We start from the raw sequence: 204269 nt of genomic DNA, 5'->3' as shown, positions 1-204269 counted from the left end.
TTCTTAGAAAAATGCCATGTCATTCACATTCATGAGTGGTGTCCGCTACCATTGGTTAATCGTTCCACAATCATTTCTGCGGAGCTGGTTGGGCTGCACATACACATGTAAGTTGTTCAACGATACTTTGCTTAGCAGAAATGACCAGGAAACCCGTCACAAATCGTACATGTGGCATAGCAGTTTGGCTGGTAACCTTATGCTGGTAAGAATATGGGCCCTGAATAAAGTTGGCTATCCCACCCACAAATGTATCATATAAGCGTAGACAGTAGCACCACAATATTTATCGCCATTTTGTGAACCTGATGGGCTGAGGGTTTTACTTTTGGACAATCAGTTTATCAGCAAACTAAACCTTTGATTAAGTATATTTAACTGTATAAATAATTGTAATAAGTATTTGGAGAAATTCCAGCGTTTGTAAACCTGTAAATATTTCCTATGGACTGAAATTGTGATTATGTTTTTAGTAATTATAAAATGTAATGTTTTTGTTTTTTTCTCTTCTTTTTTATATGTAAAATGTACAGATATAATATCAAATTGTAAATAATTATTTGGGGAAATTTGAAAACCCCAACTGAGTGTATGGGAACTCTTTTATGTAGATATGTAATCTGTGAAATGACGCTTAAAAAATATAATGAAATTTAATGGTGTGACCCCAAGTATCAAGATCATAATTTTCCGAAATTTAAGAAATATTTTGCTAAACTTACTGAATCCAGTCGAATAGACCTATACACCATAAGTCATTTTGAGAATGGTGGACACAGTACTACGGCACATTAGGTTTGGGTAAATTTGTTTGTATACACCCTAATCAAACACTAGTGCACCCATGTAGTGTTCACCATCCCTCAAATAGGCTAATGGGATTATTTTCACAACTGAAAAATCTGGGCCCAATGTCATAAAGCTGTTTAGCAGAAAAGTCTGCTTAGCAAGAAATTAGTGAGGTACCAGTCACAGCAATGGTAAATGTACAGTATTTTGACTGGTAACCTATTTTGCGAAGGAAGAATGCTTTTACATGCTTTATGAAATTGGGCCTTGGTTCTGTTATCTCTGCCAGATCTTTAGGCTGGAACCCAAGGTGTCCATCGTGCTGTGTGCGTTATGCGTATCCTTATTATATGCATTGCTAATTGACCGTTAGTTTCATTTTTACGCATTACACACAACGCATTTTGGACGCATGGATTTCTGGCCTAAGGTTTGTCAAATTGATTTGGTTCCTAGAACTGGCAAACAGAAGATAACCATGAAAGACATGGCACTTTACAGTCAAGTATTGCAGTCTTCTACACCCTCGCAACATCTTGATCTCATTTCAAATATGACGCCCTAAAACAATGATCCAGAATATTTGAGTGTCCATCCCCCCTACTTTTACTTGATCCCGGTGAAGTTAGATTGATCAACTTTTAAATGTTTTATGCTGATTTTAGGTGTCAGTTTACAAGTGTGGTTTTACACAAAAAAGATGAGCTGACAAAAAATAAGTCATTTTTTTTGCAAAGCATGGGACTTTACAAAAAAATACTTTTCAACTAAACTGACCAAAATTTGTATCTTAAATTGTTGGGGAAAATATAAGCCTTTGCTACTCATCTGTTTTTTCTGAAAATCTCTACGCTTCTTGCGTGTCACATAGGGCAACCTTTGCAGGCACGTTGGAGGCAACCAACTGCACTGCATGCAAAGTATTTCACTTTCTCCAAGAAAATAATGAGAAAACTGTGAATGAATTTTCTTATCAGAGATTGCCTGGAACTGGTTGCCTGTAAATTGCCCCATGTGACATGCCCTTTATTTTGATAAAATTACACATATTCTTATAACTGTGCTTTTTCTAAAAGGTTCCCCCTACCCAATTCAGGAGTAATTTTGATTTGGTTTGGGTTACTGAAAAAATGTAACCTACACACTGGAAAATAGTTTAAATTGTCCATTTTGTATGGGCTTCAAAACAGCATATATGCATCAATTAATAATATTGAAAAATTATGTACAGTGATAATAATTGTAGACTCTTAAAGCAGCAAACAATTGTAAAAGTAGCCACATAGTCCGATCCAATTTCCGTTTGACCGTTCCATCATAATTGTCACAAGCACTGTAAGTCAAGAAATTAAAAACAAAATAATGTCAGTAAAAGTGAAGGAGCCATTTTGTGCAAACTTTTGCAAAGAGTGGACACCCAGTGAATTACAACAGTGTTGTGTGTTGTTGTTGTGCAAGTGTGTTGTTTTATGCAACGGGAGACTTTCTGGGACGATAGAGGGAAGCAGACTTACTGGAAAAATCCATTGTTCCCAGAATTATGCGCATCTTCAGAACTACGTAAACAATGGAAATTTACCCGGTAGGTCTGCTGCCACCTATCGTTGGAAAGTCTCCTATTAGCCTACAGCATGTTTTAGATTGGTGCGCTACAAGTTTTTTTTCTAAACAGTAGAGCATGGTAAAGGATGCCAACAACAGAGCAAATTTGAGAGCCCACATTTTTAGTCGACACGGGACCTGTGGTTGACCACTGATTAGCAAGGTACCTGTGCAGAGATAAAACACCCCTCCCCCAACCCCGCCCCAACAACATTTCGTTTGGATGCCTCTAGAGTCGATCATCGTTTAACACTTCCATTGCCCACTGCCATTTTCACTATGGTTTCAATGGTGTCGCATGCAAAAACACCTCTAAAACCAAAGTTGAAACGTTTTGTCATGTATGGACAGTTAACTGTTGCCAAAGTGAGTTGAACATCCTCTCATAATTATTAAACATGACCATTCTATCTGGGGGGGGGGGGGGGTGGCGGGGGCTCATAGTCCACACATAGCAAAACCCTTAGCAGTAGCCGCCAATTCGGATACGGTGTCGCATGCAATTATGTCCTCTATGCAATACTATCCGGAGGACATTATTGCATATGCAATAATGTCAACCGGACGGTTTTGCATTCGCAATCGTGTCCGCCCGGACGCTGCTGCATAATGCAATTGTGTCCGCCCGGACACATTTGCATATATGCAGTTGTGTCCGCCCACGTGCAAAACCGTCCTTGCAGTAAATTAAACGCCCTTGGTCGACGGAACATGTTCGCCATTTGTTACAAGCTGAGTGCATGTGTCATGAATGACATGGGAAATGTTCGGTTGTTGGGTATTCGCTGCAATCATAATACTTGAATATTCATGCTGCATATCTGTTCAGTGCATGCACGCTCGCTTACGTGCGCACATACATGTACAGTCATGTACATGTGCACCGGACGGTTTTTGCATAGCCCCGGACACGATTGCATATATGAAATCGTGTCCGGGGCGGACAGTATTGCATGGCAGACCTAATTGCATCTGACAACGGCCTTTTGCGTTAGGGTCTACCCAGCCACATACAATACATCCAATCATCATGCATGTGGAACCATTCCAGCCGTGTTATTGTTTTGCGAGCTAGCTAGCTGGGTGAGTTGCGGAACTACTGTAAAATTGCATTTGGATATTTTTTAATAAGGCCTTTTTCAACAGTTTGTAGCATAGAGTTTCTGTTGCCCCTTTTGTATGGTTGAAGGAGCCCATAAACTGTAACTAGTTGCCTCATTATATAAGAGTCAATGATTAAATAAAACAAATTACCTACAGTTTAACGACCACCCCTAGGGTTAGTGAAATTGTCAAGCAATGCTTAAGCCAATGGGCCCTCAACAATCACGAGCAAGTTCGATCAGCGACCATTTTGTCAACCACAAGTCAACGTTCCATGAATATGCATGATGTACATCCTGGGTACCAGGCAAAATCGCCCAATGGTCGACAATAGTCAACTTTAGTCCCTCGATCGAACTTGCTCTATACTGCAGAAAGACTGACTGATACTACTGCAGGTAAGTGGACATTAAAAAGATGAGGGTTAGCTAAACAAAAAGTAACAAGAAAGGATTGGGGGGGGGGGGTAAATGCAATATTTTGAGTGCTAATTAGTGGTTTTGCTGACGGCAGGCGTCCACGTGTTTGAATTTGAATGAACAAATCGGTCTCCTAAGTTAAGATGACGGCAGAGGGCGCCCTTCATCTTGCCGGTCTGTTTTTTTTTTTTATAGAGAGGTCAGGGAGAAACTCACACGGAAAACCACAACAAGAAAAACTGCGAAAAGAACTTATTAATGTAATTGTTTTGCGAATTCATTCCTTCCATCCTGCCATATTATCACAGGGCCTAGTCGACAAATGGTTGCTGAACGAACTTTGCCCTGCTGCAAGATAAAGACTTACAGTTACAAAGAGGCGTTGCGTTAAAAAAAATCATTCACTCGGCCTTCAACAAGCATGACAAGTTCGTGATCACCAGCAACAAAAAACAGTTTTCCTTTAAAAGTGTGTGCACTTTTGTTTTGATTTTGTTCAAACGACTTCTTTGTTAGCATGCTCAGTTAGCAATAGCAATTAGTTTTTCTTTGAGTTTGATTTGTGAGAGTCAAACGCATCTTTAACGTAAGTCTACTCAGTCTCAAAGTGATTATATTTACACCGTACTCCGTAGTGTACATAGCATTTTTACTATTTAAGAACCACTCATCAGTGATGAACTCAGAACTAGAGCCCTGTATTTTTCTATCTAAGTTTTAAAAGGAAAAGTTTCCGTATGGCGCCACCACTTTTTCATTCGAAATAAAATAATATAGTATCTAATTTACCTGATTGATATGTCCCTTTTTGTAAAAATTAGTGAAAAAGTGGTGGCGCCATACGGAAAGTTATCCTTTTAAAATTCTACTTCGATGATCGTATTATAATTTACATCCGGCCAGGAAAAGTTCTGCATGGCGCCACCACTTTTTCATTCAACTTTTTCGTTAAATATGTAGTATCTAATTTATCTTAATGAGTAGGCCCTAGCTATCCCTTTTTGTAAAAATTAGTGAAAAAATGGTGGCCCCATACGGAAAGTTATCCATCATTGTTTCCACTTCACGTTTTATAAGTGTTACCATAGAGAAAGGACTCCTGCTGACTCATTTCTCCGTGGTGTAACACTAACAGAGTTTAGCCAAGTTCACACTTCCTGCGAATGCGAAGGCAAATTTTTGCATCACATGGCTGTTTTTCGCAGTGAATGATTCGCAGGAGTTCAACACAGTTTGAAAATTTGTTGTGGTTTATTTGTTGCCAATTTGTGACTTCGTGTCACATTATTCTCATTCGCAGTCAGTAAACTGGGCTTTTGCATCAAAGTCATCATTTCAAGAAGTAGAGTACAGAGTGTCCCAGTTAGTTACAGGGTCTAAAATGCATCCTGTGTTTCGCTGCTGGAATTTGGTTCACTCATTTCATTGGTTGAGATAACGTGACCCTCCTTGACTGTCGGTAGGAGGATTATTATCGCAACTGTCATTTCACGTACCGACAACACGCAACCAAGTCATGTCAGACCCCAGTTCAATATTTTACCCTGGATAACGATGATTGAACGATGATTGATGGTTGCGATGATTGATCCCTCCATCCTCGATCGTCGGGAGGATGGAGGGTTTATGATCGGTCAGATAACTTTTCATATTCTGCCACCATTTTTTAGCTAATTTCTTTTACAAAAAGGGATGTCTCATAGATACTTTATTATGTCATATCTAATGAAAAAGTGGTGGCGTGATACAGAAACTTTTCCTTATGATCATAGCAACTAGACTAACTCGCAGTCTTACCAAAGATGGTTCAATTCCTACTTGGACCGACAATGGACCGACCAAGGTTAATTTGTACCCAAGTCAACTCCTTCCTACAAGCCCACCTTGTTAGGCTGTTATGGCTTTCTCTTATCATTGGTCTTATCATCATGGTGACTGTAATAAACACAGATGATCAAATTAAAAGAAAGCTATAACAGAAGAAGATAGGCTGACTTGTACCAAAGTCAAATCATTCCTGTGTTTGTAGGCTGTGATCATCATCATTACATTTTTTTATATATCGACTAATAAAAAGATGAGTGAGAAGAGTAGATACTCAAAACAGGATTTTTGTTAAACTCTCTGGTTTAAACTTGGTCTTGACTCTTGTGTCATTTTAGTTTGCTAAAAAAATAAAGATCCATGATTTAATATTCAATTGAGACCAAAGCAAACTAAAAAGAAATGAAAGAAAAGGAATTTTTTTCATACAATCGGTTATCAAGCCAAGTTAAGTAATTATTTGCATTGTTATTATATCCCTCTAGTGTCCACACAAGGGTTAATGTGTAGATTACGACCATTGTTAAGTGACCTCAACGCCAGAAGAGCTGCAAGTTCAACTGTTCTCGCCTGTCAAAATTGTCATCGTCGGCAGCAGCTTCGTTGCTTTTCAAAGGAGGTGAGAGACATACCTCTTCTTCAAAACTTCTTCAAAGCTGGAAAATTCTAAGCATACTTTTATGATAATAAATGTTGGTGCTGTCTCATCCAGTGACATTGTATCTGTTGACTTATTGCAGTTTGAAAAGTGTATTGTGTTAATACGATTCCAAATATGGTAACTGTGCTGTGCTATTTCCACAGAGAAGCAATAATGGTTTAGTGGCTTGCTCGAGCACACAAGTGACGTGACCGGATTCAAACCCACAATCTAATGATTCAACCATCAGAACTAAACTTGATTCCCGTGCATTTGACCACTGGGCCTTTTAAAACTATTATTGGCTGTAGTGTTAAGATAAACAATATTCATGTTTATTTTGTTGCAGTCCAATATGACGTCTCATGGACCAGCCAAGAGACTTCAAGGCCAAAAAAAGGAGAGTGTATGGTAAGTTTTTATCCACTATTAAAACTTTGTCGTTTGTTGGGTCGGTTCTTTGCTTATGGTAAAGCAGTACCATGAAATTGGGCCCTGGTATAAAACTCTGATGTTGCAAATAATTGAAGTGTCAAATTCAATTTTGTGATGTACCCAATTTGCAACAGAGATTTCTTTGTCGTTTGTTGGGTCAGATCATTTGAATAAAAGTACAGGTATCTTATCCTCGCATTAAATTATGTAAATTGCCAATGTATTTGATAATATCTGTCAACATCCCAAACATCCTATGACATCGTTCTGAGTAAAATGGGTCTGTCCTAGTTTTCTTTGGAATATATTGGTTCATTTTTGACTTTCAATCAAAAACAACCTTGAATTTGACATTAAATTTTGACTATTGGAATATAAGAAGACCCATTAGTTGTTAAAATCCAACAACGTCATGTTTCAAATTTTCAATCTGCAAAAGTTATTTTAAGTTTTACTTTTATGAACAGGACGGAATTTAGCAAGTTGTGCTCGGAGACGAAAGCAACCAATCTCGGACAGGTGAGATTTCTTCCCTTTTATCTTCCCTTTCAAGCTAATCCAAGCTTATCCCATCCAAGTTCCCGCCATTGAGTTTAGCCTGACTGCCGGTTGATCTCTTTGGCAGTACTTAAACAGCATACCGAAACAGAGTCCAGCATTCTTCTGAAGATGATCAGAGCATACAAATCAAAAACGTTGAGTTGTCAAGCCAGTAGTTCTTCTCAGAACCACCACTTCTCAAAAGAGACTCTACACAGAGTGTCACCGCAAACCTCGCCTGCTTGTACTACCACATCGCACAATTTCAAATTCTACTTATACAACCTTTTATAAATTATGCTTTTTGTGATTTGGCCCCCCTGTTTTTAGGGTTTCCCAGATTCTGCAGCGCCGGAGCATATACGCAAAGCTTTAGTCGATGTGGCCAACAGCTCTAACCCTCTTCACTTCCAGTACACCAGAGGCTTTGTGAGTACCTCAGGGTGTTGTGTTTAGACACTTCAACATTTAGTGCCTATATGGCCACCAGGGCCCAAATTTCAAAGACCTGCAAAACACAAAAATTTGCTTAGCATGATATTTCTTCCTTGATAAAATCAGGATTACCAACCAAGTTTCTACGTTATTTTCAGAATGTATTCAACAATAATATCAAAGTCTTATATAGAGCACGTATCTACCAAACAAGGTATTCAAGGTGCTGAGTATATACAAACTTTCAGAAAGAAATGTTATTGCAGTGATGAATTCTGAGACACAATTATGTAGCACCTTATGAGGGTTTACAAGGTGCTATACGGCGCATACAGCAGCCACAGCCAGGAACACCGGGGTGAACCCCTTCTCTTTGCGATAAGTGCACTGTGTTCTTTTACATGTGTTACACAACACATGGGACCAACGGTTTTACGTCCCATCCGAAGGACGCAGCAATGGTTAAGTGTCTTGCTTAATGACACGAGTGTCACAACTGAGGGATTCAACCCCATGTTCTGCTGATCAGAAACACCAGAGTTTGAATTCTGTGCTCTTAACCGCTCAACCATGACACTTCCGTAGTATCTTCTGCCTGAAATGGCCAGCATTTTTTAAGGTCCTGTTTTATTCAAACAAAACTCATGTGGTCTGTAAAGAGATTGTTGTTGTTTGTTTGACCTTCTAGGGCCACATTCGTCTTGTGAATGCCATAGCGGCCCTCTACGGGAAACACATGAGCAGAAATATCGACCCCATGGGTGATGTCCTGGTGACCGTGGGGGCTTACCAGTCACTTTTTAATACCTTCATGAGTCTTATCAACCCAGGTGATGAGGTAAGTGAAACAGAGTTTGACCAATTAAGCCCCATTAAAGACACTGGACACTATTGGTAATTGTCAAAGACCAGTCTTCTCACTTGCTGTATTTCCCCATCAAACCTGTGTAAATTTGAGCTTTATTGGTTGTCGAAGTTGCAAGATAATAATGAAAGGAAAAACACCCTTGTCATATGAAGTTGTGTGCTTTCAGATGCTTGATTTCGGTCTCGAAATTAAAAGGGAGCTGTTTCTCACAATGTTTTATACTATCAGTTCAGCTCCCCATTACTCGTTACCAAGTAAGTGTTTATGCTAATAATTATGATTTTATTCATCCTTTTCTCGTTTGCTTTTTTTAGGTGATAATTATTGAGCCGTTCTTTGACTGCTATGAACCAATGGTCATGATGGCACAGGGAACCCCAAGATATATAGCTTTAAAACCGGTAAGATTTAAGTTTGATAAAATCAGACACATTTCTTCAAATTTAATCTTGAAAATGATTGTGAATATCTGGTAATGAAATCGAGAATGCCTAAAAAATGAACTTGATCATTGAAGCTAAGAAGGCTGAGGAAACCTGTAGAAATAGTTTTGCAAACTGCCTACCATTAAAACAAATGGTGTGAATGCAAAAGAAATTGTCATTGACATCATGTTTTGACCGTAGCAGAGTCTTCTAAAAGGCTAAAAGAAAGAAATGTGTAGAAATGAGGGTGTTTGCTATGAACCACCAGAGAAACACCTTTAATATACGCCTTCTCTTTAATTGAAATTGTAATCTCTGTTTTTCTGCAGAAAAATGAGAATCCTCAGTCTGCCGGTGATTTTGTGTTGGATCCTGACGAGCTGGCTGGAATGTTCAATGAGAACACAAAAGCAATTGTTGTCAACACGCCCAATAACCCGCTGGGAAAGGTAAATAATATAGGAAACTTATAATGCGCCTTGTGACACTCCTGGCGCAGGAACCCTTACCAAGCTTACATCTAGGAACAAAATAAATAAAATAAGCAGAAGGAGAAGCAGCTAGAAGAGATGGCTTTTGGGTTTGTTCTTGAATGTGTTGAAGGAAGTCTCCTTTCTCAGTTTGATGGGGAGTGAGTTCCATAGGGAAGGACCGGACCGAGAGAAAGAACGGTTTCCCCAGGAGTGATGAGAGAGGGGCACTCGCTCCCTAATACATCAATAGTCTTATCTCACAAAAGTTGCCTACTTATACATGAGCCTTTGATCGATAACTCATCTTCAAGTTTCCAATGGCCCACACATGAACACCCGCTATAGTGATGGAGCAAACTTATACTCATCTTCAAGTTTCCTATGGCCCACACATGAACACCCGCTATAGTGATGGAGCAAACTTATACTCATCTTCAAGTTTCCAATGGCCCACACATGAACACCCGCTATAGTGATGGAGCAAACTTATACTCATCTTCAAATTTCCAATGGCCCACACATGAACACCCGCTATAGTGATGAAGCAAATTCAGTAGCTGCACCAACTTGCTGGAACATGCTCCCTCTACACATCCGTGACTCATCTTCGATCAGTTCATTCAAGTCTCATTTAACATCTTTTCAGACAATGTTAAAGCGCTTTGGAACACCTGTGGGAAAATACTGTACAAACTTGTGATTATTTTTATTAATATTTTGAAGGTGTTCAAGAGATCTGAACTTGAGATGATTGCCAATCTATGCAAGAAACATGACGTACTGTGTGTCAGTGATGAGGTGTACGAGTACATGATTTACCCTGGAAATGAACACATCAGAATAGGTGAGATTATACAAATGACCTCTGACCTTCTCTTGCCTCTATACTGTATTTAAAGGTAGGACTTTACTCTGGAATGAAAACATCAAAATAGGTGAGAATAAGCAAATGATACTTGACCTTCTCTTGGCTCTAGTGTATGGGTTAATTGAGCAAAAAAGGAGTTGTGACGTCAAATTCACGTCAAATTCGCTTCGCATTGGCAGGAAGTATGAACCAGGCTTTAATCGTTTTTCAGATTCAAATGTCTTGATTAATTCATTCGGATTTCTTTGTTTGTTTGTCTAGCCACCCTACCTGACATGTGGGACAGGACGTTAACCATTTGCAGTGCTGGCAAGATCTTCAGTGTAACTGGCTTCAAGGTAAAAAAAAAAGGAACAATTGACAGCTCAGTGATATAAGGCCATCAATTCCAATTTCAAATAATACTCTTTATCACCGATGTAAACCTAACATCACTTTAAATCGTTGCAATACCAACTGCTAAAAAAATATAGGATTCGAACTTCCTCTAGCTACTGGGCAGTCTCGCTGGTCTAGTTGGAAAGACATCAGCTCTAGGGTGGGTTTGAGTCCAACCTGAGTAATGTGCCTGTGATTTCTTTAACAGAACTTGGAATAGTACTGAGTACACATCGCTTACACGCATCGGTGTGAGGGTAAAACCAAATTATGTTCTTTATCCCTTATGTACTTATTACCCCTATGCAAATTTAATATTTATACAAAATTTAACATCCGTAATGAACGAAAGTGCTTTAAGTGAGAAATTTTAATTTGAAGCAATAAAACAAAACCCACATAAAACTAAGTGTCTATTGTCTACCTAAAAGCTTGTTTATTTTTTTTTGCAGCTTGGTTGGACGATTGCTCCTCCCCACTTGATGGACATCCTGAGAACAGTGCATCAGAACTGCACTTTTAACGCAGCCACACCCCTCCAGGTAAGTCATTCAAATTTTACTTGCATTTGCCTCCAAGATTCTTGCAGTGTAAGCCCTGAACTTTGTTTTTTTTTTGTTCAATGGCGTAATACATTAAGAGAAGCTTTCTACAATCATTATCTTCAAACTGTGTAAGTTTAATGTAAATCTGTGGACATTGTGTTTTGTGTTACAAAAAGTACCCAAATCCTTAAGACTCCAATCTTATTATTATTTTGAGATGCTGGCATAAAGTTTTACAGCAGTTATGGCTCACTGTTTCGAGTAGCCTGCTCTTTCAATTTCACTTTCACTCTAGCATTGGCTGGACTCGATGAGAGTATGATGCCAGGCTTGTGCGGGGGGTATGGGACTTTATTGGAGCCGTCAAGTTGGGCTTACTGTATCAGTTGATTACCTTCCCAGGAAGCCCTTGCCATCAGCTTAGAGCTGGAGCTCTCGCGTCTCAACAAACCGGAATGCTACCTGGTCAGCCTCGCCAAGGAGCTGGAGGAGAAGAGAGATAAACTGGCCGCTATGCTGAGAGAGATTGGGATGACACCCATCATCCCACAGGGAGCCTACTTCATGCTGGCTAACGTCTCGCACCTTGGTGAGTTTTTACTTTGTGAAAATAGTCTTTTGGAGGCGTTGTTTCTCTCGAAGAAAGAGAGTAGTCATGAAAACTTGGAGGGAAAGTCTGAAGGTTCAGAACTTTTTTTTTTTACAGATATGGATTTGTCGGATGCTGGTGATGGGCGCAGAGATTACAAGATTGTGCGCTATTTGACCAAGAAAGTGGTAAGAACTTCAGGCTCAAGATTTTTGTTTTACTCCAAATTTGTCTGTATAAGCACACGATTTTCATTTGTGTAGGGATCCGCCAAGTGCGCCCTCATTGTTTGACTTGTATAAAGTTTACTTTTGGGGATGTCACATGACATTCACTCTCTTTTTCTATAGCTTCGACTTGGAAGAGCAACTAATTTATTTGGGTCTGTAATCTTATTTTTTATAGGGAGCATGGCTCTGGCCATGCTCCAAAAACCCATTTATCTGGGAGGGATAAGTTCTTAGCGATATTTGTGAGTATTGATTTATGTTAATCCCTCATTTATACCTGAATTACTGTGATTTTTAGGGTCATGTTTGGATCGGATTATTTATAGATCGTGTGTAGTCCGCCCGTCCGTGTATTTAGCATGGAAGCCAAATGATTGACCTTTTTGTGAACTTTCACTGTGCACTGTGTAATGTTATGTAATGTATACATGTATACTGTAGTCGTAAAACTTTTTGTGTTTGCTATGGGTTACCATTAAACCTGTACAGGAGAAGTTTATTTGATATATTCTACTTAGCTGTCATTGTTCATTTATTATTAATATTGATTGTATTTTGGCGAATGCTCGTCCTTTATTAATTAGAGGACCGGCTCTCCTTACCGTGTCTCTACATTTGCAAAATGTTTGCCTTTTTGAAACATTTCTAGGGAGTTGCGACTATTCCATGCAGTGCATTTTATTCTGAGGCTCACAAGTCAATCGGAGAGAAGTTTATTCGTTTCTGCTTCATTAAGGTAACATATAGTTACTTATTGGGTTTCTATTCTTCCATTTGTATGCCCTGGCTCAATTCCTGGCTGGAACCAGGTGTGAGGAGAGTTGTCTCCTGTGCCATGTTTTTTTTCTTTGGACTTTTTAGTTTTCCTCCCTTTGGAAAAAATTAACACTGGTGACCCGTGGTCATATTAGGGGTTGCCCTTAGCTTCATATTAAAGGAAACGGACACTATTGGTAATTATTCAAAATAATTGTTAGCATAGAAACCTACTTGGTAACGAGCAAAGGAGAGATGTTGATAGTATAAAACATTGTCAACAATGACTCCCTCTGAAGTAACGTACATTTAGTTTTTGAGAAAGAAGTAGTCCTGAGCTTGCCAGCTGGACCAGTTACAGAGAATTTTGTGTGATCCTCGGGTGTTAAAATTGATATTGGGAGAACAGAAAAACCTGATCTTGATTGGAATTAAAAGTTCTTGTGTAATCTTTTTATTATTTTAGGAAGACCATACTTTGGATAAAGCAGCAGAAAAACTCAAGAAGTGGAGAGATTTGTAGTGGAACCACGGCCTTCGATGGCAGTATTAATTAGGCAAAAATGAAAATATTCACTCGGGCACAGTAAAAATGGTTTTACTTGTTAGACTTTGTATAAACTGTTTGCCATAATAATTATATAAGTGAAAATATTATATGCAATTCTTACATAGTACTGAAGCACTTATACTTTGTATACAAAGCTATGTGTGGCATTTATAAGACCAGGGCTCGATTTCATAAAGCACTAAGATTCAATCGTTAGATGAGTTGTCAGTATATCGCATTGTGATTTGCATTGTGACATCACACTTTCATAGCAACTACGATTGACTTGCAGTGAAGATCAATCGTAGATCTTTGTGAAATCGACCCCCGGGGCTCGATTTCACTAAGTACTATTAAAGATTCATCGTTGGATGAGTCATCGTCAGTATCGCCATAGTGATTCGTATTGTGACATCACATTTAGCAAATACAATCGATTTGCAGTTAAGATCAATCGTAGCTCTTTGTGAAATCGGCCCCTGCTGTGTACAGTTACTGCAGCCAGTATGGTCAGAAAACACAGGGATAAACCTCTTCTCTGATTGATAAGTGGTGATTTGTGGTATGTTGTGGATGGCTGAGAGGTCTGGTTCACTGGACCCGAGATCTGGTGTTGTGGTCCAGTGTGAGAGTCGAGCCCTGCTCAAAGTTAAGGAATACACCACCTCTTTTATTATTTTAAATAAATTTTAGGTCTTTTAAAGACAAATTAAAGACAGTTGTTATAAATAAAATAAAGTTTTCTCTATTTCTATGTTGATTATGGGCCTAGAAATGACCAATGAGCAATCTTCTTATGACCTCTTGCCGAGGGCTCCCTTCTCAGGTGACGACATGCGCACAAGGTCTATTAGTGTGTACAAAGCCAGGTTTAATTCTATATATTATTGTGTACAGAGGTTATCCTTGATTTTTAGAAATGGTGTAGGCGCAACTTTGAGGGCTAGTTCAAAGTTTAAAGTTTCTGTAATCCTACTGCAGTTGATTTCACGAAATGCTAGGATTTCGAGTTAGGACAAGTAACGTGTCCTAACTTAGGATTAATCTAAAGGTTTATGTACATGTTACAGTGCAAGGCTGGGATTTGTCCGAAGTCCTAAGATTAATCCTAAGTAAGGAAGAGTTTGGTGGAATCAACAGCTGATGGATTATACATTATATTAATTATGGTTGTGGACTGGGGCCCGCTTATAAGGGCCTTAGAAATTATTTGATAAATAGATGCCCTCTAGCTGGTGCAATGTATGTGACATTACGCTAGAATGTGTTGAAATGAAATATTATAATTTTATCATGTAAATTTTGTTACAATTTAAGCAGATCTGGAGTGAATTTATATTTATAGCAGAAGTAGTTTACATCGTAAAACATTTCATAGACTTTAAAGCTTACATCGGGTTCCAACCTCATCTCTGGCTGCAGCATTTGTCAACGGACGTACACCAGCGCAAACAAAAAATCATGATTCATGCATGTTTCAAATATTTTTGATGAAAAATTATCAAAACCATATTACTTCAAAAGGAATTTTCTCAGAATAGTTTGTACTAGCAACAGCTCAGTGCAGTGATTCTCACCAAGTAAGTTTTTTATGTCATAAATTTTTAGAGTAATTGCCAATCTATGACCCTATATTCAAGTATTCCATCTATGCTGGTGACATGATATGTTCAAATTTATTTTTTTACACAATTTTCTCAAGCAATGTTTTGCTTTTAAGTTTTATTTAGCCATATGAAGTAGTGTTTTTAAATATCCATCTCAACAAAGCCAACCATCCAATATTTAAAACAAAATGGAAATTTTGATCTGTATTAACTAGGATGTGACAAACTTTTGTTTGAAGGTATGTTTACCTTTGGTCCTTTGGACCATTTGATTGTTTTAATCATATATAAATGACAAATGTTTTTAATACAATAAAGGTATTCTTGCATGATGTAATAATTCTTGCCCAAAATGTGGCCTGCGCCTCGTTTTGGTTGGCATTGTGGCGTATACTCATGCATAAATATTAAGAGAGGCGTATAACCTGTGGAAATTACTGTGTTATGTTACCAACAAAAATTAGTTAAAACATAGGAAAGCAATAGCGCCTGTTTTCACTACTTTCTTGATCTTTTTGTTGTACACCAATAAGTAATAGGCGCTTTATAATCTAATAGTAATAAGTAACCAACTTTACTTCACATAATAACACACAGATGTAAAGTTGGTTACTTATTACTTATTGGATTCGCGCGTAATTGCATACAAATGGCAGATAATGTACACGTGCTCACACGTGATTGCGAAATCACTGTTGTGGAGATTCGTGTAGAAAATGGCGTCTGAATTAGAAGCGGACTGCGAGAAAGTGGAGATTTTCTTTCAAGAAAATAGAGGAAGAGGGGTTCGGGCGACAACCATTATCGAACCAGGAACTATCCTGTGTCAGGAGGATCCGTACGTTTTTGTTTTGGACGGCAAGGAAAGGAAGAACCGGTGTAGTTTCTGCTTTCAGAAAAGGTAAAAATCGAAAAATTGCATGACAAGAAAATGTCGATCATTTGTTGATTTAACAAAACGGGACGGGCTGCCTGGCATATGTTTGATGATTGATGACTTTTAATCTATGTTTTCAAATAAAATGCTGTCCTCGTTTGATATGACTGCAGTTACCACACACTTTTTCTTATTTTGGTTGGTGTGAATGACGTAATTTTTTTTGTAACATCTTTAAAACAAAAATTAGTGAACTGTAATTGTAAAGTGTAACCATGGTCATGGAACTAAGTAACTTAAACAAAAGTGGTGGGAGGGAGGGGGGGGGGTCAGACTGGTCAGAAAAAATCAAAACGATAAACCAAACTCGCATCAATTCAAAGATCTCCAAAATGTTCAGAAAAACTGTGCCGCGTCACTGCTGCGGGTACTCCTCGAGTCCTACGTAGTAAGGCCCTTTATAACAATGTCGGCCAAGGATATAGGAAGTAGGAAGACCTAATTTTAAGAAAACCTGTAGGCTGTACATAATACCTATCGAGGTTTTGTCTCCGTGGCGTGGAAACGATAGCGGACCATGGCGGAACTAGCCTCATATTTCTAGGACTATAGCTGAGGTGGGCACAGAAAAGTTTTCAGAATACGGCCAGATCCAGGTGAATTTGTTGAAGGCAGTGGAACTTTTAAAATCTTTCAAAGTTTTTTTTTAACAATCATGTGTTTAACACTCAGTTTCTAACTCATAGTAGGCCTAATAGTATAATCATGGAGGTAGCTTCGGAAAAAAATGATGAGATCGAGTCAATAAACTTTACTTTCTATTTTTGCAGAGAAAAACTGAAGAAGTGTGGTGGCTGTAACTATGTGTCTTACTGTGATCGACAATGTCAGGTGAGATATTAAGTTGACTTGTTCAAATGCTGTCGGACCATAGAGTAAGGACAGTACTCTATGGTCGGACGTTACTGTTACTATCTCTCAGTCACTGGTGTCGGACAGTGTGCTTGACCGAGTAAATGGTTTTAAAGAAATTGTCCGAGTGTTGTTGCAGCACACCACTGAAGGCTGAATTTACAACAATTCTTTATTTAAAAATAACAATTATAACCACTATGAAAAGCAAGGAAAATATATGATTAAATATTAAATAAATCAATTCAGGAGTAACTGTTAAAATGTTTTCACTTGATTTTCTTTGACAGTCTTCCAACTATGCTAACCATCAGTATGAGTGTAAATTCTTGAAAGGTGCAGAATGTGATGTCCAGTTGCGAACAAGGCTACTGTTGATGTGTCTGCAGAAACAACTGGTAAGTAAGGTTGTCTGGGCTCAAATTTCTGAGAAAAGCTCACAAGACTGCAGGACTTGTATTTCGTTTTTTACTGGACCAGAAGGTTTTTTTTTCACAAGATCAGAGATAATTACCAGGACTTAAAATAACCCACATCACCAACAGCGATTGCCGGGGTGCCCTGTGCTCCTGCTGTGGTGCCCTTTGCAACATCTGAATAAAAAACTAAAATTTCCTCTTAGAAGTGCCCCTTATACCAGAGGAAACTTAAATCAATGCCTGATGTACGGAAACTGTTTTATTTGAACAAGCAGCAAGATTTAAAGACAATTAATCTTATTTGACAGAATGGGCAAGTATGATCCTCCTACATGTGTTTCGCTGCCTCAATGCCTCGGCCCCTTTATGTCTCATTGACTTATTGTCAAGCAAAGAACCTGTCAGAAATCTGCGTTCCTTTTCCCACACTTCAATTTTTCACATTCAAAGAACTAAACACAGTTTGGGGATCGTCAGTTTCTATCGCAGCACCTAGGATGTGGAATCATCTTCCTCAGAACATCAGGAGAGCCTACTGTACGACGCTATGAGCAACGACTGTTGAATTAGTCTTTACATTTAATGATTGATTGATTGAAGTATACTATGACAGTAATACTCAACAGAATACGTTTTTATAACTGATGACTATAATTTGTTATAAATTAAGGCTTTTCATTTAGAAAATTTGAATTTATAAATTACCATTTTTCGTCCCCTCTCTCTTGTGCAGAAGCGATCCAAAAAGAATTCAGTTTTCAACTCCCAGGGGTTTCCACTGAGACCAGAGGGTCTGTATGAAAGTAAGTTGTAACTTCAGTGTTTGTTTGTCGTTCATAACAAAGGTGTTACATTTTCATTTCATATGAATATGAAACCTTCATACTTCATTAACCCTCAAAAGGTGCTAGCCAGGTTTAAATAAAAAGTTGTCATAATTTGCTGTCCAGAAGTTTAAAAACTGAGTGTCCAAATTGTTCACTTACAATATGTTCACATGTAAATACCATTTAAAACAGGGTGTCCAAAAGACATCAGTCATATTACTCGGTTGGGATTCGAACCAACGACCTTTGCAATTCTAGAGCAGTGTCAAACGGACTCCACAACATTTTGATTATCTTGGTTTCTTTAGAAAAAGAAGAAGATCATGAGAAAGAAACGTCGGATCAGGGTCCTGACATGGAAATCCTACTGGTCTTCCTGTCCGGTCTTAAAGGCGTTGACATCAGCACCGAGAGCGTCTACCGCTGCCTCAGACTCCTGAATGCAAATACATTCTCCATTTATGACGAGACGATATGGAAGGGAATTGGTGAGGGTCTTTTCACAAGGTTAGTGATGTGTAACTAGTGTTTTAAAAGTAGGGTCATAGATAGGTGTGTGTCAATGTAATAATGCTGATTTATTGGCGAAATTAAAGAGAAAGATCCAATTAAAGTCACATGTGAAAGTTTCAGCTAAAACAACAGCCAAAAACTGGATCTGGATGTAACTGTACAATTGCCTGGATGGACGTTCACGTACAGTTGATATGGTATTTTCCATGAATGATAAATCCGTCCTCGAATCTAGCTGATTACATGGTTAGCGAAGTGACAGCAGGTACCAACCGCATCTCTAGCCGTAAACGCGACTGGACACCAACCCTTAGAAATCTGACACATGATTCATATATGAGTAATTTCTCATTTTCAAATGTTTTGTTTCCTTGAAGGGAATCCTTTCTTAAGCAAATTTGGGCACCATTCTTTCTTAATCCATCGTCAACCATGGACTTGACTTGTTTATTTTTTTCCATTGCAGGTTGGCAATGTTTAACCACGACTGTCGACCAAACTGCACATTTGTTTTCGACGGCGTACGATTGTCGGTCAGAAGTTTGAAATCCATCAGCCCAGGAGAAGAGGTTGGTATTATTTGTGTTACTATTGCAATGTTTTTATACTTTTATATATTATTATTATTTACTCGGCATAAAACACATACAAAATACAAACATAAATCAAAACAAAACAAAAGCCAGGTACATATGCCTGGAATTAAAAAAGTTTACAAATAAACTGTAGCCTGAAGGCCTTCAATTCCAATATCCCTGGCCATTAAACATAAAAAAGGTCGCAATTACAAAGACGGCCTATCACATCCCTGTTATACTAACACTATGCAAAACTTGAAATCCAACTTAATTGCTGCTTATGTTTTTACTTCTTTGGTAACCTGATAGTGTGTGATTAGCTACCTGAATCTGATGAAACCCGCCGCTGCTCGTCAAAATACTCTCAGGAATTGGTACGACTTTGAATGCGACTGCGAACGATGCACGCAGGGATCAAAAGAGGTATAATCATCAACTCCAATTTTTATTTATTTTAAAAATGTTATGCTGTAGGTTCTCCCGGCCAATTTCAACAGAAAATTAATTCAAAACATCCGGCTCATTAAAATTTCGTTGGAAAAATAAATGCTTTGTCGCATCAACATTTAGCGGTAGTAATTCAGTTTTAACAGTTTAGCATTCACTGGTTAAATTAGATCATTCAAATTCATTAGACTACAATTATCTTTTAACTATACAAAAATTAGCAGCAACAGGCTGGTCAACCATTCAAAGTAGTCAAACATGCGTACATTGGAAAGCGTGTGGTAATGGAACTTAATTAATTTTTGCTCAAACTGGCCGGGGAAAACTACAAAAATATGATATGCTTGGATGTTTAAGGTTGCTTTTGTTATTATTAACCATTTTGAGCACTAACAAAAAAATATGGGTGTCCAAACTGAGCCTCATGAACAAACAAGTTGTGAAATAGAGAGATAAAATGGTGTTAAGCCCGGTTCATACTTTCTGCGAATGTGAAGCAAATCTGGTGTGAAAGTCACAACTCTGTTTTCGCAGTGAATGTTTCGCAAAAGTTTGAGCACAGTTCAACTGCTGCGAATAATTTGTTGCGAATATTGTGACATCAACATTTGTATGGCATTCACATTCTCAGGAAGTATGAACCGGGCTCAAGACTAAAAATAGTCCTGCATGGGTAGCAGGAAAATAATTTGTAATCCTGAAGCGAGCTGGCATCTACCAACTATGTGAAGCCGTCGTAACATTGGACTAGTCTAACTCACATACTGTACGTGGTGTATTAAATGCATGACCTGTTGAATATGCATGGCTCTTTGACAGTCTGCTCTTTGAATATGCATGACCTTTTGAATATGTATATTAATATATGTTTTGATTTGTTTTTCCCTCCACATTTGTTTTGTCTGTTGTCTTTTTTTACTCTGTGCAACAGGATAGGTTAATGTACGCTATAAAATGTCCGCAGATGAACTGTCTGGGGACTGTGGTACCATGTCAACCAGGAATAGTTATGAGTATGATACCCCTGTTCCCAAAAAGAGAAATTTATAAAACAATTACACATCTTGGAGAGTTTCCTCAGAAAACTCTTTATCTACTAAAAGTCGGACCTGGCATCTGAATGGTGCAGGGGCCGTATCCACAGAGATTTTTGGCACTTCATTTTGCTAAGCCTCTCCCCTTCACCTCCCCCAACCTCCTCCCCCAACCTCCTCCCCCCCCAAAAAAAAAAAAAACCCAAAAAACCCAAAACCTTAACAACAACAACAACATCAACCTGCCCCAAAAAACACAAACAAACAAACAAACAAACAAGCAAGCAAACAGTACAAAACAACCGCTCAGAAACAGGATACCATCCAAAATCTATGTAATGTACATTGATTGCGAATGGTTACCTGCGAAGAACATCGCAGCAGTGTCTTCTGCTTTTAGCTCCATGAAATAAAACTCCAGTCCTTTAACCAATTGTACCACTGGCAAAGTGTTGGTGTTTCATTATTATTTATTTTTACAATATAATAAGGACATTTTTGTTAATACATTATCTTTTTCTTTTGTTCTCCCCCTCCATTTTCATCTTCTTTTCTTACCTCTTTTCCTCATAATCCTTTATCTTCCTCTTCCATGCTTTGGCTCTTTCCTCCCTCTCGCGCCTTTTCAAATTTTTAGACGAGGACTTTGAAGGATGTGATGCATGTGGTTTTGATATAAGCACAAGTAATCTTCCAGACAAGATCAAGGAAGCAGAGGAGAAAGTGAAGAGCTTCTGGGATGCAAACCATGGAAATATCCTTTTCTTGTTACTGGTGGCTTGAATTAAGGGGGAGAAAGACTACAGGGCTTGTAGCTTAAAGGTAGTGGACACTATTGGTAATTACTCAAAACAATTATCAGCATAAACATGGCCGTCGTCTAGCAAAACTAAGACATGTCATGTGACGCGCTCTAAACCAATGAGCAGGCAGACCACTTGTAAGGGGTGTTATAAGATAAAATATTGTGAGAAACGGCTCCCTCTGGCTCAGTGCCATAGTTTTTGAGAAAGAAGTAGTTTTCCTTGAATTTGATTTTGAGCCGTCAGATTTAAAATTTGAGGTTTTGAAATCAACCATCTAAAAGCACACAACTTCGTGTGACGGGTGTTTTTTGCTTTCATTGTTATCTCGCAACTTCGGCGACCAATTGAGCTCAAATTTTCACAGGTTTGTTTTTGTATGCATATGTTGAGATACACCAAGTGAGAAGACTGGTTTTTGACAATTACCAACAGTGTCCAGTCCACTGTCTTTAAATCTTTCACTGGGTTACTGGAGCATAATTTATTTCACAAGACCAGAGCAAGAGAAAAGATTTTTTACACAGTTTAACATATTGTATTATGTAAACTGTTTGTACTTGGCTTATGGTTTTCAGTATGCTTTGCTACACAATTGAAAGATGTTAACAAACTAATTGCAGAGTGAGGATGTATTTAGTCAGTTAAAAAACATAAGACCAAATCTGGCCCAGAGTTTACTGGCCCTAGGCTAAAATCACTGGCCACGGGCGTATGGTTCAGTGTAAATTTCGAACCCGGTATAGACCCGAAGGAAAAAGATGCAGGGTCAGTGACAAAAAGTATCGATACGGTGTGCTGCCTATGATAGAGAGGCTGCTCTTAATGTTTCGCCCTGTCTTCTCTTGTCTTTATTAAGAGACTGATGGTACAACAGATCTTTTCTATGCAAACCAGTTCCCCCTTTTTACATTCCTTAACTGGTATCTTGCACATGATGCGCTCTTCTTGGATGGATGCGGTCCACTTGTGTCACTTCTTGATTCCGTGTACCAGCCACACCACATGTCTGTCTACAACTTGAATAAGGGTGCCTTCAATGCGGCTTTGCGGACTTTCCATGATGCTGAGCATGAGATGACGTTGAAGTACGGACTGCGAAGTGTTTGTGCTCTAAGGTTTGTATAACAACATTATACAGTATGGTGCAAAGATACTCGTATAAGAATTTGAACCTACTTCCTTGAATTATTTGAATGTGTCATTTTATATAACTTGTTTATGTCCCTTGTACTGTATATTTGATGTAATTTTAATAAATAAATTAAATTCTTCTCAATATTTGGAGGTTGTGAGAAATTAAATAAAAAAATGTAGTGAAAACTCTGATAAAGACTTTGTGGATGTGTGTAAGTTTGCATAGTGTCTTAAGTTCTTACACTATGTGGACCTCTTTGGTTCTCGGGTCCACCTTCGTACGTAGTGTTAAGACATGTAGGTCAGCCTTTGCACTCAATCAAATGTCCCTATTTTTTTCCAAGGACCAAACATGCCTGATACCTGAACCACTTGTTATTAAGTTCCAACAGGATCTCAAATCCAAATCGCAATTAGTTTGACAGGTTGCAACTTCCCATTCCCTCTAAATAAATATGTGGAAATAACTTGAGGTTTGACTGATATTTTTTGTGATTTTCCCCATGACAGAACACAGCTAGATGACTGTGATGCCTATATGTGTTACACTCTATGGCGTGTTGGGCAGCTACAGGCCCAGCTTGGTCTCAGCTCGAAGGCAATTCACACCCTTGAAAAGGTTGGTGTTTAACTTTTTGAGTTTAGATGAAGATGAACTTCATTATCAGGTTTTGTTGATGTAAAGCTCGGTTTGTTTGTGCCGCAATAGGAAAAACAATGTGTATCGATTATTGCGTCACCAAACTTTGAATTTGCATTCGCAGGAAGAATGAACCTGGCTAACTTGTAAAATTTTGTGTGTGGAGAGTTTTAAAGATTTTATTACTGTACGGTTGTTATTCAACAATAAGCAGTTCAACAATTAAAGGACCGTTTTAAAGATTGAGTTTTTAAATTGCTGTTCACTGCTCATGTCATGAGAGGGCACTTTAACCAGTCAAAATATATCCTGCAATTACGCAAGTTCAATGTCTTATTTCACGACGGTGCAAATCTCATGCACAAAACTATATTAATGAACCCCACATGACCGTGTTTCAGCCAACCAGAATACAGAACCAGCAAAAGGTGTGTTATAAAAAAAATTCCATCGTTCGCAGGATTTGACTAGCATGAGGATTGCGTACGGCAGTAACCACAAAGTCACGTTGATGGCGGAGGAACTACTGGTCACACTAAAAGCAGGAAAAGATGACTCAGGGATTGACAACACTTTAACTCAGGAAGAATCAAATCTAAGCAATTGAATTCTTTTAAATTTTAACTGATTTTAGGAATGTTTTTTATCGGTGAGGAAGACTTGTTTATATCTGTTAAATTTTTAAAGGCATGGACGTTATTGGTAATTACTCAAAATAATTGTTGGCATAAAAAGTTACTTGGTAACGAGCAATGGGGAGCGTTAAAAAAACGTAGTTTTATGAGAAGAGGTAATTTGTCACTCAAATATTATAAGAACTCAGGTCTGCAGTCTTTTATTAGGTATCTGTGCAACAAGGGTGTTTTTCTTTCATTTTTCTCTTGCAACTTGGATGACAAATTAAGTCCAAATTTTCACAGATTTGTTGCATATGTTGGGATACACCAAGTGAGAATACTGGTCTTTGAAAATTACCAAAAGTGTCCAGTGCCTTTTAAGAAAAGTTGTATGAGATGTATAAGGTTTTCTAGTTGATGGATATGTGTCTGTAATGAATATAGATTCAAATGCTCTATTGATGATATATAATATATATTTTATGCTATATTTTATTGTTTAGGATAGGAAATTGTTGGTAATTGATAAAAAAGAAGAGGTGAACAACAGGTTTAGTCTGAAAGCTCACTGATTTATCTTTCAGAGAGTTTTGTCAACCAAATTTGTCTGGGAATTTGACTAGTGTGAAAGAGCTGTGAGGGTCTCCAAAGTCAATTCTTGTGATGCACTCAATTTCCAACAAGGAATCCTCACGAAAAAGGGGGGAAATAACAAGCCTCTAACCCCACAGAAATTCAGCAATGAACCAAGAATTCTCTGTACATAAAAACACACGACCTTATAATTTGAAATGCAACATTATCGAATTTTTTAATTGAAAGTGCAATTACATGTATATGGTAGAATTTTAACACAAGGTTAGCGACTTGCAATTTGTCCCCAGTTTCATAACAACTCTATTGGAAAATGAGTTAATCACAAAACTGATTTTGACCTTTGGAGTCTCTTTTTTCGACTTGATGAAAATTATCCACTCGTTAGTATTACTTGAAGAAATAATAAATTTAGCTGTAGACGAAGTTTTATGTTTACCGTTGAATACATCTCTGGAAACTGCATTTTTATTTTTCAACTCTTAATTTAAGTGCCAAAATGCAAGTTGGGAGCTTTATAAGTCTGACTTATTACTACAGTGTGATGTATTGGGCAGGCAGACGCTGTTTAGCATAAGGCTTAGAGCTTAATGGAAAGTCAACACGTGGCTTCATACAAAATAAACAACACAAAAGAACACAAATGCTCCACTGTTTCCACAGGTAACTGTTTTGTTTTTATTTACTTCCACTACCTCTTGGTTTTATTTTACACTCGTTCTCGTGAACACTTGTCAAAGGTTGAGAGTTGGCGGCCAATGTAAAAAAACAGCCTTGACATTCCAAGGATGAAGGCATGAAGAATTCCAAAATATTGTTGGCGAATTGGTGTATGGTTTTAATAGCGCTCAATGTGTGTTTCTTAAAGTTTATGTCCGGCTTGCCAGCTCCTTTGCCTTGATCTTCTCCAGCTTGCGAATTCTGTCGTTGCTCTTGCTGCCGAGCTGTCCACCACCCCAATGACGACGGATCTGCGAAGGGAAGGTAAAGACAGAAATGTTATGCATTGATAATTGTTAGGAAAGTGAGAACTCCCTGTGGGCCATGTCGACATGCAACCCTCAATCTCCCACTACCCTATGATCACTCGACACCAAACTTTTTTTACTTTGGAAAGATTGGTATGCACAGTAATGAACAAATGTTTTGGGGGGGGCACAATCGTACAACTCCCAGCACAACTTCATAATGTCCACTGTTGGTCAACAGTTCCAATGGATTCAAAAGTAGATACCAAAAATGTTTACTGACTGACAAACTTTGTTTTTGTACGTTCCTACTCAGATTTAAAAAGCTCGATGATTTGATCCACATAGCTATTGCTTCAGGTGAAGAAATTCAATACATCATCGCAAGAACGCGTTTGTACGGTCAGTCTTGCCCAGACTCCACCTATGCTTAAGAAAATTTCCCAGGATGTCTTTGTACGCACCTCCTCGTATCTGTCATTGTAGTTGGTCTTGACTGCTTCAATGATCTTGGCCAGAGAACCCTTGTCCTCGCTGGGGGAAAAGAGAGGAAGATAATTACCTACAAGTATTAGTCTACAATTCTACTTCATAAGTACAGGAGTGAGCATCAGTACTGACAAAAAGTCTGAATTGGGGATCTACTTTTTAGGAGTTATGTTAAAATGATGAGTTTTCAACTCTCTAGTAACCTCCGGAGCTATAGATTTCAAGGAGGCCCTGGGAATTTTTTTTAAAACCAATCAAAACTTGTTGCTTTCTTTCTCACTAGGTAGACAACAAAATATTCAAAATTCAGATAAAAGTCTGAGATTTCTGATCATGTAAACACATTTCTTTAACTTGAAACAGAACTTTTATTTCAACTTCCACCATAAATCAGACTGTCAAGTATTGGCAGATTGCACATGAGGCATACTCGAGCTTTTCAAGTGCACATTTTCAGAGTAAAGGAAGACTGTTTTTACCTGTTGACATTGCTGAATGCCAAGCACGTTGCGGTCTTGCGATGAACGACGGCTCCAAGTCGTGCCTTTCCCTTAATGATGCAGTAGGGCACTTCCATTTTGCGGCACAGAGCTGGAAGGAACATCACCACCTAACAAAAAGAAAGATGAAAATATAATTTACTTTAACATACCGCAAAGATAGAACCAAATAAACTGAAGAGTGACTTTTTAACAATGTAAAAAACTTTCATTTGATTTGATCTTATTCCTGCTCAGATTTAAAAAGCTCGGTGTTTGATCCACACATTAAGCCATGGGCTCTTCAGGTGAAGAAATTCAAAACATCACTGCAGGAGTACAAAATTATCAATACAAAGTTCTTTATACACGACCTACAGTCCAGAACGAAGAAGTCACAAAGAATCAACAAAGTTGGAGGGGTGCGAGGATTGCTTGCACTTAGACTCTGTAAATCCTTTCCATCCAACACGCCAAACATCACCTATTTAAAACTGTAATCGTGTGAGAACTCCAGAATTGGCCACAAGATCCATAAACTCTTAACATTGGAGACGTGTCTAGCTTGTTTTCCATGCAGCAAACACACAGGACGAATTCTATAATGCGATATAATTTTTTCCAAAACTATACCACTGCTTCTTCACTCCTTTACGCATACATACCTCAATAGGATCAACATCATGGGCGATCATGACCAGCTGAGCCTTCTTGGACTCAACTAGTGAAGTCACTGTGTTCACCCCGGACCTGACGATGTTGGGGCGGCGAGTTGGGACATCTTCTTTGCCCTCAGCACGCAGGGCAGCACGAGCTCGCAGGCGTTGCTTCTTATCCTGCTTGGTCTCGGGGCGGTACTTGTTCATCAGACGGAACAGCTGGGTGGCTATTGGGCGGAGGCGAGAGGAGATAAAACAGTTAACGATACAGATAATTTAAGTTTTTTTTAAAAGTAATTTTGACATTTTAGCCTAAAATAATAACTCTTTGTTGATTATCCTGCTCAGATTTAAAAAGCTCGGTGTTTGATCCACACATTAAGCCATGGGCTCTTCAGGTGAAGAAATTCAACACATCACTGCAGGAATAGCTCAAGAATTTATAGAAGAGGACTTCCTTTTTTGCTAAAAATAAACATTATGTTCGTTCGTTTGTTGTTTAGGGAATGATTTTGAACAAGCATAGCAAAATATTTGGACAGAACATTTTGTGCACACTAAATGCTAATGTTGTGTAGAATTTTGTTCTTGGACATTGGGAATCGTTCACTAAATAAGGCAGAGGATGGATGAAGCTTCTATTTATACCTGTCTGACGGTCCAAGGTCTGGTTGAACTGGTTGATGGATGGTGGAACCTTCAGACGCTTGAAGAGGATGGCACGCTGACGTTGCAGACGGACATACTTGGGCCACTTGACAAAGCGGGACAAGTCACGCTTAGGCTGGATGCCTTGACCTGAAAACAATGATAAGAGTTTAGAATGTGTCGTTTTTAAAAATGTCTTTCGGCTTGGAATTACACTGGCTGTAGCCCACTGTTCTTGGCGCCCCTTTAAACATTTCCCATACACTTTTCCTAGTGAAGTTCCCTTTGGAAATTGAAAATGAACTTCCATTGTTATTAATTAATAATTCAAGAACATAAAAGCTTTGACTGGTAACAAGGAAAGCACGCTGAAGCAAACTTTTCCACTTGTCAATGATGGCGGAATACAAACTTGTAATCTTTCCCAAATGGTTAGGAAAATACAACCAACAAAAACAAAGGTGGGTCGGATTTACTTTTGATCTTTACTTACCGATGCCAAAGTTCTTGGGACGCTTCTCAAAAAGGGGGTTGACAACCTTCTTGGGGGCAGCTTGGCGAGCTGCGTAAGGGGCCGGAGCCACCTTCTTACCCCTCGGAGCTTTCTTGGCTTTGGGCTGAAAAGTCAAAGCAATTCATTGTGAGTTTACTAACTAGTTTGGTGTGTAATTGCTTGATCTTCAGAGAAAAGTCTGAACTTTTTGTCATTCCTTTCGAAAATTACATTCCCAAACAGAAGTTCATAATTTTGTCAATTATTAAATTAATTTCCTTTCCAGCTTCAAAGTCAAATGCAATCCACCATCCAATGGCCAAGCACCCTCACATTCTGTCTCGGTAAACATTTTCAATTTCACATTAATTTTGAAAAATGTATGACTAAATGCCCTGGCTTTTTTTAATTAAGCATGTGTATTCTGTTTGGGAAAAAGAAATTGAAAATGGTCAAATATTTTTTATTTATTTTATATTTCATATAATTTATATTACATTTTCGTCGTCATATGAACGTTATTACACTTTCTGAACAAATTTCTAAACTTATTAACAAGTTATTCCCACAAGAATGAAGCCCAAACAGACAAATAATATCAGCATTTTAAGGTTATGGCCCTCGTAAACAGGTTTAGAAACAGATTGTCATGGCCCAACGCATTGCAATACTCATACGTTACATATTTGTAGCATTTTACGATTGTTTCAAATATAGTTGAATACAAATAATGATATGTATTTGCAGATATACCATTCTTGGGTATAATACTTCAATTTAATGTGATAATTTTAAACGATGTTAGAGATTTAAAGGCGATTTAATTTCCAACACAACGACAACCATCCATCCTACCATTTTGGCTGCCACGGAAAGAGGACGATCTCGTGTGAAATCACGAGAGTTCGAAAATTGATTAATAAGCAACCGAGAGTCATGTGTCTGACTTCGTTTACCGAAAGAGGGAAGCAAATGTACTTCGGGGCCAGACTAAAAAACCGCTCAGCGTGTTTGCTATGGACTTGTCATCGTGAATGTTTCAGTCTGCCATTATCGGGTTTTTTTGTGCATTTATTTCAATTTTCCATCAACGGGACATGAACAGCCAGCTGAAATTTGAGTGCAGGTATGAATGACAATATTTAATTGCATCCAAGCTGTCAAAGTTGCTGCCTTGAGCAAAATAAACACAGTGATACGTTTTTGTATACATGGCTAGATTTGGATGAGTGAGGGCGCTGTTTACTGCATGTTGTTTTGTTTATACATTTTTCTTTTGTTGTTTTATAGGTTCATCTTTTAATAGCAGAATCAGCATGTCTCAAGCAGGTTCTCAGAGGGCGCTACCTCAAAGTAAAGACAATCTCCTTAAGACGTACGCACGACGGCTTCGCGGAGATGTTCAATCCATTCAGGATAACTTTACAGAAATCTTAAAACTTGCAAAGGTATGTTATGATGGTATGTGATTGATCCTTATAATAAGATGCTGATGCGGTGTTCTTCAAATAATCAAGTGGAAAATTTTCCGCATCCTGCCACCACTTTTCCCAACAATTTTTATAAAAAGGAATAGCTCATTTGAGTAAATTAGATACTAAGTATTTTATTTCATAACGAATTAAAAAATGTTGGCAGCAGGATATGGAAACTTTTCCAATTAAAAAATATTTAATTAAAAGTTGATAACAATAACTGCCAGTACAATGGATCCGGCTGAGTAAACCAACATAAACATAAATGTAAAAGCAATGTTACCTCAATTAATATCTTACTTTTGGTAGGTTTATATCACAAATACATCAACCAAAAGGAAAAGTTTTTCCCCCATATAATGCTTTGATGGTAAGATGGCTTAGTAGTTTAGTTTTTTCATTGACCACAAAATGGTGTTTGATATTAAGGCAATACATTTCTTGTTTCATTCGCTTACAGGTTGATGAGGAGACACAAGTAGCAAGACAGACCCAGGGGGAGCAAGAACAAAATGAAATGCATGTCAGAGCAGCAAATATAGTAAGTTTATCAATGGATTGGCTTGAATGATGCAAGTTTCTAAACTGCTGGACAAAGACATTGTGCCAAACTACAAGAAAATTTCTACATGTGAGAATTTTCGTGTTGGCACTAACAGCACTATATGCTTTGTTTTTTAAAAAAACGGCAAGGGCACCAAGGCGTTTTCTCCTTGGCACCCTATGAGGAAATTGTAAATTTCGAGCGAAGCATTTCAAGAGCACAAAGGCAATCCCAATCGTTGCCTCTGTGAAGTATCAAGCCTGCACTATGTCCAATGATTGTTAAAATGGAACACTTTAACAGTTCAACTGACCTGAATCTGTTTTTAAAACTCTGTTTAAAATTTGAAGATGTATTTGGAGTTGTCTTTTACAAATGCTTTTTCATGTTTCACTCTTTTTCAGGTTCGTGCCGGTGAGTCTCTCATGAAACTCGTCTCGGACATCAAAGAATTTCTCATCTTGAATGATTTCCCTTCAGCCAACGCAGCCATAGCTCAGCGTACACGATTTCTTCGCAATGTTCAAGCGGAAGTCGATGAAAAGATCATGCAGCTACGAGATGAAATGTCATTGAATTTATTTGAACTTGAAGAGGAGTATTACGCATCAAGATACAAGTTAAAAATTCCTGATGCCACAAAATAAACTTTTTGAAGTACGTCGCCCCAGACGCCTTTAGATGTTTAAGTCCATCACAACTTGGAATGATGAACTACTTGCATCAGGGATACTGAACAATATTTTGGATGTCATCATCTAATACTGACTGGTGTATGAAAAACCGAGGCATACTCAAGCCTGAAATTGCACAGAGGGTAGGGTGTCTGTTGCCCTGGTCTTGGCCTTGTTGCCCTTACAGAGTTTACCATAGATCGTAAGATATTTTATCGGGATGCTCATTGCTAAATCAAAATGACCTTGCCCTCTCAAAGATGAAATGCCAGGCCTTTGGTATGTATTCGGCGCTCTGTTAACCCTCACGAAAAACTCAACAGAGTCTGTGAATGGGATTCAACACTGTGATGCTCTGCGCTGCGCCGCAGTCTAGAGCAGGTTTCTCACTCGCTAGAGCTTGCCCGGTGATGAGGGGGCCTGCCGATGGTTCCACACTCAAATATATTCAATATAGCCCCTTTTCAAGAACTTTCCAGGAATTATTGCCCTGACTAACCCTGTAAATATTTGGGTACATGCAAAGTAGCAGAAAAGTAGGATAGTAGTAAAATTTGTATAAAAACCCCATAGAATCTGCTATTCTGATACCAGAAATGTAAATTGCAATTTGTCGTCCTCCATACTGTCGCATAAAGTGATCCTTTCTCGACCATTAAAATTCACTATCCAAAATGGCATTAACAATTGTTTACTTTTTTTATATTGTTGAAGTGATATGATAATGAAATAAATTAACTTATATGAAATTTTGTTCATCTTGTTCCTTACTTTGTAAGTTTTTCAATTATATGAAGACGAAGCTTTAATTAGGGTCTCAATTGAGGGAAGGAATGCTGATTATGGAGAGAATATTAATTTTTCAAGAATTTAGTCGTGGTGTTTTAGTCGCAAGAGGGCGGGCGAGCGCACAATGACAACTTCTCGCTGGTACCCCGCACTCTGTAGTGACGAACCAGTCCATTTGCAAACCAGGGAAGATGTGTCCCATCTACGTACGAATTTGCATATTTCTCTGAGGACACATGTTCTATCGTCTGCGTTTTGTATTATTTTGATTGCGAAATCATACTGTTTTTGTCTTAAATAGCAGAAAACAGTTACTTTTGTTATCAAGAAAGTTGTGCAGCAAGGTGTCAGAGTCCGTTCTACCAACATTTAATCCTCCTTTTATTAGAAAAAAATGCCGAAAAAGAAGGACAAGAAAAAGGCTGTTGAAGAGGAATGGTACGGCGACGAAGCGGAAAAGAAGGCATTGGCGAACGGGGCTGACGAAGCAGCAGACGGCAGTGGTGGAGAAGGGGATGGGAAGTCTGCCGCAGCTGGCAAAACAAAGAAAGGTACGACGATCTAGGGTATATCCCCTACATTGTATTTTGTAGGGATAACTTTCCGTATGGCGCCACCACTTTTTCACTCATTTTTACAAAAAGTAAAATACTAAAAGGGATATCTCCTCATCATTGAGGTAAACTGGATACTATATTAATTCATATCGAATGAAAAAGTGGTGGCGCCATACGGAAACTTTTCCGTAGTATCTCCTATATGATATATCCTAAATCCTGAGTCCTGGTGCATGCTGAAAACATTTCAAACGCACCAACATTTTGTTAAAAATAACTTGGCCCAAGTTGAGATGAGTGACACTTCTTTTTGAATTAATCTAGCCAAGAAGAAAGACAAGAAGAAGAAAGACAAGTCTTGGATGACAGGAGAAGGTAACAACGACGACGAGGAAGACTTGATGCTGGAAAAGAAGATGGAGAGTTTAGCTGTTGAGGATGATGAGGAGGAGGATATTACACCAGTAAAATCGAAAAAGAATAAAAAAGGTAATGTGACACTTTGAAAATTCTGCCACTGACAGGATTGTGTAAATGTCTCTGTAATTTTTGTACTGCATTCAATGTAACAAAAACTGCCTAGATTCCCATAAAGATAATATTTCATGAACTGACGTTTGTAGAGATGGAGAAAAGTTTATGTATTTTGTATTAATTCTGGATGTGAGAAGACAAGGAAAGAAGTTTGAGGTTTAGATGTTGGAAGAAACCGTAGAGAATTATTTCAAGGAAACCCATGCAATCAGTTCGGGACTGAAAATCCAATCCACATAGTGCCCCTTGGCAGGATTAGAACCGGAGTCCTAGAGATGGAAGGCAGGGGAAAGATAACACTGCGCCAATTGACTGCCCTAAGTGCAAAGTTGTAAGGCTCTCTATATTGTGTTGGGGGGGGGAGGCAACTAGCCCAATGAGCCTTTTTGAGGTATGGCGGGCGTGATAGGAGTGTACTTTTTGGTTTGGGTGTATACACACAAATTTACCCAAATCTTATAGTGTTGTAGCATGGTGTCCGCCATATTTCAAAATGGCTTGTGGGTCTTCATCGATGGGTCATAAAATATACTGATGTGGTTTTTTTTGCAGGAGGTTTTGCTGCTCTGAGTGTTCTTGAAGATGAGATGCCTGACAGTGAAGAGGAGGAGACAGAAGAAGTCGAGGAGAAACCAAAGAAGACAAAGGGAAGAGACAAGAAGGAAAAGACAAAAGGTACAACTTGAAGACTTGTCACCCCCCCTCTATGGTTTGACCATTCAATATCATCCACTGTGGTTTTGATTGATAGATACACACTGCCAGCCTGTGTATAGCTGCACTAAAAAACTGACCTCTGCTCTACTAATGAAGTTTTGCGTTTTTATTCAAAGCATAACTTTGCAAAAGAAACCTTGTCTTATACAAAAACACCAGTTAACATTTTGCACTATGTGAGTAGAACAGTGGATGTTTGGATAATTTTGTTGGTTTTGATTCTGATTATGAAAAATGGTAAATTGTTTCCTTGTATCTGCAGGTCGCACAAAGGAAGATGATGATGAAGACTACATGGATGATCAGAATGAAGATGAAGCACAAGAACAGAGTAAGGAAGTATAGGTTGAATGACAAGGCATAGCATTGGGCAACTGGCCTTGCGCTTAAACTTTTTGTTAAGTAGTCTACCAGGGCCCAGTTCCATAGAGCTGCTTATGCACAAAATATTGCTTATGATTTGTTTGCTCATTAGAAATCAGCAGGATACCCATCACAATTTGTACACAAAGTAGTAGTTTGGATGGTAACCAAATTCTGGTAAGCAAAACTTTGTTTCGCTTAGCTACCTTTTGTGCTTAAGCAGCTCTGTGAAATTGGGCCCAGACTAGTAAGCTGTTATAGTAAGCAAAGTTTGGTAGCCCAGATTTTGAACATGTTTTGTCATAAATGTGTCTTTCTCTTTCTGATGTATTTATGGTAGCAATCACAGCCAGTCTAATCGTCAAATTAATTAACGTTCACACACTTAAAAGTAACATTTGTATAATTTGTTTGTCATTCTCTTTGTGAAACAGGTCAAGATCCTTCTCCAGAGCCAAAGCCAAATTCAGAGCCAGCAGAGAAGACAAAGAAGATCAGCAAGAAAGAATTGAAGAAACAAAAGAAGCATGTATGTATGTTATGTTTATTGTAGAAAGTTGTAAAAACGTTTTCTATGCAAACAGCAGACCAATAGCCACATTGGAAGTCAGTTCAGGGGGCGTATAATTCTGGCGTGTCATAGCTAGCTCTGGTGTTTCTGATCAGCAGAGTGTGGGTTCAAGTCCTGGTTTTGATCGCAGGCTGTACGGCACTCACAGGTTGAATGGCTTCTGAATGGCAACCCCACGCAAAGATATTGGCAAAATAGGGAGACAGCCAACATAGGGCTAGATAGGTCAGTTAGAAGAGCGCTGGTCCTACTCTAGTAAATTTTTCTTTTTTCAACCCCAAATTATTTAGAAAAAAATGTAATGGTTAACCAATAGAAAGGATGGATATTACCTTGATTTTTCTTGTTGACTTTAACAGCAAGAGTTCCTACAGTCGATGCAGTTGGCCAGCGTCGGAGATGACTTGTCACAATTCTCGCTATCACAACAAGAGAAAACGACCAAGGGAGCATTACTAGAGAATGCCACAGACATCAAGGTAAGCTATTATTTGTTGAGCCATTTGAAATCAGATTAGACTGTTTTAGGGGAAAACATTTCCAAACCATATTGCTTTGGAGGGAGCCTTTTCTAAAAATAATTTATGCTGTCAACAGCTGCATTGCTTCTTAATTTTTTCAAGTCAATAATTTTTGGAGGACTCACCAATCTAACACCCTAGCTAGAAATTAGTTGTATTCTTTTCAATTTATCAATGGTTTTAATTTCACAGATTGAGAAGTTTTCAATATCTGCAGCTGGTAAGACACTGTTTAACAATGCAACATTAGCCATCGCACAAGGAAGACGATATGGCCTAGTCGGACCTAATGGGTAAGCAAATCATTCCAGTAGACAGAGAGATTATAAGACAAACACTAAAAACAGTCGCAACACTCCATATTGATGTTCAATTGTGAGCAGGGGTCGATTTCTCAAAGAGTTAGGAGATATTTGAAACGTATTGCTTGTCGTCCTAAGTTTGAACGAGTAACTCGTGCTAACTCAAGATAAGACAAGTCTTAACTCTTTGGTTTGAAATGGTAAAGTTTCCTATACCGATTGAAGCTATTTCTGATTGATTTGTTATTACAGTATGGGAAAGACAACTCTGCTGAATCATATTGCAACAAGAGCCTTAGCCATTCCACCAAATATAGATTGCCTACTATGTGAACAGGGTAAGCAGATTTGGATACAATACAACCTAGTCAGGTTTTGCCCTTGAAGGCAGTGGACACTTTTGGTAATTACTCAAAATAATTGTTAGCATAAAACCTTACTTGGTAACGAGTAATGGGCAGAGGTTTATGGTATAAAACATTGTTAGAAATGGCTCCCTCTGAAGTAACCCTAGTTTACGGGAAGGAAGTCATTTTCCACGAATTTGATTTCAAGACCTCAGAATTAGATTTTGGGGTCTCGAAATAAAGCATCTGAAATCACACAACTTTGTGTGATAAGGGTGTTATTTTCTTTCATTATTATCTCGCAACTTCGACGACCAATTGAGATTTTCAGATCCTGTGGCTTATACTTCCATAAATTATAGTACAGTGATATAAACACATAACAACAATACCATTAAACTAGAAGTTAGTGTTGAGTCACTGCTTGTAATGCAATGATTTCCGTTTTACATTTTGTAGAGGTAAAAGCTGATGAGACACCAGCATTTGAAGCCGTTCTGAACTCAGACACCATACGATTGAAGCTCATGAAAGAGGTATGTAGGAAGGGTTCATTTCAAACTAAATTTGCTTAATTCAATCTGTTCGACAGGGCTTGAAAGTGACACTACTGGACGATAGGCCACCAGGCCAGTCATTTTAGTGGCAGGGGAGTAAATTGATGACTGAACAAGCCCGGTGGTCTTGTGTTCTTTAAAATCAATCTGTTTGACAGGGTTTGAAATTGATATTGGACCACCGTCCCTAGGCCGGTGAATTCAGCGTCGAGGCTAGTAAATGCATAGCCAGACAAGCTATGATTCACTAAACGCTATATCTCGAGTTAGGACGAGTAACTCGTCCATGCAATGCCTCAAAACCCACAGTTGAAAAACTTCTTGTTCTCATCTATATGAGTGCAATTCCATCTGGTGGTGCTCGGTGATTTGTTAATACTTTTGCATTAACAGAGTATTCTATTGGAATTTGTTCACCTCACAGGAGAAAGAATTAATAGCAGAGAGTGAACGAGGAGACGATACTCACAGTGAACGGTTAAAACAGGTTGGTCAAAGTTTAAGTTCTTTTCATCATCAAAGAATCCATTCAAAATCCATACAAAATCTATGTATAAAAATAAAAATCTGACTTTTTTTAGGTCTATGAGGAAATGGAGGCAATAGGAGCCCATTCTGCCGAAGCAAGAGCTAGAAGAATACTGGCGGTGAGTCACTTTAGTTTCTTCACTCAGAACCAATGTGGGATTCGAACCCATGACCTCTACACTCTATGGCTACTGGACATAGCTTAACTCGAGGAGTTACTGGTAAAACGAATGTGATCTTTCTTTTGCACGCTGTGATAAAATGAAATGATATTAGTGATAATCGGTTAAAATTAAAACCTGACTGCACTGATTATGTTTTATGGTTTTATGGTTTTTTTTGTTCCAGGGTTTGCAATTTACACCAGATATGCAGAAGAAAGCGACACAAGACTTTTCCGGCGGGTGGAGAATGCGTGTATCATTAGCAAGGTGAGCCAAACCCACTGACAAATATCATAAAAATTAAATGTTATCCCGAAGACTGTCAACAATGTTCCACTGGTGTTTTCTACATATATGGGATGTCCCTCCTTTATAAATTGCCTTAACGCATTTCAAGTTAGGGCCTGTATGCCTTCAAACCACCGTTGTCTACTATATGCTAAGAGGCATCAAGCCGGTCGATCAATGATGAGAATGAGTGAACTCGCTTTTATGTCTTTATGTGGCTTGTCGTTTCTAGTTTACAGTTTTTTTTTCTTTACAGAGCATTGTTCATGGAACCAACATTACTCATGCTGGACGAACCCACAAACCATCTCGACCTTAATGCTGTTATCTGGCTCAACAAGTAAGTTTCTTTTCCATGGGGTTAATTTCTCAAAGAGTTAAAGACAGTGTACACTATTAGTAATTGTCAAAGACCAGTCTTCTCACTTGGTGTATCTTAACATATGCATAAAATAACAAACCTGTGAAAATTTGAGTTGCGAGATAACTATGAATGAAAAAACACCCTTGTCACTCAAAGTTGTGTGCTTTCAGATGCTTGATTTCGAGACCTCAAGTTCTAAACGTGAGGTCTCGAAATCAAATTCGTGGAAAATTACTTCTTTCTCCAAAACTACGTCACTTCAGAGAGAGCTGTTTCTCACAATGTTTTGTACTATCAACCTCTCCCCATTACTCGTTACCAAGTAAGGTTTTATGCCAAAAATTATTTTGAGTAATTACCAATAGTGTCCACTGCCTTTAAGACTAATCTTATCCTGAGTTAGGATGAGTTGCTTGTCCTTACTTAGGTCTGGCCTTGAGTTTTTAATTACTCCGAGCACTAGTCTTAAGTTAGGACTATCTTTGTGAAATGGACCCCAGGGTCCAATTTCATAGAGAAATACACAACAAGGGATCAAGTGTTTTGAACAGGATTAAAACCCACACTCTGCTGGTCAGAAATTCAAGAACTTGACTCCAGTCACTTATGATACACATAAATTGATCCCAAGGTCTCTGTTCTAGTTTAAGCATATTTGAACTAGAGCATATTACCTACACCCAATTAATATTTTCTGCTGTGTTCACAAACTTTGATGTCACACAAATAGTTCCACTTGCTAGTTTTGTTTTATGTTGATGTTTGTCCACCTTATCTATCATGTCCTCTATTTTTCCAATCAAGCTATTTACAAGGATGGAAGAAAACGCTTCTTGTCGTTTCTCACGACCAGCAGTTTCTTGACGATGTCTGTACGGATGTGATCCATCTAGGTTAGTTCTAGAACCAGCTTGTACTGAAAGAAAGATTCTCTCATTGAATTAGAATTGACTCCTTGCACGCGCGTCACACGCAGCGACTGATGCCTCGCTCACCATGTTGGTGGTCAATAGGCTTACGTGTAAACGCCGCGTCACCTAAAAATGCGCACTTCACTGAATAACACACGTTGACATTGACCACCAAAATGGCGCATCCAAGATTATTTTGATGATGACGTCAGGTGAAATGGGTCAATACAGGGGAGGGTTGATTTGAATCCTACTTGACTACCCTTAGGGTTTTTTTCATCCTGAGTGGGGTTAAATCCCACCCTAGTGGCATGGGTTTTTTTCACCCATGATAAGTTCAAATTGAATAGGTAGATTCGTTTAGAATATTAAGGCTGATGGCTGATGGCTTGGTGTTGCCATTCTTTTGTATTGTTTCACTATTTCCTAGATGTGCCCTGTTTTCGCGTAGGGTGCCACCGTTTGTAACTCAGAACTTGTCGTTTTGCTTTTCAGACATGCAGAAACTACAATACTACAAGGGAAATTACAGTAAGTTCAAAGTATCTGGTTTGTGAATTATATTAAATGATCAAACAGTAGGGGGGTTAAGTTGTTAATGACTTTGTGTAAGTTATAATGTATTTGTATTAAGTTAAATCAAGATGATCAAACAGTAGGAGGGTTAAGTTGTAAATGACTTTGTGTAAGTTAGTAAGTTGTAATGTATTTGTATTATGTTAAATCAATATGATTCCGCCTGCTCAATTGTGTTTTCAAATTAAATTTGACCAAAAGAAATGTTTTACTGCCTGGTTCTGACACGTTTTTATTTCACATTTAAATTGGTCAGATGCCTTCAAGAAAATGTTCAAGCAGAAGAGGAAAGAACAGCTCAAGGAATATGAGAAACAGGTAAGAGGCTGGGTACCTGACTTTAAAAAATAAGAGCAGTCGTTATTGGAAGCTCTGGAGAAAATCCTATTGTTTAGTTAAATTTGAGAAGGCTTTGAGTTTTTATAGGTGTATTTGTTGGTGCAGCAATCAGAGTGAGTATTTTTAATTCGAAAATTAAAGGCAGTGGAGTCGTGGACACTTTTGGTAATTACCCAAAATATATTTTAGCATAAAAACTAACTTGGTATTGAGTAATGGGGAGAGGTTGATAGTTTAAAACATTGTGAGAAATGGCTCCCTCTGAAGTAATGTAGAGTTCGAGAAAGAAGTAATTTTCCACGAATTTGATTTCGAAACCTCAGATTTAGAACTTGAGGTCTTGAAATCAAGTACAGAAAGCACACAACTTCGTGTGAAAAGGGTGTTTTTTTATTTCATTATTATCTCGCAACTTCGATGACCGATTGAGCTGAAATTTTCACAGGTTTGTTATTTTATGCATTTGTTGAGTGAGAAGACTGGTCCTGACAATTACCAATAGTGCCCAGGTTCTTTAACTGTTATTACTTCATTTCATGTCAACAGGAAAAGAAAATTAAGGATCTCAAGTCAAGAGGGAAGTCAACAAAAGTCGCAGTAAGTGCATTTTGTAAAAACCCTACATAACACATTCAAAGACAAATGGCCCTTTATGACCTAGACCATGCGGTCTGTGACATTATTTTCATGTTTTTGGATCATTATCAATCCTGGGGTCGATTTCACAAATAGCTAGGACTTGTCTTATCTCGAGTTAGAACGAGTAACTAATCTTGAGGTCTGCATGCTACAGTGCAGGGTTGGGACTCGTCCTAAGTCCTAAGATTAGTCTTAAGTTAAGAAGAGTTTTGTGAAATCGACTGCTGTATCTTTAATGTAAGAATAAATACTCACTCATATTCTTGATCGAGTACAAACCATTTTTTTACCAATGTCTCATCTCCCCCTTTGACCTTGTGTTGTTGTTGTTGTTGTTGACAAACAGGAAAAGGAGACGAAGACTCAACAGGGTAAGAAACAACAAAAGAACCGTAAGAAGGGAGACCCTACAGAGGATGAGCTTGAGGCGGTGGAACTCCTACAAAAACCACGGGAGTATGTCGTCAAGTTCACCTTCCCCCAGCCTCCAAAACTCAACCCGCCGATCCTTGGTCTCTACTGTAAGTATGAATGCTTGATGTGGCTTTATAAACACCCCTTACAAATATTCTGCCTTTTCATTGGCTTAGAGCGGGTCACATGATATGTCTGAGTTTTACTAGACGGCAACCGCGTGATAGTGCATCGTTTGCTATGTGATAGTGCATCGTTTGCCATGTGATAGTCCGACGACTATCACACGGCTTGCAGTACCCAGACGTCTTTTTACCAACCTCAAACCCGATCAGTTGTGCATCTGTGTATCTGAAACAAGATGATAAATAGTCTGTTAGGGTTTTATAAAACAAATATCGACTGCTGTAACTCGTGCTATGGTTAAATCTACGACTCCCTTGGTGATCCCCTGACCGTTCCATTTTGCGCCTCAGCAATCTAACCAATGACCGCCAACCGCACACATGATTCATTTGAAATGGAATTGTGCTAAAACAATTGCATTGTCACTAAAAGTGTTTATTTTCAGAGCAGCTGACAGACCTTAAGCCTTAGCTGTATCCAAAGCCTTGATTTTGAAAATGGCATTGACTAGGAACTTTTCAGATGTGTAATTGTTTGTGTTTGTATTTTTTGTTAACAGCTGTTGATTTTGGATATCATGGTCAAGACTTGCTCTTTGAGAAACTGGACTTTGGTATAGACATGGAATCCAGAAGTAAGTCCTCTTTACTTAATAAAGTGTCTGAAATGTTTCAATTTATTCTGGCATTTGTTTTTTTTTTTCAAAAAAAATTGATTTGTGGTTAGAAAATGTGTTTTAACTAGAGTGGGATGTGAACCAACGACCTTCGTATTAACAAGCTGTCTAGCCCTATGTTGATGGTCTGTTTTGTCATCATCTTTTGTTCTGGGGTGAATTTTAAAGATATTATAAAGGATTGGTAAAGGTACAAGCCTTTGTTTAGGTTTAGTCTGAAAGTTTACTGATAATGATATTGTCTCCTTCATTCATTTTCAGTTGCCATCGTTGGGCCGAACGGAGTCGGAAAAAGTACGCTACTGAATTTACTAAAGGGAAACATAGTTCCGGTGAGTTACATCTTGATTTAAATTAAATTGCTTCTTCCTTCACATGAAATGATAAAATAATGAGCACGTTTAGATGACTGAAGGTAAAGTGCTATATAAACTGCTATAAACATTTATAAGATGTGGATGGATTTTTGAACAAATATTTCAGATTTATGAATTTGTTTCAAAATAATGTTCACAGGAAATTGGTGAGATGAGAAAGAATCATCGACTGAGGATAGGTTTTTACAGTCAGCACTCTGCAGATCAACTGGATTTAGATGAGTCGGCCGTGGAGTATCTACAGGTGAGAGTAGCATCACAGAGATGTTTTTATCATTTGCTTCACTGCGATAAAGATTTTATTATCATAGCCAGACACTGTTTATTGCATATCCCGAAACTGCGAAAATGCATGTAGATATTTCATCTGCTGCCACAAACCTAGTGTCCCTTCTTAGTAGTATGTCTACATAAGTCACGTGACCTCGACCCTGATGCTGCCCTCGACTTTGACCTCGTGTTCTTCTCTGACTTGCAAACAATTTAATTGATTGAGTGTTATTTCTTTACCCCCCCCCCCTTCCCCCCCTCTTCAGAGATGCTACAATCTCGGCTACCAGGAGGCTCGTAAGACCCTCGGTCAGTTTGGATTGATCAGTCACGCTCACACCATTAAAATCAAGGACTTGTCCGGCGGTCAGAAGTCTCGAGTAGCGTTTGCTGACATGTGCAAAAAGGAGCCAGACGTCATCATACTTGTAAGTTATGTTTAATCACCTTGTGCTTTTTTGTAATTCTCTCTCGTATCTTTCTGCTCATTTTCCAGTGAGTTGATCAACCATTTGAAACATTTTTATTTCCAGCAAGCTGAAGAACCATTTGAAATTATTTAGCTTTGTGAGCTGTGTATGATGGAACAAAATTAACTGTGTACTTTGTAGGTGCCTTCACACCATAGGTTGGCATATCTTATCTACCAACAATTACCACAGTGGGTGATACTAAATGATCAGACAGTTGATCGATTGACTGTGAACTGTGTAGATACAGTCGCCATACTATGTCATATAGCAGGTGGACATTTGCTTACTTGAAAATAGCTTTGAAAAATTGGGTCCTCATAAAAAAAGCTTCCATTATAAATGGTCTTGTCTGCCACAGTTTTTCCTAGCAAATGCTTTGTTACGAAATAAGTATAATTATAAATATTTAATTATATTTTTTCCCATACTTTCAGGACGAGCCGACGAACAACCTAGACATTGAATCTATTGATGCCCTTGCTGATGCTATCAATGCCTTTCAGGGAGGTAAGTAACAAGACACCACAAAACACCACAAAACACTTCAATGAATGTCAGAATGAATACTACTACTGTGGCCCGAATGTGGATTTTTTTTTGTTTTTAATTCAAGTCGCCTGACACACAAGGCTGAAGGCCACTTCAAGGTGTGGGCTACAATCGTTTTTTTCCAGAGGCCATTGCCACCTACTCCTAGGGCTGAAACAGGGTTACCCCTTTTACAGTCCATACAAATGTAGGCTTGGGTATCTTCAATTCGAAGCCTAGCCGGTAGAGCAGAAAGCACTACCTCCCCAATTTTATGTAGCAAGTGTCACGACCGGGATCCGAATGCGTTGATATTGATTTTTCTCTGTATTTTTTCTCCAGGGGTGATCCTTGTTAGTCACGACGCCCGCCTCATCACAGAAACCAACTGCCAGCTTTGGGTGGTAGAGGACAAGGGTGTGAACGAGATCGACGGAGACTTTGAAGACTACAAGAGAGAACTCCTTGAGGAACTGGGAGAACTTGTAAAAGAATAGGAAGAGGAAGGTACTCCTGTTATTACCTTCTAACTGCACGGAACTGCAATGAGAGTGCAGCTAGGTCATTATGAAACACTAATGGCCTTGGTACAGAGGGTAATATGAAATACTAATGGCCTTGGTACAGAGGGAAATATGAAATACTAATGGACTTGATACAGAGGGAAATATGAAATACTAATGACCTTGGTACAGAGGTTAATATGAAACACTAATGGCCTTGGTAGAGAAGGCAATATGAAACACTGATGGCCTTGGTACAGAGGGTAACTTCAACAACTTTACTTGAGGTTTGTCTGTATGAACAGTTAGTGACTGATTGTCCCTACATGTTCTTTAGGGTTGGCAATAAAAAAAACGCTAATAGTAAATATAAAAGAATATTCCAGAGCTTTTGGTTTCAGCGGCCAGACTTTCAAGTGACTAACATGAGGTTCGTTTTTACAAATCCAAAAATATTGTAGATGCTACAAACAAGTTGGTACATAATTATTTATGTAGCATTCAATTTGTGAAAAATTCAACTTGTGTATCATACAGTAGTACAGGCTGAACCCAACGATTTATAGAGAAGGCACAAGTTTGGGACCTGAAGCTTTATCTATCAAAAGAACATAAAGTGTGCATGGACGCCATTTCGGTAAGCAAATCTTTTGTTATACTATTGATAGCAACGGTCGTTGTCTGCACTGATCTATTGTTGCATCAAAAGACTTGCTTACTGAAATGGCGTCCAATGCATACCTCACCTCAACCTTTAGTTCCCTATCTCGCGCTGTCTTTTGCTCTATAATTATTGGCTACACAATAGAATTAAAACCCTGGATAATGTTATTTTCTTATGTTTATCTCTGCATATATGCAGTTACCTTTAGAAGCAATATGTCCACAGTTGACATAAAGGGCGCTAAACAAGCATATGCAAATAAAATAGCTGAGAATTTTTATCCTTTTTTTGTGGACAACACTCAAAATTACCAGAACTAAAACTTAAATACTTAATGATGTAGAGAAGTATTTCATGATTGTACATGTCTCTACTGTATTAAGTTTGTTTCTGGAATAAAACGTATTTATTTCAGAACTGTATTATGTGGGTGTTACATGAAACAGAATTAAATAACAAGTCTAAGAATTAAAAACACTAAAAATATGAAATATATTTAAGAAAGTGTATATTTATTGTGTCTGTGTACCTTCAAAATCAAACAAAATGGCAACAAAATATTATCACTTGATTAAGTCAATCACCTTCTGTGAGTTTACAGAGTTCCATTGACATAAAAGATCATCTACACAAACAAAAACTACTTTGTTTACAAACTTTTGACAAAACTAGCCATTCCTTCTGAGTTGTCTGAAAAGCAATTTCAGATTATACAAATGACTACACAGATATATAAAATGGTTTCCCTGTGGGAAAAGGCAGTCAATAAAAAAATTAAAGGAACATTACAGAATTGGTTTCGCAAACAGAACAGTTGCTGAAAGTGTAAGCACTTGATGTAATCCACCTTATACATAAACTGACAAACCTGTAGAAGTTTGAGATCGATTGACCATCTGGGTCACAAGAAAATAGTTAAAAACCGATTACACATTTTGCATGACATTGATGCAAAAACAAAAATAAAAAAAAGCTCTCTGAGCGATAAACTCCAAATGCGAAGTTTGAAAATTTGTTTCGCATCATTATATGACATTTCAGAAAGAAATATTTCAAGATATTTTTTTACTATCATCAGCATTAGACCATGTAAGTTTTATAAGAATCTGTGATCTTCATGATTTGTCTTGTTAACAATTCTGTAACGTTCCTTAAACTCTCAATTGCAGATAGATTTTGTTCTTGTGAACTTGTCGATAAGTCAAAAGTTATTTCTGTCAAATAATGGACTTTTTGCCTTTCAAAATGTATTGCATATTAAGGTCAGATATATTTTGAACCACCATCTGTGTCATAACATTATGAAAACCAACTTCTACTTTGCGATAACACGATCCTCAATTTCTCTGCATAAGCTCTACGAATATTTGTAAGCCTCCCAAGTAAGTTTGCACAATGGATATTTTATTCTGATTCTACACCCTAACTCCCTTTCCCTGCCCTTATACGAAGGCCAACCATTCTTTTGAAAGAAAGATTAGCAGCTTTATAGTTCACTTGGAAAGTTTTGCAAACATGAAAGTTTCATGCTTTTGGACACCACAGGGTGTACAAGTGTTTGGGATTATCCCAGATTATTCATGAAGAGGGATTTTTCTGAAGGATTAACATACAAAAGTGGGCTTTGGGAGGCATGCTCAATATTCAGAGTGGTTGCATCTGGTACAGCTTTGGTTACTTTTCAAAGAGCCACTGAAAATACTGTCAATGTGTGGTTACAAATTAACATTTAATTATCAACTTTGAAAAATCTAATCTTGTTTTTGGGGAAGGGTAAACATAACTTTGATTAAGGTAAATTTTGGTAAATTTTTAAAAGTAAGCACAGTGATTGGAATGGATGTAGTGTTCCAAAACCCAAGGAGTTTTGTAGCCCTTTGAAACGCTAGGGCTCTTAGACTTTCTCCTTGCGAAATATTTGTAGAAAACATGTACTTCAGTGTCATGTCTTGCTGTTAAATTTTTGGCAATTCCCAAAGATTATAGACGATAAACTTGGTTTTGTTATGGTTGAAAGTAACCTTAAAATGTAGACAATTCATGAAACAAAATAATAAAGTGATCCCAAATGCTATCTAAATGACACATAAATTATCTCACTGGATAGCAATATTGGATTCCAGTCTGACAAATGGCAAGAATGCTGTGTTGCTTGGAGACGGAATAACCTCAGTACCAGGTCTGTCAAGAAAAACAAACAGTAAAAACAAATTGAAGTTAAAATAGCAACCATAATTTTAAACCAAACGTAATACAAAGACAGACAAAATACTTAGACTTATCTGGTGTTTTGGCAATACCATTATGTTAGTTAGAGTTACCAATGAGGTATTAAATAGAATTATTTGGGAATTGACAAGAATAAAACAAAGCTGAATTTCAATAGATATGAGGTATAAGATAAACTTAAACAATTAAAAGCAATTCATTTTGAAAAATGTTTATAATTATTTGTATGCAGTTAGTATTTCCAATTCACCACTGCAAAGTGCAAGGAGGGCAGACCACAACTTGACTGTTCATCAGGACTTGATAATAATCATGTTTGTCAGCTATTCCCAACTTTACTCCAACCAAATCTTTCCAAAAATGTGGCATACACAAATGTTTGCACATTTCATTCTGTAACTTACCACTTCGCAGACCGCAATTGGCCTGTTGGAGTTGGCAACCATGTCCACAGGAGAGCTGTCTTCCACCATGGAGGAAGGCACTTCAACTGGCTTCTCCTTGAGTGTGACCCGATAGGATGTTTTGTTCACTTCCGGTGAGGTCCTCTTAGCATGTGCTGGAGCTGACCTTACATCAAATGGCGAACAAGTTGGGGCTTCAATGGTAATGAAATGAGTCTCTTTGGTGGCAGAAGTGGGATCCGATATGGTGTAGACGGGTGTGGTCTTACTTGATGCTGTGTGGCGTTTTGTGGCGTGTAGCTGCGAGGCTGATTTGGTGGTGTGTGTTTGAGGGGTGCTAACCCCACGCCCCTTGATGTGCACTTGTACGTTTGGCTGTTGGGGTGGAGGCGTGGACTGTGGTGATTTCTTGGCGGGTGTTTTATGCTGTGATGCAGTGGTGGTCATGTCGTGGTGCATGGTGAAAGTTGGCCAGCGTGGAAGTTCAAACTCGAAGTCTGAGGATGAATACTGCATAAAAGAGCATAAAGAAACATTTGTCTTCAAATACAAAACTCTCATTGCATGATTCCACATGCAAATACTCTATTCAATTTTTGTAATTTTCAACTCAATGTCGAAAAGCTAAATTAATTTGAATATGAAATTCTAAATACTTACATTGTTGGCTAGTCTCAGACAGTTGGCAGCGTGCATGAGTTGTGAGTAGAAGTCCCGATGAGGGCCCGGTTTAAGTGAAATTCCAGTCGAAGAGCTTGTCACGGGAGTTCTGAAAACATGATTACTAAAATTAATGTGGTGAAGAGAAGAGTCCCACTCAATAATAATGAAACTTCAAATACAAAATCCCCTTTGCTTCCGTCCACATTTCGGCATCCATGAGTTTGTCTTTCCAAATCATGCTTTGTAGTTTCCTTCTTATTAGTGATAATACACATATCTAAGATTGTACCTTCTGTTTTATTGTTGAAACGAAAGGCCATTAGGCCTAACTATTTTTGCAGTTCTACAATTTGATTTGATTTGAAATTATTGATTAAATTAAAGATCATCAGTACAGCCAAGAGGCTGAATACATGATTTGTACAAGTTTAAAAACATTTTTAAAACATCATAAAAGTTAACACCATAGGTCCTTTTGTTTGGTAAGCTGGGCACCTCTGAAAACGGGTGTTTCACTGAGAGGTTTCCCCAGGGTAAAGAATAAATAAATAAATAAATAAAGCATTGTCTAGAGTAGACTGATTGGTCTAGTATTAGAAATACTTGTTATATAGACGATTTGACCTGTGACATCACATGTTTACAAAGCCACAGAGCCTGGACTTCCTGCAGGCATGATTTGTACACAGCTCAATGGAAGAAAACATAAAATCTGATATTTTATGGAGATTGCACTGTCTAATTCTTATCAATTTTTGATATGATGAAAGGGGGCACATCTCAAAACTTGTCCAGCTTTTACTTTCATAACTCTTGGTTTATGTGGAAATTATGACACAAAATGTCAACTTTCCCCATATGATCTGTGCAGTATTGTGCCTGCCAGAATACTCAAAGAATGTACAAGGTCAAACTTATTGTAAACAAGGTTTACAAGTTGTATAGATTAGTACTGAGACATCACGCACACACGCAAAAAAAAGAACAAATCTTCACGGCAACATCACATTCAAACAATAGTTGTTATTGTTTGTTGACATGCTCAGTTCAGAATTCAAAACACACGAGTGAACCATAGCGAGAAAAGTCATGACAACCAACGCATTGTAAGCGAAAAGGTTAGCTGGGTTATATTATCAGGAAAAGGTATTTATGTTTTTATGATTTGCAAGAGAGTTATGGAAGTTAATCATGTTTACAGTTGGTACAGCAAACTGTATTGTATTACTTGTTTTTATTCAAAGAATGGAAATTGTCTAACGACTACATCTATTTTCCAATCTCATATTAAATATTTCGTTACTCTATTTGTATAGTAAGATATTTCATTGCATTGAATAGCAAATAGCTTTTAGTATTCTTATATTGGTATCCAACTCGTCGCTAAAGCTGTAAATGTTTGTTAGCATTTTTGTTATTCGAAAATCACACAACTTGTTTTGGCTATTCTATGGGTTTATGTTGCTAAAAAATATCTGAAAGTTCTTTATTACCATGCGTCATCCTGACGTCATCTACTTGGCCTTACAAGGATTCTGAGTCGATCATCTTCTTTTGTTTTGAAATTTGTGCTTCCGTGCCCGTATGTGTGTGAAATTTACATAGCAATGTGACATGACATAAAGGTGCGTTGAAAGTGAAACAATAGCACCAGTGTGCACAAATTGGTAAACCCCGCCTTTGAGAGAAGGGGCGGGGCTTATGTGCCTCGTGATGTAGATACAAGGCTCCCATTAGCCCACCACCAGAGTGTTTTAAGCCAATCAGTGTGGCCAGTGTTCGTCACAAGTGGCCATCAAACAACAGGCGCATGAATATTACCCGTCGATCCAAGCGTAATGGTTGAGACCTCGTATGCATGAAACTGAACAAGCATGACACAAAAAACAATAATTTTACTAACAGTAGTGTCTATTTTCTATCATAAAATAATCACAAACACTGCAAAAAATATTCAATTGTTTAACTAATCACTATTTGAACCTCATCAGCGGGAAACGACATCATGGGAGGCTTTGGGGACAATAACGAGCGTCCCATTCACCAGCTTTTTCGTTGTGATGATAACAGTAGAAAGGAAACGGTTTCATTTTCGGCAGAACATTTTGCCAAACCCTTTGAGAAAAGTCTGTTAGAGTTTTTGAGAGTTTTTTTCGGGAAGGCTACATGATATAGCCCCTTCTTTAAGAAAGAAACAAACAATTTAAAACAGTTCAATTGAAGAACGCTATCATCTCAAAAGTCTCACGTCCTAATAAATTTAATCAGTCAGACTTCTTAAACTAAACTGTTGAATTTGTTGGTTCCTTTCTGAAAGAAAGTATCATGCAACCTTCCCTGAAAAAAAAAAAAAAAAAAAAACTACAAAAGCCCGACAGATATTTCTCAAAGGAATTTGCAATTTTGTCTCCCTAAAATTGGAAATGAAGTTTTGGCAGCTAGTTTTAAGATCGAGGTAGTGTAGAGATTAGATCTGGCCTAGACGAGGTGGATAGTTCAAAACGTATGTTTATTCAACAAGATTATTGATCTGCGATTAATTCGTATATCCCCAACAATGGATTGTGAATCCTTTAAGATGCAAAGTATATAAGCATTAAGATGATTATTATGTGAAGGGTAGTCAATACCACACTCGCAGTGAACCATAGGATGGGTCAAGCCATTGGAGGGCATTGTGATAAGGCATTCCGTGGCAGTGGATGGCAATAGCGCCAAGTGATCGGGGAGCAAATAGAGCTGTTTGTGTCACAACATTGGCGAAGCACAAAATACTTTTGCTTTCTAGGAGCCGTCAAAAATTGTGTAAATTTTCACTATCTTTCAAAGAGTATGTAACGGTGAGGGTGGGGGGGGGGGAACCATTTACGTCTTCAAGTGGGGTGTTAAAGAAAAATGTTGATAAGTTTTATACTTTGGCGGAGGGAGTGCATGGGGAGGGGGTCCTTAATAAAAGAAGTGGTCTTTGTGCGACAACACGTTGAAAACTTTGGACGGTCTCTCGAACATTACCAGAAAAATAACTTGTTATTTTATTTTACTGAAACAGGATCCAATACCCATGTGCACGTGTGTTTTGTTTTAATATTTGTTTGGTTGTTTGGATTTAGCATGTGTTATAATATCGATGTGGTATCATTTGTTATAATTATTATGATGATCGGATAATAATTGGCGGGTGATTTGTGCGGTGAGTTTGCAGGAAATACACGCAAGAGGAATTCAATTCCTTACCCAAGTGTTTTATCCAAAGAAAATCCGCTGTGCAGCAAGTCAGTAGTGGGATTCGAACCAGGAGGTGTCATCCTCGTGGTTGAAGTTTGGAGTTGTTTCAATGGTTGTTGGCTTGGAAAGAAAGGCAAGTGTGGCTTTGGCGGGCTTGAGGAGGAGGCGGCAGGGGTATGATGGGGCGATGGGAGCGCTGGGGCCCGGGAGGTATAGACGGTCAGTGTCTGGTCGTTCATGCCGATATTCCAGGGCTGGCCTCCGGGGTGGCCTGCTCCGTTTTTCTGGAGATGTGTCCAATTTATCGAAGGATGGCGTTTCCTTTGTTGACCAGTGTCTGCTAGTAAATTATACCGCGGGGAGTTTACTGATATATCACTGTAAGTGACTGGCGGTTGGTTGTTGGAATTCGGTACTTCGGTTGAGCCACGGGCAACATTAGCACCATGCCCCAGGCCAGGTCGGTTCGGAGGCTGCTGATGATGCTGCAAGGCGCCGGTCCTGGTGACCATACCTCCAACTTCCACGCCCGCATCTGCCGTTGCATCCCCGGCGTAGTAGATAGTCCTGGACCGGCCGAAAGCGGAATGTGTCAGCTTCTGTAAGGGGCCACCACAGGTGTGATACCGACGGTATTGCTCGCTGTACTTCTTAATATTGCTGTAATGTTTAAACTCAAAGTCTTGGGTAGCAGCTGTCTGATGGTTTTGCCCGTGTGTGCTGCGCTGGAACCTCCGGGAAGCACTCAGCCCTCCAGCACCATCCGGCTTCGTCCTCCCTGCTTTTGGCGGGTGTTTCTCCACCGGCTGCCGTCTGTGTTGCACGCTCGGATCGGGCACCCATCCACACATGTCTCCCATGAACTTAATGAGGTTGAGGGAGAGACTCTGAGCCTCAACCGCTGCCTCGTTCAGTTCCTCCTCATCTTCAAGTTGAAGAAGTGACCTCTGGAGGCGGTTGTCGTGGATGAGAGATGGACACACCTTGACCTTTTCCTTAGGTACCTCATCATCTGAACCTACCGCCTCATCACTTGATTTATCCTTGTCTTCAGTTGATGGTGGCTCGGCATCTTCAGTAGGCATTTCGGTAGCCATCTGCCAAAAATGTCTAATGAGCTTGAATGTTATTAAAGCTTGCAAGTTGCAATCAGACGATAATTTCCCTCTCTTTGTGAGGAACTAATTACCTGGCGACACCACAAACCTAAGAACCCATGTCGTCACTGTGTTTGCACTACTCTTGATTGTATCTTGGACAACCCAATCTTGCTAGAAGTTCGGCTAATTAGACACGACTAAGTATCATGTTTGTCATCTACCTACTGACAGTAAACCACCTAATTATCACAATCATGCAATCCAACTCATGTAGTCATTCATGGAGCAATAAGTCATTTCACCCAAGTCAACGTACATGTATATCTGAAGTCGAGGTGCTTGCCCTGTCCCCAACAAGAAGCGAATTTATCACGGTGCAGTAACTCCAATGTGTTGAGTGTCAACATGGATCCCTCCAGCAATTTGTAGTTCACACTGCGATATAAAGTACACCCGATCCAGCAATTTGTAGTTCACACTGCGATATAAAGTACACCCGATCCGCTTTTGGTATTACCAACCACTCAACCGTGCTTTGTATTGTGTATACAACCAACAACAGCTCATGATTGATATCATACTCCGAAATGAGTGGATTGTTTGTATGGCTTGAACCCAAGTAAAACCATGCAGACTCGGCTGGTTGGCAAGATGGCAAGAATGTCAGCAGTTCCACACACTAACCCCTCCTTGTAGGAAAAAACAACTTGACAACCTAATGTTGAAGGTCATGCACTCACGTGTGGTAGGCCTACAACAAGTTAGCTCATGGAGCTACTGCAATAACTGTGCGTCCCATAAAAAGTAAGCCTTGGGCAAAATCCTTGCATTCCCCTGCAAGGGGTTCAAAAGTTACCCTCGTCCCATGGCAACGGATACGCTGTATAATCGATCCGGTCAGTCGCCCACATTGTGTTCCCCTGCACCTCGATCAATGCTTGTCAGAAAGTCTCCGCAACAGGACAGTTTTCGTTATAGCGCCCTCTCTTGAATCAAAATCTCCAATGTTTCCATTATCATACCAATCGCCATTTTACAAGTCCAAATCCAAACTAATCACGTAAATTCCTCAAATAATTCCTAAATATCCAGGTTAATCCAATCATCGAATCACTTTTATTAATCACCAAAGTCCCGTGCGTACATCCTAATCGTGAGTACTGTTTTAATTATTACAAAGGGTGATTTTAAGGGAAGTTGGTTTTCCATGTAATTCACGTTTCAATTTGTTTACATCCACATTGTTACAATGCATATAAATGTACATGTAGGCCCATATCATAGCGTATAATGTATAACGATGATTACTGTTACCAGCCCAATATGTATAATTGATTGGGGTTAATTTCTGCTTTCTCTATAGAACCACGGGTATATGATCACCAATAAATCAAAGTTCAAGTACACCTTCTTTTCATGGTCCTTCGAGCCCGTATTTGAACCAGCGACCTACGGCTATGGCTACGAATGAAATGGAGACCGAGAACATTAACCAGACAACCCCTCTCGATGATACCCATGCAGTTACCATTGGCGGTGTTACTATTCCAGTTGCAAGTCCAGCTACCAGTACACATCCAGTCCCAGTTACTGTCACCATCGTCGAGACCTCACCTTCCTCTACCGGGGTTTGCAGCACAGCTACAGCTGCAGCAGTTGGACTACAGACAAGTGCTGTTACCGTCCAATCCCGTTCTCGGTCCTCTCGTGACAGACGTATGCCGGCCCACTTTCAGGACTTTGTTATTGACCACCATCCTTCAACTTCCGGCAGAACAGATGAACATAGCGTTGTAACCACACAAACATCTCGTTCACGGAGGAGTTCTCACTCATCGAACTCACTCTACAGCGGACAGTCCCGTCACAGTAAATCTTCCTTCAAGTCAATACTGAGTGACTCCCAATCAGCGAAACTCAAACAGCAACGCAAACAGGCTGAACTGGAAGAGATGAAACGCCAGATTGAGGAAGATCAATCAGCAGATGAAGAGTTACAAAGGCTAGACGATGAGGCATATGCCGCACGGATACACGCAGACGAAGAAGCCCTTGCGGCTCGTAGACGTGCCGAAGAAATTGAGCGAAATGCTTTTCGTCAGCGCGAGTCTCTGAACACACGACTATCAAGACAAAGAAGATTGCGAGAAGTGGAACAACAGCTAAATGAAGCACGACTGATCACAGCCATGGTCAACAGTGATCCAGAACCAGAGATAGAGAAACAGCATCAAACTGTGACCCCATCTTCTATCAACCAAACAACATTGTCTGACTCACCAACCCAGGGTCAAACAATCACAGTCAGTGCTGAGAATACTCACATAGACAACTTGAGTGATGTCCCTACATACAGCAATACTGCAGCTCATAAGCACAAAGCTGAAGTACACGTAGTTGATGTCACCACTCCGGCTGTTTATTCTCCATCTAAAGTAACACCACCATCCATGCAGCCGGCAGTTACCAATCCGTACCCTATGACTGCACCAACACAGTCGGTTGGTTGGGCACCACCTTTTCCAAACCCCTTCGCACAACCGTACCCGGCTCCATCACATCCAATGGGGCCAGCTCCAGCACAAATGATGATGCCGAACTCCACGGAGATGCTGATTGCCTCTTCATATGGCATACCAAGGCCAGTACTACCTACCTTCAGCAGTGGAAAGGAGAAAGACTTTGCCCTCCTAAAAATGGCACTCGATAACCTGATCGACGTTCATCCCCACTTAACCGAGCCGTACAAGTACCAGGTTTTGCTGGGTAAACTCAGCGGGAACATCAAGAGGTTAGCCGAAGCTTTCATCCATGAAGCCAAGCCATACACTGCAGCTCTGCAAGCCTTGAAAGAAAGGTACGGTCAACCACGGCAGTTGATACAGAGTGAAATCAACTCCATCCTGAGTATGCCCCCTGTGAAGTACAACGACAATGACGCCTTTGAGAACTTTTCCCTCTCCGTGCATTCATTGGTAGGGATGCTTAAATCTCTGGAGGGAGAGAATGGCTATGAATTAAAGTGCGGTTCTCATGTCGACCGACTCCTAAGCAAACTTCCATCAAGCTACAGAGATAGATTTGTGGAGCACTGCATTAGTAGAGACATAATTAAGGTAGACTCCAACAACACCTATACCCTACTCCACTTTGCAAACTGGTTGCAAACGAAGTCCCGAGCGAGGCGAATTGTCAGTCAGGCTACTGCTATCCAGAAGAGTGACAACCCTTCTACTGATAAGAAGGATAAACACTTTCAGAAGAGGAATGCTCCTGCAACAGCAGTATTCGTCACAAACGAAACACCAACGATGCCCCCATCGACGAACACCACTTACTCTGGACAGAAGGGCCCAAACAGACCCAAAGCCTACTGTCCCAAGTGTAACGAGACAACACACTACCTCAACAGCTGTACAGAGTTTAAACAGTTGACAACCGAACAGATCATTAACTGGATCAAGGAAAAGAATAGGTGCTGGAGGTGTGGGCGTTCCCACAAGCCAGAAAACTGCACCCTGAAGAAACCTTGTAACACCTGCAAAGAACAGCACCTGACTGCCCTCCATGCTGCCATCCAGAGCGGAGCTAGTAAGGTTTACGTCACAGAAGCAGTAACGCAAGCCCTCTTCATCGACCAACCCTCCCGACCACATCATATTATGCTAAAGGTGGTAAAAGTTCTGCTTCACGGACCAGGAGGGATGATAGAGACCTATGCCATCCTTGACGACGGTTCAATGCGAACCATGATCCTGATGCCAGCTGTTCAAGCGTTGAAGCTTTCTGGGGTAGAAGACAACATACTCCTGGCTACAGTGCGCAGTGAGCCATTCCTATGTGCAGGAAAATCAGTTAACCTGCAAGTGTCACCCAGGGACAACTCTGACGTCAGATATCCTATCAATGGTGCCTTTGCTGCCAACAACTTGTGCCTCTCTGAGTACTCGTATCCTGTTGAAGCCCTCAAGAAACGATGGTCACACCTTCGTCAGATACCCTTGCCTCCGATCAATAAGGCTTGCCCACTAATCCTGATTGGTTCAGACTATGCTGACCTCATTCACCCGATACAACCAGTTCGATTTGGCCCCAGAGGAGCACCATTAGCTGTATGCACAAAACTTGGTTGGTCTCTACAGGGTCCAGCCAATCTCCTTCAAAGCCAATCAGAAGAGCAACAGTGCTTATTCACGACAACCCTTCAGCCAACCACAGATCTGCTTAAAAATGTTGAACGACTCTGGCAAGCAGACATCCTACCCTACTCTGAAAAGCAAGTCACTCGCTCGAAACAAGATAAGCAAGCCATAGCGACACTTGAAGAGAAAACCATCAGAATAGAGATTGACGGAGTTCAGCGCTACGCCACTCCTCTACTTCGCACCAAAGACGACAACAAATTCAGAGCTACTAAGGAAGCCGTCATGCAAAACCTGAAGCGGAACGAAAGACGCCTCCAAAAACACCCAGATAAAGCTGAAATTCACAACAAGCTTATCCAAACCCTTGTCGACACAGGCTTTGTGAAAATCATCAGCAACGAAGAAGCTCTGAAAACTGAAGAGTCCTGGTATATTCCGCACCACGTAGTTGAGCACAATGGAAAACACCGCTTGGTATTCAACTGCTCTTACGAGTATGAAGGCAAGATCCTCAACAATCACCTACTACCAGGGCCAACACAAGGTGCTTCACTGCTCGGCGTATTCCTGCGATTCCGCCAACACCCTGTTGCCATATCTGGGGATATTCAGGCAATGTTCCATCAAGTGAGACTACTCCCTGAAGACAAACCTCTCCTTCGATTTGTATGGCGTAAGATGAACCGAGACGTTGAGCCAGATATCTACGAATGGCAAGTTTTACCATTTGGCACCACGTGCAGCCCATGCTGTGCCACATTTGCACTACGCAAACACGTCAGCGATGACAAGGATGTCTGCAGTGCAGTTGACCAGGCATTCTACGTCGACAATTGCCTTGACAGTAAACCTACCATATCCGAAGCAAAGGAGCTCGTTATGAAGATGCGAAAGCTACTCTCAACTGGTGGTTTCAACATCAGACAATGGGCCAGCAACATCCCTTCAGTAGTTGATGAACTTCCATCTAATGCCAGATCTGAAGGCTACGAGCTCTGGTTAGCCTTTGGTCAGAACGACTTGTCCGAAGGCACCCTTGGACTTCGATGGCAATGTTCAACAGACGAACTCAGTTATAAACACAGATCAACTGAGTACTCGACGCTCAACCTACGAACTATCTACAAGATTCTTGCTAGCCAGTATGATCCAATTGGCTACATTTCTCCCTTCACAGCACGTGCTAAGGTGCTAGTGCAAGACCTTTGGAAGACAAAACGAGACTGGGACGACCCTCTGGAACCAGGAAAGATCCGTGATCAGTGGCTCACTTGGGAGGAGGAGCTCTCCGACCTTCCTCTGGTTAAACTGCCGAGATGTTACACCCCGCCTGATGTCAACACAGTGACTTCCAATAGAGAACTACATGTTTTCTGTGACGCATCTGAACGAGTATACGGATCAGTTGCCTACCTCCGCACTGAAGATGACAAGGGGAACGTCAGCGTCAGTTTTCTCATGTCTCGATCCAGAGTGGCACCGAAAAGACAACTATCGATGCCACGACTCGAGTTATCAGCAGCTCTCACCGGTGCACAACTAGCCGATCTCCTTCGTAAGGAACTTACCCTAGAGATCAACAAGGTCACCCTATGGAGCGATTCGACCACGGTCCTGCAGTGGTTGAAGTCAGAATCATGCCGATATAAGGTCTTCGTTGGTACTCGTGTCACCGAAATACAGACCCTTACAGATGTGCAGGACTGGCGCTATGTGGACACCCAGAACAACCCTGCCGATGACATTACCAGGGGTAAGTCACTCAAAGAACTGAGTGAAGAATCCCGATGGAAGACAGGCCCACTCTATCTTCGTCAACCTCCGTCTCAGTGGCCGAAAAGTCCAATCACTGACCCTACAGAGGATGCAACAGAGCTGAAGAAAGCAACCTTCTGTGGTAAGACTGCCATTGTAGAAAACCCATTGCAGCCCGATCTCCATCAGTACAACAGCTGGGACGCTCTGGTAGAGGCTTTCAAACTATCCCTTCACGGGGTGGCCAAACCTGGAGATGACACAGCACAGTTGCGGGAGGACATCGAAAATCTTCTGTACCAAAAATGCCAACTCGAAAGCTTCCCTGAAGAGCTGTCTGCCTTAAAGGCCAAACGAGGAATACCGTCCGGGAGCAAGCTCTCACAGTTGGACCCAGCCTATGACGAAACCGCAAAGCTCATCAGAGTTGGAGGACGACTACGTAGGGCAGAAATCCTCTCCGATGCTGTTAAATACCCAATCGTCCTTGATCCTCATCACCACATCACCAAGCTGATAATACGTGACTATGACGAGAAGCTTCTTCACTATGGTCCAGAACGTATTCTAGCTGAATTAAGACGCAAGTTTTGGATACTCCGGGGAAGGGAGGCAATTCGTCGTCATCAGCATCAATGCTTTGAATGCCGCAAATGGCGCGCAAAACCCGAAGTACCAAAGATGGGTGATCTTCCTCCGTCCCGTCTCCGTCTATTTAAGCCAGCCTTCTACTCTACCGGTGTTGACTGTTTCGGTCCGATGCATGTCAAGATTGGTCGCCGCTCCGAGAAAAGGTGGGGGGTGATCTTCAAGTGTATGACGACCAGAGCTATTCATATAGATCTCTTAGAAGGCCTGGACACCGATGCCTTCTTGATGTCCTTTCGGCGCTTCATTTCCAGACGAGGGAAGCCCTATGAGTTGCTATCTGATTGCGGAACCAATTTCAAGGGAGCTGAAACTGAATTACAGGAAGCATTCCATGCCATGAAACCTGACCTTGCAGCACAACTAGGCGACCAGAAAGTGAGATTCAAGTTTAATCCACCCAGTGCACCTCACTTCGGCGGAGTGTGGGAGCGAGAGATCAAGAGCATTAAAGACGGTCTCAAGGTTGTAATCAAGGACCAATCAGTCACCGAAGCCGTACTCCGCACCGTCCTGATAGAAATTGAAGGCATCCTCAATTCCAAGCCATTGGGCTACATCTCATCTGATGTTGCAGACATCAATCCCATAACTCCGAATATCCTACTGATGGGACGCCATGACCAGTCACTTCCGCAAGTAGTATACCCTGTCGACGAGCTGATAGGACGACGCCGATGGCGCCACAGCCAAGTACTAGCGGACCAGTTCTGGTCACATTTCCTGAAATACTACCTGCCAAGCCTCCAACTTCGCCCAAAATGGCAAAAGGACTGCCGTAACCTCACCTGTGGCGATGTTGTCATGATTGCCGACCCTCAGCAGCCTAGAGCTCATTGGCTAGTTGGTAGAGTCATCGAGACACTTCCTGGAGTTGATGATCGCATCCGAGCAGCCAGAGTTAAAGTCGCTGATCGCGAATACACCAGACCCGTTGCGCGTCTGATACGCCTACCTGAGATCACCGATAGTGAAGACCCCTAGAGTTGGACACCTATCGTGGACTTTTGAAGACTTTCTCTGTTTGATAAAATTTAGAGCCTAAATTTGGGGTGGCTGTCAGAAAGTCTCCGCAACAGGACAGTTTTCGTTATAGCGCCCTCTCTTGAATCAAAATCTCCAATGTTTCCATTATCATACCAATCGCCATTTTACAAGTCCAAATCCAAACTAATCACGTAAATTCCTCAAATAATTCCTAAATATCCAGGTTAATCCAATCATCGAATCACTTTTATTAATCACCAAAGTCCCGTGCGTACATCCTAATCGTGAGTACTGTTTTAATTATTACAAAGGGTGATTTTAAGGGAAGTTGGTTTTCCATGTAATTCACGTTTCAATTTGTTTACATCCACATTGTTACAATGCATATAAATGTACATGTAGGCCCATATCATAGCGTATAATGTATAACGATGATTACTGTTACCAGCCCAATATGTATAATTGATTGGGGTTAATTTCTGCTTTCTCTATAGAACCACGGGTATATGATCACCAATAAATCAAAGTTCAAGTACACCTTCTTTTCAATGCTCATACTACTTTTATAAGGGGAAGGCACAACTTCGATATTTTAGCTGTATGTATTGTGTGTTTTCGTCCTACGTGGTTCTTTATAATTATACAAGGCAAACTGAATCATTGATTTGAGTGCAGAAAATGGATTGTTTGCTTTTCGAAATTGATTGTTCATGCATCGAGGTAGAACTTCATGCAAAAACTCAATAATGATACACACATGTTCAAAAGAGGAAGGCAGTGGTCAGGCCTACAAACTTCGATATTTTAACTGTGTTTCTTTCCTGGTTCTTCAAACACAAGGCAAACTGAATCAATGATTTGATTGCAGAAAATGGATTGTTTGCTTTTCGAAGTTTAATGAGGAAGGTAGCGGGCCTAGAATACTATACATGCGTGCGTTTTCGTAGCAACAAGTACCTCAGTTGCAATGACGGTGACAATGCTGTAAATACATTGTACTTTGCAATATTATACTAGTATGTGGCCATAAAAATGCACCCTATACTGTAACTTTGGTTTACATTAAACACAAAGTACACGAGTCAAGACTGTTATGCTCATACCAGCTATTTACGTAATCTGATAAAACACAATGCAAACAAAAATTGTTTTATATGAAGGCACGGTTACAACCTTAATCACCCTTGACACTGATAATCACCCGCTTCTGTTTACCGAGTCTGTTATTAAAGAGGTATTGTCATCAATGGTAATATTTAGATACAATTAAACGTATCATTTTGCTATCAAGCTATAATTATGGACAAAAACAGGAACACAGTTAGTGTGCATTTTGTTTTCGTATAATGTTGACAATTGTTATAGTCCCATAACTAGGCATTCGACCATAATCAATCACAAGGCGTTGTTAAAATTCACTAAACATTACATCAGTGCTAAGCTAAGTGTTGTGTTAATTTATATCTAACTTGAAAAATTGGGGGAAATTTGCAACATAAAGTCGGTGATGTTAAATTCAAAAGACGCAGGATGGAAGCTTGTGACAAAACGTTATTAAGTTGCTTTATGTATAGTAGGCGTGTAATACATGCCTTTATCCAACGTTCTCCTTCATCACCGGTTGTCTGCTCGCCAAACGTCAGATAAAATAATACCCGAGAATTGCAATATAATTTTCTCTAATTAGAAAAACTTCAAACCAAGAAAACAAAAACGCCGATCCCCCACAGCAACGAAAACGTTACTTTTTCTTCCCCTTCTGTTTTTATTATTATGGTTTACCCCTGTGGTTTACTTAAAAAACATGCATTTTAGGCAAAATAAAAGACAATTGTAAAGCGGGCAAAAAACTATTTTTGTCAGCATTTTCACGGATTAAACAAAATAATATACAATTTCTTTGTTTTTTGCATCTTGACGAAGTTTTGATTAATTCAGGTTAAAAATACCAAGCGCAACAGGATATAAACAATGAAAATAACAAAACAATATCTCCCAATACGAATTACCTCTTATCACTCTCTTAGACAGAAATCCATTCCCCCTACTTAATAAAAATCGCTTTAATTTGTCTTTAGTGTATCCCTCTTACACAAATTGGTACGCATATATAGCAGGTGCATCAATTAATTAATAAAACTTAAACTTTGCGCGGGAGCCTCCACCATCCGCCGACAGAGGGCGACACTCCGATTCCAATACCTAGTCAGGTACCCTACTACCAATTCAACGCTGAACTTTCGGATGAAGTCTAGCTTGATAAATCACGTGCGTCCAATGCAGAAGGAACGCATGCTGGATCAGAATTTCTCAAAAACATGGACGGAGAGGGGTCATTTGCTTCTTCGCGAGAATTTTGCCCGCAGTGTGGCTCCATTTTACCGTTTCCTGAAAATGGAACGGTAGTTATGAAATGCAAGACATGTCCTTACAAAGTCAATGCAAAAAGTAAGTTTGAAATATATATATTTCTTGTGGAAACCGTGGCTTGTAAATTGTGTGTGGTCGAATGATAATTTAGCCCCCTTGACTTGTTTGTGCGTAATAAAAGGGGTAGGCGTGGTTGGGACGTGGTCCCGAAGGCGTTGAGGGGAGGCAGAACAGTATACCAAAAGTTGATTGTCATTAATTGCAAACTCAGCTCAGCTCAATAGTAAATAACTTTGAGTTTTTGACTCTGATGATGGCCTGCCTGTGACTGAATCCTGATAATTTGTAATTAATTGTTTTAATTGTATTTTAAACTTCTTTTGTGGTTTAGTTAAATTTTTAGTTAGTAGAAATTAGTTTTCAATTTGTATTGTATTTGTAAATGTATGGTATCACAATTATTTGCATATCGGCCTACTTCTTTAGGATTGCCTTTATCATCATTCATGGGATGAATAATGATTGCACTGATTCATTGGTTGGTGGTGTCTCATTACTCCTCAAGAGCTATCATTTGCGTTCTGTGTCGTCGCCCGTAACCTCATGACATAAGACGTACATCTCATGACAAAACGAGTCTGCTTTTCTCGTTTTGATTTTGGCAACGCAAATCTCTTCTTTTTTTTGTTTTTTATCTCGCCAAAATTAGACTCTATGTATGTGTCCTTTGAACTTTCATTGGCCCTGTGGGCGACAGAAAATCAACTACGCAATCTCAAAAAATTTCTTACCGTAATTCAGTCCCCAACTACTCCGTTTTACCACTACACTACAAATGCCGATTGTCCCCGACCGTGCGCGTATTTTTTTCCCAGGACAAATTTGGCGAATTATCTGCACACTTAGCTCAGATTCAGAATTTGAGGTCTCGAAATCAAACATCTGAAAGCAAACAACTTCGTGTGACAAGGGTGTTTTTTCTTACATTATTGTCTCGCAACTTCAGGGACCGAATTTCACAGGTTTGTCATTTTATTCATATGTTGAGATACACCTGGACCAGTGTCCAATGTCTTTAAAACACTATATCAACAGCAGAATTTTTAATTGAATGAAAACTCACCACTTTTCTTTCCTTTCATTATTTATAGCTGCATTACATGGTGTGGTCTATCACTCATACCTGCGTCTCAACTCTCGCAAGAATGTTGAAGGTCGTCACGAGGTCGTCAGCCAGAAAGACCTTGGACCACTGGTGAGTAAATAAAACACTGGTGTTTTATCTTAGGAGATGTCAAGACTGTGGTTGTTTACATACAGAAATGTTCGTATTGTATTGTTGTTTAATTGTTACTACCTCCAAAACATTTAGTTTATTTTTTTCTTCAAAGGTTTTATTATTATTTTTTTACTCTGAATGAACAAAAAAGATGTAAAAATATGTGAAAAGGGTTCACCACCCACAGGGAAACCTCTGGCCATTTTTAAAATTGGTTTATGAAAAGAAAAACATACAATTGATTAAAATATTTAAGTGATTTATTTCATATGGTTTCTTTTGAAAGATATAACCCCATTACAAAAATATTTAGTTTCACCGTTCTATTTTATTTCTGGAAAGAAAAAACAAATCCAAAAAAAAAATCGACGTGAAAGGTTCACCACCTGTAGGGGAACCTCTGGCCAATTTTAAAATTGTTTGAATGGAAAATGCATAACCTTTTTGATGTAAAGGTGATATATCATTTGGTAAATTTTGAAAAAAAATACCCCCCCCAAAGTTCTTTGTTTATTTTTTTTTCAGAGGTTTTATATTTCACCCCTCTGAAAACAGCATAATTCAATGATAAAGGGTTCGCCACCCGCAGGGAAACCCCTGGCCAATTTTTAAACAGTGTTTAGTTGAAAATGCACCACTTGATATTTAAAGGCGATTTTTCATTTGGTAATTTTTGAAAAATAACCCCCCAAATATTTTGTAAGAAATAGTTTGGTTTTATTTCAGAGGTTTTATACTTGAAAAATAACCCCCCAAATATTTTGCAAGAAATAGTTTGGTTTTATTTCAGAGGTTTTATACTTTTAAAAAGAGCAAAAATCAGTGACAAAGGTTTCGCTACCCATTATATAAGGAAATCCCTGGCCAAATTTTAAATGTGTTTAATTGAAAATTGCGCCACTTCAAATTAAAAGGTGACATTTGGTAAATGTTGAAAAATAACCCCCCAATTATTTTGTAAGAAATAGTTTGGTTTTATTTCAGAGGTTTTATACTTTTAAAAAGAGCAAAAATCTGTGACAAAGGTTTCGCTACCCATTATATAAGGAAATCCCTGGCCAAATTTTAAATGTGTTTAATTGAAAATTGCGCCACTTCAAATTAAAAGGTGACATTTGGTAAATGTTGAAAAATAACCCCCCAATTATTTTGATATACAAATAGTTTCATTTTATTTCAGGGGTTCTATATTTTACCAGAAACAGAAGAGCAAAAATCAGTGACAAAGGGTTCGCCACCCGTATGGAAACCCCTGGCAAATTTTTTTGCCGCAAAGCTAATGTGTATCAAAATCTCTACCTTGGATGGATTCGTTGCTACTGAGACAGTTTTTTGCTTCTTTCTGTTTTCTCAGCAAGTAGAACCTGTAGACCTATTCTGCTGAAACTTATACAGTTTTATTTCATCTTTCTATATTTTGTCCATTAATCATTGACAAAACAACAAACCTATGGCCCTTCCTTTAATGTGAATTATCACAAATTTGTTTTTTCAATGCTTGGTTATTTTTCATCACTTCTTAATTTCATTTTTGTATCTGTCTGTTTTCAGATTGATAGAGCATGTGCTAAGTGCGGTCATGATGGACTTCATTTCCACACCAGACAAACACGATCAGCTGATGAAGGACAAACCGTCTTCTATTTCTGCCCATCATGCAAGTAAGTCAATCACTACTAAAGCCTGGTTTATACTTCCTGCAAATGCAAATGCAAAATGAATTTTGACGCCACAGCCCTCTTTTCGCAGCGAATGTTTTGAAGGGGTTGAACACAGTTCAACTGTTGCAATTATTCATTGTGAGTTTGTGAGAACAAAATTTGTTCCGCATTTGCGTGAAGGATAGACCAGGCTTAAGGCTTGTAGACCCTTCTAGGTTTATCATGCAACTTGCATAGATTGCACAGGGGTTAGTAGCTGTGAGGGCAGAGATAGTTCTTGTGATTTATTTAGCCAGGTCAGTACAGTTTTTCCCCCAAGTGAGCTGAGATGGTTTAAGGAATGAAATAAATGGTCCAGTGATCAGGGGTAACATTGTTGAAGAGCCACAAGCGTCACTGAATGACTGAAGTGCTACATGAGGATGTGTTCAAGCAGAAAATGACTGTTCACATGTCATGTGTATGAAGCCAAACTGGTTACAAATGCAGCCATCAGTGAAACAGAATCAAACAAAACATGCAATTGGATTTGGAAGGATCTGCGGTGGATTTCACATAGAATTAAGACTAGTCTTGTCGCAAGTTAGGACGAGTTACTCGTCCTAACATAGGACTAGCCTTAATTTTTTAATATCTCCTAGGACTAGTTCTAAGTTAGGACTAGTACAAGTCTTAAGTTAGGAGTAGTCCTAACTCTTTGTGAAATCGACCCCAGGATGGTTAGGGTCAAAGGTTAATCTTTTATGTATTGTAATGTTTTTATTTATTTTTTATTTACAGGCATCAAGAGATTGAGTACTCCTAAGATGGCGAGGCTGAAGAGAATCAACGTCTTCGTATCAGTCTTCACCGAGAGGAACTCGAGGCAAGAGCTCACTGGATCAAGGAGATGACATCACCAATGGCGACGAATACAACGACGACCAGCTGATGCCAGAGAGATGTCTTACTGACGAGGAGGCCGAGCATCCATCCGTCTGTAGTAATCACAGTATGGGTACTTTAAATAAGATCAGGATCCTTTATCACTAACAGTGCCATCAGGATTGTCTCAAGAAACAAAATGAGGCTTGACATCAAAATTTAGTCTGGTTCCTTTTTTCAAACTTTGAGAGTTTCGAGCGGGTTTTGATCGTTACAAGGGGAACCAGACAAAATGGCCGAGCTGTGGTAAAGGTGTTTTTAAACTGTCGGTGTTGCTTACATTAGTTTGTGATAACTCATGCTGTATAGCTAGTTTAAAAAAACCGAGTACAGTGTATATAAATTGAATTGTTGACCTTCATGAATTGGTGTTGTTGATTGATCCTCCCCTTACCCCTGGGGTGGGTTGATCGATTGAAAGAACGAGCAAGACACTTGAGTGCACAACTTCTATGATGAAAGCCTCTGGTTAGGATCATGGCATACTTTGTAACTTGTGGGTCATGACAAGACTTAAATTCCCTTTTTCGTGAGAGTTGGTCATTGCACAAATGTCATCCCTGATACATTACAGAGGCAACGTTGCCCCTGGTCCTTGCCTTGGTGCCCCTTGAAATGTTCTTGCAATTAGTCCAAGAAAAAAACACCTTGGTGCACTTGCCCTGTTTAAATGACAGAGCTGTCCTTTTCTGCTAGGGGTTTGTGTTACAGCAAACTTAAAAGCCTACTAACATTTTTGCTAGCAGTGGTTAACTGTTGTTCCACTACCATGACTTCCATCCCTTTATGCTAGGGATTGTGTCCCAGCAAACTTAGTAAAGTTTTAGTTTAGTGGCTTACTGTTGCACCACTTCCATTCCCTTTATGCTAGGGATTTGGTCACAGCAAACTTAGTAAAGTTTTAGTTTAGTGGCTTACTGTGATACCACTTCCATTACGTCCATCCCTTTTTGCTAGGGATTGTGTCCCAGCAAACTTAGTAAAGTTTTAGTTTAGTGGCTTACTGTTGCACCACTTCCATTCCCTTTATGCTAGGGATTTGGTCACAGCAAACTTAGTAAAGTTTTAGTTTAGTGGCTTACTGTTCCATTACGTCCATCCCTTTTTGCTAGGGATTTGGTCACAGCAAACTTAGTAAAGGTTTAGTTAAGTGGCTTACTGTTGTACCACTACCATCATACATGACTTCCATCCCTTTATGCTAGGGATTTGGTCACAGCAAACTTAGTAAAGTTTTAGTTTAGTGGCTTACTGTTTTACCACTTCCATGACTTCCATCTCTTTTTGCTAGGGATTTGGTCACAACAAACTTAGTAAAGTTTTAGTTTAGTGGTTAACTGTTGTACCACTACTATCATACATGACTTCCATCCCTTTATGCTAGGGATTTGGTCACAGCAAACTTAGTAAAGTTTTAGTTTAGTTACTTGCTGTTGTAGCACTACCATCATATGTGACTTCCATCCCTTTTTGCTAGGGATTTGGTCACAACAAACTTAGTAAAGTTTTAGTTTAGTGGCTAACTGTTGTACCACTACCATCATACATGACTTCCATCCCTTTATGCTAGGGATTGTGTCACAGCAGACTTTATATTGAGGTTCATATGTACACACATGACCTTTGCCCCTTCCTACCTGGGGAAATGACTGGTACTTTATGTTAATCCACCCGCCATGTGACCTCTGACCCTTCCTCTGTGGGGTATGGTTACTGTAAATCTTTGCGGCTGTTTGTCAGAAATGGCCACCTGCCATTTTACCTCTGCCCCTTCCCACTTGGGGTATTTGTTGCAAAAACACAATGATAAATCTTGAACCATGTGTTGTGAATTAATTCTATAGATTTATTCATGATTGTTCATTCAGTGCATCTGTGACCCAACTTGACAAAAAGAATTTTTGACGAAACTATTCAAAATTTTGGCTGTAAAACTTTATTTTGAGACAGAAAATAGCAAATTGTGAAAACATTTGTCCTTTTTTGTCAGTTTAGGTCACAACAGCAAAACATTTCTGTAGTTTATATAAAGTTTTCATTTTGTCAAGACATTCCCACAAAATGAGTTCACATTACTTTATACGAAATATAATTTGTTTTCAAACAGAAAAGATTGCAAAACTCTTTTGGCAAGTTTCTGTTTGTTACTGTACAAATATTTTTAAAACTTTACTCACTAAAACCTCTTCTTTTCTAAATTCCCCAGAGTTGGAATATGTTTAATCGGTTTCCTCAAAATGGAAACCATTTTTTTCTTTACATTACTAAAATTCATTTAATGTAAAGTTTGCTTGTGGCTCATACTGTGGGAGTGCCTCTTGTTCTAAATTATTAATACTTTGATGATTGTGAAGCCAAGTACAACTTTAACTCAAGACAGTTAGACAATTTCTGCAAGCAAAACACATCTTCAGTAAAGTACATTGTTGGGGCAAAAGTATAAAACTTGATGACATATTCATGCTGCTATTAATTTAATCAGATTTGTTCGGCGGAAAACGTTTGGATAAGTGTGATGCACACCTGTCCAAAACTTAAAATGAATTGATGAAAAAGGCAATTTTTTCCTGAAAAAGTCAATGCTTTATTTGATAGCATTTTTTCTTTGCATTGCTGCAACAGTAGTGGTTATGAGCTCTTAAAATTCATTGAGGTTAAATGTTGTACTTGGCTGTTTTTATAATTTGGAAAATTGTTGTCTTAAATTATTTGGTTACCATTCATTAAATGCTATAGAAAGCACCACTGAACTGTAGAAGCAGCAGAGTTGTGCAAACGTGTGTGCCAGTCGGTGTGGCCAACTTCTATCTGGAATGTGTGGCGACCTAATGATCCAAGAGTTAATGGTTGGGTAAGCATTTTATTAAGTGAAATCTTGTTGATGTGGCGCTGGTAGTCTGTCTTACCGGTGTCCTACCTTACATGATTGACAAACTATTTCAATTTCTCGAACTCAGTCAAAAAATCAAAACCTAAGAGAGAAAGGATTCAGTTGCCTGTTGAAGTCTTTGGGGGCCTGTATCAAAAGTGTCAAGGACTGAGGACCATTGCACTTTTGTTCACTTTTTTACCTGATCATTTTGTTATCCTAAGTTGGTACCCGTCTCTCTATACTGTTCCTGTGTAAACGGGTCTACTTTTTGAGCAACTTTTCTACACCGGACATCCTCTTCTGATCTGAGGGAGCCTCTGAACCTGATGGATAGCAGAGACTTCTACCCAGATGTTGGTGCGAGGGTTGGAGAAATAAGATTCTGAACATGGCTATTCACATTTCACTCAGGTACTCAGGTGTTTTACATTGGTTTCACTTGCCTTAAGAAGTTTTGACTGTATCAAAAGGAGATATCAAAGATGACATTTGGATTGTGTAGGAAGTAAACAGGGCCGTTTATTGTAGAAGAAACATCGTCGCTTAGAAAGTTGCTGTTGTGCATTATGTACTTGTGACCGATTTAGTTCTCAGCCACAGCAGGTTGTACTTACACCCCTTCGTAAGTTAGAATAGTGTTAAGATTTCAGAGTTACTTAAAACCCCTGTACTGCTGAATTGCTTGTCGTTTTTCAGTCTACAACATTCACTATTAGTCTATTTAAGTGACCAATTTACTAGGTTGTTCATTGTAGGTTTTGAGTGGTCAGCTCTATGACAGATTCTAGAATAGGTATGTTAACGACAATCACTTGAGGAAATGTTGTACACTTCATCTGATGTTGACCGATAGACACTCCCCTTTTTCTTACAAGTCACAAATCCTGCCGTTGTGCATGATTTGTATAAATTTGTCATTTATGTAGTACTTAGCTGCAGTAGGTTGTGTTAGTTCCTTCAGGGCATCATTTGATAATTTAAAAAAGATATATTAACTAGTTGACCCTTTTGCTGCATGGTGACATCACTCAGGCTGTTTAAGAGACAAAGATACTAGGTCATTAATTATGTGACAGGTTCTAAAAAGAGTAGGCAAGTTTGTGATATTAAACCCGTAGAACTGTGGGAACAAATGCAAAATAGTTTGTTAGTATAACTATTGTATTTTGTTTTAGATCTCTTTCAAACGAAACCAATTTTGTGCGACATCCAACAATGATTTAAATTCATTCATGGTAAACATGAGAATGTCTAAACATGTACATGTACAACAGCGAAGTGTACAAAGGATCAAACTAGGTGTTTATTAGCAACTTAGCAGTATTAGTGTAGACGCATTCAGTTAAACAACCAACCTTAGTAATTTGTCACATGGCTAGGTAGTTATAGGTTAAGGAAGCATACACACTAGTCCAGTATTAGTGTAGAACTATTAAATTAAATAGTTTCAAAACTAAATTAGTTATTTCTCAATTCGCTTGTTTGATTGATTTTGTTATGAACATTATACCAAAGAGACACAGCAGGAATAGGTATTCTAAATAAGGCGTCACGTTGTTACTTGATTCATGCACTGTTTAACTGTTTGCAGAATCACAGGTGTCTTTCTAGAAGGAAAATACACCAAGTTATCAGTGATCTGATCGTCACTGATAAAACCTTAATTTTCAGACATCGACGTCGGACTTATTTTTATGCAAAAACAATGTTTTAAAAATGGGTACGAAATCATTAGAGTGCAGTGGTTGGTTTGCAGATTTATATGAAGTTAATCAGTAGGAGTAGTTGTTGATCCTAGATGTTCAATACTTTATTGGCACTTTATCAGCAAGTTGTAGTTGCGTTAGATTTGAAACTTTGTTGTAATTAGGAGTTTAGAATTTGTTAAGAGATAGGTTAGGTTTTCTTAAACAGTTTTTTTTTCTCAGTCTAGTTATCCTTCATAAACCCAATGTCATCTACAATATCTCCTGTAATGATACTCAATGCAATGAAGATGCAAATCTGATGTTTATGTACCACCACACTTTGGACTTTGAAATTTGTAATTGTGTGAACTGAATGTCGTTTGAGCATGTAATCACACACACTGTTAAAATGTTGCGATGTTTTAACAAATCCAAAACTTATGATTGATTTGAAACAAAATTTATGAAGTGTAGTACTTCTAATGCAAGTGAAACCAATACATTCCTGAGTATGCTGTTAATATTGAAAAGAACATGCGTATTTTGTTCTTTTTTGTTGTTGCATGTTACAAAATGCACAAAATTTGTAAAGTTCAGCCGCCATGTTGGAATCTTGTTTCTCTGATCAGTGCATCATCATCTGGGTTGAAGTCTTCGTTATTCTGATGGTACAGGACTCAATCGGTGACAAAGTGAAAGCGTCCTTTTACACTTCAACCAAAATTCAAACTTGAAACTTTACTCCAAGAACTTAGTGACGTGTTTGCCCGAACAGGGGGAGACGTCCGACGGTACACTTGATTCAGATTCATCAAACATTTGAACGGGCAACTTAGAATCCTTTCCGACTTATGTTTTGGACTTTAAAAAGAAAATCTTTAGTTTGTTTTGGCTTCGGACTTTAAAAAACAATCTTTTTAGTTTGTCAATCATGTAAGGCAGGACTTCGGTAAAACAGACTATCAATGAAACATTAACTTGATTTAACTTAATAAAATGCTTTCCTTCCATTAATACTTAGATCATTAAGTCGCTTCACTTTCTAGATAGTAGTTGGCCACACCGACTGGCACACACGTTTGCGCAACTCTGCTGCTTCTACAGTTCAGTGGTGCTTAAAAAAAAATCAAAAAAATCCCTTAAAAAATTCCTTTTTTATATAGACTAAGTCAGCCAAAAATATTTCTCGTGCCGTTGTACGGTTCGAAATTAACTGCGTACAAACTTTGGCCCTACCCCCCCATTATTAAAATCATGATCAACCAAGTGCACCCCCTATAGGGGTGCAGAAGAGACTGTATCCCATAGTAATGTACACCAACAATGTAATCAACTAGAAATTTGCACATGACACTTATACATGGCGTCAAATTCAAATTACCATTAGATTATATTGCTCAGTACATCAAAATGGAATGCAGCCCCTTATTAAAGGTATCGTCTTATAGCTTGTTGTGACTTTAAATAACAATAAAATGGAGTCCCATTGTGGACTTAGTCATTTTTTTGACCAAAACACTTGGCCATTGTTTGTACTTAGTTATTTTTTGTACTTAGTCATTTTTAGACCAAAACGCAGAGTAGTTATTGAATTTATGTGTCCCTTTGTGGACTTAGTCATTTTTTGACCAAAGCATTAGCCATTGTTTGTACTTAGTAATTTTGACAAAAAATACTTAGTTCATTTTTGGAATTTTTTGAGTAAAACACTCAGGCATTTTTGACTTTCTTTGTCCCTTTGTGGACGTAGTCATATTTTGACCAAAACACTTAGCCATTCTTTTTTACTTATAAAACTTTCCAAGATGGAGGTGTATAAAGTCACGGAACAAGCTATAAGATGCGGCCTTTATAGAAGATACAACATTGGTGGCTATTCTATTGCGAATTGAACTTATAAACTTAATGCAGGATTTTAGTGAACATACATTGCCTTAAATTTTGGTAAGCGCGCAAGTAAACTTTCATCTGAATGTCCACTTGATGTAAACATTTGGTCGAGTGAAACAATAACGCTACAAGTCCTAGATAAATTTGTTGAGTCCAAATTTGCGCACTCTATATGCAGTAAATGAATACCAATGTTGTACCTTCTTTATAAGTAAGAAATGTAACCTGTAAACCATAAAGGAGTCAAATTGAATTAAATTTGTTTGAACGGAAACAAAACCCGCTTTTGGAAGATGAACAAAAAAAACCGAACAATTATTTTACAAGTTTGCAGAAACCAAATAGTTAGTTCATGTTTTCATGCGACTAGTTTTTTGTTAGCCATGTGGACTCCTTTTAGAAAATAACAGGTTACATTTCTTACTTGGTTGATCATTTATATTTCTTAGCTATGGTTGTCATTTGCCAGCTGATATTTCTTTTAGGATAAATTCTGAATTGTTTTATTTAAGTTGAATTTTGAAACTATTGACATTTTCAATATTTGTAATAAAAACAAGTGTGAATTGAAAGCTGTATCTGATTTTACAAATACAATTTTAGTGCATTACAAAAAAATGACAGACATTTTGAAATAATTTCAATGAGGATTGCAACAAGTAATTATACATCAACTGGCATATTTCCAACCATCAATTTAAGCAACTATCCAAATGAATAGTAAGGAAGCAATAGGAGTGCCAAAGCACCCCAAAACAAACATTTCTTTAATTCAGTAAACATAACATACATAGGCATAATCAAGTTCTGGAGGTTGGGGTGGGTGGGGTAATTTCTAACAGTTTGGATGTACTAATTGATGTATCGGTTTTCTTTCTTTGGAAATTATTGAAAGTTTGTTCAAATAAAGTATTGAACGATTCAAATAAATAATCCAGTCTGATTTGCTCTAATTATTTTCTGATGAATCCTAATATTTGGACGATATTTGGTTCTTTCAACAGCTTATAACTTTGATGATTCCTTCTTGGTGGTGATGAACTAATTAAAAGTAACAGGGTATACTTTTGGTATTTATCAAAGACCCATTTCCTCACTTGGTGTGTGTGGCACAATAAATACATAAAATATAACAAACCTATGAAAGAAACACCCACATTCCATGCATAGAATAACATGAGAAAGGCTTCATGCTTTTAAGCCTTTCTCAGATTCAAGTTTTTTGGGGTGAAAAAAAATCTTTCCCTAAAACTACATTTTACCCTAAAGGGTGTTGTTTCTAACAGCATTTTTTAACATCAACATGACCAGTTTTCAAGGTAATTAATTTTTGGAGTAACTACCAAGTATACCCTGCCTTGGACTACTCAAAATTGATAATCAGATAAAGTGTACTGTTGTATTTAAGAGGATGCATTCAAAATTACAAAGCTAATCTTGTTTTCAAAATCCTATATTTTGTTTGGGGGGGGGGGGGTGTAGAGTTACATATTATTCATAAACAGTAATTCCATGTTTGCCAGTATAAAAATACAGTGCAATCGTTCCTTTTGGTGAACTAGAATGTAAAAAAAACCTCAAAAAAAAGGTAATGACCTCGAGGGTAGTTTAGTATCGAATTGACAATGCTTAGCCTGTAATACATGCATGATCTTTGGCTCTTGAGGGGAAAAGTTATGAATATTTCATTGAGAAGAAGGACTTACTTAATTGAAAGTTTTTACTAGAATTTAACTGATTTTTAGGATGCCCCACAAAAAATATAATCCATGACTAATGTGGGTCTTTCATGAAAAAAAGTATAAGAGAGTTTTTGGCAAATTTGTTGGTATATTAATATGGCCCTACAGCGAGAATTAATAGAAACATACATTTTGGTTGCCTTACAGAACGGTTGAGGCTGTTGTGGCTTGAAAGACTGCTAAGATGCTGGAGGGGGCAGCATACGCTTGATGGAAGGGAAACATCAGATTTCACGAATCTGAAAAAGAACAACAATTATTTTAAGAGTATGGATGTCAATTATTGTTCATACATAATGAGGGGATATAGGAAGTATGCAAGTATTACTTCAGTTCAGGGGTTCTGTAATATTTATGTCTAAATGTTCATGTATTAATGTCTTCAAATCCAATGCCCAATCCCCAAGAAAAACAATTCAAGGGAAAATATGTGGGAGTAATGTGATTTTACTTTTTGCATTGAAGGAATTGGAGAAACAAAAAACGTGTAGAGGGGATAACTTTCCGTATGGGCCACCACTTTCACTCATTTTTACAAAAAGCGATAACATTGTGTTATTGAGGTTAATTAGATGGGGAATGAAAAAGTGGTGGTGCCATACGGAAACTTTTCCAAAAAAAGAATTCAGTGGTGTTATAAACCTGTTAACACAATCTATGGTTCCTCGATTTGTCTTGACTGTTATATTGGCTGAAGCAACAGCATGCAGCAGTGCACCACATTTACATGACACTATTTCCACTGACGTCTCAGAAAACCCCTCAAATTTCCCCTTTTAGATCGACACATGAATTATTTACCTGATTTGGAAGATCCTACGAACATCCGTGCCGATACCATCGTGGAAGTTGCTGAAATTTGATGTCGCGTTTCGGTGTAAAACGTTGCAAAAAATCAGCCTTTTCACCACACACACGTGGAGCAGTCGTCTTTGAACACACCATACCCGCGCTTAGAACTAAAATGGCCGCGGGGAGTAAAAGGGTGCATGCGCGTGACGTAGTACGAACGGCATCCTTTTATTGGCCGAAATTTGAAAGAATCATATAAGGGGGGGGGGGGTAAGTCCAGCACTTACCAGCTCTTATGATGCAGTGGGCTTTTCTGAAGCAATTTTATGGAACAGAAGCCAAGATATAAGCAGTAATTAGAGAGGTTTTTTTTTACTTGAAAAGTAGGGCGAAACTTGAAAAGAAAAAATGTAAATGGGTAAGTCCAGCATTTTGATCAAATTCGGCTCATTATTTAAGGTTCACTTTAATCCTCTAAAATGATGAAGTAGGCTTTTTCGATGCCTTTTCATTAAACTTGGGCCTAGATAAAACCAGTATTTTGTGTTAGTGCAATTTTTTTGTAATTTGAAAAATTTGTATAAATTTGAAGAAAACCATAAAACAGTCCATCAGTTTTACCCAAATTTCTGCAAATTTTTTAGGTGCAAGTTTAGGCTCTAATACATTAGGCGTTTCTTGTGCATTTTTATCGAACTAGGCCGGACAAAGATCTAAGCATTATTTTGGAAGATATTGCAATTTTCTTTTTAAGTTGAAAGATATGCCGAAAATTGAAAAAATCATAAGGTAATTTTATTAAATTTTGACTAATTTACGAGGTTCGATTTTAGGGCATAAAATGATGTAGTGGTCTTTTCTGATGTCGTTTAATTGAAAAATTTTTTTGTTTGTTTTACTTTTGGCCATAATAAAAATAGATCTAGGTCATAATAAAAAATATCATATGGAGTTAGTCCAGCTTTGTTTAGTCAAATGTGGGCCAATAAAAGTAATTTTTTTTTTGACAGAATGTTCAACAATTATTTGTGTCAATCTTGTTGAGAGGGGAAAATTTTCACGACAAATACACATAAATTTAACTGATTCACAGGTGAGAAAACAAAACAAAAAGACAGCAAGGAAACAAATATGACTTTCTTGCTGGATCTTGGTCATAAATATGTATGAGGTATGTATACTCTCCTAATAACTTTCGTATTTACTGATGCATTGACCATCACCATTTGACATTATTATTGTGCAGACCCAGCACATCAATTAGTATTTTCCCATTCCTTTCCAATAATTATTCTAGTTTAGTACTTACACTATTTTTAGTCAATAGTCTACTTAGTAGTTAGTACTTTTCGGGTTTAATATATTAAATTACATGTAATTGATAACAAAAAAAAAACTAAGTAAAGTAAATTTAAGGGACCTAATAAAGTCCATCTGTCAATCTCTCTCTTGTAGACACATCGTTTCATATTAAATCAGCCTCATAGTCATAAAACAAGGTTTCCATGAGCTGATTGAACTTCCGCAAGTTTCAACAGTCACGAGTACATACCTTGTTTACAATAGCAAACATGACGTTGTGTTCAATCAAAGTACACAACACAGAAACGAGAAACACAGACTCCACACGAACACAACACTAATCTCTAGAATGTAACTAACACTTACAGCTTCCCCTGTGAATGAAGAGTCAGGTGATCAAAACCTACCCTTAATGAACAACACGAAAGAAGTTGAAGCACTATCTAGATGATGTTTTCAGTCATATAGGAGATTCATTATTGCAAGGTGACTAGTTTCAGGGAAATACCCTCTCCGTCAAACTTCAAAACTCCCTCATAAATGGCGCGCCTGGCTAAACTGTGGCAAAGCAAACTAGAGAGGGCACATCAAAATTAACAAAGTTTAATTATAAAACCAATAAATTATCACACAACAAAAAACAATAAATACTTGAGGAGAAGACCAACTTTGGAATAGGAAATTTAATTCAAGTTTAATTCTTTATACCTTTTTAAGCCCTACGCTGATGATGACATCAGGAAAAATAAAGTTACATCAAAAAGTTTTTATTTTAGCGCCCTCATGTGACGAAATTATTTCCAACATGGCGGCCTCCGTTCGGCATGTACGGCAAATTTTGATGCAAGGTTTTCGTGTAAAAAGTATGTATTTGTTAGATTTTAACCGTGAATGGGTTATCCAACATCATATCACTACTTTCATAACAGTTTTTGTACATGAATGTGATCTTTTGAATAGCATAATATTCGCTTAAAATCATGATGTAATTGTAATTAATTGTAAGTTGTAACATTGCCTGTGTCTCTGTGTGTGTCTCTAACGGTCTAGTGTCTGGGCGCGCATGATGCTGGGCTTGCCTTTTGGATTTGCTTTGGCATATTTGGCTTGGTCAATAATTGGTATGGTTTGTTTTCAACATGAGTCAGTTGAATCTTAATATTGCTCTATAGACTGTGGTATGGTTGAGTTGGTCAAATGGATTTTGTCAGTTTACTTCTAATTTGATTTTGAATTGGTCATGAACATTCGAACAAATCATGTTTCATGTTTTATTAATTATAATATTAAAATATTATTATTAATAATATTTAATAATTTGTAGGCTAGATGGCCTTAGCTTTCGATCCAAACCGGACCTTCTTCAGAGGCATGTATATATAATCATAATGTTACTAATCTTGATTTCTTTCTTTGTCCTGTTGTGCAGGTGGTGTTTCATGTTACAGTAGATCAGTTTATTCAATTGCGAAGAGTTTTTCAACACAGAAGTTATCGTCACTTGATTTGAAAGTAGAAACAGCCGAAAAATGTACGTCCAGTTTTTTATGAACTTAACTTCTATTAATTATTAACAAACTAAACTTCACTTACATTATAAAGTGTAATTTTCATATAATTTGTCAATGGTTTAAAATTTAATTGGCAAATGTCTTTTTAAGATCTGAAAGTAGTAGGTAAACTGTACCTGGAATCCAAAACTTTTCTGGTAAATCTGATTCTTTATATAAAAATAACAAAACATGGCGTTTAAAAAAGTATTTATCATAAATGACACTCGTGCTGTATGAATGTTCCCTTGATGGCTGCGTATAATTATTTTGTTCACAGATGTCGAAGGAGCTAAACCTTCAAGTGATGTCACCAACCCGTTAAAGGACCCAGATTTCTTTAAGGTGAAGGATCTTGTCAAACTTCAAGAGCTGTTTGACTCCAGGGTACACATCGGCCATAAAGACGGCCTAATCAACCCACACATGAAGAAGTACATCTTTGGCATTAGACAGAACCAGTGCATCTTAGATCTTGACCAAACAGTGGACCTTCTTCAAGAAGCGTTGAACTTCACAGCCCATATCGCTTACCGTGATGGCGTCATCCTATTCATCAATCGCACACCACAGTTTTCATTTCTCACTGAGAACACAGCTAAGGAGTGTGGGGAGTATGCACACACACGTCATTGGCAGGGAGGTTGTTTCACTAATGCACCGATCCAATACGGTCCGGGTACACGACTCCCTGACCTTCTGGTCTTCCTTCATACACTAACAAACACCTTCACTGAGCATTTAGCGGTCACTGATGCTGCTAAAATGAACATCCCAACGGTTGGGATTGTGGACTCTAACTGTAACCCTAATCTGATATCATATCCTGTACCTGGGAATGATGATACCCCCGCTGCTGTCGAGCTTTATTGTAAGCTCTTCAAGACGGCCATTTTAAGAGGAAAGGCTAAGCGGAAAGAGATAATGGAGATGCAGTAAAGAGGCACAAAAACTTTATCATCAGATTGAAAATATATCTTAAGGATTCTGGAAAGAGCAGATGGTGTTATCTCTAGAAATATTTCCATGAACAAAGTATCTGTGCTGCTGCCACTCATCTATCAAGATTGCGAAAATTTAAAATTCTTGTTCTACTTTGGGCTATCTGCTCAGTTCAGTATACAAATTTACCGATTGTCCCTCCACTTGGGGCAGTTTTGGCCAGCTATATACATGTAGTCACAACAAAAATTTCCTCAAAGTTTGTGTAGAATCAGAATGTTTGTGTAGAACAATTTTGCTACTTTTCAAATAAGGGAGAAAATTGTTTTTTGGGGGGTTTGTGAAAAGAGAGAAAGAAAGGTTCAATAAATACACTAATTCTTTTGACATTCATAAGTGTGGACTCATATAAATTCCTCCATTTTTTTAATGACTATATTGAACGTATTTATTAAATTTTTTAAAGTATATGATCTAATATTAACAAATAAAATTGGCTTCAAAATTATTAATTGCATATTCCAATGATTTTACAACTAAATAAATATCAATGTGTATATACAAAAATAAAGTTTTGTGCACACATACTAGAAAAGCTGATAAATTTGTATACATGATCAGTGTAAATTGGAAGAATACAAAAAAGTTACCAACATATTTTCAATCAATTTAAAATGCTAAGTGACAAAAGTCCTCGACAGAGCTTGGTTTTCAAAAGTGCATAATCATTGAATTAAATACACAAACAATATATTATATACGCAAATTATTTTGGTCGTTTTGAATTGGAGAATTGTTTACTGTTGCATTTCATGATATCAAAGCAAATAGTAAAATAAGATAATATACTTTGATAAAACTTCCCTTTTGGTAGGGTTTTAAATAATTCAATATTAAGCCCTTCCTCCGATAGGGTCTCTGGACCACTGAGAATTTAAACACTCGAGAACAGCACCTTGCCTAAATAGAGTAATGAAAATATTTGATTCAGTTATTTAGTATGGGCTGATTTTCTACTGACATAAGGCTGGAAGAGTTTCTGCACAGCATCCACATGACGTTTCTGTATATCGGAATTCCGAGCATGCAACAAGAAATGTCCATAATCTCTCCTCTGATCAACGGCCTCCATGCTCAACTCCACAGCCTGGTTCACTGGTTCCCGATTGCATGATGGCGTAGTACCAGCCTTGACCTTGACGACCTGTGGGTGGGGCTTGGGTCGACCAATAGCTGATAAGGATTTCTGAGCTTGTGGTGTGACTGAGTCAACGTGCCAGTGACGAGCGTGTTTGACGTGGCGGCCATATTCCAAATGAAGATCACTTAAGCTGTTGACAAAAAGTTTAACACTGATAATAATTGGTTCTCAATGGGAGACTTTTGGGGCGCTTGGTGGCAGCAGACTTACCAGGTAAAATTCATTGTTCTCGGTAATGTGCGCTTGCTCAGAACTACGTACACAATGGAAATTACCTGGTAAGTCTGCTGCCACCTAGCGTTCCAAAGTCTCCCATTGGTTATAGCCAAAGGCATACTTTATATACCCAAGAACCTTTACGGTATTATTATCCCTGTTCATTAGGCAAACATCATCCCTTTGGGAGCATACAACCCCAAGCTACTTAAATTAGTGCTATGAGGTTAATCCAATACAATACTGTCTCATCCCTCTCTCAGGTTCCAACTTATACACCTAGGTTAAGAGAAGCAATTATGGATTGTGCCATGCTCAAGGACAAAAGTGCCATGCCAGAGACTTGATTCAACCTTCAGAACTCGAGTCTGATGCAGTAGACCACTCGGTCATGACAAACCATCAAATAAAACAAACAAAATTTCAAAGAAAATACATGTACAGATACAACATGGCCTAATATCACAACTCATTACCATATTATGAACTGTAAGAAGCTTATATATGCGTATATAACAATTGAATATTCATTTTAAAGTCTTCTTGCATACCTTCTTGCTAGTCTCATCTTGTCCTTCATCTCTGGTGACTTCACAGATTGGCTCCACCATGGGGTTGAAAATTTCAGCTAGAAAAGGCAAATCATTTGAATTATAAAATTATTTATATACTATTACACAAAAATAGGCGTTTGTACTGATGGTGATTTAGCATCTTGAATTGTAATCCTTCAGAGTCTCATAGAGGTGTAAGGAGTATGGCCATCTCTTAGGTTTAACTGGCAATGTTAAAGTAGGGGTTGGGTGAGGTTGGATTGAGATAAGCTTTTAAAATTCACCTTTTCCTTGGAAACTTGGACTGGATTTAATGACGGTAGTGATTTCATTGGACTTGGATCAGCATTGATGACAGGTGCCGTCCGCAGCCTCACAGCTGTAGGAGTACGTGACCTCAACATGTTTGGGGTCAGAGTTCGAATCGTACTTGCTGACCTCATTGCAGACTTGATTGGGGTCTTATGAGCTGAGCGGGTGATGGGTGATTTGGTGCTGATGCCAAGGTAACGGATGTCAAGACGGTGTAGCATGGCTCGTCCCTTTTCACCCATGACGGAACAGAGAACCAGAAGAGCAGCATTTAAAAGAGTCCTGAAAGAGATTGAAAATAAGTTATTAACAGAGGGGTCGGTCTACGCCACGCAGTTAAAGATGATCTGCCTATGTTTACAAGTCACTGCAGAGACAACCTTAAGCTGCATAGATAGACAATGTGGAGTGGTAGAAGTGTGTGTGAGAATAGAGAATAGCGGCGGTGACTCCATGCAGGAATGAGCCCCATTACAATTTGAGGATGAAGGGTACAAGTCTATGCCAGATGATGAAGATGAAAATAACAGAGGAACACTTCTGCATCATCTGGTTATAGTAAACCCTCAACAACCATGCACATATTATTCATTGTGACTTACTTATTAGCAGTTGTGCCGTCAAACATCAGAAGCTGGTTGACCTGAGAAAAACCAAGGCTGACCAACAGTGCCCTCGCTTGATGATGACCCCACAAGTGGCTGACCCCTGTATCACTGACCTTCAGCTGAACTTCTGGCATGTGCTTGGTGAAACTTATCTGTGGGAACGAAATGTGAAATGAAAAATTAATCTAATAGGAAACCTAATCTATGGCTCGCAACCTTGACAAAGTACAAAAAACAAAATACTTAAAGATGTCTATAAAAAGATTGACAGAGAATGTCATTGAAAGAAGCAAAACAGGAAGACAAGGGAAATTTTAAGGCAATTGAAAGAGGTAAAAGGTTTAAGAAAACTGCCTTTTTCTTACCACGTCAATGAGGCCAGAGAGGAGAGGCTCTTTTGCTTCTAAGACTCTGGCAAGGTTGTGGGCACACTCTCCATTCTCACAAATATCTGACGAAATACAAAACAAATTATTTCTCATTAATCCTTTGTGATGACAAACAGTGTTGAAAAAGAGCAATCCCAAATGAAGTTCGGTACTTGAGAGTCTGTTGATGAATGCTTTAAGATAACAATTATTTATTGCTAGGGGGATATAATTTGGATCTTGTAGCTCTTGGGGGCTGCTTGGCAGGTTGAATGAAATAAAGAAAAGAAAACCAAAATTAACTCAGAAACCTGTTCGCAATAGTCGAGTAACTGACAATTCCACCCAAGCTGACACATTCTCAAAGACTAAAATGACAAGAGGCAAGAAATGAAAAGACAGAGAAACAGAAAGCATCCCTTCTTTCTGCCTCTCTCTTTTCATTTCTTCCCACTTGACTGCTTCTGTTCCACTAGTTTACCTGCTTATGCGTGTCGAGAAAGACTTTGCAAGGGTTAAAACATTAGGCATTTAACTATTTTTATTCTATAGGAGATCTTTTGTGTAGCAGATTGTGTCTGTTTTTCTTTGTGTTGTGTTTTGTTTTTGTTTTGTTTTTGGTTTTACTGCGCCTTGAACACCCAGCAGGGTGGATATGTGCGCATTACAAGTCTTAATATTATTAGTATTATTATTATTACAGCAGATTATATTTTCTCGTTAATAAGAAATATTCACCTTTTAATCCCATGAGAGCCTGTTGAACTGGTTGAATCGATGCATCAGGGTCCCATTGTGGGTAGACAACCTGAGGATTCAGAGTACTAGAGCTACCAGGCTGAAAGTGAAACCCGATCTGATTAAGGAGTGGAATGGCTGATGGTGATGTCATGAAAGACTCTGGGAGAGGCTGTACAGACGGTGATGGTTGTCGCTCATTCTGTGGTTCTATTAGGTTCAGGCAATGGTTTACCTGCAGAAAAAAAAGAAAACTCAAATTGTTAATACCATCTATAACATCCTTTGTCCTCACTACTTAACTCTTATCGGTTCTCAGCCACCCCCTAGTTTGTAAACTAATAACTTTGATTGATGGCTATATTTTTGTCGGTATTTTTTTTCTGGAAACCTTCCCTTATTTCTTTGCTCCTCTTTTTGCTATAAAAGGACATGTTAAACGTTTATGTACTTGTTTTTGCCTCTGACGAAAGTCCGGTTGAATCTAAAGCTAAGGTCATCCCCTACAGTTTTATAACATCTACATGTTAATATTATATGAAATCTACCAGCCTAATCATCATTTTGAATGTTGAAAAAAAAAAAAACTCAGAAATAAAGTAAATATATTATGGTCTCACCAGCTTGCCCAGTTGGGAGATGACATCCGGATGCTTGGAGTGATGTAACAGGAGACCAGACAAGTGCTGTCTGATCTTTTCAAAGAGAAACGCTGCATCACCAACTTCAGGAGAAAGAGAATGAACATCTGAATAAAATTTTGGGCGTGGAAATATTCAAATATTTAGGGGAAAATAAAATAAGGTAATGGAATGATATTAGGTTAACAACTGCTTATGGGAGGGAGGATGTGTAACTGAGGAGTAAGTTGAGAGAAGTAAGTAGTAGAAAGGTTTTTGAAGGTTCAAAGAGGGCGAGACATCAAAAAGAAATTGTCAAGAAAATCTTGAAAATCTGGAGGGATGAGAGATGAATTCAGAAAGAGTGTACACATTCTGAAAGCAGACTTTCATACACTCTTGTTTTGCTGAGATAGAACAATGAGCCATTCAAACAGCGTTATTCTGTTTTGAGGGGAATATCATTTCCTAACTTCAGCTCCCCCGAGTTCTTTTCACATTAAATGTGTCCCTGAGCAAGACACTTAACTATAATTGCTTCTCTCCACCCAGGGGTAAATGGGTACCTGTGAGGGCAGAGATGGTTTTTGTGATTGATTTAGCCGAGTAGCGCATATTAATGTTGCACAAGGCTGTATACTCCCCACCAGGGAGCTGAGATGGGTTTAAGGAGTGATTTAAGGCCCAGTGACCAGGGGTAATAATGTGAAGCGCTTTGGGAAGCCCTCCGGGTGTGAAAAGCGCTATATAAAAACGGGTTATTATTATTATTATTAAATACCTGTTCTTCTTTTAGCCCCATACCAAGCGTGGCTTTTAGTTTTGTTTGGGGCGAACTTGCAAACCAAAAATGACGACGATACAAATAATTCCCTTACCTTGACTTGATTCTTTTCTTATGTTGAGCACATCAGTCTTTTGGCTGTTGAGATAAGATGACTCGGTTGAGTTAAGAAGTTGATCTAGCATGTCACGTTTGACTTCAAGGAGATTGATGTATGGATCACCTCCAAGGATACAAAAGGCTGCCCAGTATCGTGGGGATGTGAACCTGGGGAAACAAAACCAAATAAAATCAAAAGAAGCCCTAGCATGATACATTTTTATTTCATGTATACAGACAAAAGGTTTTCCTTTTGAATGGGCAACTCTACGAGGGATTTCTGGAGAAATTCTAGGGGCACCAAGGCATTGAGCTCCCAAGTTTTGTGTTAGTCAACCTTTGACTTAAATGTGAAAAGCATTATTAACAAAGTGTGTTTTAGTTTGCAATGGCTGTAGTTATGAGGCAACCATCTTCACAAAAACCCGTTCATCTTTCTGAAATGAACAATGAACAGATTTTTTTACCTAAAATGTTCTCATCTCTCTTTACCAAACCAACAGTAAAAACTGTGAAGTTCTAATCTTCTGCACTCAACCATTCTTCATTTGAAACTTAACATAAATCAGTTTGTTTGCTTTCAATATTTGCATAAAATTATTTCTTCTTCTTCTAACCTGTCATCTTGTCTGATGCTCCTCTTGGCCTGTGCAACCGCCTCCGTCACATGGCTGCCTTCTTGAAGAGCAGCGTAAAAATGATGCCAGAACTTATCCTTAACTACGTCCGGTACCGACCACAGGAGAAATAAAACTGACTCCGCACCTAAAGAAAAAAAGTTGTCCCAAGGCAAGTTAAGCAATGAAGACTATATTTTGGCAAGGGATTTTGGTATGAACAGTAAATATCTATAACAGTAGACACATAAATCCTTTTAGAATTGCTTTATAAGCAACATTCGTATAAAAAAAAGTACCTGCAACAAGGAACGCTAGAGGAAGTTGAAATTGGACATCTCGGTGGCGGTTTCCATAGCAACAGCTCATCACAACCATCTTAGCCTGGAGTTTCAAACCAAGGATGTCATCTACTCCAATCATGTATGCACTCTGGTTATATGAACCATCAGGAAGAGGTTGAGTGGTTGGGTTTGGTGTACAGGCTAGGCTACCTTGTTCCCAGGAACCATACATTGCTGTGGGGTTCAGTAAAAGTGGGAAAATAGACACATAACAAAATATATTATCTTGTAATATTTTTCACCAAAGCGCATTTCACTTTGCGAACCTAGTGAACTGGGTCAGATCAGATGAAAGAAAATGATTCAAATAACATTTTCTAGAAATTTGAACACGAGTATGAATTGGTAAATGATTCATAACTTCCTATGAATAAATAGTAGATTGAAATATCTTACCAAGATGCACCAATGTTGCTTTGGGAAGCTCAGACAGTAGCGACTCCTTGGTGACCTTTGAACCCACCATGACCTCTGTGTCTAACTGGTGGGCAACCTTGTGAGCCTCTGCTTGTGCACTCTTCAACTCAGAAAGTGGTTCCCAAACCTGGAAAAAATGATTGAATCAAAGAATACTTCATTGTCGTGCCATCTTTTGTTCAAATCATCTTGGTATATTGTTGTCTAATTGAATACTGTAACAAAGGAATTTTCAACAATTTCTCGACACATATAAATGAATAAATTTGTAGAGAAGGTGATACTTTGATGGACAAAAAACACAATATCCACATATTTACACTAAACTTACACAGTTTGAAGATAATGATAGTAGAAAGCTTCCCTGAAATTCTTACTTGCTGATGTGCTGTAGTTTTTGAGAAATGAGTAAAACAATGTCATGAAAATAATTTTTGTCTCACTGATCATGAGACGAACATTATTTTAGCATGTAAAAACGTGTTTTCATGACATTGTTTTACCCACTTCTCAAAAACTAAAACACCCCAGCATCTAATACTTAAAGGTACGCTTTCTACTATCATTATCTTCAAACGGTGTATCATGTTTTGTGTTACAAAAAGTACTCAATCCTTTAAAATGTGGAAGAAAAAAAAACACTTTTATAAATCTGACAAGCACAAGGTGCTAAAATTATTCATTGACAATCTATAAAAAAAACAAAAAAACAAGTATTTCAAAGTAAAAACTTAAATGGAAGTACCCACCTTCCCATGGAGTTTCAACTTTGCAGGCAGTTCAGGATTTCCGACGACTAGAGCTCTTTGCTGTACACTCTGAAGCTGGTACTCTTGAATCTTCCCATGGTTTGCCGAGTTTAGATTATGGCCACTCCAGGTGTTAGAAATAAGAGTGCTACTGGTTCCCTCTCTATCCTCAAGAAATCGCTTCTCCATCAGAGCAACTTCATTCTTTGGGCTCTTAGAAATATAGTAAGAGTTGCTGTCGAAACTGACATAGCTTGGTTTGGCACTATTTTGGGACATTTTGGGGGCATAAAGATTGCGTTCTGCGATGATTGAATGGGGGCGCTCTTTGGGCGGAATGACAACTCTAAGCATGTGATCCAAGTATATGGGATGCGTCGGTGATGATTGCAAATGAGATGAGCTACTTTGCGTTTGCACTTGCGTATCAACTTTTCTCTCCATGCTTTTAACATTTTTGAGAGCTTCAATACAAGGGAGAATGGTAAGGTGGAACTTGTCACCAAATGTACCCCCTTCTTCATCTTCCAAGGCATCAAAAGGAACTTGACTTAAGACTTTGTCTGCGACAATCACAACAGAGCTCACCCCTTTAAGTAGACTCTCAACTGAAGAAAACAAAAGTTCATACAACTTTCTTGAGGGAGACATTTTAAGTGAGTTTTGTTTTTCTTCTTCACTGTTAGGGGATGAAGACATACCCTTGATGGTTTTTCTTTTAGACTTGGCAAGATTTAAAGTCTTCAATTGGTGAATCTTAGAGTCCTGTAGGGGCAGAGCTCGGTATTCGGTCTCATATGACTCTCCGTCTTTGTTAGAGGAAGCTCTAACTAAAGACAAGAGTTCTTGGACATACTGGGGACAATTGTCTACCATCGTCTGATCTTTGCTTGTTAGACAGCCTTCTTCAGGTCTTAAGACCCAGCTGAGAACGCAGGAACGACAAAGAGACAGATAAACAACCACTGCCGATTGTCTGTTGACAGTTTTACACATGTCCTCAACTGTTGCACTACTGTTCAATGAATGATCCAAGGCATCACTACTGTCACCAACGCTGGCAATGTTCTTCGCTACCGTCTTAAGAAACTCACATCTCATTTGAGTCTCTGCATATTCCAGAGCCTCAAAGGGTCTTTTGAGTTTCTTCAGAGCAACTTGGACAATGCTGTTACTCTGTTGAAGAAGACATGTAAGATCCTCCTTTCTTTGCTTACTGTCTTCAAGACCTCGACTGCAGTAAGCAACAGTTTCCTCAGCTAAAAATCGAGCTTTCTCAAGATCCTTCTCTTCTCTCGACATGAGTAATACTTGGGCAAGTTTACCTCTACTACTGTAAGCAAGGTCGATCTCCTTGGCTCGTTCTGCAAGACTTAAAGCTTGTTCAAAGTAATGTTGTGCATGTTGAGGCCTTCCTTGCCCCTGATGAACTTCACCCATACAAATAAAAGCTTCGATTTCGGTCTCAAATTCGTCAAGTTTGCGGCTGATCTGTAGAAAGCGTTGAAGGTACTCCAAAGCTTTGTCCGAGTCTCCCAAATCTTCATGAATCCTAGCAAGGCTTCTTAGAGCTGTGGCCTGCATGGTGTGGTAAGACAATTTCTCTGCTATGAACAGTTGTTGCTCATAGAGACTCTGGGCAAGAACATAGTTACATAACTTATGGTAGACCCTTCCCAAGCATCCGTAAGATCTCCCCATACCTCCTCGATCTTTTGACGTTTTTGTGATTGCAAGGTAAGATTTAAAGTTCTCAAGAGATAGTTCAAAATCTCCTGTGGCTTCGTATAAAGAGGCCACAGTGAAGTGAGCCTTCCCGAGAAGTTCACTGCTGCTAATTCCGTCAGTTCCATCAGCAGCAAGTACCTTTAAGTTCTCTCTAGCATGCTTCAAAGCATGTGGAAAATCACTAACTGCATTGTATGCGGTACTAAGAGTCTCATGAACTAGGCGTTGCAGATTTTCATCAAGATACTCAGGAAACTCCGCCTCTTTATTTTCTATCAACTCTAAGTCTTTGCAGATTGAGAGTAGTTTCTCATAGTAGACAATTCCTTGGTCCAGGTTACCATCTTGGAGATACACTTCAGACAGTCTACAGTAGATTTCAGCCTCATAGCTTTGGTTCTTCAGTTTCAGCGCAATAGACAGACCCTGCTTGTAGTAGTCTTTCGCGGATTCATAATCCTTTTTCCCAGCGTGTGCCGCTCCGATGTTGTATATCGCCCTCTGTTGGCAGTGTTCATCTAGGGTTTTTAGATCAAGGGCACTCTGTAACACCTCAATGCATATCACATTCTGTTTGGCTTGTTTTAGGTTGGCTCCAACCTCTAGCAGTTTTTCCGCAGGTGACAACCCTGGGAAATAAATCAAAACAGTAATCAGTGGCTTTAAATCAAATGAAAAGAAGAAGAAGAAAAAATCCCTGAAATGAATTGGACAGAGTTTAAAGATTACAAAATAGTGCAGCTCGTTAATATGTTCCACATCCTTGAGGGAACATATTACCCCATCACTTAGGGAACTTCATTGGCTACCAATTAGAGAACGAATCCGTTTTAAGATTGCTCTTCTCGTTTATAAATGCTTTAGCAAAACTACACCTCATCATATTACCACTTTACTGTCATCACTCCTCCACGATTTCTTCGGTCCACACTTGACATCACTCGCTTGAATGTTCCCCGAGCAAACAAAGTTCTAGGTCGGAAGGCTTTCAGTGTGGATGGGCCCATGATTTGGAACAATCTCCCAACTGCCATTAGGGAATCAAATACTCTATCTGCTTTTTGTAAAGTCCTAAAGACTCACCTTTTTCCACATCAATTTCTTTCTAGTGCGCTATGACCTTGATGGAATAGCGCCTTATAAATTTGATTTATTATGTTATGTTGTGTTTCCTCTCAAAGCTTTGTTTTTGGGGATTATGGTGGGGTTTGTTTCAACAAGTCTCACAAGCCAAATAATTTATGAAAATATAAAGGCTATAAAAATTTTTTACAATTAGAGATACATGTATTTGCTTCATATATAAACTTCAACATACAAATATTATTACTTGCCTGAAGCATCATGCTTGATACTTCACAGAGGCAACAAAGGCAATTGCCACCATGCCCCTGGCCATTGCCTTTTGTGCCCCTTAAAATGTTCTAGAATATCCTGGCCTCCTTACAACAACCCTCCATGCAAACTTTTTATAGCTCCATGCAGCAACCATGTATTGATTGAGCCTGAAAACATCGATACTCACCGACAAACTTCTGAAGAGTCTCTTCAGGAAAGTTGCAGAGATTAGCGGCGACTACAGCAACATTATCTGCGAGTCTATCCCGGTGATTGACATCATAATGTAAGGCATTTAAGAAGGCACTTATGGCTAAGCCATAGAACTGCAGGTTATCAAGACTCACAGCTAAGAGATAATGTCCCTGTAAAAAATGCAAAGTAAAACATCATTTAATAATACATTTAACTTCCTTGAGCAATTAACATCCTTTATCACTCTAACAAAAATTCAACATCATTACGGATAAAGACACTGGACAATATTGGTAATTGTCAAAGACCAGTCTTCTCACTTGGTGTATCTCAACATTATGCATAAAATAACAAACCTGTGAAAATTTGAGCTCAATTTGTAGTCGAAGTTGCAAGATAACAATGGAAGAAAAAAAACACCCTTGTCACACGAAGTTGTGTGCTTCCAGATGCGTGATTTTGAGACCTCAAAATCTAATTCTGAGGTCTCGAAATCAAATTCATGGAAAATTCTTTCTTTCTTGAAAATTATGTTACTTCAGAGGGAGCGGTTTCTCACAATGTTTTATACTATCAACCTCTCCCCATTACTTGTTACCAAGTAAGGTTTTATGCTAATAATTATTTTGACACCCACCTGAGGTACATGAGGGTTTAACTTGATCAAATTCTCTGCATCTTTTCTTGCTTCAGCGTACTCTCTGAGCTCAATGTTGGAGACAGCTCGTCTGGCCAGTAGCTGTGCATTATCTGTGTCTATTTCTAAAGCTTCTCCGTAACATGCTGCTGCAGTAGCAAAATCTTTATTGCGGAACGCTGCATCACCTTCCTGCTGTAGTCTTTTGACCTATGAAAAAAACAATAGTTTGATATCGTTGTTCGTGGAAATGAGAGCGGAACGAACCTCATAATTCTATGAGTAGGCGACATCCATCTTATGAATTTTACTTACACTTTCAATTTCTTCAGCTTCACTTATGGGTTCACTAAAGCCAGCAATGCTCGGCAGACTTGCCATGCTGGCACTGTGTTGGAACTCCATCTTAATTGATTGGATGCTGTGTCAGTCAGGATGGCCTGAAGATCTAAAACGTACAGGATGGCACCTGTTGTCGACTTCCTCTTCACTTTGAAAAAAAATTTCAGCAGTCCATGGTTTCACTTTTATTTCAGTCTTTCTGTTGAAGAAAAAGACATTGAGTTTTAATCGAGTTGATAAATCATTAAACCATATACAACATTCCATTGTGTTTATAAAAAGGTCATGGGCCCCCATGGTCAATGGAAAAATATCAGTATCCTATCCTATCATGGAGGTAGGAATCATATGGATGGTTTGCGGTAACACCATGTAATGACTATCTCTAATGAGTTGGGCTGGTTCTGAAAAGAACCCGTTGGTTTCAACTCGACATTTCGATCAGTAATCAGTATGCTCTGATTGTCTTCTGGAGAAAAGATCAGATCATACTGATCGAAACGTTGAGTCAAAACCAACCAACTCAGTAGAGATAGTCACTACATGGTGTTACCACAAACCTTTCCATATCATCATATTTCCACCATGCAAAGTTTCAAATCCTACTTATAATCCTGATCTGAATCCTGATAGTGATATTCCTTTTCCTGCCACTTCACTCGTTATGAAAAACTCTGAAAATGTTTGTGAAAATGTGGTGGCAGGATACGGTATATCTTTTCCAGTATACCTTTGCACGATGTTCGTGCTTGTACATCTTCATCATAGTTTACATTGCCGTGCATTTCCGTGTCCGTGCCCGTACCTTTTTCGGTAGTTGCTCGTTCCTCCATCTCGTTCCATCTCGCCGCCGCGCCGCGGCGCACCGCCCCGGCCAAGAAATGGCGCCCGAGACGGTACAGCGACTCAGCCAGAGTCAGTCAATTAAAATCGTAGACTACATTAAAAAAAACATACAAAGTAGTTATAACTTTACTATGACATATAATCTCAGAACTAACCTTCATATAAATCGGAAAACAACACGTCAAAGGTGGATATTCTGTAAAAACTTGTCATCCAAATTCACGATACCGTAACGCTGCCGGGCAACCACATTGTTTATGACAGCAGCAACCCAACGACTGTTTTATTTTTTTTGTCAATAAAGACATAAAACTGCCAATGCTCGATAATTGATTGACTTCAAAGAGGGCGCCCTAACTTTTAACAGATAGTAGGTTAGCGAAGTTTGCGAAGTCCACACGGGGAAAACCGGTGTTTTCATCCTTTCTGCATTGACGGTAACTATCATAATTGTTTATGAAAAAAATTTATTAAGTTGTTTAAGATTGATACTATTATAAAAGTTTAGTGTTTTCAAACGGTCTGGAGTGCCTGAGTTACTGTGTAACTGTAAACCATGAAACGTTAATTTAACCGCGTAGGCGTTAGATAGATTAGACGTATCAAGCATTGTCAAGTCAAGTGTCAACCAATAATTTAGCTAGTCTCAAAACTTTTTAAAGTTTTATTAACTGTCTATAATTTACTCAGCTCAGTCATCTGTCATCATGTGTACGTCCCCGTGTGGACTTTGTCTGTGCTGCGCGTGCTGGTTCATGGAGGTTCTTTCCAGCCTCCATGCATGGTTGCGTGGAAGGGAATTTTACCTCCATAGTTGTTGTAGATTCAAACTATTGAAGATTACCAATAATTTGTGAAAGTTAAACAAATATCATGCACAATTTGTGACTTTTGTTTGGTTATCTTTCAGAAGTGTTCATCACCAATATGTTTCTCCCATACGATCGCAGTCCAAGGAACACACCTCCACCAGTGCAGGCACTTGAAGAGAGGGACATGCCAAACTCCCCGGTTCTCATGCTACCTTCATCAGCACAAGGCAGTCCACCAAACGAATGCTTGGCTCTCACATGGCACAATGACAACCAAAACAAGCCAGGGGTAAGGGAGAACTACAATTCTTACTCCTAAAACTTAAAGTTAAAACTATGATTTTATGAGTTTTGTTCAGCAATCATTTACACGTGGAGATGACAGCAGAACGAACCTCAGTCATCGTTCAAGGAGTATATAATTCTAAGCTAACAAAATCTGTGGCCTCTCATTGCCTGTTGACGTTTTTATTTATATTTTGTTGGGGGTGGGGAGGGTTTAGAAATCCTGAGGTGAATTCAATTTCCAACAAAGTTTTTTCATCAGGAAATGTTGTGGCAATCGTGTTAGATTCATAATAAAACAAAAATTAAAAAAGAAGTTTAGCATTGCATTTAATTTATACAACAAATTTTTGTCCCTGTTTTTCATTGCAGAGTTTGAGTACTTCACCAACAACCAGAGACATTGTTCTGCCAAATGGCCAGTCTCCTGATTCCTCAGTATATCGTCAGTCCAGAGCTCTTGTCTTCTACTCTCCTTCAGGACAAAAGACAGTCTGTCTTCAGGAGACGCGTTGCTACTCCTTACCATCAGATGAGACCCAGAGCACAAGTTCAAGAAGAGGATCTCCAAGTCCCTCAAAGTACAAATCTTTTGCTGACACAAGAGGTGGAGGAGTAGGTTCAGAGAGAAAAGCCGCAACTCTGTCACCGCGAGGCGGACTGGGTAGAGATCAGAATGTCTCGTTAGTAACACAGACATCACCAGAAATGAGAATTCAAAATAGCAGAGGAAAATATACTCCTGATAAACTTCACAGTGGCACCCCTGGAAGCACTGAAATAGCTGATCCTGGTTCTCTTGACCCCACAGTTCGCAATCGAGGCCAACGAAAAACCAGGAAAGATGGTAAACCGGGAAGGAATCTTAGCAAAGCGGATCGTTACAGCGGCATCTTAGAGCAAGACCACCCTGAAGAGACACTGTCTCGTGGTATCCTAGGAACTTGTTGCTGCTTTCTCACATGCATCATTGTGTTGTTTCTGCTTGCAATAACAATACTGGTTTGGTGCTCAAAGTCACCATCTGGTTGCCTTGTGCCTTTCTTTAGTACTAGTGAAAAGTGTCAAAAGATAAACATTTCTCATGTCAAAAATGAACTTCAAAGAAATCTTGTTGGGCAGCCTGTTGCAATGAATTTTATCTTGGACACCCTGGATGCATCTGGAGAATCTGGTAGCAACAAACCTCTTATTATGTTCTTCCATGGCAGTTCTGGAGTAGGTAAGAGCTTTACTGCGGACATACTAGCAGAGAGCATCTCGAGTAATACTAAGAAAGAGCCTTGCATTAACCTATTGAGTGTTGATTTGTTTTTAAGATCAGAGACAACTCAGTCGAAAGAAATATACATGAAGATTCTTCAAGATTGGGTAAACAGACCTATGCAAGAGGACAAAAGATGCTGCATTTCTTTTTTCATCTTTGATGAGCTTCGAGATGACATTCCCCAGGATTTGATTCAAACACTCGGCCAAACTCTCTCACAGCTCGACACCCAAGACTCGCCAGCGCAGTCTCAACATCTCAAAGTCATCATTATTATGACATTGATTGGTTCGCAATCCATCAGTGATTTCCTCGTAGTGAATATGAAGCGAGGACAAGATCGTCAGTCTCTGACACTCCCACACCCTAATTGGCAGGAACCCTGGAAGCACCTTGTAGCAAGCCTCGACAAGCAGGACCCATTCTGGACATGGTTACCACCAGGGGCCTTCATTCGTATCCCCTTCCTCCCCCTTGAAAGATCTCACATTAAAGAGTGTGCAAAACAAAGCCTAAGTAGAAACAACTTAACAATCACAGAGGAGCGATTAGAGTGGGTGGCAGATCAGATGACTTACATCCCAGAAGATTGGCCAATGTTTTCAGTTTCTGGCTGTAAGAAGGTTTCAAGTAAAGTCGGTTTAATCCACAAAGAGAAGACAAAACCACTATTTGAATTTAAGAAGTCGTTTTAAAACACTTTTAATTCCAAACACAATCTTCAGTATCAAAACCAAACTCACAAAACCCTAAAAAATTACCTGCTAAATTGGTGCAATTTGATTGGCAAAATATACTCAGTTTGAATTAAAGCACCAACTTGAATAGTTATAATTTGATGATAGCCTCTCTTAATGAAAATCACTTATTAGAATAAAAGAATGCAAACATTTATCAGAGAAAGGAATAATTGTTTGGAGAAACCAAATTTTCAGCTGTTTACCAGATCCATGTGCTATGGCCTTGTTACACGAGGCAACTTTTTCAGGCAACTTGCAGTGCATGCTACAGGACCACTTTGGTAGCACAGGAGTACCTCTCAAAAAATAATGTCTTAAGATCCTAAATAATATGCGAACATTCAAATGTGAGTGCCTTTCCATTGTGAAGATTGCCTGGAACTGGTTGCCTGTAAATTGGTTGCCTGGAAGAACAACTGGTATGCAATAGACCGATCCATTAAGCTCCACCCCATTGCGTATTGACCAATCACAACCCATTGCACAACCAAAATTCCGACACTATAAGGTCCGACATGCATGCCCATATGCTCGGCGTGCGTCAGAGTTGTGCAGAATGGCATTGGAGAAGCTCACGTGTTCTTGCTCATACGTGCGCCGTGGGCGGGGCCTAATGGATCGGTGTATTCCCATGCAGACTAAAATTATCATTTTCATAAATAAGAATACTGGTTATGGATTCTAAGGAATACATACTTTTGTTACGTAAGTCACTGGAAGACAAGAATGGCTAAAACAATTTAAGAATTTATGATTTACATTGCACATTATAAATTGTTAGATATTTAAATAGTAACATGAACGTTCCATTTTTGGTTATAGCATTATTATGATATTAATTTATAAAATAAGTCTGTAGAGAGACTTAAATTCTCACATCTACAAATGGTAAAATTTTACAAAATACTTCATAATTGAAGATAAAAAGGCACTGATTCCCAATAGCTTCCTTTCAAACCAGTCAAACCTGATTATATAAAAATCAAGTGTTTTGCCTTGACATATCAATTAATATTTAATAATTTTTGACTTGGCAATGGCTTAATTTTAGTCCAATATCTTTACTACTCGAGTAATAAGGAGGTGAGTATATCAATTCATTATATTGAATAATATTGAGAAGAAAACAAAACGAGAAAAAAAACAAGAGATAAAACCACACCAAAACTGTTGCCTGATTTAATTCCATGGTAACAAGTTATCATGTGTAAAATATCTGTAACCTTTTATTTTCTTTGTTTAAAACACAAACATTTCATTTGATCAAATTCTTGTAAACAATCGAGTTTACTCTTCCATAAACCCACAGATGTGACGCCCCATTTGATAACAAATATACGCTTTAGTTTTGTCCATTCCTATTATTTTAAATATATTCGCTGTCACTTCTGTTGTCTCCTCCTGTGTACTTATCCGTAAACATCTTATAGAGTTTGTCAAGTTGGCTGTATAACTGTATAGGGGCCTTTGATTCATATTCAACCTATAAACAAAGATGGTAAAAACAAACAAGGTCTTGTGAGGATCAGGAGAATTTGCATTGTACTAAACAAGATAACGAGGCTTGATTTGGGGACAAAAATCCCACAGGGCATGTAGTTCACAATGTTTACTGGACAAGACATTTTTGTAATGGACAGAAAATGAGATACATGAATTGATATTCAATTGAAAAACACAAGACGGCCAGACTTTTCTGGTTAAAGACACTAGACACTACATGTATTGGTAATTGACAAAGACCAGTCTTCTCACTTAGTGTATCTCAACATATGCACAAAATAACAAACCTGTGAAAATTTGAGCTCAATTGGACGATGACGTTGCGAATAATAATGAAAGAAAAAAAACCCTTTTCACACGAAGTTGTGTGCTTGAGGTCTCGAAATAAAATTCATGGAAAATTACTTCTTTCTCGAAAACTACATCACTTCAGGGGAAGCCGTTTTTCACAGTTTTTTGTACTATCAACCTCTCCTATTACTCGATACCAAGTAAGTTTTTATGCTATTAATTATTTTGAGTAATTACCAATAGTGTCCACTGCCTTTAAACATTTATTGGCCTGACTGTAAAACAACTGGCCTTAGGTCTGCAGTAAAGTTTAATATTCAAGCCGTGGAAAACTAATAAACTGAGTTCATGAGTAAAGTAAATGAATGACAGTTGTGTTCGTCTCGAAATATTTTACCGAGTCTATTTAGAGCAAACAAACAAAATTTATTGAGTTGGCAAATGATTTACCTCTTCGGGTACAACGTAGCTATGTCCTAATACCGAGCTATAACTTGTGTATTTGCGATCTGGACGAATGCAGATTCTATCCTCCTCAAATACCCAAACCTAAAAGAAAAAACAAAGATATTTACAAAACAACATTTAGGACTGAAAAGTTAAAACCATGTAGTTTTAATGAGAGAGAAATTTCAATATTGGGGGACATCATTGGCCAACAGCTAAAAGAGTGTTTTGCTTTTGTAAATTCAAAGCGTAATTTATGAGGCAAACGTCCAGGAAAATCAGCTCTTGGGTTGCAGGGAATATTATTGTCTCTTGTGTACCAATTTCCGTTTTATTATTAAACAGTACAAAGAAAAACAAAATCAGTAAAATCATATTTACCATTGACTCTGCTCCTAAATGTGGCTCAATGACAAATCTTGGAGCAAATACACGAATCTACATGGTAACAAAAAGTTAATCAAAAACCAATTTTATTGACAATGAACTGAATAATGCAAATTTAATTTCCCTTTGAACAATTAGTTTAAGAGTCATCTGCATTATTTACATGATGTAGTCTCCCTCTGTCTAGTCGACTGAGGTCAGAATCATGTTAAGATTTGCCCATTCATGTCTATCCCTCATAATTTAAAGTTGGGAGCTCAGTTGGAAGCATCTTGATGTCCCTGGCAACTAAATCTGTGTAGCTGAGCTATTTGTCTCCCCTATTTCTTCCTCCATGTTCCGGTGACCTGGGCCCAATTTCATAGAGCTTCTTAAGCAGAAAATCAGATAACTGGCCAAGACACTATTCAATTGTTATGCTAAGTAAACAACAGCTCAATACCAGTCACAAGCAAAGAATATGGCATGGAATTTTGGCTAGTAACATGTGTAAAATAAGCAAGCTATTTTCGTGCTTAAGCAGCTCTATGAAATTGGCCCCTGGTGTAAAGCTGATAGACAGATTCATTGTTGTTTCTGTTTGAGTGTCCTGCTAGTCTTGGGCAACATCTTTTAGGTTTTTTGCCATACTGTTCAGTCATAATTATGAGTTACTCAACTGTACACAATCTAATAAGCATTTCCGTCTAGTTTGAAGCACCAAATGAATTTAAGCGCGACTTACCAGCAGAAATATCGGATAGAACATCGACCACATCCAAGCTGGAAAAAAGGTGCTGGTAATGTTTGTAGCCACAACTCCTGGAGACACTAAATGGCTATAGACATCATGCTGGTTGTACTGCTCATTCAGTGCTACATTTAGAATATCAATGGCGTACTTTGATGAGCTGTATCCCTGAGAACTATAGACAAATTACAGACTTTTACATATTAATTAATTATTGTTTTTATTTATTTTATATGAGGTTTCATTTATTCTATATGAGGTTTCATAGAAAGCCTTAAAAATACAACAACATACACACCACAATTTAAAACTTTTGGCTTGGTCTAACCAAAAAGGAAATTTAGAAATAGGTTTGTTTTCAGTTAAGCGTGTAATCAATTAATTGTACCAGCCCTAAAAGAAAAAATATACAAGTACCAAGATGAAAGCACAACATATGGAATGAGAAAGAAAAAAAAAATCCGTAATGATTTTTACAGTCAATTGTAAATGCATTCATAGAATAGCATTGTTGAATGGTCCACATACTTACCTTTGTTATTTTGTTTGTTTGCTTCTAGAGCTACAGTGAAAACTTGTTGAATTGAACAATTTTTTAAATATTTCTGTAATTACTTTTAATAGAAAGATATCCCCATACCCATGTTTGTGTTGTACATCTTGGAGGCTGAAGTTTGATTGGTCTGCATTGCTGGAAGATGTCCATACGATCCGTCCTCTTGATTCAAATAAAAGATCTTCCAATTCCTTTATCTGATAAATCAACAAAAATCAAAGGTGTATTTTAAGTTTAGATTACATTGTTGGTTTTTAGAAGATTAAACTCATTCACTTTGATCAAAAATACAAAATTTTTAAACTACTCCTTTTGGTTTAATAATGAGTATTTGTAATAAAAGAATGGTTTGTTTTTATAGTAAAAACAGTTAAATAATGGTTAAATGCATTGTAATGAATTGGGTGCACTTTAAAGGCAATCAAATTAACAAAGGGGTCAACAAATTATATTTTGTCAACTTTAAAAGTGTTCCATGAAAATATTTCATATGGACTGGATGATTGGCACTCGTTTGACCCCCAAACATGAGCAACACGATCATTTTAACTCCTATACTCTGCTTTGCGAAAAACTGTTTAAAGTTATGAAATACAAAATTCTAAAAATGTATTTGACTGTATCATCTTAATTTGTGTAATCAAGTTCACCCCAAACAATATTTTATATAGTGGCAGAACAGCTTTGTAGAGGTGCTGAGCACCTGTTCCTGATTGCCACTCTTGGGCTAGGTATTTTATCTATGTAGCTTATTTGTTGCTTTAATTATTGATTTGTATATTTTTGTGCCAGTGTAAAGCCAAAACAAAACTAAACTCAAAAATTAAAGGTATTGGGCTGCAAGAAGGACAAATTTAAGATGATGATACAGAAAAGCTGTGAGGAATAGATAATCCTCTTACAAACAGTCTAGATTGTAGCATAGACAAAAACGGCAGGCGAATTCCAAAGTCTTACCAGAACAAAATGGCCGAAGATGTTTGTTGAGAATATTGTCTTAAGGCCATCATTGGTCATGTCATCTTGAAGATTCAATAAACCCTCCCCTGTGGTCAGCATCTCAAATAATTGGGTTCTGAAACAGAAATTCAAATTAGTATTATATTCCCCAGAACAAAAAGCTGTACTTTGTAATGCTTGAACTTCCACTTATTGAATTTACAAGAATAGGCCTAAACATGATTGTTTGCAATATAAATCAATGTTTGACAGACAAATTATATGAAAAAAGTCAGCTGCCATATAGTTTATGTATAAATTTACACACAAACAGTTCGAAAATTAAAGGTCATATTGTATTTAACAACATTTTTTTCCCCCGGATCATCCAATTAAAATCTCAGTGGCACATTTTTCAGCAATAAAGCAAATTTGTACTTTTATTCGTGTAGGCCTATCAGTTATATTTCGGATCAAGTTGTTTCTTTAAATAAATAAACAATTGGAGTCCATGCAGGTCAAACAACTCTACTAAATTATTATCAAATATTATCTTTTTTGATGGGAAAAAAGTCAACCTTTGTGACGGTCACTTAAGTGTTGATCTAGTTTAGTTGATGGGGTGATTTTTAGTCTAATAGGAGAGCAGATAATGAAATGTTATAAAGAAAAGCACAGCTACGAGCCCATTTGTTGTGTTTTACCCACACTGATGTGTAATAAAGGTAAAATGCAAATTAAACATCCTCCTACTTTCCATATTCTTTGCCAGAGAGAAATTTAAAACCATTAACCAACATATGTTGTGTATAATATTTGTAAAGCAAATACACAAAACAATCAGTGTACTGTGATGCATAAATCACATGATATCACATTACAGCTGGCTGGCATAATACAGCTGTGATTTGAAATCATTTTGTGGATGATATGGAACGACCAGCCAGTCAGAAGGGTTTAAAAAATAATTGTGCCCAATACAATACATATATATATTTTATTATTTTACAGTAGCTTATATTTTTGATATTCCTTTATGTATCTGGTACCAGCAGATAGTTTCAAAATTCAACTCTCGGATATTGCACCATTTATTGCTAACAAAAATACAAGTCTGGAATTTCATCTTAGACAACAGGAGTAGGCCATTTTCATTTTGCAAATGGTAATTTTTACGTTATTAAAACCTTACAGCCTATTTTCTATTTTGAAGGGCTACAGTACAGTGACAAAGATACAGGGCAGCAGAAACACAGTCTTTGTTTAGTCACAGGCATGAAGATCCACATTTAATAAAATGTGGAAGATTTTCCTCTGCAGAAAATAATTAGTTTGATTGATTGAGTTTAAAAACAGTACACAAACTTCTCAAGGAGCAATCATGGTCATAATTATGTTTTCTAAATAGTAAAATAAACATTCAAAAGATCAGGCATAACACTACAACTTGTAAAGAAAAAAAAGAAAGTATTGGGCACAAAATGACTTTGTAGTCTACTTGAAGGCCGAGTTATAGTCGGTCGGGTGGAAATCTTGATGCGCGATCATAAAAATACACGGGTTTTAGGCCACAATCTCAGGATTGCGCGCAAGATTTCCATCGCGCAACCATCGCGCGACCGACTATAAACCGGCCTTTACTGTGTTTTAAATGTTTAATGACACAGCTAGGAAATCCAAAAGGTGGAACCTAAGCTGATCAGCAGCTGAAAAATGAAAAAAAAAATGAAAAGATTTACTTACGGAGTGAAGATTGCTTTGAACATGTTCTTCCAGTTCAAATGTGTAACCGGCATTATACCAGCATTCAGATATAGAAAGTCCAATCTTGTGTATCTAATTAGACAATTAGACAATAAAAGAAAATAAATTTAAAAAAGCAAGCAGTTAGGTGAGAATTTATTGCTAGTAAAGAGCACAGAGCAGACAGAAGAAGCAGAGCCACAGGGTGAAGAAAGAGAAGTAATAATGAGGCAGGAAGAGTTTGTTGGGGTGGGGAGTTTGTAAGTGACCTCTGAGAATGTTCTATTTTGATAACTCTTACAGAGCAAATGTTTCTCAAAAGTTTGAAATCAATTGTTGAGATTGCAATGCTCTTTCCCATTTGAGAGAGTATAATGGGCAACAAGGCAAAGACATGTGTTTTTCACTCACTTTAAACAAAATAAAGTAATTGTGTTATCTGGGTAAATAAGATGTAGTTTTGGGTCATAATGTGAGGATGCAAAGTTGCAGTTTTTGTCTGGTAGAGTAGGCCTATCATTTTCAAAACACTAACTTTCTTTTAATACTCTTTGCAGTATCGTATATTCCTTTGATGTCACTCGTGTCTAATCGTACAAGTTCTATCTTTGCATCTGGATGGTTGTCTAGAAGCGTTTTTCTCGCCGTGTCTGCTCTACTTGGGTTCCGACAGGCGAGGCATAAGATTATTGTTGGATCAATGGCCAAGAGACGATCGGCAAAACTCAGACCAATACCTCTGCAACAAATTAAACAAAGTATGCCAAGTAAGTTTTCAACACTCATTGTCTATCGTACTTAGGGTGTTGTAATTCTACTTTGAGCCACACCCACATAAAAAAAACCTGGTCCAATAATGCCCATTCATTGAAAGGCATTAATTTGAGGGTTTCTTTGTGAGCTCTTCTTCTTCTTCTTCTTTGTAGTAAAGTGCAGCCTTCAAATGATTGAAGATGTACAAACTGCGTGCGAGTGCATAGGTTGGCTTAGACAACAGGAGTTGTGTCAGGTGCAGTTAGAATTATGTAAAGGTGCGAGTAAAAGCTGGAGATGAGGTTACTTCAGCCAGGGGTCCCTTAACACCAGTTTGAAGGCGTCAAGGGACGGGTACACAGAAGGATCAACAGGGAGGTCTTTCCAGTCCCGGATGGTGCGTGGGAAGTAAGTATAAGAGCTGGCGTACACTGAACTAGTGAGCTGGTGTATGGGAATGTGAATCGGGAGCTAGCCATGACCTCTTGTTGATGATGTGGTGGAATGTGACAGATATGGGCTCCGGGCCGGGGGACCGGGATGTCAACCAACTTGCATCTTATTTTGTACATCATTTGAAGGCGATTTTGGTATTCCTGTCACTTGAAGTTAAACTTCAAGTTGTAGAGAAGGCCATTCAAGGTTCACAGACCTCACACTCGCAGAGCCTAGCGCCCTAGCCCACCTTGTTGAGCTGTAACATCGGTCTCATCACTGTCACCATTACTGTAATGGTGACAGTGTAGCCCCATAAATCGGTCCAATCCACTCCGTATCCTTGGCCCCAGCACCACTGATATCAAAACCTTTCGCTTCCTTGAAAAACCATCTGCAACGTTCTGCATCATGAAACTTACCGATCTAATGCTTCAGAAGTTGCAGATAGCACTACACTTGGAATCGTTCAAATAGGTATCAAAGATTTTGAGTAAAAATCAAGTGAATTTTGAGTGTGAATTTTCTCAACTACCGCTCTTTTACCGCTAATGCCGCGATGTGTCGATTGTTCCCCGACCGTGCGCAGATTTTAGTAGTACAAGCTGTGAAGGCAAACACAGATTCATTTTTATCGAGTAAGAACACTCCCCCCTTTTCTGCTCTCTTAATTGAGGCAATCAATTAATAAATTAATACTCACGAGTTGGCACCAGTGATTATTACGACCCTTGCATCTTCTGCCATGACGACTTCTCTCTGGAAGAGCTATCCTGGGCAAATCCACAACTGGATTAGACAACTTTACAAAAAGTACCTACCGGCAGATCGATTTACGTTATATCTATCTTTGGTTATAATTATTACAACATCTACAAGCAACGATTGCATAGGCAAAGGAGATGACATAACAGCATGTGTGCACACCAGACTCGCGTAACATACACGTTTCAATTCAGTGCAATGACGACTGGGGACATGTCTCAAGATGAAAAACATGTTTAGTCAACAGAGGGCGCTCACTAACAATTACGGGCTTTATTGGGGGGGGGGGGGGGGGGTGTCTACAGCATGGGGAGATAGATCCTCAGGGTAAACCTCAAATAGATACTTAACGGAATACTACATAATTGTTTTTTTGCTAACAAATCAGTTGCTGGCAGTCTAAGGTTTCCATTCATTCCAAGACTTAATTACCCCCTTCTCTGTTTTATTGCAAAAATAATTTGAGACTTCTAAACAAACATGTCGAGCTGGAGGCAGCACCTGGCCGCCAAGACGACCGCAGGCTAGTTTAGTGAAGAGTTACAGGGATGTAATATTTCCTGTCGGATTCGTGTACCATGTAGTGCAACTCATTCAGGAAATTAATATTTGCCTTCAATATAAAGTATCGCTTAAGATTCAATACAGGACTGTGGACGATGGCTCAGCGTCAGTTTGTCTGAAGAATCTCTAGAACCGAAACAATGTCGGCTGAACACGATGAATCAAAACAAGAGTGTTGGCAGTCCTGATAAATAATTGTGAAACGATTGAGTGACAATCAATTATAGAAGCGGTAATCAATACAATAAAATAGTTTCAATCGACACTCAATATCAGGCCTTATTCGAAAGTGTTTTCGTCAACTTGAAGTTCAAAACAACCATTCACAGTTGCTTACCTTATACCTGCAATCTATTAAAACAAGCCGGACTCATGAACGAGTTGCCAATACCCTTAAAAACAAGAAGTCTGACCACAAGTTGTATGTCACAACAAAGTTATAATAATTTATCTCTCCCTCTCTCTATAGTCGACCGAGGTCCGGAATCATAATTAGGCTTGCCCATCCCTGTCGATCTCTCATTAGGTTGGAAAGATCAGCTGAAAGCACCCCGATGTCCCTAGCAACTACATCTGTATAGCTGAGCTTCTGTTGCCCCTGTTTCTCCTTTCATGCTCTGGTGTCCAGCCCATGTGACAAGGGGAGAGACTCTTTGGTGATTCTGTAATAGTACCCTGGAGTTTAAAACGATGTTGCTGTATATACGTAATAAAAACCTCCTATGGGTCCCTTGGCAGGGACCTGGCCCATTTTGGTCCCAGAGTCCATGTCAAAATGAGCATATAAATGAGTGAAACTGACCACCGTACGGACAATCCGAGTGGTCATCGTTTTCCCGGGTCAGCTTGACCCATCAGACCCCGGGACCCGTGATCCAGGTCGATTCTGACCCACGCGTGTTTGTGAGACATGGCTTTTAAATTTCAATTTCGGTTGTTCGGATTATTACAAACCAAGTAATCATAATTATAATTTATGCACAAACACGCGACAAACAATATTGATTAAAATTACCATTGTCACTAATCACATAATTAATTAATCAAGTCACCTTAGTAATTGACAATCTCCTGGCGAATTCATTAAGCCCAGGTCTTTAATGCTTGATGTAGAGAATCTCAGGCCACAGTGAATTGCAAGTAAATTGGCGAGGCGGTCACGTCAGTCATGGGCCGGGAATAATATGCATCACGAAGGACGGTTTATAATTACTCCGACATACAACGTCCACAATCATTGAATAGTAGTTAAAGAATCTTTAATGGCAGCCAAGGTTATGTCGTCAGAAACTATAAACAGTGATTGCAGTAACTTACGAATTCACGCCTCGTTCAGGTGATCAATAGATTTATCGAAAATAATGTTGCTTATAAATATCGAATGACGAAACAAACTGTTGGTCTCTAGACGTATGCCTGATTCCTTGTAAAGAACACAAGAACCAACCAGATCCACTTATTTGACTATCTTTGTCAAATCACCTGCATTCATTATTGAAAAATAATGTAGATAATGTAAATAATTTGAAATTATTGTTGTTTTATATCCGGCCCTAAATTTAGTATCATCTTTTAGTACCCCCGGCGTTGCAATCGTAAGGTGCGCGTTCACAATAAACTAAGAATGGACCCAAGAATATACCAGTGTCATTAATATTAACCAACTATTTCATAAAAGTATCTTGAAGTGAGTTTCAATTCGTTCGAAATTCCCCATTGACGCATCTCGCAAGTAACCTAGCCCCTTTATCCTGCCGTCCCCAATTAGATGGGCGTATAGTCTTCGCCTCGTGATGACGTATATTTTCTGGACTAATGAAAACGATCGAAGATCACTGATTTCATACTACGGACGGCACACGTGACTAGAGTGACCACATGATAAAAAAGGAAATTAAGAATGAAGTTAACTGCACTAAAGCTACATTCACGAATTCACATCGGAGCAAACTGATTTCTTGTATTTAGGGCGGTGCATGGCAGTCGCAACATCATTATTTAGAAAAAAAATCACATTGAACCGCTTTTTCGAGACTGATTTCAAAGATGATAAGCACAAACTTGGTTTGTCTTTGTTTTGTACATGGATTTTTACTATCTATGACAGACGGTTACCAGCACTCTAACCTCCCGTACCACGTTTTACTCGTTCCGGAAGGGGAGGGTAGCGACCGTGCGGCCGATTTATCTTGGGCCGTCGATTTTGAGAAAGAGACGGTCGACTTTAGGCTGAGTGTCCCGCTGATAAACGGAGGGAGTCGACTGCGAAACAACAGAGAATGGTTCGCTTTCGGTATGTCACCTGATGGATCACTGGTTAAGGCAGATCTTGTGGTGTTTTGCTTTCCACGTGGCATTTTGAAAGTAACGGTAAGTTTATAATTGCCTTCCAACTGACTACTTTGTAAACACTGTCTGAAATTGTGATGCAATTTCCCTCCTAAAATACACACGTCATACGCTTTTCAGAGGCATACTGCCAAGAATTATCAAGTTCTAATTAGAAGTTATCAACGACGTAACCAGAGTGAAACTAGATGACAATATTTACAAATATCGCTTCTCTGTTCCTTAGAAATAAACCGTAGGCCCTTACCGTGACCATAGTGTGACTATAGTCATTCGACCTGTACGATTGACTTCATCACATGCCCTGCCGTCACAGAAATACTGACTTAATTTAGACCTTCTGAAACCCAGAGGGGCTTTCGCTACTCTCTGGATCTCCCGTAAAACTGACAGTCCCTTTTCATTTTTCCTCACTATGGCTCAGGCATCATGACTTAATGCCCCCCCCCCCCCCCTCACCCCCGTGCCTGAAGCAAACGGGCCCCAACAGACTGGGTGTTAAATCGATCTGTACTGACGCTACTGAAGGTTCAGTTGTCGATAGTCAACTTCCCGAAGTCCTTTCTGTATGCCTAAACCGACTAACCGTTTCCCCGTTGAAATAGTTTTAGTTTAACTTAAAACATTAGATATTTAGGTGTTTATAGGCTACCCTATAATATATGCATAATTTTTCTTTCGATCTGAGCTCAAAATAATCATATATTGAAACCCCATCCAAAAATGAATTTGCGATTTTACAGTTTGATAAAGAAACAAATGTATGATTTTACATTTGACTGAATTACCTCCCCCCCCCCCCCCCCCCCAAAAAAAGAAGAAATAAATTTGTGACAGTGTTCGTGTTAACAATTATTTTCCTTCTGGAATTTTGGAATGTTGTTTTAACTTTTACGAAACAAATCTCACAGTATGTGTTGTTTTGTTAAAATGACTGTGCCGCATATTAAAGTCATTCAAATAAACGTTTCACAAAGTTGAACACCTTAATCACAAGTATTTCAGGTTAGAACTTCAATACTTTATATTATTTTTGGTTTTTCCAAGTATAAATGAACCCTTAACGCAAAAATTAATATCTTGGCCGTATCTTTGCCGATATGACCCCGGCCAGAAGACTTGGCAGACGGCCTAAATAAACTAGCAACACTCGCACGAAGCGATCGATTCGCGAGTTACCGAATCTCACATATCACATACCTTGCTTCGGGTCAACGGCATAATTTCAGAAGGAAAATGTCATGATTTATTTTAGCGAATTTTGCAATTACTTTTTGAAAGTAACGTGTTAACTATACCAAAGAGTTGAAATCATGCGCTTTAATATAATTATGGACAACATCATTTTATAAATCTAAGGTTAGGCTACACTGTGATGTAAAAATATCACAATTTTATGGATAATCAAACTGATGATGTTGAATAATTTTTGTTTAATTTTAAGGTACAAGATGAAGCCAAGCTTCAGATTATAGACCCTCTTTTTTTTTTTTTAAGATAAACAAATGCCTAATGGAACCCAAAATACAAGAAAACAAATTTATTTGAGTCTCATACTAGAACAGGCAATTCACCACAATGTGTTTTTTCATCCATTGTTTCACGTTATTCTAACTGAGGTTGGAAGATCAAAAACACTGTGTTTGTTTTTGACATTAAAGGCAGTTTGTAATCCATTGTTTTATTTTGTTGTTGGAAGGAAGCGTATACCAACAGCAAAGGTGTGATGTTTAAAGATGGCGGGAACGATGACTATTTTATCCTGGGATCGAGAGTGACAGGAGGTGGGCTCTACGACCAATCACCCGCGCATCTTGAGATCGACTTCAGACGACAGTTTGACACGTGTGATCGCCATGACTATCAAATTGATGTAATTATGCATTTGAGAACGGTTTTAAAATTATATAAAAAATGATCCATGTAAACTTTCTAACTTTCCTGTGCGTCAAAATCACACTTCAATGTTTATATGGGCCCATAGAAAGTTCTGTAATTGTAACGTCAATTACAGTTCTTTTTCTTAGCCAAGAAACAACATGTTCTTTTATGACATGGTTCTTATAATAACATAAGAACGATCCATACTTTGCGACTCTTGTGTCAACACACTTCAATTGACATGCGGGGAACGAGTAGGGGTACGCGTCCACATAAAATTGTGTAATTAACGTGAAAATCACAGTTTGTTTTATATAAAGTAGCTTTTATATGCTTTTTTATGGTTTGTATCATTGCAAGGGTGGGACCGTGGATTTAATCTATCTCCGGGGGAACCACTCCACGATCTCATCGGGACTTATCAATCCAGATTATGCTGATCTAGCTAGTCGGCGGGTCCAGCTTCTAAAGAGTAAAAGACGAGCACCGCCTGTACCGTCAGATGTCAAATCTGCAGATATTACCATGCACAATGTAAGTAGAACTTGTATTATACAAGGGCTAACCCGTTCTATATTTTGTAAGTAGAACTTGTATTATACAAGGGCTAACCCGTTCTAGAAAATTAACATTACATCTTATGAAAAAGCTGCCATTTACCGAAATTGAGCCGCAACATACCAATCATTAATTCAATAACAATTTGCAAACAGATTATCTCTTTTTATCGGATGATCACAAGCGTTTGAGAGAGCTTCCTTGTTTTACATTCTCCCTAAAATATTTTTGTCCCACAGAAAATAATCAATTTCAAACTGCCAAGATCTTAGAAGGTGATGCGCCTGTACATCCTAAGTGCATCCCAAGAATTTAATGAAAAACTACAGTAATTTATGGACATCACGAACAAAGAATAATCACTATCAAACCAGTTGATTTAGCGAACACTTGAGAATGTATCAATCGATGGTCCAATACCGCATAAAACATCTTGAAACATTATTGCCCTATTGTCTGGAGCAGTCACTTGTCCTTGAAGACGCTCCGTTTCGGATAAGATGTACCTCTGAAATTGTTTTTTTCTAGCATCAGCCTCCACTAAAATGAAACCTTCATAGAAACATCTATCCTTGCTTCGTGCCTTTGTGGACATCACTGTACACGTGCATTGATATCACCTGTCAGATGTTACCACTTTAGAAAAAACACTGCTTGAGACCAAGAATAAGATAAATAGAAAAACAGAGAACGAGAACCGACAGAGTGAAATAATATGCTGCAGGCAGACATGTAACTTAAGACTCCCAGATAGAATACGATGATTATTTTATCAATGCTGAGAAGAAATTATCAGGCAACGATGTTTGATGAACACAATATTTTGTAGATCAATCATTTCAAAACGCAAAAAGAAATAGTACAATTTTGAGTTGCATAAAATCTCTTTGATGTCAGTGTAAATGGAGTGCACTGTATGTAAAAAGTAAACAATAAAATGTTTAAATCAAATTAATTGATATGAAATTTATTTATAATTTCATTCAGACCGAAATACCTAACCAAGTAACTACGTATTGGTGCAGAGTGAGAAAGTTCCCGGATGTTGAAGATATTCATCACATCATTAAGGTATGCCTATTAAATGCTATATTAAAAATTAAACAAACATTTAAATGCAAGCAATCTGCAAGAAATATAGCACATTCGTTGAAGAAGACTTGGTCAACCTTGCAAAAATTGGCCGCAAGAACTATAGCAATGATTAATGTTCATGTTGGTTGTCTTAACCGACGAGCAGTCATGTTGAGGGGTCGACCTCCATTTTTAATAAAGCCTTTCACCTTCCAACTCCCCCCAAAATACGTTCTTAATCGTTTACATGTGATTAAATCGTGGTATATATTTAGTACGAGTCAGTGGTCACCCCTGGCAACGAAGATGTCGTCCACCACATGGAGGTATTCCATTGTGTCGTTCCAGAAGGGGTCGACGTACCAGACTACAACGGTGAGTGCGAGGATGAAGATCAACCGTCTGAGCTGGAGCCATGTAAGAGAGTCATTGGCGCATGGGCAATGGGTGCAACGGTGAGCAAAACATAATCTAACACCACTCGATTGCATCTCAACGCTTGTTTAAAAAGAAAATTTGGGGCCCAAATTAGACAAAAATGTGGACTTACCCATTGTGATTGTTAAATTTTTTGACCCAAATTGGATAACAATGCTGAAATTACCCCTTGCGTTTTTCTAAATTTCCGGCCCATTTTAATGACCACTTAAAGATGTTTTTAGGGGGTGGGTAGGTCCAGCATAATGTCGTGCCAATGGGCGGTTGATGAAGCTACGGCTAGCTATGGATTTACTTTTTGCGTCACGTGCGTTGCAGCATGGAGGTAGTCTATTTCTACCTCCATGGTTGCAGTATATGACGTCCTTAGCTTAATATGGTCCTTAGCAATACCCTTAACACCAGTCCTAGATGTCGACAGTTCGGATACGGCCTAACACAGAGTCTATTTACAAACAAACCTACATGATAGTTCTTTTTGCGGAACTCCATAACGAACCTGAGTTAATAAAGGCCTACATAAAAATAAACAATTTAAAACAATATAAAGTCAATTTCCAAGATGTAACAAAGTTTTTGAAATGGTTATGATGACGATGGAGTAATAGCAGTTATCTCTCATATATGGCAGGCATTTTCGTACCCGAAAGAGGCCGGCGTGCCGATTGGTGGATCTGGGAAGTCCAGTTACGTCATGCTCCAAGTTCATTACAATAACCTCAGACACAGAGAAGGTAGATAAGGGGCGGGGCAAGGGTGATTTATAAAGGGGGGGGGGTGGTAAAGTAGAAGGCATGTTGAAGATAAGGCCTACGGTCGTAAGTCAATTAACGGGCTCAGATATATCTTAGTAATAGGCGAAAAACAGACGTCCTTTTTGTTTCTTAATCTTATCCATGTTGTCAATCAAAAGGTCTTTCCTACGGACTGCACCCCTTCCATGGAGGAAGAAAATTATCAAACTGATCACACACAAGCACAAACCACTTAAACCGTTGTAAAATAATATTTTGGCCAACACAAAGCAACGATTCACTCAAATGTTTATTGATGAAATGACAAAATTCTACTCATTTTTGCTCATTTAGGGGTGTTGGACAGCTCTGGAATCCGGTTTCACTACACGCCATTTCTAAGACCTCACGATGCCGGTATCTTAGAAGTTGGAGCCACCTACTCACCAAACCTCTCCGTACCTCCTACATCTAATAGTTTTTATCTCACTGGATACTGTGCCCCAGACTGCACTCACCAGGTTTGTGAACTGCATGCATGTTCGAAACCATGGCTTAGGCTTACAGGCTCAGGCCTAGACCCCGTCTGACTGTATGAAACCTCGCACTAAAAAGCCGAACTCCAAAGCAAAGACGTGGTTTCGAATAAACCCTTAACCACACGTAATTTGCGTCATACTTTTATAACATCCTGGATGTACATTGTACTCGCCAAATCAACTTAAGAACTCAAGAAGCCATCACTGAATAAAGAAGACTAATCCACTGTAAAGTTATAAGTATTGACAACTAAACTTCATAATTCTAGAGTAGTCAATTTTGTTACAACAATACGCAAGACATTATGCGGTGGACAAGTCGGTCAAAACATTAAAACATGCCACTGAAGTCACTTGCTGCATGAATGCCCTTCCGCCTTGGCTCCTTTTGCATCAGAATAGTCCAAAGAAACTTGAAATCACCTTCTTACAGGATGGCAACTTTTAAATGTGTTTGCAAATTTTCTTTAGGGAATTCCCAGAGAAGGTATCCATGTGTTTGCGTCCCAGCTTCACACACATCTTAGCGGCACCGGGGTCTGGACCAAACATGTCCGAAATGGAGTAGAGATACCTGAACTCAATAGAGATAACCATTACGACTCAATGTTTCAGGTAAAATATATCATACTCAAATAAACCATAAAGAACTTACCAAAGGATGACAAATTAACTGCTTTCCCCCAAACCTCCAATCCAAAACCAATGTTTCCACTTAAAAATAATTATTAAATTCAATTAACACAGACACTCAAATAAACCTAGAACTTACTAGAGGATGGAATAAACTACTTTCCCCAAAAAATTCCAATCGCAAAATTTCCCTTTAAAATCAAATAAATTTGCATAAGTTAAATTTTCTTAATAAGTTTATAAGATGTGTTTATCCTCTTTGTTCAGGAAATTCGTTTACTCAAAGAAGATGTCACTGTTTACCCGGTAAGCTGCCTTTGACTATACTTTAGTATTTATAAGAAACAAACTTAGGGGGAATCGAGAGAAATTTATGTATAGAATGACCTTAGGAGAATTGGACTGGTTCAAGAAATCGTTATATTTCTTCCTTAATTCACATCTTGTAATGAGGTAACTCTTTAATTCAATATTAATTCACTTTCTCAGCCTGAATCGCAAACGCACTCCGTAGAAACTGTAACTTCTCTAGGGATGGGTTTGTAAGTGCGTGTGTAACCATAGCAACCGATTTATATCAACATCCACCAGCAAGTGTGAAATCGATGACCGTAGGACAAATGTCAACTTAGAACATGCCGTTTTATCGATCTAAATTTAGATGTACTATGAATGAGATTTGGGTGGGTTTGTAATCTTTGTATTGTTTCTGGTTTTTACCGTAGGGAGATGCTCTGATTACAACATGTAGGTATGATACATCATCACGAAGAAACACAACACTGGTGAGCTCAGGATAACGCCTTAATATAATAATAATATTAACAGGGAAGAGATTTTTAGTATTTTTAGACTTTTGTCTGAATTCAAACTTTTGATATCAGCTAGGTAAAGAAGTTCAGCCGTTATTTTGTCAAACTTATACATAAATCTTGCTCTTCATCTTCTTCTATACTGAGGATATTGAGTGTAAAGGGTTACCAACAGGTGAAAATGCCACTATTAACTTATCTCATAACAATTAATGTGGATCCTATGATTTAGCCTTTTTTCAGCAATGAATTCTCACTTAAAACAATTAAGTGTGTAAGAGCTTATTACATTTTCATGATAATCGGCATCATTACCGAACCTTTGTAAATTTAGTACAGCATGATTTACAAACGAGATTATTTAAGGCTCTCTGAGAAAGAAAAAAAACATGTCCTCATCACCCATCTGCTTAAAGGTGCACTGTCGTCATGATCACAGTGAGTCTGTAGCCAGACTAAATCATTCTAGGCTAAACTCTCACTTATATTATGTGTATTGCACCAGGGTGGATTCGGGATACAAGACGAGATGTGTGTTAACTACATGCACTACTATCCAAGCAGTGGTCTGGAGGTTTGCAAAAGTACTGTTTCCAATACAGCACTGGATGCGTTCTTCACATTCGTAAATGGGTAAGAAAATTCAATTAGGAACTCCTTTAACATGGACGGTTCTGGACAATATTATTGTGTTACACCCACTAGTCATCCTTAACGTAATTTTAAATAAATTAACACTAAAACTTTTACGTAAATCAAGAACTTGATGTAAAGGCAAGTGTAACAACGTAACAATAATTAAAAAACTTGATAATAACCGATTGGTTTTTGTGAACTCACCAGGGGTAAAAACAACAAACGTTCTGAAGACCTCTCTCCGGCAGCAGTGGCCAGGCAATTTCAAAGTATCACTTGGACACCGAGTGTCAAATTGCTATGGCAATACGTCATAGATCAGGCGCCAATAGACATGGAGTGCCTCAGGTCGTCTGGGCAACCATTCCATGTGAGTCACGTTTAACCAATAATATTACTGCAAATCGATTGGGAGGATCTGCGTTTCAGTCAGATATTTTTTTTTGAAAGTTGGTGTTCTTGTCGAGTGTCAAATAATTCACATTTTCATCCCAATTCCTCCTTAGGGCAATCCTAGCACTACAGATAGCCTAAACAAATTAAACGGTAAATGCGTGCATAAGTTATCAAGGTCATGAAAACATCAGTTTTTAATGTATTCCAACACTTACAAAAGCTCGTAATAATTCAACCATTTTCTACTGTAGTAAAACAATATGTGTGAATATTGATAATAGGAAAACATAAGCATGTAAACCTTTCTGTAGTGTGATGACAGAAACCATGTATTTGCATAATTATGATATATCTTTCTAACCTCGTTTTCTTTCTTAATGATCAGGGTGACTGGAAGGACCGCCTGCCTCCTCTAATCAAGTTCCCCATGGCGAAAAGAAGACGACGATGTACGAGACCTAAACTGTATCCATTCCTCAGATTCAGATGAACTCATGTGGAGAATTAATACAGCATTCAGTATTCATCCGAAACGGGAAACTTACAGATCAAGCTTAAAGGGACTGTACCTTTGGTAATTGCTACAATGAATCGCCATAATAGGTTCCATTTATATAAGAAGCACCGCAGCTGATGATAATGTATAACATTTTGAGAAAAGTTTCTCTTCAAAGGAATTGTGGTTTTAGAGTAAGGGATTAAAAACAAAATAATATGAGAAACGCTTCTTGCAGAAACGTTTCTCAGATTGTGTATTCAATTGAACGGAAGTTCCAAATTTCAAAGTTATACTTTACATTTGCACCGTTTGGTTGATGAGCATAGGGTTCAGTGAAACACACTGTTTTAAGTTTGCCGCGTTGGTTGTACGTTTCTTTCCCCGATGGGTTTGTTTTTATCCGTGTAGCCGGTGTTGACTAGCGCTCCATGCATTCTACATCGATGGAAGTATACCCGATGTAGCTATTCCAATCATGTGCACTAAGTGAATCTAATCTACATTTTGAACTGTTTACTACATTGTAATGGTAAATAGTTCTATTCCATTTTTATTAAAGTTCAATGCGCAACGGAGCTAATAGGCGACTAGGTGGCTCTATAATGTGCTATACTATAGGCAAACTACATGTTAAATAACAGCCAAGATTAAATGTGTTAAATGAATACATCAGTCATTTAATCGGACCGTCTAATAATTAGTTTGCAATATTGATTAGTGTATTAAATCTGAACAGCTAAAAGCATACTATGCTCAGCATGCAGCAATGTGACCATGAGTCGTTTTAGGGTTGTGACACTACTATTGTGACAAATCTAAAACTAAAAGTTCCTAATTTTTATTAATTATTATGTTGTGATCATCTACTAACAGTTGGACTTATTTTGTATTGTGGCCTTAGTCGGATATAGGAGTCCTGTGTTATTCAAAATTAGTTTTACACCATAGAAATAAAACACGGGCGAGCTGTTGTGCACGCCCTCTACGGGCTCGAGTATCATGTAACAGATATTGGAATCAACTAATGGTAGGGGAGCTGTGTTTGCCATGAAGCTAAAACTAACGGTAGATGCACACTGATACACTGAACTAGCATCATTTGGGGAAATAAATGAGGTATGCTTCCAAAACAAAGTCAAAACCAATTCGTGTACATTATTGTAGTTCAAACACAGTCATCTTAAGATTTAATTGGCATGTAGATAAAATGAGGAGCAACAATGACTAAAATGATTAAAATAAATGAAGTTACAAGATTGCATCACTGGCTCAATTTTGTTCCCGCAACTGTATCTGGTAAGATATACTCTAGAATTCCCTGTTAAGAATTGACCGGATCCCGGGTCGTATGGGACCTGACCCATTCTGGGTCAATTTTGACCCATTTTCGGAGTCACGTGATCCAGAAGTGTGTCAGGCCCACGGGACCCGGATCAACCCTTAGTAGAAGTGATAAGTGTAGAGCCTTATCAAACTATTGGCCCCACATTCGCTTTACATTTGTAACCGTGTAGCTATCAGACATAAGACCAGCAACAGCATGGATACACCAGGTAGTAAATAAGCACCATCCCCAGCGTCAGGTTCTGTGTATAGCAAAAACAACATCTTGTTTTAGACAGTTAAAAAAAGGAACCGTGCGTGTACTTAAGAGAGAAATTACCCACATGTCCCATTGCGCATGATCGGCGTGCAAAGGATTCTGGGTGAAATTCGAGTCCAAGATACAAACGGAGAACCACGGTCGTACACAGCTTTAAAACATGGCATACATTTGGGCAGCTGAGTTTATTCTAACTGTACTCGGTTTCCTGAGATGATTTGCGGTATATTTTATTTAAAGGAGGCGCTTCATGCATAAGCGCTATTGATAGATTACCATTCAGTTGGAAAATTTGAAAAACAATTGCATGCACGTGGTTTGACGAGTGTGAAGCTGATATAAGCGTACCAGAGTGGGAAAATAGAAGTGGATAGTTAACCATGCCATGTGCAGCATACACGTAAAAATAAAGTGCAAACAATTTTTGTTAAAAGGAAATGGATTGAGTAAATATAATGGCAAATTCACAAACAGGTTCCATGCTTATTTTCGTGCTTTACTTATTAAGCACCGCCAGACACAGAGGTCCAACGATCGACAGGTTCCACTGACACCGTGCCAAAGGATTCCATAAAACAAAGTTGATACTGTGATAGGAATATTAAAAACGTATTTTATTGTGTTTCAAATCATGCAAACCTTCACAAAACCCACAAAAGCAGTTCACATTACCCACTAACACTCTTGTCAGCGTTTACATTACTCGTTCTAAAAAGGGCAAACAAAAGATCAGCAACACAAAAATGGTAAAATGCAAAGGTTAGTGCGTTATATGAACACTTAATTTTTAAAAACCATGTAATGTTGACCGGGACCTAAACTTACCCTGAGTCTCCCATCCAATTTTCTCTCCATTCTTCTCGTTGGTCTCTTCGAGCCATGTCTTCAATGGCGCAAAGTAGGCGTTGATGGCGTCTGCTGTCATTAACCTTTGACCTGTAATGGCTTCCATTGCATCTGGCCAGGGCTTGCTCGTTCCCAACTTAAGCATAGCTCTAAAAAAAAAACAAGTTAAATCAACAACTTAAAAAACAACAAATATGCAATATAAATTACTATGTTAAAAAATAGTAATGACGTCATTACCCGACAGAGACAATGCTGAGGCTATAGCAATATACCTACTGCGGTTGCAGTAATAGCAACTTGTTTAGTATAAACAACCGTATACATTCTTACTCGAGTTTCTGGCCTGCCTCCTGCGACTTGTAGAAGTCACATCGATGTAAAGGTCCCGTATGTCCCGCTGCGTCACACAATGCTTTCTGAAACTGGAACTGGATGACCGTACGGATGAAATACCTGTAGGATAAAATTTATTTAAATATAAGCTCACACCACTGGCCTACAGAACTACCAAACTATAAATCATACACCCTTTACAAATCAACGACTACGGCTCCAGATTCGGCATAGGCTAGCTTGGCCCCGTGTGGTTGTTTTGACAGTTGTACGTGCTTTGCGTATACGCGCATGGCTTCAGACGAGAGAACGGAGCCTAAAGCCGGAACCAAAGCCAAAGCCGTGATTTCAAAAAGGGCTATAGACGCAGCTTATACTTACCCAAGGAACGGGTAAGCGACGACGATGTGGTACATTGCACCGGCATCGAAATCATTCTCAGTCCGTGTCACTGGAGCCTTTACACCAACAAGATCATGCCTGGAGAAAGTATGACAAGATAGTCAATACACCAATAAATAACAAAGTTTTGAATAAGCTATTGCAACCTTCCACCTACTTTGCTCAAAACGAAAATGGATGACAGTTGCATAAAGTTGTTTTCAGAAAACTCAACTTACTTTAGTTGCCACCATCTTTCCATCCATTTATCCTCAGTGATGTTACCAGCGAATACATCCCATCGCCATTGATCCAAAGCGATGCTAAAGGGCAGGGTACCAATTGTATTCAACGCTGTCTTCAGTAGAAAGTTGATATCAGTCTCTGAATGTATTTTAAGGAAAATAAACGTGTCAGCTTTTTATCTAAAAGAAATCCCCACTCTGTGTACTTTATAGAGTGATCGACGTTAGTAAATTGTAGTGACTTATTTTCGTATTCATGCAAAATTGTATTTATTTCAATTTCCATGAGCAGGTAATGGGCACAAAAGGTTTGCTGAGAGTATAGACCATGTGAACCTTGTTTACAATAAGTGTGAACTTGTTGCATTCTTTGAGTATTCTGGCAGGCAGTATACTACAATGGCCCTGTGGGTAATGGGAAAGTTGACATGTGTCATATTTCCACATAAAATCCTGAAAGTAAAAGCTTGACAATTTTTGAGATGAGCCCCTTTCATCAAAAGTTGATAAGAATTAGACAGTGCAATCTCCATATAATATAAGATTTTATGTTTGAGCTGTGTACAAATCGTGCCTGCAGGAAGTCCAGGCTCTGTGGCTCTCTTGTAAACATGTGATGTCACAGGTCACACCGTGTATTGCAACTTGCTTACTTAAGAATCGTGTACATAAATAACATAATAGGCCCAGTTGACAAACACATTTTTTTCTGCTCAACAATAACATTTTCTGAGAGATTTGTTTCCGGCTTTGAAGTTATAATAATGTCATTATTTACCTTTATCTGCACCAGTCCCTGGGGGAAGAAGTGCGACGTCAGGATGGGACAAGTGCGCAGGCGTAGAAATAGACAGTGTCATCACTTCGCCTACGGCCTCGTGGAAGGCCCCATTGGCACCACCGTGGAAGAGCAATGGGATATCTTTATATTGCATGTAATATTGTATGTGGCCAAGCTCATGATGGATGGTTTGAAAATACTCCATGTTGACCTCGGTACACATCTTAATTCTACAATGAAGGCGTAAAAAAATCACTTATTAAACCTGGTTAGACCTAATTATTTTTTTAATTTATTATACAAAAAAATTGTGAAACTTTCTATAGTTGAAAACAAAAACAAAAAAACGCATTAAAAAAAGTACATAGTTTAAAAGAACTTTGAATATCGATTTGGGGATATTATTTAATCACATTTTTTTCAGACAAACAGGAACATGTCATTCGTATGATGAGCAACTCTGTTCGGCCTGATCAGCTGTTTGACTGCTTTGAAAAAATGCCTTTGTTTACAAAAATCTTGTTTGGCACATTATTCGATTCTATGAGAGGTGCTAAAGAATCAAGCATGAACCAAGTATACATTGTTCACTTGCCTAAAATCTTCACCGTTGCCCATATCCCAGGCTGTTGGGTGACAAACAGCCTCCCTGCCATCAGTAGGTTTAACAATCATAGAATTATTCCAGAAGGCATCATTGACTCGTATCAGGCCACAGGAAGCGAAGAAATCGTCACCCATTTCGAACATCTCCAAGGGAGTTAACCCCTTTAGTATAAAACACAGATTTTAGATTTCATGTCGACTCGGTTTATTGCCCCAACCATCGAATCAATTCATGCTGTTGGCCACACTATAACACTCCCGGTGTGGCAAGAACCCCCCCCCCCCCCGGAGATTCGGACCCCATTCTGATGTCGAGACATGTGTACAAACCTCTTTTGAATGCGCCCTCTTTTGAATTCTCCTCCATCAGGCCACGTACATTTTCGCCGAGGGGCATAAATCTCAGGTGGACAGAATTTCGGGACACCGCCCGGCACAATGACCAAAATTCCGGGACCCCAGGGCAGTATGACGCAGAATCTGTCAAAATGACCCAGAAATGGCTAAAAAAGACGTTAACTACGAGTTTAATTCTACCTTTAAAACCAGTTTCCAGGGCAGCCTGACCAAAAAATGCAAAAGGCACATCGTGACCCTAGTTGGGTCAGCTGACCTGGGAGTGCAGGGTGAAATGTAAAGTAGTTTCCGAAAATATTGCAATAGGTTTGCGATCGGTTCTCAAACAGTTCAACCAGTTTTTATTCGGCAAATAGTTTGGAACATAACCAACTTGAGTTCAAGGCACTTGGCTACTTTTATTTACCTTTTCAATCATAGCATCGGTTACGTCAATATTTGGGGCGTCTGGATAAGGAACAACTTGTTTGTAGATATTGCCCCAGAAGCGACCCCACATGTCTCCTGTAATAAAATTGCAGCAGTTTAGTCATGAAATACAGCTTAGCAGTATAAATGGCATACAAGATATAACGGGTAAAGTTTCAGACTTTGGAATTTCTTAAAACAAAACCATATCTGTGATGTATTATCACGTCGCCCAAAATGCGCACAAACACTTTTCCTACCTCCATACACATACACTTTTGCTACCTCCATGATATAACACACAGTTTTCCTTTTACCCTAATTCATATTATGAACCAAGGTGTTTGTGATGATGACGGTCGTTTCTTTGTGCGTCATAATACTATAATAATCAGTGGGGTTATTTTCTTACAAATATCGTCATTGGCCTATATTTTTTTTAATGACTTTTGTTTATAATATGCCTATTTTGCATCTGAAGGCAAACTTGAGGTAATAAATCAACCCACCGAGTAGGTTGGATGGGATACGTCCAGTTAGATCCACGTGATCGCTGTGTTTGGTATTCATGATGCGTCTGACGTAGGCATGAAGCTGCTTGTATAATGGTAGGATCTGATTATAAAGCTCATACGACTGCGCAATGATGGTTTCACTCTCGTAATCGGATCTCCAGTACTCGCCCATATCAGCATATCCTGGAGAAAAGACGAGAATTGAAACGTATTCAGTTAAGCAGACTATGATATAGGCCTATGTTTGGTAAGGCATGAATAGGCATAGGACAGTCCTTTACTGGCTGAAAGCACAGGTACACAATACTCCATAGTATCCAGTGAGATCGAGAAAAATTCAATATTATTTGATCATTTTATTAAATCCATATAGTTGGCCGACCATCGTGTGAACGGAGATTGCTAATAGTGTGTTAATTCTCTTTATTACCAGCAAAGCATTAAACTGTAATAAAATAAATTATGAGAAATTTTAAAGCACACTGACTGTAGGTACCCTACCATTTAGACGAGCAGCTTCATTGGCCAGTGCCACATACTCTTTGTAGAGTGGTTTGTTTGGTATCCCGACTTCATCTCGGAATCCTTGCCAGGCCCACAATAGCTCATCCCAGTCTTCGGAAGAAGCCATGATTTTACCCAAACCTGAAAAAACAAAAAAACATTGCAGAATGGGACAAACACAACTTAATGACGGTGAACATGGGTATAAACAACGGCCCGGTAAGCTATAGCTACAGGACATACGTATTACATGTACTTTAATTTTTTTTTATAAGTTCGACTTTACCAAATCGTGAGGCACAAAGTCCAAAATTTAAATCATTAGAACCGTCATCACAAAAGTGTGTTTCGAGTTTCAAGAAAAATGGAAAAAGTGAGCTGCACTAGTACAGGCTTACCCGGCTCAATTTGAAGACAGTCGCTTGCATCATTCGGTCTACACACCGTACCTTTGCCATAGTTGTCGGTCATTTTGCTAATGACCTGGTTGTACTAAATACGAAACAAAAGTAAGGAAAGTGAACATTCTGCAATTAGGTTTCAAAAAGGTGTAAATAAGTGGGCAAGAAATTAATCTTTACCTCTTCAACTTTGCTAGGCTCCAGTGCATCAGATCCAATGTCTTTGAGTTTCTGGAACTGTCTCTTGATGTCTTCTGGAAAACCAGTCTCGTCGAATCTGGTGGCATTGTCGTAAGCTTCTTTTCCGAAAGCGGCTGACACGAGACTGGCTTCAAGCTTGGAAGAATATAAACGATTGTTTTGTTCAAGCCTTGACAACAAATTAATGTCATTATTTACTTATGGCTGAAACCGAATCTCAGGGGTACACTCAGGAAAAGGGAGGGATATAATATAAATGAAAATATTATTCATAATACAATTTGTGGGCAGTATGGGGATCGGAGGGGAGGCGTTGGAATGAAGTGGCAATAAATTATTTCACTTCAATTTAAAATTCTCAAGTGTCGATAAGTGATATGCAAGTACCCGAACTTTATTATCATGAAATCCTTTAGTTTCGACCATAAAAACACGATAGATAAGATAATAGTCGTGAATTTGTTGATTTAATGCGGTTGCGACCTTTTGGTGCGTCATATACTGCATTATCTTTCACGTGACTTCCCTTTAATTTCAACTAAAAAGGTAGTCGGGATTGTGCAAACAGCACAACTTGGTAGGCGCTATTTACATAAGAGATCGCTTATTTTGGTTTTGTTTGATCAAGTTTGACATAATGACCCATGAATCAGAATGATACTTCATGATTATCATCGAGAGGAATGAATTATTTCGAGAATGAATTATTTCGATCATAAATTGGGAGGGGAAGGTCCAGGGTAACATGAGCCACCTTTTGGACTGGGTCTTGCCTAGACTTGTGGACAAGTCGTTAATGGTCCCACTCGGTGGAAATAGTCAAGTTGTGGCGTGCCCTCGCGAGATCACTGCTCTCATGCGAACTGCTGGTTGTCTGACTTCTACTCCCGTTGATGATGAGTGAGGAGCAGATAATCGGGTAACCAGCAGTTCGCGCGAGAGCAGTGATCTCGCGAGAGCACCTCCACAACTCGACTTTCTCACCGCGTGTGACCTTTCACGAATATTGTCCACAACTCTAGTTCATGCCTAACTTTTTCGTCATGTGTCACAGCATAGAGCAAGGACACAGAAGCCAAATTGCCTTTAATGCACTGTGAACACTATTGGTATTAGTGAACAAAACTGTAAAAACTTACTTGGTATCGAGCAATGGAGAGCTGCTGATAGCATAACATCTCCCTACTCTTTAATGTAGCTTTTGAGAAAGGTAATTTCTAAGAAAAGACTTCAAGCCTTTTCTTACGCACTTGAAAGCACACAAATTTGTGCACCAAGGGTGTCATTCTTTCAAAATTCTCTTGCAATTCCGATGAACGATTGAACCCAAACTTTCACAGGTTTGTTATTGTCTGCAAGTTGGAATACACCAAGTGAATACTGGCCTCTGGCATTAACCTAAGGTGTCCAGTGCCTTTAAAGCCAATCCTCGTTTCAAATGGAGTTAGAATACAACAATTTACATATTATTATTGAGTTATGAATTTGTTTTCATTCATACTAAATATTCAGTAAAGACAGTGGACACTATTGGTAAATGTCATACACCAGTCTTCTCACTTGGTGTATCTCAACATATGCATGAAATAACAAACCTGTTAAAATTTGAGCTCAATCGGTGGTAGATGTTGCGAGATAATAATGAAAGAAAAAACACCCTTGTTACACGAAGTTGTGTGCGTTTAGATGGTTGATTTCGAGACCTCAAGTTCTAAACTTGAGGTCTCGAAATAAAATTCGTGGAAAATTACTTCTTTCTCGAAAACTACGTCACTTTAGAGGGAGCTGTTTCTCACAATGTTTTATACTATCAACCTCTCCCCATTACTCGTAATCAAGAAAGGTTTTATGATGATAATTATTTTGAGTAATTACCAATAGTGTCCACTACCTTTAAGTCAATCAGAAATTTTTTAAAAGAACAGGTAGGCTCGATCCCTATGTGTATTCTGGCATAGACGTCTAGTCAATCTATGGTTTGACCTTGACAAAATTGCAACAGAAACAGAAACGATTTTTCTTTTGCAAAATTCTGTTCACATCCTCCAAAACAACATATCAAAAGAGTACATTTCGCCTCTTTTTTCCCCCAGTAATGTTTGTATACATACGTCCTGGTTATAGGGAACTTGATATAATTTTAAACATCAAATTTGCATGCAAAAGTCTCTTGAAGTCGCTTTAATTAAAAATTTCCGTTTTCGACTATTTTGTTTTACCAATGTATGTGTGCACATGCCCCGATAGTTGTAAAATTGATTGTCACATCAAATTTTCATGCAAACATGGAGGAAGGAAAATGCAAATGTCTCTTGAAGCCAGTAGACCCTCCCAAACAAAATAAATTTCGAAAATATTCAAGTATCAAAAAAGGGCCAATTTTAAAGTACCGTGCGTATTATGAACAAGAAACGCAACATTGACTGCTCATTTAAAGAAATGCAACATTGACTGCTCATTTAAAGGATGTTTGACGCCTTGAACCGGGCACCATTGGGTCAGAAGATGATAGGGAGGTTCCAAACTTTCGTACAACATACAACATGCTTTTAGATTGACATAGACTATAGGCCGAATTCCCCGGGTCTGTACCAGCAGTAAACTATAGGTCTAGTCCTACACTGTCAAAATGTAACAATCAATGCGTGTGTTTACTTACATCTTTTTGCTGATTGTAATCGGTGATATTTGTGTTGAATTTCCAACTAGCCAGAGAGCTGGCATAGTATACCACTTTGGCACTTTCTTCGTAGCGGGATAAAAACGCCCTCGCCTCATCAATGTCCGTTATAAGCTCCTCATCTCCAAGTGATAGGTTGACTTGTAAAGAGGCTACACAAATAAAGAGGATATAAGTACAGTAATAGTAGGAAAACATCTTGTTGGCTCCCGAGTATGGAACCTTCCCCGACTCCTAAAATCGAAGCTGCCAGATGTTGGGTTAGGTTGTGACTTTGTCCGACAATGTGTTTATTTGCATAGTGCTCATGATCATGCGGGTATCTGGTATAGTCGTTTTCTGTTCAATTGACACAGACCTAGACTTGTGAACATGTCGTTAAATGTTTATCGCAGTGTAAACAGCTCCTCCTGTAACCCGAAACCGTGCTCGCAAGACTTCTGGTCCCGTACTGGTCTACTGCTGCTGCACGAACATTAAACGACATGTCCACAAGTCTACAGGCTACATAACAACCACCTGAACTTTACACAAGTTTATTGCTGTCATAAGAGCCTGCGCACACACATTCGTCTTTCGTATCTCAATGGTGCCATAATTAAATTTTCCACACCAGTAATTTTTTAATAATGATCATCTGGTCCCAAAGCTTTTAATGAAAAGCAGACTTGGTGTGAGGTCAAAAAGTAACTGTGACACAGCGGAGGGTAAAAGTATTGGGTTTCAGTTGGTTTTGGTGTGTAATAGATGATCTTCCCATCAAGGGAACTCGGCAAACTCCCACAAGGGGATATAAACACCAAGTTGACAACAGCCAATCTCTCTCATACTATTATTGGTTTAACGTCTATGATTATGAAGTGCACAAATCAAGAAATTGTGTTTCAGTAACTAGACGACAATATATTATTCTAGTCATTGTGAAATCAGCGATTAGCTGGGGGATTCGAACCCACATTCTTGTGATTGCAAGTTCTGCAGTCTAACCACTTGAACACGTGACTGTTTTGCCTGATGATGGCTTCAATTTCGCAGCCCCCCCCCCCCCCAAATTACAGTGGTAGGTATCACTCAGTGTAATTGCTGGAAGGATCACAAGTCTAGAAAAATTCATGCTGGCGCCCGTCTGCTTCATCTTCATGTTGGCTACGCCTCATCACCATCTAGGAAGATGAGGTGGTAATTATTGCAGCTCATGATTTAGTTTTAGCATGTTTTAGTAGGCCTTGTGGCTGAACTCCCTGTCACATGGATAGTTCTGCAAATATAAAGGCTGTTCGGTTTCCTCAGGATCATAACTAAATGTTAGGCCATACTATGGTTTCAGCATGGAGCAATAAACTATTGCTCCATGGTTTCAGGGAGGTGGGCGGGGTCACCCCCCCGACGCGCTCAGCTAGCTCGTGACAGCTCGAGCTTGCTCCAGCCTCAAAATCCGAGAAGGGCGCCCTCAATTGACTTAATTCGGTACAACTGCGATTGTCAACATGTTGACGAATTCCGTCGAAGGTTTCGTAAGTTATTTTGACGTTATTTAACGGATCGCTGTTTGGTATTTTCTATTACAAAGTGGCATAATTTATCAGGTGATGTAGAGTTATTCAAGTTGTAACCATCGCTCTCATCTCATTGTGTATAGCACTAAAATAGACATGTTGCCCAGATTCCGGACGGACGAATACATTTTGATTCATAATCATACATACACAGAATCCACCAAAGAACATGCATTATATTTATAATCATCAAACTGTGCTGTTGTGTTAGTACTACTAGCTTTTTATAGACATTAATAACAATACATAGCAGTCAGACACAAGATGAGAACATTAATATAAATCGGCAGATACAGTATAACTATTATAATACTTTTTTAGAATTTAGATTTTAGTAAAGAAAAGAAAGTAAAACTTTGCTTTAAAAAATAACAGTTTCAGTTTGATTTAGCAGTCAGACTCAGACACTATTAGATAAGAACATTAATAAATCGGCATACATCAGTTAGGCCCTATACATGTATATATACTTTTTTTTTAGTAAAAGAAAAGAAAGTAAAGTTTTACTAAAAAAATTAAGAAGAGTTTTATTTTGATTTCTTTTAGCATCCTTGTTTTTTGTAGACAACTCTTGGACTCTAGAGGATATTTATTAGTTTAAGAAACTGAAACAATTTAAACATAAAAGTATTGTAAGAAGATTATTATCTTACTTCTTAGTTTTGGGTTTTGTTCTGTTGAAAGGAATGTTGCACCCATGGAGCCCATGTTTTTATAACAATTCCACATGGAGTAAAAATGATGTTTTGTTTTTTGTCACTTTCTAGAGAGGGTTGTCTGTGCAGTCATTGAAAAGCCGCCATGAAGACACATTCATCGTCTTATCGTCCGTCAAGGAGTGTATGGATCAAGGAAATTCTCATAAACTCAAGGATATCATCTGTGATGAAGAATTTAAGGTCAGTACACTATGTATTTGTAAGAAAGTAATTTGTTTATACTTGGCTCCTATATCTTCCTATTTTGAGTTTTGACCTTCACTGCATGTACCACTGTATACTTGGTACTTTCCCTGCGTCCTGTGAAAAATATTCACAGGCATATGGCTGCCATGTCTCAGATGTCCTTACAGCTAGACTTGAGCTGGCTTGGTGGCTAGAGGCAGTTTGAATACTAGGTAAGACATCTGCTCCAGCCTGACATACATGTAGGTCGTGGTTTGAGTCCCCAACCAGGGGCCCAAGTGATATGCCTGTGGATTTTTTTCACAGAACTCAGGAAAGTACTGAGTGTACAGCGCTTAATTAATAAACAATAAAACTCTTTATCTCGATGCATCATTAATTTTTTTCCACAGAACTCGTGTAAGAACTGAGTATACAGTGCTAAAACACAACAGTGCATAATGGATAAAAACCCAAATGACTATTCTTTAACCCCGATGCAAATTGAACATAGATTAAATCATAAATCTTGTTGTACTTTTGTTTTCAATGATTCCTTGATCTTCAGGGTTTGGTGGAGTACATAGCATGGGATCTTCTACCTCTTGTTTGTCCTCATCTATCTGAGAAAGAACAGAATGATGAGATGTATAGAAACTGCATTGAGATAATCACCCGTCTTGCAGAGGTATTGTAAATCATAAGATGTCCAGCAAGTCATAATGGGAGACTTTGGGACACCAGGTGGCAGCAAACTTACCAGGTAAATGTCTATTGTTTGCGTAGTTCTGAGCGCGCGCAAATGACCGAGAACAATGGATGTTACCTGGTAAGTCTGCTGCCACCAAGCGTGCTAAAAGTCTCACATTGTTGTGAATCTTTTAACTCCTGTGATTATGTTAGCCCTGCAGCTTAGGGTATTGCTGATGGAAATTGACTTATACAAGTGCGAATCATATTGTTTTGGAAGCCTAAATTTTGACATGAATTTCTGTGAGTTTCTTGTTCACTAGTTGTTTGGATGAATAAGAAAGGGTGAGCAAGGACTTAAACAACTTTAGGCTGTACCTGCCCTTCGCAGAAACTGCTGAAACTGTGTGAGTTTCGGTTCTATACAATGTAACGACTTTGCTTCTCCAAATGACATTCAAAGTTGTTATTTGTTTTGATTTATTTTCCCCCGTACAGCTTGGTAGTCCCAAAGAGATGTTCATTGGATTGTTGGAACAGGTGAATCGATTCCTAGACACTGTTGTTGATTTCTTGAGACCATTGCAGACAGGTAACTTACTCAACACTCCTTTTAAGCCCAGCAAACTGACTAAAAGATAACCGTACCATCACAATGGCAATAGCAGTTGTTACAAGGCTGGCTGTGTTTGGAGCTTTTGAATTTCAATTCTGCATAGCTCAGTGTTCTTAGTTCAGAATCTGAATAGCTCCTCCACTGTTAAACCATGGAGGAAGTGGTTAAACCATTCAACTCTACAGGCTGTGCATGTAGGCACAATTGTGTACAGAATTTACTGTGTAAACTGTGTAGATACATTCATCAATTGATTTAATAAATTATCTATTTTAAAGAACTATAGTGGATGGTATTTAACAGTCAAACAATTGGAGGGTTAAAAGAGTGAATATTATATTGAATTGTAAGTAATAATTTGCAAAAGTGAATGTTGCAGTAAGTTTATTTGTAAATCTTTTCAGACAGTTTGTATTGTCAGTGCTTTTCCATTGTTAAAGAAGGCAAAATTTAAAAATTCTTGTTGAGTTGATTGAAGTAGTCACTCTAAAATAATTGAACAACAAGTTTTGTATTTTCACTTTTGAAGTAATGAGACGTCTGGGCCTGTCCAAACCTCTGTACTACAAACAGTTACTATCCACCCTGTATACCCATATGGAGGTCCTGAAGGTACCCAGCGTCAATGGAATGGGTGTAATGGAGAGGAGACTACTAAGCCAAGATCCAGACTTCTCAAAGGTTGAGACAACCTTGGTGGGGCTGTTGGAGTTCCTTATGCCAATAGTTTGGGATGTTCAGCAGGTGTTTGACAAGAAGGAAATTGAAAGGTACACTTTAAAGGTGAGAATGGCTTGTCAGAATCCTCAACAAACCCCTTGGCAGACCCAAGGGTTGATCCTAGGGAAGGCCAAAGTAAGATCAGAAGCAGACCCTCAGGAAAACAGCTGTAAAGACCTTGGAGCTGACTTTAGACAAAAAGCTTTTGAGTGTGTTAATGTTGTGTTTGCCAATTTATATATTTTCTAAAAAACTGTTTTTTTTCTTTTCAGGAAATTACTGAAATTGAAGGCACAAGAACAGAGATAATGAAATTGTGAGTGTACAATTTAAACAAATATTCTATTAAAAGCTGGCTTTTCAAATTTCTTGTGAAATATTCTCTCACTGTGGTCGATCAGTCTATAAACACTTGTTGACCCCAAGATTGTGTTTCCGTAAAACTTGCAGGAGATGTTCCTATAGTACGAAACAATTGGGTATCTTCTTTCTGAATGAGTCAGCAGACCATCGCGTTCTTTGTGCATGTGTTGGAAAAAAAAACATTTCAAAGGATAATTTTTGTTGACAGTGTGTTGAATCTTCTCGAGCATCCTCTCGTTGAGATGGAGTTCAAGTACAGTGATGATGCAGATGAAGATGAGAAAGAGGAAATGAATGAATTGGAAGGAATGGATGAAGAAGCTCGAGAAAGACTTGCGCTCAGAAATGAGGAGCACTCAATAAGCAAGACCTCTGCTGAACAGTGTATGGTGAGTTACTTGGAACAAAGGGGAAAATCATTGCCTACTTTGTAAAGCTGAGGGTAACAACATTGCACAATGTATATAATATACAATTTATACTGCTCGTGTATACAAGCAGTAGCCATAGCTCGGACATGGGCAATCTTTTGTTTAGCAGAAATGGTTTAAGCGGTATAGTTTTTGCTTAAACAACTCTATCAAACTGGACACTGGTCAATAACCTCTTATGATATTCTGACTTAAGGATATTCACTAAGAATGTGTACACCGACCTTGTGTATGAGTAGAAAGATAGCATGGATGGAAACTTCTCAAATAGCAATCAATGTTGAACAGTTCTTTTTAGATTCCATGGGATGCAGTTTCATGAGCCTGCTTCTATACGCCAACCAACATGCTCTGAATCTAGACACATTAGAAGAGCAGCATCTAAGAAAAGCAAAGAAGAAAAAGCAAGATGATCAGGATGATGGGGAGGAGGAGGAGGATGAAGTTAAGACCCTCCCTGTTCTTGGTCTTGGCTGCTTTGCTTATATGCTCCTAGTAGAGGGATATGAGACAAACCGTATGCCAAGTATATACAGGTATGAAATCAATCTACTCTAATAACTTTTAAAAATGAAGGAGGTTTGAAGTAACACCATGTGGATATCTCTTTTTGAGTAGTGTTGGTTCTGAAAAGAAGTGGTGGTTTGCATATCCAGGGGTGGATTTCACAAAGGTAGTCCTAACTTAGGACTAGTCCTAGGCAATGCTAAGAGATTGGACTGTCCTAAGTTAGGATGAGTTACTGGTCCTAACTTAGGACCAGTCCTATCTCTTAGCATTGCCTAGGACTAGTCCTAAGTTAGGACTACCTTTGTGGACTGGTCCTAACTTAGGACCAGTCCCATCTCTTAGCATTGCCTAGGACTAGTCCTAAATTAGGACTACCTTTGTGAAATCCACCCCTGGGTCGTTAACCACCGGTTCTTTTCAGAACAAACACGACTTCACATGGTGTTACTGCAAACATCTCTTAGATATACTTCCACTATGCAAAGTTTCAAATCCTAATTTCAAAATTCTGCAGTTGTTGATCTTTTTCTGTGCCCTCATATTCACATTCTGTGAACTGTTGATCGATGAATTCTATGTTGTTTCTCTGCAGTGCAGTCTATATGCTGGAGATGATAATGCCATATGTTGAGGGAATGCTGAGACGACCGGAGGAATCTATTATCTTTAAGGGCCTTGTAAGTATTTACTGTCTGATAAATCTTTCATTTCATTGAAGTCAAGGATTCTCAAAAAAGCAAACTTATTCACTATACTAGCTAAGAAGCCATTGGAGGGAAGACAAGGAAGGAAGTTTCAGCTTTAGATGTGGGAGAAAAACCTAGGTCAATTTTGTCCATCTGCAAACCAAGTTCAACTTCAAAGTTGTTTCAGAGATATCAATGTTGATGTTTAGCCGAGTTATGAGTCTTGACAAGTATTATTTTCTTAGTATGCAACATTTACAAACTTACAAATTTATTTTGGTGTAGGAGCTTCTTTCGTCGCTGGTGAAGAGTCTAGATGATCAATCACTGGATTCCAGCCTCATTGACACAAGGCAGAACTTGCTACTTGTCCCACAGTGTTTAGTACAAATCATGGTCATGTGCCCTTCAAAGTCAATTGTAAGTATTTACAGGTGTTTAAACAACAGGTGTTTCATCAGACAGTGTTTGTTTGTTTGCTTGTTTTTATAATCTTTCGACGAGGGAACTTGGCAAAGCTCACACAAGGGGATATAAATACCAAGATAGCAAGAGCCAATCTCTTATTTACAAACATTGATTTAACATCTATGATTATAAATTGAACACAAATAAATAAATTGTGATTCAGTAACTAGACGACAAAATGTTGTTCTAGTCATCCATCGTGAAATGAGAAGTTGGCTCAGTATAACCTAGAAGGTTATTTTGCAACTTTTGTTTCTGTTTATTACTCAAACAAAATACATATGATCACTATAAATCTTTATCTCAAAATAATATTAAATAATGTTGGGGAAATTGGTTAATGTCAAATATCTATTTGCAGAAGAAAAATGCAAAGTTTTGTCAGAGATTTAACAATTCTATTTTAACAACTCATTCTTACCCGTCATCTTTTTTTTCATCAGAGAAGAAAAGCTGTCTCCATCCTGCCTTCCTACATAGATTGTTTTAATTGGAAAGGTCGTTACCACATACTACGATCCCTCCTACTAAGCTCCGAACATTCAGGTGTACGAGGAATGCTCATCGGGAAAATCAAAGATTATGTCCACTGCTCATTGCAGGTACAAATAATTACTGGAAGTCAGTACTTGGAATCCTCTTGACTTATAGAAATTTATTTTATACAAATATGAGCTGCTAAAATGAATGGACATCATTCATACATACATACGTTCATTCTCTTGTACAGCAATCAATAATCAGAAAATGTAAACTACATAATTCCAGTCCGGTTTCTAGTACACAATATGATCAAGATGGTTGATAACCATTTCCTACAAAGGGACCAGACTATTTTTTTCCTCCCAGCCTCATTTTTGATACTTTTGGTTGGATAAATTTATTTGTTAATTATTTTGTTTTCTCCAGAAGACAATCAGAGCATACTGATTGAAACATCAAGTTAAAACCAACGGTTCTTTTTAGAACCGCCCCAACTCATTTAGAGATAGTACTTACATGGTGTTACCGCAAACCTCACCGTATAAGATGGCACATCTTTGAAAATTATTGTACATAATTGTGGTCCATCTTGCAGTTGTGAGTAACAGTAACATGGTTTCATTTCAGAGTGAATCGAGCAATGAATGGTTTGGTGGATGCCACATTCATAAATTGTTCACAATCATCTTCAAGTTGGACGAAGGAATCCAGTCGGATTTACTGCATGAAGCAGACAAGTAAGTACACAATACTTTTATATTGTTTTCATTATTTGAAAACCGGGATTATATTCAGCCAGTAAAGACATTCAAATTCACAGGATTTCCTCAAACAGATTATTTAATTTAATGGAGTTGTACTACTTCAAATGACAATGGCTGCGGCTACGTATTTTGGCTGTAATGACTACAATGAAGAATAGGAGTTTACTGTATTACTACATGTTCTAGCCAAAGCCACTGCTGATGCCAATATATAAGACATGGTTAAAGTTTAATAAATCAAAATGGCTGCTCTTCTAAAATAACTCATAGTGTATTTTGTTTCATCTTTTGAGTTCAATATCACAAATACAATTTCGATGGATTCAGAAAGGTTGCTTTCAATTAATGACATGCGAATTCTTCAGATAAAAATGTTTCCTTCTGATTTGTTTGTAGGCATATGGGTGCCTTGAATTTCCTTCGCTACTTGTTTCTACGAGACACACCAGATAAGAATGCAACTGGAATCTGGTCCCGGGTAGACTGGCTACAGACCACCTACCTCCAACCTCTTCATACATGCCTAGATATGTCCAAGGCTCATTATGATCTTAAGATGAAAGCAACTCAGGCAGAAGTACGACAAGGTAGGCTCTCATTAGACTGAACAAGTCTAGTTTGTGTTCAATTGTTTGGACCTACCCTAACCCTAACTAGGTTTCATATAGCATTCCTGATCAACAAATGTGTTTCTGATTACAGCTGTATCAGAGAAAAAACAGATGACGGTGAAACTAAATGTTGGAGGTCAGGATCTACCTCAGATGCCCCCTGCAGAGCAATACAAGGTAAGCATTTAACTTACTTGGCGTACACTCTAAAGTTTCCTGTGTATCGTCTTACGGTTTACAAAACAAAAGAGTGTTTCCACAATTTAAACCTGGGAACTATTATTTCAGTTGTTCTCATGATACAAAAGAACCCATTGCACTTATAAGTTATATTGTTTGCTTTTGTACCGTAGGTCATTTTGGTTGATAAGCAGTTTGCTACAGCTAACTTTATTTTCTCAAGTAATAATTTAGTTTAACTTTTTTCTTAGGTCCTCCAGTCTGCCAAGTACACATTTGACCTCCTTGCCAGCATTCTGGGTAGAATTGGCGAGATCATATCATCTGGCAAAAGGTGACCTATAGAGGGCGCTACCTGTACAGGTTCATCAACAGGTGATATGGACATTTCAAAATCTGTTGCCATGGATACGTGATGTCATATTTAAAATTTTCTCTGGGGGGAAACTTGTTACTAACTAAACTTATTTGTGCAACTGTTTTCAAATCAATTATTACAAAAGGACATGGTTTGCGGAATTCAGCCATCACATGCGTAACTAAAATATTTTACAATGCAATTCAAAGCATCGCAGAAAATCATTGTATAATCCGTTATGTTCAGTTTAAACTTAAAGGTAACTTAAAGATGTCTAGTGAATAACACAGTTATATTCAGTGGTAATTAGGGCAGCTCAAACTGGATTGGACTTGCTACAGGCAAGTCCTTGAAGATCTATCGTTTTATCACATTATATCTTTTTAAAACACATTCGAACCAAGCTTCAAACCTCATAAGAGAAACAAATTATTTCGAGAATAAACAAAAAAGCGTCAGAAAATGGGAAACAAAATAAGATTGTTTTGTTGGGTTGACAATATCACCACAAAGTTATTTCTATTGTCATGTCACACTTTGCTCAGCAATTAGGATTGGTACACAGGTTAAGATGAATCTAAGCTTTTGAATCAGGATCGCTTTTTTTCCCAAGTCGAATAGAGTGTGCTGATCGTATTGGACAGTGAACAGTTTAAAACTATAAGTACTTCTCTTCTTAATTTTGAATAAAATACATTCACCTTTAATATCAGTACCATGTTTCCTTTACTAATCATGTTCTCTTTGTTCAAACCATTATGTCTCCTTCAAGTTTAATAATTGTTTGTAAATTTAAGACTTCATATAAGTTCTTACATTTAAATGGAAGAGTGCTTGCTGGCTCACCGAACTTGTTTCGGTAAACATCGGAGATTTGATCAGAGTACCTCTATGACTTATGTTAAATCTAAGGACCGACCCCGATATTTCCATTGAGTGTATACCAACTATTTTCGGATGAACCGTGTAGCTACTACCAAACACAGTAGCAGCAAAAACAGCGACATCGTCGCTTCGGAATTAGCTGAATCCGTACCAGGATCTGTGAAAGCCAACAGAGTACAAAGCATTGACGGTTTGAACGAACGATTTGAATAATAATCTGTGCACGTGGACGGTTGCATTTGCTTTTAACAATTTGAAGTTGTAAAAACAAATTAAAAACATTTGACACTGGTAGTTTTAACATGATAGCAAAACACTAGCCCAGGTTTGACTCGAGATATCGTCCTACTATGGCTAGCAAAATAAAAACAAATTCGACGAACAAGTGAATGCAGTGCATAAAACATTGTAACGTCTTGAAAATTAAAGGGATTGACTGACAACTTACCCTGAGTCTCCCATCCAATTTTCTCTCCATTCTTCTCGTTGGTCTCTTCGAGCCATGTCTTCAATGGCGCAAAGTAGGCGTTGATGGCGTCTGCTGTCATTAACCTTTGACCTGTAATGGCTTCCATTGCATCTGGCCAGGGCTTGCTTGATCCCAAACTCAGCATAGCTCTGAAAATAATTATTAAAAATCATTTATTGTTAAGATAAATATTTAAACCCAACACAAAATTACAACCAAATACAAGTTATTTTATTCCATGGATGGGTCAAAGACTGAATGATTAGAATATTTGAAAATGTGGGGGAAAATAATGATGGTTTACTTGAGTTTCTGTCCTGCCTCCTGCGACTTGTAGAAGTCACATCGATGTAGAGGTCCCGTATGTCCCGCTGCGTCACACATCGCTTTCTGGAACTGGAACTGGATGATCGTACGGATGAAATAGCTTTTAAGAAAAGAAGAAAATGACATTCATAAAAATTCACCCACTTTTAGTTCCAAACGTTTTACAGAATCATGAAACATTTACCCCGTTAAATTCCCCCACACTGTAATCGTAGAAACAAACCTTAGATATTCCTGTAGTGCTGACTTAGTATTGATAAGTTAGGCAGATGTTAGTGTTTGAGAAAAGCGAATGAAGAAAACCTTCAATGGTGACATTTAACAAACCAACCTAACCCCTTTTGGATGATTGAACTTAGGGGAGGTCAGAAGGCTCTGCCAAAATTGGGAGGGTTTTAAGATTTGAGGTCTGCCAATATTTCATCCAAACTATTATTTAATAAAACATTAACTGCTGTTTTACCCAATGAACGGGTAATCGACCAGAAAGTGGTACTTTGCACCAGGATCGAAGTCATTCTCTGTCCGTGTCACTGGAGCCTTTACACCACTAAGGTCCTGCCTGGATAATGAAACATAATAACCAAGAGGCTTTAAGGAAATTACAGAATTGGTTAGAACAAAACATTTACATAAAACCTACACGGTAAATGATGATGATAGAACAAAACATTCCTTTATATTCTGAAATATTTGATGAGAAGTAAATCAAACTAATTTCCCGTTTTATTGTCAGCGTTTTACTAATTTTGTTGTAAATCGATGTTATGCAAAAATGTGTAATCGTTTTCCCCCACTATTTTATTGTGACCCAGATAGCCGGTCGATCCCAAACTTCAACAGTTTATGTCAGTTAATGTATTATGGTGGACAAGTGCGTAGGCCCTACACTGCAAGCAACTGTTTTATTAGCAAAAACCTATTTTGTTATTTTCCTCAAACACACAGTGCAATGTCGAGGGAAATCGCTTTATTACGGACCGAATGATTTTACTAAATATAAGAACATTCAAGAAGATCAGAACACTCGACTCACTTGAGTTGCCACCATCTTTCCATCCATTTATCCTCAGTGACGTTACCAGCGAATACATCCCATCGCCATTGATCCAAAGCGAGGCTGAAGGGCAGGGTACCAATTGTATTCAACGCTGTCTTCAGTAGAAAGTTGATATCCGTCTCTAAAAGGTTATACAATGTTTTTGAAATGAGGTTTTCGGTAGTGTTTTATTTCAACTTTAAAATTCTGACAACATCAATACTTATTTAATATCATAAACAAAAGTATCTCTCGTTAATGTTATTTATGAAATGGATGCCTTACAAATTCAAACACGCGTGGGTAGGGCCTAAAACAAAACGTTTTTTTCCCCGATGCAAATTTAACACCGAAAACAATAAATAAGGGAAATCAAAGGGTAGTGACGATCCTTAAACGGCCGTTTAAAACCGGCAGGCTGTGTGATAAAGGCCCGAGCCGTAGGCGAGGGTTTTTGTTGCACGGCCTGCACTCTTATTTTTTTCGTGAGAGCTTTGATTTGGAAAGTGGGCCTACATAATATACGTGCTAACACACATTGGTTTTAAATAACTTTACCTTTGCCAAAATCAGTCCCTGCGGCGTCCAAGAGATCGATATCCGGATGGGACAAGTGCGCAGGCGTGGAAACGGACAATGACATCACTTCGCCCACGGCCTCGTGGAAGGCCCCGTTTGCTCCGTCATGGAACAAGAAAGGCAGATCGTTATACTGCATACCATATTGAGTGTGCCCAAGCTCATGGTGGATGATTTGAAAATACTCCATTGTAACCTCTGTACACATCTTGATCCTATACTGAACAAGAACAATGAAAATCCTTTACAAAGGTTATCCTTTTAGAGTTACACTAGGCCAATAAATGGTCAGTGTTGTGACACTTTTTATTCCTTTATTAACTCTACAACAATTCGGGTCAGAATGACGCGCATCTGGGTACCATGGGCATGACCCTATACTGGGTCAGTGTAACCCGTCACTGTGTCAAATGACCGTCGAAATGGACCAAAAATGGGTCAAAATTCCGAATTTGAGTCAAAGTCCCATCTTTCCTTGTTAGGGTCAGATGATGACTCAGCCCATCGGGACAATACCGGGGAGTTTGTAGATTTCTTGTCCGAGGACCTTTAATTGTTCATTTCGAATAGTTTGCAGGTGAACCAAACACCGGTATTACAAATGCCCGGTTACTTGCCTAAAATCATCGCCACTCTGCATATCCCAGGCTGATGGGTGGCACACGACTTGCCTGCCGTCTGTTGGCTTTTCGATCATGGAATTAATCCAGAATTTTTCATTAACTCTCGACAATCCGCAAGAAGCAAAGAAGTCATCGCCCATTTGAAACATCTGGAGTGGAGTGATATTCTAAAAAGAAAAAGAAACAAAACCTTTTACTGTCCTTTTGCGTGTAAGCCGAACTTCAGCTATAGAATGACTTCCCGTTGTAAACAGCCAGCAAAATGTGAAGACTTTATCGCTCATTTTATATATCTTAATTGGGGTCTTACCATACTCTTATTGGAACCTATCCCAAGAGGGTATTATTAATGCTACAATCACTACCTTTGCCCTAAGGGAGTCCGTGGCGTCAATATTTGGGGCGTCTTGATAAGGAACAACTTGTTTGTAGATGTTGCCCCAGAAGCGACCCCACATGTCTCCTGTAAACAAAGCAGATAAGTTCACTTCAAACAATAGTTCACAAAAGTGCCCTTAATAAAAATAAATCGCAAGCTAGATGGATTGTAAATGACACATTTATTATAGGCTAAAGGAAATATTCCTTGTTTGTGATTTCGTTTATTCAGAACATAATTTCCGCGTGACTTGTCAAGATCTCAACATTAAAATACCTTGCGAGAAAAAGGCTGGTTACGGCTCTAAGCCGAACCCAGTTGTTGCTTGAAAAATGTCGCCTATCGGGAACCTAAATAGGTTAGATTAATACCGGTTACGGTATACTTTGTGCAGCAATGATACATTATTGCACAAGATAGCACAACGAATCATTTTATTTAGTTCGTTGAAATGCTTCAACTGAGATGGATAATTGGACATCTTTTACTTTACAAACATATTATGTTCTTTATGATGAAAATAAAAATGTTAGCCATATCCACCGAGTAGGTTGCCTGGGATACGTCCAGTTAGATCCACGTGATCGCTGTGTTTGGTATTCATGATGCGTCTGACGTAGGCATGAAGCTGCTTGTACAATGGTAGGATCTGATTATAAAGCTCATACGCTTGCGCAATGGTATCACCCCCGTACTCAGATCTCCAGTAATCGCCCATGTCAGAAAAACCTAGAATGAAATACACATTATTTTAGTAAATCGCAATTGTGTGCATAAATCAATTATATCATTGCAAGATACCTTACTTTCCCGGTGGATATTTAGTGTCATCGTTGCCCCCAAAACAGCAACGGAGATCATTATAATAAAGCTAGCAGTGCTCTGCAAAATGCTCTTCATATAAGTCTAGAGTGAACATTTCTTCCTTTACTTCGAGTCACCGCGGGCTTTGAACTACATGTACATGTAAAAGCAACCTCCTGAGTAGCCCTTCCTCTGTACACAGATACTGTAGTATAATACGAAAGTATAAGGCCGCTAGGACTATAATATCCTGAGCAACAGTAGCCGTAGCCATAACGGCCATTTTGGACGCGGCCTAAACGTACCGTTGAGACGAGAAGCTTCATTGGCCAGTGCCACATACTCTCTGTAGAGTGGTTTGTTTGGTATCCCGACTTCATCTCGGAATCCTTGCCAGGCCCACAATAGCTCTTCCCAGTCTTCAGAGGTAGCCATGACTTTACCCAAACCTGATAAGAAAGCATCATGCAATTAAAATTTGAAAACACGTGTTATGGAAAGTTCCCAATGTGACCCATTGTTGTTAAAGGCAGTGGACACTATTGGTAATTGTCAAAGACTAGCGTTCACAGTTGCTGTATCTCAACATATGCATAAAATAACAAACCTGTGAAAATTTGAGCTCAATCGGTCATCGAACTTGCGAGATAATAATGAAGAAGAAAAACACCCCTGTCACACGAAGTTGTGTGCGTTTAGATGGTTGATTTAGAGACCTCAAGTTCTAAATCTGAGGTCTCGAAATCAAATTCGTGGAAAATTACTTCTTCTCGAAAACTATGGCACTTCAGAGGGAGCCGTTTCTCACAATGTTTAAGACCATCAACCTCTCCCCATTACTCGTCATGAAGAAAGGTTCTATACTAATAATTATTTTGAGTAATTACCAACAGTGTCCACTGCCTTTAAATTATACAAAAATTAATAATTATATAAAGGAAGTATTAGTTACTGTGGGCATACCGGGTTCTATCTGTAGGCATTCATTTGAATTATCCGGTCGACATACCGAAGCAGAGCCGTAATTTCCAGACATGGTGCTGGTCAATTCATTGTACTATAAAAAACAGATACCATTGAGAAAGTGAACACTAAATTACGGTACAGTTGAAGCAATTTTTTGAGAAGTGAAACAACACCAGTTGAAATCGCCCCACTTTTTCTTGTCCATTTTGATTGGACTTGAGTTTCACTTTGTCCGAATAAAGTCAAGCGACCTTGCTCTTTTGCCCTTGACACAAAATGAAAGGGGAAATCCTTTTTGTGTGGAAATAATGCCTGCCCGGACCCTGAAAGTTAGTCCCGGGTTCTGATCACAATTTTAATAGGAGATGAAGTTGAAAACAAGTATACAAAAACCCACGTAGTTAATGCAATATATCTTACCCTTTCAACTTTGCTAGGCTCCAATGCAGCAGATCCAATGTCTTTGAGTTTCTTAAGTTGTCTCTTAATGTCATCTGGAAAACCTGTCTCGTCAAATTTGGTGGCGTTCTCATAGGCTTCCCTGTCGAAGGCGGCTGCGACTAGTCCGGCTTCCAACTGAAAAATTAACCCGAACAATTTATTTTCTCATTTAAAACCCATCAACTCAGTATATGAAGATTCATAAGTGCGAACTAGCTATCCCACCCATTTTCACGATTGATAATGCACTGGCACACACCGACACAACCACAACTGCCCATAAACCAGTTTGCCAACCAAGACTGAATAGGTCAACATGACCTTGCATTCCATGAACTTTCTGATAGGCAAGACTGGGGTGGATTTCACAAAGGTAGTCCTAACTTAGGACTAGTCCTAGGCAATGCTAAGAGATAAGACTGGTCCTAAGTTAGGATGAGTTACTGGTCCTAACTTAGGACTGGTCCTATCTCTTAGTTAGAACTACCTTTGTGAAATCCACCCCTGGTCAAATTGGAAACTGTGTCATGCATGCATTCAAGAGGTACAATAGCAGCTGAACAAGTTTTTATATAATATGACAAGTTTTAAAAAATCAGACAGTGCGATCTCTAATGTCAGATTTGTATCTAACGTGCCTGTCAGTCAACCCCGACCAGGAATAAAAGCTCTATATAGCTCTTTTATGAACATTTATCAAGGGTTTCATGGTCTTATAGTACAGCAAGGGACAGTCTGTGATCTGTAAAAAACACATTTTGAACGAATAAATAAGAATACATACATCTTTTTGCTGGTTATAATCGGTGATGTTAGTAGAGTATGACCAGGTAGCCAGATAACTTGCAAAGTACACCACCTTAGCCGTGGCTCCATAGTTTGCCAAAAACTCTCTGGCCTCGTCCACGTCCGTACTCAGCTCCTCATGTGAAATGTGGATCTGGACACAGACTAAGCTAAGAAACAGAAGACAAGTTGTTGAGCCCTTGAAGAACATCTTGCTCACTGCTAAAGGAATGGTTACCTTTGGACTTGAATTCTGACTGGATGGTATTTTAGAGCTTGGCAGTATACCGTACACCTGCGCGTGGTACAGTGTTTCTACCAATGCTCGATCACGGCACTCGCACACCATACCCCAAAGGTCAAAATGCCACTATAACTGTAGCTTAACACCACACAAGTCTGTTTTCCACTGTAATGTCACCATAATACAGCAGACATGCTGTAGGTATTATTGCTAATGACTATGGCACACCGATTCATACAAGTCCCACTTTGGCACACCATAGAGTAAGGACAGAGACACTTTCCAATCGAAAAGTCAAGGCCACTTTTGCTCAATGGGGTAACCAGACATTTAAGGGGGGGGGGCAAAGATCTTGAGTTGTGTTTTGTATATTTGATGTTTGTTAGATAAAAAGCATACACATGTTTTTCTGTGTGACAACTTGTATTATTAACAGTATTTACTCATTTTGTTTAAAACCACACTATACAATATTTCATGCCATCACATTAGCACTACTAGTGCCTGTGTGCCAATATAATACATTTTCTCTTAGTGTATTTACATTGAAAAGAAACCCACAATACAAATTGAGACCTTTGTATAATATATTAATTTATTCATTTTCAAATTAATTTCCAATTCAAATGATGGCTACATAATCCATTACTTTATAATACTGCACTTATTGGTTTAAGAAATTCTACCTTGGCCTTGTTGTAAACCCATTGAACTTTTGTTTGTGGTGGGAAGAGTGACATCATACACAGAGAGTTGTGTGTGAGCCAGTCATAAGACAAGACCATAGTGTGCCAAACAATGAAAACAGCATAGAGAGGACAAGAAAGAAGAAATTATAATGCTGCACTACACTTATAATTTGGTCAGTTACAAAGCTTTTCCCAGTGACAAGTTAGAGAGAACTTCTGTAACCCAAAATTACCCCAACCCACCCCCCTCCCACCCGAAAAAAAAGAAAGGAAGAAATTTAAAACCCCAAACCCCACTTTTTTCACCTTTATGTAATTGTTGAGAACCCTGCATTTCAGTCCTCAAGTAAAAGAAAAAAAAGAAGGGAGCCGGCCCCCCCCCCCCCCCCGAAACAGATAAATTACTACCCGTACAATCTCTTTTGATAACAGCGAACTATCCAATCAGAAACAAGCTGATAATACTGAAAAAAAAACTGTTGATTAATACATACATTGATAAATACATAAATAAATAAACAAGAGACTAAAAGAGTGGCATCAAGGTCACAACTGGTTGCTTAAAACTGGGAGAGTAGTGGTGGTGCAATAAAGGACAGAGGTGAAGGTCAATGTCCTTTATCACACACCCACGAACCTGCAAGGCTTTAACCGCCCCAAAGACCGAGTTACTACTCTTTTATTCGCAATCATAAATGCCCATTTTGTTAAATAGCTTAATAATGTTGGAAAAGATGTAAAACTTTTGAGTAAATTTTTCATTACCTGTCTGATAAACTGTCACACACATTTGTGAATAAATAAAAAAAAAAATCGTATCATCTGGTCCTAGGGGTTGTTTGCATTAAATTAAAAAACAATTATTGAATGTCTTTCACAGGATTTGTAGAGCTGACAGAATAGCGCAGTGTACATGTGACAAACCATGCACCATTTTCAGCACTGTTTTCAGATTTAGTTTTACCAAATATATGACTCCATAATATTAAGTAGGATTTTAGACTAAAATGCAACAATGATTTTTATAATACCTGTGAGTGCACTTTCATGCTAGCATTTGACCCTTCAAAGATGAAATCACACACTAGGATCTTGTTCCCAATAGACCTTTACCATGGTGCAGCCATCTTGCAATGTCCCCATTAATATCAATGTAAGGCCGTGTCCGAAACGACGACTTCGGCTACAGCTACGTCTAGATCAGCGCGTCTACCAGTGTTGAAGAATAGCAGACGTGTGCGATCTAGCCGTAGTTGTAGCCGAAGTCGCCGTTTCGACTTGGCCTAACAATTCCGAGGCTTGAAGAACAAAAGAGTCTGGTTCCTATTTGCATAACGATTATTAGCATTCATTATTGTTATTCGATACAAGGAACATGACCAAGATGGAGGCAGCATGATAAAGATCTATACTAAAAAGAACAAAACCTGAGCCCATCGAGTTTAACAACAAGAGAAGAGTTTGACAATGATTGTAATTAAAGTTCCTCATTGAGCATCCGATGACGTTCTGTCTGGTGTCTTTTCAGTGTAGATGGCCGAATACATCCCTTGCCACAAATCTCACAATGGTAGGGGTACAATCCACTGTGTCGGAACATGTGATCTCTTAACTGACGTCTTCGGGTAAACTTAGTTCCACAAATCTTACAAGAAAACTGAGGCACACTGGCATGAGTGAGAAGATGTTCCTTTAAAGAGAAGTTGTACTTGTAACTCTTCCCACAGATATTGCAATTATGTCTATTCAATCTGAACAAGTTGGAGGATTGACTCCCGCTTGATATCAGTCCAATGTTTCTTTTAAAGGCCAGACGAATCCCTGAGTTTGTGTTTGGGGCATTGCTGAAAGTATCAGCGATGCTGCTGATGGGGCTACCAGGGGTAGTTTCTTGGTTGTCATCTTTCTTTTTGCTATGTTCTGTTTTGGAATGTGGAGAGCCAGAATTCTCGGAGGAGTCAAGAATGACTTGTGGAGACACTGGTCTTAAACTACCGCCAGGCAGGGCAGTTGTGTCGGAGAGAAAGTTATCATTTTGAAAGGTTTCTTCTAAAACATCTTGAGTGTCTCCTTCTGTGATTTCATCAGTTGTTGGTGTGGGGAAAGCATGCTGAGATGATGGAGCACCCGAAGCACATCTTCGGCTTCCATGAACCTGCTTTGCATGTTCATCCAGCTCAGACACCTGCGGAAAATATTTTAGACAGATCTGGCAGTGAAATACTGTGCAAACCTTGTCACTGAATTTTTGGTGAACCTTCTCATGTTTGATCAAGCTTGTCCCATTGAAGAAACCCTTATGGCATACAGAACAAATGTAAGGCATCACAGTGCGATGCATGTGCATATGGCGCTGTAAATGTTGTGCCAACTTGTAGCTCTGCCCGCACACATCACAGAAGAAACTCATTTGCCTGTCCATTCCATGGTTTATCTGGGCATGCCGGCTCAGTATCTGGATACTACCAAATGTCTTGCTACAGATTCCACACTTGTATGGCCTAGGAGTTGGCACTACTGTTTCAGTTTCCTCACAATGAATCTCAGTTTGGTTTTGATCTGTTCCTACAGAGGCTGCACAAATTTGACTTTGGAACAGAGTTTGATTCATTGTATCATCAGACTTGGCTAAAGTCAGACCACTTTCATTATCATTACCGTTATAATCACAAAGAGAGTTCAACTCATCATTTGGTTGATACTGATCAGGAAAGCTTCCCTTGTTTTCTGAAAGTACTCTAAATATTCCAAAATCATGGTTATGTGAATGGATTGACGAGGAGCAGGGCTCTGCAAACTGTCCAAGTTCATGTTCCTCTTTCACAATAACAGATCCCTTTATACTCTCTTCAGTTCTAGTTACAGCTTGGGCATTATCCACACAGCAAACACTTTGACCATTGAGGACACTTGAAGCAGATGTTACTTGGTAGTCCCCCAAGTTTAATGAAGATGAGGTCATCTCTTCCGACACAACCTCCACTGCATCCTCCTTAGAACCCCCATCCTCCTTCCATCCATCACTTTGGCTGCTTTTGTCCACCAAGACGGTTTCTGGAAGTCCAGTGATCCCTGATACTGTCACCTCCCATGGTTGCTTGGTCAATCCTTTCCCTTTGTACAAAAGATGAAGGGCCCTGGTGGCATAATACTGGCCGGATTGGTTAGCTCCATCCTGTAGTTTGACCAGTACTTCACAACCAGTTTGCACAGCCAACTCATGTGCCTGTAATTAGAAAGTAAAAAAACACACAAACGTACAAATTTTTAGTTTTCAAATCCCTATATTTTCCTGAAAACCCCCCCACAAAAACCAACCAAAACTATAAAATTGTAGGTAGAGCTAACTTGTGCTGTGAAGGCAGTCTGTACCGGTGTACCATTGTATACAATTTTACATCAAACTTAACTCTTAGCCCTAAACCCCTAGTTTTCAACGTCATTCTTTGGGGGAAAAAGATGAAATAAGCTGAACATGTCTGGAGAGGTACAAGAGACAATTTAGAAAACTCTTTTTTTTAATCAACTAACCTTTTGAAAGACTGTCCTGCACAAGTTTTCTTTCACCCATTCTCTTAACTCAGGATTCTCAATAAACCGCATCTTGATGCAGAAAAATCTTTGTTCATCTCAATCCTGATGAAACAATTGAGCAGCTCCTTTTTACAACACTAGATGAGGTCAGGTCAAGTCAGGTCAGGAGGGAGGAACTCCCTAGCTACAAGTTGAACCCTGAAAATAGCAACAACAACAAAACAGTAGGAATGAGAACATTTAATTAAATGAAATGCATTATGATTATGGGTGTCACTAAACAAGTGTCAGCTAAGTTTGCTACCCAATTCTCACCTGGTCAGGTAGACATTATCTTAAAATAAAATCTTTAACAGATTGAGTGCATTTAACTTTCAAAAACAAGTATATTGTTAAGCCACTGCCAGGGTAGTTGCGATAATCGTAACCCTCCATCCTCCCGACGGTCGGAGGATGGAGGGTTACGATTATCGCAACTACTGCCAGGGATGTCAAAATCAGCTCTGCCATTTTCCGGCCAGACCACCCACAACCATGCAGGAATAAATTCCCCCATGCCACAACTTTGTATCAATCATGTTTGCCACAAGCACAACTATGTATTTCCGTATATTTTTTATAAAGTATACAAAGTAATAACTATAACTAAAGTTTCGAGTGGGCATAAAAATAAATCATTCATAACACAAATAACGATCAATAAATAATAAAGTGGGTGGTTGTTTTTTCGTAAATACAAGAAATTTACTGGCCTTTTTTTATATATTATAAGTTGCATGTAATATTTCTCACGAATTAGATGCAACATAATTGAAACGATGTAATTTTTTATATTTTGATATTTTGTACAAAATAAAAATAGTCAAGCCCAGGGGGAGACGACAGCCCTTAATGACAAATAAAATATAACACACTAATTATTTTTACAATACCTCCATTCACGTGTGTAAGCGTTGCAGTATTATCCTTTTCTGCAACGATGTTCTGCCCAAATTTAAAAAAACCAAACCATATCAGACCCATGCGCCCAACGACTATTTCATTCGGTGTGCGAACAATATCGACCGACGGCAGTTTTATGTGTACATATTTTCTTCCCCTCCTGACAACTATTTGTGGCACTTTCAAAAGGAAAAGCAACCAAGATAAACTAAGAGCTATGAATTTCAAACTAACGTTTATGAACGAAATTATTTTGGGGATATGGAGGGGTTCACTTCATGCTAGTATAAAACATATAGACATAATAAATGACTATGAAGAATAGAAAAAATATCGCACAGAAAATACTTTGCTTTATTCTTGTTTATCAACCCTATATGATACAAAAATATGAAAAGAGGAAAAAAACAAAAACTTATTTCACGGGATTAATATTTTACATGCATTCGATATTGACTCTTTTTGTCAATCTTTTCATTTACTGCTATAATGCTCAAGAAAATTGTTCTTTTTACAAATATTTTCAGTATATATAAAAATAGTATTTATACTTCAATATCAATACGATAATAAACCATGCATTGATATGTACGATTCAAAACTTTACAAATATCTACAAAACAAAACCATTTTCACATTTGCTTTTAATTTCTCTTTCAAAATCACATCATTGTGAACAATGAGGTGCTGTAATGGTTTCAAATCAAATATCATTAATGTGATTTTAAAAAAATCAAATCACTGCCAAATGTATAAAATACAAAAAATGCAAAACTGTGCAAGGTTTTATAAGATTTTATACTTTTTGCGACCGAATTACAAATAACCTTGTGGAAAATATGTTTCTCAGAGGGTCTGTCTTTTTGTTCCAAGACAAAAGGGTAAGAATTCGGCAGTGTAAAAAAACATAGTTCTCCAAAATTGAATACAACTTCCACACATTTTTACCAAATGTTATTTTTTGTAGGTATTATTTATTATACACTTTTCTTGTGAATACAGTATATACTTTCAATGCGTTTTGCACTAAAATGATTTCTCACCTGGCCCCTGGCGACTGACCATAAAGGAAAAAGAACAAACTTTTCATAATTTATAAAATTTGCTAGATCTCAAAATACTTATCCATCAGCCAGGAATGGGAGAACAACAGGAACACATACAAAAAATGCAATTTTCTTTGTGATTACTTTTATAAACCAGCTGTATTCCAACTTATTTCATAAGCCAGCAAAAAAGACATTCTAACTAGTTAGCACTATTACCATGCAGCATACTAAATTATCACTTTCCTTTAATTGTTGTGAATGTTTAGGTATTCATGATTACAACTATAAGTCAGAAGGTAAATTTTCTTGTAGTTGCATGAGTTTCGTACACGACACTTGAAGTTATGTATTGGTTATTCAATTTCAAAGTAACTTTTATCTTTTCTTCAAACATGTACATAAAAAAGAACTCCAAATGTAACCAGTGTTGCTTCCTCAAAAAAAAAAAAAAATCCGCAACATGATTTACAAAGTCAGTTAACTGTAAGATATACATCTTGCAGATGAGAGAATCGTATTTACACCTAAGGAAACACACAAAAACATCTTAGAAGGATAAAAGTTACTTTTAAGTTCAGCTTACTTGAGGCAATTTCTTCATGTGTTGTCATTGCTGACCTTTGCAGAATCATTATCAGTACTTTTTGCAGCACTTTCCTTTAATTGTTGTGAAGCATTTGCATCATCCCTTTTCAAGACACCCCCGTTACTATCCTTTAGTCCACTTTCAGTGTCCTGAGAGGCATCCTCACTCTTATCTGTAATCTCCACAATTTCCATAGATTTGTTTAAGTGTTCAACTTCGAGGTCAGGTTCTGCTTCTTCTATTGATTCAAGTCTACACGTCTGTCTTTTCTCGATCGCACAAGCCGCCAGCATCTCCTTTAGACTGGCAAACAGAGGATGGTCTGAACCATGGGTGATCAGCATTATATTCTCTGCCTAAAAAAACAAACAAATACAAACTTATCATACTGACAATGTTTTAATAAAGTCAAATCATTCCAATCTTTTATTTTCTCAAGAAAACATACAGTATTTACTTAACATTGAAACATTTCACGTTGAATGGCTTCTGACTGGCACTCCTGAACATAGATGTTGACAAAATAGAGAAATAGAGAGACCACTGAAAGCTCAGTTGGTAAAGTTCTGGAACGTTTATCTGGAGGTCACCAGGTTCAAGTTCCCCTCTACTAACTTGTCATTGTTAAACCCAAAACTGCAAAACTTTCATCACACTTGCTACTCACACTTTTTATAGAATAGGCTGTGGTTCAAAATTGTATTAAGAAGTCTTTATTGTTAACATGTACATGTGGGAAACTGGAAAAGTAATGCCATTGAAGAAGGCACTAGGACAGTGCTACAATGAATATGTGAAAGTAGCGAGAAAGAAAAAGTAAGGCAACCTGCTACAATATGGACTGAAGAGGGTGTCCTTTGTATTACAAAATGCATTCAACTGTTCTCTATCAGCCAACAAAATTATATTGAAAAAAACTGTTATAGATTTGTCAACATCACAGCATGAAATTGTTTTGATTTTTACATAAGAAATTGGTCATCATTCTTACTTTCTGTAGATTCTTTGTCGCTTCTGGGATCATTTTCAAGTATTGTTGTAGTTTCCCAACTCTCATCAGCTGGATGGCAGCATTTGGATTGTTACCTGGGCAATGAAAACTGAAAAAGGCAACAAAATCCAATTCAATTATCTCAATTTTAATTAGTATAATTGATAAGATCCAGAGTGATCATATAATATACATCTCAAAGCCAACTATTTGCAGAACCCACAATCTTATCATGAAAGCAAAGCCAGCAGTACACAGTCTACTTTACTATATTTCAAAGACAGATATTATCATATTGTTACCCGATGGATTCTTGCAATATTTCTTTCTTGGAAATAAGGAGAACGCTTTTGAAACTTACTCAATATGTTCAATAGATCGTAGCCCGTACTCAAGAGCTAGCTCCCATTTCTCAAGATGAATACATGCATCCATTGCATAGTGGAGTGTCTCTAGTACCAGGTGATGGTATGGGTGGAGTATACCCTTCTGTAGGGTTAAACACTGCTCACTCAGTTGAAGAATCTTCGGCCAATGTGAAATGTAAAGTTAAGGAAATTCAGTTGAAGAACAAAACCAAAAGACACAACCCCAAACCCATTAACTTTAACCCTTGTGTCATTGGGTAGATACCTTCTTGGAACGCCCCTTAATGCCCAAATCGTTGGACTCTTGATGTTATTGACTAAGCCTGGATTAAGGCTGACAGAGGGTGGTTTGGAGGTAATAGATCATATCTTACAAAATAACAACAAGAACTTTGAAGGATCCAGCAGCCGTTTTCAAAGCCTACTCTTTAAACACTCTAAATAAAAACCTGTCACAAGGCTGTGACCTGCAGCCGATTTTCACGAAGCCCTAGGATAAATTCTATCTTGAGTTAGGACGAGACTTAGGATTAATCTTAAGGTTTGCATGCTAGAGTGCGGGGCTGGGACTCGCCCTAAGATTAATCCTAGGTTAGGATGAGTTTGGTGAAATCCATAGCTGGACTGCTCTAGCCACTATAAAATGTCAAAAATGTATGGACTTTGATTGGAGATATGCTTTGGATTTAAGAATGGGTATTTTGGGTATAGTACTAATAAAATTTAAGCACAAGATTTTGGATTTATTTGGTTAGGGTTTTAATAAAACATGTTTATAGAAGCAGAGGGAAAGTATCTAAGAATAAACAGAGTAAAATTATACAAAGAGGATATTTCCAAATGACATAATCTCTTCAGCTGCTGATAGTTTAGCCATGCATTGCTGTTCCACTAGTTTCAGCTGCTCGGAGAAATCAGGAGGGAAACCATCAAATGTACACTGACTGCACTTCTTGACACTGCCATCTGTGAGAGTAAAATAGGAAGATATATATTCTACATTTATTCTCAATAAATTCATACCATCATGTTAAACACTCCTACTCTCGGACACTGAGAAACCATTTAAGACAACTCAACTGCCCATCTTGTGAATGGTGACACAACTGTCCACATTAATCTCTATAAATTTGTTTATATAGACAATGTGACCTATGCTTATACCGCCCTCTGTCGACAAAACACTGTACACGTCATATTTCACCGGGCAAAAAGATGCGTAGTCATGGTAATATTGCATACACTTTCTAGCTGGCTGCCAAAACACAAAGGTTTTACCCGGCAGTATGTGCGCGAATTATGTTATGGTTTTCGAGTGATGACGTCAGAGGTCACATCTGTGTTGTGTTAATATTGCTCAACGGTATACTTTGCTTACCTGGGTTTAAAAGGACAGCTTCTCTGCACTCAGGGTTACCACACCTTACACTGTGACGAAGTTGTTCCTTTAAGAAGGAAAACCAAACAAATAAAAAATGTACCCAGTAAAATACAAATGGAAAGCAACAGTTGCATGAAAAGCCTAATTTGTTGTTGGTTAAATGGAAATGGTTATTGTCAACTCTTTATGATTCAAACGAGAAAAGTTTCTTTTGAACAAAAGTTAAGCAGAGCTACATTATATATTTTTTATGAGAGCCATTATAGCACCTTGCAGGTTTGTCACTGCAGTTTGTCAGAAACGAGAAAAGTCTGTGTTTTTAAGATTTTAATGGTACAGATAAGAAACCAAAAATGATGAAATCATCTTTCATCTGACAAGTTGATTGCCTAGCCTTGTATAACTTACAAAATGTCCAAATAAAACTCAAAATATAAGTAGAGTAACAAATTGTTAAGCATAAACAAGTTTATATATATCACTTCTTACCCTCTTTGTGTCTCTGCACGTGTGACACTTGCACATGAACTGAAAGACATTTCTCAAGATGGCGTTTCTTGATGCGGTTGGTTTCAACACATCAACATAGCACACAAAACACTGGAACAAAAAAAGAGTAAACAATATGCCGTTTAATAAAGTGAAGAGAAAGATAAAATATTCCTGGTTTTTGAAAATCTGAGTTGAACTCTTTTTTAAGATTCTTAACTTCACCTCTTTGTTGGCCAGTATATCTCTTGTTGCTCTGACACTCATTGAAGTCCCATTATGGATAGCAACACAGTTATAGTCGCAGCTGTGGTTAAACATGGAAAATCTGTGGCAATACAACAAGAAAAACAAGCAGACTGTAAGTTGTTGCATTATGTATCATTATGTTGAGTATTCAGGACGAAGAGTCTAGCCTACTGAACTTCAGTTCTGGTTTTGTCTCAAGCGTTAAGTCAAAGATTTTGAAACCAAAACTAAAAAGAACTAACAGCCAAAACAATTAAATATGGATCAAATGCTTCATTAATTCACAGTATCACCCACAAAGAATTGAATCAATAAATTTGCCATAGTAATAATAATAATATACATCACTTATAGAGCACACAGTATCTGACAAAGAAAATGCCATTCAAGGGCGCCATAACTTCAAACAGAGTTTGGACTCACTTTAGATATAATCCAATTCCTAAGCTTTGTAGTTCACCATCTGAGATATCACATGTATTACATCGCATCCTTCCGAACAACTCCAAGACCTCAGCTGGTAGCATGACGTTGGATTCCTCCCCCATGAACCGTCGCAATGTATACAACCAACTAGAGAACTCTAGCTGTGTGTCACCACGGAGGTCTGTTGGAACTGCCATAGAGAAAAACAAAACACACATTTTAACTTTGTTTCAGTAAAGTGATTTCAATATACATTGTAATCATTAACTTATTAAAATACCTTTACAGTCATTTACATATATGCTATGGATGTATTTGTGTTTATCAAGAGTTGACTAACACATCATTAACAGGTTTCTGTAGAAAAACACTGTGTCAATTTACGAAATAACTTTTTGGCTTTCCTTCATCCAAATCAAGTTTAATTCCACCCTACTTTTTATGTCACTGAACAAACAATCAGAAAACTCCAACAGTATCTTAGCCTTCAAACGTGCTCTCAAAACCCGCCTTTTTCCCTCTTCTTAGCTGGTCGTCTTTACCTTTTTTTCTGTCTTTTCCCCTTCTTTCTTCAGTGCCTTGTGTTCTTTGGCAATTTGGCGCTTTACAAATACAGTTATTATTATTGTTATTTATTTTTTGTTATTTTCAGGAGAAGCTAATAAAATTCAAATCATACCCGATTGTAGGTGGTCGATATGAGTAGGGAAAGTCACAGCTCCATTAACTGCTGCAGCAGGTTGTTTCTAGAGAGGGGAACAAAGTTAAATTGTTAGGTACCGGTAATTAAACCTATGATCAAGCAAGCATAATTTATAATTATGAAGATTTGGAAAGATTAGCATGTGTACAAAATATCTATGTTGGAAGCGATCAGTCAATCTACGCCATCGGTTGTTGGTGTTGCACGATCATTTGACTCTGTAGGATTTTTGGGACTTACATTTTTTTTAGAAACAAAAAATAGTTGCAGGAAGATTGACTGATAGCACATTGAGATCAACCGATAACAAAATGCGATCGACCGACAGCACAGATAACCCAAGATATACCCAAAACAGTTTAAGAAATGTTCACAGAACTTGCATCAAATATCTACCTTTCTTTTGCGACTCAGTCTAGACATGAGTCTGACATGGTCTGAAGGAGCGTTAGGAGTGACCCTACTTATACCCTCACATTCCAGTTTGTGTGAAGACCAAGCTGCTCTCTGTGGGTTATAAAATTGGCACACATTAAACATTTTATTAACAATAATAATAATAAACTACAGCATTTATAAGGCGCACTTTATTGAAAAAGAGAAACATTCAAAGGCGCCGGTCAAGTTTTGTCAAGATGTTGGAAAGCAAGCAAGAACAAGTGTGTTTTGAGTTTCTGCTGGAAGAGAGTGATGTTGTGTATTTGTCTGAGGTATTCCGGAAGTAAGTTCCAGAGTCTAGGTGCTATGTTGGAGTAAGCCCTGTCCCCGTAACTGGCCAGGCGAGTTCGAGGAACATGGAGCGTATTGCTGATAGATCTTAGACCTGGTCTAGTTGTAATGAAGTGTCACACCAAATGCTATATCCACTAAAGGGAATAAATTTTCCAAAATTGGAACCCTCTATCCCCAAAAAGGATTTTATTAGTCACAAGTAAATTAAATAATCCAGGCTTGATACTTCCCTGAGGCAACGAAGGTGATTGCCTCAGTGCCCCCCTAGTCAATGCCTTGATTCCCTTGAAATGCTCCAGTAGAAATTTACAACTTCCTCATAGGGTGCTCTTTAACAAGGATAAACATTCCTTGGGCCCTTGCCTGTTTGAAAATAAAGCATACAGGCCTGTTCGACAGTTAAAATAAATTTAGTTGCAATGATTGTAAACCTCTCTAAATACATTACAATATACTATAACGAGATACAGATTACATACATGGACTGAAAGAGGTAAGTCATTATAGGCAAATGTGATTAACACAAGATACGGGTACTTCATATGTACAGATGACAGGTTCAACAGAAGAAACTTGGGATTAAATGTCAAAATGAAGAGAAGACGATCAAGGTTTCTCTACCTGACAATCTCGGTTGCAATAGTATGCAAACCTGCAGGCTGAGCACTTGTGAAGAATATCATCCCTGCAGTACATTAAACAAATCGGTAGAAATTAATTTAGTAGAATCCACTGAGTCATTCTTCATTAGAATAAAAAAACATCTAATCATCATCAGTAGATTCAGTTATCATTAGGATTTGGGTCTTGAACAAATATGTTTTATGTTTTTAAAACAGAAGTTCTATAATTTATAAACATACATTGTCAATGTCCACACAAACAAAACAGCACACTTTCTAGAACTATATGAGGTTCATTCCGTTATCGTCTCCACAAACATAGTTCTGGGAGTAAGCCCGCCTATATCAGTATCACCATAGAGTAAGGACAGAGAAACTCTATGGTATCACTTTCTGATTTAATCACAATCCTAGTTTAGTTCTCTCATTTTCCAGAACACCTGTTCATTTATCAATTAGGCATAATTATGGATGCACAGAGTAGAGTAGAGGGTAGGGTTAGTTAGGGTTGTCTAATCATTCATTCTTTCTCTGTGGTCTAATCAATCAACCACATACCCTAGTAGTACATGATCACTCTGTAACCATCGTGTTTTTACCATTACGTTAGTGTGTTCAACTTCAACTTGTGTTAAAATTGATCTTTTGTACCCTTTGCGCCGTGGAAAAATGAAAAATGTCCAAATTTGGCCACCACTTTTTCACTCATTATAAATAAATCATTGTTCCAAAGAAAAGCAATCCCATTTGACTAAATACTGCCATGCTGTATTTTTTACCTCATCCTCTGTTCGAAACTTCTAATTTTAGTACCATCACTCGGGAAGACACTGGAAAATAACACTGCATGCCATAGTGCAATGGAGGTAACCCCCCCCCCCCCCCAAGAGGTACTCTAAACAGTCCAACTCTTTCTCTATGCTCTACCTTACTCTCTTACTTAGACCAAGTGACTGGGCGCTAGAAGCCTAGATTTTTTTTCCTCGAATTTTGACATTATCTGTCATCTAGTAAAATGTCAAAATATCGACAAAAAGAATCTAGTGCCCCAGTCACTGGGTGCTGGGTCTACCTTACTCTACAATGCTCTACCATGGAGGAACTAAACTAACCCACCAGTAAAGAGTTTCTGCAGTGTGTTATTTTAATCAGTCACCTGCGACCTTTAACACCGTTAACTTAATAACCCATGGACATGGAGGAAGAACGTTGAACTTGACAGTTGAGTTTTTTTAAACATAACGTACCGTTTTGCGAGACACTGGTCGCAGTAGTAACCCCTCTCCCCATTCTTGACGACAAACTCAAACGGCTCCTCAGTCAGCAACAGACACCCTGCCTTGACTTCACGAGTTACTCGGACACCTCTCCCCCTGTTCTTCGTGGTGAAAACCTCGATAAGTTCATCAGGCATTTCCTGCTTCTCTACGTCGGATGCCATCTTTCCCTAGTCTCCACCATCCGCCCACAACAGATTTTCAGACTTGAAGTTCCTTTTTAACTGCACAGACAGCGCTCCCCCTCCCGCCTTCGATCGAAACGGGCACGACGACACATTGACCTCAAAACACGTGTGCGTAGACTACATGTCTCCTTCGGCAAGTAAATGATTTCCGCTTATTCCTTAACACGTCATTTGTTGAAAGATGAGTCAGGACCACAGACATGTCTTTTAGGTCAGGGCAGCAACTATTGTTTTGAAAGGGCGCCCTCTTTAGCCACTAATTAACCCGCAAAAATTAATCTTGCGTTATTACACAAGTATATTTTGCTTTCTTTAATCTGCTCAACCTAAAAATTTTCATCGATAATAAAGAGTTAGATAAGACGTACATGCAACATACATACACAACCTTCATTACCCAATCCCTAACAGGCACATTATTTTTAAGATGGCATAACCTATATTCATGTCGATAATATTGTTTATAGGATTTGCACCACCCCTCCTAGGATAAAACTATGACCCCACTCCCCCCCCCAACAGAATTACATGTACCTTGAAGATTTGTTTACACACCCCTACAAAACTCATGCTAAATGGGCAGACAGTTAATTACAACAATATTTGTTGCCATCTAGAGACTTAAATCACTTTTAAGAAAACATCTACATGTACATATAGTGTAAAAGCCAATATCATTATGTACAACTGCTACATGTACATGCATTTGTTTAGTATATCTCCCCTAATATAATAGCAACAAGTCAAAACGCAACACAAATTCACATACAGAAAACAAGCTCAGATACTTATACTTTTTTTTATTTTATTGAAGCAACTCAAATCGAAATTATGTTTCTCATCAGAAAGTACACATGTACTGAAGATAAAATAATTCAACTTTGTTTAAATTTTGATCAAAGCAATGACAGGCAGTGAACATTGGGAAGATAAACGTTCAGTCTTGCACTTTATCCTTTTGGCTTCAAACCTGCAGAAAACAGAAAGAAAAAAAAGGTCATCACTATCAAATCAATCAACAAAATACTACCAAGATGAACTTGATACATATTAACCCTGCTCAATCCAGGCATAGGGGCTAAGCCTGGTTCATCTTCAGGCCTGATACTTCACGGAGGCAACGAAGGCGATTGCCTTCGTTGCCCCTTGTCATTGCCTTGGTGCCCTTGAAATGCTCCAGTAGGAATTTACAATTTCCTCATAGGGTGCCCTTTGCCAAAGAGAAAATGCCTTGGTGCCCTTGCCCTTTCAAAAACGAAGCATACAGCCCTGCATCTTCAAGGGGAATCAATTTTTTTAATGCTACATAGACATCCGCTGAAAAAAAAAATTGCACCACTCTCTTTTGACAGGATTAGACGGGACAAAGAATACCATTTTGTGGAGTCAAGGTTTGACTTGACTCAATAAAATGGCAGACTGTAAATTCACGATGTTTAGGTAAAATCACGCAATTTCGATTGATACTTGTGTGGACCATTTTATTCGCTTTTTAAAACACCTTTCTAACCATGCATTTTATAACAAACGCTTTTCTTGGATCAACTCAATTGATCTCAGGCAGATCCTCAATTTACGGGGCGACGAATACCTATGTAATTCGCTTTTGAAAGAGGGGAATCAGAACTTGAACACAACATTGAGATTAGCTGTGAAACCTTTCTCTTCAGTTAGAGAGTTCAATAGTACGTGTTTAAAAGTTATCATCATTTTCCCCATGCCACAAATTTTGATTTGGGATTGGGAAGTTAAAAGAAAAATTGTAAATAAACAAACCTTAGAGTTTAAAGACACTGGACACTATTGGTAATTGTCAAAGACCGGTCTTATCACTTGGTTTATCTCAAGATGTGCATAAAATAACAAACCTGTGAAAATTTGAGACCAATTCAGAGGGAGCTATACTATCTATCTCTCCCATTACCAAGTAAGGTTTTATGCGATTTTTTTTCATAGTAATTACCAAGAGTGTCCACTACCTTGTAACCGAAGTAGTTATTTTACACACCTGTTCCAGGGATAATTCATGGTTTGCTTGTTGACTGAAACCGCCCTCACTGGAAACAACCTAACATAAAAAGTAAAAGAGAGTATAATCAACAATTGAGTCAAGTCACTCATTTTCTTTTTTAAACATCAAGTAAAAAATACCCCAATGCTGGCAAATCTGGATCAGTGAACATTGTAAAATTACTCTACATGGTTATTTCAGAGAGATTCCCACAAGTTCAAACTCATCATCTTCAGAATGCCAAAACAAATTACACCAACAGTCATGGAAGTTCATCTTTGTGCAGGCATCATATTTGTGGAACAAAAGTAGAAATATAGGATTTGAAAAGTAGGAATATTATATCAAGTACAAGAACAGACTAATACAAATGGTGTATGCTATAGAGACATATCAGGCAGAGTCAGGCTATTAAGATCAAATTATTCAGATAAAAAAAAAAGAAAAAAAAAGAAGAGTAACCATGCCCGTTTGAACAGCAAGCATTTTTTCTGTGCAAAGGTCACTTCCAATATAAATATTTATGCCCACAGGGTTCCTATACAATGAAATACATACCTGAGATTTCAAGCCCGATGCTTTTTAACTGTGTACGGCAAAGTCTTCCAACACTGCACGACAAAAAAAACACCAAAATTAGTATTTGAATATCAATACAAAATTTGATCAGCAGATACACATTTTTCTTTAGTTAAATGAGTTGCATTTCTTGTACCTCAGAAATTTAACGGGTTATACTTGACCTCATTGGCTCGCTCCGGTTGGCAGAATCATAACAATCATCATCGGTACAATACAAACTCTGAACAAAGTTGGCAACCCTATTACAAAAACCAAAACACATACAAACTTCAACTTGCCTTAAATTCTGGCAATGGCAAACAATCATCCTGCTTTCCACCAGAAACCTTTGAAACCAAGAAATAAATGCAATGGTTAACAAACGACCCAAATTAAGAACAAATTAAGAAATCAAGCCGACAACAAAGATAACTCCACATGAATGATGTACTCAGAAGGCATTTGACTGTTGAATAATCAATCATGACTTTCAGACTGGGGCATTCAATATTGTCATCATTGTACATCATATAAGAATAATTTATTGCAAAAACTGAGTGGGGTATACAATCTCGCCTCCTCATTTTGTTGTTGATCCCTGTTGTCAATGCATACTTTGGCCTAAAATCTGACATGGCTTTTTCTTCAATTTGCAAAATCAAGCTAGTATTAGTGGTATTAATCGTATTTTTCTTTGCCATTCACATTTGTATACAAAGAAATACACACACCTGAAATATCAAGTTGATCTCACTGATCCATTTTCAGCCAGCCGATGTCTTTGACACAATCTGCATTAACAAAAAAACACAGCAAAGTTAGTATGGAAACCGCAGGTCTTTGATCAATTAATGCTTGTCCTTTTTTCATGAAAAAGAATGCATTTCTTGTACCTCAGAAATTTAACGGGTTATACTTGACCTCATTGGCTCGCTCCGGTTGGCAGAATCATAACAATCATCATTGGTACAATACAAACAAACTAAAAGATTGTCAACACTAACAATTTGACCAGCTCTAGAGAATAATAGTTTCATTTTCAATTAAAATGCAGTTAAAGGACCAAACAAAAAAGCATACAACTGTCCAGTTGGGTTCAACAAAAACACAACACTTGAAAATCTATGTTAAACTTACCTCCGTTGGAGATGGCAACAACCCTTCTGCTCTGGAGACAGCAACAACTTTTCAACATCTGAAACAGATAAATAGATGCAATGTTTAAAGGCAGTGCACACTATTGGTAATTACTCAAAATTATTTATTTTATTGAGGCAACGATAAAATTATTTATACTCTGCACCTTACTCCCTTGTGTTTATAGCTCGCATGAGTCATGGGGAGACTTGATTTCCAGTCTAGTGTTTCAGTGTTATTTCCAAACTTAACAAGCTCAATTTTCAGCGGCTAGTTAATTTTATGATTATCTTATCAATAGTGTCCAGTGTCTTTAAGTGTTGACATAAAAATGAGTGATAACTGGACACAGAAAACTCTACATGAATGATGTACTCAGAAGGCATTTGACTGTTGAATAATCAATCATGACTTTCAGACTGGGGCATTCAATATTGTCATCATTGTACATCATTCAATCGTTACTAATTTTTTTTAAATCAAGTATAACGAACCTGATATTAAAGATCCTCGGCATTTTTGTTGATGCCTGTAAAAAAGAAGAAATATTTTATTACATAAACTCTGAAATTTATTTCCAATGTTGGTCTTGTGATTCACCTTGCGACTTTGTATATAACAATGTCCTAACTACGTAGAGTTGTGAGAAATGCCATTCAGTGGAACAAGACCTGTTTTCATCAATAGATCAGATAATACATGCTGTCATCATTATAGCATTTCTTAATATTTTGATTATATTTGTTGGAATATAATACAAACAAATTGACCAGCAGCAGATTGTGTGACTCAATCGATATATGTAATTCTCTTTTCTCCAATCCATTTATAAAAACCTAACTAAATGATACTTATTGAACAATACTCAAAACAAATGCAAACCATAATCTTTGGAGCAGAACTTTGAACAAACTTTTTTCATCAAGAGGCAAAGCAAGAAATGCAATTTGTACTTACCCCTGAAACACAGCCCAGTTTGTTCCACAAGTACAGTCCTTGACCATAATGCTTTCATCTGGTAAAAAAAGAAAACAAGGGGGTCACAGTTAAAAAAGATTCAGTGGAACCCTCCTTTTTAGGAAATAATAGGCGTGGTATTTGTGGGTGGTTTTCGGCACGGCATAGGAGATAAAAGAACTTCTTGCCGCTTCATTTGACCACCATTTTAATCTAAGCCTCATTATGGCATCGATACTTTCATGGAATGAAAGTTTGATGTGGCTAATGAGCTATAACTTGTTGTTTTCATACGTTATTTTCAAGAAGCATTAACAAGGCAGCTTTTCCAAAAATCTGTCGTGCACTATCACAAAATGAAACTTGAACTTCAACTTACCAGTTAAAAACTCGATCACTTGACTCGGCAATCTTGTACTCCCTGAAAACAGAAGAGATACAGTTAGAGTCAAATAGCCATTTGTTTGCATTGCCATTTGCAGGAAGTGGAAAACAAATTAAGGATTAACCAATCAGAGCCACAACTCAGCACTACAGGTCAGAAGCAAGACTGGCTTTAATGTGTGTTTTCATCACACCGGTTAATCAACTCTCTTTGAAGTAAATGAACTGTTGCACATAAACCTCCTTTTAATCACACAAAATTCTGAACCTACCAGGAAACAGCTCTTGGTGAATCTGTTCACAAGATCTGAAAATAAAACAGAGGCAATTTTATTTGTTTTCAGTGTCGAGATCGTTTGTTAGCTTGTAATTGATAAAGCACATAAAAGGTTTATTAACCAATCAGAGGGCACAACTCAACACTAAAGGTCAGAAGCAAGACTGGCTTTAATGTGTGTTTTCATCATGTAGGTTAATATAACAAAACCTATCAATTAGATACTTTTTCAATGTCTCAGTAATTTGACTTTCTTTTCAATTTACTTCATACCTTGCAATGTCTCCACAACGTTTGCGACTCTGATGTGCACTATACTCATCACTCCTGAAAACAATTAAAGAAAATATATAAAATAAGGTTACTTCTGCAGTATTAAATTATTGTTTAACTTGATAGCACAACACTATAAAAATTACATCAGGTTCTATATTAACCAATCAGAGGGCACAACTCAGCAGTAAAGGTCAGAAGCAAGACTGGCTTTAATGTGTGTTTTCATCACATCGGTCAATCTAGAACCTTTCAATACCTAGAACCTTTCAATTAAATATTATGTCTTAGTATTTAAATTTTCTTAACCAAAAGGTCACAAATGTCTTACCTTGCAATGATTCTGGAGTGCTTTTGTGGTTTCAAAGAACACTCTTCCCATCATTACTGGAAATAACATAAAACAAAATTACCATAAGTTAATAAAAATCTAAAAAAAGTATTGCAGAAAGTCAATTTGATATACTTGATGCTGTAACTGGAGATAAATGTTGAGGGTTTTCGGCACGGCACAGCTGATCAATTAAACATCTTGCCGCTTCATTGACCATCATTTTAGTATCAGCCATATTCTGGAATCAACTATCTTTCATCGGATGAAAGTTTGATGTGGCAATATTGGCTATACCAGCATTAACTTTTAAGTAAACAAAAAATAAAAATTTTTTACAAGCAATAAATTATAGAAAATGATAGTAACTTACATAATTTCTCTAAGATGATCCCGGTTGTTTGATGTTGCTAATGCATTCCTGTAAATAGAAACAACTATTTATTTAAAAAAGAAAGTAAACGCAATGAATATAATCCGTTTCAATGACCTTCATTTAGTTGCTGAAGACATGTTGAGGGTTTTCGGCACGGCATAGCTGATCAATTAAACATCTTGCCGCTTCATTGACCATCATTTTAGTGTAAGCCATATTCTGGAATCAACTATCTTTCATCGGATGAAAGTTTGATGTGGCAATATTGGCTATACCAGCATTAACTTTTAAGTAAAAAATAAAATAAAAAAATTTACAAGCAATAAATTGTAGAAAATGATAGTAACTTACATAATTTCTCCAAGATGATCCCGGTTGTTTGATGTTGCTAATGTAAAACTCTTATCGCCATTCCTGTAAATAGAAACAACTATGTATTTAAAAAAGAAAGTAAACGCAATGAATATAATCCGTTTCAATGACCTTCATTTAGTTGCTGAAGACATGTTGAGGGTTTTCGGCACGGCATAGCTGATCAATTAAACATCTTGCCGCTTCATTGACCATCATTTTAGTGTAAGCCATATTCTGGAATCAACTATCTTTCATCTGATGAAAGTTTGATGTGGCAATATTGGCTATACCAGCATTAACTTTTAAGTAAAAAATAAAATAAAAAAATTAACAAGCAATAAATTGTAGAAAATGATAGTAACTTACATAATTTCTCTAAGATGATCCCGGTTGTTTGATGTTGCTAATGTAAAACTCTTATCGCCATTCCTGTAAATAGAAACAACTATGTATTTAAAAAAGAAAGTAAACGCAATGAATATAATCCGTTTCAATGACCTTCATTTAGTTGCTGAAGACATGTTGAGGGTTTTCGGCACGGCATAGCTGATCAATTAAACATCTTGCCGCTTCATTGACCATCATTTTAGTATAAGCCATATTCTGGAATCAACTATGTTTCATCAGATGAAAGTTTGATGTGGCAATATTGGCTATACCAGCATGAACTCTTAATTTAGAAGTAGGAGTGTTTAATCGTTAGTTACTTACTCAAATTCATGTGAATGATCGGAGCTCAATGGAAGTCATTCATGATTAAGCACCTGTAAATACAAAACAAAAAATTGGCCTAAATAATCCCTATAAAAATGTTTTCATAACAAAGAAAAACAATTTCATTTTCTCATATCTTACTTGGCTCACAAAAGAGCAAAGCGCATCACTCTACCCAAATATTTGTTTTCACTTAGACATGTACACAACGTTTTCATGAAGAATGGAAATAAATATCAGTTTGAATGAATGAATATGGACGTGTTAAGCTTTTTACCAGGATCAGATAGGAGCGAAAGACTAATTTACTCTTGAGCTCATCACAGTTATCAGCTGAACTATGCAGTCATCACTTCAAGGCAAAAAGCTTAACCAACCATGCATACAAATTTCGCCCCATGTCTTTTCCCTCTTCAACCCCACCCCCCCCAAAAAACCAATTGTGAGCACAAAGATATTATAAATTACCTTTTCAGCATTAGATGACGGCAACCACTTGGAATTACACATCAAAGAAGATGGCTGTATGAAATAAAACAGAATTATGTTTTAATTTTAGGTACAGATATGAGCAACAAATATAACAAGTTTTGTGTGCAACAGCTGGTTGACCGATTTCACTGGGGTTCAGTCCGTCTAGTAGCTGATGATATAATCAACGTTTGAAAACTCAGCATCTTATAATCATCGTACTCATCATAACCCCAGTATTAATAACAAGACCGGAATCCAAACTGAAATAACTATAGCAAAAGATTGAAATAACAAAATACATCTGGACCAAGGACTTACCATTGCTCAAGACTACTCTGCAAGCAAGACTGTGCTTCAAGAAGGATGCTCCAATCGACCTGAAGAAACAAAATGATTGTAAAATTAAACATACCATAAAACCTCATAAATTCCGTTCAGAATATAGAGGGGAGGGGGTGCATCATATTCAACACACCCAAAACAGGCATGCAACTGCCCATTAAAAAAAAAAAAAAAAAAAAGAAAGAAATTTTTTAAAGGCACAACGCAAGTGCGGAGCCGAAACGCCACGGGACACGATACCCACAATGGTACCCTAGAAAATGTTGAGGTTAATTATGCTCTTAGGTGCATTTTTAGCATGAACTAGGCTTATTTAACATGATTGTAGCTGTACACTGTTAATGCCAGGCATATTTATTAGGCTAAAAAAACATCCAAAAAAAGAAGAAGTTTTTTTTCTCGTTTTATTTTTTACGTTAAAAAAAAACCCAGCGGAATTCCGCGGAAGAGTTGCATGCCTGCCAAAAGGATTACATCTGTATGTGTCTCAGAGATCTTGATGGTAGTCAATGTGTGTCGTCATCCAGACTGTCAAGAGTAGCAAATATTGTCATCACCGACACACACATGATGTAAACCTCACCATCCAAAACTTATTATACTATTTTTTTTAAAAATGTAAATGTTCGATTTAGAATGACATAAATTACATACCTATTTCTGCATTCTTTAGACTATCACCATGGGAACACCCTGTGTCAGTCAGCACCTAACAAAAAATACCAAATGATTTGTTTTAAACTTTTGACTCAAAAGACTTGCAATTTTCTAACTCGACAGCTTTGATTAAGTGCTTCAGACCGCCCTAGTGTCGCTACATTTGAACGTGTCTTCATTGTCGTTAAACTACGAGCGACTTGAATCATCACAAGCACATTATTCAATTCAAATAAACAGAAAGCTAGTTATCGCCACAAAGATGACAGGAAAACTTACCTTTATTAAATACATCAGAGACGACACCAGCTAGAAATTGCTATTAAGCCCATCAGAAATTGCAACTAGAAAGAAAACAAGGCACGTTTCTTCAATAAAAATATGTATCATTGAGAGAGAGAGAAAAAAGAAAGGAAAAAACTGCAACGGAGTGCTTCAGACCGCCCTAGTGTCGCTACATTTTGACTTGTCATCATAGTCGTTAAACTAAGAGCGACTTGAATCATCACTAGCACATTATTCAAACAGAAAAATATATCATCAATCACTACAAAAATCATAATACCATAAAACATACCTTCAGACTCTATTATTTATCAGAGGAACAACATCTACCAGAACTTGTGATTCCACCCAACAGGAACTGCAACTGGATAAAAAACAATTGGAAAAAGTCAGGCACATGTCTTTGGTAAAAATCAATGTCAGTATTCAAAATTCAACTTAACAAAAGCAGTTGTGACCATGTGCTTCAGACCGCCCTAGTGTCGCTACATTTAAACTTGTCATCACAGTTGTTAAACTAAGAGCGACTTGAATCATCACAAGCACCATAATCAAACAACGCCCCCCCCCCCAATTCTTTTTAAGTTGGCTGAAGTATTATCCTCATGGGTCAATTTAAGCCCCTAGTCCACAAGGTGGGAATACAAACAAGGGGTACTTCTACATCGGAGTTACTTGAACTTTATTTATAAATGATCTGCTTTTAAATATCCTTACATGTTCAGTGGCTCTTTGTCGATCTCCAAATGCCCATTCTGTTGTGTGAAAGTACGTCTTCCATCCTTGCAAACTTAAAAAATAAATCAGAAATTGGTGTGAGCAATGCCATGTTCAACTTTTACACAGTTAAAGAAAAAGTAATGTTTATAAAAATCATCAACCATTTATAATAAGCAAGTAATTGGCCAATTTACAACCAATTTTTTTAATATTTTATAAATTTAGACCAGCACATCAGTATTGATTCCACTGTATAAAAAGATGTTTATCATCATGATTAATCAAGTGTCCCTATCTAGTAATCATCATTTGTGCTGGGGTTTGCAGAACAAAGAAAAACAAAAAACAAGATAATATAAGCGATGATGCTAGATCTACTGTCTTACCTTTTTTAGCTAAAGTAGAAGTATGGACAAACATCTTTGAGCTTGGTCAGTAACATAGGTCTGTACATTTGGTGAGAAAAGCAAAATTAAAAAATCAACTTAAAATTTGTGATTTATTGGACAGTTGGTTTTTAAGTTAACAGACTTCAGATACCTTGCAGGGGCAAGAAAGACAGGGGCAAGGCAGACGGGGGAAGCACATCAGACCTATCGATCCATTGTTAAGAACTTTCTAATCAAGGACTCTCAGTTATCTTATCTAAGTCATCATTTGTGCAAGTTTAAATAGGGAAAGCAAAATAGAAACGGTTAGGGTAGGGCTATGAAAGTCCTTTGTTGGAAAGCCGAAGCCCTTAAAATTGTGTTGTTTACATATTTGTTATGATTTATTGAGAAATCGGTTAGGAACCCTTCAGTTAACATTTTGAAGAAAAAAAAAGAAGATTTTCGACACACATCCTGAAACTAAAACTAAATGAAATTAATCATCTTTTTATTATAGTAAATTAGGTTTATAAAAATTGTTTGTATAGGCCGCCGTAAATCATTATAAATGTAGGCCTAACTTAACTTCTTATTCATTTCTTAGTTAGAAAATAAGTTTCTCTATTTTACTCAACAAATAAGAATATTGATGGTAAAAGAGGGAAAAAGTGGTAGACTAGTCACTAGTAGGATAAGAAAATCTTTCCAAAGCATTGAATACTTGCAATTTCAAACTTTTCATTCATAAAATAAGTAATTAGTGAAACCGCTGAGTGGCAGGTTAAATAAAATAACACATTTTCTGTTGCTTTACCAGTAACCATGTGAAGCTTAACACAGAATGGGATTGGAATGTTATGTTTTTAAAAACAAACAATTTTTACATTTCTCATTTTCGCATCTTTTGATCACAGATCAATTTAAGAAACAAAGAGGGCGCTAGTGACAGTGTGTTAGTTGTTTTAGTTGAAGCTTAAAATGAATAAAAAATATATATAGAAATTTAATAAAAGCAGATTAAAAAATGGGAGTTTCCGAATGTACACTACACAAATTGCACTTTTCATGGTAAGGTCTAAAAACTTAAAATATTTTAGCAGAAGCAATAGGCATGGATGGAGTTTTGAAGTGAAAATAAAATGGTCACGTGGTCCCGGGGGCCGTGGTGATATCATCATCAGACATCACCACCAAACAAAAAAGTGTTAAGTTCCACCCTCAAATTAATGCAAAATCCTGGGAGCATTGGTCATTTAATGTGGCTCTGTAACGAATTTATTACATTCAATACGATAAAAATGATTCACAACAGTTTCAATAACCAGAAATTAAAAGAAGTGAAGTACGCAAATGATGTTCAACAGTTGCTTACCAAAAACCCTAGCAAAAATATCTTAAAACCAAACAAATCACCCTAAATTCACATGAACTTGTATGATAAGTCCTTTATAATTACAATAAGAAGTGTATTTGTATATTTAATCTGAAAAAGAAACCGATGTCAATGGATTTTAGAAGCAATTCTTTTCAGCGATTGGGCTTACCTCTAGACAACACCTCACATCACGAACAGCAGAGAAACAAAATGGCATGAGCCACGTGTGCCGTATATATAGGAAGTCACTGGTGTACTAATCAAGTACGAGTTTACGATTATAAAACACGGCCTAGTCACATTAGTACCAGTTTTGTATGTGGTGGGCGCCACCACCGACCGCGGTCCTGTTTGGCGGGTTTTTTTTCGGGTCGGGATTTTAGGGGGGCCCGGGTGCTGCCGAAGAAAAAAGGAGGGGGGGGGGGGGGGGGGGAGTTGGGGGTTGGATGGAGCATTTTTAAAGGACAGGTACACGTTTGGTAATTACTCAAAACAAATATTAACTTCAAAATTGACTTTGTAACGAGCATTGGAGAGCTGTTGATAGTATAAAACACGGCTCCCTCTGAAGTAACGTAGATGTTGAGAAAGAGGTAATTTCTTGAAGCACACAAATTCGTCTATCAAGGGTGTTTTTTCTTTCATCATTTTCTCGCAACTTCGATTATCAATTGAGCTCAAATTTGTACACTGCTATACCAAGTGAGAAGACTGATCTGGAAAATTTTCAAATGCGTGTATTGATGTGAAAATTCCGACCGTTATACATATACAAACAAGATTGAAATAAAGAGGCGAAAATGTATATTTTTTACTTCTGCAAATTGTACTTCCCCGTTACTTTTTTTTTTTTTTGTGTGTGTTGTTTTGGAGGATGTGAACAGAATTTGGTAAACAAATCGTTTATGTTGCAAGTTCGCCTATATGTCAGTCACGGGGTGTCACGAGGTAGAGTACCTCTATGACAGCGCCATATTGTTTTGTATAGCTAGATAGACTACGGGGGAATACTAGGTCCCTAATAGAATAATTATGATAAAATATCATAAATGAAAAATCAAAAAATTAGTTTCGTGTTGCGTTGGAACCTATATTATCGCCAATTCATTTTAACCCTGAACGTACAGTTTTTATTGCGTCAGCCTGTTCAATTTCGTGATATTATTAGCTTATAAATGTGAAAAACACTAGGGTGGGAGTTTTAATTGGTTCTGTCATAAAATTCCAGACTGATTTTGTATTTATTATATTCATTCTAAAAAAAAAGTAGGCGGAACTGAACTTTGACAATGCTGAATAATGAATCACACTACTATCCGTGACGCAATACATATTACTGACGTGTATTTACATGTGGACCAATCAGAAATAGCCACAATGCCGGTTTTTAGCCAATCACAAAAGGCCACGATCAGATTGTCACTGTAAAATAGCAGCATGTGCACGGTGCAAAAATAACACGTAGCACACCGTCACCACACACGCGCATGCAAGAGTCGTCAAACATACATTTTGTTGGAGGTAGATCTACAAAACACGAACAAATTTATGATTTGCTAGATGCTATTCGAGTAAAGTTGTCTATTTTACTGAAGATTTGAGCCGAAGAAGAATTGTGGTAAGTAAGTGTTTTCTAAATTACGGTTTACACGAAATAAAGTGGGGATTCCCTTCTAAATTGAAGCATATATATTGAGCAGCTGGTCAAAATTTGTTACAATTTTAATTTTAAAATAAAAAAACTATGTTTCATGGTTTTGGGAGTTTGGTCTGTCACCAAAAGTGTCGGTCTTTGCCAATAAAGGAACCCCCAATAAATGCCAGCGTCTTGACTTAGAGTCAATGTCAGTGTCTGAAGTTTTGGACCAGCAAACATGGAGTGGATTTAAATCAATTAATGAGTTAATGACCATGTCAATTCACTGAAATTTTGAAGCGGATGTTTTTGATATTTTAATCACTCATTTCTTTTTCTACTTCCATCATCATATACTTAAAATACACAAAATTAGCAGTTTTATAGCAAGTACTTTGTTGACACGAACATCAACGTCATGAGTTAGGCACAATTGGACACAATTTTACGTAAGGTTGAGGGGAAAAAAGTGATTGCCACAGTCACTGCTCAGTCATAGTATTTTATTATTATGTTCGGTGCAGTTCTGTTCTATGATATGAATGAAATTATGCTTGTAACTCATCATTCGTGGCTAACTCTCTAAAAATAAATAAAGACAATACCATCTGCTGCCTACCAACCAGTTAAACAAGTTGTATTCTATGAACCATGACCTTGTCATAAAATTAAATGTAAAAAAAAAAAAAAAAAACTGCTGAACAAACTAGGCCCACAGTTAAAATTCTCTGCATTGGGGATTGGACAACAATAAATGTATTGTCATTGTAGTTGTACTACCTGTACATTGTATTGCACTGTTTCCTCCCTTTTGTTTGGAATATTCAGTGGAAAAGTTTCCGTATGGCGCCACCACTTTTTCATTTGATATGAAATAATATAGTATCTAGTTTACCTCAATGAGATATCCTTTTTTGTAAAAATTAGTGAAAAAGTGGTGGCGCCATACGGAATGTTATCCTATTCAGTTAATGAAATGGAAACAACTAAATACTTTGTCAATTGCACAGATTTTTTTCATTAACCTTCTCATTTTATTGCAGACTGAAGAACTTTCACCATGAAGAAAGCTTTTGTAGTTTTGTGCTTTGTGGTGTTCTGCCTCAACGCCCTCATGATGGTGAGGGCAGAGGAAGATGAAGAAGAAGAGGAAAAGGAGAATGACATTGGAACAGTTGTTGGTATCGATCTCGGAACAACATATTCCTGGTAAGAATAGAATCTTAGGAATGAGTTGTTTATGACTCAAGAAGCAGTTCTCCACATATATGACATCTGGGCCCACTTTCACTTCATAATAAAGCAGAAAATACTGCTTGACAAATTACTTTGCTAAGCAAAAATTGAGTCGAACACCAGTCACTCACAGCAATGCAAACTTAATGTAATTTTGGCTGGTAACCTGTTTCAGGTTAGCAATATACTATTCGGTGGCTTACTGGCCTTTTGGGCGTTGGTGTTTTAAATTCCAAGTAGAATGTTCACCACAGGAAAAGGATGTTCAATTTAAAGTCCAATTAGGACTAACAAAGGGGATTTTTTTATGGTTAAAACAACTTTCTCATCAAAGTAAACTAATATAGAACCAATAGACATTGTACACATGACAACATTTGAGTAGGTTGCCCCAGGCTAGGGATCAAAATCAGTGACCAATCCTGAGAGCCACACATGCATAGCTTGGTGTTTCCATTGTTTCATCACCGTTTAACTTATAAGATGACAGCCAGATGATGTCAATGCATATCTCCATTGGCCATTTAAAAACAATTAAGTTCAATCTGAACTTGGTTTGTATTTTCAGTGTTGGTATCTTCAAGAATGGCCGAGTGGAAATTATCGCCAATGACCAGGGTAACCGTATCACACCATCGTACGTGGCTTTTACCGCTGAAGGGGAGCGTCTCATTGGTGATGCCGCCAAGAACCAGCTGACTAGTAATCCTGAGAACACCATATTTGATGCCAAGAGATTGATTGGCCGTACATGGGACGACAAAGCTGTACAGCATGATCTCAAGTACTTTCCCTTTAAGGTACGTTAGGGGTTTAAAGTAGTCTTCAGTCATTTAGCTGGATTTACCTGAGTGTTTTGGGCCCAGTTTCATAAAGCTGTAGCAATGGTTACTGTTTGGTGTTCTGGCTGGTAACCTTTTTTTTGCTGCGCAAAAGCCATTTGCGCTAAGCTAATTTTGTGCTTAAACTACAGGCTTAATGCAATTAAGCCGTGCATCTTGCAGAGTCGATCAGCCTGCTCTTAGCATACATTGGTGATTGGATCAGACAACTGATAGCATATTTCATTATGTAAGTTTATTATGTAAGATAACAGGCATGCACAGATATTATTATCAACACTCGCACTCATAGCTTTGTTTGAATTGTTTTCATCTCAGGTCAAGAACAAGAACAACAAGCCCCATGTTGAGGTCAATGTAGGGGATGGCAAGAAACTCTTCGCTGCAGAGGAAATCAGCGCAATGGTCCTCATCAAGATGAAGGTAAGGAGCTTCTTAATTTCTACATGATGAGTGCCCATACTTATCTGTTTTGTTTACTTGTTGATCTGATGCATACAATAATGATTTTTTCATTGACTGTGATGTTTTGCCCCTTTTTTCAGGAAACTGCTGAGGCTTATCTTGGTAAGAAAGTGACCAATGCTGTGGTAACGGTTCCAGCCTACTTCAACGATGCCCAGCGCCAGGCCACTAAGGATGCTGGTGTCATCGCTGGTCTGAATGTAATGAGAATCATCAATGAGCCGTAAGTGTACCTTACAATAAGAGTACGAAAAAAGACGGGAGTTGTTGATATTTGGTTCTTTTATTATACAAGTGCCAAATATCAACAACTTCCTCCTTTCTATTAGGTACTTGGCTGTTTATAAATGGTCTAATATCATAAACTTGTACCTTAATTGACTAGCCCGCTTCTCTCAATGAGCTATCCGTAGTGCTGAATTAAGGTCTGGAATTTTGTATGGAGAGTGCAAGGCCATTTTCATTTTGGAAAGGGCACTTCTGCTGGAGAATCTTAGGTTGTTGGCAGAATTTGAAAGACCAGTGCAGCAGAGGCCATGTCCTCTGTGACCTTTGTGTAATTCCAGACTTGTTAATCAGCAAGCTTTTGAATGAGAAAGACTAGTCCTAAAAGACACCTTCAGCTTTGAAGTTGGGCCAACAAAGTCAGACTAGCCAACACCTGAAAATCACAGTGAATCATTAAATTTCTGTTTTGTGTACACAGAACTGCTGCTGCCATTGCATACGGTCTTGACAAGCGTGAAGGAGAGAAGAACATCCTGGTGTTTGACCTCGGCGGTGGAACTTTCGATGTCTCTCTTCTGACAATTGATAACGGTGTCTTTGAAGTAGTATCAACCAACGGTGACACTCATCTCGGTAAGTGTTACACCTGTCCTTATTGTGGCCACATTGAGTGTGTTTTTACACAGGGAACCAAAACGATCACTTGGGTCAGTGCACAGATTTCTTGGTTGAGTCAAAAGGTTGAAGACGTGAATTTAGTCAAGTCAAATTGCAACATCATTTGCATTGGGTGAAAAATATTGAAGTTGCTTGAGAATATAAGTGAAGCTGTTGGGGGTATGAAGTAAAAAATGAAATGTGAAATATATTTCATGATTTGTTTTTCATTATTTCTACAGGTGGTGAGGACTTTGACCAACGTGTCATGGAGCACTTCATCAAACTGTACAAGAAGAAGAAGGGGAAGGATGTACGCAAGGACAACCGTGCCGTCCAGAAACTCCGACGTGAAGTTGAGAAGGCTAAGAGAGCCCTCAGCTCACAGCATCAGGCCCGTGTGGAGATTGAGTCTTTCTTTGATGGCGAGGACTTCTCTGAGACACTCACCAGAGCCAAGTTCGAAGAACTGAATGCAGTAAGTAGGATTTATATACTGACTTGGCTCACAAGAAAGAGAAGACAAACAATGTATTTGTACTTAAAATTCATTGCAGATTTAAAATGAAGACCAAGCAATGTTTCATAGTTGAAAAAAAAATCTCTGAAAAACGAGGCTACCTAATAGTGGCCTGCCTTTTTCGTCAATTGTCCGACAAAAACTTAATGTAAAAAATTATACACCACAAGGGAGACTGACTGGATGGTTCAAGTCCCACTCCACTAGTCAATTTTTCTTTGTTCAACCCCAAAATCTCAATGTGTTGAATTCGCTGACATGCTCAATCCTTTGCATCACAGGACCTCTTCCGCTCAACCTTGAAACCAGTCAAAAGTGTAATGGATGACTCTGACCTGAACATAGATGAACTTCACGAAATTGTCCTTGTTGGTGGCTCAACACGTATCCCTAAAGTCCAGGCCCTCGTGAAAGAATACTTCAAGGGAAAGGAGCCTTCCCGAGGAATCAACCCTGATGAGGCTGTGGCTTATGGAGCTGCTGTACAAGCTGGTGTACTTAGTGGAGATGATGGCACAGGTACATAACTCTTCAAACTTTGTTTCATTAGGACAATTGCCTTGCAGTTGTCAGGCCTGGATTTACATGGAGGCCACAGAGATCATGGCCTCCATTGCCCCCGGTCTTGGCCTTGGTGCCCTTTCAACACTTTCCCATAGACATCATTTTACAATGGAAGTGCCCATTGCAAAATGAAAATGGCCCTGCCCTCTCAAACATGAAATTCCAAGCCTGAATTTTACCTTTGCACAATTATGCAATCAGTCATATAGGTGGTTTGTATCTAGGTGGTTACATGCAAACCAAGTGCAACCTTTACTAGTTGTGTTTTTGTAATTGTCCAAGACTCCCTACGTAGCTCCCTTGATCAAAAGAAATTTATCAAGTGTATTGTTGTAAACACTAGATGCTTAGTAAGTATTTTCTGATCATGTTGCCCCTGTTAAGTTTGTATGTACTGTTCCTTTGCATTCCAGTTGTGACTGAACTGAATCTGCTTCATCTTTAGTATAACTTAAATATTTTGTTGTGATTCAGGTGACCTTGTTCTTCTTGACGTCAACCCCTTGACCATGGGAATTGAGACTGTTGGTGGTGTAATGACCAAACTTATTCCAAGAAATACCGTCGTCCCCACCAAGAAATCACAGATCTTCTCTACAGCAGCAGATAACCAGCCCACTGTAACCATCCAAGTATTTGAAGGTAAGAAAATGTTGTGAAAGTTAATCGTGTGAGTGTACAGTTTTAGATTCCTTATAGTAGTTGATGAACGTGTGTTGTTTTGTATGCCATCAAAATATACAAACTTCTACTGACTCGATGAATATCCTGAAGATGACTTCAACATGAGAATTGGTGTGTACTTTTGGCTTGCTTTGTTTGAACTTTGATTTAGCTTACATTGTTGACCCTTACATTTTTTTAAACTAGCCAGCATGTCCAACAAGTGTTGAGCCTACAATACATGCCACTGGTCATTGCCTTGGTTCCCTTGAAATTTCCAGTAGAAGTTTACAATTTCCTTAAGAGTACCCTTCATCAAGGAGAAAATGCCTTGGTGCCCTTGCCCTTTCAAAAACGAAGCATACAGGCCCGAGGACCAGTTAATTACTTGCCATTCACTAGTCTGACTTTATTCACCAGTCCATGTGCTATTCAATACTAACTTTACTTAGCCAGCCAACTTGCAGATAATTTGACTGGTCCTCGGGCTTTTCCACTGGATTTTTGCAAACCACTGTTAAGGGAGAACCTTGGCTAAGTTAAATCAAAACATTTAATGATTTATTCTCTATTCTACAGGTGAAAGACCAATGACAAAAGACAACCATCTTCTCGGAAAGTTTGACCTGAACGGCATCCCACCAGCCCCACGTGGTGTCCCCCAAATTGAAGTCACCTTCGAGATTGACGTAAACGGCATCCTTAGAGTTTCTGCTGAAGACAAAGGCACAGGAAACAAAGAAAAGATCACCATTACCAATGACCAGAACCGCCTCACACCCGAGGACATTGAGCGCATGATCAACGATGCTGAAAAATTCGCAGATGATGATCTTAAAGTTAAGGAAAAGGTCGAGGCAAGGAACGAACTTGAGAGCTACGCATACTCACTCAAAAACCAAATTAAAGATGAGGAAAAATTAGGAGGAAAACTATCCGAAGAGGAGAAGGAAACCATTAATCAAGCTCTCGATGAGCAAATCGAATGGTTTGACGCAAATCAAGATGCAGACAAAGAAGAATTTGAAGCACATAAAAAGGAATTGGAAGATATTGTTACACCAATCGTCAGTAAATTATACGAAGGAGCTGGCGGGGCCCCACCACCAGGGGGTGAGGAAGGAGAAGATGAATATGATAAGGATGAGTTATAAACAAAACTAGACGAGCCAAGAGACTCATAAAAATTGTTATCAGAGGAGAGATACTCAAGATCTTTAGACGTCAGGAGCAAGTGTCATAGCAATTTGTTGCCACATCTTCTTTTTTTTTTTTAAATGAAAGAAAACACCCCCAAAATGGCAATATACTGGCAATAATTGCTGAGTAAAGATCTTGTGTTGATGCAAAAAGGGAAAGCTAAATTGCCAATTGTTGGCTGTTAATCAGATCTCTCTTCAAATGTAGATTTACAGTTTTGTTAATCAACATTTGAGAGATCTTTATGTTGAAAACTTGTTGGACCTTTAAAATTTAGTCCATGGATCCAATTCTGTTTTGGAAGTGATTTCACAAAACTGCAGGGAATAAATCTGATAAATGTTATGGTCATTTTTTATCATTCTTTGTTGGATTCTCCTTGCGACCTTTTTGAACTTGTCCTAATGTTTTAGGAATATTGATGAACAAATCTAACAGTTTATGATTTATAAACAAACAGGTAAATTATTTTACTTTTATTTTTTCTTGCATTTTGCCTTAGACCTGGTTAGATTGATTAATTTCTAGATATTTTGAAAGACTGTCTCAAATTCTACTTTGGTATACATGTACAATGAAATTCCATTATTCGTGAATAAAATTTGAAGTAACGGGCTTTTTTTTCAAATTTCAAACACTTAATCTTTGATCCTTTTGGCCAATAAAATCAGCCAACCACTCAATAATACTTTATATAAAACAGTAATTAAATTTCCCCTTGGGTCAAGGTGCCTGAGGGTTTGCTTTTGGTATCAGAACCCAATTACATCAATTTCACTTTTTGTAACGGCGCCCAATAACAAATTTTCTCCTTGAGCAAATTTCCTTCATATTTTCTCAAGAAGAAAATTGTTATGGGGCGCCATAATGTTTTTTTCTTCCCGGTGTTATTGACTAGTGCAAGAGAACAGAATGGGAAATACAAAGCTGGAAACATTTTGATAGCTTTATCATGAATATTGATGATAGACTCGAAGGAACTTGAACGTGCATAATCATTGTAATGCATAACATGCAGTCCTGAGGGAAAGTCTTTTTCTTTGAATTTTTTGGTGTTTTGTTTAAATTGTACGGTCTTCATGGATTTGGTGTACACTTTGCAAAATGAGAACACCAACTCTATGTGTGAAAAGTTATATAATTTATTATTGTCTTGTCACCGCATTATGAGGCATTTTTTATAAGTGCGTGTGAAATAAAACTTTACCAAATACATGTACTGAAACTGTTTTGAAAACATGGCTGCTGTGTCTTGAAATCATTTCCCTGTGTTGTTAAAAGGAATTGTGCTTTTGGTGGGGTTATTTTTTGTTATAATGTGTATTATTGTGCGGTTGGATGGGGATGGGGAGTATGTGGGGGAAGGCGGGGGGGGGGGGGGGATGGGCGTGGATTGAAAAACCAAAGAAACGGTTAAATATAGGCAAACTTTGAATTCCTTCTTAAAGACTATTCGTTGTATGTTTGTTTTTGGAGAAACTACCAAATACATGTAAATACTAATGGCACTGGGGTGGATTTCACAAAGGTAGTCCTAACTTAGGACTAGTCCTAGGCAATGCTAAGAGTTAGGACTGGTCCTAAGTTAGGATGAGTTTCTGGTCCTAACTTAGGACCAGTCCTATCTCTAAGCATTGCCTAGGACTAGTCCTAAGTTAGGACTACCTTTGTGAAATCCACCCCTGGACAGGGTTTTTGGATGGCAAAGCACTCTCCATCCCGTCCTGATATTATTTTTGTTTAAAGGGAGAAAATTAAATAAATTGGCGAGATTACTTAGCCAATAATTAGAAAGATAAGTGTGGGTGGGGTGATGGGTACAATATAATAATAATAATAATTCAAAGAGCTTTGGCTTGTTCACCCCCTGCTTTCCCTGCGCTCCCCGCCCCTTTAGAGTAGTCAGAAACCCAGACTACATGTACGCATCTTTACATATTTGGATAAGTGCACCAGTTCAACGCTTCCAACCGACAGAGGGCGCACTTTCACACACACGTGTTGTTCGTATTCAACCTTCGTGTGCATAGGACTTCTCTGAGTGGAAAACGTCGACAACATGGCCAGAAAAAGAAAGGTATTTAAATCAGAATAAATGCAATATACCGCTTATGTGTGTCGTATAATTATTAAGCTTTAATGGAGTAATTGCAGAATGCCCCACCACTCGGAAGTACATTTTGTTTTTGCCGTGGATACACTCGGCTCAGTCGATTCTTTCGTGGGTGGGGATTGGATTATTATGTAAAAAACGGGCTGCAATGGAAGCGATCATGAACGCATGCAGGTCCATGGATTCAGTTGTGTACGTGTAGTTAATATTAAAGTATGGGGGATTGGTGTAAAATAATGTGATGAATTTATTGGAGGATTGGTTGGTTGGTGCTACCTCCATGGTTGGTGGTTGTTATGTTCATTGATTGAGTTGAGTTGTTGAGCGGAGGGTGTCAGTTGAGTTTTGCGGTCCTACTTACTAAAACAATTTTTTTAGTATAAATTAAAAGCCGACAACAAGTCCAGAGTGCCAACAACACGCGACAACAAGTTTAAATACCTCAAAAACAGCAAATAAACCAAAGACATGTTTGTCTAAAAATTATATAAACAGATATGTCAGGGCAAAACTTCACGAAAAATCTGAGTTTTTAACCCGAAAAATTAATCGAACTTACACGGAGAACGGTCAGATGCCATTTTGGCTTAAAAACTGTGTTTAACTTTAGTAGACCCAATTTTGAGCGATTTATTAAGGATTACTTTCCGTATGGCACCACCACTTTTTCACTCATTTTTACAAAAGGAATCTTGAATGAAAAAGTGGTGGCACCATACGGAATCCTTTGTTAATTTAATAAAATCAATTTGATGTACTTTTTAATAAAAGGCTATGTACATACACGATGTATTAAAAATTATCATGACTTCAAAGTTCAATTGTATCTTTTATACAGCAGGGGAGAGGCACAAAGGCAGCCAGACAGAATGTGGTGTCTGCAGAAAGCGTGTATGGCAAAGCGCCTCACACATTTGTGTTTCACCGAGGCGTAGTTGGCAAGAGTGTCTTTCAACTTCTGCTGGATACGAGACGGACAATGGAGCCATACACAGCATCCAATTTACGAGTATGTTGTTAATGACTTGACTAATGTGCACAGAAATACTGTGTTGTTACCTGTGCTGTGGCCTCCAACGACTAGGCCTGGATGACTGATGAAATTAATACTTGACTAGTAGCGCGTCAAATTGTTGTTACTTCAACATAAAAAAGGCACAACAAACTTTTAGTTTTCCAAGATGCATTGCAGCAAATTGTTTGAACTTGTAAAGATAGTACTTTCTGGTTTTCATTACATTAGGTGGTGTCTGGTGGCTGATACTTTGTATTGGGAATACTGTTTTTGTTCATTTCAAAATGGTTTCAGGTGGTTCCTCCGATGTTTAACCCGGGGGGGGGGGGGGGGGGGGCTTGTCTGGCATGCTTTTCTTTTCTCATGTTTACTGGACTTTTGACTGTTGTTTTAATACACTTTTCCTATGTTTTAATTTGTGTAAATGCTCTTCTATTTTAGGCAAGGAAGAAAAACATATTGAAGGACTTTGTCAGTGTTGCTAGTTCTCTTGGTGTTACACATTTTATGGTGTTTACAAAATCAGATAAAAGCATAAACATGGTAAGTTTTACATGTTTGCTTGATTTCATGGATATTAAGATAATATATTGAAGTGTCCAACCTGATGTGCTGTGCCCGTTTTTTTCTGTGTAATTTGCAAGCATGCATTAATACGTGAGGATTTTTTGTTGTTGCAATTTTCCATAAACATTTTTATTATGCTGTGTGTGGAAATCTTGTTCTGAAACTACTTGTAAATACTTGTTTTAAAAATTTATTTGAATTGTGTTTTCCTCCAAACTTTTGTTTACAGAGAATCATGAGAATACCAAGGGGTCCTACTATCACATTCAAAGTCAAAGAGGTAAGTTTGTTAGTATATTTTTCTGCATTTTACAAACAATTCTTATTATACTCATTCTGCAAAATCAATATTTAGCTGCAAACCCTCATGCATTGTTAGATGCCAGGCACAACAATGACAGCAGAGTCTACTTGTTTGTATGTCAAGTTACTGTGCACACTGTTGGTTGTTGATACGAACAGTTGCAGAATTTTGATATGTCATGGTTATTTGTACACTGTGCAGTATGTAGTAGAACATAAGTTGCAATGGTGGTATCATTGTTGTTACTTTCAATCTGCCAAACACGAAAAAAACAAAAAACCCAGCCCTCCCTCGCTATGCGCTTGCCTATAAAATCTGAAATTTTAAGGATATTCTCCATTTTTAGTACTCTCTAGTCAAAGATGTCCAGTCAGCCATAAAGAGACCGAACATGTATGCACAACAGTTTAGACACCATCCTCTCCTAGTACTCAACAACTTCAGTAAAGACGAACCCCATCTAAAGCTAGCTGCAACAGTCCTTCAGAACATGTTCCCCTCTATCAATGTACACAAGGTAAGCTTGATCCTGATTCCTAGGGCTGTGATGTGGAGAAATGATTGGGTCACAAGCTTTTTCTCAACAAGAGAAAGGAAAACAAGAAGTAACTTTCACTTTAAGGGATTTGGGTACCTTTTCAAAATGTCCATAGATTTACATGAAATTTACAGGGTTTGAAGATAATGATAGTGGAAAGCTTCCCTTCAAATATTAGTTACTAAGGTGCTGTAGTTTTTGAGAAATGAGTAAAACAATGTCATGAAAATATGTTTGTAAATGATTAAAATAATTTTCGTGACATTGTTTTACTCATTTCTCAAAAACTACAGCACCTCAGCACGTAATATTTTCAGGGAAGCGTTCTACTGTCATAATCTTCAAACTGTGTAAGTTTAGTGTAAATCTGTGGACATTGTGTTTTTTGTCCTACAAAAGTTACATAGACCCTTTAACACAAATTTATTAAGGCTAGTATATCCATCGGTTTTGTACGAACCAAATTTCATCAGATGTTATATTAATTAATGACTGTTTTGGATACTTACTCTTCAAGGTACATCTGGATAAAATCCGTCGTTGTGTGCTGTTCAACTACGACCCAGAAACAAAGCTCATTGAGTTCAGACACTAGTAAGTAAACGTTAATATTAAAAAAATAACTCTTTATTCAACTATTTTGATATGTGGAAAGAATTTTCCCTGCCATGTTAATTTTCATAAACCCTCATTAATTTGTGATCAATATTTGTTTGTTTAGCTCCATTAAGCTTGTTCCAGTTGGAATAAGCCGCAGCGTCAAAAAGCTTATGAAGACCAAGGTACCAGATCTCAGTAGATACAAAGACGTCAGTGACTTCTTCCTGAAGTAAGTGTAATCAAATGTTCAGGTGCGGCACTTTTTAGAAATAATGGTGCACCCATCTCTTTTTTTTCCGTTTGTATACTACACTGCACTAATCCAAGGCATCCTAACTGTATTAAGGGCACCAGGGTGGATTTCACAAAGAGTTAGGACCAGTTACATGCCTAACTTAGGACTATCCATGCAATTTGTATATCTCCTAGGACTATAGGACTAGTCCTAAGTTAGGACTAGTCCTAACTCTTTGTGAAATTGACCCCAGACAATGTGACTGTGTTGCGTATTAATTTTGAGGCAGCTTCACATAAGTTATTCCATTAGCCATTACACACAGTGCTTGGTAAACAATGGGGCCTAATGTGCACATTGATCAAGTGCCTTTGTTGTTCACAGTGGTAGAAAGAAGTTGAGTCGTGTAAAATAAGAGCATTTTTTAAACGGGTTGAAGCCAGAAATCAAACTTATTTGATCAAATTCTACCAGTATAAGTGATTTCAGCCATGAAGTAGGGACTATTTCTTCAACAAACTATTTGTGGATTTGTGTTTTAAAGTTTAATAGTTTTAGTAGCTAAATGTTGGAGATTTTGTGAGTTTTATGTGTTTTGGTTGGTGCAGTTGACATACAGCCACTTGCTTCAACTGCCTTTTACATATTGTGTTAAATATTTGGTGGAAACGGGTAGCAAATCGAATAAATAGTTAAATAAGTTTGAACATGTTTAGGCATATCCGACCATGAAATGTTGATAGACTAAATACAATTTCTAAATGTTTTATCCTCTTAGTACTGGTCAGTTGTCTGAAAGTGAGGCTGAGCAAGATGGCCCTCACAATGAAGTGACCGTTCCACAGGAAATGACCACCAGAGGCAATATAGCTACCCAGAAGAGTGCCATTCGACTTGTAGAGGTATGATGAATATAAATGGTCATTATACCTCAATATATATTAATCTCAAAGGCAGTACTTAGGCAGCATCTAGCAACAGAGTCCAGCATTCTCCTGAAGACAATCAGAGCAAATTGATCGAAACCTTTAGTTGTCAACCACCAGTTCTTTTCAGAACACTTTTCAAAAGAGATTTTCACAAGGTGCTACCGCAAACCTCACTTGCTGAAAGAGTTTGCACTTGCCAACACCCATAAAGGCCCAGAAGGCTGGCTGGCCAGCCATACCATGAAGTACAAATGAAAACTTTATACACTTCTTTTTTCCAGTTTGACATCATGAGCGATGATCATTGATGTATTTCATTTCATTTTCTGGCAGATTGGTCCGAGAATGAAGCTGCAACTTGTTAAGATCGAAGAGGGTCTCTGTGAAGGAGAGGTCATGTATCATCACTTCAGTAAGTTCACACTCTTTTTCATCAAACTTCAGAAGAAAACATTTTGCCAGTTTCCCTGTGCAGTTTGCCAATTTAAAAAAAAAAAATTGATGCATAATCTCCAGTTTGTATCGCAAACTTTGGTGTGATCTCAGGCTATTATAGCAGTACACATGTTGACTAAGCTTGGGCAGTTCCAGAAAAATGGTTCCAGAAAAAAAGTGGACCCGTGGGTCCGGTTCTCAATTTGGAACCGGGTAGAACCAACCGGGTAACCGAAGGAACCGCCCAAGCTTAATGTTGACTGGCTTCTGATCAGCACCCTGAACAAAAAGATTGACAAAATAAGGAGACTGCATTATAGGGCAGACAGCTCAGTTGGTGGTATGCCAGCACATTGATCTGGAGTTCGCAGGTTCAAGTCCCCATTCAGTAAATTTGTCTTTGTTCATACAAAACATTTTAATGAATATTTTATAACCCTGCCTGTTTCTTTCGTCTGCAGTCACAAAGACATTGCAGGAGGTTGCTGCAGCACGGAAGCTCCGGATACAGAAAAAGTTAGTGTGATTGATTCATCATATAATACAAAACCAAATGTGTAAACAAACTCAAATAGTTCCTGATCAGGTGGAATAGTTGTGGTCTCTTTTCTGTACCTAATCTTTGAGATACTACTGGAAGTGTTGCAGCCGAGCGGTTAAAAAGCACCGAATTCAAACTCTGGTGTCTTAGCAGAGTGTGGGTTCCAATCCTGTGACACTTGTGTCCTTAAGCATGACACTTAAACATTGCTTCGTCCTTCGGATGGGACGTAAAGTCGTTGGTCCACTGTGTTGTGTAATGCTTGTAAAAAAGCCCAGTGCACTTATTACCCCTGTGTGCCTGGCTGAGATAATGTTTTCTATTTCATTTTATTTCATTTTATCACCTGTTATTATTCCCTATAGTACATAAACAGTACATAAACAAGACTGTAGTGCAAAGACACATTTCAGAAATTATTCCATTACAATATGTTACCATTTTCAAGAACTAGAAATCAGGCAGGTTTCTTAGAACCAAAAGAGTTTTATACATGGTTGTAACTGCAAGATTGCTATTATAGATTCAGTTATTAATGATTATGTTAAGAATGAGATCAAAACCAGAAGAACTCTTAGGTTTTGTTTGTTTTTCTTAAGGTTGGGGTTTGTCAGTTTGAATGAATCAAACTAATTCAATATTTTTGTTTATATTTCAGGAAAGCTAAGGAGGCTCGTAAGATGCAACAGAAAGCCAACTTGGACAAAAAGGTCAAACAAAAAGAGGATCACAAGTAAGTCTGAAGATGCTTTTGATTGGCTTTATTGGGTGGTCTTTCTGTGTACTACTTGTCCAATGTAGACCCTTAGTTGACAGTAAGATTTGTTGAAAGGCTGTGCTGTGAAATAAAGACCAACATATATTAAGTAGTGATTGTAAAACATTAAGCTGTATAGACTGCAAGTTTCGGTATATCTAACTTGCAAGAACCTCGTTTTAGATAGATTGATCTAGATAGATAAACACAAAATTTATTTCACACTGACAACATCATGTCATATTCACATTGTAGTACAGCAATACTCAACATTACAACACATCAACAAGAAAACAGACAGTTATGTACACTAATATTGTAAGGTCGGTGTGTAGGAAAGTTGTGAAGCAAAAGCTTTTGTACTTTTCCCTATCGGACAGACAAAACCAAGAATATGAGTTAACATGTTAATGAAACAACACCCTGTACTTATATACAATATGGGATATACAGGCACAATCAGTTGGGAAGTTGAATTGACAAGTTCATCCCCATATTTGTTGGACTGTTATGAATTTCTTGATTTGCTTTTTAACAACAGGAACAAGTCTCTAGAAGGAATCAAGAAGAAAAAGAAGAAAGATGATTTCACAAAAAATGGTAAGTTTGGTACTCAGATGAACTGTCTCTTTGTGGTTTACGTAGTGCCTCAAATGCCCTGTAAAGTAAGTTGTATTATGATTGGTGTTTTGTATTTAATTTCAGTTGTGGAAGAAGGGAAGCAGCCAGAAGAGGATGATGACTTGGAGTATTATCGGCAAGAAGTAGGAGAGGACCCAGATCCAGGTACAGAGATTAATTCCCAAACCAACCACGCCCCCCCATAAAAAAAACCCACAAAAAAACACCCGAAACACAGCCAAAGCAAAAAACTAATATCTGAAAGCAAGATTTGCATTTTCATTTTGGTTGTACCCATTATACATCGATGTATGTAAGCACTGTGTACTCGGTACTTTTCCGAGTCCTGTGAAAAAATTCACAGGCATATTACCTGGGTGGGATTCGAACCCATGAACTTTGCAATTCCAGAGCAGTGTCATACCAACTAAGTTTTAAGATTTGCATTAAAACTACAATTTTACATGACTACTGTCATTCTACTGATGTGTTTAAAAGACTAAGTATTATGGATGATTCGTTATACTCTTCTCTTCAGCACTTTTTCCAAAACGAAATCACCCACCAAGAATGGATAAACGGAAATCATCTGGCAACAGCAGAGCTCTTCCTGAAAAGAAATTCAAGTACGGCACTAAGCCAGGGGGACGACCAGGACGCCCAGACAACAAATTCCAGAGCCAAAACAAGGGCAACAGGAGAGGAGAGGATAAATCCCCTCGAGGAATGAAACGCTTTGGGAAAGATACGCCTATGAGAACTGGAAGAAAATCAGGGGACTTTGGAAAATATTCTGATAAAAAGGGTGGTCCAATGGACAGAAAATTCAGGAATAAAGACCGAGGTGGAGGAAGGCCTTCTAAGACAAACAATAAGAAGGTTCTTGGTGGAAAGATCATGAAAAAGTCAAAAGTCAGAGGCCGTTAATTAGAAATGTTTGTGACTTGGGTCACTGGAGTGTTAAGCTGTGGTGTATCCTATCTCCAATGCTTATACATGAGCATAAGGTCCATCATTTCGACTTTAGTCAGTTGTCAGGGCCCAATTTCATGGAGCTGCTTGACGGTCGGCCTACTTAAAGGCTAGCATTACTGGGCTAACATTTCTGTGCTAACTGTATGAAAATGAATGATGCAACAATTTAAATCCATGTCGAACACGCAAGTTGGCTGCCTAATTTCCTTGCTAACGTGTGAAGTACGCTTACTTGAAAGCTAACATTTCTGTTCTAACTGTATGAAAATGAATGATTTAAAAGTTTAATGCCATGGTGAACACGCAAGCTGGCTGCCTAATTTTCTTGCTAACTTGTGAAATACGCTTACGCATTAGCATATTTTTCTGCTACAGTTAGCACCAAAATGTTAGCAGTACTATGAAATTGGCCCCTGATATGTAGCCATGAACGTTTTAATGAATGTATCCCCCTGCACCTTGTTTTATGAATTGAATTTTAATTTCTCTACAGATTTTTATGTTAAATGTTTTAGTCCCTTGCTGCCTATACTTAAACATTTGTCCTGTACCATGAAATATGTAGGCCTACATCATGCAGCTTACACTAACACTACTGGGCCCGATTTCATAGCGCTGCTTAACGGTAAGCAAATTTGCGTGCTTACTGTAGCAGACAAATTTGCTTAAGCCTTAGAGTGTTTCACAGGTTAGCAGAAAAATTGGGCGGCCACATTGTATGTTTACCGTGGATTTGCATTGTGACGTCATTTACTTTCGCGCTGGAAGCACAAGAAGGTTAGCATGCCTTTTTGTGTTCTTACGGTTAGCAGCGCTATGAAATAGAAATTGCACAGTTAAGCACAGTATCGGCTGCTATTAAGCAGCGCTATGAAATTGGGCCCTGGTTAGCAATATATGAGTGACCATCGCACCTTTTTGTATGGGGGCTGATTGATGGTGGCATATACTGTGGTCTCTCTTAATAGTGGACCACTGCCCAAATGTCGGTTAAAACAGGACTTGGATGAGGACCAGTCAGAACTCTCTCCAAGTTGTCTAGCAGACTAAGTTCAGTACTGAAAAGCATCTCTATTTCATTTCAAAGATTGAATGTAAAATGACAAACTAACGTCCTGCTGGCCAGTTGTATTAAAGCGTTAACCCTGCAACATAATGTATACGCATTTGTGCTCAATCTGCCTATATAGTGCGCAACTCTCTGGCATTTGTCAACCAGTAGTAGGTCTATGCATGATTGTAATTAAAATTAGCATTATAGTTATTTCTTGGGAAAGACTTGGTTTAACCTTTGCAGTTTAGTTATAATTTTGTTAGGAACCTTAGTCTATGAACTTTGAACTTATGAAGCTTGTGATGAATATTAATGAGCACCATTACAATTTTTCTGAGTGTGAAATTTTTAATACAGCGAGATACTATTTTTCATTGTTTGTGAAGTTTTGTTTCAACATGAATGGCGAATAAATGACAAAATATTCAAGTAAATATACATGATACAAATAACTTTTGTTGGTTAAAATGTAACCACTGAAGAAAATAAATATATTGGACCAAAACAAGAAACCCTCGACTATTGTCTCAATTTGTTTTGTTGAGAAGTTTTTTTAAGTTAATTGTTTTGTTTGTAGTGTGAAAAATCAGTAAAAACGGTAAAAGGAATTGTTTTAACAAAAGCTCATTAAGATTTTGATGGTCAGCTTAAAACAAATACTGACATTTAACAAAAATTGATAGCTCTTGATTCACTTGTAAACGCAAAACTTGTTTTCACTTTCTAGTAAAAAATAATAAATGTAGCAGGAATCAAGAAGCATCTGCGGACGTTGAGGGCGCCAGATACGTGCGTCGGTTTTATTAAAAAGTAGTTTGCGTTTCTCCAACGGAAGTAACGATCGATGAAGTCATTTTTCTGTCATTATTGTAGGCGTTAGCGGGGTTTCTGTGGGATCACAGTCCTATTCATATTATTTGGTAAGTGTCCAGGACCTTAAATAACTAACTTTCAAAATGTGTATTTATTCTGAAACTCATTGTCTTTTACTTTTCGTAAATGAAACGTGCAAATAAAGTTACCGCTTTACTAAATTACGCTACCGTATGTAAACGTACACGGTTTGCCCAATTTCCGGACACTAACGCCCAAAAGCGTGCCAAGCAATTAAATTGTTGTATTTGGAATAGAGTAATCAGTAAGTATCAATTTAAAAGGTCACTGGTTTTATAAACCTTGGTTGTCCTACAATCTACATTTATTCAAATATGAAAAACAAGGTAAGGTCGCTTTCATTTTTTCAAAAAAATAAATAAATGAAAATGCAGACCTGCAGATCAATCCTTTTTTCATTAATTAATAATAACTGGTGTATTTTTACAAGTTCACAAGTCTTATTGATGGATGTGGTGCTGTTTAGTGTTAGTAAGTGTTTAGTGTTGTAATACTAATTGTATTATGAAATTATTATCGTATTCATAATTATTGGAAAGATTTCTGTATCATCCTGCCACCACTGTTTCACACATTTTTACCAAAAGGAATATTTCATTTGAGAAATTATATACCAATTTATTTTAACAAATGAAAAAGTGGTGGCAGGATATATTTGTTTCCGCTTAGAATGAACTATCTGCAGTGTTTAAAACATCCGTTGTTTCAATTAATCTACAGTGCACAATATCTCACAGCATCAGGTGACTGACTGGAAACATCATGAAGTATATTGAGAACACAGCTCTCCGTGAGTGGGTCAAGGAAGAACTTCGAGTCTCCATATTCCAAATGGTAATGAAGATTTAGAAGTTCAAGTTTTGGTTCATACACCATGCCTGAAATTACTTGGAGGCTTGGGAGACGGTATGGCCACGGTTGCTCATCAAGATTGTCTTTGCCTTGGTGCCCCTTTTAAAAGTCTTTGACAGTCGTCTAGAGAACATTTATATTGAATGTACATATAATATTTTCTTAGATAGTAAGATACTGATAATAAAATGCCTGTTGTTCACCCAAGGTGTTCAAATGCAACACGGCGCATTTAAAGAAAATGTAAAGTTCCACCTTGCCAAATTTGCTACTTTTGTGTTAAAATAAGTGTTCAATTAAAAAATAACCTTATAAGATCTTCCTTTACTTTTCTTTCCCTTGTTGTAGGCTCACAAGCTGTCTGTACAAACCGGTTGTGAAGTTCTTGTGAAGCTACAAGACAGTGTTGACCACTCTGGGTGTCAGTACTATGCCACAAGAACCCTCAACCTACAATACATGGACAAAGGATTATCCAAGCAGCCTTGGGAGGTGATGGTATCTGGAGTGACTGGTCTACCAGTATCTCATCTTGGTGTACAGAGTCAGAACCAGAATGGGAGTGTGATTGACGAAGATGCAGAGCTAAGCAATGATGGGACCATTGAGGATTCTTCTTCGTTCCCAAACCATTCCAGCTCCTTGGGAGAGACGATAAGCCGACCACGTCGAGTAACTCGTGCAGTCAAGCATGAGTTAATTGAGTCGGAAGATGCATCAAATTCAACAGAAAACTGGACAAAGTTGAACAATGACTCATTGCCATTTCCTGTGGCCATTGAGTCAGCACTTGTCAACCAGGAGACAAGGGCTCTTGATGTACTCAATCAAACAAACAACATGAACGATGACCAGCTTCAGCAGCATATCTATATTTATGCAAACACTCAAGGGCCAGTCAAAGAGCAGGGCCATGATGCAGATCGAGACGATATGGAAGATCCAGGGGACTCGCCAATTCTTAATTTTGTACCCTCATTGAACTACAAGTGTACATTGTGCCAGAAACCGTTTGATACAGTAGCAAAGCTTGTAAAGCATGCAAAGTCAAGTCATCCTGGTGATGAGACCATGCGATATCACTGTGTCCTCTGTAATAGGGAGTACAAACATGCCCGTCATTTAGATCAACACACAGACTTACACAACAAAGCAAGCTATCGATGTGCCACATGCTGTAAAGGATTCTACCGTAGCTCCACGCTGAGAGAACACGAGTTACGCGACCACCAGGGGCGGTACAGATACTACTGCCCTAAATGCCACAAGGGCTTTATGCGTCCAAGCACAATGCAGGCTCATTTAAGCCGAAGTCATCCTTTGTGGTTTGCTAGTAAACGAGTCAACCCCATATCGATTTCTAAATCTGCTGCAATGCAAGGCATATCGGTTTTGAATATTGTGCCCAATACTGATGGGGAAGGAACGAGTGGTCAGGTCTCAGAGACGATTAGTGAAGGAGAAATACAAGGAAGCTTGATCCAAGGAGATCAAAATGTGAGTAAAAACTATAAAGAAATTTGAATTTAAGGTTTGCGGTGACACCATGTTGCATCATTATTGAGCCGGTGGTTAATGACTCATGAGTCGGGAGTCATTAATCACTGGTTCTTTTCAGAACCAACACTATGCAAAAGAGACGTTCACTTGGTGTTACCGTAAACCTCTCTTAGTTATACTTCCAACCTGCAAATTTTCAACTTCTACCAAACGAATTGGGTAACTGTAAGAGGTGACTCCAAGCCTTGATGGTTCACCATTATAACCATTGTACAAACATTTACAAAAAAATGAAGTAGATTTTCTTTCTTCTTTGTTTTCTAGGTTTTCCCCATTGTACATGCTAGTGCAGATGTGTGTAATTGTAATTTTCCACAAATTTGGGGGTATAAAATATCAGCCAATTAAGTATAGACAAAAATTGTTTGGTTTAAAGTTTTTCATTAGAACCAAAAGTTGCACAAACAGATACTTAAAGGCAGTGGACACTATTGGTAATTACTCAAAATAATTATTAGCATAAAACCTTTCTTGGTGACAAGTAAAGGGGAGAGGTTGGTGGTATAAAACATTGTGAGAAACAGCTCCCTCTGAAGTGCCATAGTTTTGGAGAAAGAAGTAATTTTCCACGAATTTGATTTCGAGAAATCAACCATCTAAACGCACACAACTTCGTTCATTATTATCTCGCAACTTTGATGACCGATTGAGCTCAAATTTTTACAGGTTTGTTATTTTATGCATATGTTGAGATACACCAACTGTGAAGGCTAGTCTTTGACAATTACCAATAGTGTCCACTGCCTTTAAAAGTATGAAAATGAAACGATAACGAACTTTGACCTCAGTCTTACAAAGATTTACCAAGTTTCTACAAATCATTGTTAAAAAAAAAAGACATTAACATTTGTACTTACTCATCGCGTGTTTCTCACAAATTTCTCCTACAGAATGATGGAACAACTAACGCATCCAACATCCAAGTTGTCATCACCAATGATGCCCCCAAACAAACCCAGAAGAAGATGATGAAAGTCGTCTACCAGTGTAAAGAGTGTGGGCAGATGTACGACATGGCTAACTCATTGGTACGTCACATCCAAGATCAACACAGTAAAATTAAACTCCGCTGCAACCTATGCACTTATCGAACCAGCCGAAAGTCCGATTTGGCTCGCCACAAAAGGGCCAGACATCCAGTGGCGATTGCACCCGCTAGAGCACCCCAGGCAATTATTCAAACAGCAGTGTTACCACAAACTGTGGTTGTGTCCCAGCCAAGCGAACCTGACAAGTCGTAATATCAAAACTAATGGCATGACTCGCATGTATGATATCAGAGCTATCAATTTTGTACATACTCATAATCTATTGGTTGTCTTTATTTTTTCTATGCTGCAAGGGACGGTAAAAGCGTGCATTAACAGCGTGGGGATAGAAACATATATTCGTTTGTAATGTTTATTTCTTGGACACAATCTCTCTTGCGCTTATTTGTGGATGTTCAGCCATGATCATGTTTTAAATATAAATGGAATGCAATTAGCCCTTGGGTTATTTATAACTTCCATCATCATACCTGTGTTCAACTTCTATGCTGCTACCAGCTAACTACTGTGTAATGGCGTCCTGTAAAAGCATGTTATTACACCGTCAGTAAGCACATTATCCGATAATAAATAGAGCCATGGAATGGGGCCTTATTTATTTGTTGTGAAATGTTTTTTACAAATGGTTTCTTAACGCAGTGAAGAGAGAGATTACTTTCCCAACTTTCAGCCAGTGACTGAGTCCAAAATGAATCTCCGGGTACCCGCATATTTTTGGGAACTAAAGCACCAATACAATGTGTAGGTGTATAAAGGGAACCAGACAGTGGTCAGGTGGGAGGATAATTGTTCTGGTTTGGATAATTCATTCTGCACAAACAAAATTATGCTCAGCACAAAGAGGCAACCAGTCTAAACACCCTTTCAAATGTACCATTTGTGATTGGTATGCTGCTCATTTTTGCTAAGCAGAACATTTTAAAGCATTATTCCCTGCTTAAGTAGCTCTATGAAATAGGAATTTTGAAATAAATAGAGTGCAGATAAAAAGTAAATGTGTTCGTTCAGCACTTCATCGGTAAACATATATAATTTAATTCTCTAGTCCTGCGTTTAGTTCAAGAACAATATAGGGCATACCAGACAATGATTTTTATGTATAGAAATTAATTATTGGGTGATTTGTAAGTCAAAATGTGTATGAATTAGGTTTTTGTAAGAATGGTGTAGATAATATTATTAGTAATCAAGGTAACATAAAATTTGTTCGAATTTAAAGTAGTTTATTTTAATCATATTTTACTTGATTTCCTTTTCAGAGGCGCTTTATTTATATTTGTTAGTTGCTAGTAGAACTTCAAAGAGTAGATCATTTCCAGATTTTCAATCAACGTTTTACACACTATTCAACAGGTCAGATGTGTTAGTCAGTTGAGTGGAAACAACAAAAAACACAATAAAATGTGGCCTTGATTAGATCAGATGTCAATTATACTGCAGGAGGATACAAAAAAACAATTAATGTTATCAAATGAAAGCACAGTGGGCACTCATTTCTAGAAATGATTTTTGTTTTCAATTTTATTAGTTTTGTAAAGCTTATAATTTTAGTTTGTACAGTTTTGATTTTCTTTTTCAAAATGTATGATTTGTAAAAGATATAATATAGTTATCAACATTGTAATTACCAATCTTACATTGCGTGTTAAACAAGGAGCTCGAGAAATTTAACAACAAATAATGAAAGATGGCATCCTTTTTGAGGGTAAACATATTTTTGGTTTTAATAGATAGATTAGCATTTAATCAATGTACATGTAAACAGTAAACACATTTAGTTGGAGTTTATCTTTGACACATGATCACCTATGAACTGTCATGAGGTTAATGTTTTAATTCTATTGTTCATTAGATTGACTCAATTTCATCTTGCACTTTACTGATATTTACATCAAGGCAATCGAGACCATCGAGGCAATTGTAGTTTTTTTTGGAAGGTTAATTAGTTGGAAATTTGCTGTGGTCTTTTATCTATTTTTTGTTGTGTTCCTGTGTTTGCTCTACAAACTAACTGCCCCTCGAGGGGCCCTCCCCAAATTCATCGTAAGAGACAACTTGTCAAACAAACTCTCACGGTAAGCAGGCAAGCAAGTACACGTATAGAAATTGTTCTGTGGCTCCCCAAATTCATCGTAAGAGACAACTTGTCAAACAAACTCTCACGGTAAGCAGGCAAGCAAGTACACGTATAGAAATTGTTCTGTGGCTCCCCAAATTCATCGTAAGAGACAACTTGTCAAACAAACTCTCACGGTAAGCAGGCAAGCAAGTACACGTATAGAAATTGTTCTGTGGCTCCCCAAATTCATCGTAAGAGACAACTTGTCAAACAAACTCTCACGGTAAGCAGGCAAGCAAGTACACGTATAGAAATTGTTCTGTGGCACCCTTATTTTCTGTTATAAAAGGAACTATTACACCATTGCATTTTTTGTTATGGCAAACATGACAAATGAGGCTACAAGGCCCTTTTGTTGTTGTAAAGCACATTAAACATTTTCATGTGACAATCATTTGTTTTTTAGTTGCAACAATACTCGAGTTATAGCATGATTATTATTGGTTTGGGGTTACATGATGTGATAAGATATTAGTTTGCCATGAGAAAGTATTAATGTGCAAAATTGTCCTACTTTTTAACAACACGCCACAGAGTAGATAGTGAAAACTGGTGGTCTACATAAATCAGATAACAACTTGTCTTGTTTATCTGCTACGTGTGGCTAAGAATACATGATAGAAAACCGTGTTATTTTTTTGACTTTATGATTTGTTAATCATGGCTTCAACGCAGTGGGAGCAATGTGGTCATTGTAAAATTAAAAAAGAACTTTTCAACCAAGTACGTCACGGATAGATTTTACGTTCGTTACCACACATCCCTTTAATACCTGGATTATTATTTGCATTTCTCAACCATGCAATGTCTCAAATCAGAAATATAGTTCTTGATTTCCCGGAAACCTAAAATCTATGATTTCATTTGCAACTTACGATAATCCATGTCATTTTATGTAATCTTCTTTATAAAGACACTGGACACTACATGTATTGGTAATTGTCAAAGATCAGTCTTCTCACTCAGTGTATCTCAACATATCTCGACAAATAACAAACTTGTGAGCTCAAGCGGTCGTCGAAGTTGCGAGATAATAGTAAAAGAAAAAAACACCCTTGTCACACGAAGTTGTGTGCTTTCAAAGGTCTCGAAATCAAATTCGTGGAAAATTACTACGTTACTTAAGAGGGAGCCGTTTCTCATAGTGTTTTATACTATCAACCTTTCTCCATTACTCGTTACCAAGTAAAGTTTTATGCTAATAATTAATTTAAGTAATTACCAATAGTGTCCACTGCCCTTTAAGATGAATACAAGTACATGTACATGTTATAAGTAATAACTTGCACCATTTTGCTCAGTTTATTTTATTAAATGCAGCCACAGGCGTTGGTGGAAGTTTTTGTACATACACTGTAAAACAAAATATTTTCAAACTTGTAATTATGTAGACGTATCTGGTCACAACATTTTATTGAAAATAACAAATCTGTAAAAGAGAAACACCATGCATGAGTATTGAAGTAAGTTATACATAAATAAGAAATATACATGCACCATGAGTATAAGTCTATATAATAAATTGTAGGTACAGTATGTCCGTCATATAAAAGGAAAACCTCACTTTGTAGTACATCGCCTGATATTTCCCTCTCTAAATATTTTAAAATTGTCAGGAGAATAAATTTCAACAAAAAACGTCTGTGACACCCAGTGTATTTACTATCACGTTGTTGCGAACTGCTTAAATGCACCGGACACCTGTCCTTTTGTAATTGTCAAAGACCAGTCTTCTCACTTGGTGAATCTCAACATATTACATAAAAATAACAAACCTGTATAAATCGGAGCTCAATTGGTCGTCGAAGTTGCGAGAGATAAGTGAAAAAAATATTACAAAAATGCTTTTAGATTCTTGAATTCGAGTACTCGCTGAGGTCTCGAATTCAATTCAATCAAACTATCTAATCGAACTATTTCAGTGACGTCACTCTATTGTTGAAAGTGTAGGTTATTTTTACGAATCTAAACTTGCCTAGATTCGTGACGAATCTACACTTAATTAAGTGTAGATTCGTAACGAATCTACACTTAATGAATTCGTTACGAATCTACACTTAATTAAGTGTAGATTCGTGACGAATCTACACTTAATGAATTCGTTACGAATCTTCACTTAATTAAGTGTAGATTCGTGACGAATCTACACTTAATTAAGTGTAGTGTATATTCCTTACAATAGTTCAACTTGAAAATTACTGTCTCTCCAAACTGAAAGATAACACGAAGTGCAACAAAGCATTGGCTAGCTGAATTATGTTATCTTTCAATTTACAAAAACATGAACCAGCTTAGAAAAAATCACTTAAGTAGCACAATTTATTGTTTTCAGAGCAAACTGACGTTGTACTCGATAATGTAATTGTAAGCACTTAAGAATGCCTCTATATTTTGAAAAATAATTTTACAAGTGTGACCAACCGTCGTTTGTTAACGTTTATATACGAAATTAGATAGACTCATTAGTATAGTGCTGTTAAAGGAACACGTTGCCTTGGATCGGTCGAGTTGGTCTTTGAAAAGCGTCCTGTAACCGTTTGTTATAACATCGATATGGTTAGAAAGATGTTGTAAAAGTATAATACAATGATCTACACAAATTAACATGCCTCGAAATTGCGTGGTTTTCGTTTAACCTCGTCGACAAACACGGTCGGCCATTTATGGGAGTCAAAACTTTGACTCCCATAATGGCCGACCGTGTTAGTTCGCGACGTAAAATGAAAACCGTGCAATTTTGAGTGATACTTGTGTGGATCATTATATTCTACTTTTAAAATATCTTTCTAACCATATGCATTTCATAACAAACTGTGTCAAACGCTTTTCATAAACCAACTCGTCCGATCCAAGGCAACGTGTTCCTTTTTTAACATCGAGAAACCCACAAAGTCTGGGGGGACAAAATCTCCTGCCACATACGGCCCTTCCATGGCAAGACAGCCTAAACCGAAATCATGTTGAGAATAGTGAGTACAGAGATAAAGCTATAATACCATAAAACGGGACGAAAGTGTAAAAAAAGGGGGCGAGTTATAATTATTCACATTCATCTATTGAACTGAGAAAAGTGCCCTCAATTACAAAAGTGATTTCATAACTCCCCCCACAATATTGAAATTGGGCTGTTCTCTGCACGGCTTGAACTTGCGGTTCGTATAGAGGCCTCATCAAACAGGTAAAGGGGAAGCCGAAGTCGTCGGAAACGTAACAGCAATACATAAGGTTTTAACAATTGATTGTTTCTAACTGTGTGGTTCTGTCTTCTCAGAGATTTTGCTACCACCCCTTACCATTCACAAACTTCTTCTGATAGCGCCCTCTTTTGAACTAACTCCTCCAATAATTCAGCATTATTGTCCCATTATAATGCTGAGAGACAGAAATTCCGGGAACACATTTCCTTATGACAACGGCACTGAGCTTCGTTTCGACTATAATGCAAATCAGTTAAATCGTGGGTATCCTAGGCCTATACGGATTCCATTTAAATACACAACTGACTGAAAATGTACTTCGGTATCATACAGGGTCATGGGGGATCTATCGATCATCAGAGTACTGTTCGAAACGTTCAGGGGCCGGTGTCAGATGCAATTGTGTCCGCAATGCAATACTGTCCGCTTCGGACACTTTTGCATCATGCAATCGTGTCCGGGGCTATGCAAGAACCATCCGGTGGAGATGTAAATGACCGTATATGAGCGTGCATGCACTGAACCTACATACTATAATTTTATGCAGCACGAATATTTGTCCGGGCGGACACACTTGCATTAGCAGCAGGGCGTCCGGGCGGACACGATTGCATATGCAAAACCGTCCGGCGAACATTATTGCATATGCAATAATGTCCTCCGGATAGTATTGCATAATAGGACAACATTTCATGCGACACCGGCTCTTGTTCAGAGCCAACACTCCCTCAAAAGATTGTACATGGTTGTACTCGCAGGTTTACTATTATTACGTATTTATAGTCATTTTTGCGTCTGATAGTGGCCTCTTTTGAATCCTCCTCCCAGCCTCGTGTTAATATGGAGGACCGAATCACCGCCGGTGTCCCAGGGAATTTTGGTTTGTCCCCCAATGGGAAATTAACATGGGCTGAGGAGTATGAATCAAAAGAGGGCGCTACCAGAAGAAGTGTTTACACAGTTTGCCACAGGGGGGACCGAATCTCCGGGGGGGGGGGGGGGGGCAGAATCTCCTGCCACACCGGCAGAATTCCCCCGGGACTCGCGCTCCCGTGACACCGGCCTCAACAGGTTCCTGTCGATGCTCATAATTTTGTATTATTCACCTCGAGATACATGTTCCTCTAGCATGTACATTACAAACCATAGAATATTGTATAGCCCCTATCTATCTATATCTGGGCCCGTACTAGGTGAGGTGAGTTGTAGCTCTTCGTAGCAATGTGTGGTGACTTTAAATTAAGTATAGGGCAAAAATATAAAGAAAAAACAATGTAAAAAAGTGAGTTTTGATCTTTGACTGGAACTGAAACCTAGTTGAAAAATGGCAGTATCATCCCCCCGTATGTTCTGAATGCATGATATTAACAAGCAATTTCAACAAAGACACATTGATGCTAGCTGGTCTTTATAGTCTTCAACACCAGTGTTGTGCATGGATACAATAAGAATAAGAACGTGTCCATATCGCCGAAGGACATCAGACACAATATGAGAGGAATATTTTCCATACATCTTTTATCTACAAGGCTTTTTCCATTTTCTTCCACACTGAAAGCACAAAATGCGGCTTCAGTAAGCACTTGGCTGGTTTCATACCCGAACTGTTTGTCCGTTTAAGAATTATTTTGAGTCAGGGCGTCACCAAATAGTTATTTACGTTTCGGACTGACGGTGCCTTTTAGAGTGAGTGGGGGCACCTGGGGGTGAAAAGAGGTTGGAGAGGTATCCATTGAAGGCACTGGACACTAGTTAAAGACAGTGTACACTATTGGTAATTGTCAAAGACCAGTCTTCTCACTTGGTGTATCTCAACATATGCATAAAACAACAAACCTGTGAAAATTTGAGCTCGATCGATAATCGGAGTTGCAAGAAAACTATGAAAGAAAAAAAACACCCTTGTAACACGAAGTTGTGTGCTTGAGGTTCTAAACTTGAGGTCGCGAAATCAAATTCGTGGAAAATTACTCCTTTCTCCAAAACTACGTCACTTCAGAGGGAGCTGTTTCTCACAATGTTTTTTACTATCAACCTCTCCCCATTACTTGTTACCAAGTAAGGTTTTATGCCAAACATTATTTTGAGTAATTACCAATAGTGCCCACTGCCTTAAAAAATAATTGTTAGCATAATAACTTACTTGGTAACGAGCAACGGAGAGATGCTGATACTATAAAACATTGAGAGAAACGGCTCCATCTGAAGTAACTTATTTTAAGAAAGAGGTAATTTCTGAAATAAAATACTTCAGCTGAAGCCTTATGATTTTAGTATCTCAACTGCACAAAAAATGCAGCAATGGTGTTTTTTCTCATCATTTTCTCTTGCAAATTCGGTGATAATCAATTGAGCCAATTCAGAGGTTTTGTATTGTATGCATAATTTAGTTGAGATACGCCAATTATAGAGAATACTGGTATTTAATCACCAAACGTGTCCAGTGCCTTAAACAACCATTACATAATGTTGATTTGTTAGGAAAAGAAAATGGCAGTTAGTAATAATTTCACATCAAGGGAAAATCTGACAATGGGACACTATTTTATCATGAAATCATGCAGAACTACATTAGGTGCAGGTCCACCGTGTGTTCAGCACGTGCGCATAGAGGTGTAACTGTTTTATAACATATCTTTTTGCATTTTCTGTTCTCCGAGCTGCATGATTGCGTAGTTTCCCGTCTTTTTGTGCAGACCTCTTTAAGACCAAATGCTCCATTGAGCACCGTATATGCCCACATAATGGGCGTTTCAAGAACACGCGTGATATTGCACAATAAGCCCTACGTACTCTGGGTATAGGAGGTTTTGACGTGCTTAAACATCGTTGCTCCAATGGTGAAACATTGTTTGCTAAGAAAGGCGTGTACCCGAATACTCACAGTCAGCTTTTGTAATACCAGTCGATCCTATTTGAACCCCCTAAGCGGCCTTCAATGCATCAGTTGACTTACGGTCTACGTAGCCGTCGCTTGTGTATTACTTCACGCATCTCGGGACTATAACTTAAACTATGAAGAGAATGTTATAACATTAATTTTATCGGTGTGACATCCGTGGACGGCAGATATAACCCCAACACTACCCGAGACGAAACGTCAGAGTTCATCAAATGGGGATCTTGTATATAGTATTTATTATATTGACATCACTACAATTTACAACACAAAATGGTAAGTGTACGGTGTTTAAGTGTACTTTTCCAATTTAATAAAACATACAACTTGTGGGCATTTACATTGCATATAAACAGAGTGTTTCAGATTTTTTACGATGCAAGACGCAGGCATACCTTAAACCAAATTGTTTACGCAATAGAAGTCATCGTGCTTCTCATTGTACCGTTGTCATACATCAGTTGGAATAACACTTTACGAAATAATTGAAACCATCTTGTGGGGAAGAAACCACCATGTGTGTGGGCGACTGACACGCTCTGCATCCTCAAGGACTGTTTGAATTCCTCAGTCAGCTGTTCTTGCTCGGTCTCGGGCTTTCAAGATTTGTATGAAGGCGTAACCTTTTCTGGAAACGTCCGAGCACTCCTTTATCATTCTAAAACATGACCCGAATCCGACAATGCCCGCGTGTACATATGCCAAGATAGTGGACATTAGACTTGACTGTAGATAGCTATAGCAACAATGTTACGAAACATAAAACATAAATCAATTCTTTCCAAGAAAAGGAAAGACCTCATTAAATTAAACTTTCACTGCTTGGTTTACACATAATTAACTATAGCTGAGCTATATGAGTCTGTTTTCGTAACAGCAGTAAACATGTTTTTGTAACTAAACTAGTTGTTTCTTGCTGACGATCATATTAAAGTCGAACGGAGAAATTTATCATTTCCATGTTTACTGGTTTTTGGCATTTGGTAATTACCACAAATGTAAGCATAACAACCTGCTTATTAACGAGCAATGGAGAGCTGTTGATAGTTTAAAACATTGTGATAAACGGCTCCTTCTAAAGTAGCATAGTTTTTTGAGAAAGAGGTTATTTCAACAATAATTACTTCAGCTGATTTCTTTAATTTCGCATCTGAAAGCGCACAAATTAACTGTGAACAAGTTTGTTTTATTCTTGTATTAATCTCTTACGTTGGAATACATCAAGTGAGATTACTGGTCTTTGACAATTACCAAACCTGTCCGTCGTGTACCAATTGGCAAGACTGACCCAAGACTCATGAAACAAGTTGTCACCGAGTTTTTCTTATAATTATGACACTTTTTGTGCAGCAAGATTTTTAACCAAATACCCCGATTCAAGTACAGCTTTATGGAAACGTGGGCTAGTAAATATTGTCGCATGTTGAATAATTACTATTTTTTCGTTCCTAACGAGTGGTGCAGTGGCGAAACTTAACACTTTCAATCAGGGGGGCGGGGGGTGGAAGCAGGGGGCAAAGACATAATTTTGTATGTTTGGTGTGTAATATTTCAAGCTTTTTCATTTTGGTGGTGGACGGTGGGGGGGGGGGGGGGGGTAATGGTTTTGAGCCGCGGGGAGGGGTAGGGTTAATCCTGCACGCTCTACTCCATCAGAGTGACGGTGGTGAAAAATATGCTTACGCAAAACTCTTTCTGGAAAATGTCGTAACATTAAATTTCACAGATTTTGTAAGCTCACTTTGCTCTTGACGCTGCTTTGAAGATTACCAGCCACAATATTTGCAGCGAAGCAGGATTATCTGGTACTTCATTTGAAAAACTCTTGCACTCATCGCATTTTTGGGGGGTGCGCGCTATGCATGATTGTGTATTAATCGTTTGAACAAACTTTTCGCAGTGTTGATTAAAGACACACCCAACAAGTGAAAGGTAACGGCAAGTCAGCAAATATATAAGCACCTTAGCAAATATTAGACGTGCAGAGTAATCTTTTGTGGTCTTATAGTGCAAAACTGACGAGCCAGCGAAAATTACAAAACGAGCGGCAGCATAATGGAACCGAATTAAGCAGTAACTGTTCAAAGTAACTTGTGTAAGATCGACTAAGTTTACGAAGAAGGCAAATCCATTGAGAAATCTTTATCTTCAAAACGAACGAATTATTACTTGCATAAACAAAAGCTGGATGTATGTCCCAATGGCGTTTTTGAAGATTGCAGTTGTGTAACATGACCAATCGGATTAAACAACAACTTTACACCAAGAAACTGATCACTGAAAAAGGCTAAGTTAACTTGATCTCGATAAATTTATGGAGGTGTTAATGTCTCAAAACTATAGAATTTTTTTCTTATGATAATATTGTTAATTTGTTCATGCCTGTCCGGTTGTGCCAAACACTTTCGAAATTGAAGAAAGAGTTAGTAAAAGAAACGAATGGGATTTAAGTATATCGTACTTTCTTGGTAGAATATGTTCTCTTGAGAACTGTACTCTTCTTCCACGGAGTACATTTTTCTGAGTTCCTATACTGCTACTTTTCAGTTCTGAAATGGGTCATGTAAAACGGACTCCTGCGTGAGACTAGAATAATTGCAGACATAATTGAAGAGTGACAACGAATTTTTTTTAAAATCTTTTGCAAATGCTTTAGGCCAAAGGCCATGATTGTCTAATCTTTTCAGACTTTAAAACGATCAAAACAAAGTTTGATGTATTTTCTTTGAAATTTTATTGAGAAGAAAAGTCAGAAATACAGAGCAAGTGCGCGGTTTGCTGAATTGACTAACGCTACCAAAACTAAAAGTACTACCACAAATTGATTTTGTATACCTAGATTATTGTTATAGCCTATAGTTTGTTTTACCTCCGCTCCGTCCGATATTTCACACACACCCACTAACAGTGAAACAATGAACTAGACTACACAAGCTTACCCTTGAATAAATAAGCTGGTTTATCTCCAACATTTGTAAAATTGGAGCAAATGACAATACAACTTCAAATAATACAAATGCATGATATTGAAGTACTATAAAACTGATTGTCGGGAAGGTCAAGCTTTGGTGCTTATGAAATACTGATACAATTTTTTTTATCAGTCGTGTGTGTCCTTTCTTATCCTCAGAACACTTAGACCTAACCCTGGGAAGTGCTATTATTAAAGTTGAGCCATAAGTTGTTAGTTTTAGTTATGTTCTGTCCATTGAAATGTCGCTTCACTTGGTGGTACCTCCTCCATGGTGGTACCAAGGGAAATAGTGCAAGTCATGATTGTATATCCATGTAAAGACTTTAACTACTTATTTATCATACTTATGACTCTTATGTATACTGCTGTAACGCTTCTCAGATTCAAGTTGTCGGGGACAACAAATGATAGTTTTTTCCATAACCAAAGTATACTTCAGAGTGAAATGTTTCTCAAAATGCATCCAAAGCTTCTGCACTTATTGCCACTCAAAGACTATTACAGAATTGGTAAGAAACAGAAATCGTGAAGATCACAGTTATACATTAAACTTACACACAGTCTAATGATGATGATAGTTAAAAACATTCCATTGCAATTTATGAGACAAGGCATAATTATAACTTCACACATTTTTTAATCAGTGTCCCGTTTTCCCGCTGCCGCAGTGAATTTTTCCAAGACGGTCTAACAACAATGACTTGTAGAGCTAACGATACTAGCCTAAATGAAGGGTCCTGTGTGTTTTTCATCAACGTTACTGGTGGGTATTTTTTTGTGGGCTGACCATTATTGTCCTTGATTTGTTTTTACAAAAGCTGGACTTAATTTGAAATTTGAGTTTCTACAACCTGGGATAATTAGAAGAAAAAACCCGTGTACATCAAAGAATGGGAGGCAGTAAACCTAATCCTATTTTTTCTACTGGGTTTAGTGTTTAACGAACAGTGTTGTAAATCCTATGTAGCTGGGGCTAATCTTGTATTTAACGCAATCCCAGCATACTAAAATGTACATATTGTTCTGATGCCATTATTACTGTCACCATGTACTGGTCCCGGAGAGAGCGCAATATAAGACCAGAGTAAGAAAACCAATAAATTATTATGATTAGTTATTGCATCACTTGCAGACATGGACAAAAAACGAATACGAAGATCTTACATGATAACTGTTGGCTGTAGATAAATATTATTCAAAGTATCAAGTGAAATGGTTTCGACAGTTATTGTCTTTTTTAAATAAGTATGCAATTTCCCCATCATTTGGAAGCAATGGTCAGTCGATGGTCGACCAGAGTTTTTAACATGTGCGTTTCATTGATACAATGTCAGCCTTTTCACGTCGTAACCATCCTTGTGTTTTTCTTGGAAGTCACTCGTGCAGCATATTTTGGAACGGATATTATAAATCCTACCCCACAAATCCGCACTTTCTCGAAAAAGCAAGAATGACCAATAATGTTATTTCCCTCTGAAGATCATGATGACTACTGTTGTATTATGAGAATTGACGACACAGTTTATAGGTTCGCAAATAGATACATTGTGTATGGCAAAAGCTGTACACAACGCCATCCATTTAATTTGATTATTTTCTTCATATTTTGTGTTGTAAACTGGCTTTCTAAAAACTGTCTATTTCTCTTACAAACATATTTTTTGCGCCAAATTAATTGCAATATTTAACTTGTCGCTACTTGACAATACGACTGTATTTTAATATAAATTGTATAACACCCTAGCAGATCCTTGCCATTTTGATTGGAGGATTGTCCGTCACGTGATACCAAATAAAAGTACTAGTATTAACTATATAATCATGGAGGTAAAAATCGGGACTGCTAATAATAGTTTGAAAAAGTTTTCCGCATGCAGATTCGAATACAATCTATACGAATCTCTTGTTACTTTATACATCATGGAAGTACAAATAGATATATGCGTATTTAACAGATGCGTACATAGAATGACGCAGCAATTTTTGTTGTGAGGAAACTCATTTCAAAAGAAGTAATTTGTCAAAATTTCATGTACATTAAGGTAAAAGCGGTGTTGTTTGCAAATCTGCTCGGCATTAAAAAAAAAATGCAGTGTAAAATAGTTTTGAACTGTTGGTTATCAAATTAAAAAAAAAACTTTCAACAAGTGTGTACTGTTTCTGCCATTCCAATAAACAACATACACTGGCTTAGATCCGCTTGAAATATGGATTGGCATTAACAAGGAAAATAAAGGCAACGGTACCCTTTGAAAAAAAGTTATAGTCGGGTCATTCTGGTTTAGCTTCTTGGTCCCCAAAAAATTACTTGGAGAAAGGGATTTTATTATTCACTTCCTGGCCAACTTATGATTTCAACATGAGAACCAAACTGAACATTTCCCATTTTTTTTCCCTGTCAGTTTAATGGTCTTCCTTACACCGCGCTTTGAACCACAGAGGAATGACCTTTTATGAGGTACTTAAGCGGATGGACAATACGAACAAATACCTTTACGTAACGGCCATTCATTAAAACGCACCACACCCAAGACGTTCAATAGCCTCTGACTTTGTCAATACAGAGGTTAACCTGGTATTAAATGTATAGTTTGGTCAAGGAGTCCATGGTTTGGTACAGCCTTCGGTAACAAAATAATCGCAAAAAGTAATATAATCTAAAAACATGGAGGCCGGAAAAAAATAGAGGAGATATGAAAGTTGGAGAATGTCTACGCAGAAATTCACCCTTTTCCTTGCCAGTTTGTTTTGTATCCAAACTAATAAGTGTCTTTCAATAAGTGGGACAAACGGAAAAGACCAGTTAAATTATATTGATGACATAAATGGACTGTCTCTGATCTCTATCTGCAAATGTATACAGCGCCGTAACTAGGGAATAATTGTAGGCACAAGGGGTCGCTATTTATTTCGAGGGGGGGGGGGCTCTTTTTGCAAAAATTTCGTTGCCGTTTCAGCGCCATTATTAAAGTCTCTGGACACTAGTAACTGTCAAAGACCAGTCTTCCCACTTGCTGTATCTAAACGAACGCATAAAATATCTAACCTGTGAAAATTTGAGCTCAATTGGTCATCAAAGTTGGGAGATAATAATGAAAAAAAAAAAACCTAGTCACACGGAGTTGTGTGCTTTCAGATGCTTGATTTCGAGACCTCAATTTCTAAATCTAAGGTCTTGAAATTAAATTCGTGGAAAATTACTTCTTCTCGAAAACTACGTCACTGAGAGGGAGCCGTTTCTCACATTGTTTTATACTACCAACCTCTCTCCATTACTCGTTACAAAGTAAGGTTTTGTGCTGATAGTTATTTTGAGTAATTACCAATAGTGTCCACTGCCTTTAAATGTTATGTTTTATTAGATGATCTGGTGCGATTGTAACAACAAAGTACATATTTTTGTCTGCATGCTGCATGTAAATATAAAAATAGTTTTAAAAAATGCAACATTATCATTAAAAAAATTATTTCAAATTTACCATTCTGCTCTGGAAATGTCTAACCCTAAAGCTTAAAGGCAGTGGACACCATTGGTAATTACTCAAATTAATTATTAGCATGAAAGTGAGAAACAGCTCCCCCTGAAGTGCCATAGTTTTCGAGAAAGAAGTAATTTTCCCGGATATTGATTTCGAAGACCTCAGATTAGGAATTTGAGGTCTCGAAATCAACCATCTAAACGCACACAACTTCGTTTGACAAGGGTGTTTTGTCTTTCATTATTATTTTGCAATGTTGAGATACACCAAATTAGAGGACAGGGCCCAATTTCATAGAGCTACTTAAGCAAACAAATTTGCTTAAGCACGAATATAGCTTGCTTATTTTT

The 204269-nt window shown here is 38.1% G+C and overlaps 21 protein-coding genes, 3 long non-coding RNA genes and 5 other non-coding genes across 39 annotated transcripts; 13 read left to right on the top strand and 16 right to left on the bottom strand.

Moving 5' to 3' along the window:
• Positions 1-4093: 4093 nt before the first annotated feature.
• Positions 4094-14528, top strand: LOC117302977 (kynurenine--oxoglutarate transaminase 3-like). Of its 3 annotated transcripts, none has more exons than XM_033786986.1 (15): positions 4094-4174; positions 6224-6357; positions 6728-6789; positions 7281-7332; positions 7684-7782; positions 8477-8626; positions 8971-9057; positions 9411-9530; positions 10278-10398; positions 10684-10760; positions 11253-11342; positions 11748-11934; positions 12052-12122; positions 12814-12900; positions 13387-14528. In XM_033786986.1, exons 2-15 carry the CDS (start codon positions 6241-6243, stop codon positions 13441-13443), a joined length of 1377 nt encoding a protein of 458 aa, XP_033642877.1. In that variant the 5' UTR covers positions 4094-4174; positions 6224-6240; the 3' UTR covers positions 13444-14528. The 3 variants fall into 3 exon arrangements, with proteins under 3 accessions (XP_033642877.1, XP_033642875.1, XP_033642876.1); XM_033786984.1 differs by having other exon boundaries at positions 4122-4383; XM_033786985.1 differs by having other exon boundaries at positions 4122-4500.
• LOC117303301 (N-lysine methyltransferase SMYD2-B-like) lies at positions 14527-24185 on the top strand. Its single transcript, XM_033787468.1, has 12 exons — positions 14527-15978; positions 16785-16845; positions 17157-17264; positions 18019-18088; positions 18421-18619; positions 19092-19194; positions 19513-19626; positions 20582-20762; positions 21322-21438; positions 22422-22605; positions 23135-23243; positions 23725-24185. Exons 1-12 carry the CDS (start codon positions 15794-15796, stop codon positions 23869-23871), a joined length of 1578 nt encoding a protein of 525 aa, XP_033643359.1. The 5' UTR covers positions 14527-15793; the 3' UTR covers positions 23872-24185.
• A 937-nt stretch (positions 24186-25122) lies between these two features.
• Positions 25123-29154, bottom strand: LOC117302979 (60S ribosomal protein L7a-like). The gene is made up of 7 exons (XM_033786989.1): positions 29067-29154; positions 28212-28335; positions 27719-27868; positions 27077-27297; positions 26412-26542; positions 25908-25977; positions 25123-25446 (listed from the first exon to the last, which is right to left on the bottom strand). Exons 1-7 carry the CDS (start codon positions 29067-29069, stop codon positions 25345-25347), a joined length of 801 nt encoding a protein of 266 aa, XP_033642880.1. The 5' UTR covers positions 29070-29154; the 3' UTR covers positions 25123-25344.
• LOC117303544 lies at positions 25751-25830 on the bottom strand. Its single transcript, XR_004520512.1, has one exon. It is a non-coding gene; the product is annotated as a small nucleolar RNA SNORD36 (small nucleolar RNA).
• Positions 26661-26746, bottom strand: LOC117303545. The gene has a single exon (XR_004520513.1). It is a non-coding gene; the product is annotated as a small nucleolar RNA SNORD36 (small nucleolar RNA).
• Positions 27410-27495, bottom strand: LOC117303546. Its single transcript, XR_004520514.1, has one exon. It is a non-coding gene; the product is annotated as a small nucleolar RNA SNORD36 (small nucleolar RNA).
• Positions 29155-29186: 32 nt separating the features above from the next.
• Positions 29187-31634, top strand: LOC117302978 (mediator of RNA polymerase II transcription subunit 22-like). The gene is made up of 4 exons (XM_033786987.1): positions 29187-29337; positions 29502-29659; positions 30147-30227; positions 30635-31634. The coding sequence occupies exons 2-4, from the start codon at positions 29528-29530 to the stop codon at positions 30875-30877; spliced, it is 456 nt and encodes a 151-aa protein (XP_033642878.1). The 5' UTR covers positions 29187-29337; positions 29502-29527; the 3' UTR covers positions 30878-31634.
• A 253-nt stretch (positions 31635-31887) lies between these two features.
• Positions 31888-44493, top strand: LOC117302975 (ATP-binding cassette sub-family F member 1-like). The gene is made up of 24 exons (XM_033786983.1): positions 31888-32244; positions 32575-32739; positions 33337-33459; positions 33764-33832; positions 34299-34393; positions 34795-34914; positions 35149-35249; positions 35511-35596; positions 36065-36141; positions 36587-36649; positions 36744-36809; positions 37039-37121; positions 37399-37482; positions 38311-38399; positions 38913-38948; positions 39250-39311; positions 39879-39929; positions 40318-40492; positions 41071-41145; positions 41449-41519; positions 41704-41808; positions 42101-42262; positions 42742-42814; positions 43178-44493. Exons 1-24 carry the CDS (start codon positions 32088-32090, stop codon positions 43330-43332), a joined length of 2343 nt encoding a protein of 780 aa, XP_033642874.1. The 5' UTR covers positions 31888-32087; the 3' UTR covers positions 43333-44493.
• A 626-nt stretch (positions 44494-45119) lies between these two features.
• Positions 45120-52403, bottom strand: LOC117303491. Its single transcript, XM_033787712.1, has 4 exons — positions 50533-52403; positions 47296-47404; positions 46636-47145; positions 45120-46183 (listed from the first exon to the last, which is right to left on the bottom strand). Exons 1-4 carry the CDS (start codon positions 51618-51620, stop codon positions 46172-46174), a joined length of 1719 nt encoding a protein of 572 aa, XP_033643603.1. The 5' UTR covers positions 51621-52403; the 3' UTR covers positions 45120-46171.
• Positions 52404-53080: 677 nt separating this feature from the next.
• LOC117303300 lies at positions 53081-59155 on the top strand. The gene has a single exon (XM_033787467.1). It carries the CDS (start codon positions 53081-53083, stop codon positions 59153-59155), a length of 6075 nt encoding a protein of 2024 aa, XP_033643358.1.
• Positions 59156-61460: 2305 nt separating this feature from the next.
• Positions 61461-65925, top strand: LOC117303204 (DNA-directed RNA polymerase I subunit RPA12-like). Its single transcript, XM_033787343.1, has 4 exons — positions 61461-61606; positions 62680-62783; positions 64359-64468; positions 65249-65925. The coding sequence occupies exons 1-4, from the start codon at positions 61477-61479 to the stop codon at positions 65271-65273; spliced, it is 369 nt and encodes a 122-aa protein (XP_033643234.1). The 5' UTR covers positions 61461-61476; the 3' UTR covers positions 65274-65925.
• LOC117303205 lies at positions 62697-74459 on the bottom strand. The gene is made up of 3 exons (XR_004520492.1): positions 74386-74459; positions 73714-73823; positions 62697-62780 (listed from the first exon to the last, which is right to left on the bottom strand). It is a non-coding gene; the product is annotated as an uncharacterized LOC117303205 (long non-coding RNA).
• A 2018-nt stretch (positions 74460-76477) lies between these two features.
• On the top strand, positions 76478-78581 carry LOC117303269 (28S ribosomal protein S2, mitochondrial-like). Its single transcript, XM_033787429.1, has 3 exons — positions 76478-76541; positions 77108-77209; positions 77509-78581. The coding sequence occupies exons 1-3, from the start codon at positions 76484-76486 to the stop codon at positions 78165-78167; spliced, it is 819 nt and encodes a 272-aa protein (XP_033643320.1). The 5' UTR covers positions 76478-76483; the 3' UTR covers positions 78168-78581.
• A 116-nt stretch (positions 78582-78697) lies between these two features.
• On the bottom strand, positions 78698-91124 carry LOC117303267 (tetratricopeptide repeat protein 28-like). 2 transcript variants are annotated; one of them, XM_033787427.1, is made up of 16 exons: positions 91039-91124; positions 90011-90236; positions 89696-89905; positions 89051-89228; positions 85798-88154; positions 85028-85175; positions 84587-84805; positions 84288-84435; positions 83666-83838; positions 82788-82915; positions 82168-82402; positions 81427-81512; positions 81056-81213; positions 80426-80735; positions 80139-80215; positions 78698-79501 (listed from the first exon to the last, which is right to left on the bottom strand). In XM_033787427.1, exons 2-16 carry the CDS (start codon positions 90098-90100, stop codon positions 79162-79164), a joined length of 4857 nt encoding a protein of 1618 aa, XP_033643318.1. In that variant the 5' UTR covers positions 90101-90236; positions 91039-91124; the 3' UTR covers positions 78698-79161. The 2 variants fall into 2 exon arrangements, with proteins under 2 accessions (XP_033643318.1, XP_033643319.1); XM_033787428.1 differs by having other exon boundaries at positions 82788-82891.
• Positions 91125-91236: 112 nt separating this feature from the next.
• Positions 91237-93963, top strand: LOC117303231 (torsin-4A-like). Of its 2 annotated transcripts, none has more exons than XM_033787375.1 (3): positions 91237-91320; positions 91797-91984; positions 92353-93963. In XM_033787375.1, the coding sequence occupies exons 2-3, from the start codon at positions 91811-91813 to the stop codon at positions 93940-93942; spliced, it is 1764 nt and encodes a 587-aa protein (XP_033643266.1). In that variant the 5' UTR covers positions 91237-91320; positions 91797-91810; the 3' UTR covers positions 93943-93963. The 2 variants fall into 2 exon arrangements, with proteins under 2 accessions (XP_033643266.1, XP_033643264.1); XM_033787373.1 differs by having other exon boundaries at positions 91251-91320; positions 91794-91984.
• LOC117303232 (3-keto-steroid reductase-like) lies at positions 93934-102664 on the bottom strand. The gene is made up of 9 exons (XM_033787376.1): positions 102475-102664; positions 101119-101322; positions 100584-100676; positions 98859-98976; positions 97986-98098; positions 97340-97520; positions 96610-96666; positions 96232-96330; positions 93934-95470 (listed from the first exon to the last, which is right to left on the bottom strand). Exons 1-9 carry the CDS (start codon positions 102516-102518, stop codon positions 95354-95356), a joined length of 1026 nt encoding a protein of 341 aa, XP_033643267.1. The 5' UTR covers positions 102519-102664; the 3' UTR covers positions 93934-95353.
• Positions 102665-105034: 2370 nt separating this feature from the next.
• Positions 105035-114903, top strand: LOC117303158 (dopamine beta-hydroxylase-like). The gene is made up of 13 exons (XM_033787281.1): positions 105035-105470; positions 107149-107322; positions 107691-107864; positions 108876-108959; positions 109238-109417; positions 110032-110134; positions 110489-110655; positions 111145-111288; positions 111574-111612; positions 112032-112091; positions 112624-112751; positions 112962-113124; positions 113536-114903. The coding sequence occupies exons 1-13, from the start codon at positions 105147-105149 to the stop codon at positions 113638-113640; spliced, it is 1845 nt and encodes a 614-aa protein (XP_033643172.1). The 5' UTR covers positions 105035-105146; the 3' UTR covers positions 113641-114903.
• On the bottom strand, positions 114197-123787 carry LOC117303157 (angiotensin-converting enzyme-like). 2 transcript variants are annotated; one of them, XM_033787279.1, is made up of 14 exons: positions 123493-123787; positions 120813-120968; positions 120630-120723; positions 120229-120372; positions 119722-119910; positions 119211-119308; positions 118437-118609; positions 117839-118071; positions 117055-117199; positions 116816-116914; positions 116432-116554; positions 116078-116247; positions 115925-115960; positions 115150-115235 (listed from the first exon to the last, which is right to left on the bottom strand). In XM_033787279.1, exons 1-13 carry the CDS (start codon positions 123709-123711, stop codon positions 115947-115949), a joined length of 1857 nt encoding a protein of 618 aa, XP_033643170.1. In that variant the 5' UTR covers positions 123712-123787; the 3' UTR covers positions 115150-115235; positions 115925-115946. The 2 variants fall into 2 exon arrangements, with proteins under 2 accessions (XP_033643169.1, XP_033643170.1); XM_033787278.1 differs by lacking the exon at positions 115925-115960 and having other exon boundaries at positions 114197-115235.
• Positions 123788-124989: 1202 nt separating this feature from the next.
• LOC117303240 (glomulin-like) lies at positions 124990-133769 on the top strand. Its single transcript, XM_033787389.1, has 15 exons — positions 124990-125027; positions 125837-125968; positions 126522-126641; positions 127142-127235; positions 127789-128042; positions 128252-128295; positions 128551-128731; positions 129062-129309; positions 129876-129960; positions 130255-130389; positions 130881-131039; positions 131548-131657; positions 132081-132271; positions 132387-132472; positions 132727-133769. The coding sequence occupies exons 1-15, from the start codon at positions 125001-125003 to the stop codon at positions 132811-132813; spliced, it is 1953 nt and encodes a 650-aa protein (XP_033643280.1). The 5' UTR covers positions 124990-125000; the 3' UTR covers positions 132814-133769.
• On the bottom strand, positions 133770-140426 carry LOC117303241 (angiotensin-converting enzyme-like). Its single transcript, XM_033787390.1, has 13 exons — positions 140130-140426; positions 139325-139480; positions 138902-138995; positions 138244-138387; positions 137678-137863; positions 137121-137218; positions 136750-136922; positions 136112-136347; positions 135551-135695; positions 134978-135076; positions 134492-134614; positions 134167-134336; positions 133770-133875 (listed from the first exon to the last, which is right to left on the bottom strand). The coding sequence occupies exons 1-13, from the start codon at positions 140340-140342 to the stop codon at positions 133781-133783; spliced, it is 1932 nt and encodes a 643-aa protein (XP_033643281.1). The 5' UTR covers positions 140343-140426; the 3' UTR covers positions 133770-133780.
• A 539-nt stretch (positions 140427-140965) lies between these two features.
• LOC117303519 (zinc finger protein 287-like) lies at positions 140966-145618 on the bottom strand. Its single transcript, XM_033787744.1, has 3 exons — positions 145531-145618; positions 144596-144796; positions 140966-144290 (listed from the first exon to the last, which is right to left on the bottom strand). Exons 2-3 carry the CDS (start codon positions 144665-144667, stop codon positions 142542-142544), a joined length of 1821 nt encoding a protein of 606 aa, XP_033643635.1. The 5' UTR covers positions 144668-144796; positions 145531-145618; the 3' UTR covers positions 140966-142541.
• Positions 145619-145861: 243 nt separating this feature from the next.
• LOC117303507 (histone-lysine N-methyltransferase SMYD3-like) lies at positions 145862-154712 on the bottom strand. Its single transcript, XM_033787730.1, has 12 exons — positions 154385-154712; positions 153136-153199; positions 152179-152289; positions 151759-151825; positions 151077-151269; positions 150630-150732; positions 150405-150515; positions 149913-149979; positions 149369-149500; positions 148528-148702; positions 148167-148275; positions 145862-147531 (listed from the first exon to the last, which is right to left on the bottom strand). Exons 1-12 carry the CDS (start codon positions 154576-154578, stop codon positions 147187-147189), a joined length of 1671 nt encoding a protein of 556 aa, XP_033643621.1. The 5' UTR covers positions 154579-154712; the 3' UTR covers positions 145862-147186.
• Positions 154713-155360: 648 nt separating this feature from the next.
• On the bottom strand, positions 155361-157230 carry LOC117302865. The gene is made up of 3 exons (XR_004520465.1): positions 157172-157230; positions 156611-156670; positions 155361-155572 (listed from the first exon to the last, which is right to left on the bottom strand). It is a non-coding gene; the product is annotated as an uncharacterized LOC117302865 (long non-coding RNA).
• A 242-nt stretch (positions 157231-157472) lies between these two features.
• LOC117302864 lies at positions 157473-166430 on the bottom strand. 5 transcript variants are annotated; one of them, XR_004520461.1, is made up of 21 exons: positions 166371-166430; positions 164842-164901; positions 164453-164525; positions 164028-164099; positions 163730-163794; positions 163448-163502; positions 162770-162828; positions 162446-162499; positions 161975-162027; positions 161630-161692; positions 161261-161323; positions 160907-160954; positions 160534-160589; positions 160203-160256; positions 159925-159959; positions 159648-159689; positions 159269-159326; positions 158806-158840; positions 158312-158369; positions 157906-157965; positions 157473-157521 (listed from the first exon to the last, which is right to left on the bottom strand). It is a non-coding gene; the product is annotated as an uncharacterized LOC117302864 (long non-coding RNA). The 5 variants fall into 5 exon arrangements; XR_004520463.1 differs by lacking the exon at positions 160907-160954; XR_004520460.1 differs by lacking the exon at positions 161261-161323.
• Positions 162252-162339, bottom strand: LOC117303551. Its single transcript, XR_004520519.1, has one exon. It is a non-coding gene; the product is annotated as a small nucleolar RNA snR60/Z15/Z230/Z193/J17 (small nucleolar RNA).
• Positions 163277-163355, bottom strand: LOC117303547. Its single transcript, XR_004520515.1, has one exon. It is a non-coding gene; the product is annotated as a small nucleolar RNA SNORD24 (small nucleolar RNA).
• Positions 166431-167648: 1218 nt separating the features above from the next.
• Positions 167649-175449, top strand: LOC117302863 (endoplasmic reticulum chaperone BiP-like). 2 transcript variants are annotated; one of them, XM_033786824.1, is made up of 10 exons: positions 167649-167819; positions 168881-169046; positions 169642-169873; positions 170234-170338; positions 170461-170603; positions 171087-171241; positions 171508-171743; positions 172067-172304; positions 172824-172991; positions 173592-175449. In XM_033786824.1, exons 2-10 carry the CDS (start codon positions 168898-168900, stop codon positions 174164-174166), a joined length of 2001 nt encoding a protein of 666 aa, XP_033642715.1. In that variant the 5' UTR covers positions 167649-167819; positions 168881-168897; the 3' UTR covers positions 174167-175449. The 2 variants fall into 2 exon arrangements, with proteins under 2 accessions (XP_033642715.1, XP_033642716.1); XM_033786825.1 differs by having other exon boundaries at positions 167649-167823.
• A 754-nt stretch (positions 175450-176203) lies between these two features.
• LOC117303517 (suppressor of SWI4 1 homolog) lies at positions 176204-184512 on the top strand. Its single transcript, XM_033787741.1, has 14 exons — positions 176204-176289; positions 177164-177334; positions 177782-177883; positions 178137-178187; positions 178558-178728; positions 179267-179343; positions 179471-179578; positions 180363-180486; positions 180847-180925; positions 181410-181464; positions 182148-182222; positions 182788-182846; positions 182952-183032; positions 183406-184512. Exons 1-14 carry the CDS (start codon positions 176272-176274, stop codon positions 183792-183794), a joined length of 1560 nt encoding a protein of 519 aa, XP_033643632.1. The 5' UTR covers positions 176204-176271; the 3' UTR covers positions 183795-184512.
• Positions 184513-185720: 1208 nt separating this feature from the next.
• LOC117303236 (zinc finger protein 233-like) lies at positions 185721-192352 on the top strand. Its single transcript, XM_033787385.1, has 4 exons — positions 185721-185816; positions 186511-186624; positions 186991-188139; positions 189093-192352. The coding sequence occupies exons 2-4, from the start codon at positions 186553-186555 to the stop codon at positions 189441-189443; spliced, it is 1572 nt and encodes a 523-aa protein (XP_033643276.1). The 5' UTR covers positions 185721-185816; positions 186511-186552; the 3' UTR covers positions 189444-192352.
• Positions 192353-204269: the final 11917 nt, after the last annotated feature.

This window comes from Asterias rubens, chromosome 19 (genome assembly GCF_902459465.1).
Source record: "Asterias rubens chromosome 19, eAstRub1.3, whole genome shotgun sequence".
Classification (NCBI taxonomy): domain Eukaryota; kingdom Metazoa; phylum Echinodermata; class Asteroidea; order Forcipulatida; family Asteriidae; genus Asterias; species Asterias rubens.
Note: the sequence above shows the minus strand (reverse complement) of the source record. Positions and strands in the feature narration are given on the sequence as shown.

Coding starts and splice junctions, on each gene's coding strand:
- LOC117303491 (XM_033787712.1), bottom strand. CDS start 51,620: ATGGCTACCGAAATGCCTACTGAAGATGCCGAGCCACCATCAACTGAA. Junction 47,405..50,532: donor TCTTTGGATAAAACACTTGG/GTAAGGAATTGA, acceptor TCATGTTTTCAG/AACTCCCGTGACAAGCTCTT. Junction 47,146..47,295: donor GTCTGAGACTAGCCAACAAT/GTAAGTATTTAG, acceptor TCTTTTATGCAG/TATTCATCCTCAGACTTCGA.
- LOC117303240 (XM_033787389.1), top strand. CDS start 125,001: ATGTTGACGAATTCCGTCGAAGGTTTC. Junction 125,969..126,521: donor TCTGTGATGAAGAATTTAAG/GTCAGTACACTA, acceptor CTTGATCTTCAG/GGTTTGGTGGAGTACATAGC. Junction 132,272..132,386: donor TCAGGCAGAAGTACGACAAG/GTAGGCTCTCAT, acceptor TTCTGATTACAG/CTGTATCAGAGAAAAAACAG.
- LOC117303267 (XM_033787427.1), bottom strand. CDS start 90,100: ATGGAGTTCCAACACAGTGCCAGCATGGCAAGTCTGCCGAGCATTGCT. Junction 82,916..83,665: donor AAGAAAAGAATCAAGTCAAG/GTAAGGGAATTA, acceptor AATTTTATTCAG/ATGTTCATTCTCTTTCTCCT. Junction 80,736..81,055: donor GACGGCACAACTGCTAATAA/GTAAGTCACAAT, acceptor AATCTCTTTCAG/GACTCTTTTAAATGCTGCTC.
- LOC117302863 (XM_033786824.1), top strand. CDS start 168,898: ATGAAGAAAGCTTTTGTAGTTTTGTGCTTTGTGGTGTTCTGCCTCAAC. Junction 169,874..170,233: donor TCAAGTACTTTCCCTTTAAG/GTACGTTAGGGG, acceptor TTTTCATCTCAG/GTCAAGAACAAGAACAACAA. Junction 170,339..170,460: donor TGGTCCTCATCAAGATGAAG/GTAAGGAGCTTC, acceptor CCCTTTTTTCAG/GAAACTGCTGAGGCTTATCT.
- LOC117303519 (XM_033787744.1), bottom strand. CDS start 144,667: ATGCGGTTTATTGAGAATCCTGAGTTAAGAGAATGGGTGAAAGAAAAC. Junction 144,291..144,595: donor GCAGGACAGTCTTTCAAAAG/GTTAGTTGATTA, acceptor TTCTAATTACAG/GCACATGAGTTGGCTGTGCA.
- LOC117303301 (XM_033787468.1), top strand. CDS start 15,794: ATGGCGTCTGAATTAGAAGCGGACTGCGAGAAAGTGGAGATTTTCTTT. Junction 22,606..23,134: donor CGAAGTGTTTGTGCTCTAAG/GTTTGTATAACA, acceptor TCCCCATGACAG/AACACAGCTAGATGACTGTG. Junction 23,244..23,724: donor CAATTCACACCCTTGAAAAG/GTTGGTGTTTAA, acceptor CATCGTTCGCAG/GATTTGACTAGCATGAGGAT.
- LOC117302978 (XM_033786987.1), top strand. CDS start 29,528: ATGTCTCAAGCAGGTTCTCAGAGGGCGCTACCTCAAAGTAAAGACAAT. Junction 29,660..30,146: donor AAATCTTAAAACTTGCAAAG/GTATGTTATGAT, acceptor ATTCGCTTACAG/GTTGATGAGGAGACACAAGT. Junction 30,228..30,634: donor ATGTCAGAGCAGCAAATATA/GTAAGTTTATCA, acceptor ACTCTTTTTCAG/GTTCGTGCCGGTGAGTCTCT.
- LOC117302979 (XM_033786989.1), bottom strand. Junction 26,543..27,076: donor ATGATGTTGATCCTATTGAG/GTATGTATGCGT, acceptor TCTTTTTGTTAG/GTGGTGATGTTCCTTCCAGC. Junction 25,978..26,411: donor GCATTCAGCAATGTCAACAG/GTAAAAACAGTC, acceptor CTTTTCCCCCAG/CGAGGACAAGGGTTCTCTGG.
- LOC117303507 (XM_033787730.1), bottom strand. CDS start 154,578: ATGGCATCCGACGTAGAGAAGCAGGAAATGCCTGATGAACTTATCGAG. Junction 149,501..149,912: donor AGCTGTCCTTTTAAACCCAG/GTAAGCAAAGTA, acceptor TTACTCTCACAG/ATGGCAGTGTCAAGAAGTGC. Junction 148,276..148,527: donor CGATCTATTGAACATATTGA/GTAAGTTTCAAA, acceptor TGCCTTTTTCAG/TTTTCATTGCCCAGGTAACA.
- LOC117303517 (XM_033787741.1), top strand. Junction 178,188..178,557: donor TCACATTCAAAGTCAAAGAG/GTAAGTTTGTTA, acceptor CTCCATTTTTAG/TACTCTCTAGTCAAAGATGT. Junction 180,487..180,846: donor GTGCCATTCGACTTGTAGAG/GTATGATGAATA, acceptor ATTTTCTGGCAG/ATTGGTCCGAGAATGAAGCT.
- LOC117302975 (XM_033786983.1), top strand. CDS start 32,088: ATGCCGAAAAAGAAGGACAAGAAAAAGGCTGTTGAAGAGGAATGGTAC. Junction 33,833..34,298: donor AGATGAAGCACAAGAACAGA/GTAAGGAAGTAT, acceptor TTTGTGAAACAG/GTCAAGATCCTTCTCCAGAG. Junction 35,597..36,064: donor TTGCCTACTATGTGAACAGG/GTAAGCAGATTT, acceptor TACATTTTGTAG/AGGTAAAAGCTGATGAGACA.
- LOC117303300 (XM_033787467.1), top strand. CDS start 53,081: ATGGCTACGAATGAAATGGAGACCGAGAACATTAACCAGACAACCCCT.
- LOC117303231 (XM_033787375.1), top strand. CDS start 91,811: ATGTTTCTCCCATACGATCGCAGTCCAAGGAACACACCTCCACCAGTG. Junction 91,985..92,352: donor ACAACCAAAACAAGCCAGGG/GTAAGGGAGAAC, acceptor TTTTCATTGCAG/AGTTTGAGTACTTCACCAAC.
- LOC117303269 (XM_033787429.1), top strand. CDS start 76,484: ATGGCGGCCTCCGTTCGGCATGTACGGCAAATTTTGATGCAAGGTTTT. Junction 76,542..77,107: donor GCAAGGTTTTCGTGTAAAAA/GTATGTATTTGT, acceptor CCTGTTGTGCAG/GTGGTGTTTCATGTTACAGT. Junction 77,210..77,508: donor AGTAGAAACAGCCGAAAAAT/GTACGTCCAGTT, acceptor TTTTGTTCACAG/ATGTCGAAGGAGCTAAACCT.
- LOC117302977 (XM_033786984.1), top strand. Junction 7,783..8,476: donor TCCAGTACACCAGAGGCTTT/GTGAGTACCTCA, acceptor TTGACCTTCTAG/GGCCACATTCGTCTTGTGAA. Junction 12,123..12,813: donor GCTATTTGACCAAGAAAGTG/GTAAGAACTTCA, acceptor AAACATTTCTAG/GGAGTTGCGACTATTCCATG.
- LOC117303158 (XM_033787281.1), top strand. CDS start 105,147: ATGATAAGCACAAACTTGGTTTGTCTTTGTTTTGTACATGGATTTTTA. Junction 108,960..109,237: donor ATATTCATCACATCATTAAG/GTATGCCTATTA, acceptor GTATATATTTAG/TACGAGTCAGTGGTCACCCC. Junction 113,125..113,535: donor CGTCTGGGCAACCATTCCAT/GTGAGTCACGTT, acceptor CTTAATGATCAG/GGTGACTGGAAGGACCGCCT.
- LOC117303204 (XM_033787343.1), top strand. CDS start 61,477: ATGGACGGAGAGGGGTCATTTGCTTCTTCGCGAGAATTTTGCCCGCAG. Junction 61,607..62,679: donor TTACAAAGTCAATGCAAAAA/GTAAGTTTGAAA, acceptor CATTATTTATAG/CTGCATTACATGGTGTGGTC. Junction 62,784..64,358: donor AGAAAGACCTTGGACCACTG/GTGAGTAAATAA, acceptor GTCTGTTTTCAG/ATTGATAGAGCATGTGCTAA.
- LOC117303157 (XM_033787278.1), bottom strand. CDS start 123,711: ATGTTTTCCTACTATTACTGTACTTATATCCTCTTTATTTGTGTAGCC. Junction 120,373..120,629: donor CTGTCTTCAAATTGAGCCGG/GTAAGCCTGTAC, acceptor TTGTTTTTTCAG/GTTTGGGTAAAATCATGGCT. Junction 119,309..119,721: donor TATCCCATCCAACCTACTCG/GTGGGTTGATTT, acceptor ATTTTATTACAG/GAGACATGTGGGGTCGCTTC.
- LOC117303241 (XM_033787390.1), bottom strand. CDS start 140,342: ATGTTCTTCAAGGGCTCAACAACTTGTCTTCTGTTTCTTAGCTTAGTC. Junction 139,481..140,129: donor ATTATAACCAGCAAAAAGAT/GTATGTATTCTT, acceptor TTAATTTTTCAG/TTGGAAGCCGGACTAGTCGC. Junction 138,996..139,324: donor AGCCTAGCAAAGTTGAAAGG/GTAAGATATATT, acceptor TGTTTTTTATAG/TACAATGAATTGACCAGCAC.
- LOC117303236 (XM_033787385.1), top strand. CDS start 186,553: ATGAAGTATATTGAGAACACAGCTCTCCGTGAGTGGGTCAAGGAAGAA. Junction 186,625..186,990: donor GAGTCTCCATATTCCAAATG/GTAATGAAGATT, acceptor CCCTTGTTGTAG/GCTCACAAGCTGTCTGTACA. Junction 188,140..189,092: donor TGATCCAAGGAGATCAAAAT/GTGAGTAAAAAC, acceptor TTTCTCCTACAG/AATGATGGAACAACTAACGC.
- LOC117303232 (XM_033787376.1), bottom strand. CDS start 102,518: ATGGCAGAAGATGCAAGGGTCGTAATAATCACTGGTGCCAACTC. Junction 98,099..98,858: donor TCTTCGGCCATTTTGTTCTG/GTAAGACTTTGG, acceptor TTGATTTATCAG/ATAAAGGAATTGGAAGATCT. Junction 97,521..97,985: donor GATGTACAACACAAACATGG/GTATGGGGATAT, acceptor ATTTGTCTATAG/TTCTCAGGGATACAGCTCAT.